Below are 217,783 nucleotides of genomic sequence, written 5' to 3'. Positions count from 1 at the left end.
TGTAAAACACCTATTTACAAAAAAAAATCTTTGATATTATATAATAATTGTAATGATGTACACAGCTGTAAATATATATATACATATACATATATATATATATATATCTTTGTATCTCTCATGCTCTTGTATTCTAAATAAATAATAATTAAAAAACATGGACAGATGTGACACCGTGGAATGAAAAACTCTTCAGGACTTAGATAGTTTGGAGTTAATTACTGCTGTGATCTGGAAGCTGGGAAAAATGGAATCGTGATTTCAAGTTTCTAGTCCTCTTCGCTCAGTTTGCCTGTTGGCCTCGGCTAATTTTTCGTTGGCTTTAAGAAAAGCACATGCTCATTTCACAGATCAGTTTTACAATTTGCTGAGGTAATGTGCTCCAGTGTTTCTCAACCTCAGCAACTTTAAGATGGGTGGACTTCAACTCCCAGAATTCCCCAGCTGGCCTGCTTTAAGATGGGTGGACTTCAACTCCCAGCAGGCTGGCTGGGGAATTCTGGGAGTTGAAGTCCACCCATCTTAAAGTCACCAAGGTTGAAAAACACTGGCCTGTATGATACCTAATTTTAATGCCTTCATTAAATCTCCCCTCCTTTTCCTTGGTGAGGCTCCTTAAGGGTGCTTGGCTTAGTCTGGGCCTTTGACTGTAAAACACACACCCACACACCCAAAGAGGAAATGCTGGTTTGTCTCTGGGACCAGCTTTACCATCAGAGTGAAGAGCTGTGGATAAGAATGGCATCTTCAGCTGTTGCTTCTCAGCCTCATCCCGGGTCTTCACCGCTTGACGCCCCACGCTAAACCAAATGAGTTAAAAAGCCTTTGCGTTGCATGCTAATCTTGGTTAGTTTTAACCATGATTAGATTTGGGGGGTCATCAGGTTGGGCAAACCCAGCTGGGTTGGCTAGTTTATGGTTCATTCTATTCTTTATGTTCAGGAAAGGGCTCGATTTCAGTCGACGCGCACAGTCCCAAGACTCCGCAATAAGGGTACAGCTTCGCATCGTCCCACTGCCGATACCCCCTCATCTCATTACTGCGAGGCCAGTTTCTGCCAATAGGGCAGGATGGGATTTGTAGTCCAACCCATAACTGGAGGTCAGCCAAACAGGCAGAACAAGAATTCTTAAAGTATCTCATTTGCTTTCCTTCCGTGTTTTAATGGTGTGATCCTGCAAACAATTTGATAAAAGAACATTAATTTCTATATCTTCCTTGGATGGGAGAGCCCGAAAGAAAGATGAGGATTAAATCGAGATTTAATTCTAGATATTCCTGATTCCTCACTTATGCATTTTATTTATTATTATTACTACTGCTAGGGATGTTGAGAGCTGGGCAGCATAAACATTTAATATTATTATATATAAATTTTATATAATTATATGTATAATATTATATTATATGTAATAATATATATAATCATATATAAATTTGCTTAATAAATTAATACATAAATTTATTACATTTATATGCTGCCCACCTCACAGCGACTCTGGGCAGTGGTAATAACTGAATAAATTATTATTATTACTATTTTCTGTACAGCAACTGATTCATGATATGGCAGTAAATTCTTTGCAAGTGAAATCTCGGTTTAAATTTCAAAAAGCAGGGGCCCTATTCCAATGTTTCCTCCTCCTCCTCCTCCTCCTCCTCCTCCTATTCCTTGATATTATTATTATTTAGTAAATTTATATGCTGCCCGACTCCCAGCGACTCTGGGCGGTTTGCAATGTGCTTAAATAACTTAAAGAAAGAGAAAATAAAACAGACTAGTGGCTTTTTAATTAAAAAAGGTAGTTCTTCTATTCTTCCAATGCCCACTGGGGGGCGCCAGAGCCCGCCTTTAAGACAGGCTGGAGGCGACAGCCTGGCTGGGCTCCGCTACCCCCAAGAGGAACAGTCTAGTGAAAAGCGAATTACAACTAAGGCGTTGGCTTCCAAGCGGGCGTGCGACGGAGGTCAGATCTTGCGAATCCGCGGAAGGGAAGCGGGTTGGGTTTTAAGCCCCTCTGCGCCGCGCGGCTTATTTCAGGCAAGGGATCCCGTTGCATAAGCTGTCGCAGGAGCAGCGCTCTGCCCATGCTCAGGAGCATTCTTGGCTTTCGAACGGGGAAGGAAGCGCTTGAACGGGGCGTGCTGCGAAGGGAGACTGGGGACGTTCGGTCTTCGTTGCAAAGGAGTGGGGGGTGCATTTGGGGATGCTGCAAAGCCGGCTGAAGTTGGCAACACCCGCTCCGCCGGGGAGCGCAGAGCGCAGCCGTTGCATGCGCGCGAAGTCCTGACCGTGGTTGACCTGGGTTGGGGATGGGGGGCTGTCAGCGTGCTCCCGACCCTCTCCGAGCCGCCCATGGCGAGAAGGGTGGCCTTCTGCAACGTTTGCTCCTGTCTGCAGGGCGGGGCGGGGCGGGCTGGGGGAGCCCGGTGGGAGGGAGCAGCCCCGAGCGCGCGTGGCGAATGGAAGCCGGAGGCGCGGGGTCTGCGCGCGCGGCCCTCGCCTCTAAGACCTCGCGCCAGGACTAGACATGGCGGCGGCGGAGGCCGCGCCGGGCTCTGCGGCGGCGCCCGGCGCGCTCCGCCAAGATGGCGGCGATGGAGTTCAGGCTGCCCGGCGCGCGGCGGCGCCCAGCGCCCGACCTGCCCCGCGGCGGCGGCGGGGACCGGGACCTGGTGGCCCCCGGGGACACCATCACGACGGACCCGGGCTACATGCGGTGAGGGCGGGTGCGCGGGGCTGCACGGGGACCCCGGGGCGCTTTGCACGTGCTCCGGAGCGCCCTCGGGGCTTGCAACGCCCCAGCGGCGGGAGCCCTCTGCCCTTGCTCGGGAGCCCTCTCTTCCCCTGCCCCAGGAGCCTTCTGCGCTCTGCTCCTGGGCCGGCAAGGGGGCTCCTGAGCATGGGCAGAGGGCCTCGACCCGCGCTTGCCCCCGGTGGCGTGCGGGGGGGGTTTCCTGGGTTCGCACGAGGCGCTGCACGAAAGACGGTGGGGGGGGCTGAAAAGGATTTCGTGGCATGCAGGTTTGGGAAGATTTTGCAAAAAGAAAAAAAAAGGCAAAATTTGCAAAAGGATTTTGCAACCCCCCCCCCCCCCCCAGTCTGGAAGGTTCTATGTTTATTTCTGGGTAGGGCACCGTTGCTCAGCCTGGGCCCCTTTGAGAGGGGTGGACTTCACCTCCCAGAATCCCCCAGCCAGCCTGCTTCGGAGGAAGGGCCCCGTTCCTTGATTGCGCCACCTCTGCGGGCAGAAGGGTGGGGTTGGAAGGGGGAGCGTCCCCGTTGGCGCTCGGGCTTGGGAGAACGGAGAGGCCGGCCTGGGAGGGCCCTCGGAGGTCTTCCAGTCCACCCCTGCCCAGGGCAGGAATCCTCAGATCGTCCCGGCTGAACGGTGGGCCAACCTTTGCTGGAGACCCTCCAGAGATGGAGACCCCACGACTCCGGAGAGGGAGGCAGGCAGGCAGGCTGGGCCACGGCTTCGTGGCTCTCGTGGCCGGGAGATTCCTCCTTATCTGGAATCTCCATCGGCTGGTTCTTGTCTCATCTTGGGTGCTACAGGGTGTCAATCCGCAGCCCTTCAAGGACTGGAAGACTGCAGTCGTGCCTCCCCTTAGGCCAAACAGACCCAGTTCTCCAGGGGATTTCGCCCCCAAGCCCCTCACCGTCCGTGTCCCCCTTCTCTCCCCACTTCCTCAGGCCATCATTCATTCCCCCCCCCCGTCTCTTTGTACAGATGAAGGAAAGCTGTTTTGCAAAGCAACACGCCACAACCCTTCCGTTTACTTTCCCCCATTTCTCTCCCCGCTTTTCATTTTTACTTATTTATTTATTTTGCTAGGGGCCACGGTACCTACCTTGGGGACGAGAAGCTGATCGCCTCGGTGGCTGGCGTTGTCGAGAGAGTGAACAAACTGGTGTGTGTCAAAGCATTAAAAACGAGGTGAGAAAAGAACTTGGGTTCAAAATGCGTGACGCCGGGAATCACAAGCAAGGCGCGTAGTGGAGTACCGAAGGTGGACTGCTGTTTTCACGCAACACAAGTGGAGGATAATTTTTTCGGTGCAAAAGGCCCATGCAAAACAAGCAGAGGGTAACTGTCTGTGCAAAGAGGATAACGATCTGTGCAAAAGGCCCACATAAAATAAGCAGAGGATACCTTTTTCTCTGCAAAAGGCCTGTGCAAAACAAGCAAAGGAAAACTTTTTCACAGTGGTGATAAGCGTGGCATTCTCCGTCTTAACGCTAGTGCTAAGAAAGTAATGTTCTTAATTTAATGGTCTTAAATAAAAAAATGCAAACTTATTAATAATAGTTAGACTTGCGGCTAGGAATAATTCTTCAGTGTCTTTAAGGGGCCTTGCTGCTTCAGGTATAGTACATTGTTTCCAAATATTTGATGTAATATGTGGTGTCAATGCTCCATGTATTAACAGCTTATGCACCTAACACCTAAACAGGCATCTGAAAACTTGGAGAAGAAAGAAATATAAACATTCAAAAAGAAACTTTTGTTTGTTTTTTTACTTACCCTGAAGCCTTTGAATTTGTTTTTTCCTACACGTTGAAAATGTTACGGAAAGAGTAAAAACCAAGAAACGTTGTTCCCATGAAATAAACATGAACCTAATTTTAGGAATCCAGGGTGCACTTTATGTAGATTATGTTCTTAAATTTGCACGTTGAGCGTATCAGGAAAATTGCTACGGAAAATAAAATCAGGTTTTTGTTTTTCTTGAACCAACCCTCTTTTTTCTTCTGGGGGCTTCAAAATATCCAGAACTGAGCTGGTGATATATATGTTGGAGAGATGGGCCTGGTGCAGAAGCTAACCCTTTAAATTAAATTCATAATTCTCAGCGGAAGACTTTGGTGCATTTTCTTGATTATCATATGTCTGAGCTTTTCCTTCGGATATCTGATTTAAGGCTGTAAAGTAACCAACAGTCTCACGGGGTCTTTAAAGATTAGCGCATTTATTATGGCTAAGGTTACATGTACTACCTTTAGCTGGGGAATCATTGAGTTTGAATAATGTTTCTTTCTGATTTCCTGGCAGGTACAATGGGGAAGTCGGAGATATTGTGGTTGGGCGAATTACAGAGGTAACATCTTGATTTATACACACACACACACACACACACAAATGCGTAGCCAAAAATATGCAGAGGAGCAAGAATTCTGTAATTTTTTTTCCCAGTGGAAGTTCTGAATTTGTATATTTTTTTAAGGGTCTATTGAAAACATTTGCTGTTGCTTTTCTGTGCTGCTGATGCGTCCACTGTATGGAACAATTTGTTAGAAATGTGAGATATAGGATAATAGCTCCTAAATTGAGACTTGCAGAGGAATGGTGTGGTTTACGACAACTGGCTGTCGTCAAGCACCCGCCAAGTGTTTTGTATTTCAGCTCCTGGGATGACCCTGGTGGATAGCAGTTTGGAGAAGTTTGGATTTAATTTTTTTTCTTCTTAATAATTTTTTAGGTTCAGCAGAAACGGTGGAAAGTGGAGACCAATTCTAGGTTAGAATCTGTGCTCCTTCTTTCATCCATGAATCTTCCAGGAGGAGAACTGGTGAGTGAACTTTCAGACCATTGGAAATGTTGCCTTCCTTGAGAAATGAGTAGGGTTTTATACGGATGATTATTTTGATTTTTTAAAAATTTATGTTTATTTATATATCAAATTTGCCATTGCCCATCTCATTGAAAAGCGACTCTGGGCGGTTTACGAAGGAGATAAAATCAGTTAAAATGCAATATAAAAACAATCTTAAAAATAATAAATAAATTCCAAGAACGATGGAATTGGCAAATAATTCAGGAGTGACATCGTTTTACTCTGATGATTTGATCATATATATATTAACTTTTGCGGTCTTTAATCAGCAAATGCATTTAAAAGGTGTTGCCTCATTTCAGAGGCTCTGCCCATTTTACTGGGTAGGGCTAGGCATGCCCCCCCCCCCAAAAATACTGTGTATACTCATCAGATGAAATTGCTATTTTAAAATAATGGACTGCTTCCTTCATATTAAATGGGATGCCTCTTCCAAGTAATATAGCATGATTTGTTTGGATTTGGACGCAGGGCAAACCTAGCCACAGTGCTTCTGTAAACCATGATTTATAGCTTAATGAAGAGCATGAATCCAGCCATCCGACTGACCACGGCTTTGAGTGATAAGAAATTAGCCCAAGGTCTCCTCGCGTCCAATGTTGTGGCTTTATTTTGGAAGACTGATTCAGGCCCTTCCAGTTAAATGGGTGAAGATGTCTCAATCAAATCCTTATTATGGTCAAAGACCAGCATGGTAAAGAGGTCTTTTCCTAGGGCACACCCTGATCGTTTTCCACGCTTCGGGGCGTGCGTTTTTTTATTCCACAGAGACGGAGATCCGCAGAAGATGAGCTGGCCATGAGAGATTTCCTCCAAGAAGGAGACCTTGTCAGTGTATCCTTTTTGGGGAGTTAGGAGAACATCTAAGAACCTTTAGCACCGCCTGGCCCCGACCCCACTGCTGATGGAGCGCCACCGTCCATAATCCGGGGATGATAGGAGCTGCGTTCTGTCACTTCTGCAGGTCGCCATGTTGGCCACTTGAAGACTTTTGGGGTTGATTGGGGTTCAGTCCTGTCTGAACCTGTTTTCTGGGCATGCGGGCCCATAATGCTGAGCTAACCAATCAAGCTGGATTTCCGTGGCTTGCTAAGAGTTCACACCCTCTTATTCCTCTTTTAAACCCCCAGGTCCTTAAAGAGAGAAGCCTTCTCTTTCATTCCCACACCCTGCCCCAGGGTAAATTCTACATAATACGAGGACAATACCCAACTTGGCCTTAAATATCTGAAATCTGCCTTGGAACACAGCGTACATGAGTCTGGCCTTGTGTTAGAAGCAATCTTTGGAGAAGCCAAACCTTGATAGGTGCTCCTTTTCCGCTGGAGCGGTTCCTTTCCCTTCTCGCTGTTCTCCATTCTTTAAATGTCTGTGAATCTCCGACCTGCTAGTCTAACCTATAAAAAGAAAGTGTGTGTTTAAGGCCTGCCCCCTGGCATACTTACACTGAGTTGAAAGTGTGCAAAAGAAAAGGAGGTTGAATAATCTCCAGCCATTAATCATCTTTTGGGTGGGTGTTCTGGAGGTGATGGTAACTCGCCGTAGGAGATCCAGCGTCTTCTAAGCTGGCATAAATGGATGGTGGCCATCTTGAGGTTGCTGGACTACATCTCCCAGCAGCTTTTGCCAACACAGCTGGCAGAAGGAGATGCTGGGAAGACTAATTCATCCCCTTTGGAAGGATCTCGAGAACTTGGAATGAGTTCAGCCGTCTGTTGATTTTGTATCTATAGGTGGTGGGAATGCGGGGGAAAACCCCTGTAGTTGTTTCATTTCCTTAAAAGCTCCTGCCAGGCTGAAGTCCAGGCTGTGTTTTCTGATGGGGTGGTATCTCTCCACACTCGGAGCCTCAAATATGGAAAGGTGAGCCGCCTTTAAAATGTCTTGATGCGTTGAGAGATCTCTGCTCTCTGTAGTGGAGAGAAGGAATGACCTTGAGGAACTGGAGGAAGAGCTGTAACCGAAACCATGGTCAGATAAGAGAAAATAAATTGCATGGAGGTGGAAATTAAAACGGGGGGGGGGAACGGAACTGCTGAACTTCATTGAACTTGATGATTCCTCTTCTTTTTGTTCCCCACCCACTTTTAAACCCCATAAACCAGTTTTATGGGTTTAATCCAGGCAAGAGCAATGTTCTTCCTAAGGTTTGAAGTTCTCTTGCTGTGATTAATGGCCCATTTTTTCCATGATCTTAGTTCTGCCACCTTGCTTTTCCAGCTCTCTGACAATTTCTGGTCACCATGGCCTTGTTTCTCATTCCAGCTTGGCCAGGGAGTGCTGGTCCAGGTATCTCCATCGCTGGTGAAGCGTCAGAAAACTCACTTCCACGACTTACCTTGTGGGGCCTCCATCATCCTTGGCAACAACGGGTTCATCTGGATTTACCCGACCCCTGAGCAGAAAGAGGACGAGGCTGGGGGGTTTGTGGCTAACCTGGAGGTGAGTCGAGGGTTCTGGGATGGGACAATGGAAGAGTTTCCAAAACTTTGGGGAGCTCGTAACTGCAGGAACTCTGTCTTTCTTAGTTCCATTAGAACAAGGTTTTTGCAAACCATATTCCATGGAACCTTGGGGGTCTGCAAGAACTTGATGTCCTTCTTCAAGAGGCAAAGCACGAAAACAACAATATCAATTCACTTGCAGCCAGTTTTTTACCACTACAGCTTCGCCTCTTGATCTCAGATCCTGGGATTTCTTTTCAACTAAGGCAGTGTTTCTCAAACTTGGCCACTTTAAGACATGTGGATTTCAACTAACATTATTTGTTAGATAACCGGGATAAATCTATCTCCTGTTGCAATATTTTGCCACGTTATGTGTAAGCTTCGCCCACCAATGGTTTCCAGTAGCCATTGATCTTAGGGGCGAATTTTGCTTTGTTTGTTTCGCTGAATGCATTTTTATTGGTCAATGACCAAAATAAAGTTTGTCTGTCTGAGGAATCTGGATATTAAAACTAATTAATAGGATTATGGAACTACTGGGGAAGTAGCTAAAATGCTTATGCACCAAGTACTAAGCTGGTAAGGAGAAGGTATGCATCTTTTTTTTTCAGCCAGTGCCTCTGTCCGACCGTGAGATCATCTCCCGCCTCCGAAACTGTATTGTTGCTCTGGTGTCACAGAAGTTGACTTTGTATGATACCAGCATCCTTTACTGCTATGAAGCTTCCCTTCCTCACCAGGTAGCACATCCTTTCTGTTTGGGATCTTCTGTTGGCTTGTTCAGTTCTGTGGGCACCCAGGTCTCCGCTTGAACGTTCCTCAAGGTTATGCAAAACCCAGGTCTCTCTTCCAACCCCATGGCAGTATTTAGGGCAGCCTTATACAGAGTTGGCTTACAGGCCCCATCATTCTCAGCAGGTAGGTTCAGGGGCTACAGATATTAGGTGGGATGAGAGTTTGAAATTCATCTGGAGGACCTCAACTCATGGGAGGCTGACTTTTGAGTTCTTGCATTCAAAGTATCTTGCGGGCATTTCAAAACTCAGTCTCGCTCTTGGCTCAATGGACGTTGAGAAGCTTCGGGAATGGGCAGGTCAACCTCTCTCCTGGTTGGTTAACCATCTAGAGGAATTCTTGTCTGTAAACTGCTCTCTTGCTGGAACTCAAGTCAGTAAGGGTGCTTCCAAGGCAGAAGGGGAAAGTGTGAGACCATCTAGATGCCCCCTTCTTTCTTCCAGATCAAAGACCTTCTCAAGCCAGAGGTGATGGAGGAGATCGTGTTAGAGACACGGCAGAGGCTTCTGGAATTGGAAGGATGATGGCAGAGAATGAGTGGTGAGGAATGGCAGGGATTCATCCATTCATCCATCTCTCTATTTGCTTCTCTCTTGTTCTGGCACAGAACTTCTTAGAAAGTCCTGTGCTGAAAAGAAGCAGCAGCAGCAGGAGGAACTTGGAAACCATAAGGAAATGCTGTCCATCTGTCCATCTTCTTTCCTTCCTAGAACATCATCATCAAAGACTCTGATGTCTCCTGCTCCATTTTACCTTAACTTGGAAACATTACTGGAAAAAAGATTCTAGACTCATTAAGGGGAGGATGAATAGAAAGCAAGTACTCACTGTGATTCTCATCCTTCACTTTCTTCCAACAGCATCGGTGTACATTCCTGTCTTTTATTTCTGCCTTCTGGAGCCTTGCTGCAGCGTTTGCCCCCCCACCTGATAGGTGTTTGATTTTGAAATTCAATATCGATTGAAAATCCATTATTGCAGAAGAAGGAGAATTCTTAAGCGCAAAACTACTCATTTAGCAGAAAAAGGACCTGCTGTTGAAAAAGACATTGCCCACCCCCAGTTCCTGTGTAATTTACGCCTCCCCTTTTTAAGCTGGGCATCATCTAAATTTCCATTTTACATCGTTGGTTCGGGCAGCATCCAGATGTAGAGATCGTCCTCTGCTTTTTGGACGGATTGGAACTGATGCGTTTGCAACTTTGCATGCTGGAAAAGAAGAGTTGTGTTTAATTCACAGTGCAACCAAGTTCTGAATTGTCTCCTGTTTGGTTCAGTTCTTTGGATGGGGGTAGGAAATGTTTTCTCGTGTCATCCTAGGAGAAGGGTGGCCTCTGATCCAGCCTGGTCATGGAATTCTGTAGTAGCTGTTGAGCGTTCTCCAAGTTTGGGAGCGGCTGAGGTTTTTGTTTGCAGGGATGTGTAAAAAATGTGTTCAATAAACTTTTTTGGGGGGAAAAAAACTCAGCCACAGGTTTCTGTTTTCTTGAAAGAGGAATCTTCTAATTGCTTCTCCTGATTTATTCGGAGGAGCAGAATTGGAAATAGGTGTAGGGCAGAGTTATATGTCTTCTGGGTCAACTGTTAAGGCAATGAATTGCTCAAGTGAAAGGTCTTAAAAATCCTTTTTTCCCTCTCTTTCTCAACTGGTTAAAGGCACCAAGTTAGAAACTGGGAGATGGTTCGTTCTGGTCCTGTTTTAGACACAAAGCCAGGTGGGGGACCTCGGGCCAGTCCCTCTCTCTCCGCCCTAGGAAGAAGAAGAGAAGGGCAAAACACTTCCAAAAATGTTGCCAAGAAAATTGCAGGGACTTGTCCAGATTGTCATCAGGAGTCAAGACTAACTTGAAGGTGTGTGTGCGCGCACACACACCACTCTTAGATGTTAATTGCAAAACAACGGATTTGAAAATGCTAGTAGTTCCTTAGTAGCTTCTAATGAAGAAATACTAGCATTTTCAAATCCTTTGCAGAGATGGTCTGTTGAGAGCGACTTGTTTTATTGGTATCTGCTTGTAGGAGGGCGGGAGAAACTCTCTTTCATGGTTTAATTTTTCCAGGGGAGGGGGAAAAATCCTATTATTTTGGTCTGAGTGAAGCACTGGGGCGGCTTTCCCTTAAGCGTTTCAGTCCCTTAAAACTTTTTACTGAAATTTCTTCTTGGAAGTAACTGCAAAGAGTCCTGTGGCACTTTGAAAGGTTAATAGTTTTATTAAGGGAGAGGTTTCAAAAGCTGTAGCCCATTTTATCCGTTGCCCAAAATGTCTGGTTCATAATGAACACCCAGTTCTGGGCATGGGGTGATTTTAAGCAAAACTGGAGAAAATATACTATGGGAAATACAGACCTTATTAACAAAACCGCTCTGGGTAGTGGAATAGCTATCCAGGTCGAGTGAGTAAATTGATAATGTGCAATTTAAAACAAGCAACTTGTCCTCAAGATAAGAATCGAATCTCTGGATGGATCGAGGCTCGGTCAGAGGAAGACCCAATCTTCAGAATGGTTCCCTAAATTCCATTTGGATTCACCCGCGTTGCTGTGCTGTTATCCAGGCCTATCCCATTGGGACCCCCCCCCGAGGAATATAGTCTTCAACTCCCAGAATTCTCAGCAACGCCGAATGCAGGTGGGGGGATTCTGGGAGTTGAAGTCCACCCTTCTGCAGGGCACCCTGGATCTCCCAGAATTCTCAGCAAAGGCCAGATACCGGCTGGAAAATTCTAGGAGTTGATGTCTCTGTGTTTGTCTGCTTCGAAAAGGATTTCTAAACATTATTTCTGGGATCTGCAAGAGGGTGTCTGCCAGTGTGACACTCATCCCTCCATGCCTGCTGTCTAAACTGAATTAAATCAAATTAAAATGCAATTAAAATCAGGAGGGGTCACACTGCAAAATGAAATTCTGCCCTTTAGCATTATCTGGTAAGTGTGCAGTGTTCCACTCTTAGGATTCCTTCAACTTTTTTTCTTCCCAGTTTTAAAAATACGCGGAAACTTTTTCATTCCTCCGAGATGCCACGGCGATGGCTTCCTGAGCTGTGCTCTCTTTTCTCCAGCCGGGTGAGAAGTGCCATCGATCAACAAATGTTGGCTTTACGGTCCCGTTTATCGGACGGGGCGGCTTTACAAAGCGCCTCTACGTCCGGTCTGCTGGTGCGGATAAAGGGAGCGAATCGGTTTGGCGTTGGCCAAATGCCGTATCCTGAACTCTAAGGGAGTTTTGGGTGATTCTGTCTTTAAACCAGACCAAACGGGGTTTAGATTGACAAGGAGGAGGCCACGATGCACCACCTGTAGCCAATTGGAGGCTGGGCCGAGTCTTAATCAGTAAAGATTTTTAATATATCCAACCTGTCCTCGCATTTCAGTCTCCTGCCGTTTGGCAGAGGATTGCTGCTCCCTCATAATAAGAAAGATACCCTTAAAGGATTTTAAAAGTGGGGGGGATTTATAATATTCCTTCTATGGATTGCATGCCAAGCAACTTTGGCTCCCTGCCTCAAACCCCCCCCCCCAAATTAAAATCTCTATTCCTTTCTGGATGAAAATTGCAGGAGGCAAATAAGCGAAGGCGTTTGTATTCCACGTTTTTCGAGGGTAAGGTTTTAATTGCTTATTCCAAGTTTCTCTGCTTGACGGTCGCTGCTTTGAAGGCGTTGGGTATACTTCGCTCTTGCTACTGTTGCATCCGGACTTCGGAACAAAAGCAAACGAAGGAAACATGAGTTCCTTACGTTTTTACATTTTTTTCAAACTTGCGTTTTATGATACAGTTTTAGGGTTTTGCTTTACGCTCGGTGGTTTTAGTAAAAAAAAAAAAAGGGGGGGGGAAATCTGTGTGTCTCGTCTCTTAACTAAGTGACGTCCTGCCCCGAGGGCGCTCCTGGCAGAGGATGATGGGTGCCAGAGCCCAGCACGACCGACGAGAAGCAGGTTGGAGAATGGGCGCGGGCGGGGAGGAAAGGCCTTGGGCTGTGGAGGATGGGGGTTGTGGTCCAGTGTGTTGGGGGTGGAGAGGAGGAGATGAAAGCGGCGGGGTGGGGATGGGGGGTCTGCCGGCTGGGGAGGATGGTGCCGCGGCTGGCAGCGGGGGCTGCCTTCCCCGGGCGGCAGGGGAGGATGGTGCCGCGGGTCCCGCCGCCCGCCCGCCCGCGCTCGCTCGCTGCCGCCGCCGCTGCTCCTCCTCCGGGCGCCGCCCTCCGCCCTCCCTCCGCCATGGCTGCCGCTGCCGCCGCCGCCGCCTAGGCCGCCGCAGGCAGAGAGCCGGCCGGCCGGCGCCCCAGCCAGCCCGCGCCCCCTGCCCATGGGGCCCGGCCCCCCGCCGCCGCCGCCGCCGCCCCGGACCCGACCGGCCCCCGCGCGCCTCCGGGCGCCCCGCCTGCGCTGAGGCACCCGGGCCTCTGGCCGGCCGCGCGGCAGGGAGGGAGGGCGCCCTCGCCCCCCCGCCGCCCCCGCCCCGCCGCGCCGCCTCCCGGGACCTTCGCCTCCGGGCTGCCCGCCGGCCCGACAGCTTGGCTCGCCTTCCGTCCGGCCTTCTCCTATCCTGACCTCGCCTCTTCCAGACCTCCCTTTCCCTTCCCTTTCCTTCCCTTCTTCCTTCCTTCCCTTCTTCCTTCCCCCCATTTTCTGACTTTATCATCTTGTAGATTTCACTTTCCTCCCTCCCTGCCTTTCCCTTCCCCTTCCTCCCTTTTCCCTCCCTTCCTTCTTAACTGATTTCACAATTTTATCAACTTTCCTTTCCTTTTCACTTTCAATTTTCTGCCATCTTCCAGACTTTCCCTGGCTCCCTCCCTTCCTCTTCCTTCAGATTTTCCTTTCCTAATTCCTTCCCTTCATCCCTTATTTTCTGATCTCACCATCTGACCGATTTTCCTTCCCTTTCACTTCCAAATTTCCGACCCCCCATCTTCACCACTGTCGTTTCCTTCCTTCCTTCCTTCCTTCCCACTTTTTCTCTCCCGGTCTTCTCTAACCTCCCACAGTATAATTAGAAGGGGGCCCTTCAGACCTTCATCCTCAGAGGCTCCAGGTTTCTGCAGTCTTGCCTGGGTCTTCCTGCTGCTTCTGAATTGACGCTGCACCCCCATCTTCAGGAAAGCCACTGAGCCCCACTTGAGTGACCCCAAACACCTGCCTTTGAGGACAATCTGGCAGCATTGACCTGGGATGACCCTCACATGCATCTCTCCCCTCCATCTCTTTTGCTTTCCATCTCTTTGGACTAACCTCCTCCTTCTTTCAAGGACTCACAACTCTTTTGCTGCTCAGAACATCTAACTGTGACTGTGTTTGTTGAATCTATACATTAATATCTCTGCTTCTTGATGATTTCGCCCTTAAAATGATTCCCACCTGCACCAATTCTTATTTTCCTTTCATTGGACCATCACAGGCAGAAACAGCGAGGACAGAATTATGATGGGACTGAGAAGAGTTTGAATGAGACTGAATACTACTGAAACAGTTCGCTTTCCTCGGACTCCTGTGACGGATGGAGATTTGGACCCTTGTATTTGGGGCTGGTGAAGGAAAAAAATTCTTGGACCTTGTTGTTCCAGTTTGAATAATACTTGAAGCCAAAGTGGTCGGAATTTTGGCCTGCGCTATGCGAGAAAAAGGCAACTTGGATAACATTTTGCAGTCTGATGACCTCACCTTACTCCGGGTGAAACTTCGGACGTTGGAAGATGGAACAAGGGAAGATGAGTCCTTAAAAGCCGGCGTAGTGACACGGTGGAACTGTGCGTTGGGTGAACCTACGCTGTGCTGAAGGAAAGGAAAAGCGTGTGTCTTTCTCTGAACTTCGGAGCTTGGAACACATCTGTGAAGTTTTCTGTCCATTCAGAAGACCGCGTCGTCTCGTGTGGGGAAATCTACCTTTATGGGTCAACAGCCTGGAAAAGTTCTGGGGGACCAACGGAGGCCGAGTCTCCCCGCCCTGCACTTTATCAAGGGTGGGGTAAAGAAAGAAACATCAAAGCAGGGGGGGACCCATTGCAACGTCTTTCTGGAGCATGGTAAGATTCCCAGTGTGTTTTCAGCATGTGGGCGGGTTGGCACGGCAGGCTTAAAAACTAGTGGGTGAATTTGCATGCCGGGCGAAGCTTTTAGGACTTAAAATATGGCGTGAAGCTAGCCTGTTGGAGAAGTTTCCAACTCCGTCGACGATGCACGTCTGAGAATGGGTTAATGAAGTAACTAGGTTCTGAGTGTTGTATGGACATTAGGGGAACTGCCTGACTCGGCTTTTCTCATCTGGGGGTCTTCTGGAGTGTTGGGATCAATCCCAGAAGTCTCGTGATGCCCAAGGAATGCTGGGAATTGGAGTCCTCACATTTATGGTGGGGTTCCAAGTTGGGGGAGGTTACATCGGCCTGTGTTAGCTAGTATAACTCATTTATGAAATGGGTAGAAATTCTGCATTGATAGCTTTGAGTTCAGAATATGTGTAAAGAATTGCAGAATCTTGCTGGGTTTTTCTGAAGTTGAAGATGAAATTGTGTTACGCATGTTTCAAAATGATATTCTGGGTCACGTAACTTTTAAAATGGTCATTGTTAACAGGAGGCTAACACGGGATCACGGATTCCGCCTATGTACATAATACTCATCATGCTGTTTGCTTTTTGGGGTTATACAAACCAGTATTGTGGTTGAAGGCTGTGATCACACATCATGCTAAACCATGCTTGTTGGTGGCTCCTCATGATACATAAGCTGGTTTGTAAGCGGTGTGCTTTGGAGCAGGCTACTTTGGTTCAACCACACGGTCATTCAACAAACCATGGTTAAATAATGGCTTCAGCAGTTGTATGAACCTGGCTGGTCTATTGAAGTTGCTTTCAGCTGTTTCCATCATTGGCTTGAAGAATGAAGGTGGTCTGGGGAAAAAGAACAAAGTCTGGTGTGTGGTTATTAAAAAAAAAAAAAATCTAAGAAGACAATCTGAATCAATGAGCAGAAGGAAGTTTTGCAGACTCGACTCGCTCTCTGTATGTGTGCGAAACCCAGTTTGCAAACCACAACCTATGAAGCATGAAAGCAACCACACGAAGGGTTAGTGTGATGTGTGTGTTGAATGGCTTCTAAGTAGGGTTTAATTTGCTCTTGTTGCACGCCTGTAAAAAAAAAAAAAATGGTACAGATGTTTGCATCTCTTTGGTAATCATTTAATCAGCTGGGTGATTAATTGAAGTCCAGGGATTTCTTCTTTTACTTCTCCTCCTCCTATAGGAAGTCAGTTCCTGACTCATCTGAAACTCGGGTTGGGAGTGGGAGGGATTACAGAGAAGTGGCTTTGAGGATCCCAGAGCTGGAAAACTGAACTTTGGACTGCTTAATTAAAGTATTTTGATGATAGGGAAGGTGTTTCTTCCCAAATTAGCTTAGGGGAGAGTATGGCTCTGTATAGTGTTCAACATACGATTTCAATGCTGCAAGTTTAAGAGCCTTCACTGGTCCTCGCAGCTGCAGTTGGTGAATATATTTTTATACATGTTTTTCCAAGTAGATCGGAAATCCCTACTTTGCTGTTCAATGAGAGCAAATCTAAGATTGGCTTCCCACCAGCTGAAATGTGGTGGATTTGGGTATATTTATTTTTCTACAGATACTTGGCGTTTGTATTGTTTTAAGTTGTTTCAATATTGTAAACCACCTAGAACCGTGTTTCTCAACCTTGGAGATTTGAAGAGGTGCGGACTTCAACTCCCAGGATTCCCCAGCCAGCCATGCTGGCTGGGGAATTCTGGGAGTTGAAGTCCACACTTCTTCAAGTTGCCAAAGTTGAGAAACATTGCCCTACAATCATGATGAAATCAGGGGCTTTATGTAAAAAAATAAACCCCAAAGATCTTGGTTCTAGCTTAGTTAGTTGCATGACTTCACCTAGCTGTGATTCATGGTTAAACACACAAGCATGCTGGATGAACAAAGCCTAAGAAAAATTGTAGCTTTTTGGGGGCTTCCATGGGTGTCACTCTTTCCTCTTAAAACATGTGGCTATTAGTCTTGGAAATTAAACCAGTTCCCCCCAATTTGGGAGCCCCCTGAATCATTTTAGTACAACCCCATCATTTCTGAATATTCTGTGGATGTGAGAGCTCGGCAGATCCTTGCTAAATCCAAATAAATAAGCAGATGTGATTGTAAATTATCGGCTGGGCTCAAACATCTGGCTAGAGTGAACCAATAGGTTGTTTTCTTGACTTGGAGTTAATGTGTTTGGATTAGGGCATTGTGGCCTGTAATCCAGGTGTAGCGTGATGTGAGGCAGAGCTTTGTCAGCAAACCATGATTATTTTAAAGAACATGGCTTAGCCTGAGGCTGGGAGCCCTTTTGTGATAGTTGGAGGGGGGAATCTTATTTCTCTGGCCTTGTAGTTTTGCAAAGGGCCTCAAAAATGGCTCTTCTTTCAGACAGAGACCCCTGATCTCTGTCCCTGTGTGTGTGTCTTTTTTTCCCCTTGATTGACTGTAAAAGTTTCCACCAAGATCCTGAAGTGGCTTGAAAAACAGGACTCTCTTGTGTTCACACGGCTTCCTTCTCCCTCCCCTCTTGCTCAGCCTCTGTCCTGCAACAACAGGACTTCTCCGAGGTTCCTTCACGTCGTCCTTGGCTTTGCACGGAGCTGAACTTTTGACTTGGACTTCTCTTTAAATTCACGGTTTGGAAGGATCCGCTTTCCAAATTGACTCTCCAAACAGACGCCCTAGCCACGGCCTTGTGGTTAGTCTCTGGTTTTCGAGCTCCGTTTAGCCCTTGTTTTCTCTCCGGAGCGCGTCTCATTTTTGGCAGGCTTCTCATCTTCTCCAGGGAGAGCTGGACGGGGTCCGAAATCAGTAAATACGGATTGCTTTGCAGTTGACCCTTTAGGTAGGAACCACAGAGGATCATGTTTGCCCGATTCCACCCCTGTTTCTCATGAATTTATAGCTAGGATTTAAGTTTTCCCACCCTTGCATATGCTGTTTTTGCTCCAAAGTTTAGCAAGTACACACACACACAGACCCCTTTCATCTGCATAAGTAGCAGGCTTTATCCTCCCTTTTTATTATGTGGGTAGTTGGGACGCTGGGTTTGGGTTATAGATAATTTCCACTAAGTGGGATGGCTGAGAAAAACAAATATAAGATTGGAGTGTCTTGGGTGTTAGCCAGTCCACGCTGCCCTGGTGTGATTTGGAGGTCAAAAGACTATTCAGGTTATCTTGGCCTCTGAAACACAAGTTTTAAAAAAGGATGAAGGGGAGGTGAAAATAAAAAATCATCTTGGATTCCTGGGCATCACATAGATACGTCTTTGTTGATTTTTTTCTTTTTTTTTGGCAGAGGTCTAGAAGCAGTTTGTCTTCCACCCCAATGTTTTTCAGCTTCCTGGTGTAGCTTTTCCTAGTCTTGGGATCGTCTGGTGGTGTCCTCTTCAAGGCTTCAACCAGCTTAGCTTCCCACTGCAGGGAAGGTCACCCAGAAGCTGATACCTGCTGAGCAATTTTTGAACATAGAAGGGCTACTTATGACTTAATTCGTCTTTTAGAGATGGTCCACCCTATCTCTGGTCTTTGAACACCACCAAGTACTGAAAGTCTTGGCATTTCCTAGTGGTCTCCCTACCAAGAGATTCATGGGGTAGAGAATTCCCTGTGCTTGTTCATCTCTGCTCCCAGTAGGCGTCTTCCAAATGTTGTAATACTACTCACCCCCTTGCCGCAAACATCTGGGCACGTTTTGTAGGCTTAGACCAGTCCTACTCAACTTTGGTGACTTGGAGATATGTGGACTTCAACTCCCAGAATTCCTTGGCCAGAAATCCACATGTTTAGAGGGTGTGGTTAGCTGGATTTTGGGCTTTTCTTCAAGGACCTAACTGGAAGAGGGCCTAATCATGCATTCACATATTACATTAAGCCTCAAGGTGACTGTATATGTTGCATCAACCTGGCCACCGTGACTTTTCAGACAACCCTGGGCTAGCATAAAACCCAAGATAGTTTTTGATCGCCTTGGATTGGACAGAAAAAACTCCGGATCCCACCACTTTTCAGGCCACTCCGTTTTCTTGATCAAATGCACGTCTTGATGATCTAACACAAATCAACAGAAGGGAGATTTATCTTTTTTTCGCCTAGACTTTAATATCCTTGGTTGGGGAAAGTCCCGGACATTTGTAGGGGAAATGAACTTCTGTAGCATCTTCTCACCATATGTTTGTAAGAATTCTTTCTCTCCTAATTGATCAGGGAGAAGAGAAGCCTATAACTTGAAAGAGAGTAATACAGAAAATGCACCGATTAAAAGATCAGCAAAAACCTTGCGAAACCTCGTGAGGACAGATGCCTTTATAATCTCTCTGAATGGAAACAGCAGTTATTCGGTGCTATCCAGTTGCTCAAACCGCCCAATTGCTCCCCAATCTGCCTTGCTGTTTTATGAAGCTTTGAACAATAAATAAAATCTCAGAGCGGAATATTGAATTTTGAATTCTCATTCTAGGAACGTTGGTTAGAAACAGCAAAGTTTGCATCTGGGCCTTGTAGCTCATTCAAGCCGCAGAGCTCTCCTCTCTCCTCTCTCTCTCCTTTTTGAACAAATAAAACTTGATCAACTTTTACTCCTTCCGCTTTATCCTCCGTGGATAATGTTCGGTTCGTCTTGAAATAGATTTTCTTCTGGCGACGGCAGGCTATTGAAGAGGCACGGAATTATTGCACGCTAGAGAGAGAGGTGGGTTTCGTAATATGGTCGTGATGAAAAGCCCTCCGTTTGACAGCGTTCACTTTAGTGGTCTTCGGATTTGATGGGTTAAACCTGTCCGTGTGTTTTTTCCCGTGATGAAAGAACATTCTTATTTGGTCCATGTGTACAGCGCCAAAAATACACAAGTGATTTGTCATGGATTATGTGCTATCCAGTCGTTTTTGACTCCTACTGACCACATAGATAGATTTTCTCCATGACGATCTATCCCTAACTTGGTCTTTCAGCTCTTCTAATGGTGCCCCCATCACCTCTGTAACCTTGCTGTTGGTCATCCTCTTCTTCTCCTTCCTTCCACTTTTTCTGGGACTATGGACTTCTCAAGGAATTGTATGGCTTGCCCAGATATAAATTAATGGGTTGACTGAGTGTGTGTTATCAAGTCAGTGCTGACTCTTAGCAACCACACAGATAGATTTTCTCCATGATCTGTCCTCAACTTGGTGCTTTGGGTCTTCCAATGGTGCCCCCATTGCCATTGTAATTGAGTCCATCCATCTTGCTGCTGGTTGTCCTCTTCTTCTCTTTCCTTCCACCTTCTCCAGCATCAGAGTCTTCTCCAGAGAACTAGATCTTCATATAAGGTGTCCAGAATAGTGTAATTTGAGCCTGGTCATTTGTGCCTCAAGTGAGACCTCTGGGTTGATGTGTTTGATGATCCATCAGCTTGTTTTCTTGGCTGTCCATGGTTGTCTCAGGAGTCTTCTCCAACACCAAAGTTCAAAAGTGTCAATACTCATTCTATCCAGTTTCTTCAAAGTCCAAGTTTCACTTCCATAGAGTGTCACAGGGCATATCACGGCTTGCACGATTCTGATCTTTGTAGGTATAGACACATCATGGCATCTGAGTATCTTTTCCAAGGCCTTTGTGGCTGCTCTACCAAGTGCTACTTGGGTATTTCTTGACTGTTGGTTTCTTTACTGTTGATCCTAAAAGGCAGAAGCTCTTCATCATTTCATTATCTTCATTGTCAATTCTTGGGCTGGTTGGTCTACCTATTATCATTAGTTTGGTCTTCTTTATATTTAATTTTAGTCCCATTTTCTTCACTTTGCAGATCCTATGCACAGTACACATGTGTAAAATCCTTTTTAGATTTAACGGACATTCTGATTTAACAGACCCCTGTTCCACACATTAGTTCATTAAACTGAGCATTTGCTGTATACCAATTTGTCCTTTAAGACTTCTTTAGCCAATAGCCAACAGCCAAAGGACTTTCATGCCAGGATATTTCTGTACCAGGAGAGATCTGACTTTAAAAATAAAAGTTTTCCCAAGACTATTCTGAACTGTAGATGCTCTAAGAAGGCTCAGTTAATTGCATCACGATTGAGGTCTAGAGCAGATCCTCTCCAGCAATGCTGGAAACATAAAAGCATAGGAAATTGTTTTTAACTGAGTCAGACTGTGGGTTCAAATGCTCCGGAAGGTCACATCGTCCCACAGTGACGCTGCCAGATTTATGACTGGAGTCTGTCTTAACTCCTCTAACCTGGAGATGCTGGAGATTAACACAGAGGTCTTTCTGTGTCGAGGGAGGGCATTCGGGAAGAAAAAGATTTCAGGCCAAAACACGCCCCCTCACCTTAAAGAAACAAAACCGAATGGCTAAAGGAGAGACAGTGAGTGTCTTTCAACAAAATGAAAAGAAAATTTGCTTGTGGTGGGCTGTTGTTCTGCCAAGAAATGCCCGTGAAACGGATCCCTCAGTTTGTTTGGCGGGGGTGGGGGAGTTGGGCCTTTGGGAGGCCATGCTGCAAAATACAGACAAGGTCTGGCCACCAACTAAATTTGATTTTCTTTTGTGTTGATTTTATTGCATTATATTTCTATCCTGCCTGTCTTGGAAAAGGGAGTCTTTTCCAAGCATGATTTTCAGAGTTTTCTTCAACAAGATTTATTGAGATGAAAGTGATGGACTTGCGAGAATTCCTGCAGCTGAACTACTTCCCTTCTAGAACCAGCGTACCCCATTAGAGATTTTATTTTCTTTCTAATGCCTTCCCATGATCCAGAAGGACAGCAGGTCTTTTCACCAACAATGGAAGAATTTGCAGCTGCCTGTTTACCTATTTTTTTTATCAGTCTGGAAACCAATTCTTTTATTGCTTTTCCTTTAGGGCAGAGTTTCTCAACCTTAGCGGCTTTAAGATATATGGACTTCAACTCCTAGAATTCCCCAGCCAGCATGCTAATACCCTAGGCCAGTGATTTCCCTGTTAATGCCCCAACCATGCTGGCTGGGGAATTCTGGGAGTTGAAGTCCACACATCTTAACATTGATAAAGTTGCAAAACACTGCTCTAGGGTCTCAGGGTGGTACAGCTTGCACTCCTGTTCCCTCTGCCCCAACAACAGCCTGGTGGAGTTGGCTTCACTCAGAAAAAGCGATGGCCCCCGTCTCTTGGTCAGGCCTGTGCAAAGAAGATGACCTTAGTGGAAATATGCATGAACTCTTCCCTAGGGGCAGAAACACTTTTTAAGTCCAGAGCAATGAAAAAACATTCAGAAGTGACTCAGATAGACACCTCCCTAATTCACATGGGTATAGGAAGGGGAGAGAAGGTCCAGCACAATCAGACTTGCACGATTCTGTTATTGTAACCAACCTCAATCAAAGTAGTTTTAGCCTTCCTGTGGAATTACTTTCCTGGTCTGCTCTACTTATTGGAGCTGACCCACAATGAGGACTTGAAACTTGGTGCTTCTGGTTGCAGTCTGGTGACTTATTCCTTACCCTTGAAAGTTAGTATGCGTCCTCCCCATGTATTTAACCAAGTCATGTTAATGACTACAGTTTGGCAACAACTTTTGGGAAAGCACCATTGGCTTGGAAGGGGGACGCTGAGCATTGCACGGTCTTGTGTTGAAAAAAAAATCCCCCAAATTTTCACAGCATGAGACAATGACCTTATTTTAATCCAGCCTGCAGATCCCCAACCGCGGAAAGGAATAATTGGATTCCACTAGCCATTTGAATCTGCACTTTCCATCTTCTTCCCCCAAAGGAGCTACCAAGAGGGAGGGTGTCTACATTTTTTGCGAGGGGTTACGTCTGCAAAAATGCACAGTCAGGCCTATAAATAAATATCCTTATCGCTCTGGAGCTTAACTTTTGCTTGGGTTTGGCAGCACCGAATGAGAAGAGCAGATTTTTTTTTTTGCTGTTTTCCTGGAGAAGTGCTGAGTTCATCGGTTTGCTGCTGAAGGAAGAAGTTCAAGGTTCCTGCCCCGTGGTCCGGAGGAATCCGATTGATTTTGGCTGCCCGGGATGAAATCATTCTCCTAAGAGGCTTGTCGGACGTGGTGCAAAGTGGAGCAATGCGGTGTTGCAAGGGAGCCCAAGATGGTCCTCCAGGATGGCAAAGGCTGAACAGCTTCCGCCAAATGCAGGAGGAGGGGGCCTGAACTGATGGGAGGGTCCCAAAGGATCGCATGAAGAAGAGGCATTTCCAGAAGAGGCATGCTTTCACGTGAGGGGTCTCTTGACAGCTCCTTTCTGAAACCAGTCCTCTGAGGACGTAATTATGAATCAGGGGCAGATGGGGGGTTCCCAACAGGCTTGCCATGGTGTTTGTGGACTCAGCAAAGCCAGAATGGTGCAAGATCCTTTCTTGACACTGGAGTAGTGAAACCACCTCGGTAGTGTCTGCTTTGACACCAGGGCAAGGGAGAAACATCTGGTTTCTAGGAGTTGAAGCCCCTACCTCTGGAGGCTGGAGGAACGCTGCTTCAGGGTCAAAGCTCTGCTCTGCTCTAGAGCTAGTTCGAAAGGCAAAATTTCCACTCTCTTTATTACGATCGGTTGCTACTCCAACACGGCTTGAGAAGGAGCAGGTTGATCGCACCCACAAATCGTGGCGAGCTTAGGAAGAAACCCACCCCAAAGCTGCACATCCTTGATTTACCAGATTGTGGATAAAGAGGTGGCTGTTTGTCAGCCCTACGAGGTAGGCCAGTTCAGGAAACTGATTCCACAGGAAGACTAAAACTGTATTGTGTTAGGCCAGTGTTTTCTCAAGCTTTGCAACTTTAAGATGATTGGACTTCAGCGCCCAGAATTCCCCAGCCAGAATGTTGAGGGAATCCTTGGAATTCCCCATGCTGGCTGGGGAATTCTGGGAGTTGAAGTCCACCCATCTTAAAGCATGCTGGCTGGGGAATTCTGGGAGTTGAAGTCCACTCATCTTAAAGTTCCCAAGGTTGAGAAACACTGTTCTATCCTATTGCAATCTGACGAAGTGCTGAGAAATTTCACTTGCTGGCTGTGGCGTTTTAGATACAACTGTGCTTTAAAACAGGGCTTATGTGTATCTGTGGGTGTAAAATTGACCACAGGGTGGCAGGAGGAGTCTGTACACAATAATAGTGGAAGAATGGCTTGAGAAGCTGTTGCAGGGTCTTTATTACAGCCACTGATCACAAGGGGTTTAGTATAGTTTAAGACAGTCTTTTTCAAACTTGGCCACTTTAAGATACCTGGACTTCAGCTCCCAGAATTCCCCAGCCAGCATCCCCACCGTGGAATTCTGGGAGTTGAAGTCCACGCATCTTAAAGTGGCCGACTTTGAAAAACACTGCTCTAGGACAATAGAAGACAGCTGCAAGACAGCCTTGTGTCCTCCAGAGGTCTTGTATTTCAACTCCCATCATCCCCAGCTGATTGGCAATGATGGAAGTTAGAGGCCAACACGTGTAGAGGATAAGAGGTGGGGAGAGGGGTTTTCAAACTTTTTAAAGTTGCCAAGGTTGAGAAACACTGCTCTAAGGTTACGTCATGACTCTCTTATTTTTATAGCTTATCCTGTCTAGTCATCAAAACCATAAATCACGCACGCTCACCTTTCTAGCGGATTGCGTCTAGAAGGAACGGAGGCTTACATAGCAAGAAACTGAAGCTAGGCACCAGAACTGACGGTTTCACGCTACAGGGAACTAGATTCAGGCTATAGAGGTCAGAGGATTTTCCTGAATTTATGAGTGTCAGCCGGTGGAACAGGCTGCCACGTGATCTTCACTGGAGACCTCCAAACCAGAGCCTGGGGGGGACATCTATCAGGGGCACTTTAGTGCATCCTGCACTAACAGGGTTGGATTGGATGACCTCAGAAGCCCCCCCTCTCAAATTTTATGGTGGTTTAAGATTTGAAGGTAACAGTTCCTTTCATTTGTCAGAAGACCAAAGAGATGGAATGACCAATTCTGGAGTCTCTTATAATTAATTGTCCTTGAAGTCATCTTTGAAATCTATGAAATTCAGGTAACAGGATGGTTAATTCCATCACCATTGTGAATGTCCCTTTATGCAGCTGGAAGTGGTGTTTTCCCCAGGTCATCTGGGCTGACAAAGAGTTTACAAATTCTCTCTCCCCTTCCCTTCCCTTCCCTTCCCTTCCCTTCCCTTCCCTTCCCTTCCCTTCCCTTCCCTTCCCTTCCCTTCCCTTCCCTTCCTTCCTTCCTTCCTTCCTTCCTTCCTTCCTTCCTTCCTTCCTTCCTTCCTTCCTTCCTTCCTTCCTTCCTTCCTTCCTTCCTTCCTTTCTCTCCCTCCCTCCCTCCCTCCCTCCCTCCAGTGTTTAGACTCTGACAGTGTGCAAGATGTTTGAGTGGCCACTAGAGGTCATTTCTGGACATTTTGACCAAGAGTTTGCTGGATATTTATTGAGGAAGAAGACTTGAAGAAGAGGAATGTGGAAATTTGAGGAAGGGAAGGAAGGGAAGGAAATTCAAGGAAGGAAGGGAAGGAAGGAAGACTCTGAATTATGGTGTTATAGGGAACACCCTATAATGTTTTTGCAAGCACGGGTGGCAACTTTCTGATTTGGTGTGGACTTCAACTCCCATGTATGGACTTCAACTCCCAGAATTCCCCAGCCAGCCATGCTGGCTGGGGAATTCTAGGAGCTGAAGTCCACATATCTTCAAGCTGCCAAGGTTGAGAAACACTGCTCTAGGGCTTCTTGGAAGGCAGGAGAAGCTAACCCTGACAAATATGGGGGCTTCATTGCACTGCCCAGATGGTTGATAGACTGTCGGAAAAGTGAGTGATGCTTCACAGATGCACTTGCGCAGATGTGACTCACGGCGAGAGGCTGTAGCTCAGCGCCGAACATCTGCTTTGCTTTCGGCTTCAGCTTCTGCAGCTTCAACCGCTGCCATTCTCCAGTTCAAAAGAGGCAGATTGAAAAGTCCTGGGAAAGATTTTCCCCCGTATGGGACCCTCTGGAAAATCGTCAATCCGCGAACTCTTTCTAACTCTGATCAAAGACCCTGAACCGTAACAGAGTGGTTTTGGTGTGAACGTCGGCCCCCAAGTCGACTTGCGTTTTTTCCAGTGAAGAGAAGGGGGAAAAAGAGAAACCTCTGCAAATGTTGTGGTTTCTCTGTCTTTGGAGGCTTTTAAAGAGTGGTCTTCCTGCAAATTGCAGAGGGTTAGATTAGATGATCATTGGGGGTCCCTAAGAGCTCCCCAAACCTTTTCTTCCCCCAGAATCGCAGCCAATTAAAGCAGTAAATACTGAATTCGCTGGGCCAAGAAGAACCCTTCATCTGAAACCGGGTTTCTGAATGCTCCCCTTCCTTCTTACCTTTGGGCCTGATCGGTGACTTACTTTCGTGTAAAACCTTTTGCAATTTTACTTAGTAAGGCATTTCTTGGGGGGAGTTTGTGCGGAGGGGCTCCCAGGAACAAGCCACGGTCTGAAACCTGCCGATCAATTTCAACAGCGTTCAAAAGCCTGACATGACGGAAGAATTTGGTTTGCACCTTGAGGGTGTGACATCGTGTCATCTTCTGTGGTTTTTATTCCGTTCGGTTTTCTGTATTGCCAGCCACCCAGAGTCACTAGTAGCCTTATCACATTTTAAAGTACATAAATAAAGTCAGGGTTCTTTTCTTGTTTTAATCTTTTTTTTTTTTAACAATTTATAAACCGCTCAGAGTCGCTGGGAGTTGAGCGGCATGTCAGTTTAATAAATAATAATACATTAATAAAAACAGTTGGATTAGAAGAACTGGATATTTTTTAAAAAGGTGTTTTAACCTGTTGCTGGGGGGGGGGGGGAATGTAAAGACAGTGTCTTACATTTGTGATGGTGTGAGAAGGATGTCTTCTGCCTTTCTGATAACACATAATTTTGGCGTGACTCGCACTTATTTGATTCAACTTTTGTCTCTTAAGTTGGCAGGAAGCCGTGTTTAAAATCAATAATCAATCCAGTTCATTTCGGTGAAAGAGCAGAAACAAACAGAATACTGACGATCAAATGACGTTTAGATACCGCTGTTATAAAAATGGGACCCGTTTAAGAAAATTTGCAAATGTTCACCTCTGCGGTGTAAAAGTTTGCAACATTTTGCAAGCAAAGTTTCCTTGTTGGATAAAAGAAAATTAAGATACAATTTGTGCAAAACTTTGCCACCTTGTATGTAATAGAAGTTTTCTCATCAAACGTCAATCGATCAAAGAAAGTTAAACTTGGTGCAAGACTTTACATCATGTGTCGTTTTCTTCCCTCACCTGATCAACTTATTGAAGAACTTTATTTCATGCTTATTTTTTTTTCTCATCTGAGCAAAGACAGGTAATGTAAACGTCAATGCAAAACTTTGCAATGCTCTGCATTATTAAAGCGTTCTCATCTGATCAAAGAAAGTGAACGTAAAATTATTCGGACTGACCTGGGACGTGTAATAATCATTTGAGGAAAGGCTCTCATCTAACTCTGTGATCCTTCCCACCCATAATTTCTGCTCTAAATATATCTTCCTCCCCCCCCATCTTACATTTGCCAGTGCTGACATCATTTTGGCCAACTCGTGCTGAAAAGGATCACCAAAGTTATGAACTCCATCCATCCATCCATCCATCCATCCATCCATCCATCCATCCATCCATCCTGTCCTTCCTTCCTTCCTTCCTTCCTTCCTTCCTTCCTTCCTTCCTTCCTTCCTTCCTTCCTTCTCTCTATCTATCTATCTATCTATCTATCTATCTATCTATCTATCTATCTATCTATCTATCATATATATATGTGTGTGTGTGTATTATTTGTGTGTACTTGTTTTCCCTAAATGGAAAGAGGGAGAAATAAGCTGGAGAATTAGGGAGCCAACTGGAAGGAGATATATATAAATTTATATATTTCATGAGATGGGCGGTGACAAATTTGATGAATAAATAAATAAAAATAAAATAAAATATATGGAATATTCTGAAGCTTGACTAAGAAATGCAGTTGGGGGTGTAACTTAAGCTATTCTCTGATAATGGCCTTTTCTTTTTCCGGGCTGTTCTTGAAATGTCTTGATAATGAATGTCTCCCGACACCACCTCATTAGGATCTCCTTTAAGTGACTTAATTAGGGGCTGTTTTAAAACTTGAAACGCGAGAGGAGCGAGGAGCCATCTGTTCTGCTACCCCTAAACGCAGTCCTTTTCTTTTTTTCCGCGGGCTCGACTCATAAGAAGCGTTTGATCCCTTGCTTTTAAAAGCCGTGGAATGCAAACGAAGACAGAATTAGGAGGGGTTGATCTCCAACCTTTTTTTGGGGGGGGTGGCCACCGTGGGAGTTTTGCTAATGTTTCATGGGCACACTCACAAAATGTCTGCCTTGATGGAAAATAAGTTTGTAAAACGACTCGAAGCTCCATTTCTCGCCTCCTTCCAGTTGGCTCCCTAATTCTCCAGCTTTCTTCTCCCTCTTTCCATTTAGGGAAAACAAGCAGATTGCTTTTTTAAAAATGGAAATAGCCTCCGTGGGTGTTACATTGAGGAACTGAGAGTTCCTGGAAGTGGACTAGGGGAATAGAGAGCTTTTACACAAAATAAAGACGATCAGAGAGAGAGGAAGAAATGCTGACTTGAATTAAGGTCGATGCAAATCTGGTTAGATATAATGAGGAACGGTAATTGGACCAGACCCAGGAAAAATTAATTGGCTGGGTTTGGATGAATTTTTCCAGGATCATTCTTCTTCTTTTTGCCCCACTTCTGTTCCAGCTTTGACATTTAATACTTGGCTGACATTAGACATTGGTGGAGTTCAGTTATTTATAACTATATTTGTATCTTGATATATTTACCTATCTCCTTACTTGCCTATCCATCCAAGATGTCCACCCTTCTTTTCTAATGCACAACCTTTGCTCAGAGAAATCGAATTTAATTGCAGTTATCTGGGATAATGAGCCATAGTCTTTGATTGCTTAGCTGACATTAAACCAGAGTTCTTCAGTTTCCCTGTAGCGGGAATTCTGCTTTCATACAAGCCAAACATCAAAGCCTTTATGGGAAAACCATGATTTATGTGATCAAGAAAAGAGGCCAGGAGGGCTTAAAACATGAGTTGAAAGGGATTAACTCAACGATCAGGTTAAATGTTGTGTGAATACAGTTAATAGGCCTTTCCAAAAAGAAAAAAAGTCTTGAAAAGTGGACAGGAATGGGCAAATCGTGATCCAGAGGTTTTAGAAAAACACTGTATTTGGGTGGGTGGGTGGCATAAGCTACATCAATTGTTCAAAAAGCAGACACGCGTTATTATTTTCTTTATATTGGCCTTCAGTCAATCAATCAATCAATCTCAGGGAGCTTTGTTTGAAAGTCTGAAACATGATTAGTTAAGCAAACAAGTCATTTCCTAATCATGATCTTATCAAAGTGTTTTCTAAGGCAAAATAAATGTGTTGATTTTTTTTTGTTTTTAAGAAAAGGGATTGTCATGGAATGCTGCGATCATTTGATTTGATGACTTCGATCAGAAATAAATTAACCATTCTTCAAAGACAAAGTTTTAAAAAAAGCAGTCAGGGCTTTGGCACAGTTACAGGAAGACAAATGGAGCTACCTTTTTTATGGCTTAGCATGAGGCCGGAGCTTGTGCTGGTGGGTAACCATGATTTATGGTTTAGCAAGCATGGACCGGCCAGAGTTGGACCATGTTCCAATCATTAGGTGCTGACATTTTTTTTGCTAAAGAACCAACGGACACGGGAACATCTCTAGCTAGGATTTGTGTTTTCCTGTGTCGTATTCCAGCACGATCAAATTATTTTGTGCCCTTCTGTTTCTTTATCCTTTAACGTGCCAGAGCAAGGAGCAGATCTTGGATAAACGAAGCCGAAGGGTTGGTACTTGGATGGAAGACCACAAGGAAATTTCAGTGCTATAGTCTAAAGTGGGAAGTTACAAGCAACAACAACCCACATACCCTGGAAGGTAACAAGGCAAAATATTTCCGTAACGGTGCCAAAGAACCTACATGGATGCATTTATGTAGCAACTGCTCACGTCCATGAAGATCAAGGACTTACAGACTGCACAGATTACATAAATTTTTAAAATGATCACTTCTCCATACTGTTGCTGATAACCCTATGTGGTCCCCGCAGTTAAGCTTGACTCTACCCCCAGCTCGATAGCAGGACTTAGTTAATATTGGGAAAGCTAAGCAGGGTTTTACCTGCTTGGATGGGAGACCACAAGGAGATCCCAACCCTGTAGGCTGGACTGGGAAGCAGGGAAAGAAGAAAACAAGTGCTTGCCTAGGTGCCAAGAAAACTACCTGGAGGGGAGTGGGAAGTCACTCGGACGTGCCATCTTAGCTGTTATTTAAAGGTTGTTGGGGACAGTTTTCATCGAGAGATCCTTTTCCATCGGCTGGGTGAAACTTTATCAGTCTTGCAAGTCTTTTAACAAGATAATCTTAGTAGCCCAAGAAGAAAAACAGGAGTCATCTACAACACACAGTGTAAGGACTGTAACAGCCACCATGTAGGACAGACGGGCAGAAGGCTGGCAGAGCGCATCCATGAACACCATCTAGCAGTCAGAAGACACGATGAAAACTCCTTAATCTCACAACCCATGGACAGACTCCACCATAGTTTCAACTGGGAAACTGTCAGCATCTTAGACCAAGCAGAATGCAAAAATGCGAGGGAATTCCTGGGAGCTTGGCATTCAGACAAGTCAACCATCAACAGGCACACAGAGATCAACAACATCTACACCCTGTTCAAGAGACAATAAAAAGAAAGATATAGAATATCTCCTCGCCAGCCATCATCACCCAGATCAGCAGAGATTAACATCAAGATGAACATCAGACAAACAATCAAGCAATAAACGCCAGCCTAATCTAGGAACTACCAAGGGAAAAAGAGAAAAAAAAACTCCCCCACCAACACTGACCAGGCAAGTTACTGTATATAAGCAGAGAGCAAACCCCACTCCCTTCTAGCACTGAAGACGTTACCTAGACGGGTAACGAAACGTCTGCAAGAAAACAAGCCAGCTCAGAGACCCCAAGGACTCCACAAGATCGTCTTTCCAGCCCCAGCACGGATCCCACTGGAATAATAACGACGAGGGTTTTGGCAGCCACGGACTCACTGATTCTCCGTTACTGGTCTATAATTGTGACGCATCACCCTTGATTAGCGATGCCCTGCGAAATCTGGGACGTGCCACCTGGAGCACTTGGACCGGGAGCCTTGTGGAAGATCAGCTGTTCGTTCTTCCCTCGCAGCCACAAGCTAAGGAATAGCCAGGATGGGGTTGTAGAAGAGAGTAAATCCATTCAGTTCACTTCTGGAATGGAGGACAAATTTGTACGCTCGTAAGGGCTGGGTCCGTGCAACCTGATTACTCGATTGAGTTGGTTGGGTGTAATTCTTTCATCTTCAGGGGAAGATAGTTGGGTTTGAAAGACCATCTTAATTTTTTTTTTTTTCCATTTTAAACCTTTCAGGGATCTTTATAAAATGCTTGCCTCGGCTTTATTCTTGCTGCCTTGCTGCAAAAAAGCAAGCTCTCTTTTGGGAAGCCTTGAGTAGTTAGGTTTGGATCAAATTTGTGTGGTTTGCGGTTAAAAAAAAAAAATCCAACTGCTTGGAATGGATCTATTTCTACTAGCATCCTTCTACAACTGGGTACTGTTCATGCTGAAGCTAATCCTGAATTTATTTCAGGCTCTCAGCCCAGTTTAGCAGGAGCTCAAATGAGGTTGACCTGAGCTGAGCGATTTGGTGGGGTTTGCCCTTGATGACAATGTCTGATTTGTTTTATTGACTGGGATTGACTATGCTTGGTGGCTGGACAAACCCATTAGGTCTTAATAGAGTTTAGGTTCACACATGCTGCTAAATCTAAACCCAGAGCCACGTTAGGGCCTAGCTAGATCATCATTTGATTTGTCTGGTTTTGATGTAGGCTTTGAGATCTCCGTTGCTGGGGCTTATTCGACTAAACGTGATGAAGACTAACCATGGTTTAGTGTGATGCCTATTCACACAGCCTGTGTGTAATGGAGGTTAAAGCACCAAATAAGTCCTATTGCAGGTCAGCATCTTGTGATTTTTTCTCGTTTTCTTCTCTGTCTCCCCAAGCCACAAATGTTTGACCGAAAGATCATTTTTCCATGGAGACCAGACTGATGTTTGCAGGACCACAGCTTCAAACAATCAGGAGCCTTTAATCTTGATTTGTTGCTTTTCACGGAAGGGGGAGAGAGAAAGCCGTTAGCCTCAGTGGCTTTCTGCTCAGGTCTCTTCCAAATTAGGAAGCTGAGTTTTGAGTTGGGTCTACAAACCTGAACAGCTCATGGCCTGATGTATGTTGGAAGGCCGTGAGTTGCTTTTGAATCATCTTGCCGGATCGATGTGTCACTGACCTAGCCCAGGAGTGAGTCAGGAGTAAATCGGTGCTGGGTGATGCCTTTGAGGGAGAAGAGAGTTTTGTGGTTGGAAAAGGAGGCCACGGGGCACAGAAGTGGAAAGACTCTGATACACCCACAGTGGAGGGAGGGTGGTGAAGATGATGGGACTAGCAGAGATGGCCAGATTGACTTGTTTGCTTAGAGAAATAGCAACGATTACATTTATTAGTTGTAAATGGACTATGGACTTACGGACTTTTTGCTGAAAGAAGAAAAAATGAATTTGTGGTTTGAAGATTACAAAGGGTAGATTATGTGAAGAAGGAAATGATGATGTAATCTCAGAGAGGGCAAAATATAAATGCATTTATAACTGCTGTCAGAAGGATTGGAAACTACTTCTTTATAATCCTTCCTTCCTTCCTTCCTTCCTTCCTTCCTTCCTACTCCCTCCCTCCCTCCCTTCCTCCTTCCTCTCTTTCTATATCCTTCCTTCCTTCCTTCCTTCCTATTCCCTCCCTCCCTCCTCCCTTCCTCTCTTTCTGTATCCTTCCTTCCTTCCTTCCTTCCTTCCTTCCTTCCTTCCTTCCTTCCTTCCTTCCTTCCTTCCTTCCTTCCTTTTTTTATGTGTGTGCGTATTTTCTTTTTACTTATTCACTATTCTTTTTTATTTTCTTTGTTTCTTTTCTAATATTGGTATTGCTTTTATTTGGTTAAACTTTTCTTCCATAAAATTACGTATTAAAAAGAATAAGGAAAAGGAGGCCACAGAGAGATCTGTCGCTATGACAAACTGGAAAGTTTTACTTTGTGAAGGAGAAGGGAACAGCCTGAGGAAGGTATACGCAGGCTCAATTTTTGCTCTTGCTGTTTTTGTTCCTGTGTGCAGCTAAGGATTCACTGTTTTAAAGTGGTTGAAATGGTTTCTAGGTATCTTGGGACTACAAAGTCCATTGCTTACACCCAGTCCCATTTCCAGCCCATGCTGTTGATGACAAGTAATTCAGAGCATGGTTCATTGAGGGTCAACCCTAACACCCTCACTGAGATTTACTTTTGAGTAGAAATAAAATGGTTGCGTGGAATCCGTGTCGGTTTCCATCTTGCTGGAAAAGGAGAAGCCACATCGTCAGGTTTCCATTATTCCAGGTGAATCTTTGATTCCCATATTGGTTTTTGCATTTGTTGAGACATGACTTCTGCAGGTAACAGGATGGTTGTGACATCTTGGACTGCTTTGTGATGTAGACTTTCTTTTCATTCACATGATTGATTTGTTTCTTTTAAGAGGACAGCTGCCAAAATGGAAACTACGTTCCCATCTTCAAAAAATGAGGGAGGGAGGGAGGGAGGGAAAGAGGAAGGGAGGAAGGAAAAGAAAGAGGAGGGAGGGAGGGAGGGAGAGAGGGAGGGAGGAAGGAAGGAAGGAAGGAAGGAGAAGGGAGGGAGGGAGGGAGGGAAAGAGAGGAAGGAAGGAAGGAAAAGAAAGGAAGGAGGGGAGGAAGGAAGGAAGGAGAGAGAAGGGAGGGAAAGGGAAAGGGAAAGGGGGAGAGAGAGAGGAGGGAGGGAGGCCCTGATGTCTTATAGATGTGTTAGTTTTCAGCTCCCATAATCCATAGCTAGCATAGCCAGTGTTTGCAAGAAATCAGATTTGGGACGCTAAGTAGACAACAGCTTATGAAAGCTAATGCCATGATAAACACATTGATCTGTAGTGGGCAACCAGGCAGTTTGATAGTTTTCTGCAACAACTTTTCACACTTCAGAGCACTCAACTGCCTTTTTCATTTTATGAAAAATTGGAATATTGTTCCAGTCTTCTTTGTAATTCATGTTTGTTTCTGCCCCAAAGGATAATTTGGTATCATCTAAAACCTTGAGGTTTCTCCCTGTCTAAAATTTATTCATGAAGAAAGTGAAAAGCATCTATTCCTGTTCACATCCTTGCAGGGCTTCATGTTTTCCCATCTCTGTTTAGGTGTCTGTCCAATTTTTCCTATATTCCCTGTTCTTTAATTTCTTACTGATTTGTAAGAAGCTATGTATTTGGGCTCCAAGATCACCGTAGATGGAGACCGCAGCCATGAAATTAAAAGACGCTTGCTCCTTGGGAGGAAAGCTATGACAAACCTAGACAGCATATTAAAAAGCAGAGACGTCACCTTGTCGACAAAGATCCGCATAATCAAGCTATGGTTTTTCCAGTAGTAATGTATGGCTGTGAGAGCTGGACCATAAAGAAGGCTGAGCGCTGAAGAATTGATGCCTCTGAACTGTGGTGCTGGAGAAGACGCTTGAGAGTCCTCTGGACTGCTAGGAGGTCAAACCAGTCAATCTTAAAGGAAATCAACCCTGACTGCTCATTGGAAGGATTGATACTGAAGCTCAAGCTCAGATACTTTGGCCACCTAATGCAAAGAGAGATCTCTTTGGAGAAGACCCTGATGCTGGGAAAGATGGAAGGCAAAAGGAGAAGAGGACGGCAGAGGATGAGATGGTTCGATAGCATCACTGAAGCAATGAGCATCAAACTGAGCAAACTCAGGGAGGCAGTGAAGGACCGGAAGGCCTGGCGCGATGTGGCTCATGGGGTCACGAAGAATCGGACACGACTTAACGACTGAACAACAACAACAAATGACTTATGTTTATTTGGGTCCCTGGAGTTGAAGAACTTGGTCCAAACTGTTTGGGAGATTTGTATATGCTAAGCCATGATACGATATGGATAAGATGTGAATGTGCTTCTCATCCCACTTCCCATTTAGTGTTATATGTGAATTGGGAAATTATGGTTTCTTTAGCAAACCATTGTTAAAATCCATGCTGGGGATCAAGATCTTCAAGGCAAACTCAGGAAACAAGAATGATTTGGATTTCTAGAATGATCTTTATTGATAATAGGGTAATTTAACAGCATTGTGAAAGCCTGCCAAAGCAGTTATTCAGATCAACTTATACCTAGAGTAATGAAGACACAGTTACTCTTTCTTTGTCACATTTTACTCCTCATCAGGAGCAAGGAATCTTTTCTATAACAGTCCTTCTCCCTCCTCCCTGTTCCCAGGGCCTGTTAGACTTTCCATCAACATGGCTTAGTATACACAGATCTTCCACATCTTTTGGATGAAGCATTATGTCTCTGTGTGTCAGCCTTCCCAGGTGGACCAGACAGGAAACATGACCAGATGAGTTAATTCTATTTTATTGTAAGGCTACGTAAACAGAATCTTCCAAGTCTGAAAGTACGTCTCTCCCTGCATCTCCTTTACAGTCCAAGAAATTTGGGAGGGTCTTTTCTGAGCCTCTTGCCCTGCCCAGATTCCTGCTGAGGGCTCAGCTGCCTTTTATCTGACCATTCCCTTGGTTGCATCTCTTCACCCCATCTCTCAAAGTCTTTCTCACATACCATTACGCTGTGTGTCCCTTGAATATAAATCAGATTATTCTACTCTTATGCAAACTGACACGCACAGACGCTCCATTAACACTAAAGACATTTTGGAGAGGGCTAACCATAGCAAAAACCATTTTTATTCTTCAGCAATTCTCATACAATATTGAATATTTACGAGGTGAGAGGATGCTACAGAAATGTATGCTATTCCTCTTCTCCCTGCTTTGGAATGTGGTGGTTTTTTTTTAATTGGGACTGGAATTGGCTTGTGCCTCATAATTGGACATAAGAGAGGGGAGGAAGCTCTTCTGTCCTCTATAGGTTTTAAGGAAAGGATTACATGATTTTTTAAACAATGTGTTATTTTCTCAGAAACACTGTAACAAGAAAAAATAGAAAGCTAGCTCAAGTCCCATACTGAGCCAATATACAAAAAATGACAGAAAGAAGGATGTTGTCGGCCTTACCAGGTAGACCAGACAGGAAGCACAGCCAGAGGAGCTAATTCTACTTTATTGTAAAGCTAGTCTGAAGTCTGAAAGGACATCTCTCTCCCCATCTCCTTTACAGCCTGAAAACTTAGGGGGAGTCCTTTCTGAGCCTCTTGCCCCACCCGCTATCCAGCTGAGGGCTACGGTCCCTCTTATCTGACCATTCCCTTGGGGGCATCTCTTGCCCCTGTCTCCCAAGATCTTTCCCACATACCATAACAGATGTGCAGTATCGAATCTCTAAAACCATTTGGTCTCCAAAGGGAGCACACGTTTGAATTTATATCAGCAATATGGAACACACTGAGCCATCTTGAATTTTCTCTGAAAATCAGGTTCGCAACAGTTGATGCTTTGAGTATCTCTTGCCTGCACCCAACCCATCTAGAGATGTTTTATCATTTCCCTGCCTTGTTCTTCCAAGCAATTACCATTTATTTTATCTTGAAGCAGCAGCCTGTAGCAATAAATTTTTAGGAAATTCATTCCCACCCTTTATTAAGCTCTACATAATAGGTTCCGCTGCTCAGACATACATTCATTAAGAAGAATTAAATGAGTTCTGGCAGCCATTAGCAAAAGAGCTAATAACCTTGCTGTGGGAATGTGCAGCAGATTGGAATAAATGAGCACGGTCCAAAAAGAAGGAAAAGGGGGGGGGGGACCCTAAAAAAAAAACAACCAACGTACAAATGAAATAACTTCATGGAATTAGGTGCAATTAATTTGCTTCTTTAAAAAAGAATTAAAAGACCCAGAATGGCTAATTTACATGAACGTAATGCTCCTGAAAAGAGAGAAGACTGACACTCTTGGAAGGATGGTGTGATGGCTGTCAAAACGGGAGCTTCAGGAGAAGAACAGGGCTAAGGAGGGACATTATCCTTTGATGAAATAGACCAAGGTGCCGTCTTATCCCTCTGAAGCAGTTCCTCCTCATTTGATTGATTATGTACCAACAAGTCATTTTTGACTCCTGGGGAACACATAGATAGATCTTCTCCATGATGATCTGTCCCCAAACTGTCTTTCAGGTCTTCCGATGGTGCCACCATCACCGCTGTAACTGAGTCCCTCCACCTTGCTGCTGGGCATCCTCTTCTTCTCTTTTCTTCTACTTCTCCCATCATTATGGACTTCTTTGGGGATTGTATATGGCTTGCCTGGGTAGAAATGGATTGATGATGTGCCATCAAGTCAGAGTCAGCTCTTAGCAACTACGTAGCTAGACCTTCTCCGGGAAGTTCTGTCCCCAACCTGGTCCTTCAGGTCTTCCTATCATTGGTGAAATTGAGTCCATCCACCCTGCAGCTGGTCATCCTCTTCTTCTCTTTCCTTCCACCTTTCCCAGCGTTAGAGCCTTCTCCAGAGAGACTGGTTTTTGCAAAAGGTGTCTGAAGTAGGATCATTTGAGCCTGGTCATTTGTGTCTCGGGGGGGAATTCTGGGTTGATTTGTTCGGTGATCCATTGATTTGTTTCCTTGGCTGTCCATGGGCTTCTCAGGAGTCTTCCTTCTCCAGTTATCAGACGAGGGAGTCCATGTTGCTCTTCTAATTACAAAAGCTGCAATAGATCTAGGAGGCTGAAAAGGAAATGTGATTATATTTATTTATTTAGATGCATTGGCCGCCCAACTCCTCTTGGGCACCGTGCAAAACTAGGAAGAACAAAGCAAACATAAAAACAGCTAAAAACGTAGCTTGTATGAACATAAGCTACAATCTATGAGGTTTGTTGAACTCTTTCTAAACACAGGGACGTGGAAACTATGCCATGCCATGTGTGCAGTGGAAGAAATGTGGGCCATCTCCTCATTTCTTCTGTGAGGAACATCTTAAGAAGTTCATGACAGGAGTGAAATTCAGGGTGAGCCACACAGCTTTGACTGTCTTGTTTTCCCCGCTAACACTTCTGTGATGCTTCCCAGTGCTTTTACAACGTTTACATTTGGAAATCCTGACCACCCCAATTTTCTTCCACCATTTTCTACGGGAGAGGGACAGTTTGGAAATAATCTACCAAATGTGAGTTTTTTCTCGCTGAGATATTTTTCTTCAGCCTTCACCAAGCTGAGGACGCGGACATCATTCCTGCCGTTATTGAGAATTGCGATTTTGAAGTTTCGGCCTGGGTCACTCCATCTGATTAATGTTTTAATTTGTTTATTGGGTAGATGAGAGGATGAAAATCAGTTTGGGGCTGAAAGCAGTCTCACTGAGGCATACTTATTATTTTTTTAATTATTCCCTTCGCCCTTTTCCCCGGATGCATGCTGTTTTCCCTCTCTTCAACTGTTGCACATCGGGTTTTAATATTGCGTAGCCAACATTAAGGTAGTTAATATATGGAACTCATTTCACTCTTGAGCGCGCTATTAACATATGCAAAAGTAGCTTGCTCAAACCATTTCAGACCTAGGACTTTGGAATTTCACTACCTTTGCACGCTAATATAATTGGAATTTGGGAGATGTTTCATGTGCAGAAAGAAACAGAAGCAAGCTGTTATCCTTTTCCATTTCTGTCTGTCTGAATCGTTTTGAAAAGGGTGTGAATCTGCCCCTTCATCACCTTTTCACCCCAGTTTTAGCACCGTGGTTTATTAAGATAATGTTGTCACAGGTGGCTTGCGCTAAATTATTAAAACACGGGAACTCAACCCAGCGTGAATGCATGACAAAGTAATTGATTTAAGTTGTATAATCCTAGGAGAAAATGCGTTAGCATTACGGTGCTGCAGAAAGGGATGACATTTGTATGCTCCGAAACACGTTTGGGAGCATTTCTTCCTTATAAAATTGGTGAACGGAAGTTTTCAAAAAGCAGAGAAAAATGGGATATCAGAATGGATTCTGTTCAAATCTCTCCAAATAGACTCTTCTAAAGCCACGATGCTATTGCTAAAAACTTCCTTTCTTCTTTTGAATCGGTACGGGAGGAAAATTTTTGGTCTTTGCTGGACTTGAATACCAACATCTAGAAACCCCAGAATCTTCTCTGCTGCCTCCGAAAACAGATAAAAAACAGGTAAATTTCACATCCGTTTGAAATGGCTCCAAGTCTGGCGCAGACAAGTACATATTTCCAATTAGTTGGCTTGCTTGTTCCTCCAACGCACGTAACGTTAGATAATATTTGTGATAATCTTGATATTGGATCCAGCAGCTGGGTAGGCTGTAAACCACACAGCCTCAGCTTACAGATGACTTTCTGCTGATGTTCCTGGCCCGTTCTCACGTGTTAAAAACATGTTCTAAGTTGGGAGAGAAAGTTGTACAATCTGGAGAACTGCAAAAGACGTTTTTGCTGTTAAATTGCTCGAGCAAGAGTTGTTGAAGTGCAAAGCACGGATTATTTGCTGTCTTTTCTTGTTCGGGGTTAATTGTGAGATAGGTGTTGCAAGTAAAAGAATGAGATCCAGGGGGTAACTGAGGATTTTTTGGGGGGGGGAGTCAAAGAAGAATTCCTTAGGAAAATGTTGGGAAGTTTGAATGCTGCTTGGTAGATGTTTCTGATGCACTTGCGATCTCCTCCTCTAAATGTTGGGAGGAGACCTTCTGAGATGGCCTCAAAGTTTTTGATGCACGGGAGTTCAGCAATCTCTTGCTCAATGGGGCTGTTAAAGTCTTGTTTTTCCAAAACTTTGAGGACTGCAGCAGAGCGTCCAGGGAAACTGAAATGCCCTGATATTATTTTGCCCTGGGTTTGAGTCCTGAGGTCAACCTTGTTTCCTTTCATTCTTCTGCACAAAGTTTGGCACGTGTTGTCCTACATAGAATCCTGTTAGTAGAAGAGCAAGAAGAAGAGAAGTGAAGTGAAGGCACCTCTAGTGGGTTGCTGTTGGTGTAGATGTGGGGGCAAAATAAACATCTGGATTTGTTGCAGGGTCTGGTTCCCATGTTAGCATTGTTGCCCTGTTTTTGGTTTCATGGGGGAATCTGCTCCAAGTTAGGTGGATGTTGGTATGCATATATGGACCTGTCACCTCCTCCTACAAGATTGAAAGTTTCAGTGTGGCAGATGGAGGCCAGAGTCTTACTAACTGTATTCACCTAATTTCATCGTAATCTCTTAACCTCATTCTCCTGGCCGTCTTTGAGGTTTGAAGTAGTGGTTCTGATGTTTGCTTTTATCTTGGAAATGATTGATCTTGGAAGCTAGAGTTGGCCACCTATTGATCTTGGAAATGGATTGATTGATTGATCTTGGAAAGTAGAGTGGGCCACCCAACACTCATGATCCACAGTGATTTCCAAACTCTCTTTGTTGAGGGGTGGAGGGTGATTCCTGAGTTTCCTCTTTGCTGCTGAAAATCAGAACCATTCCAAGCTGGGAAATTCTCAGAAATGGTAGTGTAAGACCTCCAACAGACTTCAGTTTTTTTTACAGAGAAGAAAAGCTCCCTCCTTAAACACAGATCCTGCCCATCAGCTTCCTCTTATGGCCCCTTGCCAAAAAGTGTTGGAAGTGCGGCTATGGCAAGACTGGATTTAATTGGACCACCAAAAAGCTTTCAAGGGATACCCCCAAAATGACCCATTCGGAATTTTGAAGCCCGGAGCCTGATGAATAGTTAACCAACGCCAGTCTGTTGCACGATGCTTTTCCATATTTTCATTTTATTGTCATTGTTGCAGGTTGCTTTGAAAGGGGTTTTCTCCACCAGCAGATGTTCAGTTCCTCTTCCCTCCCTTTTCAGGCATGTCTTTCATTCTCACATGGCCCGTTAGAAGCAGAGAGGGCATGTTTCTTGCAATCTGTTTGGGAAAACGTTTTGGGCCTTGTTTTCTCTCTCTCTGCCCCTCGCTTGCTCTTTGGGCCCTCCACAAATGGTGCAATGGGTTTAATCGAAAAGCCCATCCGGGTGGGACCTTGCTGGCCCGTGAGCTCTTCCTTGAAGCACATTTTGCTCCACTAAAAAGCTGATGGCTCGTTTGCAGATTAGCATAATGGCGAAGCTCTCCCGCTAGTGATGCATGAATCACGTTGCGTAAATCACAGTTGATCGGTTTAGTGTGTTGTTTGGCCCGAGCAAATGATATTTGCAAATGATATTTTACAGCATGCATTTTTCTCGTGTTGGTAGAAGATGGTTTTCTTCTGCTTTGTAAGCCATGTTAAGTCTCCTTGAGAGCTTAAAGTAAAGAGAAAGCCTTCTGTAAATTGAATTTGTTTCCTGCTGTCTTCAGGGACATAACCCATGTAGTTTGCTCAGGAATGGTAGGGGAGTATTATCTTTGTCATTTTCTGGGGTATTTTTGGTTTTACTTCCCAGGTTAGACCAAAATATGGTCTGGACTAAAGTAAGCAGGTCAGCTAAGTGGTTCTACTTCCTAAGACTTCTCAAAATGAATGTGATTCCTGTTGACTTCACGGTCATCTTTATGTTGTTTCTTTGGCAATCATGACTTTGATCCAGGTCCCTTTTTTAAATTTCCAATTTCTCCTACAGCTTTGGGATAGCATGGTGGCCTCCCATCTGAGTCCTAACCAGCCCTAACCTTGTTTACCTTTTTGAGTTTCATCCTTCTGAATTTGAGTTAGCTTTTTGACTTTTATCCTTTTGAATTTCTGTCTGTCTTGATTGTTTTGAAAAGGGTATGGATCTGTCCCTTCATCATCTTTTCACCCCAGTTTTAGCACTGTGGTTTTATTAAGATGATTTTGAAGGCCGTTGTCACGGGTGGCTTGTGATAAATGATTAAAACCCAGGAATTCAACCCAACTTGAATGCATAACAAAGTAATTGATTTAAGTTGTATAATCCTAGGAGAAAATGTGTTAGCATTAGCCCAAATCTTCTAAGTCTGCTCATCTAGCTGGGCTCTTGTATCAACTCATCGGCAGCACGCTTGGAGGCTCTTCCTCCAAATCTGAAAAGATTCAAGGGGGAGGCCCAACCCAGGATGAAGACATAATGGTTTAATTCTCTGGGTTGCAGTTGAGACTTGGAAAATGTCACCAAAGAGACTGAGTGGAGTTACTTCCATTATCCATCCTTGTTCTTCATATGGAAGTTTGGCATATCAACCAGCTGTCACCCCAGGAAGGAGAACATCTACGTGGGCTAGGAGAAGACCCTTCTCCCTTGTAGAGCAGACAGAATCTTATAGAAGTAATTGGGGAGTGTCCAAGGGGAGAAAGCAATTCATCTGTAAGGGAGAAGGGAAAGTTTTTGTATTTGCTCAACCCTAAGAGTTGAGTGTTTCTGAAGTGCCTACTGTCCTCTCCTTGGTGATTGAGATATTCTTACGAAATGACCCAATTTTTTATTTATAGCCTTAGCTTAGAGAAACCGTTTGGTGCCTCCAGTGAATTGCTCATTGTACAGGGTTTCTTCCTCTTACATCTGTATGTCTTGTTACGTATGCACGTAGTAATGGTGTACTGTCTTTTAAATTCTGTGACTTGGCCTTGGACTGCAAACACATAAATAAATAACTTCCCTTATAAAGGAAAATCAGAGACTCAGGGACAGCTTTGTAACAACGTAAGTCACAATCTTTCCACTTCACTATTGAAAGATTTAGAGCTAGTTTGGTGTTGTGGTGAAGGCATCAGGTTAGAAACCGGGAGACCGTGAGTTCTAGTCCTGCCTTAGGCACAAAACCAGCTGGGTGACCTTGGGCCAGTCACTCTCTCTCAGCCCTGGGAAGGAGGCAATGGCAAACCACTTTCAAAAAACCTTGCCAAGAAAACTGCAGGGACTTGTCCAGGCAGTCTCCAGGAGTCAACACTGACTTGAAGGTACCCCCCCACCTCCCCAAAAAAGATTGGCGGATGTTTTTGACTCAGAAAAGGAGAAAATAACTTCTGAGCAAGTCAGATAGCAAATGTCTGGTGGGGCAGAGTGACAAAAGGGCATTTTGTTTTGAAATCTGTTCGGCTCTGAAGGGGATCAGAGAGAGACTTGTACTAGCAGTCATCCCACATACTGAATAAGCCGTTTTGGTTGGTTAAGGATTCGTTGTATTGTGCAAATCCAGGAAACGGGTTGGTGCAAGCACGTGGATCGCAGCTGAGAGGAGAGACGGAACAGGACTCACAACGGTGTTCGCAATGGTGCAAACGGTTCCTGGATGTAGGAGGGGACGGGTGTTTTGGTTCTGGTAAAGCACACAGCATCAGTGGGCGCTGAGGTCCTAATCTAATCTGAATGTAATCTAATCTCGCATGCTGGGAGTAGAGTGAATCCAGCTTGTTGGCTGCACTGCGTTTATTTTCCACAATGTTAGGAAAATCCAAGAGGCTTTGTAAGGTAAGAGATGATTGACCAGTTAGGAATGTAATTCTCGTGACTCCAGAGGCTGATTCCAATCATGATTAATTCTGACTTTCGTCTTCTTCCTCTGGCCCATTTACAACCAGTTCATTCTTGGCTACAGTTTGAGAACTGTAGCAATTGGAGAGCATTCAGGGCACTCCAGAACAAAACTCAATTTTCATTCACTTGTTCAAAGATGTCCTTCTGGAATGAGATGTCAGCCCTTTGAGATAGTCCGCTCACTCAAGAAACCCAAACCATGAGTTCTAACATGGGGTGAGTGATCAGTAAAGGCGTGCTAAGGTAGATGCCCAAATTCTAGGATAGTACAGGTAGTCCTCGTTTAGTGACCACAATTGGGACTGGCAACTCGGTTGTTAAGCACAGCGGTCACTAACTGAAACCACAACTATGCTTATTATCTTACTTCAGCTTTCCTTTGCTTTACAGAAGGTTGTAAATACAAGGATTGGTCATAAAGTTAATTTCATCACTGTTGTAACTGCAAATGGTCACTAAACAAGGCAGTTGCTAAATGAGGACTATCTGTAATTCCTTGCCTGTCCCCAGTGGGGTTGGGTGACCTTCATTTTTGTGCTAAAAAAAAAAAAAGGCAAAACTTCGGCTTCTAGAACAAATACACTTAAAATAAATTAAATTGTGTGGTTATAGTACTTACAAATTTTGAAATCAGACTTGTGATTCACTGTTACTTTTTCCTCCCTTTTCTGATGATTAATCCTAGCAAGTGGGCAGCATAACATTTTTAACATCTTAATTGTAGCTTGCTTGCATGTAAATGACTGTACTTTTTTTTTAATATTATTATTATCCTGGTGCAAATTTAAAAAACAAATGCTAGGGAGCACACATCAATGAGTTGATCAGGGTTAATTTCTGAACAGACGTGGGCAGTTGAAATCTAATGGATAGGTCATAGCTCATTTTGAATTGACATCAGAATAAGACCTGAATAATGGGAAAGGAATGTTTGCTATAGAATTGCTCTGCATTAAAATATTTACAAGCTTTCCAGTAAAAAAAAAAAAAAAAAAAAGTTCCAAGCATGAATATTTTCAGGCAAAATGCTTAACTCATAGACTTAATGATTTTTCTCCTTCTGATCAAATATGTCAGGTTCAACTTTTAATATATTTATTAGCATGAAAAATTAACATGACATACTCCTTTAGATTTGCTTATTAAAACTGAGCCAAATTATTTCTGCCAAGAGCAAATTTAAACGGTTGCTAAATTTCTAACCAATGTGGTGTCACTGGATTCTTTCCTCTGTGTGTTTTTGGGAATGTGAAAAAGAAACCAAGTTTTTTTACTCTGGAAATGTTCTGTTCCCCCCAGACGAGACTGATTTGAGTATTCCTGGCTGATGTGTACATTTCCAAAAGTGAATCCTCCAGAACGGGAACTGATTTCACGTTCAGCCTGGAAATTACTTCCTGTTTCAGGGGATATGTCTTCCAGACCTGCTATTCTGGAATGTTCCAGGAGAACGTTTTGCATATGAATATTGCTTTTATCACCATTCTTGATAGAACCCTGATGTTGGTTCATATAAACTCTTGTTTTTTTTAAAAAAAGAACCCAAAATGTGAGATCAGTAAAATCCCCAAACCTCCTGCTGTAGCATGAAGACACTCAGTAACCATGTGATAAATAGACTTTGGATGGGGCAAAGGAAGTTAGAGAAGAAAATGCCATGGAATAGTTTGGAGGACAAGATGTGGATCGCTCCTACTAGGCGGTAGAAGGTAGGATATAAGTTTTTGGTCTTTGCTGATCAGTCAGAATTCTATCAAATTAGTGTGGTCCAATTAATTTGATAATTCTATCAAATTAAGGCCCCAAACAGGAGTATCTTAGATTTCTCCCAGTTTGGGCCCTTCTGTAGATGTGTGACTATCAAGTCCCAGAATTCTTAGCTGTGGTCCTGTGGGTCAGCAGATCTGCGCTTGAAGTCCATATTTTTGCTGGTGCCCATGTTGCATTCCAGTAGTAATGTATGGCTGTGAGAGCTGGACCATAAAGAAGGTTGAGCGCCGAAGAATTGATGCCTTTGAACTGTGGTGCTGGAGAAGACTCTTGAGAGTCCCCTGGACTGCTAGGAGGTCAAACCAGTCAATCTTAAAGGAAATCAACCTTGACTGCTCATTGGAAGGATTGATAATGAAGCTCAAGCTCAGATACTTTGGCCACCTAATGCAAAGAGAGACTCTTTGGAGAAGACCCTGATGCTGGGAAAGATGGAAGGCCAAAGGAGGAGGGGACGGCAGAGGATGAGATGGTTAGAGAGCATCACCAAAGCAATGAGCATCAAACTGAGCAAACTCAGGGAGGCAGTGAAGGACAGGAAGGCCTGACATGATGTGGCTCATGGGGTCACAAAGAGTCGGACACGACTTAACGACTGAACAACAACAACAAAGTTGCATTATTCTATTCTTGCATTGTGACTTGACAAGAGAAAGATGGTGTGATTCCAAGGGATCAGCGAGCTGATCTCCAAAAGCTAGGCAGAATATGGGTTTTTGCCAAGAAAACAGCAGGATGTATCCATGAGTAGATCTCAAGTAGAGGCAGGTTTGATGAAATCGTAGTTTCTTCAGTTAAGTCAAACTAGAAAACTGTAGTTTAAAGGCAGAAAGGGTATATCAGATATTCCTGGGCTTGTGAAGGAGACTTTAAACTTCAAGCTTGTTCTATGATGTTCACTTAACCATGGATCCCTTCTCTATTTGAAGTAGACTGTTGAATCAATTCATTGGCAGTGTCAAACTATCGTTTCCGCTTCATGTGAACGACCTCTCTGCTTTCACGTGCCAACCAGGCAGTTCTTGCTCCCTAACCAGGATTATGACAGGCTCACACATTGCACTAAACCAGGCTTTGTTTAAAAATGGTTTTGCATTGCATAAACCATGGTTTGCAAACCATAATAGCTAGGGTCACACAACATGCAAAATCAAAAGCAGAGTGGACCAGGTCTAGGTCTGGAGCTGTGTTTTGCACGGGCAGATCACAGGCTGTCAGACCCAGAGCAACTTCAAACTGTGGCTTTTGAAAATGATTTTAATATTTCTTTTTCAAAATGTTAGGGGAAGCCGACATGGTGGGCATTCCAGATGGATTAAAGGACATTCCGGATTTAATCCAGATGGACCAAGCAGGGTTGAATTTCTGGATTCTGGAAGGTCTTTCCTTTTGCTTATATTTTCCCCTTTCAGTTTTGAGAAAGAGACTTTGCAGAATTTATTCTCGCTCAGAATAATTACAGGTTTTGGAATTCACCTTGAAAGAAAAGACGAGGCTCTCTGGTTTAAGACTTCCTAAATTAGGCTTTGAGGAGAAAAGTGCTCAGCCCCAAGTCTATGGCTGTTCTCTGGGCTTCGTGTGGGTGAGTCAGCTCTGCTGGAGCAAAGCATAAAACAGCAGAGACGCCAAGCCAGAAATCTTTAAAATGCAGTTTTCCCTAGCAAAATGTCAGAACGTTGGCTCCTGTTGTAATCCAAGCAATGAATTGTTCCCCAGCCTTTGCTGACTTGCTGGCTGAATTGGGCTTTGAAAAAACCCCAAGCCTAAAAAACAGGGTCTCTGAGCATTTGCAAAAGTCTTTCAGCTTCCTGGCTGAATAGACATAACCAGTTATTCATACATCTGCATCTGGAGAGGGTCTGGCTCATTTTGAATCTTACCGCTTCTCATTTGAGATATATAAAATGCAGCGTACCGGGTTTCAAATTTCGATTTCCTGATCTTTATGAATCAGTCTTTCTTTTCCTCTGTGTTTGCTTGAGCAAAATATAAATGAGGAATAGGCAGTGTGGGGTCCAGAGCATCGGTATGTCACTTTTGGGGGAGGAGGGCCATCAATTTCCAACTCGTTTGCTTTTTGTTTTAACTGGTAGAAAAGAAATGCAAAGTTAGTAGGGCTATTCAGTTTTGGGTATGATCTCCAAAAGTGCTTTTGGATATGCAGGACTTCCGACTTAGCATCACTCTGTAGCCTTTGAAAGCAGCGACATCTTTTCCCAGCAAGCTCATTTCCAAACTCTGTTGAGCCAATGGGTTTAATTCAATCCATTAAAGCAATCAGGAATGCAAAGATAAACTGAGTATCACAAAGATTCACAGAGTATCTTGAAGAATTAGAGGGAGGAGTGACTCATTCACTTGTCTTCTGGGAAAATGGGTGGGTGGCGGCTAGCCTTGCCCCCCTCGGCCAGCCATTTTGTGAGAGCGCCCCCGACCCGCTCTTAAAATTCTGAATGTGCCCTCTGCTGCAAAACCAAGATGAAACCTTGGTTTTACTTATTAGCAAGGTTCTTTTCCATCTGATATCTTTAGATGGCCAGAATAATTTCATTGCTCATTGGACTGGGCTTTACAATTCCATCTCACTTGACGCTGATAGAAAATCTTATCAAAGTGCAGAATGTGAACCTAAGTTGAAGATAAAAGAGAGTGGCTGATTGGATTCTCCAGTTGTTGGAAGAAGGGAGTTAAAGTTTGCCTACTTCAGTTTGAGAATGACATTTTAACTCTAGAAGGGGGGCACCCAGTTAATATTTCTATATCCATTTGAGCTTTTGTGCCCATCCTGTTGTTCCTTTCAGACTCATCAATCCTGTATTATTATAGAAGGGCATGTTATCATAAAAAAACCCAAATCCTATGGTTTCATGGCATTATATTGTTTTATTGGCCTGTCAGTGCTTTTCAAAACATTGGGTAAAGCTTGTTAAAAATCTTTAGTGCTTACCAGCTGTGTGTTGAACTGTCTTAAGTTGAGCACAAGTCTTGAATCTTGTCAATCCGGGCCATGTCAGGTACCTGGGAAATTCTGCTGAGATCTTGCTGGGGAACCTGGCCTCAACTTTCTAGCTGTGCTCTCCCAGTTGTGTTGGGAGAACACTTATAATTTCTGCCCAGCCTAGCTCACCATCTTCCTGGCTTGAAACCATGAAAGTTTTGTCTCTCGCATCCAGAGGCCACCATGTTGGAGAAGATTGCTTTTCAAGGATGCAAGCTTAGACACACCATTAGACATAACCATCTAGCAGAACATCAGAACTGAGTGCCAAATATGTTGGGTGTCTTGATATTAGTCTGTGACTGATTATGTTGGCCCCATATGCTTCATTTTCTAGGTTCTTCACCCAATGCACCAAACCAATGATGGCCACACATCAAGCCATGAATGCCTTAATATAATACATTAAACCATAGAAGACCTAACCAAGGTTAACACCAACTAAACTTAGCAGATGCTGATATAGTTAAGCCATGATTTGTGAACTTGGGTTATACAGTGATAGAGTCAATTGGACTGTAACCCAGTCACCTTTCATTTTTTTCAGCAACAGTAATGGAGCAGGAAATCCTGTCTGTTTTACAGGTAGTCCCCAGCTGAAGAACGAGTTCCATTCCCAAGGTTTGTCCTTAAGTCGAATTTGTACATAAGTCGGAACAGTATTATTGTATAATACTATATAAGTAGTATTGTGTAATGAACTCGAACCATTGTGCATTTAACTCAAATGTTGCTACAATAGGCTCCATTCTTAGCTAGGGGTCATCTTTAAACAAGGCGTTCTTAACCCAGTTACTGCCTGTACAAGGACTGTGAATTTTAACTGATTCTGCCTTGTTCTACCACATCAACCAAGACTGTACAAAATAGGTACCTACTTCCCACCCAGAAAGGATCCTTAGATTGATTCAGTCCACTGTCTATCTAGATTTTTCTACTGTCAACCTGGTATTGTATTTTGGCTGTTTTTCTGACCACTTCTTGAAGATTGGTAGTTTGCTTTAGTTTGGGAACTTGCAATCTTGGAAGGCTGAAAGTAGGGAGAAGCTATTCTAGATGAAACCAAGTTATCCTGGCTATGTCACACCCTCATAAACACTCATCTGTATTTAACCAACTCAAAACTCCTGGGCTCCCCTCCCTCAGAGCCCACCAAACTTCAGTTCCTAGGATTCTCCAGCCCTTGCTGAGAATTTTGGGAGTTGAAGGCATCTGGAAGGTGTCCAGGTGCCCTGGAGGCTGTGATGGCAATGTGTTTAAGAACAGTCAGATATCCTGGGGATGCAATTCCCAGAAGTTTGAAAGGTGGAGAAGCAGGTTGATTTATGGAATATTCCATACTCATCTTGAGAAGGAATGCTTAAAGTCTCCTTCCAGTTGAGAGGTTATGGTGGTGTTTCTCCATTGCATTTCTTTTACTTTGGAATAGCCTCCTCCTAGACCAGTGTTTCTCAACCTTGGTAGCTTTCAGAGGAGTGGACTTCAACTCCCTTGCTGGCTGGGGAATTCTGGGAGTTGAAGTCCACCCCTCTGAAAGATGCCAAGGTTGAGAAACTCTATCTTAGATGTTTGGCTGGCATCAATGTTGATGTCATTTAACAAGTCTGTTAAAACCACGTTGTCCAGAACAGCGTTGATCCATCACGATCACCATTAAAATCTGGGACGCCTACAGATATGAATGTTTAACTTGTTTTAATAGCTTTTATTTATAGCTGGCTATCTTTTATTGTTTTTGTCATATAAATCACCAGGAGTTGTACTGGAATAAGGCCGTCCAAAGACACTGTGAAGAAGTAAAAATTCAATCCTCCTTTCTCCAGTGGAAAATTCAAACTGAACATTGGCTAATTTTAATGATAATGGGAAGCCCTTTGGGGACTTTTTGCGGGAAATGGGAAAAAAATGAAATTATGATATATGGATTTGATGATGGGTAAAATTAACAGATTATAGAAAAAATAAGAGTCCCCCATTGGGGGGGGAGATGGGTGGGGACAAGTTTAATAAATAAGTAAATGGATGTTAAGTTGTAATTGGAGAGTAAGAATTTAATGTATGTTTTACTTATATCTGCTGTAAAAGAAGTCGGAAGTCATTCTATTTTTTCTTTTTCTTTCTTTTTCTGCACTTCTGTTTTTCTTCTTTCTCTTTGCTCTTTCTTCCCTTCTGTTCCTTTTCTTAATTATTCGTTCTTTGAGTTTTTATCGTTCTGTTTTTAAAATTGAATAAAGCCATGATAAAAGAAAAAGAGAATTCAAACGGGGTGATCAGGCGTAGCTGATGTGGGACCGTATCACTGCCTTTCAGTCATTGCATGAAGCTTCACTTTGCAAGACTCATCTTAAAATACAGATAGCTGATAAATTGCTACCATGTATATTTGCTGTTATGGAGTTTATATGCTTCAGGTTTTCTTTGCCTGGGTCAAAGGGATGCAGTATTTCCAAGTTTTCCAAGGAAGTGTTAGTTTCAACTCGTGCTGAGAATTCTAGCTTTTCACCGCTGGATGGTACCCTCCCAAAAAACAAACATAAAAAAAATGACTTGTTTGAAAAGAAGCAGCTGTAAAATCACATTTTTAGCCCGAAAAAAACTAGCTGGTGTGTGGGGTGGGGTGGTTGGTTTTGAATAGCAAACAAAAAATGGACAATATTTATCCTGTAGGAATTTAGGAGTTTCTTGTTTATTGAAATGTCTATTTTTTTCCTTCCAAAAGTTCAACCGTCTCATCTTGGAAGGGGGTTAAAATTGACCTGAGAAGCTTGCTGGCCATCTGGACACCATGTTGCCTGTTTCTGAAGCCAATGTGAAGGAAAACTATAGCATCAACTTTTGGGAGTCAAACTGGAAATCTCTGAGCCGTGCTGGGATTTTAGATAGGGCTTCGCTGGCTCTAAGATTTACTGCAGGAGTAATAGCCAGGTAATCTAGAGAGAGATTTCAAGCTTGCCTTAATCAGAATTCTTCCAACACTCTGCCTTAACTGCAAATCTGATCTTCAGACCTAAGGACCGAAATGAAATTGCAGTGGCTGCAAACGCCCAAGATCGGAACGCTTTGCTTTATGATTGGAATTATCCTGTGGTTTATTCGTGCGGATTTGCAGAGGTGGGCGTGGAACGGCGGTTGATCTCTCGTCCATCTGAAAAGGCTAAAAGCTGAACCTGCTGTGGGTTGGACGGCTTGCTTTGTGATATTCTCAACGCCTTGATATTTCCTTTGTCTTTGCGTTGCTACTCCAAAGGGGGTCACTCCCTCCCATCCTTTGGCTTGTCCTCAGTTTCCCCAACGGTGAGGGCCAAGCACCATCTTGCTAGAAAGGATGGGTAAACCTTGGATTGCTGGATTTACACAACACGCTGAACCCTAAACTTGGGTTCCCAAACTCCAATTCAGTTATGCTGTGGTCAGTGAAGTAAACTCTTGTGGCTTAGCAGGGTTGTGAAACCAACAGTTGGGTTTCCCCAAAACCACAACCGCAGACCACTCAACCCTGTCGAGCCTAGAGAAGTGGATTGTGCAAATCCAACTTGCTTGCCAGGGTGGGGGGAGAGAAAAAGAGAGATTTCCCCCCACTTTGGACTGTGGTCTTGCCCACAGTTGACATCAGATGAACATTTTCCCACCTCCAAGTGGCATTTTCTCTGTGAGTTGACCAAAGAACTGAAACGGGAACTTGGTTGTCTGAACATCACACCAAGCCTTGCTTCGTTTTCATCCATGATTTTTCTGAATAAGCTCTGACTGGGCTCACGCAACGCGCCAGGCCAGAATTTCTGGTTTATCAAGTCCAACAACTAGAAGACACTTCCCAGTTTAGTTCTCTATACCCCTTAAAAAGCCATTCAAAGCCTCTTCAATGCCATGCTTTAATTTGGCCTGATCAATTGCTAGATCAATGCTTCTCAACCTCAGCAACTTTAAGATGCGTGGACTTCAACTCCCAGAACTCTCCAGCTAGCACGCTGGCTGAGGAATTCTGGGAGTTGAAGTCCACACATTATAAGTTGATAAGGTTGAGAAACTGTGCTAGATGAACACAGAGTGGTTTCAGGCTCAAGGATCAGTAGAAATAATATATGTTGAGGAATGTGCGTATGTGTGCAGTTTATATTAATGATTCCACAAGTCCCTTTGGGATTGACCGACAAACAGCTGGAAAAAGATGTGGAACTTTGTTTTTATGTATCACTGTAGCAAGATTATTGTATGGACAAAGATGGAAAGATTTGGCAATGCCCACCATGGAGGAATGGTTAGTGAAGATGATGGAACTTGCCGAGTTGGCTAAATTGACTTCTTTGATCAGAGAAAAGACAATATTTATGTTTATTGATGACTGGAAATCCCTTATGGACTTTTTGCATTAAAAAAAAATATAAACTTCTGATTTATGTTTTTGGTCATTAGATTGAATAGATGATAGAAAAAAGAGTTATGTTGTAACCATAGAGAAAGAGGCAAATTTATAATTGTAATTATAACTGCTGTAAAAAAAATCGGAAGCTCCTTCTTTATATCTTTTTTCTTTCTTTTACTTTTTTCCCTTTCTTGCACTTAAAGCATTTTCTTTGATTTCTTTCTCCTCCTGCTCTTCTTCTCTCTTTATACGAGCTTGTATTAGTTTGATCTGAGTTTCTTTTTTTGAAAAAAAATTAATCAAATTGGGCAAAAAAATGATTCCAGGAGTCCCCATAGCAACTGGCAGCAACAGAGGAAAAGAAATGTTAAAAAATTCCCCCAATCCTGCTCTCCATTTCATAACAGCACCGCCTTTACTTAAAATCCCAGCGGCCGCTCATTGCACACAGACCCCAATTGTCTTTTGAATGTTTGTTGCAAAGGCAGGTCATGTCCTTGGTTTTGCTCTGCTCCTGAAGTCAACTCTGTTTCCTTGGACAGATTGCAATACCCACAGAGTTAATCAAGGCCTTAATTTCTGCTCCGAGCAACTGGAAGCCGTCACGGCTTTGCATGACTCCTGGCGTGTTCCCTTGGCTTCAAGATGGTGATTGCATAATACATTGTTACGCTGGAGGAAAACAGGACTTGACCCATCAGTTTACCTATCAATGGCCAATCTGTGAATCACTTTAATGGATTTAATGTATTTGTACTCGGGGTTGTTTGGGGCAGGCCGTTCATCTGTTGCTTGAAAACCTTGGACGACATTTGGCGTGACCCACCAGGGAGGAATGGTGGGTGAAGATGATGGAAGTTGCAGAGATGGCTAAACTGACTTCTTGGATCAGAGAAAAGACACACTGTTTATTGCTGACTGGAAACCCTTTTTGCATGAAACAGGAAAAAAAATGAATTTAGGATTTAGGGTTTTGATGATTAGACAGACTAGATTATAGAAAGAAGAGAGATGTGGCAACCGTAGAGTAGGAGATAAATTTATAATTGTACTTATAACTGCTGTAAAGAAGATTGGAAGCTACTTCTTCATACATTTTTTTTCTTTTCTATTTTCCTTCTTTTCTTGCACTTCTAGCCTTTTCTTTGATTTCTTTCTTTTTCTTGTATTATTCTTACTTTATATTAGTTTGGATTAGTTTTTATCTTCTTTCATTTTATGTGTGTGTGTATATATATATATATATATATATATATATATATATATATAAAATAAAAGAAGATATATATATATATATATATATAAAATAAAAGAAGATATATATATATATATATATATATATATATATAAAATAAAAGAAGATATATATATATATATATATATATATATAAAATAAAAGAAGATATATATATATATATATATATATATATATATAACCTCTATCGACAGAAAATCATATTCTTGAGTTTAACAGGTGCTAGAAGCTGAGTATAAGAAATAAAACCAACTGAGCCCTGTTACAACTTTTTGATGGGTACCTTTACACAGAGGATTTGGGAGAGCGGTGACTTTCATTGCCCCAAAGTTTCAGTGGGGCTTCCCACAAATTGGGAATAATAAAAAAAAAACATAGAAAGGACAGCCTTAAAGAGGCAGGAAATTTTGTTTCGATGCAGTTTGATTTATCTACTTTGGGAGATCTGGGGACAGAACAGAGACGTCGTCGCAAAGTGAATGTTTAGAAATCGAACCCACCCAAGAAAAGGGGAACAAATGTAGGTTAAATTTAGGCTTCTTATACCCAGTTTTGCTGTTTGCCCGCTCAGGGGACCTGTCTGTGTTCTGGCATCTTTTTAGAGACCTGAGCCTACATTTCGCATCTTTGGGAAAAGTTAGGGCACTAACGCCAAAGAGATGGGCACTGTTTCCCCCCTTACTTAGGGTAAGGAATTGTCTCTCTTACGGTTAAACAGAGTTATGCAGTGATCTGGAATTAAAGAGATGAATTTCCAGAGGTCACATAGTTTCCCTCTGTAGCTGCAGCAGGATCCCAAGAAAGGATGGATTTAGTCCGGACTTCAGCAAGCTCAAATGCAAGCCCCAGCAGGAAAATTTTTATGGAGCCCCCAAAGCATTGCTTCGGGTCAATAGGATGTGGTAAAGCTGCTCCTTTCAATTCCCTAATTATTTATTTTTTAATGAAAAGAAACCCTTTTTTAAAACAGCTTTAAGAGAGAGAGAGAGAGAGAGAAGGACACAAAAACAGAGGGAAAAAATCACAACAAAAAGATAAGTTCCATAGAGGAAATCACTCAGCCTGATTTTTAAACGCCTTGTTACACCTTGTACATCCTACGTAATATTGATCAGACTTAATTTGCTCGATAGAGTGCCAGCTCAAAAAAAGAAAGCTACTGTGTTGACAAGCCAGGATGGGAAATATGTCTTTCGGCTATATTTTTTGCTGTTTTCCATGCTCAATCAATGCATCTTTCTTCCCACAGTAAGAAGTTCCAAGTTTTTGGCATGTAACTCAAAAGTCTCTTTGCATTTTAGTGATCTTTCTAGCACCTATTAACAAAGGTATGAGTCTTGTGCTGAACCGAAACGATAGCAGGACAAGCCCAAATCTTATGAGTCAGCATTCCCTCGTCTGTTTTATATTTTAAGAAAATAAAAATCTTAAGGGAAAATCCGGTGGGACAGGGGGTAAGGGTTGCATTTGACAAAGGGAGAACCAGCCCTGCTCTGATCAGGCAAAACCACTGTGTAAACCTGGAGTAGGTAAACTCTAGACTCAAGGTTGGGAAAAGGACAGCCAAAAGTCTGTTGACCCAGAAGAACAGGCAGGAAAGGCTTAAGATTTAAATCCTCTGCCTCACTCTCATGTATGTGGCATGATTTCTCTTTTTTTTAATCAGACCAATCTTTTGCATGTGATTGCATACATCCATTACTAGCAAAAACAAGTCTGAAATTTCTGCTTTATTGAGTTCTTGGACTTGGGGTTGAGTTTTTGGAATAACCGGATTTTTAACTGGCTGTCCTGAACTCTGACAGGGTGGGCCTGGGTACCAAGAGAGCTATTAAGGGGCCTGCTGGTGCCCCTGGGCGCCACGTTGGTTATCCCTGCCCTGACACCTGAAGTGTTCAACTCACAGAGGACCTTGGTTCAGGATTTCTGGCTTCTTGTCCTGCGTAACTGACCTTGATGGTAGTAATTAAATATTTGCAGCCAAATTATGGAAACAAACTGTCTGCAGATGATCCCGTGAGATTGCTTTCTATTTTATTTTGGGTTTTCGGGGGGTGTGTGCATACGTTGGAGCTGTGTCTTCAGTTCCTGTTTAATTCTGGTTTGTTTGGTGCATTTGCTTCGTGATGGCTGTGAGGTTTTTCTGCTTGATTAATGCACCAAGCTTTGGTTGGGTGCAGTTTTAACCCAGGAGTTCTGATGGGCACCATGTTTTATTCTTGCTGTTGCAAAGTTGCATTTATGGATTATCGCAGCATGATGGATTCTGTTTTTTTATTCTTGCTGTTACAAAGTTGCGTTTATGGATTGTTGCAGCAGTGAACGGAAATATTTATGGATCCCTGTTCTTTTTTTATTGCAAATTGCAACTTATTTAATCAACGAAGAACCTTAGGGTTCTTTCATTCTTTAAAAAAGAATCTGATACTTTGGTGTTGAGGGTATAGTGATCAATATCCATTTTCTTTTGTACGTATGTGTACTTTTCAGTAATTACTTGATAGGTCGAATGTGTAGGAGTGGGTAGTTAATTTGATGTAAAAGTAATGGCAATTTCTCATCTTTTTACCTGGGAGAATATAGCTGGAAAGGAGAGATCAGAGGGGGCAGAAGGGAGGTGTAAAACTGACTTGTAGATATAAGGTATGTCTTGGTGCAACATCAGAAGAGGTTGAGAACTTGAGAAGGCCATGTTGCAGTTACCCAAGGCCATCCTGTCTCCAGTTCATTGAGGGCCCTTGGACCAGACAGACCAGAAAAGGATCTCAGTGTCTTCTCCATCCTTTTATCCAACCATCTCCCTTCCAGGGTTGGATGAAACCATCTCAGCCATGGGCAGTTGAAGGCCTCCAGTCAGTTTGATAAAATTGTACTGTACTGCATACATTGTGCAATCTGCTTCAGGCTTTCACTCTCAAAACCCACCGACAATTCATGGATGACTAAAGCTGATATGGAATTGCTGAAGTTCTTGGGAAGTGGGTAGACATGAGGAAGGAAGTGGGAACGAGATAAGTAGAAGACCTTGAGAAGGTATTGGCAATTGCCATGGTTGCTCTCATTGTTAGTGTGGCAATTTCCCTAGAGCACTGAAATCTCATGGCATTTATGGGATGTGAGTTGCTTTTCACGGCTTTCAAAAGGATCTGGGGCCTTCAGACGTTACTCAAGCAGCGCTTCTAGCAAGGCCCTGTATATTTGTCAGGACAGGGAGATACTTCTTACTATTCGTAACTCTATTCTGCAGTGTTTTATATTGGTCTTTTAACATGGTTTTTATGTATGGTTGTTAGCCAGCCAGAGATACTTGTGTAAGGTGGGTGGCTATATAAATTTTCCAGATAAATATTTGGTGGGTAGATGTTATAGGGAGGGCAATAGTTAGGAAATTACTACTATCAGAGGGTTTTACATTATCTATCTATCTATCTATCTATCCATCCATCCATCCATCCATCCATCCATCCATCCATCCATCCATCCTTCCTCCTATCCATCTTTCCATCTGTCCACCCATCCATCTATGCACCCACCCATCTATCCATCCTCCCTCCCTCCCTCCAATTTATCCATCCATCCATCCATTCTATCCATCTATCCATCTATCCATCTATCTTAAAAGGATTCAATTTAATCTCATTTATTTAGTGGTCTGCTGCAATCCTGTAAGGGCTTCCTGGCCGTAAAACAATGATTTTATTATACCATCTGCATGTAATTCCATTTTAATAGGCAACGTCTAGTTTTACATTGTGCTTCTAAAGGGAGTGTTGAACCTTGAAAAGCTGCCAGCTTTATACACCTAAACAGGGAGGGCTGTGTGTGTTGTGTTTCAAGCCGTTTTGAAGATGAATCCAGAGCTTTTACTTCCCCCCCAAAGTGAGAAATAAGCTGCCTCAATGGGCAACTCGAACGTGTGTTGATGTACCCACAGAAACATTTTTGCTGTTAATTTTGGGGTGATATCAACCCCGTGTTAGCTGGCTGAGAGCACGTGGCTTTGTCAGTTGAAAATCTTCTACATGAGCACTTATCGACATACAGGGGTTGCCCAGAAAGATGGAAACCCCCGTTGTGAAAGTGGAGTGCAGCCTTTTAAATGTGCTTTTCCCTTTTTGACAACCACCATTTGATGGATATGGTTTGTCCAAGATGTAGCGATAGATTTAGGAAAAAGATTGAGCCACAGAGGTACCCAATTGCTGTATCTCAGTATGATTCAGCCTTAGCTTCTTCCAGGTAAATGGTGAATCCGAATTAACGACTTTTGCAAGGCTCTTGTAAAGTGAGCGTGTATTATTATTGGGGTTGGTGGCGTAGTCTGCCAGATGTTTAGCCTGGATCTGGCATTTTTGTCCCCCTCTCGAGTCCTTCCCAAGAACCTGGGATAGGCAGATGTTGTTTGATGGTGTTAAAGGTATCATCTATTATTATTATTATGGTTGGTCGCCCAGTCAGCCAGATGTTTAGACTGGATTTGGCATTTTTATCCACTTACCGAGTCCTTCCCAAGGACCCGGGATAGGCAGATGTGGTTGGTTGATGGGGTTCAAGGTATCGTTGTAGGATGGAAGCTGTTCCAAGTCAAGCTGCCTTGTGCAATGGACTGATGGTGATTTGGTCAACGCCAATGGTCTTCAAGGGGTGCTCCAGATGTTTTGGGATGGCACCCAAGGCGCCTATAACGCTTGGTTTGCTTTCTTTTGCCATAGTCATTCTACTTTTATTTGCAGGTCTTCGTATTTTGTGACTTTCTCCAGTTCTTTCTCTCCTCTTCTGCTGTCTCCAGGTATTCCAGTCTCCACTACCCAAACTCTTTGGTCTTTCTAATCAACAATGGTTAAGTCCGGGGTGCTGGTCTGTTTGAATTCTAAAGTCCCAGAGCACTAAAATTAGCTGCTTCATTTTCTATTCCTTTGTCTGTTTTGGGGTCCCACCAGTTCTTGCTTGAAGGAAAATGGTCTTTCTTGCAGATCTTCCAATGCACCGTTGCAGCTACTTTGTCACGCTGTTGTTTGCAGTCAGTCTGTGCAATCATCTTGCAGCAGCTGACTAGTTATTTTATTATTATTATTATTATTATTATTATTATTATTATTATTTTGATTTGTATGGCCCCCCATCTCATTAAGTGACTCTCACAACAAACCATAAAAACAAATGAAAAACTAACCTACAAACTTATAAAAACTCCCCCTAATCAATTTAAAGTTGTCTGGTCATCCCCAGGCTAAGACGACGTTTGGAGAGCAGGAAGAGCCTGCGTCCTTTTCTGATGTTTAAAGTCAAAAGACAAAACATGGTTTAACCCCCTGCATTTTAATTATTAAACCTTTGAAGCTGCCCAATAGCCGAAGCTCTCTGGGTGGTACAATAAAACACACATAAAATAGCATTAAAATACCAGAGTATATCATAAACCCAAATCAAAGTGAAACAGCGTACTAGCGAGACAGCAGCGAGATGATCATTCAACGTTATTGCATTTGTATCTTTAAATATTTTAGGGAAATACCACTTTGTATTTTCCTGGGGGGTAGGCTGTTTTGTCATCGTGGCCATTAGTTTCCCCTTTCTGCAGCTGATTTATTGACCCTCCAAGCACAACATGGCAGAGCAGCAAAATCGACCGGATGGCTAACTTGGCTACAATTTTGAATCCTGCTTCTCTATTCCCAACTGTTCTCTTATTTTCGTCCTGGGAATCAGGACAGCGAGGCTGAGGAGTTGATTTTCTTTCTTGTAACCCGGGGAACTGTTTGGAAGCCTTAGGATCTCTTGGTCGAATTGTGCAATCCCCCCCCCCCCATTTCTTGCACAATTCTTCCTCGAACTGTCGAACGGAAACTTCCAAACATTTCGCATAACAACGTCCAAACTGGTGTTGCCGTTTTTCAGCTTTTAGCTTTTAAAGAGCATCCTTTTGAAACTTGGCCTGGAATCTGGTTAGCTTTGAAAGAAAATATTCTGGAGTGGAGCAAAAGACCAGAAGAATTGATTCTGGGTACCGGCCCGAATATTTGTTTTGTTATTGAGTTTGGCTACAAGCTTCCCCTTTCCCTGCACTTTGTCTGGGCTCACAAGTTAAGCAAGATGTAGCCTGCTTAGTATTTGGATGGGAGGCCACCAGAAGATCCCAGAGCTGTAGGCTAACCTGGGAAATCAGAAAATCTTGGAAATAGAGCCGTGTCACACCTCTTCCATGTTGTTGCCCAGAAAACAGTATAGACATGTCCACAAAACCATCAGGAACAAGCATGACTCAACGGAAGCTTTACTTCACATAGTTCAGCTGGCAACACCTGGTTCGTATTTGGATAGGAGACCACCAGGAGATCTCAGGGCTGTAGGCTAGCTGAGGCCTCAAAAAATATTCGAGAAGAAGGCAGTGGCCAGCTGCTCTCAAATTATGGGAAAGGAAACCACTTTGACCTTTCCATAAAGTCACCAGGAGTTGTGTTTGACTTGAAGAGGGCTTCACCTTTGCAAGAGATTAAATGTTTGGATATAAAGCTTAAATTCTTTGTCCCAATTCAAGCCAGCAGGACACTGAAAGGGGGCCAGACTTGAAGATCCAGGCAGGACAGCACCCTCCAAGGCTCAAAAGAGAAGTTGTGTAGGAACATTGGTTTTTGAGTGTTGATCTGCCCTATTTAAGTACTGTAGGTCTGAACTGCCCTTGGTTGAAACGCTCATCCCAAACAATGAATAAAGTTACTGCCCTCCAAAGTTTGAGTAGAAATCCTTCTGGACAGGAGAGAGCAACCTTAGAAAAGAGAGATCAGGGTTTTTTCTCGTAAAATCTCCAGGTCGAGCGAGAGGTCTTAAACTTGTCATTCAATGAAAGGGGAGCCTGGTCAAGATCCCACGAGGAAATTCTGCACTCTTCTCCCGGTTGAGTTTGTCATTGTTGAAGAACGCACTCCCTCCCCTGCATTCCTCCGAAGAAAATTGAGGCTTTTCAAACATTACATTTAAGATTTGAGAGGTCTGGGTTGTTTGGCTGAGTAACTCAGCCTGAGCTTTGTCTCTGACCTTTCTCCAAAGCCGAGCTGTTGCCTTCAGATCCAGGGTGCTCTTGTTCTTCCCTCACTGGCCTTTTCTCTGCATTTGCACACACCCAAACCCATTTCTTCGTTCGTAGCCATGCCTTTTGCCAACAATTCCCCACCCCTTCGGCAGAAGCACAGACTTCTTTCCATCCTTCTCCTCCAGCGCAGAGAACATGGAAGGAAATGCCTGCATTTTGTAGTTTGGGGAGATGTTAACTCCTCGAGTCTCGCTGTCGCCTGCCGAACCATAGTGTGGGCCAGCTTGAATGCCGGTCTATTTCTGGCCTGTGGGCTTCCCGCCGTTGTAGTCTGAAGAGGCAAAATATTAGACCCACGTCGCCGCCTCGAGGGCTCGATAGCCCCAAGTTTCTTCCAGTGAGGCTGGTTTCACTTAACACGTTCCCTTTAAACCAAACCGTGTTACTGGAAAGCATTTTCAAATAGGTCACACATACAGTCCTGGGTGCTTTCGGGCTTTGCTGCTGGTTAGGAAGAAAGAGGAATGGGGCGGGGGGTGGTTGGAAAACTTCTCTGTGGCCTCTGAATCAGAAAAACATTTGTGGAAGCTTTTGGGGGGTGTTTGGGGGGGTGTTTTCTGTTGTGCTCTTTGGGCTGTCCTCTTGAGAACGTTGTTGTGTTCAAGGTGGCGAAGAAGAAGGTGGGTTGGGGGGAGGAGGGAGGTCTCCGATGGGGAGCCTGAAGGGAGGATCTGTGGGGAGCCTTTTGGCATTCAGTGTGGGGTGACAGGGTTAAGTTAGCTATTGGTGTGTTTTGGCCAAATGATAGAATTGGAAGGCAACCTAGAGGTCATCTGTTTGACCCACTGCTTCATGCAGAATCCATTAGAACGTCTCAGACCGATAAGAACGCCGCACATCCTCTTGCAGTTCAGAGAGCCAAGACCTTTCTCCTGATGTCTAGCCCTGTGTTGTCCAAACTTGGCCACCTTAAGATGAGTGGACTTCAACTCCCAGAATTCCCCAGCCAGCCATGCTGGCTGCGGAATTCTGGGAATTGAAGTCCACTCATCTTAAAGTGGCCAAGTTTGGACAACGCTGGTCTAGCCAGAATAATAATAATAATAATAATAATAATAATAATAATAATAATAATTATTAATAATGTATGAAACCTGTAGGCTGCCCGACTCCCAACGACTCTGGCTGGCTCTCAACAATCAAAGAAATTACAATAAAATCAATAAAACTTAAAAAATAAAGAGAAAAGATGGCACGGGTGATGAAACACGGGGTCTCCCTCTCCCTCACCAAAGATCTGGGTGAAGAGCCAGGTCTTCATGGCTCTTCTGAACAACAGAGTGGGAGCCATCTGGATCTCGGGGGGAGTCTCATTCCAGGGGGCAGATACTGCTACAGTGCTGCTGTCAGCCTTCCCAGGTAGACCACACAGGAAACAGATAAGCTGATTTTACTTTATTGTAAAGCTACATTAACAGAATCTTGCAAGTCTGAAAGTACATCTCTCCCCCCATCTCCTTTACAGCCCAAGAAACTAGGGAGGATCCCTTCTGAGCCTCTTTCTGTTCCCATTATGCAGCTGAAGGCTATGCTCCCTCTTATCTGACAGTTCCCTAGGCAACATCTCTTCACCCAGTCTCCCAAGGTCATTCCCACATACCATTATAGCTTCTGGGGTCCCGACAGATGGCCTTGTTTAATTGAAGGAACCTGGAGTGTGCTCACCGTGCCAGATATTGCTGCTGGGCCGATATTATGAGACACAGGTGGTCCCTCAAGTAGCCTCTTCCTTTGTAATTTTATGTGAGATCTCCAGAACTGGGGGCTTGCCAAGTAGTGTCAGCCCCATGGTTCTGATCCTGCCCTCCAGGACAGTAAGGGATAATGGGGATTGTATTGTGTTATAATAGGTGGGAATGTCCTGGGAGACAGGAGGAAGAGCTGCAGACTAGGCAATGGTCAGATAAGAGGCGGCTGAGCCCAGAGAAGAAAAAGGGGTATGGGAAACATCTCAGAAGGGACCCACCTTAGTTTCTGGGACTGTACAGGTGAGGCAGAGATGTACTTTCACACGTGCAAGATTCTGTTAATGACACCTCACGATAAAGTTAGAGCTAGTACTTCTGGGTGTGCTTCTAGTCTGGACTACCTCATAAGACTGACATATGTGAACCTAACTGTTAAGTTTAGCTTTGAGACGAGAAGGCCCCAAGGAAATATTACAGCACTCTTCTAATGCCGGCAGGGGTATCATGCAGAAGAAGACCTCAACCACGTGTATTCTGGAGTGCAGGTCGGATGATAATGATTTTTACATGATGGCAGATTCTAAGGATAGGAAAAAGTTGCTAACAGAGATAGCAACTGGGGTGAATGTGCATCACTGGACATGCTCCTTCCTGCTTAGTGAAGTTAGGACAAACTTCTCTTCTTCCAAAATGAGTCTTTGTTTGCAAAAGAGTTTCCTCCCCCCCATGTATCTGTTGCCATTTTTCATCTGCACGTCACACACTTGCACGTCAGGACGAGCAAGCGGCCGAGGCTGAATGAGGGTGGAATGTTTTCCATAAAGGATTTTCGTGCAGCTGGGTTCCCTCTCCCCAGTCTTTCTCCCCAAGGAAGCCTCTCGCGTGAGAGGGAGACCCATAACGTGCTGGGATTGGGCGTGGAAATGCCATGCAGATTTTAGGAGGTGGCTTTAAATGCTGAAGAATTCCTGGCCCTTGGCTTTTCTTTCAAAAGAGATCACAAATCACTGGTTCCTTGGTTGCATGATGCTACTGAGATAAACAGAATGTGATTGGTGTTTGGAAGCCTTTTTCATGCTAGTTCGCGCTTCAGCAAAGCCTGCAGTTCTCTCACCCCCCAGCTCCCTTTTCATACTGACCCCCCTTTTGTGTCTATCTCCTTCTCCCGTTCCCTCTTTCCCTTTTTTCTCATCCCTGCGTTTTTGTGTGGAGGACAGGGAATAATTGAGGCAAGGGTCCGTCTTCCGCCATAAATCTCCTCTAAGAAGTTCCAGAGCGGGATAGTCCGCTCAAGGGATGGTCCCATCGGTGGCCTTCAGAAGCAGCATCTTTTCAGTAGAGCACTTGCTTACAAAAGGACTTGCAAAAAGAACAAGCTTGCAAAAAGACAACTATACATTTCCTGGTTTTTCTTCCCTGTGCATTCTTTTAACATCTAGGTTTCTTCTAGAAGTTGGCCACTAAAACAGCCAAACTTGCACAAAACCAAGGGCGAAACATTTAAGCCACCACCAGTCGGTGGTCTTCCTTAGCAGCTGATTCTTAACTGAAGGCTGGCGAATTGAAAGCTCTGAGCAGAAATGGGTGCTCCTTCCTGGAATGGTGAACTAGAGAAAGTTGGGGTTCATGTATCATGGTTTGTTGAATCAACTGCACTTGGCCTGGCTTGTACCATGCATATGCTAGTCGTTGGCTCTGGTGAGACAGCCACCCTGGATGACCTTCTGCAACATGTGAAGCCAAAGGCAAGCCAGCTAGATCTTGGCTTAAGAGGTTGCAGGCCCCATCTTTCAGAGATGTTCGCAGGATTTGTCAGATTGAGCTGCCCAGAGTCACCCATTGGGGGAGATGGGCGGCATACAAATTAATTAATTAATTAATTAAATAATTTTGTTGCGGCCCAAATAACAAAACAGTCAGGTTTGTGCAAGGCACATAACCATTCAGGTAAAGATCCAGGGACTGCATTTGTCCAAGTGAAATTTGGGTAGTGTTAATTGTGTGTGTGGGGTGGGGGTGGGGCTGTGTGTTTCCACATGTTGGAGACCCAGTCCGTTTGCTCTACCATATTGTGCAATTCCCCCAAATCCGTTAATTCGATCCCCAAGTGAAGTCGGTAGTAAGAAGATATTCTAAAGAACCAGGCCATGACGCTTCTGCTGATCTCTAAGATGCCTTTGAAGTGAGCTAGCTGAGGAGTTTCTAAAAAATGTCTCTCCTCCGCTACGAAAATGCTTGGCTGAGAATGTGTGTTTCCCGCCCTCTGTGCTAAACGAGTAACGTTCTCTGTTTCAGTTAAGTGTCCAAATGATTGGATCTAAGGTTCCCCCCCCTCGACTCTCTCCCAGAGCAATTATTTCTGGAGATGCTCCATGTCCCAAAAGGTTATGCAAACATCTGGGCTTCTTCCACATCGTTGGCCCATGTCCCTTTTCCTCACCTAGAGTGGAGACTCTAAACCGACCTTCTTGAGATGTTCTTGCCATGATGTGAGTCTTTCAAACCAGCCAATCTTACCTGCAAAATCTCCCTTTCCTCCCCACACCTAAAAGCTCACAAGATTTTGCCTGCTTTCATGAAAATCCCATCAAACTGCCACGACCCCAGTGATTTATTTATTTTTTAGTTCATCGGGAGGAGGCCATGAGTGTTGCTTGGCTGGCCAGCTGGCGCCGTGTTGCCGACCCCTGCTGTCATCGGAAGCTGACAGTGGAGCCTTGCGAGATTTTTCGACTTGTATGGAGCCAACAATCTCACAGACCTTGTTCCACCTACCAGCCTAAGGTGCTGCACAACTTTTGGCAGGTCTTCAAGGCCAGGATCCCCGTCACCTTCCCCAAATTCTCCGTCCTGCTTAACGTTGCCTGCCTCTTGCCAATTGTTGACGCTCTCTGCTGGAATCCCTCCAGCTTGAAAGCATCGCTGGACTTTCAACGCAGCTGAGAAAACATTGCCCAAATGGTCTTTCCTTCTCTTCCGAGGCTCACTTAGAAACAGAAACACGCTCGATTTTGTTCAGAATAAGAGCAACAACAGGGAACCAGGACCTCAGGGCCATTTCGCCCGCAGACCCAACCAACGCTGGAGTCACCTTCTTTCCGTCTTGCTATCCATGCGCAGTTGAGTTGCAGCTAGCCCAAACTCGAGCAAAAGGATGTGAAAGAATGACACAACTGATGGCAGGAAAATTGCCCCCCCAGATCCCTCGTAGTGGTTTTTCAGAAGCACATGGGTTTAAAGAAGAGGGAGGCCATTAATGGTTTTTATCATGACAATGAACACAGGGGAAAACTCTCCTCCAAGCTGCCAGTAACTCCAAGACATACCGAGTTTTTATTGATTGATGGGTCTATAGATCAAACTTGTCACCGCCCAGCTCGTCGAAATGACTCTGAGTGGTTAAAATCAATTAAAATGACAATGTATAATAACCTTAAATCAATAGAGAATAAATAGATCCAAGGATAGATGTTAAAATTGGCAGCCACTCGGGGAGCGTCATCGTGCGGGCTTTTTCCCAGTTCCTTGTCTTTACTGGAAATGCCACAGGCCAGATCTACAGTGACCCTCCTCCAAATACCACAGGTCCCTTTTGTACATCTAAAGGTGAGTTAAGATGGGAATAGATTTTCATCCCCAGCTTTTTTTGAAGAGGGCATCCTTATGCCTTTTGGCTGAAAAGGCACAAAGGTTGTTCATCGGTTTCTTTAACAACCCTGCAGACAACTTTGGAGAAATCTTAGCTCCTCCTTGTTCAACCCACATTGAGTTCTGCATTTTTTCCCCCAGCTTTTTCCTTTTCTTTCCTCCATTCACTTTGCCCTCCCTTTCTTTCCATCCTCAGATGCAATTTGATCTTTCAGGCCTGATCCTCTTGTGTGGAACATCTGGTGTTAACTCTTTCCTCCCCGCTGAATCCGGAGCTTGGTTTGGAAAGAGTTTATACTCGAATGCTTCCTGGGGTAGCGGATTTGGGATTGAATGATTGATTTCCCTTTATTTTATTCATGCACAGGGCGTATAAGATGCTCCAGGCAACTGACTCCGAGCAGCGTATTTTGTAATTTGGGTTAAAATAAAAACACGGTGATGAAAAATGAAAACCAGGATCATATGTTGTAAATAATCTGAATTCTTCCATCTTTTTTTTAGACATAAAAAAAACAGAGGGCTGGTGTGTGTGTGTGTGAGAGAGAGAGAGAGAATGGTGTGTGTAACACCTTTATTTTCACACCAAAAAACCAAAGGTTGTTAGCCACTGCCACGATCTGCTTTAGCATTAGGGTGGTACTAATTCCCCATGGATCGGTTTCCACTCTGGATTTGAGCCTGGCAGTTGGAATTTCTCGTGCAACAGTAGGTGGATGGTGACTCCGTTCAACATTAGTGCAAGTAAAGCAGGTTGACGGTGCAAAATTAACGGGGCTGGGTCTTGCAGGCTGATGAGGGCATCTTTCTTTCCATTTCTCAATGAGTTAAGCCTCCATTAGAGATTAGTTTTGCATGCAACCATGTTTCCCCCATCCCAAACCAGGTAGACCCAATTGTTGAGTTTCCGCAGAAGGAAACACACAGACCCTAATGCCAAAGAGCATCTAAGTTCTTCTTGCAAGTATCTTTCCCATGCCTGAGGCTCGGTCAGTCAAGCACGCTGGACTGCCATCTTCTCCAGCGTAAGACCTTCAAGATTTGTAAGAAGCTATGAGAGTTGAAGTCCAAAACTTTCAGAGGGCAGAGGTGAAATCTGAAGGAATGAAATGGAATCCATCAGTTTGAAGACAGTGCCAAAGAAGCATTGGAAATGGAACATTTTTAAAAACGGATGTTGTTTTTTAACAACCAATGTTGTTAATGGGGAGTTTGTTTTAGAGATACTTTATTTGCATTGCAATGTTTCAGAGCACCGCAAGGGGGCAGCAGAGAGCTACAGAAAACTCTAATTCTTTGCTGCCCTCTAGTGGCTGTTCAGAGCATTGCCTCCTATGGTAAAGTTGATTTGTTTTGAACTTTGAATAAAGAGGTGCCATTTTTGGATCGATACCCAGCTAAAGGTTACAGCATTCATTGGTGTAACCCAAAGTCAGCCTGAACCTGGATTGTAAAACCATGGTCAAATCTTGGCTCGGTTGGAATCCTACACTGGCTGTGGACTAAGCTAAAACAGGTATAAGAGAGTTGATGATTCAACATATGGTGGGAAGACCAACAGGTGTGATTTAGCCCTGTAAGCTTTATTTCTTTGGGCTTTGCATGTTATGTGAACCCAGCAATAGTGTTAGATTAGCCAGGATTTGTGCTCCCCTCTTCCTGCTTAAGAAACCAGGTTGTGCTTTCCCCTTTGGCTCATTCTCTCCCCTTCCAGATTTTTTCCCCCACCGCACATATTTTTTTCCCCCAAATACAACTGGTATTTATTTGACTTCAGCAAAAAGTTTTTCAAATAACCTCCGACTGCACATTAAGATAGAAAGCGCTCCTGCTGGTGCGTTAATGAGATCATGATGAAGTTCCTTCTGTCTGCTGTTTAAGTGGGTGCTTGCCAACATGTGTTTTCTGCTTGGGGACCCTCATTCTCTCCAAGATGATGTTGTATGACCTGGGTTGTGTCCCCATGATGCTGGTCATCTGCTAGAGGCTGGAAGCAGGCAACAGCAGCCATCTGCTTCACCCGTTGGGAATAGATGCTGACTTTGATGAAGCTTCAGTTGGTGCCTCCAGTAATACATACAGGCATATTGTCTTAGATCTTAGATGCCCTCAAGGGATTTGGTGTCACAGCCCAGAAATGAGGACAGATGGCCGAAATCTTGACCTTCTCACCTCCGAGAACTCAGAAGATATTGGTGGTCTCACCCCAAATCTCACAAGCTTTTGGTAGCTGCGCTCCAAATTCTGTAGACGTCCAACGTTCTCCCTTGAAGTCTCCTCAGGACGTGAGAAGAACACGCAAGATTCTGGTCCTTGCATGTCGTTTTTTAAAATAATGGTTTAATGTCGCTGCTCTGAAGACACCATGTCTTTATTCTGTGGGCCCTGTGGGTCTGTAGCTTAAGTTTCTGACCCCCTCCTTAACTAACTAATAGAGTTAGTTAATTTTACTATACTAACTAATAGAGTTAGTATAATTTTACAGTCCCCGCTTTCTCAAGGACCCAGTATGTAACTTCACCTATTTAAAAACATTATATTTTATGGCATGTCATATTTGCAACCATTTTAGTCCAAGGTGGACTTCTTTAAACCAGCAAGGACCAAAGTCCATCTGAATCTCCTTTCATTTTTCTAATTCAGAACTTTTCTAAACCATTTGTTTAGTTGGGGGAACAGCTCGTTTTAGCTTCTGGTGCTGGCCATTGCCTTCAACCCTCTCCATGGATACAACCCTCCAAAGAAAATAGATTCCCCACCCCTGGCTAAAAAAAAATAAAATAAAAAAAGGCTTCAGAAGCAAGTCAACTTGGTCCCACCTGCCATGATTCATTGCGAGATCAGCACGAGGTCGTGCGTTGGACAGTTCCCCCGGGGAACGGGCTGTAAAAACGAGGCAGGAGGAAGATGAACACATTTTGCTTTGGCATCCCAACCCCTCCAATGAAAATATCTGTGTTTTCATTAAAAAAAAAAAATTGTGCCAATCCAAATTGCCCCACCCCTCCTAAACATTTCCACTTCAGCCGTGAAGCTATGGAAAGACTGTTTGAATTTCTACTCTTAGCAAGGGCGGGATGTGATGAGGACTTTTTTTTAAAAAAAAAAAAGAAGGAAAAAAAGAAGTTGGCCGGGTGTCGAAAAGGCTGTTCAAATAACTTCTTCTGACTCATTCTTAGTCCTTTGGCATCGAGCGCGTTAACCTTCTTGCTTGACGATCTCGAGGGGTAACGGTTTAGCAATCCCGTTTAGTAATTCCACTGGAATTTTTTCTGGAATCCTGCAGCTGTACTTCTGGAGACGGGCCTCCTGTTACAGAAAGCAGAAGAACTTAAGGAGAAGGACTTAAGCCATTCCAGGGTTTTGCTCTCGTGACAACCCCTCCAGCATAACCACACTGCAATTTCCCAGAACTGTTTTCCCGGCTAGGCGGACCGAGACCCCGGTTACGTAATGTTCAATTCTCTTGTGGTTCGCTTCGTTTCCCCCCACCCCAACATGCTTTCGTTCAACTTGGCTTATCAAGGAACGGATTAGTCAGCTCTGTCGTGATAGAGCATACAATAGTTCCTTTCGTACCCCCCGAAGGATGGCTTTCTTTCCAGAAATGATGTGGGTTCTGGTTTTAGGTTTTAATTCATCTCAGCCTGATGGTATGAGTTGACTTTCTTTCTCCTCTTTTTAATCCTTTGGAAATTTTCCAGGGCAAAAATTCGAACTAGGTCTTTTGCACAAGGAGTCACAGAATGTAGGGGTTGAAGAGACCTTTGGTGGTCACCCAGTTCATCTCCCTGCCCTGTGCAGGAACCCACAACTACAGTATCTTTGGCAGGTGGCCATCCATCCTCTCTTTCAACATCTCCAGCACAAGATGGTCACTAGTCACCTTGAACCATCTTCTCTGTTGAAGAACATTAAGCAAGTTTTGATTTGCTCAGAAAAAATCACTGTTAGAATTTTGAAAGTCGTTCCTGCATTTCCTCTTTTTTGTCCCCTGCTTCCTTCCCAAATTCTTGTCCTTTAATGTTATGTCTGGGAGCAGGGCCATCCTTCGCAGCTCATCTCTATGAGCCAGTGGAAACCCTTTGTCAATTGGAGGGCTAGATGAAAAGTGTAGAAATCAGTAATAAAATCAAGTGCAAACAAGGCAATAGATATCAGATGGGTGGACGTCTAACTAAACAGGAATTCCTTCCTGCAATTGTGAGATAAAATAGTTGTGCTTCTCTTTGGCCCTCTCTGCAAAGGTTCTCTTCCTTCCTGAATTCTCTAAAAGCAAAGAAAAATCAGCTAGGAAAAGAGTCTCTGAAGATCAGTTGGAAAATGGAGAACCCTGGTCAAGTGACAGCACCTAGTTGACTGACAGATCTTGAACAGCCAAGCAGGGTTGAATCTTCTTAATGATCAGATGGGGAACTATCAAGGAATCTCAGAGACCATCAATATAGGAGACCTGAAAAAAAAAAACCCAGGAGAATGGAGTGGTGTATGACTTGCATATTGTTGTGAACAACATCTACAGGGATGTGACAATGAAGCCACCAAAAGTCATGTTCAATTAGAAGGAGGCATTATGTAGACTGGGAGATACTGAAGTGATGGTTGGAGATCTTATGCATAAGAGTTCAAACATTAAGATGAGTAGCAAACATTAAAAAATGTAGGGTATCCCAGGAGGATAGGTATGTGGACCATGGTTCAAGAACATAAGAATAGCTTTCTTAAAACAGGTCCATCTGCTTGGTTAGGTAGGATTATCAAGGTTGGGTTCTCAAAGCGCATTATGCCCAAAGCAAGCAAAACTCCAATTCTAAGTCATAGATTATAACTTACCATGATATATGAACTCAGGTAATGATGGTCGAGTCAATAAGCCATGAGTAACTCAACTATGGCTTAGCCTGTGTGAATCTGATAAATTGCTTGCTAAGTCTTGGATAGAAGGGACCCTTTCCCATCACCCACTACCACTGCAAGGGTACCTTCCAAATGCAAAGGTGGCCGTCAACAACTGCGATGGGAAGTGTAGTCCAGCAATATCTGGAGGGACAGAATGATGGCTATGGATCCATTTTAGACATTCTCCTTGGACTCTCCTTGTCCCCAAGACCTTCTGGATGGCTATGAAGACCTGGGTCTTCCCCCAGAATGTTTTTTCAGCCCAATACAGGTGCAGTTGTGTTGAGAGTTTGCTATGGCACATTGAATGTATTATGGTTATTTTTTTTGTTCCCTGTGTTTGTTCTGTTTAGGACTTGTTTCGAAGTGCTAACTTGTTTTGCTTTTTAATGTATTTTTGTGGATGACTCTGAACTGCCCAGGGTTATAGGTTTAAGATGGGCATCCATATACATTTTCTAAATAAAGAAATGAAGTCCAGCATTGACTGGGGGCTTCTTCTCAGGGCCAATTTGGAGCCATTGATGACTCATGGATTCGTGAGCTTTCCAGCGTAAGTTCCTTGCGAACGAGGTGAAGGAAGAATGATGCTTTGGGTCCCAGAATAATCTTCTGGAAACAAGAAAACCTTTCATTCACTTTGACCAAAGCCAAACAGAACGTCTTTTGCAGGCCCAGATGCTCAAACAGCATTTTTATGTTGTAGACTATTTCGTATTCCCAGCTTTCGGCGTGGATCTTTAGCAAGCTTGGCTTTCATCATAATACTAATAATTAATTTATTAAATGTATATGCTGCCCGACTCCCAGCGGCTTTGGGGGGGGGGGTTGTCCTCTCTGAATTTGACTCCTTCTCCGTCATGTTGGATTCGGCCCTGTCCTTTTCTCTCCCTCCGTCCTTTTGAGGAATCACTTTTAGCATTCCTCCTTTGCCTTGCGTTAGTTTCTCCTTTTTCTGCAATCACATTTGCCATCTTTGACTGATGTCATTAATGTCCTTGTTTGATTGCTGCGAGCCTCTTGAGTTGGGTGGCATACAAGTTCAATGAATTATGATTGATCACCCAGTCAGCCAGCTGTTTAGACTGGATCTGGCATTTTTGTCCCCCTCTCGAGTCCTTCCCAAGGACCTGGGATAGGCAGATGTTGTTTGATGGTGTAAAAGGTATCATCTATTATTATTATTGTGGTTGGTTGCCCAGTCAGCCAGATGTTTAGATTGGATTTGGCATTTTATCCACCTATCGAGTCCTTCCCAAGGACCTGGGATAGGCAGATGTTGTTCGATGGTGTTAAAGGTATCATCTATTATTATTATTATGGTTGGTCACACAGTCAGCCAGATGTTTAGCCTGGATCTGGCATTTTTGTCCCCCTCTCGAGTCCTTCCCAAGAACCTGGGCTAGGCAGATGTTGTTTGATGGTGTAAAAGGTATCATCTATTATTATTATTGTGGTTGGTTGCCCAGTTAGCCAGATGTTTAGATTGGATTTGGCATTTTATCCACCTATCGAGTCCTTCCCAAGGACCTGGGATAGGCAGATGTTGTTTGATGATGGTGGTGGTGGTGGTGGTGGTATGATGATGATGATGATGATGATGATGATGATGATGATAGCAAAAGCAGTGGCTTAAAAATAACCATCAAGACCCTTTTCTTTCAGGTGGAGAGCCATTGGGGTTTAACGAACCCTCTGACCTAGCTTGAGTCATTTTGCACAAACTCTTTTCGGGCTCCCCTTCTCTCCTCTTTGGAAAGCCGCCAGAATGAAACTTTGCTTCGCGCGGCTGCTGCTTGCTGAGAGCCGGAAGGGTGAGCGAGGGCACCCAGAGATGTTTTTCCCCCGCTAGGAATTTCCCAACAGTCTCCTTCTGGAGCTGCAGGGTTGACCCTCTTGGTCCCCGCGAACGGGACTCGCAGGAGTTAAGCGTGTGCAGTGGGCGGTCTGTGCGTTCCTGATGTCACGCCAACCGCTGAAGGAAGGCCTTTGTTGGCAATTCAATCTTTGCAAATCAGCGTCCACCGAGCGCCTGCCTCCCCAACGGAGGGATGGGGAAATTTAGAAGCTCCAAGTAACTTATCTTCGGGTCTCTCCCCCCTCCCCACTTTCCTCTCTCTCTCTCTCTCTTTCTTTTTTTAAGCAAACTTCTCTCCTTCTTCTCCCACGGAGCCACTTAAGAATCCTAGAGAATGTAAAGTGGAGGAGAAGGAGCTCCTAAGTTTTGGGGAGAGGCGCGATGGAACGTGTCAAAAATGGATGGTCGGCTTTGATTCTCCCGAACTAACGGTTTTCGGAAGGCTGGATTGGTCGTGCTTTTTTTCAGAACAAAAGAGAGGTTTTTTTGGCCTTGAAGTTTAGGGAGAAGAGGAGGAAGGCGGGCGCGTGTGGGGAGAATCGGGGTGGAGGTCTTCCTCTGACCAATGAAAATGTTGGAGATTTGCCTGAAATTAGTTGGGTGTAAGTCGAAAAAGGGGCTCTCCTCGTCTTCCAGCTGCTATTTGGAAGGTAAGTCCAGAGCTGCAGTGGTTTAAAAGTAGATCTTTCCCCCTCTGTTTTGGTTTAGGCCTGTAGTTGGTCTCCCTGTCTGGAGCAGGGAGTCCTTGTAGAAAATTACACCGTTGTGTATCTGGAGAAGAATGGCTCCTTTTGGGAGGGGGCTGAATTAGGAACTTTCAAGGTCCTTGTCTCGAAGTTAGCTGGCACTATTACTACCTCTCCTCCTCCTTCTCTTTCTCTTTCTCCTTCTCCTTCTCCTTCTCCTTCTCCTTCTCCTTCTCCTTCTCTCCAATCTTGCAACATGGGGAGAAGGTAACGTCATATTCTAGGTGGGATCCACCAGTTGGCCAAGCCAGGTGATTTCTATTAACTGCAGCCCGTGAAGAAACGTGCCTGTTTCTCTTCCATGTATGGTTGAAGAATATGGAGAAAGCTGGCTGAGAAATACATCAGCATGCCATTGGGCGTCTTAGACCCATGTCCCAGTTGGGTGGATAAAGAGGATGAAATCACTTGGAGCTTCCAAGAAGAATTTTTAAACAAGGTTTCATCTTGGGGAAAAAAAGGGCATTGATTTTAGCCAAAGGATAATCTCTGTAAGGCAGAAAACGGCTTTGGGGGCATATTTGTACAGCGATGGTTGCTTTGAGCTTCATGTATTTGCATGCCCAATTTAACATTCCCTTCGAATTTCCATCTACGCAAATTCTTTGGTATTTATGATGGGGCTGAGTGAACTTCCAATCCACGTAAGCGTGAGGACCACGGAGGAAAACATTTGTTTGGCCTACCTCAACAAAGGGAAGGATTAATAATATTAATTATGGCATTTGTGTGGAATGTTGACCATCAGATGTTTGTTGTAGCTCTGCCACATACTTTCCATTTGGACTTGGTGAAGTCCCTTAATCGCATCATTGCAATGCTCTGTTTCTGCAATAGGCAACCATCTGTATTTTCCAAATCTAGGAGGGTTTTTTCCCCCCCCTTGGTATTGTGCTTAATAGCTTTTGTTTTTTCAGGATTTCAGTGGTGGATTAGTCAGGAGTTCTGGATGGTACTCAAATGCAAACATCATGACTGCCAAGAATTTTTCTTGCCTGTCAGTTTTGAAAGCAGAAACAAGTCCATGTGATTTTTCTTCAGCCAGTCAGCTCTGTTTGTCGCTTGAGCATCACAAGAGGGCTAGAAAATCCTCTATGAAATTCAGACGTTTGAAGAAGGGGTCTTAAATGGTCAAATGAGCCCCTCTATTTGTAAATGTTTCTGAATCAAAAAGCTATATTTTCTTGGTGATCTTTGAGACCTTGGTGGTTCAACCCAAAGAAAAGAACGTGTTTTTACCTCTCTCAATTTCTACTTTCTCAGCTAATTTTGCTTTAAGGAGGGTTTTTTCTCCCTCCCACTGTTATATCATCTTTATTGTACTATCGATTACTTAGGCCTTCACCTGCTGGTAATCAGATTTAAAAAATGTTTATTGAAAACAAAAGTTGTTCAAGCAACACCTCTTTCAAGCAGTGTGAAATCTGAGCCATGCAGATAGAAGTTATGAGAATTCTACCATTGTCCTCACGGAGAAACGTGTTGGGACATTTTCTTGTAGACCTTTAGGGACAGTTGGATGGCCCACAGTTAAGGGGATGATGGTCCAAGAACTTTACACCACTTCTGTAAAATGGGGGCTATTCCCTGCCCACCCATTTTGTAGGGTTGGTATGGGGGAGGGAAGGAGGGGAGAACCAATGACTGATGAGAATCTCTCCATGAGCTAGATTTAGACCTTGGATCCTGGCTTCTGATTGCTAGCATCATCGGATGTTGGCTTTCCGATGAAGAATGAGGCCAGCGGTTCGATCTTACTTTTTTGTAACCTCCTTAGAAGTTTGCATCTTGCAGTCTCAGATCTGATTCAAGCCTTAATGACGTCATCTTGTTTGTCCTTGTTTCTTTAGAGCAGCATTTCCTTCATCCTTCTCCTTGGCTAGAACCAACAGAATAAGGAAATGAATGAAAAATGCAGGGATATATATTTTTTTTAAGTCAAGGCAGTGGTGAGAAGAGATAGAATTGCCGTTCCTGCTGCTAAGACCAGCAAGAGCTATGTTAACAAGAAAAGTTAGTCATAAAAATGTGGAGGTTTGCCTAGACAAACCATAGTAGATAACTTATGAGAAGGCTCATGGTTTGTAGATCATAAAAATGTGGAGGTTTGCCTAGACAAACCATAGTAGATAACTTATGAGAAGGCTCATGGTTTGTAGATCACAACCTGGCACATTGCAGGAGGTAGGGAATATATAACAACAGGGGAAAAGTCTAGAGTCATTGCCTACCCTAATGGTTCTTGGAAGCCTAGAATGATGACCTGGAGGATGTAGAGGAATCCTGGTGTTTATCCAGGACCAGGAGCTAGGCTTCCATCATCATAAAACAGCAGGAAATTAGACTCCCAATGGTGGGCTATTGTCATTGGCAATTAGAAAAAAGGGGTTAGCAGATGAAGATGGATCACATTACCTATCTCAGATTTGGGTTTTGATAAACTTGGACCCTGAACATGGATCCCTCACACCCTTTCAACATGTTGACTTGCTGCTTGTAGAGACTTTCTGAAGGAACTAAATAAGTCTGATTTTTGCCTGCTTAGGACCTCACCTGTCCTTCAACCTTGATTCAAGAAGGCTTCCAATGATCTCCAATTTTTGGAAGGGTGTTATCTCATGTAGCATCTGTCCCTTGGTTGTTTGAAGGCCCTAAACGTCTGCTTCACTTTTGTAGGGGGACCACAACATAAGAAACATTGAATAAGCGTGTGAGATACTCTGGATTTGATTGCAAAGAGGTTTCAGAAAGGGTGGGGGTGCACAGAGAACACCCCTCTGCAATTCTCTGAAGCAACTGCAGACTTCACTCCTTCTCCTGAGGTTCTTTTCCATTTGGTGCAAGGAGTTGCCTTTAGAGATGAAAGTATTTGCAGAACTATTGTGTTTCACAAATCAAACTTCTTTTCTTAGTTTGTTCTTGACTGTATGGGGTCGATCTCTGGAAGTTGAACAGCCAAACTTCTTTGCTTGGATTCACTTGCCATTATGAAATACCTATTCTTTTTTTTTTTTGGTAAATTCTTCTGTATTCTCTTGTGTATTTTTTTTTGTGTATCAGCACAACATTCAACTTCCATTTTTTCCCTCTGTGTTTGGCAGTACTGATAAACTAGCTATGATTACTTGTTGTCATTGCTTTCAACTACTTTTTAGTCAGACCTTCAAGAAAACTTACAAATCCCTATTTTTTTTTTTAAAAAAAAATGACAACAAAGCCTCAATTTAATGGACTAATGGTGTCTGTTAAATCAGAGTGTCTGTTAAATCCAGATGGGATTTTATGGAGGTATATTTTACATATTTTATACATGCAAAAAATGGGCATTGGAGTTTATGCATGCATATTTTATCTATTTTACGCATCTTGCACGTGCATAAAATAACATGTGCAGAAACATATAATACATATAATCCATCTATAATAGATTTTGACTGTTTAGGTGCCTGCTAAATGGAGTTCTGTTAAATCAAGAGTTTGCTGTTCATATAAAACAAATTCCTGGGGAAGGAGCAGAAATCTCATTTTGCTGATAAACAGAAATCAAGCAAGACCATTCTGGCATCTTAAAGAATAGCAGCTTGATTGTGGCAAAAACTTTTATGGACTAGAGTCTGCTTCGTGCATCTAGCTTGATGAATGTCAGGTTGAGAATGGCAAAGTCAAGTTGGAATTGGGAGTGAGTTGAGCTGTGCACGTGAGTGAGTTAGAGAGGGGGAGACCATGTTGACAGCTGTCTCATATTCACTTTGAAGGATATTACTTGCCAGGTATAAAATCATAGAACATTAGGGCTAGGAGAAACCTTGGGGATTATCTAGCCCATCCCCTGCCTGGTGTTCACCAGTGTAGCATCAGTGATACAGTGAGAATATGAATCATAGAGCTTGAAGCAGTCTAAATCCATCTTCCTCTCTTGAGAAAATACCTGCTAAGGCATCCATAATTGATATCTGTCCAGCATCTACTTGAACGCAACCCAGTCCATCTAAAGTCCTTCATTCTACTGTTGAAGAACTCTTATTTTTATGATGCTTTTCCATTGAATTGGAATCTGCCGTCTTATAATATAAGATCGTCATTCCATGTCCTGAACTCGGAGAAGGTGGAGACCACGTTAGAGTTAAACCATCTTCTACTTGTCCCTCTTTAGGCATTTGAAGGGTGTTATTCTCTCTCCACCCATTTCTTTGCAGAGTTAACATGGTCAATTTCCTCTCTCCTCCCTTGAGGGACCTCACATCCAGGCCCTCATTCATCCTTGCTGCCCTGCCCTTCTTTGAGCCTTTCCCAGTTTCTCTGAATCTTTCTTAAAAGTTGATGCTTAGAAATGAACACAGTACGAATTTGGGAATCTGGCCAGTGTTTGTGGAGAATAAAGATTGCATTTCCCAGAGGACGTGACCACCATTTCTTCCTCTGCTTCTACCCATGGAACAGTGTTTAAACATCCTTAAAATATAATTCTAGGGAGGATTTTCTCTCACTCTTCTAGGGATTTAGCTCTGGTTGGATGCTTTTTCAAGGTTCACATGTAAAAAATAAATTAAATCTAAATTAAATCTGGCCCCTAGCAGGTGGCAACATCTGGTTGACTTTGGCTGATCTTGAAAAGTTAAGACAACAAGGTTAGTATTTGGATGGGAAGAAAGGCATCAGGATGGTAGACTAGACTAAGAAGTTGAAGGAGAAGGAGAAGTCAAAGGTGAAGGTGAAGGAGGAGAAGGAGAAGGAGAAGTCAAAACTGAAGGCGGAGGTAAAGAAAGAGGAAGAAGAGGAAGGAGGAGGAGGAGGAAGAGGAAGAAGTAGTAGTAGTAGTAGTAGTAGTAGTAGCTCATAGATGTCTCTGTGAAGTTCCCAGGAATCACCTTGTCCCAAGGCAGCCTGAGTCTGAAGTGAGTCCACTTCAGGGGGGACAACTGTAGTCAGTTGGCCAAACAGTACCACAAACGGTTGGCTTTGGCAGTTGGTGAACTGAGTTGTATTCTAGCATTATCATTCTTTCTTTAAGCTTGGGCTAAAACCCAAGAGCATTACTGATCATCTGGACTGGTTTTCTTTAATGCTGCCTGTGCTGCTTTGAAATACAACCTGGAAGCTTCAGCCAGATCCAACTACTTGTAGATGCAAGGATCGCATCTGATCTCAAGATCAGTAAGGCTGGTGGGCACCAAGTGTTGAGTCCTTTCAGTGATGGTTCATCATTTATGAAATCTCATCCTCAAAGCATGTGTGCATATAACCAGTGCACCCACACTGAGAACCTTAAGTTCATTGGTGTTTCCTGTGAAACAGCCAGCGTAGAGCTGCAGGAGTCTTCCAAACCAAGCATCTTGCAGCTAAACCTGGGCAAAAGCCATTGCAGGACTAGAAGTTGGAATCTGGAGGAGTCTTTTTATCAGTCAAAATGCTTTCTTCCTGGGATTTTAAGCTGGGTCTGGCCACCCCAGAAGCTTCTGAGTGTCTGGAAGTCCACATCGCCTTAAGCTAGAATGCAGTTGGATTGGTTTCAGGTGAATCCTGCTTCTGTGGTTTGTGAATCCTAGCTTATGGGTTAGCATATTGTGGCCCCTATAATGCAATATGGAGAGCCGGAAAATTTGGCAAGTGAATTTTATGCTTCCTCTTGAGACTCGGTAGCAGCTTCCTTGGATGGTCCCCTCCACGTGAGCTGGATGCAGCCTGCCACCAGCAGGCCAATAATGATGCTGGCTGGGAATGATGGAAGTTGAATTCCAGGCTCTAACAAGCAGCTCTATCCAAAGCAGAGGTCCCTTGGCTACGGACTGAGCACAGAAGGAGAAGACGGGCCCTACTCGTTCTCTTCTAGCCCAGTGCCTTTTCTCATCCAGCTGGATTCCTTTGGAAAATCGAGAAAGCTTTGCATTTCATGTTTGTTGGCTGGTTTGTTTGTTTTCTATTCCTGCCTTTCCTTCAAGAGCTCAAGGTGGTGTGCTTAGTGCTCTCTCCTCCCAGAACAACAATCCTGCAAGGGAGATTGGGACTAGAGAGAGGGACTGACCTCTAGGAAACTTTGAAGACTAGGCTGAGTTTGAACTAGGTCTCTCTGGTCATAGCTCAGCTCTGTAACCAGTCCTTCTCCTTCTCCTTCTCCTTCTCCTTCTCCTTCTCCTTCTCCTTCTCCTTCTCCTTCTCCTTCTCCTTCTCCTTCTCCTTCTCCTTCTCCTTCTCCTTCTCCTTCTCCTTCTCCTTCTCCTTCTCCTTCTCCTTCTCCTTCTCCTTCTCCTTCTCCTTCTCCTTCTCCTTCTCCTTCTCCTTCTCCCTCTTCCTCTTCCTCTTCCTCCTCCTCCTCCATCATCATCATCACCATCATCATCATCATCATCATCATCCCTCTTTCTCCTTCTCCTTCTCCTTCTCCATCCTCATCATCGTCATTGTCATCCCTCCTTCTCCTTCTCCTTCTCCTTCTCCTTCTTCTCCTTCTCCTTCATCATCATTGTCATCCCTACTCATTCTTCTCAATCTTCATCACCCATTCTTCTCCTCCGTCATTGTCATTGTCATCATCCCTCCTTCTCCTTCTCCTTCTCCTTCTCCTTCTCCTTCTCCTTCTCCTTCTCCTTCTCCTTCTCCTTCTCCTTCTCCTTCTCCTTCTCCTTCTCCTTCTCCTTCTCCTTCTCCTTCTCCTTCTCCTTCTCCTCCTCGTTATAATTCCTCCTCTTCCTCCTCCTCCATCAAATAATTCCTCCTTCTCCTTCTCCTCCTCCTCCTCCTCCTCCTCCCTCTCACCAGCTTACCAATTCTGGTAGTTGTATTCTCAGGAAATTGGATGTGAATGTGTGCTAAATTGGAGAAAGCTGTCAGACAGAACCCCGGGGACCGGCAGTCTTTTCAGGAAACTTAAAAAGCCAGCATCTGAGATCATCATCAAATCTCTTTTGGTTTCTGTAATTTCACCTTCAAGATCTCACATAAGATTGCTGGAGTTTCTCACGATTGCCACGTTATTCCTGGGAAACTGAAGTTCTCATGGGACAGTACAGGAAGGGTTGAGATATGACAACTTTGTGAGAGGATTTTTAAAAAAAATTAATATACATAACTTTGGGATCCTACAGAGATCTCTTGTAGGAGCATTGTAGACCCCGTGTCTCGTATGTCTATGAAAGAGACCTGATTCCTGCCCTTGTATTTTCTTTATGGAGATGTTTCTTCCAATTGATTGTTTTTTTCAAAAAATCTGAGTGCTTTCAAAATTATGCCATCGTAACATTCTAGCCCTCTACATTTTTCCAGGTTGTTATTTCTGTCATCTGCCAGACCGTGGTTCTCCAGTCACCCTTTGCAGTCATCTTGAATTTTTTTGCTACACCGAAGTTCACACACACCACAATAACCTGCAACTTATCCCTAAAACTTCCTTGGTCTTTTGGTTTATTTAATGCCCAACTTCCTAAACCAACCTGCAGCCTAGGGTTGCCCAGTGACAATTTTCTTTGAGCTCCTGTCATTTAAAAAATGAGCCATTTTTTTTAAAAGACTTGGCTTAACTCCAAGGATACCAATCCGGGGCACTTAACCAAACTCTCCTTTTGTGGTTTCCACAAATCTTAGTTTGTATCCTCTTTCCCACTTGATTCCACCTGGTAAATATTATCTTAAGAGGCCGGAAGAAGGAAACATTTGGCAGTTCAACCTGACCAGTCTGGAGAGACCCCCCTCCCCGCCCCGCACACCCTGCTTGCATGATGGCCCAGATCGAGCAGCCTTTGCTAACCCTGAAAAAGGAACCACGTTCCTTTCAGCCAGAGAAAGAAGAAAACAAACTTGCTTTGGGGGGGGGGGGGAACCGAAATAACCAAAAAGGCTGTTTTGGAAGGAGGAATTATTATTTGGAAGTCAAAACCCTCATTTAAACGCCCAGGGAAAAAAGAAAGGAAGGAGAGGAATGTTATCTGTTTAAGCTTTGCTGGTCAGACCTCTTTGTTTGCAAAGGGCTAAGTGAGAGATGCAAATCTTTTTCTCTAACTTTCAGCTACTAGATGCTAAGAGTGTCTTATTACCGTAACCTGAACTGGCCCACTGCAGCCTCTTTTCTTCTCTCTCATTCTTCGAAACAGTCTCTCTTCCCCCAATACAGCTAGATGTCGCGCCCAGTACGTTTGGATCCTTGTGAAAACTGGAACACGCTCACTCACGCCCTGCTGCGAGGGCCTGCTGAATTACACAAACAACGGCCGACACATTCAGTGTTGGTTCTTGCACACGCTTTGCTCTCTCTCTTTGCTTGCTTGTTTCTAAATCTAAGATGCTCTCTGGATGGGTTGCAAAAGGCATCTGTGCTCAGCAGGAGGAACGTTGGGGAGGATTTGGGGTTTTTCTCCCCTGCTACAGTCTCCACCGTGGGAGTTTTCCATTAGTGGCGTACAGAAGTGTATGTTTTTCTTGGGGTTATAGCAGATGGGTAGGAGTTAAATATCCCTCGCTCACACCTCTGGGCCTCAATCCCCCGTGTAAGATCGGAACATTGATGCTGGTTAAGTAAAGGAACAAGGGGTTCTGGAAGAGAGGAAGCTATTTTTTAGAAATGCCTTTATAGCTTTCTTGGGGCATCAGATTGTGGCCTTGTAACTGGGTTCAGACATACACGAATCCATTCACCGGTCAGTGTGACTTTGGCTTCGGTTTCTATTTTAGGCTTTGTGTGAACCCACCAATTGTGGCTTATTCAGCCAACAAACAAGGCAGAGGGTCAATCCTGCCATTGAGGTTTGTGATCGGCGATATACGGCTTGACCCGTTGCATGAATTCATTGGGTTGTTGGTTACTCAGCCAGGGAACCATGGTTTAGAAAGTTGTGTAAAGCAGGAAAATTAGGTTTCATGGGACTCCAAGGCTGTTCATCATCCTTATGTCTAAGACCTTCAGTCCCCCCAGTGGAGTTGCATTCAAGGCGACAGGGGTAGGATCCCATTGCAATTTTGTTCAACTACCTCTGACTTTTGTAACTGTTGTGCATTTTTATTTTCCCTCTGTTGTCAAGTTTCTTGCCAGTTTTAGACGCGGAAAGTCCTTGTGGACAGGAAGCATTCTGCTTTCCTCCCAGTTTATTTCATGTAGTGACACAGTTCCTAGGGCTACAACTCCATCCCCTTTATCTCAGAGAAAGCTATGTAAAATTCAGGGGAATTTGCTTCTGATTGTTCGGCTGCTGTTTTTCCTGCAAAGCACAACGCAGCTAAGCTAAAAATTTTATAAGATTGCGGGCAAAATGGGGGAAGAACTAATAACAGCTTCTTCAGGTCAAGCTTCATTGCTGGTGACCATGGAGAAGTTCATGTACTTCTCATTTTTCAATTTTTTTTCTGATTCAGTGTACCTTAGATCTCCTGGTGGTCTCCTATCCCAATATTAACCAGGCCTGACTCTGCTTGGCTTCTGAGCCAGTCCAGATCAGACAGAAGCTGCCTCCGCGAATCCAGTTTCAAAACCAAAACAAGCAGAAACTGAATAAAATCAGATTGCCTTGACCTATTGGTAAAACACCAGGAAAGAGGAACTCTGTGAACCTTTGAAAGTTCCCAAGAAGGGAATTTCCCTCTGGAGAATCAGAATGCTTATTCTGGTATGTAAGAGTTGAGTCTGGAAATAGCATGGTAACTAAGACTGGATGAGATGCAACGTCTAGCTGCCCTGAAGGTTCATATGAGTTAATTTGGGGGCAAATGGAATTGGAAGTGACATTTTTTTAATGGCTTGGGTGATAGGGGAAAGAAATAATGGAAATTGTAGTCCAGGGTCTTTACGCAGCTTGAGAATTGGGTGCCTTGAAGAAATATCTATTGTGGTTCCTCAAAAATATTGAAGAAACTGGGAGGAGGGGGGAAGATAGATCAAAAGCCTCCTATTTTTTAAACAGTTGGAAACAATTTGTACTCACCAAAGGTGATTCCCTGTTTATAAACATGGATGTTGCAGTCCCCAAAAAGCTAAACTCTTTGAAGCCTTGTTAAATTGGACTTGGAAAGTTGAGCAAGTGCTTCGGTTCCTGCCTTTGAATTTGAGCAGCCATCAAAGAGTTTCCTTTTTATGAATTTATTTTTTTAAAAAAACATTTCTCTTGCCTGTTTGGCTCCTTTTCCAGGGCCCAAAGCGGCTGACCGTGGATTAAAAGGGGTGGGGGGGAAATGCACATACCAAACAATGAAATCCGGGCTAATTTAAAACAACCAACCACCAAAATACTGTAAAAATAATCATAAAACAAAGAAAGACGTGTGAAGTTGCTAAAAAGGTCTCGCTGGCGATCCATAGAATATTGGTGAAAATCCTGGGAATCCCTTTTCAGAGGAAACCAGAATTGTACTTATTAGGAATTATGGAAGAAGAACTGAGTAAAAAGCATGGAGTCTTAATGCAGTATATATTACAAACAGCCACACTATGTCACTGACTTTGTCTGCATGCCCTGAATTATCATCCAAGGATATAACAGAGCTACCGAAGGAAATTTGCGTCTACTTTTTGAAAAGCAGAGTTTCTGGAGAACTGATGATTATGCCCAGAAATCCATGGATGTGGTGCTGGGTTTGGTCGATAAATATTTTATATTTTCCTTCCACTGGTCTTAGCTAGAGAGACCGGAAGCTGATTTCGTTTCCTGGTTTTCAGTGGTTATTGTATTGAGGAAAAGTGTGGGTTTACTGTCTACGTTCAAGAGATGTTGCAATCCAAAGATCTTTGTGATGTGGGAAGCATTCAGGAAGAGAAGAATTATTGGTTTGGAGTGTGTGTACAAAACTGCTGGGCTCAGCAGTCTGGTGTGTTGTTTGATACAAAACGATTGTTTTGAGAGTTATTTCCAAGGAGAATTGCAGTATGCGGAGTTTTCTTTAACAAGATTTATTGAGGCGAAAGGGCTGGGCCTGCCCGCTGAACTAACCCCCATGTAGAATTAATTTATTTCCATGTTTATAAGGGCTGACACGTTCTGATTTTCTTTCTAACTTCGCTCTATTCCTCCAACCAGGTCACAAATCTTTTTACTGGTAACGGAGTAGCTTGTAGCTGGTGGTTATTTACGCAGCAGTCTCCTGAATCTTTATTAGTCTGGGAGCCCACCTTTACAAGCTATAGGTATTCTTAACACAAGAAATAGCTGCTATCATTCTGTTGACATGTGGAGTTTCACAGTGCTGGAAGGTCTTTTCTGCAGAAAATGTACAAAAGAAGTACAGGATCTGTAGAGAAGAAAGGAGGAGGAAGAGGTAGGGTCATAATGGTTACCTGGTCACCTGGATAATAAAAACAATAAAATGATGCAGTCCAGACTACTTTAGGCTAAATCAGACAAACTTAATAGAAGTTTGATTTGCAAAGAGAGCCAAACTTCACACTCGCACCCTCAGCTTCTTTTGGACTTAGTAGCTGCTGTAGCTTCTGATTTTGGCCCATGGCTGGTTCTGGAGAACCATCTGGGAAAAGACTGGGATCTCTGTTCACCACTTCAGTTCCTTTTTGACAGAAAATGCCAAGGATTGACCATGGCCCTCCTCACCTACAAAACATGTCTTCCTTCCTGAAGGTGTCGTTTTGTAAAATGGGTTTGTCAAGATGCCTTGAAGTTCAGACTACATGGGGCAGAGAGTGTGTGCTGTTTTTTACCAATTTGCAGTGATCAGGAACTTCGTCAGATCGTAGTGTTATAGCCAGCTGACCGTGGGGTATGCGTTCATGTATTAATACATTGGCAGTTCTGGAGGGGTTTAAGGAAAGGGTGGATGACCACTTCTCAAGGATGACTTACTTGAGTTTTCCTGCGCATCAAGTTTGATGTTCCTTGTGGTTCCTCTCAATGCTGCAGTTCTGTGCTTCTGTGAATCAATGTTTAAATTTACATTCAAGGAGGTGGCGTTTGAAGAGAAGGTAGGACTCCCTCAATTCCCACCGTTTCACTTCACCACTGGTCCAATGATCGAGCTGCCTTGCACTCCAGATGGAATAAACTCTCCAGTGCAGTGTTTCTCAACCTCAGCAACTTGAAGATGGGTGGATGTCAACTCCCAGAATTCCCCGAATGCTGTCTGGGGAATTCTGGGAGTTGAAGTCCACCTATCTTCAAGTTGCTGAGGTTGAGAAACACTGCTCTAGTGGATGTCGACCAACCCACGCAGGGTTGAATTTTGGATGCCAGCCTAGGAGAACGTTGAAGGATGGCCTTTGCGTGGTGCACCATTTCATTTTCCTTCATGGCCTTGATTCAAAACCTGGCCTAGGGCTCCCTCCCCTCGGCTGCGTCAGGGTGTAACTGGAGGGGCGCTGGCTGTGGATTTCCGGTCTTCCTGTTAAATCAGTCCTGGCGAGATACCGTGTTTTCTGTCTCGTTGACTGAGGTTAACGGGATGTCCTTCTGTATACAGTCTATAGCACAGAACCGGCAAAAGAACAGGCAGCATTTGATCAAACAGGGGGACTGCAGTGTTATCTTGCCTCCTCGGTCCTTGCTATCTGTCTGTCCCAGGCCCTTAACCAACCTACAGCTTAACTTTTCCCTCCTTTTTTGGAGAACTTCCAGCCCATAGGGCCTCTTTCCCTTGATAAGGGAGCGTTAATGGACCCAACAACATCAAAGCGTTCTTTCTGGTAACATGATTAATCAGCTTCATTTTCTTGGAGGGGTGTCTCAGCTTCTCCTCGCTGCAGCCATTACAAAACAGCAGGGCTGATAGAAAAGCCCAATCTGTGTCCCCCACACAACAACCATTAAGAGTGAGAAATTGGATCTCCACAAGGTTCTTCCAGACGTTAATGGTTTTTCTTCTGCAAGGGCCTTATTAGAGAAATGTTGCCTTGGTGGTCATGAGTTTGGGTATTGCTCCCCGTGGCAACCCAAGAACTGAGCCTGATCTTCTAAAAGTACTTTTGGCAATCTTTCCAGAACCTGTTTTTTTTTTTTAAAAAAAAAGAAGAATCAAAAACAACGAATGAAGGTTTTTTAAAACCGTGGAGAATCCAAGAAGCCCAGCCCCCTCCACCTCCAGAAAGGGAAACCTCTAAAGATGGAAGGAAGTTCCTTGGAAGAAACCCGATAGGCACGACTGAGAATTATCAGAGCCCCAAGTCAGCAAAGGAAGAGCAGGAAGTTTTGGCTGTGATCTAGACATCTCCTGAAAGTCATCAAACGCCAAACTTTTTTAGCTTGATCAAATCGTCTGTGAGGAAGGAAGTTACACAATTGCACTTCCTCTCTATTTTTTTTCCCCAGAGAACTCAATTTTGGAAGGCCTCGAGAGGACTCCAAAGGAGGGCGTTGTTGGACAAGACCATGGAAATTACATTTCCCCAAACTTTTCAGGGCCAGCAAAGACGACTCCTTCCTCTTTGGAGCAGGCCTATAGTAGTAGGATGGGAGGACTCTGTCCACATCTGGTTGGACAACAGCAGGGGAGAATATATCCCATTGAAAAAACACTACCCAGTGAGAAGATTGGACCTGGAGAAGATCTAGCTACGTGGTTGCTGAGAGTCAACACTGACTTGATGGCGCATAATCAATTAACTGGGCATAAGCAAGCCTCTTGACGACGACGATGATGATGATTATGATGGAGAAAACTGAACAGTTGATCTTGGTAAAAGCCAGTCCCATAAATCACAGAGGTTTAACACCATCAGATACATATTTCTTGTGTTAAAAAGCAAGTGAGAGAGCAGCTTCTTGTGAAATCTAGAGTTTCATCCTGTGTATTTGTTATTCCAGCATCTTTTTTATTTCTCTAAAGCCAACTCCAAAAGTATCAATGTCATCTTCCAGCATCCAGCTCGATTAAAATGTCAGCCCTCCTCTCATATGAGCCCCATCGTGATCTGAGGTCTTCTGAGGTCTCCTTGCTCAAGTGGGCATCCTGCAATCTCTCTCTCTTCTCTCCATCCTCATGACAAAGAAAACATGGGAAAGATCTGAACAGATTTCCTGGATTTCTTCTGCGCTACAAGAACGTTGTTCCCAAGAGTTAGACTTCAGATCAAGCTGTATCAGTAGAAATTTGGGTGGGGCGTGTTTGATTTGCATGTTTTCCAAATGTTTGGAGACGGATGGAGGAATGGATTTGAAAATATTACGCTCGGTTGCATTTCGCTTTGCTTCCCTTCCCTGGGAATGTGAGTCAATAATTATGTTTCTGATGATCCCTTGAAATATCTTTATGTGTTTTATAGTACCCCGGAGATAAAGATACCTTTATAACTTTATCTCAGTGCTACTTTGCAATGTCAGGTAGCTTCTAAACCTCTTTAGGGAACCACCTGCTAAATTTTGCACTGCAATCCTTTGAGTTGGCACCATATAGCATGAAAACCATATGACTATCACCCCGTTTAAAATCTGACCATCCTCCAAATAAAATCAAAAATGTAAACCCTGCCCATCTGTACCCACCCTGCATCGTGTCCCACCCACTTTCTCTCCCAGCCATCAAAGCTTGCTTCTTTCTACATATACAATTGATTTTGCATCTCAAAATGAGCAAGATGGCTTAGGAGACCAAACCGGAGAAGTACTTTGGTGCAATATTTTCTCTTTATCTTCTGTCCCACAGAAGTGGTTTCAGTTTAAGATGATTGATACAGAACTGCTGTTGCACAAATGCGTTCGTTTGCCTTGGTTATTTAGGGGTGGGGTGTATCGATCAATCAATTATTTTGAGTGTCACTGGCTTGCCTGGCCTTTGCAGAGAGAAGGGGATGTGCCCCAAGGTGCTTACAATCAAGGTGCAAAGCTGAAGAGGTAATGGGAGGTGGAACAGGTTTCAGATTGCTCTTTGGGAACTGAGGAACTGAAATCTAAAGAAAGCAAAGTGTATGTCTTGGGGGATGGCAGATAGGGAATATCGACAGCGATCTTTCAGATGTGGATAAATTGATTTGTTTCTCCAGAATTAGGAGGAGGGGAAAGGGGAGGAGAAATTTAAGGATCCTGTGATCCCGTGTTCTCTGGCTTGGGGGCCCAGCATGCCACCTCCTTGCTAAAAGTAAGTGGTCTTGGATGGCAGAGGGGGTGGGCATCTGCCTTGAGGGGGATTGTGGAAGGAAGGTGGGTGAGAAACCACAGCCAAACCTGCGTTTGATGCTTTCAAGGGGCTGTTGCGATGAGGGATAAACGCGACAGGTGATTCCCGCAGTTGGTTTTTTTGAACGTATTGAGTTGGGTGAAGATGGTTCCACGGATAACCTGCAATAGCAAACTCACATTTCAGCTGTGACGCTATAATGGGGAACGCTGGGTGGATGGAAAGAGAAATTGAGGTGAAGCTAATTGAGAAAAGGCAAGGGGGGGCGGAGAGAGGGAGATAGCGAGCGAAAAAAGAAATATTAAAGTAACAAAAAGCCAAACCCAGGCCAAAAGGATGGAAATGAGACTCCTTTTCTTCAGGTATGCATTTATACAAATCTCTGTCATTTAGGTTTTAAATGTTGGGCTGAGCGTAGATGGTACCGAATCGTGTTCTCCAGTAGCGCCTCTTTGTTGAAGGAAATTCCATTCAATTCAAGGGAATTCCATTCAAGGGATTCAAATGCGGGGAATTGAATACCCTACGGTTGTGGCATTGTGCAGGCCTCACAATAGACCTATTCAGTTTGTGTGGGTACGGTTTCCTTTCTGTACTCATTCTTCAGTTGCGTTTTTCCGGGAAAGGTTTCTTTAAAAGGATGGTACGGTTGTTCTCAGTGGCGGGAGGACGGAAGAGCAGTGACTGGTTTCCTGAGTGGGAAAATGATCTCCTTTCTCCTTCTTTCTCCCTGTTCTTATTCCTCTCCCCCAGAAGCGCTTCAAAGGCCCGTCGCCTCTGAATTCGAGCCCCAGAGTCTAAGCGAAGCTGCTCGCTGGAATTCCAAAGAAAATCTCCTTTCTGCTCCCGGCGAAAATGATCCAAATCTTTTTGTGGCCTTATATGATTTCGTAGCGAGTGGTGACAACACTCTCAGCATAACTAAAGGTAAGAGGTGGGAGGAACAAGTCTACAAAATGGGAAGAAGGAAGGAAGGAAGGAAGGAAGGAAGGAAGGAAGGAAGGAAGGAAGGAAGGAAGGAAGGAAGGAAGGAAGGGAGGGAGGAAGGAAGGAAGGAAGGAAGGAAGGAAGGAAGGAAGGAAGGAAGGAAGGAAGGAAGGAAGGAAGGAGATGGGAATGAGAAGAAGGAAGGAAGATTGAGAAAAAGAAAGGAGGAGGAGGTGGGAATGGATGGATGGATGAAAGGGAGGGAGGGAGGGAAGGAGGGTAAGAGGGAGGAGGCAGAGGCTTTTTGGGGAAGGAGTGACCTCGATAGCAGTTAATTTATCTGTTGTAAAGTTTGGATCCCATTTCTTAGCTCACTCAGAAACTTTAAGAGCACTTCACACTAAGAAAAGCAACAGCGCTCTCTCTTAAAATCATGCATCGATGCATGAAATTGCCATCCGCTCAGTGGGAGGGTTTTGACATCCAGTCAAGCCGGATTTCGTCAGTCATTCGGCCAAAGTGCAAACAAGGGTATGTGCTTAGGGTTCTCTAGCTTGGAGCAGCCAAACAAGCCAGCTCTGCTTATCCTCAAACAAGCCAGGGTGTTAACTCTGATCTATATGGTAGTGGGAAATTTAATATAATCATTAGTGAGGTGTGCACTGCTTCAGTTTCAAAGACTAAACATAGAGAACACCCTTCTCAATCCATGTATCCCAACACTTTTGCACAATTTTGGGAATAGATGCATCCAAAAAGCTAATCATTCAGATATTGGATGGGATCAGGGAGACATAGGTGCCAGCTTGGATTCAGCCATAAGGGTGACACTGGTTTTAAATAACCTTATTACAGGGGAAATGTGTCATTCCCGAATGAGGAATGGGTGTGAATGTCAGCCTCAATGCAAATACTAAATGGGCACACTTCTGGTGTTGGCACAATCTTTTGTAATGGTATGTGGGAAAGACCTTGGGAGACTGGGCTAAGAGATGCTACCTAGGGAATAGTCAGATAAGAGGGAGTGTAGCCCTCAGCTGGATATCGGGTAGGGCAAGCAGCTCAGAAGAGACCTCCCTAGTTTCTTGGGCTGTAAAGGAGTGGGCGGGAGATTTGTACTTTCAGACTTGCAAGATTGATGTCGGTCTTGCTAGGTAGGCCAGACAAGAAACACAACCAGATCAGCTAATTCTACTTTACTGTTAGGCTACATAGACAGAATCTATGTAGCTAAACGAGGACTACCTGTAAAATATAAAAACACCAGGTCCCCTCTCCCATTTGTAGCAATATATACCGTTCGACACATCTCCATGAGAAATTCAAAAGAAATTCTCAAGTATCCTGAGGGTAAGGTAGAAAAACAGAAGCCTCTTTTGCAGAGGAAGAAAACTTTGGAAAAAGCAGGATTTTAAAATGCGGGTTTTAGTGCATTACCCTATGTGAAGGTCCTGGTTTCCAGATCCTTGCTGTTTGCTAGTACAGCAAGGGAATCATCTTGAAAGAGTTGTTGCTCCTCTGGACCATGTCCGTTCTGGCTCTGCACAGCAGCCCTGTTTGGTTGTCTGAGAACCGAGTCAAATAAAAAAAATCTCTGGCTTGGGTGATGCCCTATGGACGGTCTCCAGTGTCCCTGGCAGGGCAATTAGGGCTTGATCCTTTTAATTAAATAAGGAGTGGCCATTTTACTTTGCCATTTTTTAATTGCTGCCTGCGAACGAACAAGCGGAAATCGATAATTCTCAAGGCGGTTGATGTGGTTGTTTCCCGATTTTCCAAAAGGGGAGAAACTCCGCGTCTTGGGCTACAACCACAATGGAGAATGGTGCGAAGCCCAGACGAAGAACGGACAGGGCTGGGTGCCCAGCAACTACATCACCCCCGTCAACAGCTTGGAAAAGCATTCGTGGTACCACGGGCCGGTGTCGCGCAACGCGGCGGAGTATCTGCTGAGCAGTGGGATCAACGGCAGCTTTTTGGTACGGGAAAGTGAAAGCAGTCCTGGTCAGAGATCCATATCCTTGAGATACGAGGGACGGGTCTACCACTACCGGATCAACACCGCGTCTGATGGGAAGGTGAGCATCCGTTACGTTGACCGCCAACAGGCAAGCAATAAGTTACCCGTTTCGTCTACTGGGACTCTTCAGATGTAGGTTGCCAGATTTTATTTCACGGGGCTCAACTTTCTACTGGGAAATGAACTCATGGACGTTAGATGACTTAGATACGGTGCTTTAACTTCAGGACTGGTCAGAGTCCTGGAGCTGAGTATCAAACATGGTGCAACGGGATGGAGACCATGGAGAGTTTAGAAGGACCATTTAGAATCACTTGGAGAGGGCCTTGTCCTACTAGTGACATGGCTCAAAATGTGGCCTGGGAGACAACCTTGTTGGTAGCACACACTCGCAGACACACGCATTGCACACACATGCACACAGACGGGGGTAACTCCCTTAAAATGTTGACGGTGTTTTCTTGCATCAGTGTGTGCTAGATGGTAGTCAATCCACCTTTTTAAACATCAGTTTTGTTACAGTGACGGTCCTTCTCTGATGGTTAATCTTGTCAATTGATCTCATTTTATTCCCTCCATTTAAAATCGACTAAGGAAACAGGTTGTTGGATCAAATGGTTTTTTTTTTTTCATAATTTTGTTTTTCGTTTCTGCGTTTCTGTTTATTGTGTCTGTCGATAGAGTTGCCCATCTCGCTAGCTGCAATTCTGGGCTCCCCTAGAAGTGTGTAGGAATTAAATCATGATAAAGAACGATGCAAATGATAATAACATCACTGCTGAATTGATTGCATCTTTGCCATGACACATTTCTTAGTCTTTTAAAATGTCACAGAATTGTGGTAGCATTCACACAATCCATCATGTGTATTTTCTGGGGTTTGCACCCTAAGCTAACTTCCCAGGGTAGTTCCACCCAACAGGTTAAGCTGAAACGTTGGCTATTTCATGGTTCAGTGTGTCGTATGCATTGGACCAGCGTTTCTCAACGCTGGCAACTTTAAAATGTGTGGACTTCAACTCCCAGAATTCCCCAGCCAGTCATGCTGACTGGGGAATTCTGGGTGAATTCACATATCTTAAGGCATGTTGGCTGGGGAATTCTGGGAGTTGGTCCACACATCTTAAAGTCGCCAACGTTGAGAAACACTGCACTGGACTCTGCTCATTTGCATCAAAGCAAGCATTTTTGGAAAGACATCTGTCAGAATATTTTTGTTCCATTGTGCTTAGTAGCAAGGATTAAGATTCAAACCAACACCTAGAAGGAGATTTTAGAAAGGTGTGTCCTGAGCAGCGATTTTTTGGCTTCGTGGGTAATTAATACTTGAATTAAGAAAGCTGAAGAAAGATTACTAGCATACCTCTTGGCTCAGAGTTTCTCCTAACTGTGTAAAAACCTATAGATGGGACTACTACCACTTTGTAATGACAAAGCTACTTTGATCCTGAGAATATGGGATCCCTCTTAACCTTACGGGGCAATTTTTACGGCTAGCGTGGTAGCACATCACATCTATGGTTCACAACTCTGGTTTGGGGGCACACGGCCCATCATTTATTGTTTCTCATCAACTCACCTGATCGCTTGGGCGGTCTCTTGTCTGTGTAGTACGTCAGCACCTGTGACCAGCTCATGTCAAATTACTTTGGATCTGATCTGTTGGCAGCCAGGCAAAAGAACCCAACGTAAGTTGGGGATCGTTTTAAGCTGATTTCTCTGCTTTACCGGGGTCCAAAGGCATTTGCAAATGATTCAAAAGACTGAACAGGTCAGATGTGGCTCTTAACTGCTTAGTAAGAGCTAGCCCACCTTGATTGTGGCACCCTGGCAAATTTGCTGTTTGAATGTGCCAGGGCTGAATAGCAAAGTTTGTTTAATGATACAGGTAGATATGCTCTTTATCCCTTGCTGAAGATATGTGTCTTTTATTTTATAGACCTTTTTTAGATCTAACCTGACTCTCTAGACCAGTGTTTCTCAAGGTTAGCAACTTTAAGATATGTGGACTTCAACTCCCAGAATCTCCAGCAGGCTGGCTGGGGAATTCTGGGAGTTGAAGTCCACGCCTCTTAAAGCAGGCTGACTAGGGAATACTGGGAGTTGAAGTCCACACATTGTAAATTTGCCAAGGTTGAGAAACACTGCTGTAGACTTCCAAAGGTTTGGGCCAAGTTGTCATTTTTAACATGAAAGAATGAAGAACTGGATTAAAGATGTAACTAGAGTGGCATGATTAAGTTGAATGCAGTGTAAATCAAATGAAAGATAGATAGATAGATAGATAGATAGATAGATAGATAGATAGATAGATAGATAGATAGATCAATCCTGATTCTGCCCACTATTTTCTGCCCATCTCCTGGTGAACCACTCTAGTGCAACTGGTCGCTCACAGAAAGTCTCACACCCCTGTTGAAGATAAGGCTGGTATTTACCAAGGTTCATCTTGGTGCTTTGGGGTCTCTGTGACTGTGCAGATTGTTCAAAATATGGGGAAGGGTCTGAGGAAGCCTCCCCATCCTCAAAACTCAGATAGCTTCACGGCACATTAGCCGCAAGACGTTCCATCACCTCCAGCTTGTGCAATTTTGCTTGGCCTCTTCTGGCTGCGCCGTTTCCGCTAGAGGACAGCCCATCCTTAGAAATGCCCGTAGAGTTTTGCTGAGCGGATTAACAGTTCCTTTCTTCCCCCGAGTTGCTTTAATCAGAATTCTCAAGAAGAGATAACAGCGCGGGGATTTCATTAACACAAATGTCTGCTGGCTTCCTGTCAGACTTTTATCTGGCTACGGTTTTCTGTTTTTAATAAAATAACATCAAGGAAACGGTGAGGAGTAAGATTCTCGGTGGACCCATTGTATCGTTGCCGTACTATAAAACAATATTAGTCGCTTGATAAAATAGATATTGTATCTCTAGCCAGGCTGGAACGTGTGGGGAGAAATCAGGTGGAGCAGATGGCCTAGCTTTTTTCTCTCTCTTCCGAAGCACCTATAATCTTCCCAGATCATGCTGTTATTAATTTAATTGTACAACTTAATAACTGCCAGGGCTTAAAATATAGCAATTTGGGAGGCTGGGGAATTAGGGTAGGAAGGACCCCCTGCAAGAGTTTCAGGAGGGCACTGAAAGCAGAGAAGAAATTACAAAATGGGGTCAAAGGGATCCGGTTTTTTTCAATTGAGATATCGAAAAGCTATAAAAGAGGAAGGCGAATAGTTGCTGTCCGTCAACAGGCAGTTGTGACTTCTCAACTTGGAGGCCGGGTTGGACAGGGCCTGATTAGGGCTTGGATGGGAGACCCACAGGAAGTCCACAGCTGGAGGCCCAGCTGAGATGTAGCTGAGATATACACTGGGAGGCTGTATTCTATTCAACCCAGAAAAGAACTTTCTTGGGGAGCATAAAACCAGGGTTGCTTCGGTCCCCAATACCTCTAAGGAAAAAGCAGTAGATGACCAAGGATGAAAAATACCTCTTTTGGTAAGGCTAAGACCCAAGGAGGCTTTGGGGTTCTGGGGCTCTTGGTGATTACACTTCTCGGCCAAATAAAGAAATCCAGGAAGAAATAGAAGCATGGCTCTACCATGTATATGAAACAGCTGCATTTGCTCATTGCTTACCTCCAACAGCTGTATGTAATGGGCAGAAGGAATAACCGTGAGGAACAGAAGAAAGAGCTGCTACCGAGGCAGCAATCAGATAAGAGAAATCGGAGTCCGGGCCAGAACTGTAACCTGAGGAAGCGTCTCCGAGAAGATCCTCCCTAGTTCTCAGGAAGATAAAGGGAGGGAGCAGGGAAACACAATCAGACTTGCAAGATTCTGTTACTATACTTTTACAATAAAAGTATTATTATTATTATTATTATTATTATTATTATTATTATTATTATTATTATTATTTATTTGACTTGTCCCCGCCCATCTCCCCACAACGGGGGACTCTTGAGTGTCTTTGGTTTCCAAGTTGGGTCTACCTTGAAGGACTGACAGATACAGAAGATCTTTGTGTGAGCAGCTAGATACATGCTTTCCCATGAGCACTGCCAAGGCCATGAACGTTGGAAGGCTATTAGAAAGAAAATTAGAAAATCTGCACTCTATTTTATGGGGTGTGTGTTAGTTCTAAATGGGAAGGAGTTCCATTGTTGGAATTCTTTCACCTCCCTCCCTTTCCTCTCAATAAATCTGGTTAAAGAGAACTCTCTGAGAATTGTGCTTGGAAAAGTGTTCAGTTTTAGGCTCCCGCTCAGACCCTGGAAAGAACAGCCTTCGGAGTGAAACTGACCAAATTCAGTCAGCAGACGCATCCAAAGAAGGCAATTTTTTTGTAGCACAGCGTGTCTGCCAGCGAAGATCTGGTCTGACAAATTGAAGAAGAGAATCTGGCAGATTAGGAACGGCATGACTCCTTTCTCTCTGGCCTGGCTGTGTCTTGAGACAGTCCTGTTGGCTTTTTTGGCTCAGGATGATGGGAAGTGAAGTCCCACACCTCTGATGGGCACCGTGTTGGGAAAGCTGCCTCCAACGTAGAAAAGGTGCTGATGTGACACCCAGACTTTCCAATGCAGAGATGCTGCATTAAGTGGCAGAAAATAGGAATGGGTGTCTTGTAGATCTCTCTCTGTAACAGGCGAAGCTTCTGGGCCACAATGTATGTCACCCCTTCAAGGTAGGCCAAATCAGGAAACAGACACCAAAATAACTCTTAATTCATTGGTATAGGCTATAATAATCTTGAAAGCCTGAAATATTCCCCCTTTCCTCCCTCCTATACCGAAGAGAGTGAAGATGGAACAATCTTGACATTCTTTCTAACCCTTCCTGGTTTCCGTGGGCTATGTTCAAGTTTTGCTAATGGTCTGAGTTCAAGTTTTGCTAACAGTTGTTGCATATTTTCTCCAGGGTCACCTCAATGCTCCTTTACACCCTGCCCATTTTGGGTGGACAACCCTTGGTCCTCCCCGTGGGGCAGATAGACCCTCCGCCCTCCCTGATTTAGCTCAGAAAGGAATAGTATCCCCCACGAATTGTAACAACGTGACCTGTAGGTGACTTTCACGCAGGAAGAAAATGTGGCTGATGATGGTGGGATTTAAATTTCCTCCTTTTTCTTAGTTTTCTGCTTTTCTGCTTCTTTTTTCTGCCTTATCTCTTGGGGTGATTTTTGTCACGATAGGGAGTCCACTGCTAGAATATAAGGATGAATAATTTGTGTTTGCCTGGATGCATTTTCTGGCTCCTGATAATCGTTCAGACTGCCTTGAATTAATCATATAACAGAGAAGCCATTCTCTGTGGTTGCTAAGAGGGGCCTATACTTATTTATAACTGGGAACGTGCCTGCCTCTGCCTGATCTCGGCTGACTCTGAAAAAGCTACCCGTGGTCAGAACTCATTAGCAGCTGGATAGGAGACCACCAGGATGTCTCAGGGCCGAGGACCAGCTGGGTGTAATGGTATGTGGGAAAGACCTTGGGAAACAGGGCCAAAAGACCTTGAGCCTAGGGAATGGTCAGATAAGAGGGAGCATAACCCGTAGCTGGATAGTGGGTAGGGCAAGAGGCTCAGAAGGGACCCTCCCTAGTTTCTTGGGCTGTAAAGGAGATGGGAAGGGGGACTGTACTTTCAGATTGTAAGATTGATGTCAGCCTTCCCAGGTAGATCAGACAGGAAATATTACCAGATGCTAATTCTACTTTATTGTAAGGCTATGTTAACAGACACTTGCACGTCTGAAAGTACAAATCTCCCACCATCTCCTTTACAGCCCAAGAAACTAGGGAGGGTCCCTTCTGAGCCTCTTTTCCCATTATGCAGCTGTGGGCGATGCTCCCTCTTATCTGACTGTTCCCTAGGCAGCATTTCTTTGTCCCGTCTTTCAAGGTCTTTCTCACATACTGTTACATTGAGGAGGTTGAGGAAGCATCCAGAAGAAGGCTATGGCAATACCACTTCTGTATTGGTGCCAAGGGAGCTCGACTGATATATCCACAGAGTTACGTGGAGATGTGCTCAAATCGAAGGGGACTTTACTGTATCTGGGATCAGCAGGTAACAGAGAAAAAGCAAATCCTAACCCAACAGAGGTGTCTGGTACATTGACCAAGAAAAGAAGAATGCTATACCAAACAAGAAACTACAAGGAGATAGTCCTTCTCAGAGGTCTGCACTGCTCTCTTGTGGAGGGTGGTTGAAATGAGCCCACAAATCACGAGCCATTCATGGACCAAGGTACATCTCTTCTTCCCACACCCTTCTGTCCTTCAGACTGATTAGGTTAAAATCTCACCATCCCAAAATATGCTGAAGGGGAAGGATGGGGTTTGGAATCTGAAGCATCTGGAGAGCATCAGGTTGGGAAAAGCAAGCCTGATGCTCTTTTAGAAGACAATTCTCCAAGCGTGAGTTAGCCCCACCAGGCAGAAGACGGAGACATCAGGAATGGAAAGTTCCAAAGTAAAGGAAACCACTGTCTTGAAGGAGCCCTTCTCCTGAAATTGGAGGGATGGGCATTCAAGGACAACTAGTGAGAGCTGAGGTGCTTACCGAGCTCAGATTACCAATGGTTAGGGCTGGGGGCAGATGCCAAGGTCAGGGTAGAATTGGAGTGCCCTGGAGGAGAAGAATTGGAGAGAAGACTGTGCAGTTCCAAAAAGTGGTGTTCTCCTCCCAAAATTCCCACTTAGCTCTCATTTACAAGGTCATCCACTTGAACTACCTATTTTGTACCAGGTAAATCCTTTTTTTTTTTTTAATCTTCCAAGGTCTCTAGGCAATGAACTCAGTGAATGAGGTGTGCCCAGCCTTCATGTGATTGCCTTAGCGCTCAGGTTGTTATGCTTTTATTGACGATATTTTTAGAAACTTGGGACAGTGCTACAGATGGAGTCAGGCCATTGTTTTCATCTCATTCAACACCACCATAGTGGAATGTTTACAAGCCCTGATGGAGATGATATCAAGGACAGAAGTCAGGAACTTTCGGCGTGCAAGCTGTATATATGTGCACAATATTGCTTTGGCTCTGAGCCTTGTTTTTGGCAAAGTTCCCCTTGGAAAAATCATTTCAAAGCATGCACTACAGAAGAAATAAATAACAGTGAACACAGAAGGCCAGCTGTATAACAGGCAGCTCTGTAGAACTCAAAGATTTTCATTCCAGTAGCAGCTGATGGATCATCAATGATGAAATGGATTATTGAATGAATCAACCCAGAGTTCTCACCTGAGGGACAATGACCAGGCTCAAATTATCCTACTTTGGCCACATTATGTAAAGACTCAGCTCTCTGGAGAAGGCTCTGATGCTGGGAAAGATGGAAGAAAAGAGAAGAAGAGGATGATCAGCAGCAAGGTAGTTGGACTTAGTTACAGTGGCGATGGGGGCACTGTTGGAAGACTTGAAGGACCAGGTTGGGGACAGACCATCATAGAGAAAATCTATCTATGTGGTTGCCAAAGGTTGACACTGATTTAGTAATACCTAATCAGTCAATTAATCAATGGGAAGAAAGAGAAGAAGAGGATGGTCAGCAGCAAGGTGGATGAACTCAGTTACGGTGGTAATGGGGGCACCGTTGGAAGACCGGAAGGACCAGACTGGAGACAGATCATCATGGAGAAAATCTATCTGTGGGGTTGCTAAGAGTTGACACCAACTTGATGGCATGTAATCAATCAATCAGGGAACTCAAGGCCATTCAAAAAAAATCCCATTGTAATATAAGGAAAAACCTACACCAGAGCTAAATATCTAGCATCCTGTTGTCTTCTGTAAATGTTGACATGGGTACCAGGGGGAATAATGTGGACTGTGGCTTTTTTGATGAAAATCATGTATTTCCTAAGTAGCATCAGAAATATAAGGTGTTTTGGGGGGAATAATATATGATATAAAAAGAGAAGAATGTAAATGACCATGATGTCTAGTTGGCATTGTTAGATTCTCCAAACCCAGTGAAATAAGGTAAAATACATACCATGCTAGAAGAATTTGAAATTTTTTTGACTGCCAACTCTTGCCTTTTCGCATGAAGTCTTGGGAGACCAGATTTGGGAGACCAGAGTGGTCCTACTGTTGGTCCTATTGCTAGAATTAGATCAGGAGATCGGTGTAATCACTGACCAACCTCATCTTCATCTTGTAGAAGTGTATTTTTAGAAGATAGTTGGGTCTCATTTCTGTTTGCTTTACTCCAGCTTTACGTCTCTTCAGAAAGCCGTTTTAACACCTTGGCTGAGCTGGTCCACCACCACTCAACCGTTGCTGATGGGCTGATTATCACACTCCATTATCCTGCCCCGAAGCGGAACAAACCTACCATTTATGGTGTTTCTCCAAACTATGACAAGTGGGAGATCGAACGTACGGACATTAAGATGAAGCACAAACTGGGTGGTGGTCAATACGGAGAGGTGTATGAAGGTGTCTGGAAGAAGTACAACCTTACGGTGGCTGTGAAAACCCTAAAGGTAAGGGCTGAAAATCTTAATTTTAAATCTCAAATTGCATTTGATCACTGCCACGCTTTATAAATTACCAGGCTTTTAGGAGGCTCCAAAACCAGTGGATTAAAAGATGTCTTTTATTTTTATTTTTTTTTTGCCTAATGACTTTTGCTTCCTTTTTGAACAGGGTTTGAATTACTAGCAATTTTCTTTGGGCATTCTTTAGAAATCTATCTCATGAATTATGGATCTCAAGCTGTTTTCGTGGTTAAGGATTGTTAGGTTCTATTTTATTGTACACTTTCATACACTGCCCTGAGTCTTGTGTGAGAGCAACATAAAAATGTAATGAATTAAAAAAAAAATAGAGATTGTACAATTTGGGAGTCACGGACAGTCTTCCTAGAGGTTAGGAATTGCTTTGGTGCAGACGGTGTCCATATTTTAGAAAATTTTGAATGAATTGAGAGAGGAATATTTGAGCTCATTCAACCAATCAAAATGTTTTTTGGGGGAAAAAAGGAGGAGTTTTTTCCCAGTCCTTTTGATATTTGTTACGAAGACATGCATCTCTCTGCTTCTTTATCTTATTTTTCATCCATAAAACTGACTTAATTTCAAATGGATTTAGTTTTGGGTGGAACCTCAGGGTGGTGACTTCTTTAGTTGTAAGTTTATTTTTTGCTTGGTTTTGCCTTGAGAAAAAGACCCAACTTCTTCCAACTTCCTTCCTTCCTTCCTTCCTTCCTTCCTTCCTTCCTTCCTTCCTTCCTTCCTTCCTTCCTTCCTTCCTTCCTGTTGTTGTTTTTTTAAACGATGGGGAGAGAGTGACATCTAGTGTTAATAGTCCTGGTCCTTAGATCATGCAAGAGAAGAAATGCTCCACACACTTTTGCATACCTAGGAGCAAACATCTGGGTACTTGAGATGAGTTTGGGTAACAGATGGGAAGGTGTGTGCCACAAATGATGTGTTATTATCATTTATTAAATTTATATGCTGCTGGACTCCTAGCGACTCTGGGCGTTCGTTACTTTGAAATCTAAGGCAGGGTGCTAAATGTTATTTTGCTTTAATGGTGGTTTGTTGAGTAAACTACAATGAGGTTTATATACCCCAAATGGGTATATAGACCTCAGTGACTGTGTTCATACAGCATATCAAGTCAACTCCAAACAGGCTGCAAAACAGGTTAGGGTGACTTGTGAACCTTGTTAACTAGATATGCTAGCTTTGGAAAGACCTTGATGGCTTGATTGCTTCCTTCCTTGCTTGTTTGCTTGATTATGTGCCACCAAGTCGGTGTTGACTCTTAGTGACCACATAGATTTTCTCCAGAATGATCCATCCCCAACCTGGTCCTTCAGGTCTTCTAACAGTGTCCCCATCACTGTTGTAACTGAGTCCCTCCACCTTGCTGCTGGTTGTCCTCTTCTAATTCCTTCCACCTTTCTCAGCATTATGAACTTTTCTGGGGATTGTATCATCTGCCTGGATATAAATTGATTGATTGATGGCATGCCATCAAGTCAGTGTTCACTCTTAGAGACCACATAGATTTTCTCCAGGAGGATCCATCCCCAACCTGGTCCTTCAGGTCTTCTAACAGTGTCCCCATCACTGTTGTAACTGAGTCCCTCCACCTTGCTGCTGGTTGTCCTCTTCTAATTCCTTCCACCTTTCTCAGCATTATGAACTTTTCTGGGGATTGTATCATCTGCCTGGATATAAATTGATTGATTGATGGCATGCCATCAAGTCAGTGTTCACTCTTAGAGACCACATAGATTTTCTCCAGGAGGATCCATCCCCAACCTGGTCCTTCAGGTCTTCTAACAGTGTCCCCATCACTGTTGTAACTGAGTCCCTCCACCTTGCTGCTGGTCATCCTCTTCTTCTTTTTCCTTCTACCTTTCCCAGCATTATAGACTTCCCTGGGGATTGTATGGATTGCCTGGGTAGAAATTGATTGATTGATCGATCAATTGATTATGTGCCATCAAGTCAGTGTCGACTCCTAGCAACCACAGATAGGTTTTCTCCAGGAGGATCTGCCTGGTCCTTCAGGTCTTCCAATGGTGCACCCATCTGCTGTAATTCCTTCCACCTATCCCAACATGATGGACTTCTCTAGGGATTGTATAGCTTGTCTGGATAGATCCTGATTGATTGACTGATTTTGTGCCACCAAGTTGGTGTTGACTCTTAGGGACCAAATAGATACAGTAGATTTTCTCCAGAATGATCCGTCCCCAACCTGGTCCTTCAGATCTTCCCACAGTGCACCCACTGCTGCTGCAATTGAGTCCATCCATCCATTCTACTGTGGGTCATCCTCTTCTTCTCTTTCTTTCCACTTTTCCCACATTATGGACTTCTCTGAAGAGTTAAGTCTTTGCAAAATGTGTCAAGTATGATAACTTGAGCCTAGTCATTTGTGCCTTGAGTAAGAACTTTGGGTCACTTTGCTCTGTGGCCCATTTGTTTGTATTCTTGGCTGTCCATGGAATTCCCAGGTGTCTTCTCCAACGTAGAAAGACATCTAAGATACTTTTCAGTCCAAACGAGTTAGGGTGGTCCCTAGGAAAGTCAACACCATAATTATGATGGAATCAAACCCCTGTTTCTCCTACCCTTTGCTTGACAATTGACCCAGTCCTTTTTTTACTGGTGTATTTGTGGCTCCCCGTCATCAGTTTCTGATTTTTTTTTGGTACTCTAGTAGGTTTAATGGCATTGGACCTCTTTTTACTCCAGACTATTTCCAACTCTGGCCTGACCAAGAAAGACAAAGTTTGCATTCATCATGGCTTTTAACTCTTCCCTGAAGCTATGCCTCTAGGAGCACCATCCCTTTTCCCCCCGAGAAAGGAATAAGTGGCAATAGAGCAGCAGTGCCTTTAAAAGCCACGCTCTTTCAATATCTATCCTTCCTGCACCTGCATGCACAGAATGTCAAAGAACCAAAATGCTTATTCTGGCGTATAAACCAAGAAGTGCCAAATCGTAGGATTAAACAAGGTTTCCTGGGTCACTGTTGGCTTATCAAGTTTGCCAAATTGTCATCCTTGGAGAAAGAATGAGGATCCCATAAAATAATATTACACCAGGTCCCCATTCAGTCTTGCTTCCCCTCTCGCTCCCAGCTATCTAACGCTTAGGTTGGTCATCCTTTCACATTTTCCCCCACCTGTCACTTTTTGATTGATTGATTAAGTGCCATCATTTTTGACTCCTAGCGACTACATAGATAGATTTTCTCCATGATGATCTATCCTTAACCTGTTCTTTCAAGTCTCCCAATGGTGCCCCCATTGTCACTGTCACTGAGTCCATCCACCTTGCTGCTGGTCATCCTCTTCTCTTTCCTTCCACCTTTCCCAGCATTAGGAACCTCTCTAGGAATTGTACGGCTTGCCCAGATACAAATTGATGTATGGATTGATTGTATGCCATCAGGTCAGTGTTGACTGCTAGAGACCACATAGATAGATTTTCTCCAGAAGGATCTGTCCCCAACCAGGTCCTTCAAGTCTTCCCATGGTGCCCCCGTAGCCACTGTACAGTCCATCCATCTTGCTGCTGGCCGTCCTCTTCTTCTCTCTCATTCCTCCTTTCCCAGCATCTAAGCCTTCTCCAGACAGTTAGGTCTTTGTATAATGTGTCCAAAGTAGGATAATTTGACCCTGGTCATTTGTGCCTCAAGTGAGAACTCTGGGTTGACCCACTTGTCACAATCCAGGAGAAAGTGAAGGCGTGGTAGGTAAAAACCAGTTATCATAGAAAAAGAAATACTCCCTTGAGGTGACTTGACTTGTCCATGTAGGTTTCATAGCAAGAACATGGAAGTCATTTGCCAAGGTCTTCTCAGGGAATGTCCAGGTTGCACCTCAGATACTTCCTGGTGTCTCCTGCCAAAATATTAACTAGTTGGACTCTGCTTTAGCTTAAATTTTGTAGGTACAGCCAGCATCCTCAGCTTGAGAATGGCATTTTCAAAGAAGATGATCCCACTTTATTTTCTGGATGGTGGGCAAGGATCAGCCTTGTCCTGGGGCCTTTGCAACCTGTTTCCTCCCCACTCCAATCCCTCTGTGTTCTTGCCACTTTTCGATGTTGCCGCGGGCACTCTTTCGTAAAATCGGCATGCTTTTTGTGAGTCCGAGGAGGGTGCTTCGACACGCTCTGCCGCTAATTCCAAAATGCCGGATAAATACTTAATGAAGGATGACTGAAAGCAAAGCCTCAAATAATGTCCAACTGCTCATTTTTCCTCTCTCTCTGTCAGGGCGGGGTGGGGGAATTGCAGAACCTTCAGGGAAATTCCCAAAAAGCGCAGCTTGGAAACGATACGTGCCCTGTAGTCCCTTTTCTTAAATCTGTCAATTTAATCTTTTGACGTTCAAGATTGTGACACTGTCTTCAGAGGTAGGAGAGCACGGAAGTGTTTGCATCCTTCAAATTCTCTTGTCTCCCTATTTAGAAACCAGCAGGGGGAAACCAGGTCCTTAGTGGTCACTTTGGGGCTTGGGGAGGATGGGGAAGCTCTTGAAAACGATAATTTGTCTTCCGAGGGGAAAAGGAAATTGTCCAACGTCTCTTTCGGCCTGCCTACCCCAGCAAGGGTGATCCACAGGCTGAAATAATAACAGGAAGGAAGCCGCCTCTGTAGTTCCAACGGACTTCGCTCTTGATTAATGATTTTCAGCGCGGACTATTTATTATCCTGTTTTCAGAGTTGCTGGAAGCAACAGAGAGCTGGTTTGACAAAGTAGTTTCTGCAGAGAGATAAATGAGGGCCAGGCCTACCCCATTCAACGCTTGTGGAACATTTAGCTTGGTGATGCCCTTAAATAAGACTTCAATTAGTGTGGGACATTTGCCCAGACACACACACACACACACAGCAGGAACACGTTGGATATGTTGGAAGAGCCACTCTAAAAGAAGCTCGCTCGTTTTTCTACATCGTAATCTTCACTTTAGACCTTGTAGGGATTTTTTCCCGCAAGCTGGCCACATCTGACTACTTCCCCGGCTTCGGATTTGCCTTCCCCCTATTTCAAAATTTGCCTGCTGCTAATTAAAACCAGCAGCCAGTATCCAGAGAGGTAGCTTGGGATTTTTAGATCAATGTTTTTTATCTTTTCTTCATCCTTGCGGTTGGGGACAAAGTTGATTGGTTCTTTGCCTCGATTTTCCCGTTGCAGAACTCATCCATTTTAAAATTTTGCCTCATATACCTAGATCTCTCCCTCTCCTTTCAGCGTTCTTCCTCCAGCCCCCCCCCCTTTTTTCATTGTGGCTTGGTTCACACACTGAATAAAGCCAAAAGGTGGTTTGTTGGGTTTGGCTCGGCATGCTTTTATAAACCATAAATTATGGCTTAGCTTTATGTGCGAGCCAAGCCACTCTGGATTTTCAGCAAATCTTGGTAAAATAAACTTAGCATGATATAGAAGCCCAGCCTTCATCGAGGCCAGCGTTCCCAACCTTGGAAACATCCAGATGGGTGCATTTCAACTCCCAGGATTCTCAGCAATGGCTATGGTGGCCTGGGAATTTTGGGAGGTGAAGTCCACACATCTGAACATTGCTAAGATTGAGACACACTCCCTAACTTGTCCTCTGCAATGTAGCCAGTGATGGCCAAGGCTGCTTGTTTGTCTACCCTCTGTGACATCACAGATGCTCAGCCAATCAGCACAACTCCACATCAACATTCATTCATTCATTCATTCATTCATTCATTCATTCATTCATTCATTTTTTGTTGGCTTTTTAAGCAAACACATCAGATGAAGCAAACTCTTCCTCACGGTGCACAGTTGCATTGTGGAATTTGTTCCTATGCTCTGGAGTGATGGCCATCACCAGGAATGGTCCTTATGCAGAATTAGACAGATTCGTTGCAAGGGGGAAAAGAATTAACAGGGCTTCTATAGTGCTTCCAGGATCAAAATATGAATTGCTAGGACATTTGACCCAAAGTATGCTACTGCAGTTAAATTTTGCTTGCAAGATGCTTAAACTCATTGGTAAACTAATAAGGGGGCTATTTAGTCTGGACTCAATAGGCTAGTGGTCTGATTGCCTTATATTTTTGAATCAATAGTCTTTTTGAGACTCTCCAAGCTGCCCTCCCTGAAGCTACACTGTTTTCCCATTGCAAAATATATCAGTTCATTTTTTTGTCTCTTGAAGATAGTGGCTGAGTGTCTTCTGAGTGAAAGCATGCAGAAAAACCCAAGATAGTAAAATAATGGTTGGGAGGATTTTATTTTCACAGATTAGTTTTTATTCCACAGATTAGTTTTTTTTATTTCACAGATTTTATTTCACAAATCAGTTTTTATTTTATTGGAAAGTACCATTCCACTGGATCTTTTTCTGTTTTAACCTCTACTTCAGATTGGGCTGGGGGCAGTTCCCCCCTCAGAAAAAGACTTGATTCCAAACCCTTTCAAGCACAGGAGATTAGCAAAGTCCTGAGTACAACATGAAAAATGCAATGGGGTCAATCCTCGAATTTAGAAATGGCGTGGAAAGCATTTCTTTATGATCGGGCTAAAAGGGACAGTGACTTTTCTTGGATGCTGATAGTGGTCAACGCTCTTTGCAGTCACCTTTGAATCTATCCCAAAGTCATTCCCTTCTGGGTAAAGTTGACTTGCCTCCATCAAGACAGAAAAGCATCTCACCTTGACCTTCTAACCCTCCAGATATGATACTTTGATCTCTTCCTTCCCGGAGTTCCTGCAGTACTGCTAAATAATTTCCCCAAGTCTTCAGCCCAAATGCTGGTGGGATTGGAAGAACATGAACTATAGGCCTATCCTTCAGGGATCTAGAGTGTTTGGGAACAGTGTAGTCCCATGACTGATCTCAACCAAGTCTTTTCCCAGCTCTAGTTGTGCAGGAGAGTGAAGATCAGCCAGTTATTTATTTATTTTTTAAGAAAAACACCTTTCATGCCCAGTAGGTTCACAAACAATTTACTGTTCCTGTCATGCCTTCCCTGGTTGTTTTGTGCTCATTGCTTTCTGGAAGGAGGAGGTGGAGGTGGAGGTGGAGGTGGAGGTGGAGGAGGAGGAGGAGGAGGAGGAGGAGGAGGAGGAGGAGGAGGAGGAGGAGGAGGAGCAGCAGCTAAGATACCTTGAAAAAAGCCTCCTAAGGCATGCTGTGCCACTGGGAAGCACAGCAGGAGACAAAAGGGGAGCAACTTTGCCCAACTAATTCTGCTGCACTGGGAAATTGAGGTTCTCATTTTTGCCAAAATGTGAGTTCAGTGTAAGAACCTCATGCAAATGAATTTCACACCTCTACCAAACAGTAAAAAAGGGGGAAATGTTGGATTGCATTTTCTTTGTGTTTTATTACTTGGAAAGTGCTACATAAATACACAGGAAGCACAACATAATTTAAAAAAAAATTACTTTGATTTCTATCCACTCAAGGCAGCTGACAATCAAAATTAAAAACATAAATTGTTTGAGTCTGGCAAAACTACTGAAATTTTGGCTCATTAATTGAAACAAAAAGGGCTGGCTGAAAAGGAACCCTTGTCTCCTTTCCTAAAATTGGAAAGAATAGGAACTGAACATAGATCTAGATTTTGGGAGCAGCTGTTCCAAGATTGCTTGGGGTAACAAACAGTATAGAAATCAGGTTTATTTATTTTTTTAAAGACATCATTAAAGCAGCCAAATGAAACTCTAGTATGCTGGCTTAAAATTCCAAGAGGTTGTATCTCACCTCATTTGCAGGTTCCAAGTCTACATTGATGATTCAGCTGACATACCTTCAGAGTTGTGAAGATAAGATGCATGTTTAATAGGATTCTCTAAATTCCCCGTAAGCCACTTGAGGTTACAGGTCTAACAAAATCTGGCTGTATATACATCACAGATGTGTAGGAGTACATCTGCTCTAGCCATCCATCCAGAAGGAAGATGACTCTGAACTTAAGACCCTTCCCCCAGAAAGAGAATAGAAAGGAGAGAGATGGAGTAGGGAAATAGGGAGATGGATGGATGGACGGATGGATGGAGGAATGGATGGGAGAATCATGCAAAAATCTCTGTATGGTGTCCAGTTCCCCCACTTGATCAATCTAGGGCTGCCAACTCCTGCTGAAGCCGGTTCTGGAACTCCTCTTCTCCCTGTGTCCATTAGATATGTCTATGTGATACAGTTGTATGTACACACTCCCCCATAAGGGCATAGCTTGGAGAAAACAAATCACCTCTACATTGCTTGAAATAATTACTAATTAAAATTAATTGTCTGTAAAATAAAGTAACCCATTTACCAAATTAATTGATCTCCATCTCCATGTACCACACATACATTTTCTTTTACACACACACACACACACACACTAACTGTCGGCCTCGCAAGATAAACCAGATAGGAATCACAACCAGATGAGCTAATTCTATTTTATTGTAATGTTACATCGACAGAATTTTGCAAGTCTGAAAATACAATTCTCTCCCCCCGTCTCCTTTACCACCCAAGAGACTAGGGAGGGTCCCTTCTGAGTCTCTTGCCCCATCCACTATCCAGCTGAGGGCTATGCTGTTATCTGACCAGTCCCTTGGCAGCGTCTCTTGGCCCAGTCTCCCAAGGTCTTTCCCACATCCCATTACAATAACCCACTCTCTTGCCTAGAAGATTAAAGGCTCATCCTTTACAGGCAATCCTCAACTTATAACCATTCTTTTAGCAACTGTTCAAAGTTATAGCGGGACTGAAAAAAGTGACTTAGGGCTGGTTCTTGCACTTATGACCATCGCAACATCCCTGCAGTCACATGATCAAAATTGGAGCACTTGGCAACTGGCATGTATGTATGATGGTTGCAGGGTCCCAGGGTCATGTGATCACCATTTGTGACCTTCCCAGCTGGCTTCCAACAAGCAAAACTAATAGGGAACCTCATGATTCACTTAAGGACTGCCACAAAAATGTTGTAAAATCGGGTGCAATCATGTGATGCCTCGCTTAATGACAAATTTCCTGGTCATAAGTCGAGGACTACCTGTATTCTTCTACCTCCTTTCAAACAGAAACCACAAAAATGAAGGAGGTGGGATAAGAGGATGGGGTGCTACGTTGAGAAGGGAAGAAAGAGGAACTAAGGTGGATGGAGATGAAGAAAGAGGAAAAGGTAATTGGACAGGGAAGAGAAAAGGTGAAAAAAGAGAGTGAAACAGAGTGAGTAAGGGTGAAATTCACTAGGCAGGCTTATCTTTTCTGCATCCCATGGAACAGGATGGGCTTCTTCCTCAGTTCAGGAGCGAGGCCAGGAGAGAAACTGCCTTTGGCAAATCATGTCATAATGTAGCTTGAACTGCAGGACACAGATGAGGTCTTGAAAAAAAAGAGAGGCAGTGACTATTCTCTTGCCAATCCCATTTCATCAAGCAAGACTCAGAATTAACTGCATCTGCTGAGGGCAAACCATGAGAAGGGTTTTTTGTACTGGGCTTAGCCTTCCTGGCAGTGTCTGGTCAGCTGTTCCAGAGGCTAAGCTGGGACATCCTTTTTCCTAATCCAGTAGGGTTCGAATCCGCTTCCAAAGGTTAGAAGCAACAATTAACCTCAGATGAGACCTGGTACATCTTTTTATTGGTGGGTCAGTTGAGAAATCACATCTCAGTTTAGTCATTCATACTGCTGTGGCTTGTGCTAAATGTACTGGCTCCAGTTTCATCTTCCAGATGTAGAAGAAAACGATTGATTGAATGAATGATTGGATTGATTTGATTTGATTTGATTTGATTTATATCCAATCTTTATTTGTACAACTCAAGGTGGTGTGAATAATGCTACCACCTCCTATTTTCCCCTTAACCAACAATTGCCCTTGTGAAGTGAGTTGGGCTGAGAGGAAGCGACTGGCCCAAAGTTACCCAGCTGGCTTCTGTACCTAAGGGAAGACTAGCCCTCATGTTCTGGTGATTCAGTTGTTTCTGCTGCTTCTTTTCCTCCATTTAATTTTTATTTTGGGTGCCTACCTCTGTATCCTGTCTCTCCTCTGGAAGCACAAGGTTGTGTCCCTGAGGTCCACCACCTTCTTTAACTCCACCACAACCATAACCCATAGACAGTTGGTTCAGGTGAAAGACCCAAGTCATCTTTGAAGTCCGTGGTCACCTGGTCTTTGCTTGACATGGGCCAGAGGCCGGTTCCATCACCTTCAAACCATGTTTTATGGATTTTGCATTGTCACTGGACTGCAAATCATTGCACTAAGTGTGTTACCTGTTTTCTACCAGTAGGATGTGCTTATATCAGGCTGAAGGGACCATAGTAACCTTATGATAATCACCCACGTTGCATTTTCATCATTCAGAGGCCTCTACAGATGATGTTCATCTGTCCTCCTCATTGTCTCTAACCTCTAGCCATGCTATTTGGAGCTGATGTGTGTTGGAGCCCAACCAGTATTTGAGAGGACTACAAATTCTGCTTCCCTAATGATTAAAGAAATATGGGCATCTATTTGATAGTCAGTACAAAAGCAGTAGCTTTCTCGTGTTGTTAGTTCCTGGTTCTGGTATGCTGAGATAGAAGTGCTGGAGAAGGGGAAATGCCATTCTTAATTAACATACTATATTGCTGTGAATTTAATCACTGTCATGGAGTTATCTACCCCTTCATGAAACAGGGCAAAGGTTGGTCTCATTTTCAGGAGCCAGTAAAACAGATTGGACGTTTCTGGCAGATTCAGAAGCACCTATCTGTTATTCCTTATACTGGACATTGGTCGACCATATATTTACCAACATGCTTGGTCACCACAGGCGATCAGGAATTCTGAGCAGGCAAGCAAACATTTGGAGTGGCTTTTATTACAGCTAGCTCAGAAACCAAGCTAAAGCTAGAGGGATCTTTCCCATTCCTCCTCCATTTGCAGAAGATCGATCGATCTTCCCACATCCTGTGGAATTTCTATTATTTACCAGGCTAGTAATAAATGCACAGGAAGAGATTTATTTCAATAGTAGAGAATCTATGTAGCTCAGGGTTGAACTGTTGGGTTCGTGGCGTTCTCTCAGCTTGCTTGTTTTCCTGCAGATGTTTTATTACCAGGCTAGATAACATCATCAGTGCACAAGAGATTTATTTGCAAGGATGAATGTAACATAGCCTGCCTCTGAGTATTTAGATAGCGTAGCCCAAAGCTCCTGATCCATCCTTCTCCCTAAATCTTGATTGCCCAACTGAAAGTGAGACCTGCTTAGCAGAAGTAAAAGGATGATTAATGGTCAACAGATAGGGCCTTAGAAAATGTGGGATAGAATGGTTAAGAGAAAAGACCTTTTCTTCTCCCTGAATGTAGAGTTTAGTCTTTCAGGTTGATTACCGATACAGTATTTTTTTTTTCCCCCACAATACCTTCTTCACATTTCATGCTACTTTTGTAACTGCTGCCTTACCTCATTTTAAAGGCAGCTAGACAGATTCGTGGGGCTAAAAAAACCAAAACCAAAAACCGTTGTTTGATTTTGCCTTCTCCAAACCAGGTTCCCAGAGAAAGGAATATCTGGGGGTTGCAGTGGAGGTACATCTGGAATATATCTAGCTGGGAGAGGAAGGGTTATCTGAATCACCATGTTCATAGACAATGCACTTGTGAATTCAGTTGCTGGATGACAGAAGGGAGAGCCTTCTGTCTTGCTTGGGGGCTCTTGCAGAAGGCATCTGGTTGGACACCACAAGAATGAGGATTGAGAAGAATTGAGAGGTTCTTGAGAAGAACCACAGTTATGGCTCAAGTCTGCAGAGTATGTCCTTCTGTCCTCACTTAAGGATGAAGCATTTTGAAATCTCTCTGAAGATATCCTTGAATTCCCTAGCTCCCCAAGATCACCCCTCCAGATGAGATTATGAAATCACATTTCCAATATGGTGGTCTCCAAATGGGTTTGAATTACAACTGGGACGGAGGGGAGTTGGAACATCTGGAGGCACCGGGCGGGGATCACTTGATGAAAAGTAGGATATCTGAGGTTAGGATTACGCCCCCAAATTGTTTTTTGCTCTAGGCCTAGGCCAGGCTGAAATGCGAGAAATCATTGCACAGGACAAGCATGAGCCATTTTAAACACAGATTGATTTTGAAAGCGTCTCGTTTGGATGACGTTTCCGAATGCAAAGGCTTTCTTGAAGAATCAGGCAGCAGAGCTGAATACAGACACAGAGAGGCATAGATGAGACTTGCTAAAAGGTGGTAGCCAAATCTTCCTAGAGACTTTCTTCTTTTTCTAGAAGAAAAATACCTGTTTTGAACTGGTAATGTCTGCTGCTCAGCCCTCAAAACAGAGCAAGCCACCATACCAATATCTATACCGATTGTCTAGTGTATAGGCAAATATATACCTCTTTAATTGATTAAAGTACATGCAGAGTTGCTGGCACCTTTATTTAAAGTGGGTAATGTTAAAAAACCAAGTTTTTTAAAGCTTAAAACTAAGTAGAAGATAAATCAGCAGGAGATCCACAAAGCATCCACCCTCAGGGGCAGAGAAGGAGAAAGACCACCGTTTCCAACAGACTTCAGTTTTTGATCCTGCCCAAATATATACATAGCAAAAGAGAAAGCAGGGCAGAGGGAAAATTGGTGGCATTTGTGGGTTTCTTTAGAAATTGCATTGATTTTACTGGTGTTTCTTGCTTGGCTGCGTCTCTGCCTTTCCAGTGTGTGGTCTTCAGGCCAATACCGAGAGAAGGAATCTTGATTATGAAATCTTTGGAAAGAGGAAAGAAAATGGGTTTCTATTGATGTAGGTTGAGTGTATTTTGGGGCAGAGGTATAATTTCCCCCATGGCAATTGTTTTGCAGGTTCACCATATGCTCTTTCAAGGTTTCCGTGTCATCGCTGGGAGAAGAATCAAAGGGAAAGGCTCTTTAATTCATGACAATTCCATCATGTAATCTGGCTTTCTCCCCACCCTGATGATCATCAGGGTCAGAACTCTCAATAGTCATCAGAACTGGAGATGAACCAAGGGGGGTGGGGGGTGGGATATGGGAAGAAGCGAACGATATAATGTGACTTTAAAGGGGGTGGAGAGATATCAAATGTGCTTGTACTTGCTGTAAAGAAGATCGGAAGCCACTTCTTTAACCTTCCTTCCTTCCTTCCTTCCTTCCTTCCTTCCTTCCTTCCTTCCTTCCTTCCTTCCTTCCTTCCTTCCTTCCTTCCTTCCTTCCTTCCTTCCCTCCCTCCCTCTTCTCCCTTCCTTCCTTCCTTCCCTCCCTCCCTCCCTCCCTTTCTTCCTCTTCTCCCTCCCTCCCTCCCTCCCTCCCTCCCTCCTTTTCTTTTCTTCTTCTTTCTTGTTCTTCCTTTTTGCACTTTTAATTTTTTTCTACTTTTCTTTCAGATCACAGTTAGTATTATCTTTTACTATTGTTAAAATCTGTAATAAAGGTATTGGGGGGGGGGGAAAGGGATTGGAGATGAGCCACCAAGACACACACCTGTCTGAGCTCTGATTAGTCACATTCATTTCTTTAGAACATTTATATGGCTGCCCAACTCAAACAACGTGATTCTGGGTGGTGTCCAAAAAATGCTAACAAAATACAAAAGAAAACAGCCCATGCCACTAAAAGAAAACAGTGGCAATCAGGAATGAAAATGTGTTGTGTCCCACCAGGTGGGAACTCTGCTCATCCTAACCCAAGCACCCAGCAGAAGACTCAGGTCTTTGCTGCCTGTAATGGGATGTGGGAAGGACCTTGGGAGACAGGAGGAAGAGCCGCAGACAAGTCAGCAGTCAGAAAAGAGGCAACTTAGCCCACAGAAGGAAAAGAGGTGTGGGAAGCATCTCAGAAGGGACCCTCCCTAGTTTCTGGGACTGTGAAGGCGAGGGGGGAGAGAGTTACTTTCAGACTTGCAAGATTCTGTTAATGGCACCTTATAATAAAGTTAGAGCTAGTAATTCTGGGTGTGCTTCTTGTCTGGACTACCTCGCAAGGCTGTCGCTGCCTTTCTAAAGGCCTATAGGATTGGGTCAACTGTATTGGGGGGCATCATTTGAAAAGGGGCAGGAGCTGCTACCGAGAAGACCCACCTCCTGGGTCCCATAAGATGACATCCTTTCAAAGAAGGGACCTTTCCTATTGTATGGGATGGACAGATTCTCTTGGGGAACAATGGTCCTGCAAATAGCTTTTATTAGGAAAAAAAAGGTTAAGGGGCTGCACAAGAATTCCAACAAGTGTTCTCGTTTCTGTATCTATAGGCAATTAACTTTTTGTTTAGCTTCTCCTCCCAGTCTTTTGGTGGTATGGGGAGAAAACTCTTTCTCTTCTGAGAAGGTGGCTTAACTGCACCCAGATATTATTAACAAAATGACTGCTGGATTCTTTATCGGATTGCACTGAAGTTCACCTTGCTGGCCGGGAATTACAGGAATTGTAGCCCATTATGGAGAGATGTTCTAGTGATTGTACTGAAATAGCTTTCTTTTTCCCAGCACCCAACCTTTGGGTCTGACTCCTTCTTCTTCCCATTCTTCTTCTTGTCACAGGAGGATACCATGGAGGTAGAAGAGTTCTTGAAGGAGGCAGCGGTAATGAAAGAAATCAAGCATCCAAATTTGGTGCAATTACTGGGTAAGTGACATAAATGCCAGCCAGGGCAACACGGACGGGAGACCCTGCGTGGCGCCGTGGATGTTAAGAAGCCAATAAGCTGCTCACTGCACCGTAGCTTCACATAGAGATGTTTCAGTTCTTTGTCAGTGGCTGGCAATTTATTACTGGAAGAAAAAAAAGCAGAACAAGGTTTTTAATGAATTCTTCTTATGTGCCTTTAATCTATGGAAGGCCTAGAGCTTCGGTGCAATTTGGGAAGCATTTCTTTTTCCCTTCTGTCTCCGGCGTTGCGCTAAGGTCAGCAGATGAAGCCTGCCGAAGATCTGGGTTTTATTTTAGGTTCTTTTTGCTTTTTTTCCAAATTGTTTGGCAGGTGTATGTACGAGGGAGCCACCGTTTTATATCATCACCGAGTTCATGACCTATGGGAATCTGCTGGATTATTTGCGGGACTGTAACAGGCAAGAAGTGAATGCCGTTGTGCTCCTCTACATGGCCACCCAGATTTCCTCTGCCATGGAGTATCTGGAGAAGAAGAATTTCATCCACAGGTAGGGCAAAGAATGCCAGCTCCTTTTCCAGACTTGTCTTCCAGTTTCTACCATTGCAACGTTCAACCGTTGCAATAGTCTATCGTTGCATCGTTCTGCTGTTGCACCATAACATGGCACCTCCCACATTCATAAAGTTTCAGCAGGCCAAATATTGCAGATTTATACCAAGGGGTCTTGTGTTATCTGCTAGCAGCTTACACAGGAGGGCAGGAGAGGAGGCTCTTCTTCAACTGCCCACGAAGTCATTTCTTTGAGGCCTTTGGTCTCCAGCTGTTGAAGGCAACTTCTAATGGGGTCACAACAGACTCCCAACCTACATAGGTACCCTGTGTGTCTGGTTTCTTGACATTTGGGGAGGAGGGATACATGAAATGGGAGGGAGAGGCTGAGATAGAGTATTCCAATTCTGATCTTTAACACACACACACAAACACAAAGCTTAAATCATATTACACAATTCCTGGAAGGCTGGTTGATGATCATTCAGACACTGGTGATGGTGTAAAGTTGATGGGTCAACGGCTTCATCTCCTGGTATGCTATTTTCCTTTCAGCAGCCTAAGCAGGTTAAGAGCATACCAGATAGTTGAAAAGGGGTAGGTGCATTGCAATTGTCCAGCATGCAAGAGATCACCTTCTAATTTCATGTGATCTGACTCTGGCTGCTCCTTTTAGGACAAGGAGAGAAAATCTTGATCTGTTTCCTCCCACGGGGTGAATAATTTCATCAACTTCTTCCAGGCTCTTCCTCTCAACTAACCCAGGAGCAATCGCCTCTTCTGCACCCTTTCACAACTTGGCAATATCCTTTCAACCAGAGGACAATCTGAGAGGGCTTTGCCATATATGATAACATTATCATTGTAGAGCACGGAGAGGCCCTTGATGAAAATATGGGGCAACCATTAATGAAAGGTGAGCTTAGCCCAGGAAAATAGGAAGGGGTGAGAAAGAAGCTCAAGATGGCCCTGTCTTGATTTTCTTTGGTACACACTGTCAGACTTTCAATATTCTGGCCTTAGAGCTAGAGTATCCATAGCATACGGCTGAAGGATTTCTTGTCATGTTTGTTTCCTGGTCTACCTTAAAGGGTTACCAGTAATACAATATGCAATGTAGAGAAAGCTGGTCTCATTTGTGATTGTCCCAGCTCGAACAGTTGCCTGGAGCAAAAACGAAACTGTAGTTGATGAAAGCCCCCTAGTTTTTGATCCAAGATGGGCCCAATGCGTTTTTTTTTCCTTGTGCAAACTCTTTTGGCCTCTGCACACAAAGCCCCACACCCTTTGCTGTCCTCCCAAAAGCATCCCGCTGAGATGTTCGGCGGAGGATCTGTTAATGCTGTGTTTCCATCCACTAAGGGGTTCGTAACTCTCCAAAGACTTCCCTGACCCCCTCGTTCTCCCCTCGGTGTTTGGCACAGTAGAGGTGAGCCAGTGTTTCTCATGCCTTTGTGCTTTTGTAATAAGGCTTGTGATGAAACCACCCTTCCCATTCATCACAGCTCTTTGTGAGATAAATCTCACCACCGTGCCTCCAGAAACGGAAAAATTGCCTGTAATGATGCTCCTGTTCTCCTGCTATTAGAACAGCTTGAATGCAGCTTCTGCTTGAGGAGTTCTCAGTTTTCTTTCTCTCCTCACTCTTGTTCCTTCTTGGACTCCCCCCCCCCCCAAATGCTTCTTCGTGGTGACGTCCATCCTTCACTCACCTTGTCATTGGTGGCTTTCACGAGTCTGTTCCCGTTATTGTCTGAGCTGTATCTCTCTCCCACTCTCTATTAACCATCTTTGCAAGTCCTGCCTGTCTGTAGGATTTTGACCTTTAAGCGAGCTGCAATTACAGTTAGTACTTAGCATTCTTTGTCTGGAGAAATGGTTTCTGATCGCCGTAATAGCGGAGCCTAGCGGGAGGCTTGATCAACTCTTCCAGCAATGTAAAAGTTCCCTTCTTATGTCACCTGCACTGAGAGACATTTGGGACTCTCTCACAGGCACCGTGGGGGGAAAGGTGCCAAGGTTCTTCTCTGAGACTTTGAAAACTGGGATTTGCTAGGCTAATGTTCTGGGGAGTGCCCTGATTTGAAAAGCCCCATAGCCATAGAGCGTGACCTAAGAAAGCCCAATTTATGCAGACTTCAATGACTCTGGTGTCCTTGGTGTTCTCTGAGCTTGGTTGTTTTCTTGCAGACGTTTCATTACCTGACTAGATGACATCTTCATCTTTAGAAGCACTGAAGATGTTACCTAGTTGGGTCATAAAACATCAGCAAGAAAACAACCAAGCTCAGAGCTCCACAGTTCAACCCTGAGCTACAGATCTTCTTTTCTGTTGAGACTTCAAGGAGTTTTAAAGCCAAGAAAGGGGGATTTTGAGTGCAGAATCTTGATCATCTGAGATTACCAGACTCGTATCACGTGCCCTGGGGGAAATCTGCAAGCAGGTGGTCCCAATCCTCAACCTCTCCATGTGGAATGGAGAAATGTGCCACTCTGGAATCTTGCACTTCCATGGCTGGTCATATAGTCTCAGCCAGGGTGGGCGTCCTGGGGTGCAATGGACCCCCAATTCCTTTTTTGGCCTTCTTAATTCTTCCTAAATGCACCTGCACAATTTGGCTTCTGATTTTGGTAGAGGAATGCAAAAATCACATCACCCCCCTCAAAAACAAAACAAAAACCCTGAGAAAATACCTCTAGAAAATCTCAGAAAGTGGCCCAGCCTGCTTTCCATCATAACCCTACTGCAAAATAGCCTTACCCTCCCTCCACCAAGAAAATCAGGACATCAGAAACATCAGTGGTTGATAACATAACAAGATATGCGTCAGGCTTCCCAGGTAGACCAGACAGGAAACACGACCAGATGAACTAATTCTACATTATTGTAGGGCTACATTAACAGAATCTTGCAAGTCTGAAAGTACAAATCTCCCACCATCTCCTTTACAGCCTAAGAGGTTAGGGGGAGTCCTTTCTGAGGCTCTTTCACCCATTATGCAGCTGTGGGCTATGCCCTCTCTTATCTGATCATTCCCTTGGCATCGTCTCTTCACCCACCTTCCCAAGGTCTTTCCCATTACAGTATGTCTGTAATGGAGGGAAGCTGGCAGCTTTCCAGTCTCTGGTCTGATTTAACAAGCTATGGTCTGATTTAACACCTTTTCTTATTCTCCTGATGAATGTTTGTGGGGTTTCCCAATCAACTCCTGAAAGAGATTGCAAAGATAGAAATAATCCTGTGGCTTTCAGCCTGGGGGTGAGGAGCATCACTTTTCTTTCCATGAACTTCTACTTGAAACAAGGTCTCTCTGCATATAGAAAGCTAACTGGTCAGGAAAACCAACTGGTAGGGACTTTCCCCCTCTTTCTGATGGAAAAGCCAGTTTGGTATAATGGTTAAGGCACCAAGCTAGAAATCAGGGGACCATGAGTTCCAATCCCACCTTAGGCACAAAACCAGCTGGGTGGCCTTGGGCCAGTCACTCTGTCTCAACCCTAGGAAGCAGGTAATGGCAAAACACTTTCAAAATCTTGCCAAGAAAACCTCAGGGACTTGTCCAGGTAGTCGCCAGGAGTCAACACTGACTTAAAGACCCGCACACACAAGGTAGCCTTCCTGAACTGGGTGCACAATGAGTTCTGGTCTCCACTCTCTGAATGCCCAGCTGAGAATCCACTTGGAAGATCTCTGAAATGTTCTCTTAGGAGGCAGCCTTCAAAACTGATACTACCCCTTGACAACTTAAAGAAGGGAGACCTGGAAATTTCAGAATGTTTCTAGAGGAGATACGTGCACTTTCTCTGTATTTTGGTGCTTCTCTGCTTTTGGGATGTCCCTGTCCTCGTGGTTTTCAAATTCGCTTGTCGTCTTGGTTTTCAAGAGGAGCTGTTTCCTCTCTATGGGTGCTGATGCTACTTTGGAGGAACAGAAGCTGTGCTCGAGCAGCGCGAGACAAACTGAAGCGCCCTTAGGGATAAGTCACTCATACTGAATGACAGAATGGCCACTTGTCCTGCCAGGGCTAATGCAAAGCGAGCGTTTCTGATATACCTTGTTCCTTGTGAGAAAAAGCGAAACCTCTGGATCAGTGTCCAATTCAATGTAACATAGGGTGGAAAATTTCTCTCTCTTATCTTAGGGTTCCTTAACCATTGGTCAGTGTTGCCTTCTCAGCAAAAATAACTTCTGTTCTTTTATTTATTATAGTGTGAGTCCTTGGATCTTTCACACTGTCTCTTTTATCTCATATTTACCTATGTGTCTTATCTGTCTGTCTGTCTAATCTGTCTGATCCTGAATCCTATCTATGTCCTTATCTATCTTTAATCCTTCTCCTCCTCCTCCTCCTCCTCCTCCTCCTCCTCCTCCATAGCCACCCACTCTAGCGGAGTCTGTGAATCATATCTATCTAATTATTTACCTGTCTTATTTCTATATATACCTCCTTCCCTCTCTCCAATCTTTCTATATCTCTGTTTAACTTTTCATCTCCCTAAACTGTGAATCATATCTACCTATCTGCCTTATCTCTCTCTATACCTTTCTGCCCCATCCCTCCCTCCCTCCATCTCTTCTGTCTCTCCGTCCATCCATCCGTCCATCCGTCCATCCGTCCATCCATCCATCCATCCATCCATCCATCCATCCATCCATCCATCCATCCATCCATCCATCCATCTATCTATCTATCTATCTATCTATCTATCTATCTATCTATCCATCCATCCATCCATCCATCCATCCATCCATCCATCCATCCATCCATCCATCTCTTCTATCATCTATTCATCCATCCATCCATCCATCCATCCATCCATCCATCCATCCATCCATCCATCCATCCATCTCTTCTATCATCTATTCATCCATCCATCCATCCATCCATCCATCCATCCATCCATCCATCCATCCATCCATCCATCCAAACACCCCTACTGGGAATACAGGGAATTGGAGTATCCTACACATTCAGAGACAATCTTGTTGGAAAAATAAATTTAAAGCCTCATTTTTTAGTTCTACATCGCTTTTGCAGTTCCTGCTCTTACATGCTGGTTTATAAAATGTCAGTTATTAAATTAAAAGTCACCTTTCTTATTGCTGCCACAGCTTTCTCTCTGAGTTTTCCTAACTTGCAATATTGCTTTCTCTCCAAATTGTATTAACCCAGGCTCCTGCTTTCTCTTGCAGTTTTTAAAATCAGCTGTCTCTCAGTGTTTTCTTTCCCTTGAAGTGTTTTTAAATTGCTTTTGCTCAGCATTTTCTTAACTTGCCTTCTCTTGGTGTTTTCTTAACCTTACTCCTGCTTTCCCTGAAGTGTTTTAAGCTGTTTTCTCTCAGCATTTTCTTAAGTTATCTTCTCTCAGCATTGTCTTAACTTGCCTTCTCTCGGCATTGACTTAATCTTACTCCTGCTTTCCCTTGAAGTGTTTTTAAGCTGCTTTCTCTCAGCATTTTTGTAACAGCAGCCCTTTTCTGCCCCTGCAGGGACCTCGCTGCCCGGAACTGCCTGGTAGGGGAAAACCATCTGGTGAAGGTGGCCGACTTTGGCCTAAGCAGATTGATGACGGGTGATACCTACACCGCCCATGCCGGGGCTAAGTTCCCTATCAAGTGGACCGCACCAGAAAGTCTCGCTTACAACAAATTCTCCATCAAATCTGACGTCTGGGGTAAGAGCTGAAAACCATCTTCAAGCAGCTGGATTAGGGCTACATAGATGTTTTTAAGCTGAAGGGGGCAGTTAATTTTGAAGTGCCACACCGGTGTGAGGGAGTGATCCCCTAAACTTGTACTGTTAAGATGGTTGCTCCTGATGAATTTTAATACTTGCTTCCTTTTGACCCATTGAAAAATACAATTTAATTTGGGGAGGAGAGGATAAATGTCTCCCCAAAGGCTTTGAGGGTCATGCCCGTTTAGCTTGAAGGAAGATATGAATGAATGAGCAGGTGGGTGAATGAATTCCTCTGACAGAAGAGAAGATCTGTAGCTCAGGGTTGAACTGTGGAGTCCTTGGTTCTCCCTGAGCTGGGTTGTTTTCTTACAGACATTTCATGACCTAGCTAGGTAACGCCTTCAGTCCTCGTGTGAAAACTGATCCTTTTCCTTAGCAATGACCAGAGAAAGAAAGCGCGGTCTGTCTGCACATAACATACACATGTGACCACTTAACTGAGGGCATTCCTAAGATTTGCACACAGTGTGCAAATGTGCCCAGATCAAATCAAATCAGTCTTTATCACGGTCATAGACCGGCATGCAAATATGCACAGCTTCGTTGAGCTGGTTATTTTTCCACCAAATGCTTTTTTCCAAGTTGATGCGGAAGGAGCAAATCTCACTCTTTTTCACTGACTGACATTCTTCTCAGCTCTGCAAACCCCCATCTCATCCTCCCTCGCGGTTTCCATCTTGCCCCCGCCTCTGTGCACACCAAAATCTGAGAAAGGACAGCTTTGTGTCCATTGCACGACCGTGCACGTATTTCTCTAATCCCAGGTGGGGTGAAAGGGAGCATCTGGCTTAGTCTTGACTTCTCTGAGTTTGGACTTCATTGTAACTTTAAAAAAAGCAACCTTCTTCTAGCAAAAGAACGTTCCTGCTGCTGTTTCATCTTTGGATTCCCTTCTCCTTTCTAACTTAACACCATATTTCTTCCCCATCTCCTGCTGCCTGGGGACAGAGGTCTAATAAAGAAATAGCTTGGAAATAGCCAGCCTGAAATGACCAGTAGTTATTCCTCTCATAATAGAAGATGAAGTTTCCTATTTTCAAGACCCGGCAGCTGCCTTCTCTTCAGTTAAGGGGCAGATGCATCAGGTTGCTGAGCCAAAGCAAGGGAGTATGTGGGGGGATTTGATATTTATCTAGGTGCCTTCAGGGATCCAAGAATGCCTTGTCCTTTTCCCAAGCCCTTGAAGGTTGTTTCAGTGAGATTGGCTTCAAAAGCATCATTTCTCTGTTCCTGCCACCTCTCTGTAAAAATGTTGGCCTGATTCATCGTTACGCTCTTATCCCATCTCTCAGCTGGGAGCTTGAAGCAGATAGCCAGCTAAGGAGGTCTTCCTTCATTCTGTCCTCTCAGGACCAACCTGGGGAGGCTGCGGGAGAACAACGAAAGTCCCCGTCAGCCCCACTAGGTAGACCAGACCAAGAAATCAACTCTGCAGGAAGGCCAAAACTACTTTAATTGAGATTGGCTGTAATAACAGAGTCTTGCAAGTCTGATTGTGCTGGACCTCCTCCCCTTCTTATACTCCTTTGAATTAGGGAGGTGTTGACCTGAACCGCTTACACATATTTCTACTTGTTTTGGACTTAAACTATGTTTTTCCCTTGTCACTTTGGTAATGAATCTCACCTAACTCCATCAAGGTCTTCTTCTTTTCTCTCTATACCAACTGATACCCAGGATCAAGTGGAGAGTTGAACCCAGGTCTCCCCAGTTCTTAGGCCAGCACTGTAATCCTCTAGTTTTATTGAAGCCACTCTGGGGAAAATGTGATTTGGGTGGGGTACTTGATGCTTCTCCACCATGACTTAGCCCTCTCTGGATCCATCTCCCAAAGTCACAGCTGCTGGGCGTCTTGCTTGGGCAATGATGGGAACTGTGAATGAACTTGGAGAGTTCATTCCTGGTCTTCAGGAAATGGAATGAAATGGATCACTTGTCAGCCCTACAAGGTAGACCAGACTAAGAAGCCAATGCCATATAGATCAGGACTACTTTTATTGTAATGGCTGTAGTAACAGAATCTTGTCATTCTGAATGTGCTCCCCCCTCACTCACTTTATCGCCATGTGAACTAGACAAGGACTTCTCTGAGATGTTTTCTCAAGTTACTGTCTTGGTTTGGGCTCAAGCCCCTCTTATCTGTCCATTGCCTTGGGAGCAGCTCCTCCTCCTATCCTTCAAGGCCGTTCCCTCTGCCCTCTACACCAGTGCACTACCCTCTACACCAGTTCACTACTCCCACCCCCTGCAATTTAAGGGAAGACTTAAATTGGTCTGTGGGTTCAGCGGGGTGAATTTAACATTATCCTCAGAATGTGAGGTGCCTGGTTAGATGGCAGGACATAGAATAACAAAGAGAAGCTGTCTTTTGTTTAAGCAACATGCAGCTGTCTTAGTGCAGAGGTGAAGGGATACAAGCTGGATTTCAAAGCTTTTCTTTTTAAGAAGAGAAAGACAAAGAATAAAACTAGAATTGGGGTGGCAGTGATTCTGGAATTAACCCCTTTTTCTGGGTTTCCATAATGCAGTCAACCAAGCAGGCAGGCTGACCCAACATGCCAAGATCGAAGCTAACTCAGTCCAGCTGGTTGGAGAAATCAGTTAGCTATCTGTTAAGTGTGCTGTATCAATCTGGCTGTGAAAAAGGAGGCTGTGGACTTTTGAAAATACTGCACTTAAAGACAAATTGCCACTTTCATCCCCAAAGCTGGTTGGGGATAATGTTGTAATGAGTAGTCTGGCAGACGTCAAGTTGGAGAAAGTGACCTGACAAACAGGAGATGGTTTCAGGGAAGGAGGTCCATGTCTTCGTCCTCATTGCCACAGTTCATCTCTCAGCCTTCATCTTGGCCATGCTGGGATCTTCTAGCTCTCCCTGTTGTGGATCTCAGAGGAAAAGATCCCTCCTCCTTTGCAGGAGACAGACCCAGAAGGGAGAGAGGAGATGGGAAGAGTAGAAGGGAATAACGCCGAGCTGCTCCCATTTGCAGAGAGACCCCCATCACTCACCAATCCAGTTTTCAATCCTCTCTCCCAGTGACATCTCTTAATGGTGCTTCTAGGAGCTCTGGAAAGAGCAAAAGTATTCAGGTTGCATGTAGGGAAATGAATGGAAAATTAGCTAACCCCGCCCTCTCTGGAGACTTATCCGGATTGAAGAAGAGACTTGTAACGCTTCCTTCGTGTCGGTAGCCTCTAGACATGGCCTCAAAGCAAGCAAGGAAGGAAAGGTTGGAGAATGCTTAGCTCCCACATCTCTCAATAGCTGTCACTACTCTAAGAAACACATTTACACATTTCCAGGTCATGCTAGCAGAGACAGCCTTGTCTTCTTCCAGCCTTCTGCTTCCAGCTCGCAAGATTAAAATTGATTGAGGGAAGGCAAGCGTAGTGCTGGAATTCAAATAGAGTTGCCCTCGGGGGCCCTCCACCTTCAGTAGTGACTAATGGAAAGCAAAAACCAGACTTGATCAGGGAGTCAAGCAGAGATGTGGTGGGCATCCTTCCATTTGTAGGTGCTGTTGATTATTTCAGTATTTGGTGATGCCTTCAGAAAAAGCAAAAAACACGTCTTCTGCTAGATTGTCCTTCTGACTCAACGTCCTCGATTCTCCCAGGGACATTGTAAGATTGGTAGCAAGAAAGCACGTCTTGGTTGGACACCTTCTGCATGCCAACAGAGCTGTAATGGTCTGCTCACTGCATTGAAAGCATTTGTTGATTTTCCCCTTCCACCCTCCCAGCTTTTGGCGTCTTGCTTTGGGAAATTGCCACCTATGGCATGTCCCCGTACCCTGGGATCGACCTATCGCAAGTGTATGAACTTTTGGAGAAGGATTATCGCATGGAACGCCCTGAAGGCTGTCCAGAAAAAGTCTATGAGCTCATGAGAGAATGTGAGTCTGTTCGTGGTTTACTTGGATCTTTTTTCTTTAAGGGGAAGCCATAATGCAGATCTCAGACTACACCGAGCATCATTTTTCTTCACCCCCCCCCAAACCCACAACTATTTTAGGTCAGCCCTTCAAGGTAGACCACACTAGGAAACCAAAGTCATGCACACTTTTATGATAAGGTTACAGTAACAGAATCTTGCAAGTCTGAATGCATTTCCCCCCTCCCCTCCCTTTATGTTTGTGAAAACTACGGTGGGCATTGTCCGACATGCTTCCTCAGGTTACAGTTCTAGCCCAAACTCCAATTTCTTTCATCTGACTGTTGTCTTCATTGCAGCTCTTCCTCCTGTTCCTTAAGATTATTCCTTCTGCCCATGACAGACAGACAGACGGACAGATAATGGGTGGGTGGGTGGGTGGGTGGGTGGGTGGGTGGGTGGATGGATGGATAGATAGATAGATAGATAGATAGATAGATAGATAGATAGATAGATAGATAGATAGATAGATAGATAGATAGATAGATAGATAGAGTCAGTTCCTCAAGGTGGACCAGACTAGAAAACCAAAGTCATCCACACTAACACTACTTTTATTATAAGGTTAGAGTAACAGAATCTTGCAAGTCTGAAGGTGCTTCCCCCTCCCTCCCTCCCTTTATCTTCATGAGAACTAGGGAGGGTCCTGTTTAAGATGCTTCCTCAGATTACAGTTCTGCCCCTGACTCAGGTTTCTTTTATCTGAGCATTGTCTTGGTTGAGGCTCTTCTCCTGTTCCTCAAGGTCAGTGTTGTCCAAACTTGGCCACTTTAAGATGAGTGGACTTCAGCTCCCAGACTTCATGCTCCCAGCATGGCTGGCTGGGGAATTCTGGGAGCTGAAGTCCACTCATCTTAAAGTGGCCAAGTTTGGACAACACTGCTCAAGGTTATTCCTGCTTCCCAGTACATCTTAAGGGGAGGGGCTGGGACTGCCAATATTCAATGGAAAATTGTATTTTGCAATCTGAGGTTATCCATACAGAACAGATAAGAATGGCAGCAGTGGGCCTCCTCTTAGCCTGCTGCCCTTTCCAAGGTTAAGACAAACGGACCATGGAAAAACCCAGACTCGTTCTTATCCTGGACTGAAAAGACAATGTTTCTGCAGTTCACACCTGTGTTTTTCACACATTGCTCCCCTGATCTTCTCTTTAGGCTGGCAGTGGAGCGCTTCAGAAAGGCCCTCCTTTGCAGAAATCCATCAAGCCTTTGAGACGATGTTTCAAGAGTCCAGCATCTGTGATGGTGGGTGCCTTGGGGGATAATTCTTACCTCATGTTTTTTGCAATGGAAAACTTCTCCTTCCTTCCTTCCTTCCTTCCTTCCTTCCTTCCTTCCTTCCTTCCTTCCTTCCTTCCTTCCTTCCTTCCTTCCTTCCTTCCTTCCTTCCTTCCCTCCCTCCCTCCCTCCCTCCCTCTCTTTTTTCAGTCAAGGCAGCAAGCTTTCTCACATCCTTAAGAAGGCAAAAGGGATTGTTGAGCAGAACAGCTCTGTGGTCTTCCTGTGGGGAGGAGAGGGTGGGTGGATCTGCCACGACATTAATAGAGTGTTGACTCTGAGTGCAGAAAGGCCAGAGTTAAGTTCCCCAACATCTCCATTTATAAGCTAAACAGGCTGGAAAAATCCCCTACCTGAAATCCTCTCTCTGTCAATCAGAGCTGCTAATATTTGGCTTGTGGGACTGTCATTCCGGCTTGATAAAATCATATTGTTGAAGAGTTGATAAAAGAATGACAGCTCCAACTTTCTATCTCAAACAGAGGAAGCGGGGGAAACGTGCGCAAATACACAAATAAACGTGCCCCAACCCCAATATTAGTTTCCAGGCCAGAGAGGCTGAAACGGAGCATAAAGTTGGGTCAGATGCTGGTTGGATTAACCCCTGTCATGGAGCATGGTGGGTGAATGTGGTTTGTTCGGTCTGGGCGAGGTGCGATGGGTGAATCCAGCCGTGGGTTTTGAAATGGCTGTGCTAACTGGGTTAGCCCGTTGCATGACCTGGGAACTGTTGGTGGTTCAAGAAATGAAGCAAAAGGCTTGTGCACACAGACGCCCCCCGCCCCCCAAGAATTTCTAACCGTCACACTGGGAGTGGCAACTACGGCAAAAACAGCACATTTGCCTGTCTACCTTTGTCGATCTGGTTACACCTCTTATTTGGATGTAGATGTCGGGTGTAAAGCAGGTATCTTGTCACTGAGCTATAGATCTTCCATGAAGTTTCCTCTCCATTTTTATTGTCATAGCAATGCTGCATCATGATATTCTGTTGCTGTCAGGAGTGGGAGGGGGGAGGTAACTCAGCTAGTGAATAATCTCTCTCTCTCTCCCTCCCTCTCTCTCTCTCTCTCTCTCCCTCCCTCCCTCCCTCTCTCTCTCTCCCTCCCTCCCTCCCTCCCCCTCTCTCTCTCTCTCATATACATACACACACACAACCTGAAGGAGGAGGTAGGTCGTCCGTTCAGTAGATGACTTCAAGCAGAGCCTGGACCTCCATGTGTCTGTCTGTCTATCACCCATCCATCCATCCCTTTCCTCTCTTCTACCAATCATTTATCACCTATCATCCATTCTATCTATCTATCTATCTATCTATCTATCTATCTATCTATCTATCTATCTATCTATCATCCATCCATCCATCCATCCATCCATCCATCCATCCATCCATCTATCTATCCATCCCTCCCCCTCTTCTGTCTCCTTCCTTCCTTCCTTCCTTCCTTCCTTCCTTCCTTCCTTCCTTCCTGCCTGCCTGCCTGCCTGCCTGCCTGCCTGCCTGCCTGCCTTCCTTCCTTCCTTCCTTCCTTCCTTCCTTCCTTCCTTCCTTCCTTCCTTCCTTCCTTCCTTCCTTCCTTCCTTATCTATCATCTATATATTGATCGTCCACCCACCCATCCCTCCCTCCCTCCCCCTCTTCTGTCCCTCCCTCCCTTTCTTTCTTTCTTACTTTCTTTCTTTCTTTCTTTCTTTCTTTCTTTCTTTCTTTCTTTCTTTCTTTCTTTCTCATCTCTATCTATTTATCTATCTTTCTGTCTATCATCTATCTATCAATCGTACACCCACCAGTCCATCCATCCATCCATCTATCCATCCATCCATCCATCCCCCTCTTCTGTCTGTCTGTCCCTTCCTTCCTTCCTTCCTTCCTTCCTTCCTTCCTTCCTTCCTTCCTTCCTTCCTTCCTTCCTTCCTTCCTTCCTTCCTTCCTTCCTTCCTCTTTTCTTTTCTTTTCTTTTCTTTTCTTTTCCTTTCTTTCATCTATCATCATCATCTATCATCTATCATCTATCTCTATCTATCATCTATCTATTTTTCTGTCATCTCTCTCTCTCTCTCTCTGTCACGCTTTAACTCAGATTCTTTCTTCTGCTGTAGCGTGAGAACTCTTCCAGCTGTGTGGATGTGACAGGCTTGTTAACCAAATCAGTTAAAAGCCAAACAGCTGCATTTCCACAGCATGATAAACTTGATACCTGTTGAGTTTGTTTAGGATTTTTTCTGCTCTGCCAGGTGGCCTGAGCCCAGAAAGTTGGATTAGGGTTTGATTCATTCAGCAGCTGAGCTAAAGGCTTGAGTTGGGCAAACTCAGCTTCTGATTTAAGACTGTCACTTCTGAAGAGGATTTTTTCACACTGGTTAGGAAGGGGATGGGAAAGAGTGAAGAAAAAAAAATTCAAAGTTTTGTGGCATAACTGAGTTGATCATTATGGTCCGTCACTGAAACGGAGGTCATTTTTAAGAGACTGAATTTTAAAATGCCATGTCCCGTTCTTAAATCTACTCTAAGTTTTCTTTTCATCTCTTCCTTTCCAGAAGTGGAAAAAGAGCTGGGAAAGAAAATGCTGAAGAGCGTGGTCAACCCATTCTTGCAAGCTCCAGAGCTGCCAACGAAAACTAGGACATCTCGAAAGATGGCTGAGTGCAAAGACGTCGAGAGCTTAGAGGTGGTGTCCATGAAAGGCCCAGGAGAAAGTGGTCAGTTGAGCTCTTCTTTCAGCAAAAGGAGCATCAGACACCCCTAATGTGCTCTTTACCATAATGGGGTACTGTCCTAAGGGTGGGAACCTGAATCTAGTTTATGGGTTGGTCCATTAGGTCTTTAGGTTGATTGATTGAATTTAAGATGGAGTATGTGGTGCCCTCTCCTCCAATTTTTCTTGCCCAACAGCAACTCTGTAGGGTAAGTGGGGCTGGGAGAACGTGGTTGGCCCAGAGTCACCACAGGAGCTTCCGTGGCTGGAGGTGGACTTGGACCATAATTCTGACATCAGGCAGTCATATCATGCAGGCCCTGGTAATGTTTGCATTTACAGCTTAGGGGGTTGGGTCAACCAAGCCTGTCTGTTCTTATTTTGCAGAATCTGCCGAGCATGAGCCGGCCGTGTCCCCTTTACTGCCGCGGAAGGAAAGGACCGCTGCGGATGGGAGTTTAAACGAAGATGACCGTTTGCTCCCGAAAGACAAGAAGACCAATCTCTTTAGCGCTCTGATCAAGAAGAAGAAGAAAACAGCCCCCACGCCTCCAAAGCGCAGCAGCTCCTTCCGAGAAACGGAGGGCCACCTGGACCACAAGGGAGCAGGGGAAGACGAGACCAAGGATGGCAGCAACGGGGTCGCGATCCCACACCCTGCTGACCCCGAGGACCGTTCCAGGTTCCAGAACCCCAGCAACGAGGCGGCCGGAGTCACCAACGGGACCACAGCTGGGAACTCGGCCTTGTTGTCCCCGAATCTCTGGAAGAAATCGGGTTCCTCAGCCAACAGTCGCCCAGGCCCCAGCGAAGAGGAGGGCGGCTTGATCTCCAGCAAGCGTTTCTTGCGCTCCTGCTCTGCCTCTTGTATGCCCCACGGGGGCAGGGACACTGAGTGGAAGTCGGTGACCCTCCCTCGGAACCTGCAGTCCACAGGGCGCCAGTTTGACTCCTCGACCTTCGGGGGCCACAAGAGCGAGAAGCCCGCCCTGCCTCGGAAGCGAACCAGCGAGGCGAAGGCTGACCTGGTCAACAGGGCAACCGTACCCTCAGCTCCCCGGCTGCTGAAGAAGAACGAGGAGACCCTGGAGGAGGCATCCAAGGAGGCCGAGCCCAGCCCAGGCTCCAGTCCGCCCACCCTCACCCCAAAACTCAGCCGGAGGCAGCCTCTGCTCCCTTCCGCCGGAGGGGGGCCATCCACAGAGCAGGCCACCACGGGCAAAGCCGCCCTGGGCATCTTTGGTGGCAAAGCTCTGGGGGAGGAATCCCGGCTGCGAAAGATGAAGCAGGCCCCAGAGAAGGAGAAAGGGAAACTCTCGAAGCTTAAACCCGCCCCACCTCCTCCGGTCTCGAACTCATCCTTGGGCAAAAACAGCAAGGGGGGCCTTGGGCCCAGCCACGAAGGGCCAGAAGGGTCGCTGGCAAAGAGCAAACAGGCGGTTGTGGCTGCCGAGCCCGTGAGCACTGAGACTCCCAAGCCCAGCGTGTCGGTGGAGGGGGGCAAAAAGTCATTGATGACCTCTGTACCAAAGTCTCCCTCGTCCACCAAGCTGCTCTTGATGGCAGGTTCCCCTTCTCCGTCTCCCCCCACCGTCCCGTCAGTCCTGGCTGCAGACCAACCCGCCTCCACAGCCTTCATCCCCCTCATTTCCACCCGGGTCTCCCTTAGGAAGACCCGCCAGCCTCCAGAGAAGATAGCTAGCGGCACGGTCACAAAGGGGACGGTCCTGGAGAGCTCCGAGATCCTGCGGACCGCCATCAGCAGGAACTCGGAACAGATGGTAAGCCACAGCGCCGTCCTGGAAGCGGGCAAGAACCTGTACACCTTCTGCGTGAGCTACGTGGACTCGATCCAGCAGATGCGGAATAAGTTTGCCTTCCGAGAGGCCATCAACAAACTGGAGAACAGTCTCCGGGAGCTTCAGATCTGCCCTGCCACAGCTGGCGGAGGTCCGGCCACCACCCCGGATTTTAGCAAGTTGCTCAGTTCGGTCAAAGAAATCAGCGATATTGTCCAGAGGTAGCAGAAGTGGGTGGATCATTGGTGACCCACATTAGGTGGGACTGGCCCGAGACATTTTGGTTCCTGGGGCAGAACAGTTGGACCCCACGCAACAGAGAGGCAACACACAGACTCCGCCACGTGGGTTGTGTTTTAACTGCCCTCCGGGGTTCTCCAAGACCCTCAAGCTCTTGAGCATCCCAGGCATTGCGTTGCTTGGATCGCTCCCACCCTCAGGATATGCACACCCTCTGCTTCCCACAGGCCACATTGTGAAATGAGAAACCCCTCCCTGTGCACCTCCCCACCCCTAATCCATGTTTCTAACCTGGATTTCCCTTCACTCCCGTCTTCTCAGACACTTCTTCACTCTGGGGAGTCCAAGTTTTGTAGAGCTTAACTCATCTTAACGTTGCATCCTTTGGGACATTCTGACTAATGTTTTCTTTCTTTCAGTGTGAGCTTTGTGCTGAAAGTGGGGCCTGTGGGTTGCAAGGGGTCCCCCCTGGTTGCTTCCCCTTGCCCTCCTGCCCTCATCCATTGCTGCCCGTGGGTGTATTCTCACACCACATCCTCCCTCTCGCATTGATTGAAGGCCCCAGCCTTCAGTGTGAAATTGGCAGGGCCCCTAAGAGGATCAACAGAAGCGTCTTTGCTCTCCATCTGCCCCTCGGATAAATGAATCGATACGTGAACAAACCCTTCCCTCGCTCGGTTTTGTTTCAAGAGCTGCCATCAGTTGCTTTGGGATTGGAAAGAGGCAATCGAACCTTCCACTAAAAGCCAAACTTGACCAGTTTGGGTCATTGGGGATCTGCACATCCTTTTTTTTTTTTTGGAAGGGGGTTGCCCAGTGCCACTCTGCATGAGTCTGTGCCCAACAAAGAGGTCATCCGCTGCTTCTCTGCATGACTCACTCCGTTGGCCTGCAGGGGAATCATTCTGCGCTCCTTGGATGTGATCAGCCCTAAAAGTGTGGGAGCAGAGAAACCCTGGGGGTGGGGGTTGTTTGGGATAACTTTGCATGGTTTTAACGGGCTAAATTCTTTGGCTAAATTCTCCCCAACTACTTGAAATTTGCCAGTCTGATTTACACCCACCCACCCCTTTATCTCTTTTCATGAATGAAGCCCAGAAACAGTTGGGAGGGGTTGTTTTAAAGTGGACACGATTTGCACCTCCAGGTGCTTAAGATCTTTGGGTTCATTTCATTTTTCTCCTAGCTGGGGCTGCCCCAAAACCTTTTTCCCACGTGCCTGTACCCAAGGCCAGTTTCTCATCCCTTTCCCCCCTCCCAAGGCGTGTCTTTCATGACACCCAAGGCGGGTTGCCTGAAACGGCTTTCTCATCGAAAACAGCCCAGATGTCTGGACCCTGCCTTTGTCAAGGGAAAAATTGCACAATGCAATACTCCCTTATTTGTTAAGGAAACCCTCAATAGAAAGCCAGTATGTCAAGGAGAAGAATTGCCTTCCCCTGATTTCCTGGACATGCTACTGTTCTAAATGCAGGGATGCCCACCTGTAATGGTCTGTGGGAATGACCTTGGGAAACAGAGGAAGAGCGGCAGGCTAGACAACAGTCAGATAAGAGGCAGCTTAGCCCACAAAAGCAACGTGGGCCTGGCAAACATCTCCGAAGGGACCCTCCCTAGTTTCTTGGGCTGTAAAGGGGACGGGGAAGAAATGCACTTTCAGACTTGCAAGACTGATGTCAGCCTTGAGGGGTAGTCCAGACAGGACCCCCCCCCCCCGGATGAATTCATTCTACTGTATTGTAAGTTTCCATGAACAGAATCTTGCCAGTCTGAGAGTGCATCTCTTGCCTTTACAGTCCAAGAAACTAGGGAGGGTCCCTTCGGAGAGGCTTGCCAAACGCCCATTCCTGCTCTGGGCTCAGCTGCCTTTTATCCGACCCTTCTCCTGGCTGTGGCTCTTACCCCTGTCTCCCAAGGTCATTCCCACAGAGCATTACACCACCATTTCCTCCCCCATGGGGAAAGCTTTGTGTATCCTCTTCTCCACACGTGTCCTTGGTTGCAGTCCATCTGCCTGTTTCTCAAACTGGTCTCTGCCCCAGCTCCTCTGCCATGCCAGCTGTTTGGCAACTCACTCACTAATCAAGACCATCATGGTGCAGTTGGCCACTTGGGGGATGAAGAAACAAACTTGGGACATTTCCCTGCCTCTGGGGAACCTTCGCAACCATCTCCAGCTCCAAAGCTTTTTAATTATTATTTCCCCACATTTTTCCTTCCAGGCCTCGTCAAGTGTGATGCTTGGAAACGTCCTCCCAGGCTTTGCTCGCGTGCTCGGTTTGCCAGACTGCCCTTGGGTTTTGTGCCCAGCCTAACAGGAAAAAAAAAATGAAACTGTGACTCAGGTTGCCTTTGAAAGAAGGGAGGTGAGGGGGGGAGCCCCCCAAATTCAGAGGGTGAGATGTGTTCAGAGGGTACCGATACTTTGTGGATAATCTCTCATTGTAATATAGTATATGTTTATATCTCAGTATTACGCCTCTTTGTAGACTTGCCCCCCGCCTTCCAACGTGTAAATAGCTGCAACTTTTTCTTCTTAAATTCTATAATACTTGATGGGGAGTTGTTTCTCCCTCTTTATCTCTTGCTTAGAATTGCCCAGTTCAGAAACTTTTCCAAATCTTTCCACCAATTTTCCTCCCCTTTCACTTTAGGTGTGTTCTTTAAAATGATCCCAGATGGTCTTTCTTAGTCTTTGTTGTTGTTTTTTTTAAATAAATTGATGTTCGAGAAAAGAAAGAATGTCTGTAGCGAGCTGACTCTCTCTCCGGTTCAGATCAATCCTTGTCTGCGCCTCTGGCATTTGTCAGGTCAGGAAGGAGTTTGTGGGAATTCAAAAACCCGTCAAAGCCAACGGGGACAGTGCTGGGAGGAACTCTGGATCCCCAGCAATCTACAGAGTTGGGCTGGATTCCCCCAACAAAACTAAACCCAGATTAACAAGGCCTAGTTCCTGAGTTTGTATACCAACTGTGACCAAATGCTTTGATTTAATGGTCTGATCACGCAGCAGACAAAGATAAAGGCTGAACCCCAAAGAACTCCAAACTTCTAGAAGTGCATTGCACAGATTCGTTCAAGTGAACGCTCCCATCAGCACACAACCGGTGGTGGGGTCTCCGGACAATTACAGCCCTGGAAGGCCCTGAAGCAAGAAGGCGCCTGCTTTTTTCATCTTCCCAAAATTTTTCATTTGCATTCTCTCAAAGTTTCTTGTGACAACACACGCCCGGAGCGTTGTTTCCAAAGATCAGGATAGACCCTTCTTCCCTCAATGGAGTTCCTGGTGCCCTCTGAGTTCAGTGGTTTGCTTGCAGACGTTTCATAACCCAACTAGGTAACATCATCAGTGCGAGGGAGTGTGAGGTTTGCTGCCTTGAGGACTAGAACCTCAATGGTTTTGGTATTCTGCTGGAAAGTGCTGAGAATCTCTGCTGAAAGCTGATCATGTGGAACACTGGTAGATTCCTAAAGGCATTTTCCAGAACCAGGATGGTTTCTAATCCCGGGCATAGTTTATTTTTTTTCGCCCTGCTAAGGAGGGAATTTTGCATCTGTTTCTGTTCGCTGTCATTCTGTTTTTCTCAGCCCACTACTCTCAAGATGGGGCGGAGTTGTGCCCTACTTTCTTTAAACAGAAAATGGAAAATTTGGAAGGGATGTTGTTCGGAAGTTGCACTAATGTAGGCCATGAACAAAGATGCCTCTTAAGTTCTAGAACTTTAGATGTCTTTGGCTGGGTTTGCAAAATCATAGTTTCATTTCCACACCTCATCAAGAGAGCAGGAGCCGAGGATGAATGAAATGCAACATCTCTTGGCTAAACGCCTTGCTCACAACGATCAGCTATCCGCTTAGAAGTCAGGCAAGTGGGGCATTTGGAGGGAAACACTGGAGTTGGGCAGCTAATAAATTTAAAATAACAACAAGAGGAGTTCAGAAGTATGGTATGGTAGTGATGGACGGGGATTAAGAGATGAAGAGGTTCAAGTCCACCCTCCGTCGTGGGACCTTAGTGGGTTCAGGTGGTTGCGCAGAAGAATTGGGGATGGCTGTATGATGCATCTACGTTGAGTTCCTGGAGAAGGATGGGATCCAAATTGATTTGATGCTTCTGGCCTGCCATGGCATTTTTGGCACTGCAAGGAAATCAGCGTTCTGTCCAATAATTTGGATCCCAAATGGATTTCCCCAACTTGGTCAAGGAAACGGTTGAGAAGGTTGGAATTTGGGGCGGCTGTGTGAGTTCAGGCTAATCTTTGTCTCGGTAAGGTGATTGAGACCAAGTGAACGTCAGCGCATTTATCAATATGATCATTCCAGTTCTCGGGTGTTGATCCTGAACATACAGCCGTGGAAGAGAGGGAAACGGTATTTTCTTACTGGTGGTTAAAATTTTCTCTCCAGCCTGGATTTAATGCCTTTTTGCTGAGTCTTGGCAGAGAAATAGCTTCAGGTCTTAGCTGGAGACCTAGCAGACAGCAGGAAGAGAAAACCCTGAAAAGGAACTGTTTTGGTATTAATTTATTTGGGCGGCGTAATTATTCCATCCAAGCTAAGACATTTGATGGCTCATTTGCCAGAGTTAAAGGTTTCAAGCAGGCGTTGGCTCCGTCTCCAGGAAGTGAGAATGAGGGGGGATTGTATCCCAGACTGTTCTTGATTATGATTATTACGTGCCATCAAGTCATTGTTGATTCTTAGCAACCACATAGATTTTCTCCATGGTGATCCGTCCCTAACCTGGTTCTTCAGGTGTTCCAACAGTGCACTAATGTAACTGAGTCCCTCCACCTTGCTGCTGGTCATCTTCTTCTCTTTCCTTCCTCATTTCCCAGCATTATAGGCTTCTCTGGGACTTTCCTGGATGGATGGATGGATGGATGGATGGATGGATGGATGGATGGATGGATGGATGGATGGACGGTGCATGGATGCATGGATGCATGGATGATGTGCCATTGAGTCAGAGTCAGCTCTTAGCAACCACATAGCTAGACCTTCTCCAGGAGGATCTGTCCTCAGCCTGCTCCTTCAAGTCTTCCAATATTGCACCCATCACTGCTATAACTGAGTCCATCTGCCTTACTGCTGGTCCTTCTCTTCTCCTTCCTTCCATCTTTCCCAGCATTAGGAACTTCTCTAGGAATTGTATCCAGAGAGCTAGGTCTTTGCCTAAGGGGTCCAAAATAGGATAATTTGAGCCAGACCATCCTTATGCTACCTTAAAAAGTCAGAGGCAAGATAGATGATGGAGAGGAAATAAAAAATGGCCAAGGCCTTACCGCAACCCTATCATACCAAAGGACTACGTCCAGCTTTTAAGCTTGGAGAGAAGGCAAGTAAAAGGAGGTATGACACACTTGTGATCTCAAAAGCTAAACAGAGTTGGTGTCAGTTAATACTTGGATGGGAGCAAAAAAAAGAACCCTGAAAGACAGTAGCAGCCAAGTCCTATGTCCACAAGAGATCAGCTGTCAGCTCAATTTGAAGGCCACTTCATGTTTTTTTCTGCAGACTGTCAGTAGCTTAACACCTCCATGGCTGTGCAGACTCCAGAATCAAAGGTAGCCTTCCTTAAATACCACTGCTGGGAAGGGCAATCCCCCCCTGCCACGATTGGGAGCTTCTGTTGGCCACCACAGGTCCACAAATGCCAGACTAGATGGATCTTTGGCCTGATCCTGCATAGTTGATCTTCAGAGAGGCAGTGGCCCTTTTTTCCTACCCTGGATCCGTGCAAAATAGGTCCTCTGCTTTCCAGTGCCAGTGCCAATTCCAGAGTTGCACCAATTCATATGTGCAAAGCTATAATGGGGGAAAGGCCAGGGGGCCGACGTAGAAAGAAAATAGCCAATTTTTTTTTTTTTAACTTCATTGATATATACCAACCAACCAACAATGACCTCCCCAACTTTCACCTACCAGCATCAGCCAACAATGGAAAGATGAAGATGGAAAAGGGCAGAACTTGGGGGATGTTTGCACAATTGGGGGAGAAGAAAGGACCTCATTTGGGGGATTTGCCCATCTGGGGCAGGGGTTCCATGATTCCTGCTTTTGCCCTCGTTTCTGAAAGATGGGGAGTTGAGGGAAGGGTGTCGAGAAGAGGAGGCTGTAAGAGAACAGTTGTTCTCTCTACTAAAAATATTGTTGGAAGTTGACACAGTCACGAAGCCGGCAGAATTTTTTCTCCTTGTCATGAATTCCCTGGGTAGATCTGCCGTCACTTCGTGCGTGAAAAACCTCTCGTTGAAGCAAGCTTGAAAAGCCTCCTTTTTTTTTTTTTAATAAGCCTTGATTTCTGCTTTGCCAGCTGGTCATAAAAATGATAGTTGGCCAACATCCCTTTGGCGTTACGATAAGAGTCTTGTCCTGCATGATTTACTTACATCTATTTATCCTCCTCCTAATCCACCCAGAACCAGAATTCCTCCGACAGATTGCAATGTTACTGAAAGCCTGAAATTTTCTAAAGACAACCTCAACAGCAGGGAAAAAAACCACAGTTAAATAAACTAACCCATTTCAAACATATGAGCTAAGTTCACACCTGTCTAACCCAGTTAGTGTTTCCCCAATTAACAGAGTGTGCCATTCAGCCATTTCCCAGTGACCCAGTTTACTAGTAATGGGCATTTATTAAGTCCTCCCAACCAATCCTTAGCAATAGAGGAAGAATTCCTAGAGAAGCCCCCTTTTCATGGGATTCTCTAGGACTTCATCTCTGTCTTGGAAGGGGAAAGACGTAGTTAGTTCTTTCTCATCAGAATCTATTCAGATGACAAGTTGACTTTAGCCCCAAACAATCCTTTGGCGCTTTGGGGCTCAAACTAACCGTCTTGAAATTAGTGTTCCCAGGTCACTTGTTCCCCCATGAGCTAGTAAAACCCAAAGCCACTAAAGTATTTTCCATCCCCAGACACGGCCAAGGATTTTCTTATTAGCAAAGCTCAAATCTCCAATGACGTGGTGACTCACTACTCTTTCAGTGTTTGCCCATTGATTAAGAAATCATGGATTTGAGTAAATTTGTGGTTTATTCTTGGCTCAAAGCAGGGACCCAGATTCCATTTTCTCCCCACCCCCCAGCCCCAAGGAGTCTTAATTAAACTAGTGAGCCATGAATCTTGGCAAAATCTTTGTTTATTGTGCTGCTCTCGCCACGGCTAAGAGAAATCAGCTGGAGATTTGGAGCTGGCCAATTAGCCTGTTTCTTTTTAAACCGAGTCCAGTTTGCAAACATCCGTTCATCGCAGCTCGATAGGAAATTGACAGGGTGAATATTTATGAAGGCTCTGAACGCTTGTGGGAGGGAGGAGAGAGGAGAAATAAGAAGGCACAGGAAAGTCAATAAAGTTTCCTGCAGCTTTGCCATTCCAGCGGACTCGGTGCAGAGGTGTTTTTTGAACTCAGGCAAAGGAGGGAAACTGAGGCTACAGCACAGCTTGGGAGGATCTTTCTGCCTTCTGGATACGGGTCTTACGTTACAGTCAGGTTGCACCTAAGTAGCCTTTTCTGTCTGGAAAAAGCAGTGTAAACCAGGCAGCAGAATTCATGCTCAAAAATGTCCACCCATGTAAGAGTATCGAATTAGCAATTCTTCTTCTTCTACACTCTCTCTTTTTGCTCATATTTACTTATGTGTCTTATCTCTCTGTCTGTCTCATCTGTCTGTCCATGAATCCTATCTATGTCCTTATCTGTCTGTCTTCTATCCTCCTCCTCCCCCTCCCTGTTCCTCTTCCTCTTCCTCCTTTTCCTCCTCCTCTTCTATCCTCCTCCTCCTAACTCCTCCTCCTCATTGTTGTTGTTGTTGCTCTCCTCCTCCTCCTCGTTGTTGTTGTTGCTCTCCTCCTCCTCCTCCTCCTTTCCTCCCCCTCCCCTCCCCCTCCTCTTCCTCTTCCTCCTCCTCCTCCTCCTCCTCCTCCTTTCCTCCCCCTCCCCTCCTCTTCCTCTTCCTCTTCCTCTTCCTCTTCCTCCTCCTTTCCTCCCCCTCCTCTTCCTCTTCCTCTTCCTCCTCCTCCTCCTCCTCCTCCTCCTTTCATGGTGGGGCCTGAATCCTAACTAACCCACCCTTAATTGACCCTTAGATTGCATTCCAATTAAATTCCCTGCTCACAGGGCTTCAGACTTTCTCCTTTCTGAGTTTGTAAAAATTACAACAGGCTGGCCCTGAAGCTCATTTGTCAATGTTTGGGAGCCACTACAGCCTCCGGGCTTCCATGAATGGTTTCCTATCCCATGCAAAAATGATGGCTGAGTGTCTACACTGTGGGTAACCGCAGTCATCCCATCCCGTAGTGTAATATGCCGGTTCTAATTCATCCATAAAACCAACGTAACTAGCAAAAAGGAAAGACGTTTCCTAGGGTTTGCGTTCTCAAAGTAGGAAGCTAGCACCACACATGTAAGCTGATGATATAAAAGTTAGCAGGTGCATTTGCATGGCATGCTAACCTTGGTTATAATTGTGGTTATTGAACGCCTTGTGGGTTTTGCAAACCCAACCTTCTTGGTTAGATGATCGATCAGCGTATTATGCAACTTAGAAAATGGGTTAATCTAAAAGTCAGGTTAATGGTGAGAGTTTCTTTCATCTGTGTTTTTTTTTTTTCCTCCTCCTCTAACTTTTTTTTAATTAAAATAATGTTAGGCAACCAAATAGAGATTCAGTCATGCCTAGCTTCTATCTCTCCCAGAGGGCTTTTAAGAGGAGGAGTAAGAGGGAGCCCAAGCAGTGCTGATTCCTACCCCCCCCAAAAACCCCATAGAAAGCAGCATTGAATTTGCAACCACCCCCCTACCCAGCTCAACTTTGGCATTTGCACATTTAATTCCTGGCATCATGCCCTGTTCTGGGAGCTCCTGAACAAAACTTCCTTTTTTCATTACCCCTTTAGTTGATGCATCTCAGAGGTCTCACCTGCCTGGTTCCCTCACTTTGGACCACTTTTGGAAATGTTAAGCCAGGTCTGGACCCCACCATCTCTTTCTGATTGGCATTCTGGGTCAGAACGGTGTCTTATAAGAATGCCAGGCTGGAACCCTGAAATCTAAGAGTGCTGTAATGGTAAACAAGGGGAAAGCCACCTCAGTTCATCAGAAAAGGTTGGGCTGGTTGGACAATTGGCCTCTTAGTCACCCAACCATGACAGACCTAACCAGGAGTGGATCTGCTTAATACTTTGATGGAAAACCATCAGGAATTTCCTGGGTTATAGCTGAAAACATCTGAAAACAACTTCTTTTGTGCCATTGCCAAGACATCTAGATAGACCAAGATGCCTAAACCTGTACTTGGTTTGAAGGAAACTAGGATGGAACCCCCTTTTGCAGATTATTTGACGTCAAGCTACACCCCATGGATTTGAACAACCGGGATTCTCCACCATCAGCTGCAGAAATCTGCTAGGGTGAGAAGTCAACAGGTGTGCATCCAAGAAAACAAATATTTATTCAAAACACAATGGATGCATGTTTTCATTCACATGGCATCGTCCCATCGATGGGTACAAAAGCAGGGCAGGAATGCAACAGGGCCAGAGAACTTGCTGCAGACTGATGTAGGAGATTTCTTTTCTAAAATCGAGACCATTGGCTGTTCATCATCCCAAATAACAAAACCTTGACTTGCCAGAGGACCCCAGCAGGAAGACCCAGCAGGGGAAATGTCAGGATTATGTTCCACTCTCATTTATCATTGTGGAGAAGGCTTTATTCTGTGAAATTACCTGCCACAGCATTCAACAGTGGGAAAATATGCTTCAAAATCAACCAAAGGAGGTTCAGAAGCTTAGATCAGTCTTCTCCTTAGGTCAGATATGTTGGGACTACAACTCTTAGCTTTCAACTTGATGTTATCATAGAATCTGTGATGGAATGAATTATGAAGGCCAGGCTCAGGGAGATAAGCGTTTTCTTAGTTCACCACAAAAGCGTGGGAACTTCAAGAGGATGAGGCTGGCACCTCCCTGAGGAATTCACGGTGTTGTGGCTGGCTGGCTTGGGAGCTGGGGTTCAGTCTGGGGAGATTGATGTCAGGTTTAGCCCAAGGAACTCCAAGAGACGGTGCAAAATCAGTTCAGCTGCGTTTATTAGCTACAACCTCTAGCAAGAATCTCCCCAGACTGAACCCCAGATCCCAAAGTCAGCCAGCCACAATAGTGTGAATTCCTCAGGGAGGTGCCAGCCTCATCCTCTTGAAGTTCCCATGCTCTTGCGGTGAACTAAGAAAATGCTTATCTCCCTGAGCCTGGCCTTCATAATTCCATTCCATCACAGAATCTGAGATGGAAGAAACCATAAAGATCATGTAGTCCCACTTTCTGCTCAGTACAGGATCTTAAACATTGTCCTAGAGCAGTGTTTCTCAACCTTGGGGACTTTAAGATATGTGGACTTCAACTCCCAGAATTCCCCAGCCAACAATTCCCCAGCCAGAATTCCCAGAATTCTGGGAGTTGAAGTCCACACATCTTAAAGTTCCCAAGGTGGAGAAACACTGTCCTAGAGTCTCTGGAGGACATCAACTTCAACTCAGAAGATTAGATTCAAATATTCTGTATCTTTACCCATGTGGGTAGATTCCCCCCCCCCCCAATCAATGTATAACCTAAGCTTTTGGTGGGTGGGGATCATTTTGGAAGTTCTCTGATAGGCCAAAGTTGACCAACCCCTGCTTCATCTAGACCGAATTGAAGACTGTAGCACCAGATTGAAGTTTTAACTTTTGTTTGCCCTGAAGCATTTCCAGTTCCACACTAGTTTAAATATAGATAGATTTTCTCCATGATGATCTGTCCCCAACCTGGTCCTTCAGGTCTTCCAACGTTGCCCCCATCACCACTGTAACTGAGTCCATCCATCTTGCTGCTGGTCAGCCTCATCTTTCCTTCCACCTTCCCCAGCATCAGAGCCTTGTCCAAAGAGCTAGGTCTTTGCATAATGTGTCCAAAGTAGGATAATTTGACCCTGGTCAGTTGTGCCTTGAGTGAGAACTCTGGGTTGATGTGTTTGATGATCCATTGGTTTATTTTTGTGGCTGTCCACGGTATTCCCAGGAGTCCTCTCCAACCCCAAAGTTCAAGAGCATCAATACCCTTCTAACCTTATTTCTTTGCAAAATTAGCCCTTTCATCTCTCCATAATTAGTTTCCTAAGGTGGGAGAGTTGTTCAAATCTAGCATCAAATCCCCAACCACATGTTAAAGGTAGATGCAGTGTGACAGCCCTGCACCATCGGGGAGGGAGGCATTGTAAAAATTGCTCACCACTTCTCGACGAGCGCTTTAATAACGTTTAATGAAAGGGCACTTTCTGTAATGAAATTGTGGAACTGGTTGCAATCGGCAGATCTGCTGAGTTTACAGAGCTGGGGCTCCATTAGCTATTTTGGAGAAAAGGGTGGGTGACAGATGGTATCCTTTTTAGAATTTAACCCAGTTTCAGGGAGCAATGATCCAATTTCTAACCCTTCTATTCCTATTCCCGTTCACTTAGTCAACAGTCCTGTTCTTCACAATTTTGTCACCTGGTGGTCTGCTCATTCCCTTGAGGAATTTTAGGTGCAGCCACCTTCCCACGAGTCCATTTTGCCTATAAAAAAAACCCTTGCAAACCCCTTGCATGGATTTTTGTGCATGCTTCTCGACACGCACACCTTTTGTGTGCACTTGTCCCAATCTCTGCTCTGTTTTTGTCTTTTGGCATGCGTGCATTTTTTTATTTCTTGCAGTATATTTTTCTTAGCAAGCATCTTCCTATAAAATAAGCATTTTCCTGCATTCTTTGCCCTGATAAACATGTGTTGGGTGTGTATGTGTTGCCCTAACATATGCACTTGGAGGCACCATTTATTGAACAGCTACACAACGTTCCCAAAAGTGACAGCTGCAAAGGACAGGCGTGTTTTGGTTATGAGGTCAGTCCCAGAAATTCAAGCTCGGTAAATTTGCATTCTGAGTGAATCCAAATTAATTTCTCCCCCATTCCCAATCTTTCCCCACACGTGTAAGACCATGCCCCCAAAACCATCCACACACATATATGTTTGACCTTCTTGCTACACCTCAAAGCTGGAAGAAATAAAGCAGGATATTATCGTCATCTGGCAATGGAGATTAGTGTATTACTAAATATACTTCTAGACCTACAGGGCCCACTGCCCCCCAAAGATGGAAAAGGTTCACGCTTACTTCTACATTCAAATGATTTTTCTGGCTTGCACTGAGCTGAAGGAGGAGTTGTAAGAGGTGAACTTGCACAGCCGGGGACCCTTTTGTGCCCTCCTGAAGAACTGAAATTATACTCTTGATCTCGCGGCTGTCAAGCAAACTTTGTGGCTGGAGGGACGTTAGCATTAATGGACAGTGAATGGAAAAGTGAACTTTACTCTTCTTGCACAGGGCCATTATTCTGGATGTCAAGAGCTGGCACTAGCCTTGGAAACCCACTGCCCCTTGAATGTTTCTCGGCAGGGGATCTGATGCCAAAGGAGGGGTGGTTTTACTCGTTCCTGTTTCTCTTTATCAAGGTTGGCTGGTGCTCAAAGGAGCCCAAGCCCACCAGCTGTCCATCAAAGCATTGCTTTTAATGGAGTTGAGCTGTTGGGAGGACATTCCCCCCCCCCTTAAGCATCTGCAAAGTTCTCCCCTCCCATCTTCATTCCCTCGTTTGGATCCTTGCCCATAATTCTGGACAAAAATTTCAGATGTTGGCCGGGTTGGAGGGAATTTGGGAAGGGGGTCCCCAGAACCCTCCTTCCCTGCTAAAAAAGATACCTTTTTTGTTTAACAAGGGGGGGAAGAATGTGAAAATGAAAAAAAAAAAGGCAGTTTGGGTTGGTGCTACAGATGTTGGATTTGAAATGCTTTTTGTTTCGAGGAGCACATCTGCTGCAGAGCTGGCAAAGACGGTGGAGAATTCCGGGCAGCTTTTCCCCACCTGTTCTCCAGATGTGGAAGATCGCAGCTCCCTTTGGGACTGTTGAGAGCTGCATTCTAGTGCACATCTGGAAGGCCTCCCGTTGGGCTGTGGGTTGTGGATCTTGGAGGCCCCCCTGTGAAAATGACACATGCTGCATTGTCCCAACCAAGTGGCACACGGCAAGCAAAAATCCACCTGGGGTGGTCCAAACCACCTTGGACCTTTCAAAAGACATGGAGAAAACTTGATTGTGACAGTTAGCTTGGATCTATCTCATGCTGTTCTGTGGGAAGCAAATTAAATTTTGGAGAGGAGGGGTTAAGAAAGAGGAAGGGACAATGAGAAAGTTCTTTCAGATCCCTGGAAACTGCAGAAATGAGAAATGGATGGTGGTTTGAGAAGCACAGCTAGCGTTGCAAATGGATTGTGTCAGAGCTTTGGAGCTCCAAGAAGGGTACCTTTGGAACAAAAAGCTTCTCGTTTTCTTCTTCCAAACCAGATGCTAAAGCCAGCTTTCTTCCCGTTGTAGTAGCCATTCAACTCTTCTGCGAGGGCCTCCAAACTGCTGGCCCCTTTCTCACCCCCTTCCTCCAGCAGATCCTTGACGGCGTTGGGATTCTCGTCCATGTCCCGCCTCCCAAATCGGAATTGGATCCCCGCCTTCTCTTTCCCAAAGCTCTGAAGCTCTTTGGCGATGCTGAAGAGAGAACTGAGGTCCATGGGTGAACGCCGCCACTTCAGAGATGGGGTCTCCCAAAGGCCAGGATCCTTTTGTACCACTTCCTCTCCAGGGTTTGCTGGCACTTGAATGCTGTTGGCGGGGAAACAGGTCCCGAAACTCAGCAGGAGAAGGCAGGAGATGTGGCTAGGGATCTTCATCTGTAGAAAAATAAATACAACCAGCTCACTGGTCAGTACTGAAGCCAAATGACTTAATGGCACATAATCAATCCATCAAAATCTTGCCTATCTCTACATTTTATTCTAGGGGAGGGACAGTCGAAGACAACCTTGTGGGCTTCTCTGCTGGAAGATGGAAGGATCCTATGTCATTTTTCCTTGCAATTGAGCTCCTTTCTGGAGTAACCAGTGCTGATCTTTGTCCTACAACAGAAGAGGAGATGATCTATGAAGGAGAGACCTTGGACATAATAGCATTTTTGAAGCAGAGTATGCCTCATGAGGACTAGCGTGGAGAGTCGAAGGAATATGACTTTGATGGAAATATGCACGAACTCTTCCCTAGGGGCTGAAATATTTTTTAAGTCCAGAGAAATGAGAGAAGATTCAGAAGTGACAGATAGACACCTCCCTAATTCACTGGAGTATAAGGGGCGGGGCGGGGGGGGAGATCCAGCCCTATCAGACTTGCAAGATTCGATTATCCTATCTCAGTAAAAGTAGTTTTAGCCTTCCTCTGGAGTTGATCTCCTGATCTAGTCTGGTCTACCTGGGGCAGGGAGTTGACAACTAGTGACTCCCTTCCCCAAATTCTGCTTCCTTTAATCTCTGCTTACATTTGTTCTGGAGGCATTTTTCAGAGCACCCCCGAACGAGACCTTTATCGGGAATTTACTGTGGATACATATTTTTTGCAGTGGTCGTGGAAAATAAGCCCAGCAGCGTGTTCCCCACCCCCGCCCCATTTGAAACGAGACTTCTTGCTCGTGACAAATGTCACCCCAATGCTTTCTTCCAAGCATATACTGTATTCTTAATCAGAAGGGCAAGAAGCTTGCTTTTTTAAAAATCTCCGATGAAAAGTGAAACTTAATAGATTACGTATGCCAATACTCAGTTTCCAGCGGTGTGGGAAAAGGAGGAGAGGGAGTTGTTCTTTCTGAATACTATCTTTAGCAACAAGCTGATAATATATCTCAAAGGGGAAAAGTAAAATATTTCACTGAAGTCTTTCTTACTCCTTTCTCTATCTAATTCAAATGCAATTCTTCAGCCAACCAAACAGCCTACATTTTTCTTCCTGTACTATGGATTTCAGCACTATGATGATTATCTAAAGACCTCGCTACAATTTGTTAAGTTCCTGGAAAAGCTGTAGCAAATTGCTCTTGTGTCCAACTGCTCCGGCTTTCATTTCCAGAATCTCTCAGTGACTGTTTGCAAGTACAGGGAGTCCCTGGGTTAAGAATGCCCAGGTTACGGACGACCCATAGTTAAGACGGAGCCTATTGTAGCAAAATCTGAGCTAAATACACCATGATTTGAGTTCAGTACACAACGGTTTGAGTTCATTACACAATACTACTTCTACAGGATTATACAATAATACTGTTCTGACTTACGTACAAATTTGTCTTAAGGACAGACCTTGGGAACGGAACTCATTCTTAAACGGGGATTACCTGACTTTAGGAACAGAAGTCAACCCATTTTTCTGAATTTGCACCTGAAACTAACCCAAAGATATTGGGTTCACATAGCACGCTAAGCCATGAAACAAACTAGCTTCTGTGTTTTGTGCACAGGGCCAGGCAAGAAGTGTTGACTATGCTGGATAAATTTAGAATCTAATTTATAGAAGGCACTTGCTGTATTCCTTTACTGTACCTTAAGGACTAGAATCTTATTTTAAGGAAAGGTTGGGCCAATCCTTTGCATACTCCGATTTGGATTCAACTTCTGGTTGGCTGTCTATTTAGACCTGGGCAAGCAATCGATCTTAAAGGAGCATCCAGGATCCTTAGAAGTCCATGTCTTCTGTCCTTAACAGACATGACCAGCCGGTGAGATTGGTATGCGGTTTTTTTCTTTTTCTTTTCTTTTTTTATGCCCTCAAGTCAGTGTTGACTCCTGGCGACTGCCTGGACAAGTCCCTGCAGTTTTCTTGGCAAGGTTTTTCAGAAGTGGTTTGCCATTGCCTGCTTCCTGGGGCTGAGAGGGAGTGGCTGGCCCAAGGTCACCCAGTTGGCTTCATGCCTAAGGCAGGACTAGAACTCACCGTCTTCCAGTTTCTAGCCTGGTGCCTTCCCCACTACTCCAAACTGGCTCTTATATTCAGCTCAGTATACACAAAATCTCAGCTAACCCCAAGTGTTGAAACAAGCCTATAGTTTCTCTACCAGTTGTCAGCTGAAAACATCAAAAGCCCATTCTCGCTATTTGATTTCCTCTTGTAATTGTTCTGATTTTTTAAAACAGACTTGAAAAGGAGCAGCCATGGGCGATCAATGTCTACAATGTTTTGAGGAGCCAAGGTTAATATTTCAAAGTGGGGTGGGACTGTGAAGAGTGTTCTGGGATAAAGAAGGTGAGAGTTTCCATTTTTCTCATGATGGAGGGAAACTGGAAGGGGATATGCCTCTTCCTTTAAAAAAATGCTGAGATTATTTTGTTATTTAATTGATTTGTTGGGTTTCTATCTCCCCTTCCCCTTAGAAGGCCAAGGCCTTAGAAGGCCTTCCCACTTTCCTCCACCACCTCCTTGTGAGGTAGGCTAGCCTGAGAGAGAATGGCCAGTCTAATGTCTCCCAGGGTGCTTCTGTGTCTGAGGATGGCCTTGAATCTGGGTCTCTCCAGTCTTAGTCCAGCACCTTCCCCTCTAGTCCACCCTGGTGGTCCTATCTTAGAGCTGACATTTCCAGTTGTGCATCTTCCTTCCAAAATGTCACCCAACAGCCCCTGTTTTGGAAGCTGCAGCCCCGAAACGGGCAAAAAAAAGGGGGCTTAGAGGCTCCCTCCAAATGGGGCTTGAATAGCGCAATGGCGACACCACGCAGCTCTCGCACTCAGCAATCAATTAAGAAATCCATTGCTTTCCCCCCTCCTGTCGGCCTTCCTTTAATCTTCCCATTGCAGAGGATGAAAGGGATAATTCAACACATCTGGAAGCCAGCTCCCCCCCGCCCCCCTGATCCCACCTTCAGGAAAACTTCCTATCTCACCAGCCAAGATGAGCCTAAAGAACTTGAGAAGGTGATCAAATCTTTCCAGTTCAAAAGAGGAAATTAATTTCGCAGCAGGAGAAGGAAGAGCCGCATACATGAATATTGCTGCGTCTCCAACCTGGTCTCGCATCAATGGGGTCAGGTTCCAAAAAGGATCTTGTGCCATGTTCTTTGAACCATAAAATAATCCCACCGATGGTGATGGGAATTGACTCTCTCTCCCTACCCGCGTGGCCAAATTAAGCTGTCCAAATATGATGATTCATTTGTGTTTTTCTCTCTGTGTGTGTGTTTTTCTAGCCAGTTTGTTTTCTGCTACAAGACCTCTGTGGAAGCTGTACGAGCTGAGATTGGGGCGTACGTAACCAGCGTGGAGTTCGGGAGCCAGCCCTGGCCTCGGAGCTAATGAAATGGGTCCTACTGAATTTTAATCAAGGTTGCAATCTATGCAACTGCTCTTGTGAGAAAGCTGCAAGAATAGAGAACGCGGTTAGCATCCGAGGAGAAAACCTCGGGAGGCACAGAGTTTCTTTCCCCCTCAAAGGGACAGCCTTGTTGTTGAGGGATAAAGGCAACATATGCATGATTGCTCCAGTAGTAATGTATGGCTGTGAGAGCTGGACCATAAAGAAGGCTGAGCGCTGAAGAATTGATGCCTCTGAACTGTGGTGCTGGAGAAGACTCTTGAGAGTCCCCTGGACTGCTAGGAGGTCAAACCAGTCAATCTTAAAGGAAATCAACCCTGACTGCTCATTGGAAGGAGTGATACTGAAGCTCAAGCTCAGATACTTTGGCCACCTAATGCAAAGAGAGGACTCTTTGGAGAAGACCCCGATGCTGGGAAAGATGGAAGGCCAAAGGAGGAGGGGATGGCAGAGGATGAGATGGGGAGATAGCATCACTGAAGCAATGAGCATGAAACTGAGCAAACTCAGGGAGGCAGTGAAGGACCGGAAGGCCTGGCGCGATATGGTTCATGGGGTCATGAAGAGTCGGACAGGACTTAACGACTGAACAACAACAACAACAACAACAACATGCATGATTGCATGATTTTATGGACCCATTTTTTTTCTTGCCAGAAAAACAGAAGCTGTCTGTCTTTCAGGATGCTCCAAAGCTAAGCAGGATGAGGTCTGCTTAATAATTGGATGGGAATCCCAGGATTGTAGACCAATCTGGGAAGTGAAAAAGGAAAATATCCCAGAGGCATCATTTCTCTATGGCTTCTAAGAAAGCCATATGGACTGGCCCATGCTATTGCCAGAAATCTCAGTTTTCCATTTTTCAGGATGGAAGCTTTCAAAAGAAGAGGTGAGAAGCCCTCGGGAACTTGTTGGAGAATTTCTCTATTTCCCAGAGAAATTTGGAGAAATTGCCCATCCCTTTTTCCCAGCCATAAATTTGAAAGGTCATTACGGCCTTGGTGCAATGACTCCTTTATCTTTCTGGTTTAGAGTCTGTCTATCCCGTTCCAAAGGAAAGAGGTGGAGCTCAGTTTCGGAGGAAAACAATGGCGAGCCACTTTTATCTTGGGGATAAGAAGATTGCATGGATGGGAGATCGTGAGGTCTCCAGGAATCAAGCTGGACTCAGGAAGATGGACTCAGCACATGGGAATATCTAGCCAATCTCAAAAAGTTAACCATGGGCCCAAAAAGGTTGAAGATTCCTTCTTTGGACCACGCTGTCCACTGTAATTTAAGCCCTTATTAAAATCTCTTTTATTAAAGGATAAAAGATTTGGAGAGGGGTGGTGGCGGCTCCCCAAATGTTACCCACTTTTGCTTCTGGATTTCAAGTTATCGGAAATGTCAGACTTGAGGTTCCAGGACCATGGATAGCTCCTGAGAAATGACTTCGCTATGACAGAGCCCTTTTTAAAACCAGATTTCTGGCTTCATCTAGCGAACCTTGGTTGATCTCAACAAGCTTAGCTAGATCAGGCATAGTTAGCGTTGGATGAGAGACCACTAAAAGATCCCAGGGCTATAGGCTAGACTGGGAAGTTGAAAAATATATATATTTCAGAAAAGAGCGGGGGAACTGCTTCCATATTACTGCTAAGAAAACTGCATCGTTGAGTCCCTGGAGTTCATGGACTTGAAGGCATCTTATCTTTGAAATCCAGGATAAGAGAACACAGTTTCACTGTTCCAAAACAATAAGCAATGTTTTGTTTTAGTGTGAGAGCCTGGTTGATCCAACATGAAAAGACAGTGTGGTGTAATGGTTAAGCATTGACTAGGAGTAGGGAGACCTCCTGCCTCTAATGGTCCTTCAGCCTCTTCAACTCAGTTGCACACTTTCAGCCCATCCTACCTGCCAGGGTTGTTGGGAAAAGTACGAGGAGGGAATGCTCTGTCTGCCTCCTTGAACTCCTAATAAGTAACTATGTTATTATAACTCTAACCATGAGAGCCAATTTGGTCTAGTGGGGAAGGTGCTGGCCTAGAAACCAGGAGGTAGCGAGTTCTAGTCCCGCCTTAGGCACGAAAGCCGGCTGGGTGACTCTGGGCCAGTCCCTCCCTCTCAGCCCAACCTACTTCACAGGGTGGTTGTTGTGGGGAAAATAGGAGGCAGGAGTATGAGGTATGTTCACTGCCTTGAGTTGTATATAAAAAAGTGGGATAAACATCTAACCACCACAACAGTAGTAGTAGTAGTAGTAGTAGTAATAATAATAATAATAATAATAATAATAATAATAATAATAATCCCAAGACATCTGGAGCACCACTTGAACATCATCGGCGTTGACCAAATCACCATCAGTCCATTGCCAAAGGCAGCTTGACTAGGAACAGCTTCCATCCTGCAACGATACCTTGAACCCCATCAAACAACATCTGCCTATCCCAAGTCCTTGGGAAGGACTCAATAGGTGGACAAAAATGCCAAATCCAGTCTGAACATCTGGCTGACTGTGCGACCAACCCTAATAATAATAAACTATCCAACCCATTTCAGCCTAATCTGCCATGTTTGCAAATCCAGGGAAGGGATTTCATTTGGGCACTTTTCTGGCCTGTGAGTCCCTGTCTCAGAAGTCTGGAAGAGCATCCAAAATGTTGTCCATCAAACCCAACAGAACCTGGTCTGGCTAACGGCATCAACTTTAGGGCAAGGTGGATATTTTCCCCTCCAGCAGACGTTTTTAAAGAAAACCACGTAGCCACAGTGTTGGCGTGGAACTGGGAGTCAGGATTAGATCTAGGTCTACTTTTCAGAGGGAACTAGGACACCAGGATCTCCAACCCCCCGTTCTCCCTTGCCTGGCCCCAGAGAAAAAAAGAGTGATTTAAGTTTAGCTAATTTTTCAGCCCTGTTTCCCCCCCCCCCCCCAAGGCAAAATAATGAATCCATTCTGCTTTGAGGCTGTTGCCTTCCAAACAAAATAAACACGGTGTCTTCATGATTGAAGCAAACCTTCAACGTGATCTTCATCAGCTCATGACGCTGCAGTGTGCTATTTTTATACAAATTGTCTTTTGCAAAGAATGGGATGGAGGAAGATGCTCAGAAACGCTTTCATTATCTGAAAGCGCTGCGGGAGGGAGCTGCTCTGAGGTTCAAAGCTGGTTTCCAGTGGCTGGCATCTGCCTTTTGTTCAGTTTAGAGGCTTGGCATGTGGCCGAGTTTGAGGGGTGCAGTCCAATACGTGTGTGCATGAATAGGTATTTGACGAGAGTTGTGAGTGGGTAAGCAGTCAACGGGGGGAAGAGCAATTTTGCTTTATTCATTGTTGCGAGCTATTGCAAGTCCGCATTAGAATCAGCCTATTCAAATGGACAGATGTGCATGTCTACTTCGTATTGCATTGAATAATTACAATGCAGTAACGAGTGCAACCCAAACCCAAGAAGGCCAAGGGGTGCATTTGTGTATTAATGTAATGGTCTGTGGGAAAGACCTTGGGAGACGGCGCCAAGAGACGCTAACAAGGAACGGTCAGATAAGAGGGAGCATAGCCTTCAGCTGCATAATGGGAACAGAAAGAGGCTCAGAAGGGACCCTCCCTAGTTTCTCGGGCTGTAAAGGAGATGGGCGGGAGAATTGTACTTTCAGGCTTGCAAGATTCAGTTAATGTAGCTTTACAATAAAGTAGAATTCGCTCATCTGGTCCTGTTTCCTGTCTGGTCTACCTCATAAGGCTGACAAGGAATAAAACAGAGCTCTCAGTTGATGTAAGACAAGACAATAGTTTGAGGAACTAACTCAACACCCAAGCCTTGCAATCGTTTGCCAAGATGGAACTCTAGCTAGAAAGCAGCGGATGGATGGACGGACAGACGGACGGATGGATGGATGGAATGGGGTGTGAGATAAAGATGCTTGAATTACTTACATTTTTGTCTCTTGGGGATTCAAACCTTCTCTGATTGTTTGGCAGAATGGGGTCTGAATGTCCCCTGGTTCCCTGTCTTTAAATAAGGCACCTCATTAATTCTCACCTTCCCTTTTAGCGTGTTTATTGCTGTACACATTCCGGAGCCTAAGATACTATAATGAATGGCTGGAATTTGGAGAAAACGGCGACCTGATTAGACTTGAGTGAACTCCGCAGGAGAAGGGGGGGACGGCAGAGGAATCATCTTGATTGCTTCAGTCCTTCCATCTTATTTAAGTCATGCACGAAGCGTTGAAAAACCAAGCCAGATAAAACCCTGATTTTTCCTCCAAGCCCTCTTGTTGGGTGCTAAGGGTGGGTGCTCATAAAGAAAAGGGGGAGCTGGTGTTGATTTAGGTGTGAGACTAGAACTGCTAAAGGAAATGAACTGTCTTTAGGGTTTGGGGTGAATCATGGCTCTCTCTTTGGGATAAACTAGGTTTCTGAAAACTAAACTGAAGAGGAAGCCATTTAGTGGGTGTTTTAAAACAGAAGGGGAAGCAGGAAGCTTTTAAACAAAGGGCCAAAAGTTCTATAATGCCTCAATAGGATTTTGCCATCCTGATGTTTACTGTTACTGATATCTCTACTAGGAAGCTACTAATTCATCAAGTAGAATCTCAAATGCCTAGAATATGGATGGGAAATTATTGGAATTCTTGAGCTTAGTTTGGGGAGAGGCCGTGAAGAGCTGCTGGTGAGACCGAGATGCTTAGAGAGGGTTTTTAAAAAGCATCTGAAATGTCCCTCCCTTCTTTTAAAATATAAAATCAGATTTCTTCCCCACCTAGTAGATACAGCGGGCTCTGCCACATACACCCTTAGTTGCCTCTTGTTTGGACTACTGCAACCCGCTCTACGTGGGGCTGCCCTTGAAGACCACTTGGAAGCTACAGCTGGTCCAGATCGATGGGTGCATTTCAGTACACCTAGAGGACACCTCCACTTCATGAGCTGCACTGGTTCCCAGTGGGCTTCCAGGTACAATTTGAGGTGTTGGAACCATTTGTGAAGCCCTTCATGGCCCAGAGCCTACAGGGTTGGCCTGCTCCAGGTCCCATCAGTCAAACAATTCCATGTTATTTGCCTAGAGCCTCACATGCTCTTTGGAATAGCATCCTTCCAACCCAAGAGCCAGTTGGTTCTCACCCCACTGTCCTTGAAGAGCTGGCTCTTCCTACAGGTGTTGGACCAGGAAGACGTGTGAATCTGCTGAATGTTATATAGTGAGAGTCTGTGTTCCCCCATGAGTCCTTTTATTGCTGTGATTCTTTTCATTCTTCCAATTTGCATGTTTAAACTCATGCTGCACGATGCCCAGAATCTAGAAATAACAACAGAAGGGCCAAACCACCAAACCCAGCATTTCCAGCTAGGATTTTATCTTATTTTTATTTATCTATTCTGCAAACGTTTAGGGCTGCCCACTATAATTCAGGTAGGACAAGAGCTGGGAGCCCAAAAAATCAGGCCAAGTTTAGAAGGAGCCTTTTCCAACTTTTAATTTTACTAAAAGCATAGGGACCCCCTCTGGGTGGGATGTGACCTGTCCCATTTAAAGGACCTCATTTGGAACTGGGGGGTTTTAAAGTACCCCCCCCCCGATGGGCCACACTAGCAATATCCAGCTTTAGGTGATGATCGATAATAACAGCTTTGTTCCCACAAGACATTTAACCACTTTACTGCCTTAATCCATTTCCTGGGTTCTCACCAACTACCGCCTCCTAAATTAACCAAACAGGCTGGAGAATTTAGCTGCAAAACCAAACCCAATGAAAAAATAAACTCCCTTGTCAGCTTCAGTATGTGGTAGGATTGCAACTGCTGGCTGTATAAGTGGGCTGGTTCTGCCTGAAGTTTGAATGTCTGCAAAACCTCAGCTGATGAACTTTGCCTGACCTACATCGCAGGGCTGGTGTGATGGAGGCTTCAAGGTGGAGCAATATGACAGGTAATCATCACTATGTTTTTTTCGTTATTATTATGAAGGAGGATGAACAAGTCCCCACAGCATTTTCTGTCGTGCTTCAGCACATATGCCCCACCCCTTCCAGAGCCCTGGAGCACAGAATGAGTTTTCTGAGGGTCAAGATGACCTGGTTTCTGCAAAACGTTGTTGGAAAAGCTAGGCAGGGTGGCATGGAAGGACCTGAGTTACTTCTGCAGGGGATCGCATCTGGTGGATGTGATCTGGGCTTAGAATTAGACAAGCTTGGATAGGAGACCACCAGGAAATCTTTGGTCTTGCAGGCTCGGCTGGGGATTTGAGAAAACACCATGAAATGGCTTCTGGATTGCTCTCTTGAACGTTAAATAGATGCATTGGTGAAGTCAGTAGGAATTTTACTCAGAGCATTTAATTTACTGGAACAGCACCTCGGCCCAAAGGATCAGGTCCAGAACATAGTGTTTAAACTTTCCATCCCAACTAGCTTCTGTTTCTCATAGCCCCAATTTTCATAGCCCCAATTCCTTGGACAGGGAAGACCCTCAGAATGGGGGGTCAGGTTGAGCCATAAGCAGGGGCTCCCCCCCTTTTTTTTTTTTCCAGCGGACCGTCTCCCTTGGCTCCGCTCACTGCTAAATTTCTCTCGAGGAAGACACAACGCCATCATGACTTCTGTTTCGAGTCGTTTCTCACCTGGTTGCAATTCGAACGAAAGGCTCTGGAACCGGAGGCCATCGTCAGCAGACGGTCTTTGCAGCCCTGGGAAGAGATGGAGGGCCCTGCCAATCCTTGAAGCTTGAGGGAGGCCCCTGAAGGATTTGCAGGGATCTGAGACCCGGTCAGCGATTACTCTGGCGGCTGTCTCACTCCCATTCCCCCAGAGCTTCTGACCTCCGCGCCTCTGGGAATCTGGTTCCAGCCTCAAGCCGTTCCTGTCGGGGGCTTAATCCGAGCAGCAGAAATAACGGATGGATCGTAGACCTGATGGGAGACCTACCATATCACAGCACTGAAGTCTAACCCCTGCTCGGCGTGGAAAGATCTATGCTTGATCTTTCCCTAGAGAGAGAACCAGCAAGCCCCTTTTCCTCCCACCCAGCTCCCATTTTAATTTGTTTCCAAATGCATCATCCTGGATTTGAGGGAAACCCGAGGGGGAATGAACGTCTCTTTGCTTCAAAGGGCCAAAATATCTGCATTTTAGTTCTGGGCTAACAATGGGAGACAACATTTCTTTCTCCTGAGCAGAACAAACCAGCTTAGAAGCCCACTTTGCCAGAGCATCTTGGTTTTCTTCCACTCGCCAATCTGCAGCTTCTGCTACTTGGGGCAATTCCCTCCCTCTCTTAATCCGAACATCGATGCAGAATTTGGTTATTTCCAGCATGTATGACTCTGCATTTTGAAACTCCTAAGCTGTGCTTCCGGAAAGCAAAGCCTTATTCTCCGCTCTCTGGCCACACCACTGGAAGTTTTTTCAGAGTTGTGGTTGATCAGAGGAAGCAGAGAGGAACCCAAACAGCCTTCTTTGCAGCCCATTTCAGTCACAGAAATGTGGCTTTCCAAATGCTCTTGCCAGCTAAATGATGCTCCATTTGCATCTGTCCCTCATATTGATGCTGTGAAAAGGGACTGACCTTCCCATCACCAAGGATGAAAAACTCCCATCCAGACACTGGTGATTTTTTAGCAGGTTAGTTAAGGGCAACAGGAAACAAGACAGGGAATCTTTCTCACCCCATCTGAATGAATAACCAGCCTCCTTCCTTCCTTCTCCCTCCCCTCTCTCGTCTTTTTGTTTCTTCTCCCTCCCTCCCTCCCTCCCTCTCTTCCTCCTCCCTCCCTCCCTCCCTCCCTTCTCTTCTTTTCCTTCTCCCCCTTTCCTCCCTCCCTCTCTTCCCCTTCCTTCCTTCCTTCCTTCCTCCCTCCCTCCCTCCCTCCCCTGCCTCGTCTTTCTGTTTCCCCTCCCTCCCTCCCTCCCTCCCTTCTCCCCTTTTCTTCCTCCCTCTCTTCCCCTTCCTTCCTCCCTCCCTCCCTTCCTTCTCCCCTCCCTCCCTCCCCTCATCTTTCTGTTTTCCTTCCTTCCTTCCTCCCTCCCTCCCTCCCTCTCTCCCCTCCCTCCCCTCCCTCGTCTTTTTGTTTCTCCTCCCTCCCTCCCTTCCTTCTCTTCTTTTCCTTCTCCCCTTTCCTCCCTCCCTCCCTCCCTTCCTTCTCCCCTCCCTCCCTCCCCTCATCTTTCTGTTTTCCTTCCTTCCTTCCTTCCTCCCTCCCTCTCTCCCCTCCCCTGCCCTGCCTCATCTTTCTGTTTCTCCTCCCTCTGTCCCTTTCTTCCTTCCTTCTCTTCCTTTCCTTCTCCCCCTTTCCTCCCTCCCTCCCTCCCTCCCTCCCTCCCTCCCTCCCTCCTTCTTTTCTTTTCTTTTCTTTTCTTTTCTTTTCTTTTCTTTTCTTTCCTTTTTTTGCAGGAACTCATGGGAGGAGTGGAGAAAGAGCACCACATTAGCAGTCAGGGGAAGTTTTACTTGCTTTCCGACATCCCGGAAGAAAAGGCAATTGTTTTAAAGAGATTCCAGAGCGATACAAGCCGCGGCTGATTATATGTTTGTTCATATTTCTCCGTCTTGCTTTTGTCAGCTCTGGTCAAATAGCACTTGTTGATTTTTGGAGTGTGCAAACACTCTGGAACGGAGGCGAACCATACCTATATTAAAGGCGCCCACCTCCAACTTTTCAGGGAGAAATTAGAAACGGTCTGCCACGTTTTCAGCTGGCTGCAAGACAAATGGCACCTTTTCCAAAACGGCTTGCAAGCAGATCCTTGAAAAGCAGATCTGCAAAAAGAAGGGGTTTTGCACGGTGGATTCCTCTGAATCAGCAGTTCCCAAAATGTGGTTTGGGGACCCCCGGGGATCCCTGAGACCCCTTCAGGGCCTCTGCAAAGTCAAATAAATACTTTAACAGTTTTAATTTTGAATACAGTATATATTGAGAACTATAGCTGCAGTGACCGTATTTTCTTGGGGGAAAAAAGGGGCAAATCTGAAAGGGGGTCATTAAACATTTTAATTGCTTCAGTTTACAACTTGGCTTTACAAAGGAAAATTCAAGAGCAAAACCAAGAAAAAACTTTACAAAAATGCATATTCTAATCAAGGTATCTCAAATCAAACCGTATATGTAAATCTATTTAGAAAAGACCATTCCGTTTCCATATTTTTCACATGAATGGGAATGGCTGGGCATTCAAGAGTACCATTTGCACGGAGAAAGTTAAATGACCAAGCTAAAGGACAAGAGTGAGTTTTGTTTGAAAAATAAATACATTTAAAGGACAGCTTTCATCTAAAGGACATATGGTCACTGTAGATATAACCCCCATAAACCAAAGTTCTTTGGGGTCGTCAGTTATATTTAAGAATATAAAGGGGTTTTGAAACCAAAATGTTTGAGAACTGCTGCTCGAAAGCATTCTGGTGATGTTTTCAGACCATACCTACCTGTGTTTAGTTGAACTGTGGTTTATGGAATTAATCTCATTTTTGTAGCTGGCACCTCCATTAACCAGGCACGGGGAGACGGGCAAAATTCTGCTTGTTTGTACAAAGCCTGGGAAATACTGAGTGCTTTAATTTTATTTTTGAGGTGAGTTTTCCAAGAGACCTGCAGCTTTGGGATTACACGGGACAAGAACAAACCCCAAAAGTCACATAGGACCAAGGTGTTGGGTTCAGATTTTAAAAGCAAGAGGTAAACGTTGGTCCTTGCCTGTCTGCGGGAGCGTCGGAAGGCTGTTAGAAAGGAAATCAGAAGATCTCTGATAATAATGAGATATTGCTTCTAAATGGGAAATAATTTAGTTGCCGGAATTCTTGTGACTCCGTCCCTTTCGTCTCAATAAATCTTGTTAAAGAGTAATCCGTGAGAATCATGGAAAAGAATCCTTTTAGAAGCTCCATCTTTGCTAAACTTGTGAATTTTATAAGGAGAAGGGCAAATTGAAGTTCTGCAAAACTCTATTGTTTTGTTACACGACTGTGTATGTTGTGCTGGGTGAAACTGTGCCCATCCTAAGTTGATTGTTAGTTGGTCTAGCCAGATACTATCTCTTCTGGCTGGTGGAGATTCTCCAAAGCCCCCAAGCCTAACTCAATGGCTTGTGAGTCATTTTTAATTGGAAACACCCCTGTTTCTACTTTCCCATATTCCCGTGGACCTGTGTAAAAGGAAATGAGAAATTTTGGATAATAATATTACTGAGATTGAGCATTTATTGATAACAAAGGAGCCTTGTTTAAGGTTTAGTAGATAACCAATATAAACATGAATTCTGGGCCTGGTTGAATTGATTGTTTCACTGTGAGATTGAAGGGGTGTGAAGGAAATAAGGGTTTTGGGTGCTCTGTTGTCTTGGTGTTCGGATCAGCAGTACAGCAACCGTTTGTTTTAATCCCAAAGCAGATCAGTGAGTTTTCTTCTCAGGAGGGAACTTGATCCTTCAGAAGCCGCCCAAGTGAAATGTTCTGGGGGCATCAGGAGGAGCTTTTTTTCCATGGCAACTCTCAAAAATGTAATATTGTTTTCATTTGGATTTCTTTTAACCTTGGTTACGAGATGCCAAACATGACTTAAGCTCGGCTGAGGTTGGTTATGAAAAGCTTCAGGAAGGTAACATGGGTAGATCCAATCTGTGCAGTGGCTTGGTTCTTCCCATTTGCACACGAGGATGGAAAACATACCTCCTGATCTCATGGTTGCCATGATCTCTAGCATCAAAGCATTTCTGCCTTCTGTAGTGTTCAGGCAACAAGGCCAATTTGCATCTAATGATAAATCTAACTTCTATAACCATCCAAGCAATTTGTCTTCCCCTGTATAGATTTCACCCTGAGCGTCTCTTAAAATGTGGCTCATTTTAGTCGCCGTCTAAATCCTTTCTTCCTTATTTGTGCGGCCTTACTCTGAACTCACCTTGGCTGAATAATTAATGTGTGGCTCCCCATAAAAATAATTATGGCAACTTTTTTATGGGGACAGGATGTCCTTGGAGGATGGTCTTGAACCAAAATGAAACATGCAGCTCTCAGACTAACTTCTTTGGACAGCAAAGCACCTCTCTTAAAAACACGGTGGACGGGTAGGGGAGGTGTAAGATTACACGAGGGGGGGAGAGATGTTTTTCTCAGGTCCGTTCACTTGAGTGTAGAGAAGAGAACAGATTTCAAAGAATGCTTCTTTTGCATCAGAGGGAGGTATACAAGGAGTGCCTTCTCCAAAACTCAGTTGGGCACACAGGGAGAACGTTTGACGTAGTCAAGTGTAATAGGTGGCAAGGGGATTTTTCAGCTCCTGTGTTTCTCCAGACTCAGACAAAACCACACTGAGCTACAAGGGGAAGGTGGGAGAGGAAGAAAGGAGGAACACATGTAGGCCTTGAGTTACTTTTCATCTCTGACGGGCCGGATCTTCATTTCAGTGAACTTGAGCGAATACTGCCAACCTGTCCAGGAAGACCACTCGATCCCGTCCGCGTAGGAGCTGTGGTGGCCTTTGAGGTACTGCCCGTTCAGGTTGGACGTGTGGCAGTTGCGATACCACCAAGCACCATGGTAGAAGGCAGCGCAGTTGTTCTCTGAGTGGTCATTGTCCAGGTCTTTAGTGGTGAACTTCATGCCGTTGTGTTTCAAGAAAGAGTCTCCTGGGGAGGAGAAGCGTGTTAGATGGGTAGGATAAGTCAGAATGTGGTTTCATAGAACTGTAGAAGAAGCCACTGAGGTCATTGCTCCACATGAGGATGTGTCCAGCCTCATCTTGGAGGCACATCCAGTGAGGAGACCCCATCAACTTCTATGAGAATTGGCTCCACCATCAAACTACTGTTAATGCTAGAAAGTTATTTTCTACCATTCCACCAGATTCCTACTGGGTGATGCTGCGTCCCTTCACATCCTGTTTTGGCAAAGAACCATAATTCCATCGAATCATGAAAAGTTGGAAGGGACTGTTGTGGTCATGCAGTCCACCCTCCTGCTGAGGGCAGAAGAGCAAATTAAAACCTTCTTGCCAGATGGCAACCCAACCTCCCTTTGAGGAAGAACCCAACAGTTTCCTTTCCCATGTCCAGGAAAGGGGAGCTCACCACTTCCTTCACTGGAACTTTGGGGGACACCAAGAGTGTGAAAGCTCTCAGTCCCACCAGTCTCCTCATGGTCAACCTCCCAACTTCAAGTCAAGGGATCCAGCTTCCAAGTTCTGGACTTGCTCAGGGGTGGATCTTTTGCAAACTGCCAAATTGTCGGGGGTAAGGTGAAGGAAGGAGGCCATATCAGAAGCAGGTTTGGGGAAAACTGAGGGAATGAACAGAGTTGTGAGTCCAGGAGTGGTCAGCTGGCTGGTTTGAATAAGGCAGTTGAGATAAAATGCTGTCCCGTTTTTCTGTCGGAAAAGCAGAAATGCTTATTTCCAAATCAGCCCACTGACTGATGGCTTCCAAACATCCACACGGAGTGGATATTCTAACTGAAATGTTCTTTACCATGGGGTGAAATATCGATTTCTGACATGAAATTTCAATTCTGGGTGGATGTTTTGAAGTGGAAATTTGCTACTGTGGCAGACCAGGCTGTTTAATAATGCTGGGGATTTTCTCTCTCTCTCTCTCAATTTCTCTCTCTCTCTCTCAATTTCTCTCTCTCAATTTCTCTCTCTCTCTCTCTCTCTCCATATATATATATATATATTCTGAGCAGAGAGCAACTGGCTTTTCCTTTCTTTTTTCCATTAGAATAACATGAAAAATTGCACACAAAATAACCCATACATCATTACCAAAACACACAACCAACACATACTTAAAAAAACATACATACACAAACTAGAATTAGGCACAAATGGCCTTTGGAAATACTCCAGTTCACTTGTGGGTTGAAAAGCCTGGTGGATAATTTCTCTGCATTTTTTTTTCCAGGGGGATGAGAAACTCCCCCATCCTTTCTCAAAAGCGAGTTCCGCCTTAGGGGTGCCAGGAGCGCTGCAACTGAAAAAGCCCCATGGAGAGTCACATCTCATGTCCCCCCCTTTGGATGGAATGGAAGGGTAAGAAGCCAGGGAGGCTGCAGAGGGCTGGAGAGAGGACTGTGCATTCCCCATCTCTTTATCGTCCTGCAGCCTGCCTGGCTACCTACTCTTTCCCATCTGAAAAAGCCCCTGGGAGGAGTTCCCTTCTGAAGTCTTCCTTTGAGATCTGTAGGAAGCCATTCACATGCACCCCCTCACCCCAGCTTGCTAAATAAAGGCCAAATCAACTGCATTCCACCAGAATCTGTTTTCCTTCGAAGTCAACTTGAAAAGCAAATTCTATTGTATCAGGCTGCCTGCAAACCAGGAGAAGGAGAAGAAGAACACACATTTCTTCAAATGGATGTCTCCTTCTCCAAACCAGGAGAGAAGGAGAAGGAGAAGGAGAAGGAGAAGGAGAAGGAGAAGGAGGAGAAGGAGAAGGAGAGCACACATTTAAAAATGATGGGTATTTACCTGCTGTCCCAGAATAGTCAGCAATAGTGACTGGATAGCCATCTTCTTCAGGGTCAACTGAGAAGAGACCAACAGCAAAAGTCCCGTAATGAGCGTACGCTGTGCCATTATCGAAATCTTCAAGGTCAATGCGCAATTCATAGGTTCCTTGCGTGCTCAAAGCATGGATTCGCTTCAACCCTAGTGCAGAAAAGAGGAAGAAAATAATCAGCTTCATGTATCTTCTTCTCTGCTCCTTGACCAAGGATAGCAAGACTTTCAGTAAACCCTTAGTACACCCTTAGGGATGGGTTTAATTTCCTTATTCCATTTCCTTTGCTGTTTAACCCAAAGCAAAGATTTCCAGAAAAGCTTGCTGAGTAGAACATTCTCTGCAGTGGTTTAGAAGATCAGAGCCCCAGCACAAAAGGTAGAAGCCACGGGAAGGGAGAAGGAAAAAAGAAAAGCATAACTTAAAGAACTTTTTTTTTAAAAAAAAGTATTTGTACAGATCTCTTAGCAGTGTATCTTTTTCTCCCTATAACTCTCTCCACTCTCAGTATTTGGATCTAAAGGAGATGAATGCTAGCCAGAAGGGATGGGAAGGGAGACAAAAATGGAGAAAGTATAACTTGAAACACTTTTTAAAAAATGTAAGTGCCCCTGTTTGCACAGATCTTTTAGAAGTGTACTTTTTTCCTCCTCATAATTCTCCCCATGCTCAGTAACTAGATCTAGGGGAGATGAATGCTTTCCTGACTTTGAGGATGGGGTTCTAGCTGCTGTAAACTGGGGTGAAAGCAAAATACCTACTTCTGTTCCTAACTAAAGGCATGGCAGAATTCTTTTGTAGTATTATGGACAGTTTGCTGGCTTGTCGAGGGCTTGAACCATCTGCTGAGCCTTCAATACAGACTAATTACATAAATAAATAAATAAATAAATAAATAAATAAATAAACACCCACAGTCCAATTTTCCCCAGAGATGGACATACCTAGCCAGTGTTCTCCTGTGAGTTTTCCAAATCCATCTTTGTAAGCTTCCCAACCACGAAAGAAATTCACCGACCCGTCCTCACGCCTCTGAAAGACCTGGAGAGGCACACGTCGGTGCAGAATTAATGTGCGTGAGCAAAAAACCCCCCCACAAAACTGTGTGTGCTGATGGCTGAGCCCTGAGCCCCTGTCACTTCCAGCCCGGTTTCTCCCTTTCCCCGTAGCCGCATTCTAGGACAGCCACTTATGAGATTTGAGTGCAAAATGCAAATTAATTAAAGGGTTTTAAATTGGCTAATTACATTGGAAAGGCTCGGCATAAGGAAGTTCGCAAATGCTGCCTGTCAAGATTAATAGGCGGTTGAGATTGTATGGAGAAATACTCCATCACTGATGTGGAAAAAAATGATGGTCCAATTTACTGGTCTCTGCTTTAAGGCAGCTTTCCCCAACGCCGGGCCCTCCAGACGGGCTGCTTTCAATTGCTATCATTTCTCTCGCAAATCGAAAAGTCATCAGGTTGGAGAATGAATGGGTCCTAATTTGCATCTTTGCTCCTTCTTCATCTCACTGGCAGGAATGTGTTTGACCTTAGATCAGCAGGAAATGGATAAATCATTTTTGGTACGGGTTTGCAAGAGGGTGAGGCGGAAAGGGGACCCAGGACAGGCATTCTTGCTTATTGAGGTAGCGCGTGGATCACTTATTCTCGCTCTGGTCTGAGTTCTGCAAAGTTTGAGGGTTGGGCTTCTTTGAGACAGCCGAGATCCAGATCCTTCCTCTCTTTATTATTTATTTTTTTATTCTTAAAAAGGTAAAAAAGTAGGGAGAGGGCTTTAACCAAAAAGGGAACGAAACACCACCAGAAAAACCATGTTGATATGTCATTATAACCACCATTACAATTCTATATATGCGTATCTATTATTCTAGTACGTATGTCTTTCTAATACATTTACATGACTATCGTGTTTTTTTTTTATGTTGTTCAACCCACTGTATTTTGTATAAATGAGCCCCATGAGATTCAGATCCTTCCTCTAACAAGTTAGCAAAAGGAGGCAGGTGAAAATTCACTTGTATCCAAATTAATTTGGAAGCTGGAATCCCCCTCTCAAGGGGGACAAGTTAACATCTAGGCTGAATCTTGCAATTCCAGGGAGTCTGACAGCTCTTCGTGTTTCTTGGCCTCGTTGCAGTTCTTGGCAAACGTGGATACACTGAAAGATCGATTTTGCACCTCGGGGGTTACCAAGAAGCACCATCCCAACAGAGTTGATGGCTGTATTTGTATGCTTCAGGTTTCTAAAACAGTAGTTGTCTCTGTTAAAGAAAAGTCATACACCCATCAAACCTTACAGCTCCTTGGTTTCAAATGCAATGTGTCCCATTCCTCTGTGATGTATTACTCATTAGTGCGCTGTGGAGCGTGTCAGTGAATTGTCTTTGTGGTGCTCTGCTAAAGTTTCAAGGTTCTGCAAAGTGGGGGGTGCCAAGGGAAGACTTGCAAATCAACGTTTGCAACCAGAAACGGGACGGTTGCTATGAAACTCTGAAGGACTTGGCCTTCATCTCAGAACCATGAAACGCTTTCTTAAAGGGAAGCCTTACTCATCTGTTGAACTTCAGTGTTGGAGAAGACTCCTGAGAAATCCATTCTCGGCCAAGGAAACAAATCAATAGATCAACTCAGAGTTCTTGCTCGAGGCACAAATGACCAATCTCAAATGATCCTGCTTCAGACACATTATGCAAAGACTTAACTCTCTGGAGAAGGCTCTGATGCTGGGAAAGGAGGAAGGAGACCGGAGAAGAGGACAACCAGCAGCAAGGTGGATGGACTCAGTTACAGTGGCGATGGGTGCACCATTGGAGGACTTGAAGGACCAGGTTGGGGACAGATCATTCTGGAGAAGATCTATCTATGTGGTCCCTAAGAGTAAACACTGACTTGATATCAATCAATCAATCAATCAATCAATCTCTATCCAGGTAGATGATACAATCCCCAGAGAAGTTCATGATGCTGGGAAAGGTGGAAGGAATTAGAAGAGGACAACCAGCAGCAAGGTGGATGGACTCAGTTACAATGGCGATGGGTGCACCATAGGAAGACTTGAAAGACCAGGTAGGGGACAGATCCTCCTGGAGAAAATCTATCTGTGGTTGCTAAGAGTTGACACTGACTTGATGGCACCTAATCGATCAATCAGTCCTTATCTGCCTGTGAATCTAATTCAGCCTTCTTAACCTGGATATCTATACCCGAGATTCTCAGCAGTGGGTCACCCAACCTGGGAAGTTCTAGCAGCTGAGACTCACCCACCTGGAGGGTGTCCAAGTTGGAGAAGGCTTTTTCAACCATTCACTTTCTGGGGAGGCTCTCAAATTATCCAAGGGAAATGTCTTCCTTTGATGAAAGGTTAATTTATTGACTGGGATAAAGAAAATGCCACTGAGGTCTGACCGCTTGCTATTAATTAAGCACTCGTCCCTTGATTTAATCACTCTGAACTTAGCTTGGGTTCACTTTAATTGGAAAGGAACCCAACAAGATGCTTTCAGAGATCCCCAGATGCCCACCTCAGCAGTTTTCCTCTGCGGCAGAAGAGTTTTTTCAAAAGTTATTTGCAACGTGGAGGGGTTTTCCTTTATTCAGAGATTACTCAAGTGGGGAAACATCTCTTTTAGCTACTAATAATTTAGAGGTGAAGAACTGGGGGGTTCTTGTCTATCACCGCGGCGACTTTAAAAGAGCTTCAGCTTGACTAATAGTTAGCAGAGGAGCTTTCCAGGTTTCTTAAACTTATTTCCACTTCTGGCATTCTCTTGCACATGGAGGCTCAATTTAGAATATTGGGGCTTTTATTTGGTGCTAGATCTAACCTTCAGTCTAGAGAAAGAAAGAAAGAAAAAGAAAGAAAGAAAGAAAGAAAGAAAGAAAGAAAGAAAGAAAGAAAGAAAGAAAGAAAGAAAGAAAGAAAGAAAGAAAGAAAGAAAGAAAGAAAGAAAGAAAGAAAGAAAGAGGAGTGTTCATCTACATCACTTCTGGCCATTCATGAAAAATTTCCTAATAAGTGAAGTTTATTAAGAGTTCATCCCAACACCTAGTGACTGTGTGCAGTTTTGGGGCAACAGTACAGAAGTGTTATTTTCTGTAAAATCAGCTTATTTCTGATTTTTTTTTTTTTACTCTCTAGTCCAGCTTACAGTCCAGGGACTTCCTGGTGGTCTCCCATCCTCAACTCATTCTCAGTTCCTACTGATCACTGGACCTGTACATGTAATTTTCTTGGCCACACTATGAAAGTGGTTTGTCATTATTACCTTGAGGTAATGATTTTATATACTTTTTATATTTTATAATATTTATATATTTTATAATATAAAATAATAATTTGATATTTTATATAATAATTGTATAATATAAAATAATTTTATATTGAGGCAATAATAATTTTCAAACTTTCCAAGCTAACCTGCAGCCCTAGGGTTTCATTTTTGGTTTTTAAATAGAAATGGTATTTATTTTAACAAGTTTTACCCCAAAAAACAAAAATGAAAATGGGGGGAAAAACCCAAAGGAGCATATATATATAAACAATAACAGACTACAAGAAAAGGAACAACTCAACTCCATTAAAAAGAAATTATAGGCTATCAATATATATCACACATTCATCAGGTGTTAAAACAATATTTAAATGTTGCTAAATCTATGCTAACGAGAATAAATAATAATATGCTAGCATGATAAAATGTCATGAAACCTATGCCAAAGGAAAATGCATTGTATTTTTTTTATTTGTAGATAAAATCTGCCTTTTCAAAAACAGATAAATTACACATCTCTTGAATCTAGTCCTTAATATCAGGAATACTCAGTTTCTCAAAATAATTCTCTTCGCAACCTCTCAAACGTGACACAACCAGAACTCCTAAAAAGTAGTCAGAATCCAAAGCTTTCGGACATAATTTAACATAACAGGAACCTCTTTTAGCATTACAAGATTTTCCCCGAACTCTATCTATGTCCATTAAAGTATTAGCCCACAAAGGTGTCAATGACTCACAATACACAGAGGAGCCAAGGACCCCCTGAATTTTTTCCTTTGCCAATGAAGAAAATTTGACCGCCATCCTTTTAAATCATTCCTTGGGGTGTGTGGATTTCCTTGTGGTCTCCTATCCAAATGATCATCGGGTGCAACTCGCTTAAATGTTGAGATCAGCCGGGTTTGCCCGGGTGCTGCCCTTTGCTATGACAAAATATATTTCGTGTTACTAGTCCATTGCCTTAGATCAGTGTTGTCCAAACTTGGCCACTTTAAGATGAGTGGACTTCAACTCCCAGAATTCCCCAGCCAGCCATGCTGGCTGGGGAATTCTGGGAGTTGAAGTCCACTCATCTTAAAGTGGCCAGGTTTGGACAACACTGCCTTAGACGATCTGGAAAGTGAATATCCTGAACAATATTAACCTCTCTCTGAGTTGCCCAAAGCAAATGCTCAATTTCTCGGAGCTGCAACAGACGGTTCTTCTTGAAAAATTTCAGGCAATTCCATGCTGCATAAATTACCTGCGACTGCATTCAGGCTCAAAACCCCCGATGCACCACAATGGCTTTATTGGGGGCAGAGGACAGGGGCCCCCTTCCCCACCACCTCCCTCTGAAATTTGGCCCTTCCCGTGAAGAGAGGAATCCTCCAAACGGGAGCTCAGATCAACCAGACCAGGCAGCAACGTTCCTCTTCTGATTTTCCCAGCCCCTTTGTTCTTTTGCATTCTGGAGGCCTTGGCGAGATTATTTATTTTTTTGCATTATTCGCCGCCGTAGCACGCCTTTCATGCATGCATAAAGGAGCCCCAGCGGAGGTGGCGCACAATTAAAAAAATAAAAGACCCAAGCGATTGCCGGGTAACCATTAAGAAAGGTCTCATTAAAAATCAAATCAAATAAAAAAAAAAGCTTGAAAGGGAAATAAGGAGTCCACGAGCCAAGGACGCAGCAGGCGTCCAGATTGCAGGCTGAAGAGCGGCATTGTCCGTCTGCAGCCAAAAGGGAGCCGAAGAGAGGCTTTTACTGGTCTAAAATTAGATAAAATGGAGCCGGGCACAAGAAGGGGGGAAAAATCTGTCCCATTTCCTCACTTGGTCATCTCTGAGAAATTCCATGCGTGGGAGGGATCTCAGCTGCTGAGTGTTCTCCCAATTGCAGCAGGATCCTAAACTTTCTGGAAAATTGGGGAATCGGGGTCTCTTCCCGCAGCTGGCATTGAAGGATGGGCACGGCTGGAACGGATGGAGGGTTTTGCTCTGGTTAGATTTGGCACAAGGAACAGATAAAATTCTGGGAGTCGAAGTCCCGCGTCTTAAAGCAGGCTGGCTGGGGAAGTCTGGGAGTCGAAGTCCCGCGTCTTAAAGCAGGCTGGCTGGGGAATTCTGGGAGTCGAAGTCCCGCGTCTTAAAGCAGGCTGGCTGGGGAATTCTGGGAGTCGACGTCTGGCGTCTTAAAGCAGGCTGGCTGGGGAAGTCTGGGAGTCGAAGTCCCGCGTCTTAAAGCAGGCTGGCTGGGGAATTCTGGGAGTCGAAGTCCTGCGTCTTAAAGCAGGCTGGCTGGGGAATTCTGGGAGTCGACGTCTGGCGTCTTAAAGCAGGCTGGCTGGGGAATTCTGGGAGTCGAAGTCCACACCTCTTAAAGTGGCCAAGTCTGAGAAACACTAGTCTAAAGGAATCAAAGTGGCGCCCTGTTTTTGTGACTGGAACCTGAGGGCTGATGCAATCAGAGTTAAATCATTGGCAAAAGTTGAGACAAGCCACACACTAACCACCTTCTGATCCCCCCAGGACTTACTTTCTAGAATCAGTAACTCTGATCTGCGCATGACACCCTCCAGCAGCTGCCACGAAGCCCCCAGAAAGGGATTTGATGAGTTTGTTGGAAATTTCCCAGAGTTAATTGCTCTGGAGGGCTTCCCCCTCCTTGAAAGATGGGGAAAAAAACAGAGAAATCCTGTGGCTGCTTCCTCAGTTGCTCTCAGCAAGTAGGAAGCGGCTTGGCTGGATTTGGGAGATATGCAGGCTCAGGAAATTAGGACTTGGATGGGAGACCACTGGGAAATCAACAGACCTCTGTTAAGCCCCATGCAGCTGGGGATCACCAAGGAATTACACCGATTTCCAGAAAATCTCTTTAACGCTAAATTGGGGTAAATACAGAACCTTGGAACCTGGAAAAGGAATTTAATATAGAGCAAGTTGATTAAGACAGAGTCTCTTTGAATGCTTTGAAATGCATATTCCAAAGTTTCTCTCCACGTGGACTAGAAAATACTATTGATTATTCATTCTATAAAGATGCAGAGTCATGTTTTACAACCTCTTTATTAACTAAATGTCCAGGTCGTACAGATTTATTTAATGGACAACGGTGGTTAGCCGAGCAGTACGTTTCAGTTTTTTTGAACGTAGCCCAATTTTATTTTCTTGCCTGTAAAATGCTCTGCTGTCCGTTGCACTGATCGTTGAGATATGGCTGTTTAATTTGTGTCGTTATTTTATTTTTACCAATGTTGTTTTATTTGATCTGGTATACGTTTAAGGTTTGTGCTCTCTAAATGGCATGCTAATTGATTGGAACGAAGGACAGGCTGATTCGCTATGAGACAAACAGATGCACTTTTTAAATCTTGATTTTTTTTTAATGTTTTCATTTGCCTTCCTTTCCCAGCCTCTCCACAATCTTTCTCTGGCACTGGGTTAGACTGGGGAAATGGGAAAAATATAATGGCAAACCACTTTTGTACACCTGCCACAAAGACTGTATGAATGTGGTCACCAAGTGCCTTTCTCTCAACTCCTTTTAGTTCAATAATCTCCTTTAATTCTGAGCAATAAAACAGACCAAGAAGTTTGAAGAAGTCTGAATGAATTAAAATGCACTCCTAATTCTCTCTCTTCTTCCCCCCTCCTGCCATTTAAAGTCTTAATTACACAAATAGCTTGAGGGATAAGTGATGTGTAGAGTTTGATGACAATATGCCACTCTCCCGTGATCCTTTTTGTGAAGCAAAGAGGTGGCTTTCAACAACAGTTTCATAGCTTGACCAATCCGAGACATGGCTTGTATTTCATGGCTCCTAAAGTTGAAGTTTTGGTGATCATGAGGGCTAGAAACTTTACCTTCAGGATAGAATCTTGATTTAGGCACCCCTTTGCTACGCAGGAGGTGCAAAAACATTTTCACAGCCTGTGGGAGTGTGAAAATAAGTCATTCCCCGCTAGTGCAAATAAGTCAATCTGCTAAAAAATATTGAGATTTGCGCTTGAATCCGTAAGGCAGTGGTTTTATTCACCCAGTTATCCAAGAGATGTTGAATAATGTAGCTAAGGGCTAAGAATCCTGTACGGCCTTTTCTTCCAGCTTCAGAAAAATGAATCAATGTTGGTTGGTAGGTCTGTCGAAAGGTGAAAGACGTGGCTTCTCACGCAGGTAAAATTTAGCAGGTCTTTGCAGTGAAACTGGGCCAAATTTGCCTTTTGTTACTTTCCCAGAGAAAGTAAAAAGAATATATGGATCCAACTAGCCAGATGCATTTGAGTAAATGCTTTGGGGGAAGAGCTAAACTCTGGTTTGACGTTTTGGCTATGAGCTTTGCCCCTTGCTAAGAATGCTAGAAGGTTAAGCTAAGCCCTACATTGTAGTTACAGTCATCTTAAATCACTCAGTCAAACTTTATGTCAGCTGTAGGTCCAACAATCCTTTGTCCCAAAAGAGCTTAAATGATTACATTAGGGAAAGTAGTCATCAAACCTGGCCTATTTGTTAAATCCCAGGAGGAGGAAGATTTAGCCCTGATTGTAGATGCTGATGAGGCAAAAAAGTGCCATTGCCAGTAAGATAACCCTATTGTGGGAAGTGAAACGAAAATCAATGTTCTGTGTATCAGATCAGTTAGCATTTCCCTGAAGATCTAAGCTTAAAAACCCGGATCAAATGTCAGAAAAAAAGACCTAACTTTTTTTTAAAACCCTCCACCTAGAAAACAATAATTTTGAAATCACCGTATTTCAATAAGCTTGAAATAAGACACATTGCAGATTTGGTGGTTAATGGAAACAAGAAATCAAACTTCCGAACTTTTCCTGTTCTTGTCATCCTAAATCATGATTTATGCAAGCTTGTTGTCTGGTTGGCAATGTTGGCTATTATGGAGTCTGTGTCAGGGACTGGATTCATGGCAAACTCCTAGCGCGTTACAGATCTAGTAGTTTCAACAGGCTAAGTTTTGGTTAGTTGTGTTTATGGCTTGAAAAGAATGTTTGTTGCAATTTTATTGATCGTGGTTTATATGGCCTGGCCCCTGGGGAAGGCCATTAACTTGGAAGGTGAGACCTAGATGAGGGTGATAAATAATAAACTGTATTTGTGTAAGATGCAAAGGCAGAAAGATGACTAAGATTAAAGGTAGCCAAGTCTGTGAATGTAGCTGTTTAACGTTCATGGCTAAACATGGTTCAATGTGGTTGCAAATCTAGTCAGTAAATGTCCTTGGGTTATTCAGTATCCATATTGATTATGTACCATCAAGTCGGGGTCAACTCTTAGCAACCAGCTAGAGATAGAGACATATAGTTTCCATCTTACCAATACAATATTGGCTGATAATACTAATTTGTCAGAGTGTTCTAAGGATCAGAAAATAATCATGATTTGAAATGCTAATTAGCAGTGTTGCTGTTATTGTCCTTGTCACTGGGGTGAGAAGATGGGTAGAAACTGGGCAAGTATTTGTGCATTTAATGATGAAGACGGAAAATAAGCATAGGTGTTTGGAGGACGTTTGGAGGTCTGAGTGATGAATTATTTGAAGATTCTCAGTGTGACATCTTGATAGCACTCTGCCAAGGGAAGATCAGACAGCCGTCATCAAGGAAAAAGCAAGCAGATCATCAAATGACATTTTAGACATAGGAATGGAAACAAGGAGATGGATTCTCGCGAACAGTGTGGTGATGGGTTAAATATGACCTTCTAACAAGATGGTGATGATCCTGGAAGAGCTTCAAGCTGCTGAGATGGGCCCACCAGCCTTCTTCTCAAAAGTTATCTCAAGGAGGACCACTCCTTCTAAGGCTGGGGCAGAAGACCGTTGAAGGACCCATCTCAGCCACTGGAGCCCAGCACTTCCTCAAGGAAGTTTCCCACAATTGTTTGGAGAACTTAACTATTGTAGCATTTTGAGAGATGAAAAAAGCTATCCAGATGTTGTCCATTTTATAAGCCTACATCCAGGACAGGAAAAGCGCCACAAGGATGATACTCTATAGGAATGGGGGAAATTATTGTCCAAGCCATCATACAATTCCTGGTGGAAGAAAATAGTCAGTCCTTCATTCCTACAACCATGTCTGAAAGGGCATTCTTCCTCCACCATTTTCCCTTCTCTCAAAAAGCCACATTCCCTGGAAGCTTTGAGGCTCTTACTATCATCTGCATACAAATGGGTCCCCTGATGGGAGCCCACTTAAAAGGCATTTTTGCCAACCTGTTTTGGATGACCACATCTGGAGAAGTTTCTTGCTCAGTTTCTGATGTCTAGATTTGCTCCTGGCGTCTCCGAGGGAGCCGGAGACCCACCCGTTGAAGCATTTTGCTGCCCGCACGTTGGTTTGGCGAAATTATTTTCTTTTCAGGTTGAAAGGAGCCTGCCGACTCAATCAGCTTTCGATAGAAATGTAAGTAAATTAGCTCTCGTTTCCTGCTTCTCTTGAGATGGTCACTTTTCCAGTGTTCGGTGCTATATGGAAAGGCTATTATCGATCTTCTGTTTTTTTCTCAAGAAGGAAACGACATTTTTCTCACAAGGGAAGTGCAGAACATTGTCGTTAAACAATTGCCACAAGAACAGCCAAACTCTAATGATGCAGAAGGCATCATTCTGTGAAAAGATTTGAGCGATTTTCCATATATATATATATATGTCTGCTTCTCACATTTCCTCTGAAATTTGGTTCTGGGTGGCTGGCGTTTCCCCCTAAAATGCAACACTAAGGCAAAATTAAATTTAAAATTGAATAGATTGTCTGAAGAAAATAGAAGGGAGCTACCTTATTTCCTACACGAATGGTGAGCCTCTGATCGCGAAGAAGCGTTTGGAGAATCTGTTTTCCCCTTAGAAAAATTGAATAAACCCTCATCACCATTTTGTTGGGCTCAGCAGTTAAGAGATCAGCTCTTTTTCAGGCTAAGCCTACGCTGGCTGGAGATCATACTCTGAAAACTAGGCAGGACTGTTAGAATGGAGGGTGGGGGGGTTAGGACAAAATGGAGCCTAAATGCAATTTATTTAAAGTGATTAAAGCATGGAATACAATCGCTTCCCTTCTGGCCTGCTAGAAATTAGAGTTCCCTCTTTAGTTTTGGAAAGTGCCTTTGAGGTTTATACCCATGACGTTTGGTGACCTTGGGTTCTGTGTTCCTGCCCTGAATAATTTCAAGGGGCCAATAGAAGAGACTCTCTGGAGCTCAGGGTTGGGCTGTGGAGTCCTTGGTGCTCTCTGAGCTTGGTCGTTAGCCTGCAGACGTTTCATTACCCAACTAGGTAACATCATCAGTGCGAGGGGGTGTTGGGTCTGCTCCCTGTTCATATAGAGTTGCTTGCCCTGCCAGTGTGGGTGGGGGTGTGATTTTCTCCTTGGTAGCTCCTTGATTAGGGTATTGTCTTCTGCTTGATTGTTTGTCTGACTCAGCCATAATTTCAACTGGGAAACTGTGAGCATCCTAGCTAAATCCAAAAGGCGCTAGGGAATTCCTGGAAGCTTGGCCTTCAGACACATCAGCCATCAATAGACATGTAGAGATAAACCACATTTACACACCATTCAAAAGAGACAATAAAGAAGCTAAGAAGGAAACAAAAGGACCAGAACACATTTCCTCCAGCAACCAACACCCAGATAAGCAGGGATTGACACCAGACAAACAATCAAGCACGAAACAATACAATAAGGCAAGCGGGGAGAGAGGTCCTTTCAGGTCCTTGAAAGACTGATGTCAGTCTTGCGAGGTAGTCCAGACAGGAAGCAGGGCCAGATGAACTCATTCTACTTTATTGTAAGGTCACATTTGCAAGTCTGAAAGTACTTCTCTCCCCCCTCACCTTTACAGCCCAAGAAACTAGGGAGGGTCCCTTCTGAGATACTTCCCACTCCCCTTTTCCTTCTATGGGCTCAGCTGCCTCTTATCTGACCATTGCCTAGTCTGCAGCTCTTCCTCCTGTCTCCCAAGGTCATTCCCACATTCCATTAGAGAGTGGGAATGATGAAGAAGCTGGGCTAGAAAGCCATGGTGTCCTCCTGGGGGACTTTGGGTTAGCCCCTCCATCTCAGCCCAACCTATTTCCAGGGCAGCTGTGATGGGGGGAAGCAGAAGAAAGTAAAGAGCATCTGACAGCATCGCTTATGGATTCAGAAAACAAGCTGGCAAATTGCCATGAGCTTGCTGACCGCAGGATCTCTTTGAGTTGGAGAGATTCGGTGACCTCATCCCAGACGATTTATAGAGCACTAGGAGCCCATTTAACCCAACTCATGACTCCCAACAGGGCTTCAGAATTTGCTGAAACGGGTGAGGCACCGCTGGAAGAAACAAACAGCCTGTTTATATCCGCATCGGGCTTGGACAGCTCACGTCGAGGGCAGGGGGTTCAAAAAAAGAAGAGAAAACGGGCGTCTGTAGAAGAATGTTGCAAGTTACACCCGTTCTATTCAAGAAGTGCATCAGGAGAATGATCATTCTTCTAGGGTTCCTTCTCACGCTCAGATGTTTTGCATAGGTTAATCTTTTTTTATTGGTTTTCTTGGAATCCCTCCCTGCGTGTTGTCTGGCCTCGTTTAACCTGGTTTGCTATGTCTGTGGCTCTGGATAATCCACTGAATCGTTCACAAACCAAATAAGCTGAATTAGTTTTCTGCGATCTGTAACAAGACTCCTTGGCCAATATGCAGTGAAATGTCGAGCGGAGGGTGTACATGATTTAATTTGACAATCCACTACAAATTTTCACCTGGAGGGTTTGGTTTCTGCACCACATAGCTAGCGCGTTGATTGAAAAACACCTATGGCTGCAGGGAAATAAAAGGAAGGGGGAACCTGGCTTCATGTCTGCTTTAGACTAACAAAGTAGGATTCTGTTTCCAAACAAATTGCCCTGGTGGGTGTTTGCTCTTGACCAATATTTGTAAGCAAGAGGGGTAGAAGTGGCTGGAAGAGAACCGGGAACGGAGGTCTTTCTCAGGCAACTGTTCCCCACCAAAAAAGGGGGAAAAAATAATAAAACCACAGCAAATTGTGCACGAAAGGGAGTCTGGAGAAGCGGGCTGAAATCTCCCTTGGCAATTGCAAAGCCTTGCAGTTTTCGATGTTTTACTTAAGATGCTAAACCAGACCTTCCAAACTGCTCTGGGCGTTGCTGAGCTGTCGGCCTCACTGGATAAACCAGACAGGAATCATGACCAGATGAGCTAATTCTACTTTATTGTAAAGCTGCATTGACAGAATCTTGTAAGTCTGAAAGGACAACTCTCCCCCCGTCTCCTTTACAGCCTGAGAAACTAGGGAGAGCCCTTCCTGAGCCTTTTGCCCCACCCACTATGCAGCTGAGGGCTTCGCTCCCTGTTATCTGACCATTCCCTAGGCAGTCTTTCTTCGCCCCGTCTCCCAAGGTCTTTCCCACAGACCATGACATGAGCGGACATTATTTTAAGCAAAGTTTTCTCGCCCGTTGAAAAACATTCTAAGGCAAATTGAAGTGAGAACCGGTAGGAAAAGCTGCAAGATTTGTGTGTGTGTTTGTACGACACTAATCTGTTGAGGTGGTTGCACTTGTGAGCATCTCGCCCCGCTGTCTGGCCGTACTAGTGAGTGACAGAAACGGGGCCAATGCCTAAACAAGCAGTTTCAATCCACCTTTATAGATCCATCATTTCATTTCTTCCAACTTTCTTTTCAAAACCAAGCGGTTCCCAGGGGGTCGGGGGGCAGTTCATAAAAGTTTGCCTTTTCTGCAAGCAGCACCAAACGTGCGTTTGTGCTAACGATGAACTTGTCAGAAAAGATTAATTAACAAATTAATATGGGGCTGGGAAGTTGCCAGGGAGAAAGGTCATGTGTTTTTAAAATCAATTTCTCCATTTGCGCAACCCAATTTTCATTTAAGTGTAATTGCGTGAAAAAAAAAAGGCCATTAAAAATGTGGGTAAAAAGGTATTATGGCGAAGTGACACGGCAAAGTATCTGGAGGCAGGTTATGTACTTTCAGTTGCCTCCTGGTCACACCTCTGTAAAAATATTGAGGTGCAAGAACTAGAATGACATTAATTTACACCTGTAGATGTTTGTGATTTCTTTCTTTAAGGGGATTTTTTAAAACAAAGAGGTGGAAGAGTCACGGGGACCCAAAAGCACAAGTACAATGATGAAGTGAGGTGAGTAAATTCAGTGCCACAATTCCTGGTTCACAACTCCCTACTTTCTTGTAGCAACTCTACAACTGGTTTTTTTTTTCCCAAAAGAAACAGCGGGGAAAAAAAACCCAATCAAGTTTCTAGTAGCATCTGTTGTTTTAAAAACAAAACAAAATTTCTTACTTTTACCTACAGCTCTGGGATTTCTTGATGGTCTCCCATCCAAATACTAACCGAGCTGGACCCTACTTAGCTTGCAGATTCAGACAAGATCAGTGAGGCAGTGTCATTGGTCAAAACTAACCATAACTGTTGCTAACATTCAACTTCCCTTTGACAAACACAATGAGAAATGTCCCCGGCTGCTTTTGTGACCCCCCAATTCCCAACAGACAATGTTGGGGTGACTTTCTTCCCAGAAAAAAAATAAAGAGACATCCAGCAGGGTCAGAAAATGGCAAGTCGAAAGGTTGACGGAACGGATGTCACAAAAGAGACATCGATTCACTTTTAGCCCCTTAATCAGGCCCTAAATTCAAGCAGTCCAACAGGACATTGATGGATCTGGATTTGATTTTTTCTTAGCAATCCTGTGCTTGGAGGGCAACGGAAGATTTGCATTTTGCTTTGCGATTGTGTTGCTCGGTGTCCGCTTCCTAATTTAGACAGATAGTCTGTCTGCAGCCTCTGCTTCGGTTTTTCATGGCTTCTTGATTTGGAAACTGGGTAATTTGGAAAAAGGCATGGTCAGACTGCTTTTCTTGGCGGGGGAGTCAAAAGTTTCTCCTAGACTCCATCCACACGGCACGCTAAGCTGTGGTTTGTTTGTGTGAATCCCATTCTTGCACTTTGCAAGCCGTGGCTTGGGCCTTTCCATAGACCTAGTTAATTGTGGTGTCATCAACAGGCTTAAGCAAGCTGTGTTTTTGCGTGTTGTGAAAGAGGCTTTGTGCCAATCTGGCCAATTATTGTGAGTGCTTCATTTGATGCATGAAATCTGTCCTGATGTTGGATTGACACCTGCCCACTTATAAATTATGAGTTAGATCAATGTCTTGCATATCTAGTTCTGTATATCAGCCTGCAGATTTTTTTTTTTAATGAAAATACTTTGGAAGATTCAGAATTATACTCTAGCTTAGTATCGCTAAGTATTACTAAGTTAATGGCAATTTGCGAGAACTTTACAATAAACTATTGTTTATTGGAAATCTCAGCAGATGTTTAAGAAGGGTTGGATGTCAAGAGGAGGAGGAGGAGGAGGAGGAGGAGGAGGAGGAGGAGGAGGAGGAGGAGGAGGATTGCCCACTCCAGAAGATTTGTGCTGGAGACATAATTGTAGTTGAAGGGACTTTGACTCATATGATTTGGGCTTGTTCTGTTGTAGTCCCATTTTTAGCTGATACTCCAACTATACTTTTTACAAAGAGTAAGGCTGAATAATGTTAATGGGAATTGGAATGATACGCCCAAACTTTGGAATTTATTGCTATATGAAGAATTTTGGATTTGCTGAGTTTGGAGCATCACCCGAAAGATAATTGTGCTTTGTTGGGAAGAAACGATTACTCTGGACTTAAACGCCTTGCATCCCATGGATTCCTCTTTTTTAAAATTTAGTAAGATGTATGCAAGCAGGAAGCTAAATGAATTGTGATCTTATGCACACCTTTGTCCTGCGCAGAGTGAGATCAAGAAGGGAAACAACTGAGGCTTAATGATGGTAAGCAGCAAAATCTGGAATGAGATAGCATCTAAACCAGTGTTTTTCAAACTTGGCAACTTCAAGATGTTTGGACTTCAACTCCCAGAATTCCCCAGCCAGCATGGGGATTCTGGAAGTCTACATACTGAAGTCCATGGGAATTCTGGGAGTTGAAATCCACATATTGAAGTCCGTGGGAATTCTGGGAGTTGAAATCCACATATTGAAGTCCGTGGGAATTCTGGGAGTTGAAGTCCACACATCTTGAAGTTGCCAAGTTTGAAAAACACTGATCTAAACAGTGTTTTATAAACCACTTAGCATTCTAAACTAAAATAAACCAAGTCTCATTTATGCTGAATATATTGTATCAATTCAACCATATCAACAGAGCATCTAACTCTACTGGCATACCAAACAACTTCTTTTCTATATTACAAATGGCCCATGCAGCCACGTCTATTAATAATAAAGTTGATATTATTGCAATCTTTCACATTTACACTTGTATAGATTTATTTCCCATCTGCTGTTCTCCAGAAATTAGTTTATTTTACACCCGCATGATGAAGCCAATGGAGGTTTGTTTTATGCTTGTTATTTTTAAGACCCTCCTCCCCAATTTAACCAAATGTGGTCATGGTAGCCATCCCCAATGGTTTTTCAAAATTGGGATGGACTCTGGGGGTAAAAAGAAGCAGAAGAAAATCTCCCAATTGTCCAAAACAGTTAGATGTCTAAGAACGAAAGAAAAGGAACTCTCACAAACTTGACATTTGCCCATCCTTGAAAAACAGGGATGCTTGTGAGAATCAAAGAGGAATAAGTTCATAGAAAAAGACCCATTTTTAAATTCTGCCCTCCTCATAATCCAGCAATCCACTTGCTTGCTGTTCAAGACAGTATGGAAACCAAATTTCCTTGCCCCTCCATCGAGAAGGAACACCATGTCCCCAATTCCTTTGTTGGGTCCCGCAAGGCCTTAGTGTCCCTTGCTTGCCCTCATTTTGGGTTCAACCTTGATGGAAGGTCAAGTGGGTTCAGCTCAGTGGAAGAGATCCAGCCAGAGAAGCGATGGTTCTTACCGTCCATCCTCCACCATCTGTCGTCATGTCGCAGTAAACCTGGAAGCCCTCGGGGTAGTGAGTGGGGAAGATGGAAAAGACCCCATCTCCTTGTTGTCCACTGGCGTAGATGTCAAAGCAATCCCGAGGCCGTGAGCCTGTAGTAAGGTATGGAATGGAAGGATAATTTTATCAGGAGGAGGGGGAAAAAGAAGCAGGAAGCAAGGCTAATGAATGGCCTAATTACAGCCTCTCTGTTTGAACTCTTAAGTAGGGCTCTGTGCTAATTGGCTATCGCTAAAAAGTCTTTCTTTCTACTCGTTTCTAGGACCTGGATGAACTTTTAAGGGTCCATTTGTGGGAGAAATAAAAGCCATGGGTTGATAGCTCAGAACTGATGGATGAAGCAGGAAGACATTTCCCCCTTGGCTTTGCCAAACCACAAAGAACATGTATTTCAGTCCCTTGGCTAAGGATGGGCGTCTTGTGATACGGGAAGGTTGAAGGGTTTTATTTCATTTCTTAAACGTCAGATTTTAGGAGCAAAGTTAGCGAGGCTTATGAAAAAGAGTCAACCCAGATAGAATCTCAAGTGGAATGTATTCTGAAAACAGGAGCAATGGGCCCATTTTAGGACTGGGAACACGCTTCTGTTATGGTTTCTGGATCTTTCTTTGTTGGGTGGATGGGTGGATGTCAGTTTAACAGATTCACAATCCAGGGTAGTTTGTGGATGGTTAGTAGATGGCCAGAGTGGAGTTAGTTGATAGTTAGGAGATGGCCAGAGTGGAGACACTTTGGTTCTTCTTACGTTCCAGCCTGTTCTACCCACTGTGGCCAAAAGTAAGGGACACTGATTTCCCATTCAGAAGTATCCCCAAAGCCAGAAGTGTCCAATGTTTGGAATAATGGATGTCTCCTGAACATTGTGAAGCAGCTGGGGATCAGTGTGGTTTGAAAAAGCTCAAGCGAGCACAGTGGTGGCCTTCCAGAAATGCAGTTTCTGAATTAATACTTTCTTTTCATGACTCATGACTCAAGAATGAGATTCTGATTGACATGGAGGAAAAGATTAGGGGGAACCTGTTGTCCCAATTTAGTGGAAGATCCTCCTTTATTCAAACCCAGCCTGTTTGAAGGACCATCATGCCAGATCCTGTGGCAGGCATCTCTTAAGAAGTGAGAAGTACCCCAGGCATCAGCGCATGGACTGTGAACTGAATGGGCCTAGACCTTCTCATGGTCTTCCATGGTCTTCCATGACCACGAAGAGTTATATTTCTACTTAATTTACGCTAATGAGATCTAGTGTTGGTCAACTCCAACAAAGCCTGATGCAATTCTCTTCCTTCTTTGGCGATCCTTGTTGATGTGTTTCTTCTCTTTATGCTGATACTCAAGGAATCAAGCCTATGTTAGGAGTTTGTAGGGAGCCCACCCTGCAAATGATGGGTACCATGACAGGATGTGGGGTTTGGCAGTGACAGCTTCACAGGGTGTATCTTGTGTGCAGCTACTCCTGGTGTATCTTGTGTGCAGCTACTCCTGGTGTATCTTGTGGGCAGCTACTCCTGGTATATCTTGTGTGTAGCTACTCCTGTTTGCATCTGAACTGAAGAATGAAGTCAACAGGACAATGAAATTTTATAACCTGAAAGTCCTGAAGCTCAGCTTGAGGAATAAAGCTCAGTTGGTAGCTATCATGATTTGGGAAGTGCATAGTTTTTACTTGACTACGCTTCTGCGTTAATCCTGAATTTGGAAAAAAGAAAAACTGTCTAAGTTCCTCTTTTACTGCTGGCCCAAGAAGGAAAAGATGGGGATTTTACATACCATTGGAACATCCTTTTGGCCGCGTGCCCCGAGATGGAATCCTCTGAAGGTCAGCCTTCATTCGTGGTCGGACGATGCTGCGGTCCTTCTGCAGAGTGTCCAAAATATCGCTGACCGAGTTCACAAGCCTTGCGATGTTGGTCTGACTTTCCGAAAGCAACTGCGTAAAGAAGAAAGGGGGGGAAATGGAAACGCTCCCTGATCCTTCACTCTCTTTTTCCTTCCTTTTTCTTTTAAAAATCCCCCAAACCGCCAATCTTTATTGAATTTCTGCAAGAGAATTCCACTTCCAAATTAAAAGAGAAAATGCCATTCATTTATTACGCCAGAAAAATGTGTCAAGCGGAGTGGGTGCGGTGCGCAGCTTTTTATGATGTGAAGAAAATCCAAATATAATAAGGAATGATTTCTTCCACCTATCAGTTTATCTGGAAGGTCCAACGTGCCACCTTAACTCAAAAGATCACTAATTTCTCTCTAGGTGTCGCACCCCACCCCTTAAAACCAATCAGTCATTTCCATCGATGCCTTGATTTGGGTCAACGTATTGATCTGGCCTTTGGATTAAACTTGATTTTTAGGGTGGGTGGTATTTATCGTTCGCCAAGGAAAATCCGGAAGGCAATATTTCTTATTCCAAATCCTTGCCTGCTAGGAAACTAAGATATTCTTGATTTGTCCGCTAGGGAACACAGATATTTCATCACAATTTTGGTGAATAATGCTTGCCAATATTATAGGGACCCTGTCCTTGGCCGTAGCAATCTCCATCGGCAGAGGATAAATTATTTTGCTTTCTACGCAGAAGAATTAATGCTTAAGAAAGTTGCAGGAGATGATTTCAGCCCTTCCAGGATGTTGGGTGAGTGATGGAAAATTCACAATAATGAACAAAGCCTAACCCTAAACAAGCATGGGACTTCTGAATTTGCAACTTACTGCAAAAGCCGTTTAACCTCTCGGTGGATCCGAGATCATTTTCCCCCCACAGCAATTGTTCACTTACTTAGGAAGTTTTTAAGTTGAATACAGTAAGAGGAAGGGGTGGAACGGTTCCCGGTGAAAACATTTTGAGCGCAACGGAGTTTGTTCAGGTCCGAAAGGGGTTGCGGTGATGATTCTGGGTGGGTTTTGAGCATCAAACACTTGAACCAGAGCTTGATAAGTTTTAATTTGAAACATTTTCCATATTCCTGTGCAAGAAGCATTAATTTTTTTCTTTTTTGGTTTGGCATTTCTTTCAATCGCACAGTCCCCCTTGACCTACCCATGTAGCAGATCAGCTATGGGATACAAATTCTATTATTATTATTATTATTATTATTATTATTATTATTATTCGGTTAAAAGCATTTTTTTTTCTTTTGGGTCTTTCAGGGACCAGTGAAAACTTTCCCAAATGTATCTGAGCAAGCCGAGTAAGTGAAATCTATGGTTGAATTTTCTACATTGCTTTAACTTTGGGGCCCAGGCATTGACTTACATGTGTGCCAAAAAAGGTGATCTTAAATTCAGATTTAAGTTCTAGTTGTCTGGGAGATAGGCAAACGCTGTCATGAGTCACTATTTAGTGTAATTGCAGCAAAGCCCCCCCAAAAGATGGAAACATGGGGCAAAAATAGGCAGATTGGATCTCCCGGACAAGGAGTGGACCAGAAGGGCTTCTCAAGCTTGGCCACTTGAAGATGTGTGGACTTCAACTCCCAGAATTCCCCAGCCAGCCCCAGGGAATTCTGGGAGCTGAAGTCCACACATCTTCAAGTGGCCAAGCTTGAGAAACACTGAAAAAGAGCATAGAGGGTGATTGTTGAATAATTATTATTGAGTCTCCCAAAGTCACCCTTTCGGGGAGATGGGCAGCATAGAAATTTAATAATAAATTAATTAATTAATAAAGATGATTGATGTGGAATAAAAATACAAGTCAGTATTTACTTTATCCTGTCTCCTGTTCCTTGAGATCAGGGCTTATAACCACTTTTTCGCAGCTGTTAAAAAATGGTTTCGGGGGGGTGGAGAGAGGCCCCATCCATAAAGGAATGCGTGGAACCCGGACAAAAATCTCTATTAAATTTTGTTTTATGGACAGTTAAATTTAATTAAAAATAAACGCAGTGCCCACAACGGCTCTCCAATCCAGCATTCCATTATTTTCACCTTCTGTCCCACTAACCCTGATTGAAGGTCTCTGAGAAGACACCCCAAGCTTTTGGGAATCCTACATAGTCCTGAAAGTTCATGGTGCACAATCGAATTTTGGCTCCTGTTTTGACTTTTTGTACCCAGCTGGCAGTTTATACAGCCTCCTTTGCAAGGAAGGAGCAAAACAATTTTAGGATAGGAGGAGAAAGACCGCAGTTTAAAACCATGGCTTCCCACACTTTGGTTCCAACCCAAGGAAAGATCTCAGGAGGGTCTGAATTACAAAATCTCCCTCCGTTTCGACTCTTGGTGACTTAATAGAGTTACGTCCGAGGAGTTTTCTTACCAGCGAAACAGAAGCAATTCGCTGCCTTTTGCAATGCTTGGAGCTAAGTAGAGTCCAGCTTGCTTATTAATTGGAGAGGAGACCACCAGGAACCCCTCAGTCAAAGAAACACTGCAGAAGGTAAGAGCAAATGATTTCCATATTGCTAAGAAAGCCCCACAGATCCAGCCCAATTTTCCATTCCTCGAGATGAAAGCCGCAGCTAAGCTTTTTCCAAACGAGATAAAAGCCCTGAAGAACTTCTTGGAGCAAGAAGTTACGGAGAAAAGAAATTTGTGGTGGCGAAGAAAGCTCTGTTATACATCAACAAAGAAACAATCTCTGTGGTCTGTTTGGTCTTGTGCCTGCTGTTTTCCAAAATTACACGATTTCCAGTTAAAAAGAGACCGAGTCTGGAGCTGTTTAATGGAAAGGAGTTTATGTAGCATTGCACGTTTGCATGGGAGAAGATGCAAGATTAAACATCGACAAGATTTGCCAACAGCCTCACAGAATCCAAAAAGAAACACACCCCATTATCTCCAAACCACAGTTGTGCTCCCGAAAAAGAAAGCTTACATTTGCAAGGTGGAAAGGGGGACTTTGCATTTCATTTTCTTTAAAAAAAAAAAAATCTGCAATTCAGAGTAGAGCATTGCCCTTGTAAAGCATACGACTTGGTAAAGAATAATTAGCGCTTTAAATTGTATCTGGGGTCATATCTTAGGTGGAAGGATCACCATCAAATGAGGACAACTTGCAAGCATCCATGGCTGGAACCAAGAGTGTTCCAAGATCTTCTGAAGCTGCTGTTCCAGGTTCGAGTCCTGACAGTATACAAGTGAGGGGCTGATGATGGTCTAGAGCAGTGATTCTCAATCTCAAGATGCATGGACGTCACCTCCCAGAATTCTCCAGCTAGCATGCTGGTTGGAGAGTTGTGGGAGTTGAAGTCCACGCATCTTAAAGCCTGCTGGCTGGGGAATTCTGGGAGTTGACGTCCACACCTCTTAAAGTTGCTGAGGGTGAGAAACCCTGGTCTAGAGTTACAGACTGAAACGTTCTCCGCTTCCAGCTAGACCAAGATCCAAGTTCAGTAGAGAAGTAAAGTCATCACTGTTCAGAAATGAAGTTCTACTCCCTCTTGAAGGCCAGCAACTAAGATCTGGATGTGATCCTGCCTGTTGATTCTGGTGTTAAACCCCTCCGTTTACGGCCACCACCATTCAAAAAGAACAAACTGGAGTAAGTTCAGAGGAGGGCTATCGAGATGATGAAAGAAACCAACCCCTATGATCAACACCTGGAACTCTGTGTGTATTTAGCTTATCAAAAAGGTAACCAGAGGGATGAATGATGGCTCTCCATCTCAGGAAAACAGCAATTGCTTTAAACGGCTGATCGGGGCTACTGAATTTCTGCTGTAGTTAGATAGAATAACAGAACCTTCCTAGAATCCCTGCCGTGTCCTTTTCTTCACCTGGCCTACCTCAAAGGGCTGGCCTTAATCTGGAAAGTTGATTCAAGTTCTCACTGTCCCATCTTATATTAAACCAAATCAAGGTTATTTTGAGATTCTCTCTCACACTTTTTTCTCTTTCAGGGCTGTGCGATCTTTTCTCCATTTCCCCCCTTCATGGCTTGCTTGTTCCTTCTGTATCCCCAAGGTTTACTCCAGCCCTTTCCAGCTTCCACACTGTAATGGTCTGTGGGAATGACCTGGGGAGACAGGAGGAAGAGGAGCAGCAGGCTGGGCAATGGTCAGATAAGAGGCAGCTTAGCCCAGAGAAGAAAAAGGGACATGGGAAGCATCTCAGAAGGATCCTAGTTAGGAGATAAAGGCGAGGGAGGAGAGACTCTGTTAATGTAGCCTTACAATCACGATAGAGCTAGTGCTTCTGGGTGTGCTTCTTGTCTGGACTATCTCACAAGGCTGACGTACACATACTCCAAAGTACCACTTTCCCTTTGAACCCAAAGCCTCAATCTACCTCCTCAAGAGAATCTCGTATCTGGCAACAGCACTTCTTTTACTCACCTGTATGAGGCGCCCTTGTTCATTCTGGAGGGCGTTCAGCTCCTGCCCTATGGAGCTGTGCCCCTTTTTCAAATTCTCACAGTCCGTTCGGAGCTGTGTGGCGTGCGAGAGCAGCTTGGAGACCTCGTCCGAGAGGCCGACCAGCAAGGCCCTCTCTTGCCCCTTGGACGACTTGGTCTCCGCGTCGTGGTCCGTCACCACTCGCAGGAGGGATGTTTGGAGGCTCTCCAAGCGGATGAAACCGTTGGCTTGGCTCGGACAATTGGGATCGATGAAGATGTTGATGCGGGAACTGTCGGCTTTCTCGATGGTGACCAAGGCGTTGGCATCGTCTGGATTGGTGCTGATGATGGGCGGGGACTCGGTGACCGGGGTGTGGTAGTGGTTCATGAAGAGGATGGCAGCCGTGACCGTCACCGCTAAGAGGATCACCACGGAGAGGAGAACGGTGCAGAGAATATAGCCACAGTTCGCTCTCTAGGATCAGACAGAAAACAGGGAGAGATTCAGGTTGCTTGTGAAACCCAACACGGGAGTAGGGACGTCAGATGAACAAACCCAGCCCGATCTCGCAGGACCTCCGAAAGCTAAACAGAACTGAACTGGGTTCCTGCTGGGATGGGAGACCAACAGGAAACCCCAGAGCTGGAACTGAAAAATGAGCCTGAAACACGGCCATGGCAAACCACTTTGGGATGTTCTCATTTTGGAAGTGTCCCTGCAGGAGACCATAGTTTAACCTTAGCTTGTTGAACACTCTACTTCCTCAGGTTAGTGTTTCTCTTCCATATGAAAGTGGTAGGGTGTGCCACTCAGTCTAGTGACTAATACCTTATTTTGCGAGCGTGGATTATTGAAATAATCTAGGTCATGGTCCACAGATTGCAGGAAAACGAGCTTTCCTTAATTGCTCAGTTAACTAGGCTACAATCGACCAGGTTAACAGGACACGCTGGGTCGGAATCAAAGAAACCACACCATGATGGCTTGTGACCATTTTTAGCTGCGGCTAAAAAAGTTGTGTTGTTGTATGTCAGTGGGGTGTGTGGTTAGGGGTGTGGACCAGGACTACGGAAGCTCACTGAGTGGCTTTGTGTCAATCTCTTCAGCCCAACCTACCTCACAGGGTTGTTGTGATGGGGAGAAACGGGAGGAGGCCGTGGTATGTCTATCACCTTGAACTCCTGAAGGAAAATCAGGTTAGCAGTCAAACCAGTCGTGTTCACAGATGGTTTAATTCAGTGACGGTCAACCTTTTGGGCTCCGCGTGTCAAAAATTTGGAAAATGCCTGACTTGACTCTGCTGGCGTATCACACACACACACACACACACACACACACACCCCACCGAACAAAAGAGAAACAACTCTTTACATATTCATTTCTTTTAAAAAAAAATACAGTCCAATCCTGTGTGGTGGTATGTCTTCTATAAAGAAACGCCAAATCGTTACAAAAACGAAATACGAGTAAAACAAACTCTGTTTCTTTGGGAACTCAAACTGGGAGAATAGATGTTGTCAGGTGCCAGTGAAGGCTGGCGTGTCACCCAAAACGTCGTGACGTGTCACCTTGGACACGCGTGTCACGGGTCCACCCTCCCTGGTTTAATTGCTTTTCCTGCATGTTGCAAGGGGTGGGCCCGGCCCCTTTTTCTTAATTTGCTGCCACCGTAAACAGCTTCGGTTTATTCCAGGACCCGGATCCAGTCCGTTTTCGCACCTTGTGGGTCATCCCCGCGCATGGTTACAGCGCGGTGGCCAAGTCTCATGACTCTTTCATGCGCCTGGCGTGTCGGAGCGTGACGCTTCTCCTTGCTGAATGGATCACGAAGGGGTTTTGGTAGCAAAACGCTGGAGGAAAAGAAGAGAGGCTAAGGGTGAAGGAAAGGCAGCCCGTTTTGGAAACGTCTGCCTTCTTTTGAAGCAACCAAGTGAATCTCTCTCTTTCCAACGTCATGCCCTGTAAAAATCGGATTTTTGAACGTTTGCACCGTTCAGAAGCGGGCAGGATGACAGTGCGTCTTGCCACGCAGGGGCCCCTGAACACCACAGTCCTCCTGCATTCTTAAACAAGCTCTCCGTGCTTTAAAACCCAACGCAGCCACAAAAGGAAGGAATATTACGCGGCTGGTTAGCTCTCCCCACAGAGGAAATGTCTGAGCCGAGAATACAACGGAGAGCCGAGATCTGCCTATTTAGCAAAGCAAATTTAGGAATCATAATCGCTTGGCGCAGGGGGGAAAGAGCAGAGGATCCAGCGACCCAGTGGCCAGTTTCTAGGTTCTGCTCTTGCGTTGACGTTTATGATCATTTTTTTTCGTAAAACCTGACCGATTCAGAAGAGAGAGAGCTGATGCTCCGTTAGCCCTTCCGAGGGGGAGCAACGGCAATAAAAATGAATAATCACGTTGAAAGAGGTCTCTACCCGCCGGGTGAAAGGGCGAAGTGAAAAATAAGGTTCTAAGGTATGTGCATTTTTATGTTATTGTTGGAAGAACCGCAGCCACATAAATGCACCGGCTGGCCTTGCGGGTGCATTTATGGGGCTATCGGTCTTTTTAAAAAGCAGAAAGGCAGGCTTTGGGATCTGCGGCTCTTCAGTTTGCACCAGGGTCTGAATTCGACCAGCCATCAGCTGATGCAACAGGGCAACTCTTGAGGGGGATTTTTTATCTGCGTCAGCGGGGGAATTATCCTGCAAGATGTTCCATCCCTGGCACGCTCTGTTTGTGACGTTTGGAAACGTGACGTTTGCACAACATCAGAGAGCGGAGGAAGAAGCTGTAGCAATGGGCAGCTAAGGCAAACAGGGACCAAAACAGCCTTACAATTAAGGTTCAGCTTGATGTAGCCTGGAATTCTCCAAACAGAACGCAGGTTAGCTTTCCTGGCTGCTAACCAGCATGTTTCCGCTGGCCAGAAATTAAAATAGGCCTTCAACTCTGGAGGTTTCCAGGATAGATCCCTGCAGATTTCTGGGCCCCAGCACAAAAGGGGTTTGCCACTGCCTTTTTCCAGGAAGTTGTTTTTGACTCCTGGTCTCCCTTACCACTGTGGTATGACCTCGTGGTCTCTCATCTAGATGCAACCCACCTCCCACTCTGCTGGGATTTAGTTTAGAAATCAGCCAAGCTGAGTTAGCGGCCACCATTGGCTGCGGACACGGGCTCACAGCTTGGGCCCTGATGTAGGATGTGTCTATGTCATTTTCTTGGTAATGATACAGAAATGGCTTTGTCATTGTCTTCTTTTAGAAGTCTGTCTATTATCCATCCATCCATCCATCCATCCATCCATCCATCCATCCATCCATCCATCCATTTTCCTCTCTGTCTCTCCATCCTATCTATCTATCTGTCCATCCATCCATCCATCCATCCATCCATCCATCCATCCATCCATCCAATCTATCCATCCATCCATCCATCCATCCATCCAATCTACCTACCCCCCCTTGTCTGTCTGTCTGTTTATCTATCTATCTATCTATCTATCTATCTATCTATCTATCTATCTATCTATCTATCATCACCTTCTTCTGGGATTTAAAAAAAAATCCTAATCCAATTTGATGCCCTGACATTTCATGGAGATCTCCCATCCCAGCACTAAACAAGGCAGGCCCTGCTTAGCTTCCAAGGGCAGACAAAGTCATTAGGATGGTTGAAAGCCCAACATATCTGCAAGTCAACAGAGGAAGGAAGTATGTTAGAGGAGGAGGAGGAGAATTAATTAAATGTATATGCCATCCAACTGCCAATGACTAAAATCAGTCTATTTTTTAAAAGAAAATATTGTAGAAAACAGAAGTGCAGAAAAAAAAATACATGAAAACAAATAAATAACATCCCACAAATTAATTAATATTATGAAATTGCACTACCACAAAGAGGAAAACTGTCAATTCAACAGATAAACAGGAAAAAACCCTTTAAAATGAACACCATTCACAGAAACCACCTAATTCTATCATATATTCATTCCATCATGTAATAACAATGCATAAAAGTTTATCTACTCTTGTAAAATATTATGAAATCTGTGCCCAGGGGAAACGATTGTGTCATTTTTTGACACAAAAAAAATTTTGACACAAAAAATCGCCTTTTCAAAAATGGCAAACATGGGTTTCTTGGATCCCGTCTTTGATACCTGGGTTCATAGTACTTTTCCAATCACTCAATATAATTCTCTTGGCAATTCCCCACACATGATATAACCAATACTCAGAAATGGTCAGATTGCACAATTTGGGGATATAATTCAAAATAACGTTCTCTTTTCTCTCTTGGAGACATTTACCCAGGGATCCTCTTGCCTATGTTACAACGTTTTTCTGGAAAGAGACCAAAACTAAGTTTCATTTGAAGAAAATTCCTTTTCCCCCTCCCTTCCTTTATATTTATCTTGATTCCTGGCCCATGCAGTGAAATCAACATGCGTTAGATGAAAAAATGATAAATGGAGCATTTTCACTCCTTCTGGAAAATGTTCCGATCGGCTATAGCAAACGGCGTGAGTTTAAGATAACTTTTAAGACTTATCCACGATTTCTTGTTTGAATTCAGACTTCCCGTTCAAAGGCAGTCTATCTGAGAAAACCAGTGGCTGCGGACCAACTAAGACACTTATTAATAACCCCCCCAAAAAACATCTGGTTGGAATAATAGGATGCAAATTATTTTTTTTATGAATTAATTAAATGCATTTCTATCCCACCGCAATCAAAACGATTCCTGATGGCTTATGTAGAATTGGCTAGACTTCCGTTCTGTTCCAGCCACATTCTCATATTCAGAGCTTAATCCAAACTTTGGAAAGTAAGAATTATTATTTTTTTTTAGGGGGAAAAAAAGATCAGGCATGGCGTTGGAAGCCTGAGGGTTAGGAGAATGGAGAGAGATGACTGATTGAGGCAACAGTGTTTGATTTGCCAGAATAAGCACATTTATCATTCACATTGTGAAAATATAAACTGGGTTTATATTCGGGGTGTGCATTTGGGGGGAAGCGCTAGGGTAGATTGAAAGATCTTGACTGAGAGATGCGTGGGTTATGCTCAATTAATTCTGTTCTAATTGTTATTTTGGTTATTCGTTACCTATTGTTCTCTCTCTCTTTCTCTCTCTCTCTCTCTCTGTTCCAAATGTTTATGGCATTGTTTTCTCTTTTATTCCACGTTTAATTCCTTGCTTTTATGTTTCCCTAAATTGAAAATCACCTAGAATTGTTCAGCAAATTGGGCAGCCGTATAAATCTAATAAACAAATGAATCAATAAACAGATAAATAAATGAATAAATTCCTCTAGCCGGCTCCTGTTCCATTATGCGCATCTGCCTTTCCTAACAGATGTGGTTTACTCCCAACAGGCGAGTAAAAGACGCCACAAATAAGCCATAGGGACTTGTCCATGATGGGTTTCCTGTTTGTCCTCTTTGAAGGCCTCTGTGGGAAGAATGTTTCCCCCCCAAGAACCCTGCAAGGTAGGTGGAATTGAGAGAGAAGTGGGTGGAGCCGCTGCAGGCCAGTGGGGGGCTCTGAACCAGTTTGGCCAGTTTGTGAGAACCGGTTAATTTTTTTCTAGGGTGGGGTTTAGCTTGGTCTCTGGTGGCATTGCTGTCCAGATTGACTAGTCCTCCTGAGAACCCCAGTGCAGGTCCTTCTGCTGGCCTATTCCCATAACAAAGATTGGTTTGACTGGATGATTTGATGCAGGCCCTATTACTCCTGATCCTGATAGGGAGGATTCTGATCTGGAACTGGGGCAAGGCCCTTCTCACGTATGCAGATGGTTACTGATGCAAAGCCAGAAGTTAGCCCGGTGAAGGAACAGCCAACGATCTTGAGAGCAGAAGAGTTGAAGCTTTGCAGAATCAGAACTTAGACTTCCTAGTTTCAGTTGCACCTGGGTGGAGAATGGAGAAGACTTGAGTATTTAAGGCTAATTCAGAAGAGTGATTCTTTCCTGAAACATTTTTGGGGAACAGCCTTTCCTTTGAGTCAACCTTGATCTCTGGACTGGATACACAACTTACTGTCTCGCCTGTTGAACCTTGATGGGGGAGACAAGCTGTTTGCTGGAACCAAGACTTTTGGTCTGAGTTGAATGTTGCTCGTGTGTAACCCTTGCAACTCTGATGGAAGGTGGAAGTATGATGGATGGCTTTACAACCAAGGATGATAGTAAGTGCAGTTGATTTACAACTTTTTATTAGGCTGGGAAACTGCTGGTTATTGTTGAAAAAGCTGCAGCAGATGGACTCATGGTCTGTCTTGAGAAATGGTGATCAATCCCCAATGTTTCCAGATGGGGTAGAGAGGGAGCGCTTTCCCCAGAAATTTAAGCCTTGGGGCTTGTGGGATCCCAACTCCCATAATTTCTCATAAGCATGAGCAAACGAAGCTGCAATCCAACAGATGTTGGGAAGAGCAGGTTGAACTCAACCAGTCTAGACAAGGCAGCTGGAAGCAAACAGGTGATGACAGAATAAGACATGTTCTTTACATGGTTTAAAAAATTAAATTAACATTCTTCTATACTCACAAGATATACATGCTCAAATCCCTACAGACAGACCTGTTGGAGAGATATTTTTTTTAGCGCCAGATTCCTCCCCGCGCTGTTTGTTTCTGACAAGCAAGGAAGACTCACGATCCTTTTGCATGGAAAAACATTGAATCATGCGTGAACTTCTCCCCAACAATATTCAGAAGCCACTTGACCGCCGGATGGGTCTCCCTTCATCATTGGGTTTTACCCTGGTTGTAAAATACTCAAATGTTTTCACTCAAGGAGAAGCCACCTTTTGGATCTAGCTAAGGTTTATCATTTTTTAAAAGAAATCAGAGCCAATGTGGGTGGATCAAGGGCAAGGTGAGGGGGGCACATGAAAGGGCCATATTTTCGGTGGTTTTAGTTTGGGATTTTTTTTTTAAAAAAAGACACAATCAGATTCTTGAATTAAATTACTTTCCATTTTTCACTGCAATAGTTCAGTCCTTGTTTCATTTTTTTCTATCTTCATTTTGTCTTGTTTAGGTAGCTCAGTTTTCCTTTTTCAACTTTTTTCTCTTACTGTGTAGCTATATATATACACATGCACACACACACACTTTGTGTGTATGCATATATATATAGCTATATATATACACACACACGCACATTATTAACATGCACACCCAGGCACTATGTGTGCGTAATGATTTTATATAAATATAATCGGTTAGGTTTTTTAAACGACAGGGGTCTTTTATATAATAGCAATGCCCTTTTGTTGCTGTATCGTTATCTAGCTTGTGTGTAACCTCACAACCAGTGGGGCCTTTTTTGAAGAAGTGTTAATTGTAATGTTTTTGAAGTTTTGCAGAAATCAAAGCATCTGTCGTTTCCATCAGAACAGCAGCAGGGTTCGGCCACTGCGTGGCAAGCTCCGTGCCCGTTCAAACGTGGCTGCAATGCTGCTATGCTTTTTCCCAAAGGGGCAGACCCGTTCTCCCCCCCCCCCCCTCCATCCAGCATGGCTTTAAAGAGTCTTTATTGTCTGAGAGCAGAGGGAGATAAGATTACTGATGTTCAGCATCACTGATCGGAGGGAATTTTGGTGGCTGTCCCCAGTTCGGCGGATTTAGCTCGCCCGCTCCTGTTTTAAATAGATAATGGTCTCTTTGAGTTTATGATGCGTGATGTTCAGATGCGGTGAGTAGGTTTTTGGGTTCGATGTGGCGGAAACAGCCACAGCAAAGGCAAACCGTGACTTGACCTCCCTTCAGGCCATACAGCTGATCGTAAAATTCCCTGCGTTTTTACACCTTCGGCTGGCGCTTTGAACTTAGGCGCATCTCCTTCATCTCTCTGCTGTTTTTGGTCTCTCAAATCAGGACACACACACACACACAGACCCTGCTCCTTCCCTCTGTTTTCTGTCATTCAGCTTCCTTCCGTGTGGCTGCCCATTTTCCATTGTATTTGCTCACGAGAGGCCGGGATGTTTTCTGACTTTAAATGCGGCTGTCAGAAGGGGCCGTGGCCTAGAGGTGGAGAAGCCTGCATACGCACAGACACAACCCAAAATGAGTTTCTCTCTGGAAAAGCAAGACAACTCCCCTCCTCACCCAGCTGCCTCTGCAAAACGGGCCCTTTCTCCTCCCTTCCATCGTGGTGTCTCCATGCAAATCCGTTTGGATTGACATCTTCCTTCAAGCATTCTTCCTTCCCACCCCCGCAACCATTTGCATTAAGGTGGCTTCAGCAATAAGCTACTTAGAAAAGTGGGGAGGTGGGAAGGAGAAACAAAGGGTTCCCGCAGGTCACAGCTGCCCAGAGGCAAGACGCTGAGCCAAAGGGCCATCACAAAACCAACCGACGGGAAGGTCTCTGTCTCAGCAGGTCGTCCAAAAGCAGCAGCTGAAATGCGGCACTGTCATTTTTGTAACTTGTGTGCTCATCCCGACAAAAGATGTCAGGACTGATAACTGAGACACCTCTGAAGTTAAACCAATTATCTTCTGATAATCTCTTCCAGAAGGTGGAAAAGCCAGACGCAGCAAAATGAGACATAGGTTGCCTTGCGTGTCTGGGGCTTACATCAGCAATGCATCTGAAGTGAGACTGCAAGAGGAATTTAAAGATGCCTTTGTCTACACCCACCATCGAATCAAAGCATCCCCGGAGGAGGACTGTCCAGCTTCTCCTTGAACACCCCTGACAAAGGGGAACCTACCACTTCTCTTGGTTGTGGGAACGGCTCCCACCTTCTCTGAGAAAGGGTAAAAATGGGGGAGAATTGAAGTTTCTGCCTACCACTACTCTCAACTCCCAGATGAGTCCTAGTGAAGGATGACGTTTCCAACCACAGAGTATTGAGAAAGACTCGAATTTTATGGGCAATTTTCAGGGGAAAGCATAAATCATTGACTTATATGTAGATCGCCGCTTATATTTCTGAGCTTTGAGAGGCAGTCTACATATCAGTTAGAGAGCATTATTAATCCAGTTAGTAGGTATAACGTGTTTGTCTCTTTAGCGCTGTCTAAACTTCTCTTTTAAAACAAAATGATCTCTCTGGACTGAAGTACCGTCTGTTAATGCAAGGTCGTTTTTTGGTCTTTACCATCACTGGAGGTGTTTAATCAGTTAAACAATAGGAAATGTTGCATTTCCTGCTGAAGAAAGAGAGAGAACCCCTAAATTTATATCAACATCAACGTTTTCGTGCCTGCAACATTGGGCCTTTCTTTATAGCTATTTTAGCCCTATTTTGGCCACATGGGAGGGGGAGTAAGGGCTAGAAATGGACAGGTATATGCCTCTCAACCTGCTGACTCCAATCATGCCACCAGAAATATTTCTTTTTCACTCCAGTGAAACAATAAACATAAAAATGCCGAAACACAGGAATGTCCTTTGTGGCAACTGAAGTACTGTAGGCAAGGGCGTCGGACTGAGCGTCCCTGGTTGGATGAGGCTGAAGCATGGAATTGTAATAGTCAATGGTATTTATGGAAACATGGTCAGGGGTGAGCTACACATTATGTCTCAGTTCCAGCAGTAGAGCATAGATATAGCCCAGAGTTGAACTGTTGGGTTCTTGGTGTTCTCTGAGCTTGGTTGTTCTCCAGCAGATGTTTCATTACCACGCTAGGTAACATCAGTGCATGGGGGAGTGGGGTGTGCTGGTGTTTATGTATGCTAGCTAACTTGGTGTCAGCCCTACAAGGTAGACCAGACTAAGAAACCAAGGGTCAGGACTACTTTTATTATAACGGCTATAGTAACAGAATCTTGTAAGTCTGAATGTGCTTCCCCCTCTCCCTTTATCTTTGTGTGAACTAGGGAAGGCATCTGTGGTGTTTTCTCCAGTTACTTTTTTGGCCTGGGGTCAAGGCCCTTTTCTCTAACTGCTTCCTTCTGTTCTACCTCCTGTCCTTCAAGGCCATTCCCTCTATACCCTGCCAGTTTGGGATAGGGTGTGGTTTCTTCCTTAAGACATTGTTTCTTCCCTGACTATTTTTCTGGTTCTTTTTCCTGCTTAAGTGCATATTGGCTGCTGGAAGAGGTGTGTTCTAGGCTGTTTATTTCCTTTCTTGACTTTTGGTTAAATCTTTTAAATGGAATCTAGATGGGGCTTATCTCTATGTGTCTCTTGATGGCTGGTTTGTCCATGCCACGCTTCCAGGAATTCCCTACCATTTGGGGATTTAGCGGGGTCTAAAATGTCATCTGTTTTCCAGTTGCAACGGTGGTTGAATTTGTCTTTGTGTTGACAAATTAAGGAATTTCAGATGTGATCCCTGGTTGACAGGCCCAATGTGGGAGGTTATAGGGAAAGATGTACAGAAGGAACATTAGACGTAAACAGCCAAGAGGTAGAAAGAAGGTCTGTAAGTACTTAACTCATAAACAGCAACTCAACCCAGGTAGCCAGAAAGCTGGGAAGAAGCATTTCAAAGAGAGTTTGCCTTAATGAACTCACTGTAAATGAGGGTGGGAAATCCTCCTTGCAGTTTCCAAGAAGCTGTACTACCCCTAATATTAGTATTAAATATTACTGCAGTCTATATAATTCTGGCTTCCTTGATCTTCCCCAGCTCTGTATGGCTTAGCACCCAGAATGAAACAAAGAGGTAAAAAATTGGCTGTCCAAGAATCACACAAGAGAAATATGGTTGTGGAGAAGAAATAACCGTTGCAAACTAGTCAAAGGTTTTCACAGCGGATTCAGCCTTCCTAAACTTTCCAGCCCCCAAACCAACTTCTCTAAGAGATGCTCAGTTCACAGCAATAAGTTGGCCACCTTGGAAATTTCAGGCATGCTGTGCAAAGACAGAGCCATCTAGGGAAGTCTATAATGGTGAGAAAGGTGGAAGGAAAGAGAAGAAGAGGATGACCAGCAGATGGGTGCATTGTGGGAAGACCTGAAGGGCCAAGTTGGAAGCAGATCATCCTGAAGAATGTCTACCTGGGTAGTCACTAAGAGTCAGCACTGACTTGATAGCACATAATCAGATGGACAAATGCTGAAACACTACTTGGAGAGATAAGATTTGCTGAAGTGTGATCCATCATGGCCTACTTCAGACCTGACATGCATCCTTACTTTCTTAATGCTATGCCCACAGCAAAGAGAGCTCCTTGCTTCATGCCATCTGCAGACCCAGCCTGTAAATGAAGCCGTAGAATGCAAAACAATAATAATAATTCAATTTATTTATTTGTAATCAGAAAGCATTACATTGCAGGCAAAATTAAAATTAGCCTGGGTGGGGAGCCTGGGATCTCAGAAGCTGTTTTGTTTCATTCGGATGTAAATGATCAGCTATTAGAACGGCTATGGCAGTCTATTTCCACCGCTTGCCCGCCAGCTGTCGAGGTACAAACTGTGTCCAAGTTACCGTAGGCTGATGACTTGCTTATGTTCTTCACTAGAACACAAGCGGGGCTGAGATGTTTATTAGGAGATTATGGGACAGCTTGCCAAGAAGAACAGTTAAGTGCAAATTACATCAAGATTAAGGTAGCGACGTTTGAAAGCCGTTCTCTATCTTGCAAATAGCTGCCGGATGATCAGAAACTGAACAAAGCAGAAACTTTTACCGTTTTGAGGTTTATTTTTGGAAACAGTGGTTGCTCTATTTGCTGCTTGGATGGGAGGGACAGAAAAATCAATTGGATTTCGGGATGGGGGAGAGAGATGAGAAATGTGCGCAGAGAAACAAGGCGACTGGGTCAAGAATGAGGATCAAACATGAGTGAAAGGTGCAAAGCGTGGAGAGGGTTTGGTTGGGAGAATGAGTGAGTGAGTGAATGGGGATGGGAAGCAAGGCAAATATAGGAAGGAACAGTGAATGGGTCAAGAGGAAGGGGAAGATGGAGAGAGCTATGGTGGTGTAGTATTGCTGAGATCCTGAAAAAGAGAGAGGTGGGGAGTTTAAAAAACAAAACATGTATGAAGCAGTGTGTGGACATGGTAGAAACACATCCATTTCACATAGAAACACACATAGAAAACTATGGAATGTATTCTGTTGGGGCAAACTAATTTTAGCTCCATTTCCTTGTCTTAGATTTTAACTTCTTTGGTTTGCTACTGTTTTCCTATGTTTGGCAAAACGTTGCTTTACCCCAAAAGGGAAAAAACATGATGGGAACGTACGAATGGACTGGCTAAGTCAAAAGCTTCAGGATTCCCAAATGAAAAGTTAGGATTTGGAATAGGAGGAGGGGAAATTTTAGGATGGAATCAAGGAATGGTTGAATTGGAAGGGGCCACAACAATCAGTTAAACCATCCTCAAGAGGTAGCTGGCCAATCTCTTCTTTCAAGCCTCCGGAGATGGAAACTCCACAATTCCAGTAGCTAAGCCATTGCAGTATCAGAGAGATCTTCAGGAGATACATGGGGCAGAACAAGAGGAAAACCGGAAGCAGAAATTCCAATAGTACATTTTGAAACACATGGTTCCTGGGCCCCATAGTTTGACCCAGATTCACTGGTACAAACACCAATCCTATATGAATAGTGATGATGACCCGTCACATATCAGCACTCCGTTACAACGGAGTAACTTTGGAGTCCAGGTACACTCAAGACATGCCACTTGAGGTCTTATCAGATCAGGCTTGAAGACCACGAGTTAGAGAAGAATGAGATCACTACAGTCTCTAATCTAAATCTCTCTATCTAAGGGTAGTTTTCTGTTGGAAGCCACAGCTGCTTGTTGAAAGACATTGGTCCTTGAACTTGGCCTTTCTAATTCCCAAAATTTCACAAGGCGATTCTTGATGTCCTCTAAGCTTAAATTCCCTTCTCTTGTCTTTGCCTAAATGACCAACAACTAGGAATCAAACTGAATCCAACTTCTAGTTGGACTTAAATGACTGTATATTCCCACAACACCCTTTGTTTGACTTTGGGCGATGTGTTGAACTATTAACTAACTGAATGGCCCTAAATTCATTCAATATTCTAAGTCCCCCAATTTAATTAAGGATAACACTAATATTCTAAGCCCCCCAAACCTAACCAAGTTGAATATGTTATATAAATGCAACATGCTAGGTTAATAATTAAAGTGGTTCGACATCTTGCTTGAACATAACATTTATTTAAGTATTTCTATATTGTTTCCTATTGGGGGGGACCCAAATGCTCTGCATTTCTCTGACTATAACTCTTATTTATACGTTTTGGATAAACCTATATAAAGACACTCTCCTTTAAAAAAAAGTTACAAGTACATTCAAAGCACCGTCCACTTCTTTTGAAAATAATTTGTAATTGCCTAAGAGGATGAAAGAAAAAGAAAGGAAAATTAAGCTCTCTACACCGGGGTGTGAATTCCACCCTGTGCTCATTATATATTTTTATGTTAAGTATTTATCACGTTGTTTCTCCTCTGCTGTTTCCCTAACGTGCTTTGTGGATTGAAATACAAGATGGTGCCGTTTTAGAACAATGGAAGAACAAATGCAGCTTTTAAAAAAAAGCAATTTAAAAAGACAGACAGGGCATAAGGCAAGTCCTAATCTATCATTTTGAGCGGAATAGTGGTTTTAACCTGCATTAGAATCCACTAAAAACAGATTAGTCTAGGAAGAGGGCTGAACAAGGTTGGAAGTATCATTGCATTGCACATTCCTTTCAAATGTCTCTCTGTTGATCAATTGAGAAAAGATAACTAGAGAAGGCTGTGGGTTGAACTGAATCCATGCTGTTCAGTCAAATGTCCAGATGTTGAGTGAACAACAGTGCAAGTCCTTGGCTTTCCTTCTAATTGTTCAATTATCTTTAAGGATTGAGGCTGGATAGAAAAAAAAAAAGTCCTCCAGAAAAAGAGACCAGTTCTTTGTCCGTCCTTGAAATTGGACTCTCTTCCATGAAGTGAGCCCTCCTAATATGGTGTCAATGCTTTCATTTTCCCCCGAGATCTGTGCAAAACTTTGGATTTGATGAGGGGTCAGTGATTCAATGCATTCTAACGATGCCTCAAACCAATTTGTTGCCTCAGTCTGAATCGATTGTCTGAAGCCAACTGGAAGAAGAACTTTGAATCAGAAATCCCTTATCTGTATGTATGAATCGATTCCCATCAGTCTGGATTTTGGGATCCAGGTGTTCAGACTGGTGTGATCATGCAAATCAGAGTCGTTTGACTTATCTGAAGTCCTAATTCCTCCCCACTAGGGAGACCACATCTGGAGTGCTGGGTAAGATTCTGGCCACTATATTTCCAGATGGATATTGAGAGATTGGAACAGAATCAGAGGAGGGTGACATTGGTGGTAGAGAAATTTGAGGACATGAAGAAACTTGGGATATTTAGTCTGGAGAAAGAAGATGCAGGGAAACTGGAAAACCAGGGTCAGTTATATAAAGGGAAGATGGCCAAGAACTATCTTCCATCGGCTTTGACACCAGGATAAGTTGCATTTACCTAGATTTAATTTAAATATGGGGAAAGACTTTCTGATGGTAAAATATGTACACAATGGAATACCATGGAGTTGATGGGTTCTCCATCTCTGGACATTTTTTTAAAATATAATTTCTATTGAAGAAATGTTTAACAAGATAAATGTATGTATAATTTACCTTCTCTCTAAGGTTACATCATCATTTCCTTCTTCCATAGTCTACCCTTTCTCATCGTCAAATCCATAAGTCACAAGTTCTTTTTTTTCAGCTTCCACTCACTAATAAATATAATAGTTGATCTTTCTCTAAGCAAACAAGTTAACTTGGCCATCTCTGCTGGTTCCATTATCTTCGCCAACCCTTCTTCCATTGTGGCTCTATCAGAGACTTTCTATTTCTGTGGAAATGTAATAGTCTCACAGCTGTGATAATATATAAAAATAGGCTTCCATGGCTCTTTTTTAGTTTTCTGTCCATTAACCCCACCTCTCTGGACATTTTTGAGGCAAGGCTGGGAAGCCACTTCTTGAGATTGATTTCAATGGTTTTCCTGCACATTATAGGGGGTTGACCAGACGATCATTCTTGTCCCTCCTGTCTCTATAATTCTATAATTATCTAATCAGTTTGACAAATTGGATGGCACATGAATGACAGAGGCCTGTAATTTTTTTTCTCACTATACATTTCATGTGTTCCCAGTCTCAAATGGTAAAAAGCCATGTCATGGAGGCTGGGTGGTTAAGGTCTTAAAAACTGGTATTCCAAGGCCATGAAGCCACAGATTGCCACCTCTAATTTCATCCCTTTGTTTTGGATTCTGGTCCTGTCCACCATCACCTCTTGAGTTTACTGTTTGAAAGCATTACTTGACCACTTAAATCCAAAGCAAAACTGAATTTGGATTGTGGAACCCTTGGTGCTCTCTAAACTTGGTTGTTTGCTTACAGACGTTTCATTACCCAACTAGGTAGCATCATCAGTGATGTTGGATAATGAAACGTCTGCAAGAAAACCACCAACCTCAGAGAGCACCAAGGACTCCACAGTTCAACTCTGAGCTACGTATATTCTCTTCTACTGAATTCAGAGTTCCTGCTTTCAAAATCTCAGGTTGTCTAAGAAACAAATGTTAGAGTATGGAGCAGGGAAAAAGGGGTTTTCAAGAAAAGAGCTAAATCCTTCTTAAAGACTCTTTTAACAGGCTAAGGAGACATCATGGCTATGAACTTGATCTTGTAAAACAGCAGGTTGGGTTGGGTTGGGTTGGGTTGGGTGAGCTGTTGGAAGTGATGAAAGGGAAGGAAGGATCAGAATGTTCTGAGTGAGAGATCCCATTTTCAAGGAAGGAAAGAAATGATGAGAATAAAAAGCCGGTGATGAGAAAAACCACTCTCCCTGTGAGGGAATAATCCGTCCCTGCTGGATGTCCAACTTCAAGCTCTCTGCAAATTCAGAAGCAAAAAGGACACAATGAGCCTTTGCTCCAGGCAGAGGTTGCAGCCTTTTTGACTGCAGAGATCAGTGGGGGCGAGAAGGGTGAAATTGTCATTTGTACAGCTGTCTGGGTTGAATGTTGGACTTGGAGTTCTAGGCAGACCCAGTACCCAGGGAAAAGGGGGCTGGGGGATGAGGAGAGGTTGAAGTTCAGCAGATGACTCAATTACTTGCATACCCTTGAGGTCTCTCTGTCTGACCCTTCCCTTCCCTTCCCTTCCCTTCCCTTCCCTTCCCTTCCCTTCCCTTCCCTTCCCTTCCCTTCCCTTCCCTTCCTGGCCCTTTTTTCCATTGATTTCTAACCACATTAATGAAGCTTTAATTTCTCTCCCAATAAGAATTTTTGGGAAAGGAAAAGTTCACATATTTGCAATATTTCTTGTTCCATGGACTTCCTCCCTCCCTCCCTCATCTTTCTGTTTCTCTTTCTTTCTCTCTTCCTCCCTCCCTCCCTCCCTTCCATTGGATTCACGTCTGCTGTGAAGGTTAGGCCTGCCTGCCTGCCTCCATCCACCCATCCCTCCATGCATTCAGCTACTACAATTTTTTGCCAACATGTGTCTAGTTGGAAGCAACTGAACAATTTCACTTGGATCACCACTTGCACAGTGCCAAGCTGCATTATCCAAGAAGGACAAATGAGGTGGCCTATTCCAGGACATTTGCATAAACTAAACAATAGAGAGAGAGGTGCATTTGGAATGAATTGCTATAACTGAGAAAACAGTGTCTCTCTCTCCCATCTTCTGCTTGGGCTACCATTGCTTTTCTCTGCCAATCTTCCAGATGCAAGAATGGATCTTCAGAAAATGGGATGCCTTTGTTCATAATCCACGCTAGGAGGGAGTTAGGCTACTGTGTTTCGCAGGACACCCTTTTGATCTCACTCTCTCAAAACAATGTTTGGGGAGTCCTTGGTGCTCTCTGAGCTTGGTGGTTTGCTTGCAGACGTTTCATTACCTAACTAGGTAACGTCATCAGTGCTAGTGAGTGTGGGGTCTGCTCCCTCTTTATGTACAGTAGCTTGCCCTGCCAGTGAGGGTGGGGTTTTCTCCTTGGTAGTTCCTTGACTGGGGTATTGTCTTCTGCTTGATTGTTTGTCTGACTCAACCATAGTTTCCACTGGGAAACTGAGCATCCTAGACCAAACTAAATCCAAAAACGCTAAGGAATTCCTGGAAGCTTGGTATTCAGACAAATCAGCCATCAATAGGCACACATTGATAAACCACATTTACACACCATTTAAAAGAGACAATTAAACAAGCTAAGAAGGAAACAAAAAGACCAGAACACATCCTCTCCAGCAGCCAACAGCCAGATAAGCAGGGATTAACACTAGACAAACAATCAAGCAGAAAATAATACCCTAATCAAGGAGCTACCATGGAGAAAACCACACGCCTACCAACACCGACAGGGCAAGCTGCTGTATATAAACAGGGAGCAAACCCCACCCTCCCTCGCACTGATGATGTTACCTAGTTGGGTAATGAAACGTCTGCAAGAAAACCACCAAGCTCAGAGAGCACCAAGGACTCCACAGTTCAACCCTGAGCTCCAGAGATTCTCCTCTATTGGGACAGTGATTTGTGTTGAAATTGAGATGTCTTGCAAAGCTTAAGGGCACTCTTCCCAAGATTGCATTTCTCTGTTTTCCCCTCTCTCGAGTAACTCCCACTGATGTCATCGTGCATTGATATCGATGTTTTAAGCATCTCCCACCTTTTAAATTGCAGCTGTTTTATCTCTGCAAGGTTTTTGCATTGCTGAGTTTGGATTTAGGTTTTGTTGTTGTGTGCCTGTGTGTGTGTGTGTGTTTTTAAGCCTGCAGCACTTTAAATTTTGATTGCATCTTTGATTAAGGAATTGTAAACCATCCTGGGAATTTATGCACCAGCAAAGTCTGTCTGCAAATGCTTAAAAATATAGAGCAGGAGTTCCTATAGGAGGGACATAGAAAGTTGAGTTGTACATTTCTTCTTTTGATCCTCTATCCAACTATGCACCACACCCTTAACTGACCACTTGACATGCTAAGATTTTTGGTAAAGTCCTGCGGGTCAAACTCTTGGTGACTTTATGATAACATCCATGTACTTTTCTTGACAATAATATGGGAGTAGTTTGTCATTCCCTTCACCCAGAATGTTTTCAAAGTTCCCAGTCTGGCCAACCAGGCAGGTCCAATTTTGCTTTACTTTTTCAGATCAATCAAGGAGATTTATTTTTTTTTAATGCTTCAATGTAGCTGTGGTGGATTTTTTAATTTCTCCAGTTACATCTGAATATCCCTTGATCTACATTGCAATGTTTATATACCTGAGTCCTCATCTTGTATTTCTGTGGGTCACCTTTCAAACCAATGCAAACAGAATAGCAGTATACATTAGGGAAAGTGCCTTCAAAAAGCACCATGAATGGGTTAATTTGAGGACCAGAGTGGATGTATTGTGTGAACCCAACTTTTTTTTTTTTTTTGGTGGTGGTGGTGCTCTCTGGTTCACTAGTGGCATCTGACAGTGTGTGTTGAGGGAGAAAGATCTGGCAGTGAAAGCTGGGTGAACCTGGAATGGGTGGCGGTTTGCTTTCTTCCTCCTCTTTTCCCACAAGATGAAGATAAAGACTTTGAAGATTAGAATGCTTCTCTCATCCCTGTTTTGTCAAGTTTTACAACAGATGGTGCTAAATATACTTGGATACCCTGCACAGGATGTACAAGCCATTTCCCCAATGCCAGCATAGTAGGGTCTTCTAGAGTCATCCAACCATCAATCTACCAAAATAGCAATACTTGAAGACCAGCTTTCTACCACTTCAGTGATGGTTGGATGATGTCATGAAGACCTTCTAAGTTGCTGATGGAGAAGAGGTGGAAAAGCTCAAGGCCACCTGGTGACATTTGGGGCCTTCTGCTAATTCAGTGCACATGATGGTCTGCATGAAAGGTCATCGTTGCCTTTCAGATGTGCTGTCTAAGTTTCCCTAGGAGTCGGATTTGCGCTACAGAGAGCAGATGCTCAGATCCAAGGATTGCTAGTGCTGAGTTTTTCTCATCTGGTTGTGAATTGTGCTTTCGTTCACTTGCAAAATATGTCAGCTCAAGGTTGACGTTAAGAAGAATTGCAGACCTCGGCAGGAACTGAGGAGCAATGCAAGATAGTGAGAGCTGAACTGGGAATGACAAGTCTAGAATCAGCCAGGGGTTGGAACCAGAATCGAAGACTCAAGAGCCAAAGGTCAAAAGCCAGAAACAGGAATGTGGAGTCAACCATGCTGCCAGAGACAAGAACTAAGAAGGAGCAGGAAGCCCAGAAACAGCACAAGAGCCCAAACCGAGGGTCAGTAGTCAACCTAGTCCAAAGTAAACCATGGTGCCAGAGATGGGAGCTAAGAAGCAGGATGAGGTCTGGAACCAAAAGGCAACTCAACCAGACATAAGGTACCAACTCATGAAATCATACATACTGCTATAGGCAAGTTTAAGGCAACCACATTTTCTAACCTGCTGCGATTTTGCTTTTCCAACAGTGCTCCAGATTGACTGAAGAAGTGGTTGATATTGGAATGCTGCTGCCCTTGGAAGCTGCAGAAAAAGTGTCTGGATCTCACCTACGTTGCAAGGTAAGCCGTCACAGTAGAAGGGTGGGGCGGCCAAATAGGAAGTGTTGAGAAGTCTTTACAGAGCTGTCCTGCAAAGCAGCAACTAGCAATGCCATTATCCCACTGTTTTGAAAATGTGACTTCTAACCCCTTCTTTGACAACCTATTTGTGGAGATTCCTTTATGAGCCACCTAGCTGATCGCCTGTGGAGAGTTAAAAATCACCTCCAGGTGACTAAAGAGGTAGTTTTTGCTTGCACAACCTTCAGTCCCCAGGGAAAGGATTTCTAGGCATCAAAGAAAAGAAGACAAACAAATGTTTTTTGTTAGGTAGAAAAGGAAGCACTGAGCTTTCTGCAACGTCCAGATTGGTGGTAACCTCAAGCCATAGAATTCCCTGGCTTCTTAGCCAAAGGTTAAATTGGGATCCAGTATTTTCAGAAAAAGCTATTTGAGACCACGCACATGTTTTCCCCCAACATTTGGGCTGCCTCAGTGCTATGAGCATCTTGGAATGAAGAGAGATGTAAATCTTTTAAGCATCCTGACCTTATTGGCAAGTTCTTATTCAATAGCTGAATAGCTTTCTCTCCATGCTTAATCTTCTTTTCTATAAGGTAAAGACACTTTGCTCACTTTCAGCCCTGCCCCTCTGTCCCTTGGCTTTCAGACTGGAATCTGCTCCCAAAGTTGTCAGTACCCTTACTGAGATAAGTAAGGTTGGGCCACCTTCTTCCAAGGCCTAAGGGAACAGGGGACCTGTTCCCATTGTTGGACCCAGATGGTTATTTGAACAAAAGGCAATTTCACAGACTCAAGGAGTTCTGTTTCCTATTATCTTTGATCAGGAGATGCTAAGCAATTCTAAGAATGTTTCCACAAAAGTCAACACCATCAGAATCAATAGGGCTTTAACTTCAGTGGAAATAAATTTAGGATGGAAGCATCCATGTGGAATACACCAATAGCTCTCTCTCAGGGAAGGCATGCCCTGGATCACCTTTGTCCATCTAGAAAGAAGCTTCAGGAAGGGTGAAGGAGAGACTTCAGCCTCTCAGTCTAGATGGGACTTAGGCTCTGATGTTAAGCAGTGGTGATGAGGCAAGAGATGGTGAACAACCCGACGAGCAGTCAGTTAGCTGTTGAATATACTGTTGGAACTCACTGCCAAGGATAGGAGGAAATTAAAGGTAGCATTTGTGGATTATGTGACAGATTGATAGCACCATCTCACATTGCCTTATGGTTTCCAAAACGTGATACATCTTCCTTCCTTCCTCCCTTCCTCCCTTCCTCTTATTCACTCTCATAATCTTTCTCTTTCAGTCTTCCATATTTTCTCTCTGTCAATCCTTCCTTCCTTCCTTCCTTCCTTCCTTCCTTCCTTCCTTCCTTCCTTCCTTCCTTCCTTCCTCTCATTCACTCTCATAATCTTTCTCTTTCAGTTTTCCATATTTTCTCTCTCTTAATCCTTCCTTCCTTCCTTCCTTCCTTCCTTCCTTCCTTCCTTCCTTCCTTCCTTCCTTCCTCTCATTCATTCTCATAATCATTCTCTTTCAGTCTTCCATATTTTCTCTCTGTCAATCCTTCCTTCCTTCCTTCCTTCCTTCCTTCCTTCCTTCCTTCCTTCCTTCCTTCCTTCCTTCCTTCCTTCCTCTCATTCTCTCATAATCTTTCTCTTTCAGTTTTCCATATTTTCTCTCTCTTAATCCTTCCTTCCTTCCTTCCTTCCTTCCTTCCTTCCTTCCTTCCTTCCTTCCTTCCTTCCTTCCTTCCTTCCTTCCTTCCTCTCATTCTCTCATAATCTTTCTCTTTCAGTCTTCCATATTTTCTCTCTCTTAATCCTTCCTTCCTCCCTTCCTCCCTTCCTCCCTTCCTCTTATTCACTCTCATAATCTTTCTCTTTCAGTCTTCCATATTTTCTCTCTCTTAACCCTTCCTTCCTTCCTTCCTTCCTTCCTTCCTTCCTTCCTTCCTTCCTTCCTTCCTTCCTTCCTTCCTTCCATCTTGCCTAGTCTTTGGAAGGGAGAATTCATGCTTTTGCAATATCTGGTGACCACTTTCCTTCATTCCCCAATTCTGGGTAAGCCACTTCTGGATTTAGCAGGATACTGTCCCAACCACTGAAAAAGAAGAGACAATCTAAAATAGAATAAGCTATCTTTGGTAACGTGACCCCTTTCCTAACTATAAGAACTGCACTGCTCAGTATTACCAATCAACAGGACTGAAAAAATGCTGGGTATTGTAATCCCACAGCTTTAGGGGGGGCTGTTGTATGGTGCTTGCAGTGGCCTTTCAGGACTATGTTTGGCTATGTGGCATTAGAACTCCATGCGCTGTGCTTGTGCAAGATAATTGCTTCCTGGAGTCACCCATTAAGTATCCCACTGGGCTGGGCTTTTTCAACCCAAACGTAGCTGCAGAAAGATGTAACTAAGACTGAAACCCATCAGCCTTTTATAGAATATTCTCCCAATGCAGCTCCTGAGCCTAAATGACCTGTTTAGACATGTTGCATGAAGCCAGCTGAAAAGTTAAGATCTTACAGGCTGGTTGTTCCAGTGATTTGTGTTGATTTGTGTTCCCATGTACCCCCAAGATCAAATCAAAGCATGGCAAATTCCTAAGAGCTAGACATTCATTATTTACATGGACTTCTGGAGTAATGAGCCTGAAGGTCCCATCTTGATAAACAATGGGCCATTGCTTTAAGTCATGTGAACTTAGTTTCTGTGCCCTGACATTGAGGTTAATACTATTTTAAAAATTGCTTGGTGCACTTGGGGCCCATCAGAGAATATGTAATAAGTCCTGGTTGCATTTGCCTTGCTGTGTGAGATGCAGTTCAGCAGGCGTTGGGATGCTCACTCATATAGTTTGAGCTTGTCCTCATATTGCCATCTTTGGACCTGTAATCAACAGAGCGGTTCATGTGATTGAGCTAAATCAGTGCATATGTTCTTCTTGCTGTATCCCTAATATCTGACAACATTGTGGACTTTCTGTCTATGGGGGCTAAATCAAGGAATTATATCATAGGAAGGAGAAATCTGCATTTGCTTTGCAACAATTGATTGTTGATATGCATTACGTGTCAGCACTACAATTAGTTGTGGTCTTTTTTGTGTAATAGAAGACAAGGAAGGAGACTTCCAATCAGTCTGTGTGTGTGTGTGTGTGTGTACACACACACACATGCTGTTCTATTTAATTTTGAGGTTATGTATTTTTATTGTAGTTTTATTTGTAATTTTTTCCTTGTGGTATCCTCAGGGGCTATTATGATTGTTGCTTTAATATCCTTCAGTCATCCTGCAAAAAACTTATTTTAATTTTCCTGTGTTATTTATATGCAGTTTTTGTCCTGTGCCGCATCTCAAGATTTTCATAATTTTCTGTCTTGCAGCTGATTTTCTTTTTGGCTCTCTTCTCTTCCCCCTCCTTGTAGTCTTCTCTCTCTCTCTCTCTCTCTCTCTCTCTCTCTGGTATTTACATTTTAATTGTTTTCTTCTTTGAATAAACCAGCCTGGGAATATAATTGAAGGATGCTATAAAAATATTTGTAAATAAGGGAGAAGCAGACTTTTCGAAGATGAGCTTCTACCTTTCTACCTGGCCTTCCAAAGTCACCATGGGCCTTGAACCCACAGCTTTCTCCTGATCAGAAAAACTTACAAAGTAACACTGATTGGTTCTTTGTAAAGATGTCCTCAGGTTGGAAGAATCCATTCCAGTTAAAATAGCCAGGGCCATTTTAAATCCAGATCACTGCAAAGCAGGTTAGGGTTGAACCTTTACTCAAAAATTAATTTGTTCGGAAGCCTCCGTTATGTACTTTGGCGTATAGACCCAGAGAGAGATACTTAGAGACACAATCTTTCTGCTTTCTTTCTCAAAGGAAACATGGTTGCACTTTACCTCTCATGGGAATACTGAGGCTGGAGTTCATTTTCACAATCTAGTCTGAGTTACTGCTTTATCACATTGTTCCTAGCAAAGGTTTTACTCTACACAGCGGTGTTAAGGTTGGGAAAAAGACTTCAGGCACAGTCTCAAGAATCTGGATCCTCGTCTAACAAGGCAAGAATAACCCAGTTGGCTGTGAAAGACACTTTCAAGCAAGACAATGTTGTCTTCTGAAAGAGCCCTCATTACACATGTCCCCTTTCCTGTGCCTGAACCCCTCCAACAAACACTGGTGCACATTTTACATGGTCTGGAAGGAAGGATCAGACACCAAACAGACTACAGCTTGTGATGTTACCAACCCAGATTTCTGTCACTAAGACCAAATGCGTTTAGCCCCTTTTAGAGGTGTTTAAATTGTTTAAATTCATTGCAAAGGGAAGGAGAGATGAGTTGCTTCTGGCTCCCACCCGCAAGATATTTTTTTTCCCCAATAGACATGGTGTCCCTCTCCAAGCTCCCGTTCCCCGATATTATTTTGTCCTCCCAGAAAGGGAAGATGCTGAAACCCATCCTTCTTCCTTTGTCCCATCTCTGCTACAAATCCAGTGAAGGGATAAAGAAGCTGAATCATTCCTTTGCTTGCCCAAGGTACCAATATTGTGGTGTTCACCCAACAGGCTTAATAACAGTTGGGTGAATAAACCACAGCTATTTAAGTGCACACAAGGCACTAAACTATAAATATGGGAAGGGTAGATCGGAGTTGATTTGACTCAAAATATTGATTGAGAAAATCAGTCCTGCACATTAGGGTATACAAACTGAATCACTGAAGGAAGTCAGCCTGCTTCAGGCTTTTGAAACGATTTAGAACAAACGCAGGTGTATATGTGCAAAAGGAGCATGGATGCTCTAAAAAAAAAAAAATCAATGCTTCAAGGCGCTCCCTTTGATTTAGAAAACCAGTTCAGGGTTCTGACAGAATCTCTTCCAATCAAACCATTGCATGGCCCTAAACAATGGCAGCAAATGACCTGCACTGAGACAGAAGCCAGCCAGCCCCATTTAGGGTTAGTAAGTTGCATGAACATGGCCAACTGCTAGTTATATTGTCAGGATTACCAACTGGCTAGTGAAAAAAATGTTTTTGTCTTATGAAATGATTGGTCTTGAGTGGAATAATCCAAGAGATGGATGTTAGATAATCCTCTTTGGGACATTCGCTGTCCAAGGTGCTGATCCTCTCCCTGTCCAAGGTGCTGAATGGTTCTGCTTACTTCTAGAAGACAGTCCTCCCAACGGTAGACGGCATTAGCCCCAATATTTATCTTAACCCACTGAAATTGTCTGGATACCTCTTACCTTGTCTCCTGGTGACCACCCAGCCACTAGTTTGGGCATATCAGGCATACGCCTGATAGGCTTATGGTTTTTGTGGTTCCATCTCTAAAGCCTCGAGGCCTACCCACTCTTTCCCATCTGAAAAAGTCCCATGGGAAGTATGCACAAAGGTGGAAGGATTTGGCACTACCCACAGTGGAGGAAGGGTTGGTGAAGGTGATGGAACTTGCTGAGATGGTTAAATTGACCTCTTTGATCAGAGAAAAGACAATATCTATGTTTATTGCTGACTGGAAGACCCTTATGGACTTTTTGCATCAAACAGAAAAAAATGAACTTATGATTTACGGTTTTGATGATTAGGCAGGATAGATTTTAGAAAGAAGACGGTCATGATGGAACTTTAGCGAAAGAGGTAAATTTATCATTATACTTATAACTGCAGTAAAGAAGATCAGAAAACTCTAACTTTTTTCTTCCTTTTCAATTTTTTTTTACTTCCCCCCCCTTTCTTGCACCTTTACCTTTCTCTTTGATTTCTTTCTTTTCTTTTCTTACTTTATATACGTTTGAATTAGTTTTTATCTTCCTTTTTAAAAAATCTTTAGTAATTATCTCTCTCTCTCCCAGGGGAAGATGAGGTCCTTCTTTGGAATCGAATAGGAGGGTAAGAAGACCACCTCACCACTAAAATGGCTTCTCCTTTGAAAGGAATTAACAAACACTTGTTAAATCAGGACAGCAGAAAAAAGGAAGGATATTTTTTCCACCCAGCACTAATTTGAAAGATCAGGTCTAAATCTCCAGGGAACTATCTTGGGCAGCAGAGATCACCACACCTCCATGTTATTCCAGGAACACTCCCCACCCCACCTCCAAGCCTTTCTTCTCCTTCTTCCTCCTGTGCTTTGCCACAGGAAAATGGCAAAATTTCCCCAGCTATAGAAAAATCCCCTTCCCTTCTCCACAAAGATTTTGAAAATTAAAACTGAATTCTGGAAGGTTTTTCTCCTCCCCACCGTATTAGTAAGAATTAGATGGAATAATTTAATAAACAACATTTACTAGGTAACAGATTTGCAAGCCTTGTTTTGCTTGTCTGGTGGTGCAGTTGAGTAATTTTAGATTCCTGACTTAATAGTCTTGAAGAAATCCATTTTCTTTGGATAAGTGGACTAACTTCAACATTCAGCAAGGGAGCTGCATTGCATTGAGTGGGTTCTACTGTTCAGCCTTGGCATTTTCAGGTAGGATAGGGGAAAATCTGCTTGAAACCCTGGAAAATGAAAACGTTCATCAGGTTATGAGGATATAACTGCATCTGGGGTGTGTGGAATAAGGAACCATATCTGTTAGTTCATCTCCTTGGAGGAAAAGCACACATTCTAAATATAAATAGTAAAATTTCTGACTCTTTCTGTCCAATCTGTCTGTCTGGTCTGATTCCCTAATTCTCATTCTGGTAGAGTTCCAGTTCAGATCATTGGATGCCCCAAATAAAATACTCAGTTATACTCTCTGTAATTACTCTCAACTGGAGCTTGGCACCAACCATCTTTGGAAATTCTCCACCCAATTTGTGGGCAGAGAAAGTGGATGAACGCTTTCTTCAAGGGAAGAAGAAGTCCTCCATCCATTTCTCAAAGACAGCTTCCCCCCTTGGCAGGGACAGAAGCATCAGAATGGTAAATTCTCAATGGGAACAGTTCCCTCTTGAGGTCTTCTGATAAACGGAAACTTAAGAGAAGATAGTGCCATGAAAGATAGGACTGTCACACCCAGCCCTTTGCCACATGGACACCACACTCTCTCCAAGCACATTTCTCCAACATTCTCCTCAGAAAAAAGCGTCAACTTCTCATTCATCAGCTTGCATGAGAACTGATGGAGGACAGCCAAAGACTCAAGATGACTTCTTTGCCTGGAGACTTCTTTGCCTGCTTCTTCAGAAAGTACTATATGTGCCATGTTCAAATGAGCACACCTTCCCAGCCCTTGGATTCATCTCTGATGACTTGAGAAGAACTTCTGGACCAGGCTGGTGCTCTTTTGCTGCTTCAACTGGTTATCTAAGAGAACTTCTGGGTGAGGGTCATGTCCTGTGGTGGGCCCGATCTGAACTTCTTTTCTCACATTTCCAGCTTCTTTACTTGATGGTAGGCCATCCTCTTGCTGTCTACTTTTCCCTGATGCCCAAGCTTTCTAGGATCTGGGTGATAGGGGGGGGAAATATATTCAAGGATATGGTGCCCTCTTGCATTTGGAAGAGTTAAATGAAGTCTGAAATGGCCTTCTGCTCTCTGCCCCCAAGGCAACAGGTCAGGGTTCCATGCCCCTCAAACAAGAGAGCAGAGATTTCATGCTCTTTGCACCTTAAGTCTCATTTCCCACACACTCAAAAAAAGCTCTACAAAATAAGACACTTAGTGATACAGCCACATGTTTTGCAGGCATGTAATAGATGTGCCTTTTCCATTTCCCCCCTCCCTATACACATAGAAGCTCTTACATACTGGTGTGTATCTATGGCACCCCAAAAATAATCCCATTTTCTGCCATCTACTGGACTCGAAACTCACCCCTTGGGTTTGCCCAACATGCTAAGGCTGCAAACAAGATTGGCCGGTTTATGTCTAGTCACGCAAGTAGATTCTCTCATTCCAGCACACTGTCAAAACATGCCAGAAGTGTCCACACCACTTCGTTTGGAACCGCACATCCTCTTCTCCACCCGTACAAGGGTGTGGGTTGGCTTCCCACGCATGCTAAGAGGAGGACAATATTATCAGCAGACACCAAAGGCTATAGACCCATTTGAAAAGGTTCTTTGCCAACGGAGCATGGCCTTATGGAGGTACCTATTTTATTTCTGCACCGTCTCCCACAAGTGGGCACATGTTTGTATTTCCCCGCTTAGATTTATTCTCTTGGTTTTACAAAGTAATGCAAAGAACCTGCTTCTTGCTGGTGGGGGGATGCGTGCACAGTTTTGAGCGTGTGACACCAAATCTGCGCATGTGTGCATTGGTACACCAGTACCAACGTCTTCCTCGTATCTGTCGGTTGCCTGACCATTCGGTGATCTGCTAATTAGTAACCTGGACGTAGACGCACACCTTAGCTAGAGAGTTGGGTACACTTTCCTACCCAGGAGCAAAGTTCAAAGCAGAAACATCTTTGCAGCTGTTGTTCTGCAAAGGATCAGGGCACACATGTGCTTTGGCGTACTCCATGTGAGGAATGATGCTACCCCTTTAAGGATTGACCATCTCGCCTGCCTTAAAAGTCGCAAGCAAAGGGGTCCAAGGTGGAAGATCCAGATGAAGATATTATTCTTCAGAAGGTAGCTAGCTAAGCTTTTGAAACCGATGGGGGGCGGGGGGGGGGAGGAATGGGCAAGCAATAGAGTTGAGCTAGCTGGCATTTGGGTTCCTGCTCCCCCCCCCCCTTGTTTTTTCCCTTTACATCCTAGCCTTGCCGCCCGAGCTGGAGAGAAGAAATACCAAGATGACATTCTGACTGTAAATAAATAAACTAAATAATTCAGGGCGAATTTGCCAACTGTCAGCCACGCTGATTCCCAGCCAGTCCCTCGGGGAGGTGGGGTGGGAAGGTGGGGAATCCAGAGGCTGTGGATAAGCCAACCCAACTCTTACGAAAGGAGGGGGAAGGAAACAGGGGACAAGGTGACCAGGGACTGTTTTCCACCCAACCCTCTCCTCGGCTTTCTGGAGCCTTCCTTCTGTGAATGCCCACCTGTTTCCACAGTGCTGGGGGCTATGCACCTGTGCTCTCCTCTGCCCCCCCCCCCCAATTCCTAGATCCTCCTCTGCTCGAATGGGCAGGAAAAATCTGAGACAGGAAAGCTCCTCGCATCCTCCTCGTAGATGGTCTCCATCCTCAAACGCGTGCCTAGTTCTGGCTGTTAATTTTCAGTGCCCCCACCGCCATCCCAGTGCAGGAAGGCAAAGGAGACGGGGCGGCATCAACAGGAGTCTGAAAAGTTTTGGTGGGGATGGGGGGTGGGGGGGTCCTCCTGTTCTTTCTTTAAAGACAGAGGCATCTCCTAGGTCCCAGCCTGTCCCTAAGATCGCACCTTTGGCTGTCCATCTTCCAAGTCAAGGATGCTGGTTATGGCAAACCGCCCCCCCACACACACACCGCTCCAGCAGGATGGATGCCCCCCTCCCCAACTGACAGCCACACACATTCACCAGTCAGATGGCCGGGTGAAGGGCAACTCATCCAGATTTTGAACAAAGCATCGGATCCCCCTTTTTTGAGCTCGGGTGCTTTCCTGCACCAGCTCCTTGCTCCCGGGGGGGCTCAGCGCCCTCCTGCTTCCTCCGTCCTCTTCTCCCCCCTCCCCACATCCCTCTCTCCCCCCAGAAAGCAGGAGGATGCATACCTGAGATTTTTCCTGGGGTCCATCCTCCAGCTGCGCTGCTCTCCCCACATTTTTCCAGCGTTCGTTGACCATCTTCTGGAGAAGGGGGTTCCGGGGTGAAGAGAGAAGACCACGCTCCACGCCGGGGGTCTCCCTCTGCCCGGCTCTGAGGGGTCCCCGAGAGGCGGCTGGCGAGAAACAACAGGAGGCCAAGAGTTCCTCAATGGGGAGGCAGTGAAAGAAGCGAGGGGGTAGTCTGTGGGGTGTTTTTCCCCCAAACCGGCGGGGGGAGGCTGAATCCAGAGCGAGCCGCCAAAGCTTTGAAGGTAACGTCTCTGAGCCGAGCAGCTCTGTTGCAGCCGGCTGTCTATCCCCGTCCTCCTGGCTCCCATGCAGATGGGGAGGGGGCAGTGGGGATGGGGAGGGACGCACCGCTTTTAAAAGAAACACGCAGGCTGGCATTCACCCTGGCGGCGTTCACGCAACCCTCCACCTGGATATGGATTTCCTTCTGCCTCTGGGTGTGCACGGCACATTGAGCCAGGAACTCACCAGACTGGGGTGGGGTGGGGTGGGGTGGGGTGGGTTGACCCCACGTGTGAAATCATCCCCCACCCCCCAAAGAAAGTCTCAAAGCCTTAGTGCATGTCAACGTTAACCAAGTTTAAGAACCAAGCATTGGGTGAAGGCATCTGCTGGGGCTTCCCCTGCTCTGGGTTGCTAGGTTGTGTGAACACGCTTGCCCACAGTCGAGAGGGAAATTCTTCCCCAAGGCTTTGTGGAAACAGGGCTAGAAGGAAACTGAACGATGGATTTCATCTGGAAGCAGTGCAGATGTGAATGGACCCTCCCTGGGGGTTTGTGTGTGTGTGTGAAGTGAGAACACGTCTCAGCCAACTAGATTATACAGCCCCCACCCCAACCCATTGTATTTCTGAACACAAATAAAAATACTTTTGTTCATGCCGGATGTTTCAACCTCCTGTTTTTATCCTTAATCATCTTCTTCACCAAGGTCTCCCCCACCTGTCCCTCCCTCCGCTCTGGCTGCAGGCAAATTCATCTTGAGAGTTGATCTCCTGCTGGACACCCCAGGTTTGAAGCAAGCCTGGTTCACAAGTGCAGGCTTTGTGGCCAGAGAGCAGAGCCCACAAACCAGGCATGTCAGCACAGCGATGGTGGGATTAACCCATCATTTCAAATGCGTAGCCTGGGATTTGTCACAATGGGGGTTCCTACATTCAAGTTGCATCCACACGATCCAGGGTAACCAGATTAACCAAGCTTGATGGCCAGGTTTGTATTGCTTGCAAATACCAAATCATATTCAGGTGTAAATTGATGGTCTGGTGGGTTCTGACAACACTCTGAAGTTGGAACTACTCAACCCATTTTAACCGAGTTTTGCCTGGATTGTGGCTACATTAGGATGACACCAAAGAGACCTCATGGCTGCATTAAATAGTAGGCTGAAGGTTGATTAATGTTAACCTTGGCTTGTTTCTGAGGCTTAGTATGTTGTATGAAGCCAGCTTTGTTAAATAATGATCATTGTGTGAATCCAGCAACTTCACAATCCAGTAACTGAGTTAAGCACTGTGTGTGACCCCAGCCAAGACGTGAAGAGACACCCCTCAACATCCATAATTTAGAATAACAATTATGTCCCAGCGGGATTCACGTGATTTGCGAACGGCAGCTGGCAATTCCAACCCAGATTCAAATGTGAGATCAACAAGATCTCAGTTGCATTAAACCATGGTTTGCTTAATTGTGGTTTGTTGAAGAAAACACCAAAGATGTCGTGGTCAATGTTGGATTGAGAGCCTGGAGATCCAGATCTAGTCCCCCCCCCATAGCCACTGAGGGTCCCTGGATAATTTGACCCAATCGCTCACTCTCAACCCAGTCTAGGGTGATGCCTAAGTAAACTGCCTTGAATCCATATGCATCCATGATGATGGAAAAACGATGACTTGCACGTGCCACCATTACAAGCTTGCATCTATTGTCTGATGCAAGTCATGTCCCTCTCCTATCATGCCTGAGCTCCTGGGGAAAAGTTGGGATATAACTCTAATAGATAACCGCTTGCTGATAAACCATGGTTTGCACCCCCAATGACTGGTGTCTTCCACCAGGAAAACCTTTAGAACAAGGGCACAAAACCTGTTGAGTGTTCAGACTCGCCTTGAGTGTTCAGAGTCTACCTCTGGGAAGGAGAAGCAGAAACTCCTCATGAGGAACCCCTTCCCCATGAATAAAGCTCTCCTCTTCAATAAGAACCTTCCAAGATGATCTCAGATGGTCAACAACTCAGCTTTGGGTGGGGCTTGAAAAAGGCAGCCTTAAAACTCTTCAGGGGGCCATGGCCGGTTTCTTCCAGTGGAGCTTGAGAAAAGAAATGAGGATTTGTGGATCCATCTTCCATGTTGAGGTTTTATGGAACATTCTGCCTCGGATTTGGACAATGCTGACCAGGTACAACTTAGCTGTAAGTTAGTTGGGGAGAAACTGTCTGGATATTCTTAACCCCACCCCACCTTGAAGGGCTGTTGTGGAGATCCGTTGCCCCTTGGAAGAAGGAAAACAGGGCAAGATTGCCTCCTTAAAAGGAATATGGTAATGGGAGTTGGTGGGGGAAGAGAGAAATTAATTTTCCAAGATTGTTTTTGCAGCTGTTAATCCTCTTTTTTAGAGCCCTGGGAAGACCTTGGAAAACATGGAGGAGGATGGATGGATGGGAAATAAGGTTAGGTAGCTACTATAATACTATAGATCAGTGTTTCTCAACCTTGGCAACGTGAAGATGTGCGGACTTCAACTCCCAGAATTCCCCAGCCAGTATGGCTGGCTGGGGAATTCTGGGAGTTGAAGTCCACCCATCTTCAAGTTGCCAAGGTTGAGAAACACTGCTATAGATAGGAATGGATAGATGAGTTTTGTTCCACTACCTCAATGAGTTTGTGCAAAATACCTCTGAACTAACCCATTTTCTGCGTCCATACAGTCCACCGAATTACAAGCTGATGAAACAAGCCAGCATTCCAAGCTGCAGAAGCTAACCAAGTTTAAGCCAATCAAGTTGGCATGCTGTGTGAATGTGGGTACTCAGTCTTTAACAGACCTGCTGATTGCCTTGCAGGCTCCTTAGCTGCCCCCCCCAAATATTGCTCCCTAATCAAACCCTCATTTCCAGGGTCCCATTTATCCGGCCTCCCTAAGCCAAGATGAAAGAGAAAGCAACTTTTGATTGCTGGTGCCAATGTG

The 217,783-nt window shown here is 44.3% G+C and overlaps 4 protein-coding genes across 9 annotated transcripts; 2 read left to right on the top strand and 2 right to left on the bottom strand.

Moving 5' to 3' along the window:
* Positions 1–2,549: 2,549 nt before the first annotated feature.
* On the top strand, positions 2,550–10,314 carry EXOSC2 (exosome component 2). 3 transcript variants are annotated; one of them, XM_088147091.1, is made up of 10 exons: positions 2,550–2,721; positions 3,841–3,942; positions 5,059–5,104; positions 5,486–5,575; positions 6,389–6,454; positions 7,415–7,483; positions 7,886–8,062; positions 8,679–8,807; positions 9,306–9,402; positions 9,723–10,314. In XM_088147091.1, exons 1-9 carry the CDS (start codon positions 2,591–2,593, stop codon positions 9,384–9,386), a joined length of 891 nt encoding a protein of 296 aa, XP_088003217.1. In that variant the 5' UTR covers positions 2,550–2,590; the 3' UTR covers positions 9,387–9,402; positions 9,723–10,314. The 3 variants fall into 3 exon arrangements, with proteins under 3 accessions (XP_088003217.1, XP_088003216.1, XP_088003218.1); XM_088147090.1 differs by having other exon boundaries at positions 9,573–10,314; XM_088147092.1 differs by having other exon boundaries at positions 2,552–2,721; positions 9,306–10,314.
* Positions 10,315–13,066: 2,752 nt separating this feature from the next.
* On the top strand, positions 13,067–141,008 carry ABL1 (ABL proto-oncogene 1, non-receptor tyrosine kinase). 4 transcript variants are annotated; one of them, XM_088147086.1, is made up of 11 exons: positions 13,067–14,884; positions 89,603–89,773; positions 91,556–91,851; positions 100,001–100,273; positions 114,797–114,881; positions 115,237–115,414; positions 120,908–121,092; positions 124,901–125,053; positions 126,249–126,338; positions 128,910–129,071; positions 129,455–141,008. In XM_088147086.1, exons 1-11 carry the CDS (start codon positions 14,749–14,751, stop codon positions 131,089–131,091), a joined length of 3,366 nt encoding a protein of 1,121 aa, XP_088003212.1. In that variant the 5' UTR covers positions 13,067–14,748; the 3' UTR covers positions 131,092–141,008. The 4 variants fall into 4 exon arrangements, with proteins under 4 accessions (XP_088003212.1, XP_088003211.1, XP_088003214.1 ...); XM_088147085.1 differs by having other exon boundaries at positions 89,600–89,773; positions 129,455–139,043; XM_088147088.1 differs by lacking the exon at positions 13,067–14,884 and adding an exon at positions 73,215–73,717.
* Positions 141,009–141,349: 341 nt separating this feature from the next.
* QRFP (pyroglutamylated RFamide peptide) lies at positions 141,350–151,981 on the bottom strand. The gene has a single exon (XM_088147084.1). It carries the CDS (start codon positions 144,910–144,912, stop codon positions 144,463–144,465), a length of 450 nt encoding a protein of 149 aa, XP_088003210.1. The 5' UTR covers positions 144,913–151,981; the 3' UTR covers positions 141,350–144,462.
* A 7,730-nt stretch (positions 151,982–159,711) lies between these two features.
* Positions 159,712–214,606, bottom strand: FIBCD1 (fibrinogen C domain containing 1). Its single transcript, XM_088146743.1, has 7 exons — positions 214,535–214,606; positions 185,357–185,833; positions 180,852–181,011; positions 179,040–179,176; positions 162,782–162,878; positions 161,807–161,986; positions 159,712–159,971 (listed from the first exon to the last, which is right to left on the bottom strand). Exons 1-7 carry the CDS (start codon positions 214,604–214,606, stop codon positions 159,712–159,714), a joined length of 1,383 nt encoding a protein of 460 aa, XP_088002869.1.
* Between the last annotated feature and the right edge of the window lie 3,177 nt (positions 214,607–217,783).

Source organism: Python bivittatus, unplaced genomic scaffold (assembly GCF_059951505.1).
Source record: "Python bivittatus isolate LINGU-HERP-01145 unplaced genomic scaffold, Pbiv_v1 ctg000160_np1212, whole genome shotgun sequence".
Taxonomy (NCBI): domain Eukaryota; kingdom Metazoa; phylum Chordata; class Lepidosauria; order Squamata; family Pythonidae; genus Python; species Python bivittatus.
This window is presented reverse-complemented; position numbering and strand designations above follow the sequence as displayed.

What these genes read in the sequence shown, in the direction of transcription:
- EXOSC2 (XM_088147091.1), top strand. Translation starts at nt 2,591, where the DNA reads ATGGCGGCGATGGAGTTCAGGCTGCCCGGCGCGCGGCGGCGCCCAGCG. An exon ending in AAGAAGGAGACCTTGTCAGT is followed by an intron (nt 6,455 to 7,414) that starts GTATCCTTTTTG and finishes AGCTCCTGCCAG; the next exon opens with GCTGAAGTCCAGGCTGTGTT. An exon ending in GGTTTGTGGCTAACCTGGAG is followed by an intron (nt 8,063 to 8,678) that starts GTGAGTCGAGGG and finishes TTTTTTTTTCAG; the next exon opens with CCAGTGCCTCTGTCCGACCG.
- ABL1 (XM_088147085.1), top strand. Translation starts at nt 14,749, where the DNA reads ATGGGTCAACAGCCTGGAAAAGTTCTGGGGGACCAACGGAGGCCGAGT. An exon ending in AAATTTGGTGCAATTACTGG is followed by an intron (nt 114,882 to 115,236) that starts GTAAGTGACATA and finishes ATTGTTTGGCAG; the next exon opens with GTGTATGTACGAGGGAGCCA. An exon ending in AAGAAGAATTTCATCCACAG is followed by an intron (nt 115,415 to 120,907) that starts GTAGGGCAAAGA and finishes CTGCCCCTGCAG; the next exon opens with GGACCTCGCTGCCCGGAACT.
- QRFP (XM_088147084.1), bottom strand. Translation starts at nt 144,912, where the DNA reads ATGAAGATCCCTAGCCACATCTCCTGCCTTCTCCTGCTGAGTTTCGGG.
- FIBCD1 (XM_088146743.1), bottom strand. Translation starts at nt 214,606, where the DNA reads ATGGTCAACGAACGCTGGAAAAATGTGGGGAGAGCAGCGCAGCTGGAG. An exon ending in AACAAGGGCGCCTCATACAG is followed by an intron (nt 181,012 to 185,356) that starts GTGAGTAAAAGA and finishes TTCTTTACGCAG; the next exon opens with TTGCTTTCGGAAAGTCAGAC. An exon ending in CAGATGGTGGAGGATGGACG is followed by an intron (nt 162,879 to 179,039) that starts GTAAGAACCATC and finishes GTGCCTCTCCAG; the next exon opens with GTCTTTCAGAGGCGTGAGGA.